At 36.1% G+C, this 241,461-nt stretch overlaps 1 protein-coding gene and 1 long non-coding RNA gene across 5 annotated transcripts in view; one reads left to right on the top strand and one right to left on the bottom strand.

Moving 5' to 3' along the window:
• The window catches only part of LOC113630873 (uncharacterized), an 18,984-nt gene extending 3,359 nt beyond the window's left edge, over window positions 1-15,625 (top strand). Inside the window, exon 2 of the long non-coding RNA XR_003437123.1 lies at window positions 15,594-15,625. This is a non-coding gene — a long non-coding RNA (uncharacterized LOC113630873). The remainder of the gene's footprint in view (window positions 1-15,593) is intronic.
• An 84,736-nt stretch (window positions 15,626-100,361) lies between these two features.
• Window positions 100,362-218,555, bottom strand: BMP5 (bone morphogenetic protein 5). 4 transcript variants are annotated; one of them, XM_027126778.1, is made up of 8 exons: window positions 217,336-217,825; window positions 161,940-162,132; window positions 139,255-139,403; window positions 119,163-119,357; window positions 118,229-118,231; window positions 107,517-107,593; window positions 106,110-106,220; window positions 102,211-102,360 (listed from the first exon to the last, which is right to left on the bottom strand). In XM_027126778.1, the coding sequence occupies exons 1-8, from the start codon at window positions 217,823-217,825 to the stop codon at window positions 102,211-102,213; spliced, it is 1,368 nt and encodes a 455-aa protein (XP_026982579.1). The 4 variants fall into 4 exon arrangements, with proteins under 4 accessions (XP_026982580.1, XP_026982581.1, XP_026982582.1 ...); XM_027126779.1 differs by lacking the exon at window positions 118,229-118,231 and having other exon boundaries at window positions 100,362-102,360; window positions 217,336-218,555; XM_027126780.1 differs by lacking the exons at window positions 106,110-106,220; window positions 118,229-118,231 and having other exon boundaries at window positions 100,362-102,360; window positions 217,336-218,555.
• Between the last annotated feature and the right edge of the window lie 22,906 nt (window positions 218,556-241,461).

The following is a 241,461-nucleotide window of genomic DNA, read 5'->3' as shown; positions in this document are numbered from 1 at the left end:
TGTGTGTGTGTGTGTGTGTGTGTGTGTGTGTGTGTGTGTGTGTGTGTCTGCTCAATGTTTGCTGAAACATCTGTTTGGCTACAACAGCCAGCAAGAGTAAAAGAAATAGGAAGGAAAGGGAGATAACAGAGTAGCTTTATGTCTGAAACCTCAGAATCCCTGAGTAAGGTTTTGCCACTTGACTTTAGCACTCTTTCCTCAAGGTTACTACTGCGAACCCAGCAGGAATTTAAGACAAAGAGGAATTGGAGAAATGACTTGGAACATCTTAATCCACATAGCCAGAAGTGATCAATGACATTTCTAAAATAACTAAGATGATTCTGCCCAACATTCCTGCAGCCAAATGTCTGTGATAATAAAGGGAAATACATCAGAGCTCCTTCCTAAGTAGATCACTCTGTTGAGACCTCTCCTGAATTCCAAAACCTTACTTGGTTGAAATAGTAGTAACCCTCATGACACTCCAAGTAAATTCACATCCATTTGTGGTACATAGTTCTTATCCTGGAAAAAGGAAGATATCTTGGAAGATCATTTTAGTCCCTAGAATATGTTTTACTTCTCTTGCTCACCACCTAATGGGGCCTTTTGTGAATACAATCAAACACTGTTTAATATGAGGGTGGAAAATTGCATCACATGAAAGTAATTTGGAGATGACAATTTCTACATATTCTAAAAATAACTGAGACAGTTTATCATCTTTAAGGCACACATATCCTGAGTCTCCAAGTAAACAAACCTCTGAATGCAATAACTCAAACCCTCCGTAAGGGATAGTTAGATGTTCCTACAAACTGGAAATAAACTGACCTAGACAAAACACTTAAAACTATATCATCTGGATAGACAAAATGATCTGATTCTAATACATGTGTAGTCACATCATTCTGGAGAGCTATAATTTACAGAAAAAAATTGTATGCCCTGACAACAAAAATAGAAGAATTGAACTATATGTGGAACTTTTTTCCATGTAAATTTTCTCTTTCCATCCACGTGCAATAGAAAGCTAAACAGACAACGGAGACCTAGCTTTGAATTCACATAATTACACAGCTAAGGGAAACACTGATTAGGTAAAGGCCAGCCCATAACTTAGTCTGCAACATCAGAAATCAGAGAGCTAGGCAAGTTCTCTAGAAGTTACATATGATGAAGAACAGATGTTCCAAGCCTAGCTAAGTGTCCTCGGTGAGAAACACTCCATTTTAGTGGAATATACTAGCTGAAAAAAAGGAAGTGAATTTCATATATATTTTATTTAATTTTCTGTGGTTGAATTGACAATCATATCAAATTACTAAGACTATGTACCTTCTTTCCAAAAATGCATACTAGCTGTCAGTTAGATGCCATTTTTACAGAAGGTCAATTTTCACTTTTGCTTACGTTTGCGGAGAAGGTCCATCACTTTGAATTCTCTGCCAGGCATCAAAAGCAGTATTTCATCTTTACTCATCTCTAGGGGAACGTGGCAGGGGTAGAATAAAGGGGGCTCTAGTGTCAGGGCAGAAACTCTGCATGAAAAATTCTTTGTCTCAGTTTTTTGACCCTGAACACAGAGATATGGTGATGTGTCATAAAGAATGTGACCAGAGGAGCAGAGTTAAAGTTTTAGAGAATTGTTGTAGCCAAGAGAATGGAGCACAGAAGCTACTCTGGGAAGCTGGCTTGTCTGCTAGCATTTCCTGCCATCTGACCCAGATGTTCAACTACTGGAGGCACCCAGAAGTTCTTCCACAGTGCACTGAACCACTGGATAGATCCAGACTCCACTCTGAAATGCTGAAACTGTAAATCTCATCATCAAGGGAAGCACTGGCTTTTAGGATGTGTTTTTCACCTTCAAAACCAATCAGTAATATGACTCAGGATGTGTTACAGAACCTACTCACACGTTAATAAAACTGAGACCATCTCCAAGGGAGATATAAGCAAGGATTGGTAAAAAATATTCCAAATTAGAAATAGACATTTTGAGCATTTCTAAAAGGTTGTTGTATCGATAATATTCTATAAATATGAGGCATAGCAGACACATCAATCTTCAGATAGAGATCCGGATGGAATTCAGTAGAGATAGCAATAGAACTTTGAAGGATAATATGAAGAATGAGTCCAACTTATAGTAACACGTTCTCACTGAGAACAGACGGTCGAAGTTTCCTGGCTTTGCCTTTGGTAGCTCTCTTGAATTTCCATATGTCCTTCTTACTATAAATGCTTTGTTTCCGGTGTTACAGCTGGACTCACAACCTAAATCTTTTCAACTCAATTGCTGGTAAGCTAAATAGCTTATGTCATAGTGTAAGGATTCATATTTCTTAAGTTTAAGCAATGAGTTGTTGCCTGTGGGGATGTGTTAAACTAACATGTGAATAATAATATGCCTCTAGAGAGTTCAAACCAAGAGGTGCCTTGTATTCACACCAGGTCCCCCAGGTATTTTTCTCATAACAATTGCAGACCAAATAGTATCATTTAAAAATCTGTGCAATAGTAAAGAAAGAAAGTTTAGAGACCAAGGTGATGAACTGTTTAACAAATTTAATAAAAGGAAAAAAGTGCTGTATAAGAAGGTGGATGGAAGAGGGTTCCTGGCACCATTACTCATGTCTGACAGACTCCCTGGGGTGAGGGATGCTGTAAGAAGCCTCCTGCCGTGATACAAACTTTTAAAACCCCAATTCAATTGTCCCTCAAAAGTTGAAAGAAGTGTGATAATAAAATTACTTCTCCCACAAAAAACACATTTGAAAAGTGACTTTTAAAAAGTCAATTGAAAAATAAAAACAAAGAGATGATTCTCTTTTTGAAATATACACATTCAAGACATTTCTTCTCTTCTCTGAACATCTCTGTTAATACTCATTTAAATGTTTCAGCCGGAGAACTAGTAAATGGTTATCTGAGTAGAGACGACATCTGATGATTTAGTTTTCTGTATTTCTCCTGGAATAATGAAGCACAGGATAAATATTAAAATGACACATATGCCCACTGGTCTTTCTTCTACAATTTGATGTGCACACATACATAAATGTACAACGTTGTTGACAAAATTACCCAGTAAAGAATTGAGATTAAACCATTTGTCACGACAGTGGGTTTGTGAGTTCAAGGCAAAGGTCAGTGAGAAGGTATACAGGGAAGATTGCCCAGTGGCTGCCCAAAGCATCATTTATTTTACCCATACTACAGCCAAACGTTGGAACTACAAACCTCATCTTCACATGCTCTAAATGACTTTGGCTCTAGAATTCAATGCCTAAAACTGATACAATTATGTCAACATTGCAATCTTGATCATTTTACTACAGTTTGGTTAGGAGTATAGAGTAGGACAAAGTGATACTAGAAATTAGAAAGAAAGACATTTTAGAAACAGGAATTTCATCCCATTGAGAAAAAGTTTATCAATATTTGCCAAACTAACTTAAATGACAAAGAGCAGTTCAATACCAGAAAAGTAAACCTCAAAACAAAACAAAACAACAAAGTAAAAAAAAAAGAAAAGTTCAATCTGAATTGAGTCCTGGATTTTTCATTTTCAACTGTTATTATCTTGAACTATTATCGTGAACTTCTTGAAAACTTTATTTCTTCATATGTAAAGTGTAGGTGGTAAGCCTGCCTAATCTACAGGTTCTTCTACAAATGACAAGAAATAGGGCAAGGGAAAAATTTATTTTGATGTATCCCTGACCTTTTTTTTTTTTTAGGTAGCCTAGTAGTTTTCGAAAGTATATACAGTAAAACAGATTGATTAAAGGGTTTAGGAAATTAAAATAAATGGAAAATAAGAACAGGAAAATAAAGCCAGGAGTATAATAAACACTAAATTTATACCATACAGTCCTAAATATTGTTAAAGATGAGCCACTATTCTAAATCTGTGTTTCCTAGCAGCCCAAGTGAACTCTGAAATAATATTTACATCTGAAAGATAAAGACTATTTTTTTCAGTTCATATGTAATTGCTCTGTAAATTCTAACTGTAATTAGTAATAATTATTTAAACTTTCTTTGCTTGTTTTCTTACTCATGAAATGCTAATTTTACCTACTGAAAGGATAGTTGAGTGATTGGATTAAATAATTCATGTGCCTGACATATAGTGCAATCTCACTAAATACTAGTGGTTATTACCACTAGCAACAACATTTTTTTTTGAGTTTTTTTTTTTTAACATCTTTATTGGGGTATAAGTGCTTTACAATGGTGTGTTAGTTTCTGCTTTATAACAAAGTGAATCAGTTATACATATACATATGTTCCCATATCTCTTCCCTCTTGCATCTCCCTCCCTCCCACCCTCCCTATCCCACCCCTCCAGGTGGTCACAAAGCACCGAGCTGATCTCCCTGTGCTATGTGGCTGCTTCCCACTACCTATATACCTTACCTTTGGTAGTGTATATATGTCCATGCCTCGCTCTCGCTTTGTCACAGCTCACCCTTCCCCCCCCATATCCTCAGGTCTGTTCCCTAGTAGGTCTGTGTCTTTATTCCTCTCTTATCCCTAGGTTCTTCATGACATTTTTTTTTCTTAAATTCCATATATATGTGTTAGCATACGGTATTTGTCTTTCTCTTTCTGACTTACTTCACTCTGTATGACAGACTCTAGGTCTATCCACCTCATTACAAATAGCTCAATTTCGTTTCTTTTTATGGCTGAGTAATATTCCATTGTATATATGTGCCACGTCTTCTTTATCCATTCATCCGATGATGGGCACTTAGGTTACAACAACATTTTTATCACTGGCATGAGCACTACCATCACTACCTTTACTGATAACATTTTACTACCACTGATACTATTACTAGCAGGACAATGACTTAGTAGCAAACAATTAATTCATCTATTAGTTCATCTACTAGAATTTTCTGAGTAGAGAAATGACACAACTTGACTTAAACTTAAAAATATTACTCTGGTTTCTGTGGATGAAAAAGAGTAGGAGGCAACTTGTAAGCGGGTTGAGGGAGAACAGTTAAAAGGCTGTTGCAATTGTAAATGACATTGTTTTCTTAATTTCTTTTTCAAAGAGTTTACTGCAAGTGTATATAATGCTACTGATTTTTGTATTTTTGATTTTGTATTTACAACTTTATCGAATTTGCTTATTAGTTCTAACAGTTTTGTGTGTCTTTGTGTCTGGAGTCTTTAGGATTTTCTGTATATAATATCATGTCATCTGCAAGCAGAGACAATTTTACCTCTTCTTTTCTAATTTGGATGCTTTCTTTTTTCCTTGTCTAATTGCTCTGGCTAGGACTTCCGCTATATGTTGAAGAGAAGTGGTGAGAGGGAACATCCTTGACTTGTTCCTGATCGTAGAGGAGAAGCTTTCAGCTTTTCACTGTTGAGTATGACTTAGAAATAAATTTAACCAAGGAAGTGAAAGATCTATACACTGAAACCCATAAAACACTGATGAAAGAAATTTAAGAAGATAATACAAATACAGGGAAAAATACCCCATGTTTATGAATTGGCAGAATTCATATAGTAAAAATGTCCATAATACCCAAAGTGATCTGCAGAATTCATATAATAAAAATGTCCATAATACCCAAAGTGATCTGCAGATTCAATCCAATCCCTATCAAAATTCCAATGCCATTTTTTCAAAGAAATAGAAAAAAAATCCTAAAATTCATATGGAACCACAGAAGACTCCAAATAGCCAAAGATACTTTAAGCAAGAAGAACAAAGCTGGAGGGGTTACATTCCCTGTCTTCAAAATATATTACAAAGTTATAGTAATCAAAACAGTATCATACTGGCATCAAAACACCCATATAGACCAATGAAACATAATAGAGAGCCCATAAATAAATAAATGCATGCATTTACAGTCAAGAAATCTGTAACAAGAGTGCCAAGAACATACAATAGGGAAATGGCAGTCTGTTCAACAGTGTTGGGAAAACTGGATATCGATATGCAGAAGAATGAACTGGGATCCTTATCTCATACCATTTATAAAAATCAACACAAAATGGATTAAAGACATAAGTGTTAGACCTGAAACTATGAAACTAATTTCATAGTTTTCACTATGAAGAAAACAGGGAAAAATCTCCTTGACATTGGTCTGAGCAATGGCTTTTTGAATATGACCCCAGAAACACAGGCAACAAAAGAAAAAATGGACAAGTTGGATTGCATCAAACTAAAAGCCTTCTGCACAGCAAAGGAAATAATCGAGTTAAGAGCCAACCATGGAATGAAAGAAAATATGTGCAAACCATACATCTGATAAGAAGTTAATATCTAAAATAAACAAGGAACTTGAACAACTCAATAGCAAAAAAAAAAAAAAAAAAATTAAAAAATGGGCAGATGACTTGAATGGACATCAAAAAAAAAGACATACAAATGGCCAACACATATATGAAAATCGCTCAATATCACTAATGATCACAGAAATGCAAATCAAAACTACAATGAGATATCACCTCACACCTGTTAGAAGGACTATTACCCAAAAGACAAAAGATAACAAGTGTTGGGAAGGATGTGGAGAAAAGGAAATCCTTGTGCACTGTTGGTGGGAATATGAACTGGTACAGCCATTATGGGAAAAAGTATAGATTTTTCTCAAAAAATTAAAAATAGAGCTACCATATAATCCAGCAATCCCACTTCTGGGTTTATATACAAAGGAAATAATAATTTTGAAGAGATATTTGCATTCCCATGTACACTGTTGAATTATTCACACTAGCCAAGATATGGAAACAGCCTAAGTCTCCATTAATAGATGAATAGAGGGATTCCCTTGTGGCGCGGTGGTTGAGAGTCCACCTGCCGATGCAGGGGACACAGGTTCATGCCCCGGTCCGGGAAGATCCCACATGTTGCAGAGCGGCTGGGCCTGTGAGCCATGGCCGCTGAGCCTGCATGTCCGGAGTCTGTGCTCTGCAACGGGAGAGGCCACAACAGTGAGAGGCCCGCGAACCCAAAAAAAAAAAAAAAAAGATGAATAGATAAAGAAAATGGCACATATATATACCATTTATTATAATATATAAAATAAAATATGTATTCATATAGTAGATTGAACTTGAGTGATACAAGGGGAAATGAAGAGAAGTGGAGAGATACAAAGAATATTTGGGAGAAATAATCTATCACTCATGGGAGGATATAGATGGTGAGAGAGAGAGTCTTGTTAAGGGTTACTTCCATATTTCGGGCTTATGTAATTGACTGGTTGGAGGTGTCATTCCTTGAGAGAGAGAATACAGAAAAAAAATAGAGAGTGGGAGCAGGGAAGGGCAAATGGCTATTTGTTAAATGAATAATGCAATAGAATTATATGATACACCTAACTGAAACAGTGTATGATTTCATTGGATATTGTCTCAATTACAGACTCAAAGACTCTCAGGAATGAAAACCTGTGAATCTATTCTCTCTTTCTCACTCTCTCTCTGTCTCTCTGTCTGTCTCTCTTTCTCTCTCCTTCTCTATAAGGGGGCAACCCAATCTACAGAAGTAGAATCAGAAACATATGTCTTAGACCTCAAAGTGAATGCTAAAGAAAATAACTGGTGTAATTGCTTAATTGGTGGTTGGCAAGTAACTGAGAAGGGAAGGAAATGCAATTAGAAGCTGGTGATTTTCCGTACCTTTCAGATATCTATCATATTCTTTCTTCCTCTGTTCAAGAGGTGTACATGAAGTATAATTTTTCATTGACTGGTTTACTGATATATTTACATTTTTTACATTTTCTGGGATGTTGATTTTCTTATAAAACAGTGAATTTGCCTGAAGTTCCACAGCATGGATCTTCACTCTTCACTTTATGCTGTGTAGGTACCAGATAATCCTTCCTCAATACAACTGAGAGGTAAATGACCCCACAGTACCCTCCAGGCATAAAGTTACCAAAATATTTCTCAGAGATGTGGCAGTTTATAATGTAGCTGTAAGATCATATAGTTACTAATCTCTCTTTATATTTTGGAAATATCACTCTCTGACCACATGACAGAGGGCTGCAGAATTCACAATTCATTTAATACACTACATTCACAGGGTATTATGGTACCAATGTCACAGAGGGGCAAAGCTACTTCAAAATAAATGCATCCGGAGTTCCCTGGTGGCGCAGTGGTTGAGAGTCCGCCTGCTGATGCAGGGGACACGGGTTCGTGCCCCAGTCCGGCAAGATCCCACATGCAGCGGAGCAGCTGGGCCCGTGAGCTATGGCCTCTGAGCCTGCGCGTCCAGATCCTGTGCTCCGCAACGGGAGAGGCCACACAACAGTGAGAGGCCCACGTACCGCAAAAAAAAAAAAAAAAGTAAATGCATCCTTTAGTGTTTTCATCCAGGCTAGACCCTCCCCCCAATTCAGGAAGGAGTCAATTGAACAGCTGGTTAGTGAACTGAATTCTCAATAATGCACCTGACATACCTGAATGACTAACAAATATTTAGTAAGTAGTTATGTAAGTTTAGTTACATAATTAACAAGTAGTTCGGCATTCTGTCTGCCGTTTCAGAAAGTCGGGGACAAAACCAGTGTACTTAATGCCTCTCACTTTGCTTTTACTTTTTTTCTATTTTTTAAATTTGCCCAGGTCCCTTCAGTTGCCTTCCTCCCCTTCGATCTGCTGAACAGTTTTTTCTTTGTTATGGTTGCAGCTTCTTCAAAATGAAACGCTAACTATAGCACTTCCCTGAAGTTTTTTCTATGCCCCTGCACAAGTGATATCACCAAAGGAAAGTGACTGATCCTTGTTCATCCATAGAGCCTTCTGCTGACACTTTGTAGGTGGCCCTCAATAAACACAAAGTGATCTAAGTACAGATGAACTCCCATTAATCATCTTTTGATGACTGGTTCAGTTATCTCAAAATTCCATGTCCACTTGCACACACACACAAAAAATAATAATAATAGAAAAACAAATAACCAATGGGGCAAAAATTTTGAACATATAAAATAGATAAAAGACTGATGTCCTTAAATAAGAAATGCTTCTATAAATCACAAAGAAAAAAGTCAGAGATCTGATTTTTTAAAATGGGGAAAGAATATAAATATACAGTTCATAGGAAAGGAAATACAGAGGGTTTTTAAATATCTTGGGAGATGTTCAACCACACTTGTAATTAATATTAGATCTTAAGAACTTATTTATTTAGACTTTGAGACTGACAAAGATAAAAGTTGGAGAACCATGTTAATACAAGTGTGGGGAAGTGACCATTGTCTTACATTGTTGGTGGGAGTGTAAACTGAAACAAAGTTCAAAGAGGAAACCTGGGCAACATCTATCTAAACTAAAATTTTTTAAAAATCTTTGGACATAGCAATTCCATTTTTTAAAAATGTTATCCTATAGGCATAAATACAAGATGTTCATTTTAGCATTGTTTGTGATAGCAAAATACTATAAACCAAAATGTTCATCAGTTGGGAATTTGATGGATGAATTATGGCATGTAGCCATTAAAAACAATAAGGCAATTGATAACTTGATTCTAAAACATGTCTCTAACCTGGAAAGCAACAGGTATAATAGTTATGTGGATGGCTACTATGTATTTTTGAAAGATGTATAACCATACTTACTCACCCATGTATTGACTGTCTTCAGATGGATACATGAAACAGTAACAGTGGTTACTTCTTGGAAAGGGCACTGGAGAATGGGGAGCAAAGGATGAGAGAGAAACTTACTTTTCAAATATCGACAGAGATGAATTACATATGTGCAGATATGCATTAGTGAATATACTATCAAAGCTATGTCTATTAAGTAAAATGTTATATTTTTAAACAATCAACTGAAATATTTTGATTTAGCTATCTATTATGGCCAGGTAACAAAGTACCCCCAAACTTGGAGCCTTAGAAGAATTAACTTTTATGTACAAATTTCTGTGAGTTAGGATCTGGATGAAGCTTAGGTGAATGCCTCTGGCTCAAGGTCTCTCATGAATCAGTACAAATTACTAGCCAGGTTGTAGTCATCTCAAAACTTCATTAGCACTAAGGATTCACTTCCAAGCTCACTTATATCATAGTTGGCCGCCCTCAGTCCTTTTCTATGTTGGCCTCTCCACACACATAGCAACTCCTCACCTACATAGCAGCTGGCCTGTCCCAGAGCGAGTGATCAGAGAGAGAGAGAGACCAAGAAAAAGCCATGATCCTTTAAATAAGCAAAACTTAGAAGTGTCACCCTATTCCTTCTACCATATACAATTCTTTAGAAGTGAGTGAATAAGTTTAGACCATACTCAAATGGAAGGGATTATACAAGAGTATGAATACAAGGAAATGGAAATCGTTCAGGCTGTTTAGGAGCTGCCTACTGCATGGTTTTACATCTCTATGTTAAGGGGATAGACGTGTATCTAAATCATGCAAGAAAATTTTAATTTTGCCTTCATGGGCAATCTTTTCGATGTTTTTGGTTTGATTTTTAGAAGCAAACTGTTATCTTCTTAAATAGAAACTGAAAAGTATGGTGGATAATAAGTTAGGTGATGTGATTTACTCCAAATAAGGTTGTGACCATAAAGTAAGAATATATTCCCTGGTTGAGTCATTGATGTTTTAATTCATCACAGCAGCTACAAGGTAATTTTCAAGTACGCACATTTTCCTAATTAGGCTGTTCCTTTATGTTGTGGACAGGGAAATGGTAGTCAGATTACAGTTGACTGGGGAATATAAGATTTAGGAGGAGATTCCAGGGCAGAAACAAGGGGTTCCCCTTTCTTGCTAATTTCACTAGCACATGATCTGTCTGCTTCCCCCGTGCAACAATTTTGCAGCTGGAGAAGTTGCTTTCTCATCCAAGTCAGCTCCAAACCCTTCCTTTTGTTCTTCTTGGGAAATCCTCTTGAGCTTTTAACTGGAATTAAAACATTACTGAAAAGTCATCTGTCTCAAATTTCAGCTGTGGTGCAAAAGATCGTCCTGTGAACTGATCTAGTTACAGGAGGAAGTTTTTGAAATCATTGTTAAAAATCCTCGATGTAACCTACTCTAAAATTTGGTAAATCAATGGAAAGTATCATTGAAATGTCTATTTTCCTGTGCTCTAGTTTATATTTTATAGCATTGGGAACTATAACTATAGTCAATATTTTGGAATAATCTATAAGGGAAAAGAATCTGAAAAAAAATAGACAATATGTATGTATAGTTGAATCACTGTGCTGTACACCTGAAACTAACACAACATTGTAAGTGAATTATTCTTCAATAAATTTTTTTTTTATTATAAAGACAAAACAATGTAATACAGCCACTATGAAGTTGGACAAATCCGTAAATCCGAAACCTACAGGAAGGGCCACATGGCCCCACAATATCCATACAAGAATCTACTGCTCCCTTGGCAAGAATATACGCTTCTGACAATGACAGAACATAGAGAAGGGAACCCCTATGCTCATAAATTCTCAGCTCCCAAGCTTTCCCTCCACAGGAACTCACTTTTGTAAACCCTCTTCTTTGGTTCTGAAACAATTAGAGACTCTGCAGCCCCAATTGTATCCTAAAAAGTAATGGAACCAACGTGACCCAGCCATGAAAATAATTTTTACAAATAGGGCCTAAGCCCAGCATTAAAGAAACTCTGCAGTATGCCAGAAATAGGATCCCATTTCAAGAATTAATCCACAGGGTCCTCAGTAATAAGTTAACCCTCTTCATGGAAAACCACATTTTATCCACTCAAAGTATCAGAAATCAGTGGTCTTTCCGAAGTGCCTGAGTTAGTCAGGGGAGGTACTTTTTCTGAGTTAGTCAGGGGAGGCACTTTTTCTAAGACCTTAAGCAAAAACACTTACATTCTTTTTTTCGCTTGTTGCCATGTGAAAGAAAAAAATAAAACCTACATGTTACATCTAATGTTACATGTTAAAGCTTAGTAAAGATTAGAGTTTTATTTTTTTATTATGGGAGACCAGGCCACAAATTATCACAGATTCACAGCAGGATTCATTAATTTTCTGTTAATATTTTCTAACAGAGTATGAAGGACTCACACAGATATTCTTTCCAAAGCAATAAAATCTCAATTATCTTCTCTGAGCTATCATCTTAAACGTTTGATTTATACCGAAAGGAAATAAATCTTACTGCATGGGAGTCAGCCAGTTCAGAAAGCTGCACCAGTTAAACATTTCAAAATTTTGGAAACATTATTTGCCAAAGCTGCATGGAACACCCTTAAACAGACAGGGAGGAAGGACCAAAAGACATTGCAGTCGAGTCTCTTTTATCATAACATTAGCCACAGAAGCCAAAAAACATTCACAATATTTTTCAAAAGTTTGGACTTCTGTACATGATGTGCTTATACAGACTAGGTTATAATAATCATGTGCTGAGTTTCCATTGACCTTTGCCCTGACTTCTTAACTTTGAAGAGCCCTGTGACTTCTGTTTGAAGATAAGCATAAGGGTTTCCAGCAGAGATAGTCCAGATTCCAGCTACCTGCTAAGACCACAATATACAAGAAGGTGGACCTGTTTAACATTTAGAAGCCTTTCAATTTATTTCTACTCACTTACTAAGAGTACATAATGAATCAAAAAATATCCACTTGTTGCAAACAGATACTTTCATTTTACTCGGCATTGAAGATTCTTTGAGTATCTTAGGAGATAAAATGAATACATTTTATTATCATATCAAAGAAAAAGCATTCATAATATTAAGCATAACTAAAATTTACTGAACATTTACTATGTACCAGGCTTTACATTGATCTCCATTCATCCTCTCAGTAATTCTATGAGCTTGGAACTGACATTATCACCCTCATTTTACAAATACAAAGCATGGGGGCAGAGAAGTTAACTTGCCCAAGATTGCTCAGCTATTGAGTAACAGGAGAGGGTACAAGGCAGGCTTTTTTCACTTCAAAGTCTGTGCTCTTAACCACTACACGTTAAGATGTAAATACTACAGAGGGCAAGAATCCAGTGTGTGTGTGTGTTTGTTTATAGCACAGTCCTATAATGGAAACGTGACATTATGAATTCTTAAGCACAATAGTACCAGTATCTATATAATGTTTTTCTCATCAATCTATGGTCAATGTCACAATAAAAGCACTTAAAAATACCAGTTAATTTCATTAAACCTTCTAGGTATACAAAACACATTAGTACTTTTATCAGCAAAATTGATTACACAGTGTTAGTAAATAAGGCAGGATCAAAGTTTCTTTTGCTTTATACAATATATTCAAAATGCAGTAGACATTTATTACATTTCCTCGTTGCCCAACACGTTTTGAACATCCTCAGTGTGCCGAAGGGATTTCCCTCCATGAGGCAGTACCCACAGAACTCACTTCCATGGCCTTTTAGTGTTAAAAATACAGGCACGGGACTTGATTTGCACATAAAGGTGTGTGACATGATTTTCATAAATTAGATTCACCTATGAGAGGCTTGGATTTAGAATGAGTGGCTTGAGCAAGAAAACATTGGAGATGAAGATGAACACTGGTTTGGGTTCTGGATATGGAGATTGACTTCCTACTGGCAGCAGTAGCCATTGTGGAAAACCCGAATTTCTGTTCCCTGCTAAGCTGTTCCCTGGTTAAGCAGGTTCTGTGACGGAATTAGCAGCATTGTCACTGGAGCATGGCCTCTAGAGTCAATCTTCAACACTCCCAATTCCTTATGTTATCCAATAACCTAAAAACAAGAAACTGCCAGAGTCAACTTCCATCATTTATATTTAAGAACCCCAAGTTGGGGGTTCTGGGTCTGGGTGCAGTGGGAGTAAACACACGCCACCCTGTCTCCTTCCCTGAGAACAACTATAAAACCTGCACAGGTTGAATGTGCCACACTTGGAGGACTACGAAAAGTGGACACACCAGATGGGCAGAGGAAACGCCCTAGAATTCAGAGTATCACCAAACTTGTGGTGATTTGACCATTCCTTCCCTTCTCTTTGGAACCAAGTCAAGCCCTCCTGGACTCCTGCCTCCAGAACCCTGAGGTAATAAATGAAGTTGATTGAAGCCACTAAGTTTGTGGTAATTTGTTATGAGCAATAGAAAAGTAATGTAAGCACATAACTAAAGAGCTTTGACATAAAACCAAAACTGATGGAACTGAAAGGAGAATTAAAGATTTTAGTCTCTAGTTGAAGACTTCAACACTCCTCTTTCAGTAATAGATAGAACTAGTAGACAGAAAACCAGCAAAGGTATGTAAGAACTTAACATTGAGATTTGTCACTTATTTATTTTTAAATGGTAGAGGGTTTCAACTCAGTCCTTGGAGGAAGGAATAGACGGAGTCAGATACCCAGATTAAACTTCTGTTATATACACATCTGACTTGGGGATTTTTGTCGTTGTTACTGCAATAACATCTAGCTTCTTTGGTCAATACAGTCCATCAAAGAGGTACTATTTAAATAATTACAAAACATTCATGTAATAAGATTCCATATGAACATTAGATAAATGAGAAAGCTCTCTGGATACTGATGTGGAATGATCTCTAAGATACATTGTTAGTTGAAAAAGGTATGGTACAAAAGAAAGTAAAAATCTGCTAGCAGGTAAGGACACGTGTTTGTGTGGATGTGTGCTTGTGATCAGCCTGGGAGGGTGAGTGAATTGACACTTTGGGGGACAGAACTGGGTGCCGGGGAACAGAGTTGAGAGGGAGCTTTTCAATGTATACCCTTTTTGTGCTTTTTGAATCTTAAACCTTAATAATGTATTACCTTTTCAAAAACTAATCTTAATTTTTAAAAAATCTCCTGATCGTGTTTAAAAATACTTTTATAGAAAAGAGAGGAGAGAGAAATAAACTAGTATACTACTTTGAAATTTTTCTGTTGCCTTAAAATTTAGTCTGCATACTTTTCTATGTCTTCCATGTTGTCTAGAATAAATATAAAAAATAAATTTCATGAATTTAAGTTTTATAAAATAAAAGTGTACTTATTATGCTCAAATTCTTAGCCTAAAGAGTACACTTTAATTCCTTGTTTTGGCTTTCCAGATTTTGCATCATTTATACCTAATCTAACTTCCTAACCCACACTATTGGCTTCCTTACTAAGCCTCCAATTATAATCAAATGGAACCACTTCCTCTTTCCTTGAATACATCTTGCATTTTCTTGCCAAAGGGCTCAAATATACTGTTTCTCCTGAAAAACCCTGTTTCTTTCAGAGATTAAGAGTATGTAATAATGGAAAAGAATAACAAGGCCAAGTTGGGATGTAGACACTTTGAAATTGACATTCACCGACATGTCTTATTACTTAACATCAGGTTTAAACATAAGAAGGACTATTCAAGAGTGCCTATACCTCACTAAAATTACTATTATGTAATTGTATAGTATTATAATAGTCTATAGATTTTATTCTTTTTTTTTTTTTTTTTTTTTTTTTTTTTGCGGTACGCGGGCCTCTCACTGTTGTGGTCTCTCCCGTTGCGGAGCACAGTCTCCGGACGCGCAGGCTCAGCGGCCATTGCTCACGGGCCCAGCTGCTCTGCAGCATGTGGGATCTTCCCGGACCGGGGCACGAACCCGTGTCCCCTGCATCGGCAGGTGGACTCTCAACCACTGCGCCACCAGGGAAGCCCTATAGATTTTATTCTTTATAGGAGCTGTATCCCACTTGAATTTTCCATTTTGGGTTATTAATAATTAGCACTCCTGCATGCTAAATGTAAAATGATTGGTTTTGCCATAGGAACTATTTGACTCTAATTATTACTCATTAGCATGGAAAACTGTGAGGCACACAAATATTGGAATTTTTTTTTAAGTTCTGCTGGACTAAGATTTCCAATTTTCTCAAATAGATAATCATCATTGATGACTCAGTTTAGCCAGTGGATGACCCTAACAGTCTTCCTCAGAAGCTCTAGAAGAAGCTTAGCAAAGTGGGCTCCAAGACCTCCACTGATATAAATACTAATATGCAAACTTTCTAGGGAGCCATTGTCCAAATAGAAAGTGTTTCTCTTGCCAACATGATTTCAGAGTCAGCTTGAAAGTCCAGAGTTTTCCAACTCTGTTGAGTGAGGCTCTGCCTCCTTGTAGCTCCTGTGTAAATGTCAAGGGAGACAGGAAACGGGGTTCCTCTCTACATGGGGAATCTAGCTATACTCAGCCTAAGTTTATTGTTTAGAAACAAAGTAGACATATTGTGGAGAGCCAGCCTCCAACTGTGAGCTTCATTGAGCCTGTATTAGTTGTTTTATATGGTTATTGTCTTCTTCCTGTGTTCTATGATTGTCGAACATAAAAAAACATTACCCACATAAAGACAAATGATGCAGTGTAACCAAAAAACGTTAAACCAAGACAGAAGTAATGCTTTAAAGAGCACAGGTGTAAATATACAGCTTGTGAGAAGAGAGTAAACAGCCATTAACAGATTTAAACAAGCAAATAAACAATAACAACAAAAATACAGGATTGGAAAGCAGTCATGTTAAAATATTCCTAAGGTCACTAATACATTACAACTAAAGTATGAGTAATGTGTAACAGAGAAGTCTATGTCAGTGGTGATGTCACTCAGGGGATGATGATAATAATAAAAATAATAATAGAATTGCAGTGCTAGTGATAATACATATTGTATGTTCACTGTGTGTCAGATATTTTACAAAGTATCAAATGTATCAGCCCACTTAATTCCCACAGCCACCCTGTGATATTGTGGTCAGCTTTGGTTTTGTCATTTTATAGATGAAGAGACTGAGGTTTAAAAATATTCAGTACTTTCATGTGTATCAGAGAGTTAATAAATGCCAAAGGTAAAACTCAAAACCCATGCTCTTAACTGCTGAAATATATATATATATAACATATATGTATGTATATATATACATATCTACATATACATACATGTATAGCATATATACAGTTAACATCTATGAATACAAATAGAATAAAAATAGATTCAGAAGTTTGAGAGTAAGGAGGGAAGAAAGAGATTGCTTCAAAAGTTACTCGCATTTTGCAATGTTTGTACATGAAAATGTGTAGATACATATCACCATTTTCAAATTTTTCTCTAGATGTCATTATTTCTATATATCCTGACTCCAACAAGGACTTTAGTGAATTAGTAGAGTAACTTTTCAGGAAAACTGAGATAGTTCCATGACTCGTTCTGACCTCTACTTACAAATAATCTAATCTAAGATAGAATGAATGATTTGAAAAATACTTAAATTAATCCAGGTCATAAGTCACAAGAAGAACTAATTTAAACGAAATGCAATACAAAATTACTAAATTGTGAAAAACAAGGAAAGAATCACATGGAATCTGTAAATGTAATGTACCATTCCTCTATGGTATTATCATAATTACTTGAAATGTTATGCAAATGAGCTAGGCAACCATACCTTTGTGATAAATGTGGTGTTTTTGAGGCAACTCTTCTCAATTTGGGGCTCCCCACATGTGAGGCCATGGCAGTGTGACTCTAAGATCACATCCAACAATTTTAGCAAGAATAATAGGACCTATGAGGAAAATTAGGACTTGAGGTTTTCAAATGAACTGAAAAAGACAAAGTTAAGGAGGAAACAGTTATTGTAAGAGGGTGATGTCCAACAGCTGTTCTCTTTTCCCAGTGAACGAGGAGGAAGAGGAGACAGGCTTCAATTATGACAAGAGAAATTTAGGTTTGACATCTGCTGAGCTGATATAATGACCCCATATTTTTTGAAGCTAAAAGAAAAAATCCATGAGTTAATGTTTGAAAATATTTTTAAACAATTTCATAAAAGACAAAAACCGAGTCACTCCAATACATTCTCCAGGAAAGAAACAAAAACATTTACTTGTGCCTAAGTAGTATTTTTTTTGTTGCATCATCTGATAGTATGCTAAATAAATATTTTTGATTAAAATACTTAAATGAAAAGTTCCATGTAAACATAGGCATAAGGTAGAACATAGTCATTAAAATTAGTATAGAATACACTAAAAACTCTTTACAGGGAGTTTCAAGAATAAATTTTATATTTTAACACAGGCAAAAGAAAAAATGCAAACATTTTTATCTGGTCTATTCTTATTCTTTCCAATTATAGTGATACTAACACTGCTAGTAATAATAAAAAGTTTTTCATTCTTGGAATAAATTATGAATCTTCTCAGGTGTCAGTGGCTATGTTCTAACTGACTAAGGTATCCAGGAATGTTTGTTTGTTTATTTGTTTGTTTTAAAGCTGTAATGACTAGCTATCTTATTGTAATTCTTGGGATTCTAGGTTCCTAAGGCGTTTGAAAGATCAACAAAGTGAGTGAAATAACAAGTAGTTAATGAATTTAGGCAGGAGACATACACAGTGATAGTCACTGACTTTCTTTTCTGTCTTGCATCAACCTTCTTGAAATCCTTAAGACTCCTTTAATAGATCTGACCTAATTATGGCATTCTTTGGGTGTGTGCATGTGCTCATTTTTATTATTTCTGCATGTAAAATAGGGGCTTCCCTGGTGGTGCAATAGATAAGAATCTGCCTGCCAATTCAGGGAACACGGTTCGATCCCTGGTCCAGGAAGATCCCACATGCCGCGGAGCAACTAAGCCCGTGCGCCAGAACTACTGAGCCTGCGCTCTAGAGCCCGCGAGCCACACCTACTGAAGCCCACGCACCTAGAGCCCGTGCTCCACTGCAATGAGAAGCCCGTGCACAGCAACGAAGAGTAGGCCCCGCTCGCCGCGACGAGAGAAAGCCCGCGTGCAGCAACGAGGACCTGACACAGACAAAATTAAATAAATAAAATAGGAATGTTTTTATTTTATTGTTCATTTGAGAATTGATAGTTATGCAATTATTTCCATTTACATATCAAAGTCTCCAGCTCCTGTACTACAGTCCCTCGAGTCAAGAACGGGATGCTTACAGCACCTTCGGCCAATTTTGCCTAAAGTTTGGTCTTATATGTTTAATTACTTCTACATATTTAAGGCATATGCTTTTTGAGAAGGCACACTACATATTTTTAGAATTTCATCACTCAAGGCCACAGCTGGTTAATACCAAACACCACTCATTTCCAAACTTTTAATGACCATCAAAGTACAATTCTGCATGTCAGAGAAACGATACTCTTATGCTCAGTTAAGGGACAACATAAAAACAGGCAAAGATAAACAAAAAATAAGGTGCTACACTGCAGCTACTATAAAGTACTGGCAATACAGAGGTGTAGCAAATGCTCTTTCAATTCTTTTCTTCTTCTTTTGCAAGAAAAGCAAAACAGTGTGAATATTCAAACAAGATGCCTTCCAAAATTTTGACACTAGTAAAAATCTGTAAATGCTAAGTTCGTTAAATAGCCTTGCACTGAGGAAGTGCTGATGGCAACAGGGTAGCCTAAATGTCTGGCTTTTCCTCACCCCTTCTGCATGGCCCATTTCCAAACATTTCCTTCACTCACTCTACACATTTGCCCAAACTTAATAACGTCAGTGCAGGCCCAGCATGAGACCGAATGTGGAGACTAATCTTTATAGCACCTGAAATATCCAAAGTTATTATAATCCTCATACACTTTCTCTCAAAAAATGCTTCAGACAAATATGTGTACTAGAACTCTCCAGTTTGCAAAATGTTTAAGTTGTCCACTGTTTTCATGTAAGAACCACAAGTGAAAGTTTGTTTTTAAGAATATAAATAGTTTCTTAACAAAGGAAATCGAGAAACAATTTAAACTGCCTATCTTGATTGAAATTAAGTTCATAAGAGATGGTTCCCATATGCAGGGGAAAATGTTATGTCTGCTTTTGTATTTGCTTAACACTTGGGGCTTATTTATGACTTCATATACTTGGACACAGTGGCAGTTAGCACGTAGTTACAATGGTGGAGAGAGGTGGTATTATGGTAGATATAATCTGAGTGTTAGCAAATGTCATCTAATTGTTATTTCCTAGGCTTTATCAAGCCCGGATAACAGAAAAAGTCAATGATATGACTTTACAAAATATGTCCTGTATGATACTTTCACAGTCTGAGATATTCTGTAAGGAGAAATTTACCCCTTTAAAACTCACACATCTAAACCCAAGACAGTTTTTCTTACAATACTAAAATCTACTAATACCTACTGGCTGCTATTTTATTTTATTTTATTTTATTTTTAACATCTTTATTGGAGTATAATTGCTTTACAATGGTGTGTTAGTTTCTGCTGTATAACAAAGTGAATCAGCTATACATATACATACATCCCCATATCTCCTCCCTCTTGCGTCTCCCTTCCACCCTTCCTATCCCACCCCTCTAGGTGGTCACAAAGCACCAAGCTGATCTCCCTGTGTTATGTGGCTGCTTCCCACTAGCTATCTATTTTACGTTTGGTAGTGTATATATGTCCATGCCACTCTCTCACTTTGTCCCAGCTTACCCTTCCCCCTCCCCATGTCCTCAAGTCCATCCTCTACGTCTGCGTCTTTATTCCTGTCCTGCCCCCAGGTTCTTTGGAACATTTTTTTCTTCTTTTTTTTAGATTCCATATATATGTGTTAGCATACTGTATCTGTTTTTCTCTTTCTGACTTACTTCACTCTGTATGATAGTCTCTAGGTCCACCCACCTCACTACAAATAATTTCGTTTCATTTTATGGCTGAGTAATATTCCATTGTATATATGTGACTGGCTGCTATTTTAGATTCGAAAGGATTTTTGAGATTTCTCTGATTGGGCATTCCGTTACAGTCATTCTTCAATTAAAATATGTCTTAAATGTGTCACAGAATGCTATAATCCTACTTCAGACTATCCCTGCTATCAAATGGTTACATAAAGAGGTATTTATTTTGCTAAATAACCTAATCACATCTATTTACAGCTCAGTCTTTAGTAATTGAGAATAAGTGTGAAGCAACCTTCAAATGGTAATATCACAGTGGCAATGCTCTCTTTCCATGGCTGTTCACATGCATCTTGTCTCATTCTCACATTTATCCCATAGGTAATGATAGGAAGCATATATTTTAGGCATCTTGGCTGACTCAGTTCTTCCACCTGTCATGTGAAAGATCCTAATATTAGGGTCTGACAATGATGGTGGTATTGATGATGATGATGACTTATCTGCAGGCACCCAGTGAGACTGTGTCCTTGTACCACAGACTAGACTCAAGGACACACCCCAGCCCCCAGAATCTTCCTACAACGCCATGCTGAAAACACCTACATTGTATGTTAACAGCCAGAAAGCTACCTCATGTGAAGAATTATTAACCTCTCTGGGTCAGGACATCACCTCATGGATGGCTGGTATTTTGAAAGGCAAGAGCTATGGCTGAGATAATGTTACTGACATTATCCTGATGCACAGTGAGGCCAAACAAACCAAAACATCCAAGTTTGGAGCAGAAAAATGTTTACGCAGGGCCATGCAAGGAGACGGTGGCTTGTGCTCAAAAACCCCTAACTCTCAGAGGGTTTCAGCAAAGTCCTTTTAAAGGCAAGGTGAGGGAGGGGCATGGCTGCTTGTTACAAACTTTCTGGAGTCAGAATCCTTTGTTCTTGCAGCTGTCCCCATAGGTCAGGTCATGAAATTCCTGTAAACCTCCAACAAGAGGAATGTTATACTCTGTTCTGCAACTTTTTATCTCTATATGAATGGACTCTTAAAGGTCAGAGCCCTGAGAACAGGCTATCCTGTATATTTCAGACTATAGGCAACATTCTTTTACAAAAGGTGCAGAGCCAGCATGACTAAACACAGGCAACAAAGCACAGGGTTAAAATAAAAGGAACAGATATAATATAAAGCCAGATTTGTTTTTCCCTATTACAATAATATTAGGTAGGGATTTAAATATTTGGCATGGGCCAATATATTTACTCTGGAAGGGTCATTCCAGGTCTATCCTTGCCTTCTCTTCTAAATCCTTTATCATTATTCTTCACCTAGATTAAAAATGGAGATATAGCTGCAAAGACTTTTGAATTTACCAAGGACAGGAAAAGACCAATGGCACAAGCTGTAGAGCCCCATTGCATATTATTATACACACCAGAAAAATGGCGTGTGGAATAAAAGAAAACACAGGGGATAAATACAAAATTTATTTATGATTTATGGTCTTAAGGGGACCAACTAGAAGGACTAGAAGTGAAGTAATAATAAAACGGACCTGCATTGTCAGGTATAGAGCTTGTGACATCCGACCTGCCTAGTGATACTGAGCAAAAAAGAAGAGAAGCCACAAAGAGAAGGTGGCTGTTTTGATGGGATGTGATCTCATTCACTGCCATTTAGTTTTAAAAAAAACTAGCTTTCTATCATTTAGAAAAACAATCATCTTATTGACGTTTCAGTTTGCTCCTGTCCTTGGAAAGTACAGAGTCTGAAAAAAGACACAAGGCTCCGCCAGAATTCTCTGTATTAACTAGTTAGGAAACAAATGAGATGGGGGAAAAGGAGAAAAGGAAGAGAGTGGACAGATCCCCAACACATAAGTATTATTAAATATTTATTTGTATTTTGTATGATAAGTTGGGTGTAGTTTCTCCTATGAATACCCACATGCACAGTGCACACCCATGCATCTCACTCGCTGGGCTTAGGTGCCTCGTGTGTCCTCTACGGTGTTGCTATTAGACTCTAATTGGCTCTGGGTCACGTGGGCATCACGTTAACATGCAGGCTCTGATTTAGGAGGCTTGGCTGCAATGAGGTACCCATGTTGCTTGTGCAGAGATCACACTGTGATTAACACTGCTTCTCACTCCACATTAGCTTAAAACTGAAGGTCTTAATAGCACCTGCTTTCCTTTCACAGAATAGATTGTAATAAAGAGGTTACATATTTTCCCTTACTAAATTTCTAATGAGGACTTGTATCTCCAAAGACTAATTTCCCACTCTAAGCAGATAATAGCCAAAATGAAACATGCTATAATAAGGAGCAGTGCTGCAATATCTTCAAGATAGATATTAAGCAGGTGGTTTCATAATGAAATCTTCCAATAAAAATGGTGAAATAATGGAACTGAAGACTGTCTACCTACACACTCCAGGGTCTACAGAGTTGCAATTCTTTTCAAGTGAGTTTTAGCAGCAGTTGTCTTGTTTTTCAAATAAAACCCCTCATATCTCTGTAGTCAATATCCAAACATATGAAACAAATCAATGGGAAAGAGAATGCCTTTCTTTGGACAGTGTCCTTGTGTAATGATGCTAGAAAGGTTGTAAGTACCACTGGGAAAGTCCTCTGGTGTGAAAACAACTTTTCCAGGAAAAACGCCCTGTTGCATTAAACCAAGCCTGAAACTAGAGTCTCACACATAAAGCAAAACACAAATGAGTCTTTGCTCGTCAAGACTTGTTTTCAGCTCAATTAACTCTGTCCCTTTCAGTCCATTGACCACAATGCCAACAGTGATTTTGCTTAAAGATCACATTTATGAGGTTGCTCTCCTATCCAATAAAACCTTCAGTGCTTTCCACTGCTTTAGAAAAACTGCACGTTTTTATTAATACAATGCTCAAGATTTGGAATTAAGCGTGCCTTCTAATTTACCCTATGACACAAATCTCTTGACTACCCTGTTTTATGTTCTCCAGCTCCAAAATAAGGACATGCAATTCAGCTGAAAGAAATTTATAAGAAACTATTTAATTAGATAAGGTTTTTTGGCAAAATGATTATTTGGTAAGAAATGAATCCCACAAAGTACTTCCTTTGAAACATCACTGAGAATTTTTATAATCTCTTTTGACTTTTTATTCAGAATTTTTGTTGGTTTTGAAAGATTTTATACTTGTTAGATTTTTTCAATTTCATTCAAATATTATTGTTTTTCCCTATTTATATTAGTCATATTAATTTAGTTTATAAATCAATATGTATGTGTATACTGGAGTAATAAGATATATAAACTCAGTAGAAATAAAATAAAATGAAAATTTATACATGTTCAAAATATTAACTCATTATCAGAGCAGGTGGAATAAATTGAAAAATAGGAAAAAGAAGGAAGGGCTTGGATAAGATAATCCTTCTAAATAACAGATCCTTTGCTTTAATTTCTTTATTATGGGTTTATTGATTCCATTCAATTACTGTTGTCATTGCTGTTGTCCAAATTACTAATGTATAAAGTAAAATAAAATATCACAGTTCTACCATAAGTATAAGAAAATTGGCTGATACAAGAAGAATATTAAACAGTCATAAAACTATTCAAAGTCAACCATAATCTACACCTACTTTTATATACTTCCAAATATATTTATATGCATCTATACATGAATTTATAAGATGGAATGTGGCTTTGTCCCAGGCACTGTGTTCAATATTTTACTTATATAACCTCATAGAATCCTCACAGCAACTTTAAGGGTAGGTGTTATCCCAATCATTCAAATGAAACAATTGAGATTTAAGGATGTTGCAAATTATCCCACTGTGTTGTTAGGTCATAATTTGTTTAGCCAATTCTCTATCCTTGGAAATGTAATCTGTAAAGTGACAGTTTTACTTCTTTCCTTCCAATCTGGATACAATTTTATTTCTTTTTCTTGTCAGATTGCTATGGTTAGGACTTCTAATACTATGCTAGATAGAAGTGGTGAGAGTGGGCATCTTTGTCTTGTTCCTGATTTTAGAGGAAAAGCTATCACCTTTTCACCATTGAATATGATGTTAGCTGTGGGTTTGTCATAAATGGCCTTTATTATGTTGAGATATATTCCCTCTATACCAACTTTGATGAGAGTTTTTGTCATGAATGGATGTTGAATTATGTCAAATGCTTTTTCTGCATTTATTGAGATGATCATGTGGTTTTTATCCTTCCTTTTGTTAACGTGGTGTATCACATTGATTGATTTGAGGATATTGAATGATCCTGGCCTCCTGGGAATAAATCCCACTTAATCATGGAGTATGAACCTTCTTATATATGTTGTTAAATTCAATTTGCTAATATTTTAAAAATAATTCTTAATCCAAATAAATGTACAATCTGTTGAAAAATAAATTTGATTATTAAAAATATCATAGAGGGAGGAGTTTCAAGATGGTAGAAGAGGGCTTCCCTGGTGGCACAGTGGTTGAGAGTCTGCCTGCTTATGCAGGGAACATGGGTTTGTGCCCCAGTCTGGGAAGATCCCACATGCCATGATGTGGCTGGGCCCATGAGCCATGGCCGCTGAGCCTGCGCGTCCAGAGTCTGTGCTCTGCAACGGGAGAGGCCACAATGGTGAGAGGCCCGTGTACCACACACACACAAAAAAAGATGGTAGAAGAGTAAGATGCAGACATCACCTTCCTCCCCACAAATACATCAGAAATACTTCTACATGTGGAACAACTCCTACAGAACACCTACTGAACACTGGCAGAAGACCTCAGACCTCCCAAAAGGCAAGAAATTCCCCACGTACCTGGGTAGGGCAAAAGAAGAAAGAAAAAACAGAGACAAAGAATGGGATGGGACCTGCAAGAAATTCCCCACGTACCTGGGTAGGGCAAAAGAAAAGACAGAGACAAAGAATGGGATGGGACCTGCACCAGTGGATGGGAGCTGTAAAGGAGGAAAGGTTTCCACACACTAGGAAGCCCCTTCACGGGCGGAGACTGCAGGTTGCGGAGGGGGGAAGCTTTGGAGCCACAGAAAAGAGTGCAGCAATAGGGGTGTGGAGGGCAAAGCGGAGAGATTCCCGCACATAGGATCAGTGCCGACCAGCACTCAGCAGCCCGAGAGGCTTGTCTGCTCACCCACTGGGACAGGTGGGGGCTGGGAGCTGAGGCTTGGGATTCGGTCGGATCCCAGGGAGAGGACTGGGATTGGCTGCGTGAACACAGCCTGAAGGGGGCTAGTGCACCACAGCTAGCTGGGAGGGAGTCTGGGGAAAACTCTGGAGCTGCCGAAGTGGCAAGAGACTTTTTCTAGTTGCCTTGTTACCTGGTGCACAAGAAGAGGGGATTCAGAGCACCACTTAAAGGAGCTCCAGAGACAGGCATGAGCAGCAGCTATCAGCACAGACCCCAGAGAGGGGCATGAAATGCTAAGGCTGCTGCTGCCGCCACCAAGAAGCCTGTGTGCAAGCACAGGTCACTATCCACACCTCCCCTCCCAGGAGCCTGTGCAGCCCGCCACTGCCAGGGTCCCATGATCTAGGGACAACTTCCCCGGGACAATGCACGGTGCACTTCAGCCTGGTGCAACATCACGCCAGCCTCTGCCACTGCAGGCTCACCCCGCATTCCGTACCCTCCCTCATGATCCAGCCTCATCCACCAAAACACAGGCAAGCGTCCCCTCCACCAGGAAGCCTACACAACCCACTGGAAAAACCTTAACCACTGGGAACAGACACCAAAAACAACAGAAACTAATAACCGGAAGCCTGCGAAAGAAGACCCCAAACACAGTAAGATAAGCAAAATGAGAAGATAGAGAAACACACAGCAGATGAAGGAGCAAAGCAAAAACCTACCAGACCTAACAAATGAAGAGGAAAGAGGCAGTCTACCTGAAAAAAGAATTCAGAATAATGATAGTAAAGATGATCCAAAATCTTGGAAATAGAATGGAGAAAATACAAGAAACGTTTAAGAAGGACCTAGAAGAACTAAAGAGCAAACAAACAGAGATGAACAACAAAATAAATGAAATTTTAAATTCTCTAGAAGGGATCAATAGCAGAATAACTGAGGCAGAAGAACAGATAAGTGACCTGGAAGATAAAACAGTGGAAATAACTACTGCAGAGCAGAATAAAGAAAAGTGAATGAGAAGATTTGAGGACAGTCTCAGAGACCTCTAGGACAACATTAAACACACCAACATTAGAATTATAGGGATCTCAGAGGAAGAAGAGAAGAAGAAAGGGACTCAGAAAATATTTGAAGAGATTATAGTTGAAAACTTCCCTAATATGGAAAAGAAAATAGTTAATCAAGTCCAGGATGCACAGAGTCCCATACAGGATAAATCTAAGGAGAAACATGCCAAGACACTATTAATCAAACTATAAAAATTAGATACAAAGAACAAATATTAAAAGCAGCAAGGGAAAAACAACAACTAACACATAAGGGAATTCCCATAAGGTTAACAGCTGATCTTTCAGCAGAAACTCTGCAAGCCAGAAGAGACTGGCAGGACATGTTTAAAGCAATGAAACAGAAAAACCTACAACCAAGATTACTCTACCCAGCAAGAATCTCATTCAGATTCGACAGAGAAATTAGAATCTTTACAGACAAGAAAAAGCAAAGAGAATTCAGCACCAACAAACCAGTTTTACAAGAAATGCTAAAGGAACTACTCTAGGCAGGAAACACAAGAGAAGGAAAAGACCTACAATAAAAAACCCAAAACAATTAAGAAAAGAGGAATAGGAACATACATATGTATAATTACCTTAAATGTAAATGGATTAAATGCTCCAACTAAAAGACACAGACTGGCTGAATGGATACAGAAACAAGACCCATATATATGCTGTCTACAAGAGACCCACTTCAGACCTAGGGACACATACAGACTGAAAGTGAGGGTATGGAAAAAGATATTCCATGCTAATGGAAATCAAAATAAAGTTGGAGTAGCAATTCTCATATCAGACAAAATAGACTTTAAAACAAAGACTATTAGAAGAGACAAAGAAGGACACTACATAATTATTGAGGGACCAATCCAAGAAAAAGATATAACAATTGTAAATATTTATGCATGCAACAGAGAAGCATCTCAATGCATAAGGCAAATACTAACAGCCAAAAAAGGGGATATCGACAGTAACACAATCATAGTAGGGGACTTTAACACCCCACTTTCACCAATGGACAGATCATCCAAAATGAAAATAAATAAGGAAACACAAGCTTTAAATGACACATTAAACAAGATGGACTTAATTGATATTTATAGGACATTCCATCCAAAAACAACAGAATACACATTCTTCTCAAGTCCTCATGGAACATTCTCCAGGATAGATCATATCTTGGGTCACAAGTCAAGCCTTGGTAAATTTCAGAAAATTGAAATGTATCAAGTATCTATTCTGACCACAATGCTATGGTACTAGATATCAATTACAGGAAAAAATCTGTAAGAAACACAAACACATGGAGGCTAAACAACACACTAGTTAATAGCCAAGAGATCATGGATAAATCAAAGAGGAAATCAAAAAATACCTAGAAACAAATGACAGTGAAAAAACAATGACCCAAAACCTATTGGATGCAGCAAAAGCAGTTCTAAGAGGGAAGTTTATAGCTATAGAAGCCTACCTTAAGAAAAAAGAAACATCTCAAATAAACAACCTAAACTTACACCTAAAGCAAGTAGAGAAATAAGAACAAAAAAAACCCAAAGTTAGCAGAAGGAAAGAACTCATAAAGATCAGATCAGAAATAAATGAAAGAAAATGAAGGAAACCATAACAAAGATTAATAAAATGAAAAGCTGGTTCTTTGAGAAGGTAAACAAAATTGATCAACCATTAGCCAGACTGATCAAGAACAAAAGGGAGAGAGAAATCAATAGAATTAGAAATGAAAAAGAAGTAACAACTGACACTGCAGAAATACAAAGGACCATGAGAGATTACTACAAGCAACTATATGCCAATAAAATGGGCAACGTGGAAGAAATGGACAAATTATTACAAATGCACAACCTTCTGAGACTGAACCAGGAAGAAATAGAAAATATGAACGGGCCAATCACAAGCACTGAAATTGAAACTGTGATTAAAATTCTTCCAACAAACAAAAGCCCAGGACCAGATGGCTTCACAGGCGAATTCTATCAAACATTTAGAGAAGAGCTAACATCTATCCTTCTCAAACTCTTCTAAAATATAGCAGAGGGAGGAACACTCCCAAACTCATTCTATGAAGCCACCATCACTCTGATACCAAAACCAGACAAAGATGTCACAAAGAAAGAAAACTACAGATCAATATCACGGATGAACATAGATGCAAAAATCCTCAACAAAATACTAGCAAACAGAATTCAACAGCACATAAAAGGATCATACACTATGATCAAGTGGGGATTATCCAAAGAATGCAAGGATTCTTCAATATACACAAATCAATCAACGTGATACACCATATTAACAAACTGAAGGAGAAAAAACATATGATCATCTCAGTAGATGCAGAGAAAGCTTTCAACAAAATTCAACACCCATTTATGATAAAAACTCTCCAGAAAGAAGATATAGAGGGAACTTTCCTCAACATAATAAACGCCATATATGACAAACCCACAGCCAACATCGTCCTCAATGGTGAAACACTGAAACCATTTCCACGAAGATCAAGAAAAAGACAAGGTTGCCCATTCTAACCACTATTATTCAACATAGTTTTGGCAGTTTTAGCCACAGCAATCAGAAAAGAAAAAGAAATAAAAGGAATCCAATTTGGAAAAGAAGAAGTAAACCTGTCACTGTTTGCAGATGACATGGTACTATACCTAGAGAATCCTAAAGATGCTACCAGAAAATTACTAGAGCTAATCAATGAATTTGGTAAAGTAGCAGGATACAAAATTAACGCACAGAAATCTCTTGCATTCCTATACACCAATGATGAGAAATCTGAAAGTGAAATTAAGAAAACACTCCCATTTACCATTGCAACAAAAATAATAAAATATCTAGGAATAAATCTACCTAAGGAGACAAAAGACCTATATGCAGAAAATTATAAGACACTGATGGAAGAAATTAAAGATGATACAAATAGATGGAGAGATATACCATGTTCTTGGATTGGAAGGATCAAAACTGTGCAAATGACTCTACTACCCAAAGCAATCTACAGATTCAATGCAACCCCTATCCAACTACCACTGACATTTTTCACAGAACTAGAACAAAAGAATTTACAATTTGTATGGAAACATAAAAGACCCCGAATAGCCAAAGCAATCTTGAGAAGGGAAAAGGAGCTGGAAGAATCAGGCTCCCTGACTTCAGACTATACTACAAAGCTACAGTAATCAAGACAATATGGTACTGGCACAAAAACAGAAATATAGATCAATGGAACAGGATAGAAAGCCCAGAGGTAAACCCACAAACATATGGTCACCTTATCTTTGATAAAGGAGGCAAGAATATGCAGTGGAGAAAAGACAGCCTCTTCAATATGTGGTGCTGGGAAAACTGGACAATTCCATGTAAAAGAATGAAATTAGAACACTCCCTAACACCATACACAAAAATAAGCTCAAAATGGATTAAAGACCTAAATGTAAGGCCAGATACTATCAAACTCTTAGAGGAAAACATAAGCGGAACACTCTATGACATAAATCACAGCAAGATCCTTTTTGACCCACCTCCTAGAGAAATGGAAATAAAATCAAAAATAAACAAATGGGACCAATGAAACTTCAAAGCTTTTGCACAGCAAAGGAAACCATAAACAACATGAAAAGGCAACCCTCAGAATGGGAGAAAGTATTTGCAAATGAAGCAACTGACCAAGGATTAATCTCTAAAACAGATAAGCAACTCATGCAGCTCAATATCAAAAAAAAAACAACCCAATCCAAAAATGGGCAGAAGACCTAAATTGACATTTCTCCAAAAGATATACAGATTGCCAACAAACACATGAAAGAATGCTCAACATCATTAATCATTAGAGAAATGCAAATCAAAACTACAATGAGATATCATCTCACACCGGTCAGAATGACCATCATCAAAACATCTACAAACAATAAATGCTGGAGAGTTTGTGGAGAGAAGGGAACCCTCTTGCACTGTTGGTGGGAATGTAAATTTTTACAGCCAGTATGGAGAACAGTATGGAGGTTCCTTAAAACACTAAAAATAGAACTACCATACGACCCAGCAATCCCACTACTGGGCATATACCCTGAGAAAACCATAATTCAAAAAGAGTCGTGTACCAAAATGTTCATTGCAGGTCTTTTTACAATAGCCAGGATATGGAAGTAACCTAAGTGTCCATCAAGAGATGAACAGATAAAGAAGATGTGACACATATGTACAATGGAATATTACTCAGCCGTAAAAAGGAAAGAAATTGAGTTTTTTGTAATGAGGTGGATAGACCTAGAGTCTGTCATACAGAGTGAAGTAAGTCAGAAAGAGAAAAACAAATACCGTATGCTAACACATATATATGGAATCTAAGAAAATAAAAAATAATGGTCAGAAGAACCTAGGGGCAAGACGGGAATAAGGACACAGACCTACTAGAGAATGGACTTGAAGATACGGGGAGCGGGAAGGGTAAGCTGGGACAAAGTGAGAGAGTGGCATGGACATATATACACTACCAAACGTGAAATAGATAGCTAGTGGGAAGCAGCTGCATAGCACAGGGAGATCAGCTTGTTGCTTTGTCACCACCTAGAGGGGTGGGAGGGAGGGAGATGCAAGAGGGAATAGATATGGGGACATGTGTATATGTATAACTGATTCACTTTGTTATAAAGCAGAAACTGACACACCATTGTAAAGCAATTATACTCTAATAAAGATGTTAAAAAATAAAAAAATCATAATATTCTATGGAATAAATATAAATAATAACATAACATCCTCAATTATATTAAAAATTTTAAAATTACCCCATTATAGGTAACCTTCAATGAGTTATCTTTGGAGAAAATGGCAGTGATTATTTTAAAAACAATGCTATCAACATATTTTAAAGGATTAAATTTATTACACCATGTTTCTATTAGAACACCTATGGTTGTTTAGGTCACAGATGACATTATTTAAAATCAAGGTCCAAGTAGGTTTAAATGCTGTGTGGAAATTCTGTCTTTTATCATCTATGAATTCTCGATCCATGATAAGTGGCTTGTATATGGAAACCTATTGACACATTAGAAAACCTCAAAAAAGTGAAAGCTTTCCCTTATGAATTACTTGTTGTATCTTAAAAAATGTTGATTCAATTTAAATAATTGTACCTTATACCCAGAAAGATATATGCAAAATGTTCTAGGTAGCTTAAGAATCAGACATATTGTATTTTAACCTATAAGTACAGAAGTAAATATAAATTTGCCATTTTAATATGAAACCTTCACTATTTAACAGAAACAATAAAGATGCATCCTATAAATAATGTCAGTACTTCTGACATTAGTGCTTGGTGTAAGCCGTTGTTTCAATTTCTCATGGGCAATGCACCAAATCTACCTACATACATTCCCATTAGCTTTTCTGTTCTTAAAAGAATTTAAAAATCCACGCTTTGGCAAGTTCCTTTGATGACAGCGTCCTCTTTCTCATTGTGTTCTCAGTACACTCTGCACTGCAGTGTTATCAATCATCCTCTCACCTCTGTTGCCGCCTGCAATGTCTCCTCTCTGAAACCTGAAATGTCTTAGGTTTATAGAGGAATCCCATCACCACCTTTGCTGTCTGATCTTAACACACTCAAGTGACTTACTCTGTTGGCCAAATATATATATATATATATAAAAGCAATAAAATCGAAACATTTTATGGTTGTTAATATTGTCAAGATTTATATTTTTGGTCTAACACACTATTTGCAGATTAAAGTGAGGAGCATTATCTTCACAAAAGAACAACTATCTGTTCATGATTTTAGGCAAAAAGACATTTATTTTTTCTTAATCCAGCCCATGGAAAAGCATTTCCTTTTATGTGGCCTCAATGAAGTAAAAACATCATACTCTAAGCAAAGAAATCATGGCAAGAACCCCTCACTCTTGTGAGCTGATGTTAATACAGAAAAGAGACTTCATGGCTGGAAGGCTTCCGTGGTATTAACCAGGCTAGGGGACTGGGAGGTGCTGAGAGGGGTCCTGCAGAGCAACAGGCCACAGGAATGCAAATCTCCCATGGAGCCAGGAGTGGAGCCAGCAGGTGGCCTTGCCCGCACATCTGATGTCAGCCCGCTGCTGGGCTTGGGCAGTGGAACACCTGGGAAGGCCTCTGGTGCTTCTCGTTAAGTAGAACACAGGCCACACAGTGTTCCTTCCTACGGGAAATCCACCATCAAAACAGGTATCTTCTGTACACTGAGGGTCATGCTCATGATACAAAGAAATGCGGGCATTTACCTTCAATTGTGTGGTAGTTTTAGCCTCACACATTTTCCATATGTTATTTCAGCATTTTATGAAATATATTTCTTTGGCTTTTTCATGACTGACCAACATGTTCATGAGGGAAGAAATGTGTTCTTTCAGTTCCTTATGATTAATGTTTTATTCTTTTGAGATGTTTCTATGTGAAGGAGTTTTGGAATAACCATAACACAACTTTTCAAAATGAAGTTATAGAAGATTAACCTACCACAGAAAGAAGTGTCATAGTATAGAATTAAGTTATTTTCTGAGGTCCGAATCTAAAGCCTTAATTATTTGAAATCGTAATTCTACCTGGAAGTGTGTGTGCACGCATGCACACACACACACACACTGAATATATCAGGTTATGTAGAACAAAATACTGTCAAAAACTACTTCAATCACCACTCTTTTTTTTTTAATTTTTAAAAGTTGCTGTGTAGCTTCTTTAATGTCATATAAAATAGATTTTTGAAATCAAAAAGTAGTATTAGTCATAGTTAATACACCACTCTTTAAGAGCCTAATAAGAGTGAAATTTCTTAAAGATATTAATTATGCATAGTAAATATTTAAATTAGAAAGGCCAGCCAGGGTAGTAAGGGTTTTAAAGTTTCATTTAGAATTTCATGACAATGATCTTATGATTTAATCAGGTTAGTACTTTCCTCCTTAAAATATCTATGAAAGGCAGAATTTTGCTTTCAGAAGTAAAAATGTTCAATGTCTTTGTGGGAAAATATGGATTTTTGCTGGAAATAGGTTATGCTTCCCTATACATGTAATTGGTTGATATAAATTCTAAATTGTAAAGTAATGGTTCATTTTTTACTAAAAGTCTAGTAAAGTGTTAAGAGAACCATACTAAGAACTTCCTGAAATCAGGGATTATTTATTTTATACCCACAGCCATACTTCGGTGTCTAACCCATGATAGGTGCTCAAAATGTGTTTGTTAAATGAAGGAAGGATGGAAGGAAGGAGGACACTTTTGATAAATGATAAAAAGAGTAACAATATAAAATACAAAAATGGCACATGCCAATATAATAAAATATATGCAATACACAGAGGACGATATAATTCCCTCCATTCAGAATCCAAACTTTTGAGCGAGTTGTTTAACATTCTTCAAAATCCAGTTCTATCTAGATTCTGGCTAATGTCCCATGATTCTTTCCTGATAATTCCACCTCTATCCCTATGTTTCTCACCTGTTTGAGTGCATCAAACACACCTGTAGAACTTCTTCCATATCCACATAATAGAGCCCACTCGAGACCCACTGATTCAGGCTATCTCAGTGAGGTTCTTGGCATATGAACCATATATGAGAACAGTAAGTGTTGTTCTCATGCCCAGCAAACATCGGTAAGCACTGCAGTAGTCACACCCAACAAAGTGCTTTTCTTTCAACATACATCTTCTTCCACACTTTTGCTTATGCTCTTTTCCCCTTCTATTTCTAATCGGCACTTACAGATTCCTTCTAAGTTTCATGTCCCTCCCTCCCACACTTAAGTCCCTGGAAAAAATGAATTGTTCACTGCTGTCTCCTCAATCACTTCATCTGTCCATCTGTCATTCATGAGGCTGGATTATTCTAGAACAGTTTGCAGCACATTAACTTTGGTTGCAAGCCCTCAATTGCCAGCCAATCCCAATATAGACCATGACTAGAAAACTGCTGAGGTTATAAGGGACTTGCTTGTAGGGACTTAGATTGCGCAGACAAGCATCGTCTTCTCTTCACTGAGAAAGTCCTTCCACACTAAGAAGACGTCTTGAGCTCTGGGACCATAGCTGAAGGTGCAGCCTCCCCAGGCATTGGACACATCTATCCCTCCCACGGCCCTGAGAGGGAGGATCCCAGGTCTTGCCCTCCTGGATCAAGTTCATTCCACTTAATCAATTCCTGGCATGAGTTTCTCAGTGGGCTTCAACCTCCAAGATACAACCTGTGTAGGGATTATCATCAAGGAATTTTGAGAAACACAAAGGAACTCTTGTTTTCCATCCCACTAAAAAGGAGCCTAGAATTCAGAACACAGGTCTATATAGACACCTTGGGGCTCTTCCAAGGGGCAAATGTACCTGGCATGCTTTTCTGTCTCCATGGCAACAAAAATAAACCACAACACAATCTCTCAATATATTATCCCTCCACACAATTTTAAACTGGTTACGTGGATAGATATCTGTTTTTCTCTCTAAAATGTCAATGATCTTGTTATAAGATTTATAATCATTCATTCAAAAATACATATTAAGCAACTACTCTAAATGTGCTAATGGTGTACACAATATGTACACTGTGTAATACACACTGTGCTAAATGCGGGTGACAAGAGAGAGAAAAGAACATCCCCACCTTCAGGATGCACATAAATCTGAAGGAAAATTTGTGCAAGTAAACAGGTAATTACAACGTGGCATCCTGAGTGCTGGACCAAGGACAGGAGATTGGGAGTGTACTCAACAAGAGCTTTGCACCAAGGTCTCCTACTTTAGAAGCCGCTGCCTGTAGATTATTGGTGCTTATGAAATGTTCATTTTATGAACTCAATCATTTTTCGAAAGCTTAAATGAAAAGTTTACATTGTGCACCTCCCTCAACACCCATTCTTCAAGGTGGATGAACTCTTACCATGTGGGGGATACTTTAAAGGATGAAACAGAAAGATAATTTTCTTTCTTGACTATAGAATTAAACTCTGCTGCCATGAGAATGAATATTTATCTTTAGGACAGGGGAGTGTGAAGAGGGTCTACAGTTATTTTCCAGACTATGTGGAGAATAAGCCACACCAGTGGAGAGCTGTCATTGATATCAGAAGAATCCCAGGTCCCCTGGTGAGATGTAGAAGGACCAAGCCCAGCACTCCCAGTACCATTCAGGAGGACGTGAGTTTTAATGATGAATCATATGGAGCTTTGGAATCATTCATCTCTTGATTGATTAAGGTGTAGTGATGAGAAGGTGATGAGTCCTCAGGCAAATCAATCCTGCCACTAAATTTGGAGAAAAGTCTGATAAAATTATAGGTTGAGTGGTGGTGATGTAGAGAAAGGGACAAGGTCGGGAATTGAAGGCACTCTACCCCACAACAGATTCCCTGCTCCTTCTTCTGGGGAAGAGTAGTATGTATTTAGGGACCTGGGTCTGAAGACTCCAGGCAGTGACCAGTCATAAAGTAAAAAGTTTTCCATGATGCAGCTAAGAGCAGTATGGATGGGCCGATGAGACTAGGGTGTGGCTTAGCTCGGAAGAAAAATATAAGAGCCCCTCCCACCCACCCTCAATACACCCTAAAGGAAAGAAGGAGAGGTGGATGATTAGTTACTCTAATTTATTGTAAGCAAAATATACTTTTCTGTCTCTCTGCCTCCTATTTATTGTTACAAATGACCCTGTGTGACTCCTGTGCTAGCTGTATTGGTAGGTCATATGTACTTCTGCAAGAGGATATCCATCAGGGGTATTAAGGAATATGTATAACAGATTTTGTTCTGAGTAAGTGTGACAATAAATAGCCTCAAATTTACTGTTACAGAAATAAAGTTGCTACTTCAGAATTCAGGTATTTATTCAGAAATACTTTCTAGCTATTTAACATACTGGTGGAATTGCTTTACTTCTGTTCACTGAAATTTGGCACTTACATCATTGTATTTACCAGTTCATATTAATAGTGTTCAGACAGAATAAGAAAGATGGCACTCAACTACATCTTTAACTAGAAATTTATTTTGTGTGCTGAAAATTTATTATACTATTCAAAAGTGCTAACAAAAAATGTCTACACCAAGATAAGTAGAAGAGAATAGAGAAAATTTGACTCTTTCAAAAACTTTCAAAAAGTTTTTTGAAAAGGTATGATAGTATCTTCTGTTTGATATAGTTTTTAACTGGTGACTCAGACTCTGATGGGGAAAGGGGGTCTTTCAATACTCCCCCATCCTTGGGTTGTCTCCCATATTTTGTCTGAATCTATTGAAGGACTCAGGGGCTTGGGTCATCTCAATGTGGTAGAGAAGCAAGCCCTGTGACCACGTAGTATCCTCTGAATGCGTGCTGAATTCTCTGCAGATTCACAAGTCTGATCTGGTCCCTGGACAATGACCACTTAGATGCAATTACACTGCGGTACCCAGAGGGAGCTGTTTCTGGAATTAAGTAATCATCTGGGAGAGGAACTGGGTTGAAGAGACTAAATGTAACATCGTCCTTTCATAGGAACAAGGACAAGACATCCATAGGAACAGAGGTTTGGCAGAGTGTTCCTTGTGATAGTTAGGGAACATGGATCCTCTGCCGATTACTTCTATTTCCTTAGTGAAATAGCAATCAAGGTCATCGCTGGTAGTTTGGAGGGGAGAAGCATATTAACAGTTTAAGGAACTATAATATGACTGCGGCGAAAAGTCCCAGCTGAGGTTGGTGGTCATTAATTTATTGGGAAACCAGTCAACACGGCCATATTTTTCTCCCATCACATTGAGTCTTGTGGCCACAGTCTAGAGTTGAATCCAATCAAGAGGTTCTTTGAATAGGCCAAAGGTAGAATAAGAGGTCGAGGGAGGTTACAATGTATTCTGGGGAGTTATGGTCTTGATGAGCTTTTTGCTGGATAAGGAGGGAAATCAGGACTTGAAGGAGAGAGAAAGGTAAAGGGACTGGTGGAGAGAAAGTCCTGTAGAGAAGGAGAATTACTAGAGTTGGAGCATTAGAGGGAGTGAACTGGAAAGTTGTAAAGGGAAGTATGCTTGAAATTAGATCTGTGCAGGTACTGCAGTTATAATAATGTCTAAATTTGACAGTGGGTATTGGTGACTGTGGAAAATGGAAAATAAAAAAGTGATAATTTGACTACATATGAATCTGAAATTATTTTATATCAAAACATCACAAAATTACAATATAGAAACACATTAGAAATTTTGCCACATATATGATAAAGGGCTAATAAATTTTTAAAATAAATATAACTTCTAAATCAATAAAGAAAAGAAAAACATCCCATGTTCATTGCAATCACGGACTTAGGCAATTCTCAAAATAAGATATAAAAATTGATAATAAACACATGAAGAATTATTTAAGCAAATTAAAGTATCTGTCAAGTTGGCAAAAATATTTGTGAATTATAACTCCCAATGTTGGCAGATTTATAGTAATAAAATCATTCTCATACAATGCTGGTGAAAGTTTAAATCAGAACAACTTCCTCAACTTTGGCAATCATTTTTACAGATCTCAAATATGTACATATCCTTTGACCCATGAATTCTGTTTCTAGGAATTTGTTCTAGAACACAATGAGAAATATTTTTGAGGTAAAATTGACATATAACATTATATTAGTATAGAGTGTATAACATCATGATTTGATATTTGTATACATTGTGACATAATCATCACAAAAAGTCTAGTTAACATCCATCACCATACAGTTACAGAATTTTTCTGTCTTTTTTTTTTTTGTGCGTGTAATGAAGACTTCTAAGATAAGCTCTTTTAGTGACTTTTTAATATGCAATACAGTATTGTTAACTACAGTCACCATGCTATACATTACATCCCCATGACATTTATTTTATAGCTGGAAATGTGTATTTGATTATTTTTATTTCAGCATTTATTTTGTATTATAATAATGAAACATTGAAATCATCTTAAATTTTGAAAGCACCTTGCAGGAAATGGTTATGTAAAGGTAGATGGAATGAATCACAGGGCAATCTTTGAACATCATTTTCAAATAAAATTTAAGAACCAGGGAATCTTCATAAAAAAGTCCTAAGTAACAAAAGCAAGCAACAAAACTGTAAATACCCAGTTTTCTCCCCAAATAACTATGTGTACTTGTGTGAGTGTGTGAGTGTGTGTGTGTGTGTGTGTGTGTGTGTGTGTGTGTGTTCAGGGGTGTTATGTATGCAAACAATTACATACATGAATCCTGGAAGGAAAGTCTTAGTAGTGCTTATCTTTGGATGCTGGATGACTTAAAAATACCTTTCAATAGTATTCATGCTCCACCCCATATAGGAACACTCAGCTACATATTGAGAGAAGTCAATTTACAAGAAGCAAGGATGACAAAATTAGAACGAGTGTGTGTTGACATTATTTGGGTTTCTGGATCCAGTCATGCATAAATCCAGCTCCCCGTTTGCCCTTCCCGAAATTTTGTTAAATATACAAATATGTTACTCATACTTTGTTTTTTTGTTTTGTTTTCTTTTGCTTTTTCTTATGTAGATTTAGCTCCATTTTTATCAGTTGAATCACAGTGATAGAAAGAGATTAATATAATCATTATTATGGATTAATAGCTATGAATTCTCGGTACATAAATCTTTGTCTTAATTTCTTCCAGTTTCATTATTATAGATTCTTAGAAGGGACTGAGTGTGCCAAAATCTTACTGGCTGCTGTTGCAGTTAAAAGAACCATGACATCGTCATCCTGGATATAAGCAGGCTTTGAAAGGGTGACAATATGTGGGTGTGTGTTCATCATTTCAAGGTTTTGGCCCCCCAGTTTTGAAAGTCAAGAAATTGAATTTTCATTAGTGAACACAAGATTTAGAGAGAACAATATCATCTTTAGTAAGAATGCCGATTTATGGAATCAGGACTATTACTTTCAGGTCAAATGAAATATTCATGGCAGTTGATCAGTGCAACTCCCTACAGGGGAGCCAAATTCTTCTACCTCTCAGGACCATTTGGCAAAGTCTGAAGACATTTTTAATTGTCACAACTGAGGAGTACTACTGGCATCTAGTAAATTGAGACCAGGAATACAGCTAAGCATCCTACATTGCATAAGACGCAGCTCCCCACCCCCCCCCACCAGCCATGACAAAGTCCAAAAAGCCAAGATTTTAAAACCCTGCAATAAAGACAAACACTAGCCCAGTGATGCAAGGACTTCATCCCAACTGACCCTTTATCTTCTTTCACAGGAAGTACCAGAGGTACATTAATACTTTGTTTTAACCTTTATGTTCCCTGTTTCTAGCCTCCAAGCTGACCATCTATCATCTCTTAATTCAGAAGCCTCCAAACAGACTACAATACAGTTGATTAGATTTCAGCTTTCTTGGTTCCAAATACATTCCATTCCTGTCTCCCTAGGATTATAACAAAGTCAACTTAATTGGAGTTTTAAGGTATGGTCATCGTGCTTCACTCACATAGAAAAGCTGGATCATACGATGTGCGTATTTCAGCTTTCGTAGAAATTGCCAAGTTGATTGTATCAGTTTACTTTCCTTCCAACAGAGTTTTCTTCCTTAACCTAACAAATATTTGGCATTTTCAGATTTTAAATATGTGTTGATCTGGATATAAAGTAGTATTTCATTATTGTATTAATAAGCATTTTCCTAAATTCTACAGCAGTTGAGAATTTTGTCAATAGTTTATTAACCATTCTGCTTTCTTCTTTGGCAATTTGCCTATAGTAGTCTTCTTTCACTTTACTATCAGCTTTTTAATTTTTTTTTTAGTATTTCTTATTGACTTCCAGAAATCTCTATATTTCCTGGAATCTAATTATTTTTTAAGTTTTATATATTGTAAAACCATTCAATAACATTTCTTCAATGACAGCAGTCCTCATGATTGAAAAAACATTTCAGATCATTTTTAGTCTAAGAAAGTGTGTACCTGAGTGTTGTCTCCAAAAAAAAAAAAGAAAGCTACTCTCTAATAGTTTAGTTTACTAATCTCATAGAAGCAAAAATAATCATCAAATGTCATGTTTTAACATCCTTTCACTTTTAATAAATATTTTCAAACTATATAATTTTCTAGTTTTATATATATGTCAAGGCTCATTAATCTGTTTTTTATTTTATCTTTGAATTTCCTTTAAAATACAGATCTTCTGTAATAAGTTCATCAATTATTATTTATATTTATGTCATTTAAGGTAGTCATAAATGTTTCATCCAAGGATTTGGAAATAAACGGTGATGTTATTTGCTGGAGTTTATCTTTACTCTGAGAAAACTACAACAAAGATTTGTTTTATTTTATAAAGAGATGAATGGCATGTCTCATTTACTTTTTCAGCAAATATTTATTGCATTCCCACTGGGTGATGAGTGGTGTTCTAAGTACATGGAATACACTAGGATACAAAAAAACACATAATTCCTACCCTTATGAAGCTGACCTCGTGGAGAGAGAGGCAAGCAATGAAGTGGATAAATACGTAAAATATGTTAGCTATTGCCTAGGACAAAAGTTAAGTCCAAAAAGTGAGTATATGTGTGGGAGGTGACGAAGGGGAGTCTGAGTTTCTATAGAATCTCCCAAAAAAAGCCTCACTGAAATGACATTCATGGAAAGATGGAAGGTTGTGGATATTTGGAAGAAGGGCATCTCAACTAAAAGGCAGATCGAGAACAAAGGTGCAGAAGCTTGAGGCTTTAGGCAGGAAGCAACGGTTGGAGGGGAGGGAGCCAGGGAAACAGGGGAGAGGATGTCAGAAACATAATGGAGGAGCCAGATAAGGTTCTCATTCTCCATAAAATGGGAAAGTTTGTAGTAGAAAGCGACCACATCTGACTTCCATTTTAAATGGATCACTGTAGCTTCTGTCTTGAGGAAGGTCAGCCAGGAGACAAGGACATAGACAGGAGGAGCATTTAAGGATGGAAGTACCTACACTTGTCTCTCCCTCCCTCCCAGTTTCTTTTTAAGCCCACTCCAAACAAACATTTGCCCTCACCCTTTGTCCATTAAGAGTAAGCATGACCTCCACACAGATAAGTCCAGTGCTCAGTTCTATGTCCTCACCTTAATGGACCTCTTAGGACACTGATACCGAGTAGGACCCCCTGGGGATACTGGGCACAAAAGCCTTCCTGTGTCCCCTGTTTCTTGATTACAAGAAACAGGCTTCATTCAGCCTCCATGACCTTCCCTGAGTTCCAATGGAGCAGGTCCGAGCATTTATTAATTAGGGAAGGGAGGGGATGCAGAGACAAGGGAGGAATGAACAGTCAAGAGAAACAATAGTGCAGCCTTGGGAGCAGAGTTCTGGGTCCTCATCAATGGATATACACAACAATATCTTTGAGCTGTTTTGCAGATACTGAAACCCCCACCAGGTGGGAGAAGTTAACTGTATGCTGCCCACAAGCACATAGCCCACAAACTGGTTGGAACCAGAAGGTTGATGATGCTGACTCCCACTTACCTCACCATCAACCAATCAGAACCATTACTGTAAAACTCCTCACTACGCCCTCCAGGTTGGGACACACAATTTTGAGGGCATTAGCCCACTGTGGCCCCCTTTGTTTGGCAAAGCAATAAAGCTATTCTGTTCTACTTCACCCAAAACTCTGTCTCCGAGTTTTAATTTGGTATTGGGGTACAGAGGCCAGATTCAGCTTAATACGCTTTTTCACTTGGCTTCCAGGATGTCACAATCTCTTCATTTACCTCCTAATTTACCTGCTCTTCCTTCTCAGCTCCCTTTATTTGTTTCACCCCATATCCCCAGACACCGCGTGTGCAGAATCCCAAGGCTCATTCTTCATCTTCTTTTCTCCATCTGCACTGACTTCCTAGCTGATCTCAGCCAGTCTCCTGGCTATAAATACCATAGAAATGCTGACAGATCTCAATTTCTATTTCTACTGAGATTTGCTATTGAATTCAAACCTCATACATCTAATGATCTGTGATATTCATCCTCAGACAAAACCATTCTTCCAGTTGTTTAAGCTAAAAACCTTGGAATCTGAATTTAGGGCTAGAAAACTAGGCTACAGACATGAGGGTTATCACAGGTGATTTTCAAGGAATTTCCCTAAAAATTACATTTTTACTTGTCTCTAGAAGGATAGCCATGAAAGGAGTCCCTTCTATGTTTAAACAGCACCCTTCACCACAAATGTACTTCTTACCTACATCTTAACTACAACCTGTCATAACTGAGTGTTTGTTGCTCAGTCTGTCCATGTGATAGTCGAATTATTTGCTCAATTCAGTTTAAAATAAATCAATTCAGAAAACAATTTAAAATTTTCTATGTGTATTGAGATTCATTTGCACAGAAATGACAATAACTTTTACCAAAGTGACTTTTCCAGAGGATTTCCTTTCCCACCCACATAAATATATAAAGAGGAAGCCTCTGGGCCATTTTTTCCTACTGCAAAGTAGAAAGATGGCAGGTCTCCAATGCGTGTGAATAGTGTAAGTGGTAAGCCTGGATGATGTAGGGACAAAAACCAACTTTTTAAGTCATCATATTTCATGGCCTACACATCTTTCTGGCACTGTCACATCTTGATTTCATTTTAACCATTTTTTTCAGCCATCTACAAAATAAAAACGCAAGGCTTTTACAAAGAAAGATTGAGAAAAATAAATCCAGATATAAACAGTACGTCTGCAGGATTGTTAGAGCAGCTCCAATTATAATGAAAGCAATGCTTTCAAGCTTTCTTGCATTATGAACATAATGCTCCCAGTATTTCAGAAGCCAGGAGTCTATTTATAATGGTCTTGGCCTCACTATGCCAAATCCTTAGCATGCAAACTGAAGCCAGAAAATCAAGGATCCAAATGACACCACATAGAATGCCAAGGCAAGTTTCTTTTCCATTTCCCAAAGCCTAAGAAGACTAAGAATTTAGAAAGCCCAGCTAAAAAATACACTTACCCTTCAACCTTCAAATGTGTGAAATAAAAAAACTAGCATTTGATCTCTATTTCTTGATTTAAATCTACATAAAGCAGTAGTATATTAAAAGATGTAAGGATAAAAGTGCCAGAGAATAAAGTACTGTGATTATACCTGCCTTCTGTAAATCTCAGGTGGTGAAAGAACAAAATGGATGGATGATTGATGATAAACACTGAACAACCATGGTGTGTTACTGAGTAAAATTAGCTGAGAACCTTCCTTTCCACGTAAATCGTAATGAGAGTATTGGTTTTCATATCCACGTGGTATTAGGCCATTTCACAAACTGAATCTCCCAAAGTCTGGAACTGGAGCTATTTTTTTTCCTCTGCTTTCCATTTCAACTATTGAATTAGTACCAAACTTTCACTACTGTCTGTTTATTGCTACCCAGGTTAAAAGCTATGAAGCTCTGAACATTTCCTTTATAAAAATATCTTTCTTCCTAATAGTATTAAAGTTTCCTTAGCCTCGATAGTTCCAAAGTGTCTCCTAATACAAAACTGAATTCTACTCTTTAATTCCATATCTATTGGAAACAATAAATTAATGAACATTCTGTTTAGCAGACATTGGCTTTTTAAAATTGCAATTCAAGGGAGATATCAATGTATACCTTCTTCTACTGAGGAGCCATAGGAATGATCGAATCTAACACCGCTCAGACTCAAGACCCCCTCCAGATTCCCCACACCTTGCAGCCAGGGAGAGCCTCATCCAAACCTCCAGGCAAGTGACTGGAACTAACATGATCCCCTTCAGAGCATGTCACCACTTCAGAATCTCTTGTGTTGCTCCAGGATCCTCTCCTTATCGAGAACTCTTAAAGGATTTTTTATGATTTGACAGTTTCTAAAGAGGGCAATGCTTAACAATAAGACATAAATTAGGAGTTTGGGATTAACAGATACAGACTACTATATATAAAACAGATAAACAGCAAGGACCTACTGTATAGCACAGGGAACTATATTCAATATCATGTAATAACCTATAACAGAAAAGAATGTGAAAAATAACTGAATCACTTTGCTGTACACCTGAAACTAACACAACGTTGTAAATTAACTATACATCAATTTTTAAAAATGGTTAAAAAAAAGATAAGGGAAGGGGACCATAGCCAAGGAATTCAAGTGGCTTCTAGAAGCTATGAATGGCCAGCATGGAAATGGGAACCTTAGTCCTACAGCTGTAAGGAACTGAATTCTGTTAACATCCTGAATGATCAAGGAAATGGATCCTCCACCAGAGCCTCTAAAAAGAAATGCAGCCTTGCCAACAACACTTTTATTTTAGCTTAGTGAAACCCATGTTAGATTTATAACCTATAGAACAGCAAGATAATAACTTTGCGTTGTTTTAAGCCTCTAAAAAAAGAAGACATACATTGTATTGATGGCATTTCCAGCATGCACATTGCTTGTCACCTTCCATGGCTGGCTGTTCCTACTCCTGTGTAATAATGGAGATTACAAACCAGCCTTTCCTCTACCACAATGCAATGAATTGGATTTAAAGATACTTGGGATCAGTTACTTAACCCAGAAATATATATATGACATGGAAATGCTGTCTCCTGGTGGATGGCCCTCATTCCTTATGGAAGCCTTCTTCTAAAGCTAGAACATTTAAATTCTTTCCTTCTTACACTTGGCTATTATCTACTTCCCTTGCCCTCAATAGAGTCCTTTCTCTACAATTCCATCCTGATCCTAATACTTAACCAAAAGCTCTCCTCTTTAAAGTTATTTTGTAGTTTTCACTAATCTAAAAGATCTTGTGAAATTATATTAGAAGGCAATAGGCATTCTAATTCATAAAATGAGAATCTCACAGATTACTTATTTTAGAAGCAACCATAAACCATCTATCAAAATTCTCAGCCTTTTCTTATTATAGCACTTGACTTGGTTTAGCTTCAGTAAATTCAGAAAGCTCTTTCATGTGATCTAATATTTTCTCTCCACTTCAGCAGTATTACTCCTGATTACTAAGGTTTTTGATCTATTAAATAATCTGTTACCTTTTCAAACTTACCATTCTTTAAGTATTTTTGTAATACAACTCCATGTAATTCATTTCCACACAATTAAATAAAATTCAGTTTAACACTGTTTTTTTTTTAATTGGAAATATTTTTCAATGTGTTTAAGAACAAAAACTCAGTCTAGATTTTCAAAATGAAGAGAGGATAAAAAAGAAAAGAAACACTAGTATTGCATCATACTTTTAAAACTTTGAAATGATTACCTGAGCAAGATGTGAGTAAAAAACTCACAGAACAAGAGACAGAGTTTTTCTTGTTATAAAAGTAGTAATAGAAGGGAACTTTTTCCACACGTTTTAATGGTCTACTTATGCATTTTATGTAGAATTTATGAAGTTCTACTGCAAGATGAATAGCATCAGAAAAACCATTGACACCATGTTCAAAGGAGTTGGAAAACATAACATGTGTGGATTACCCATCTTCTTTTCAGCAAGAAGGCATACATTGATTCTTTTGAAAAGTGCCACGATTAAAGGGCTTGTGGGAAGACTTTTCTGAATTTACATATAGGTTCACATTCATAAGCCCTTCCACTGGCCCTTTCCAAATCCCCACAGTGTTGCCTTAACGTCAAACATCATACACTACCGTTCTGTTCAACAGCAATGATGGAGCCAAATTCATGTTTCTTATTTTGAAAACTGTGTATTTTTAAAGAGTTTGATCCATGCCTTCTACCCATGAGTCAGTGAGAAGTATTTTCCTGAGGCCAGTGAAAGGAATGAGGTAGGGGCAGGCAAGGCAGGAGAGTAAGACTGGGGGGAGGTGGAAGATGTGATACAAAAGGGAGAAAAGAGTGAGAAAGTGCTCCTTGGTACCACTCCCACTTTAGCCTTGAGTGACAGAGACACGTGCACTGCTGGGCTCCCCGAAGCTGAAACAAGAAGGCAAAGAGGCAATAAGATGGACTGGACTTGCGTGCTTTTATTTCCTAGAACCCTGTAGGTAGTTGTCAAGCTCACTTCACAATTACACACACACACACACACACACACAGACACACAGACAAAATCAACAGAAGATTGTGAATTCACTTACATGCTGTTTGGTAAGATTTCTTAAGGATGGTTTTAATCTCCTTTGACATTAGGTTTGAAATTGATGCTGAGTTATGTAACTTTCTTTTTCTTTTCTTTTCTTTTTTTTTTGCGGTAGGCGGGCCTCTCACTGTTGTGGCCTCTCCCGTTGCGGAGCACAGGCTCCGGACGCACAGGCTCAGAGGCCATGGCTCACGGGCCCAGCTGCTCCGTGGCATGTGGGGTCTTCCCGGATCAGGGCACGAACCCATGTCCCCTGCATCGGCAGGCGGACTCTCAACCACTGCGCCACCAGGGAAGCCCTGTAACTTTCTTTTAATGGCTCATCTTAGGTACAGGCACATTTCTCTAAGAAATATTCAACTTAAACTCATGAGTGCACATAAGCCTCAGGATACTTTTTAGTAGGTAGGTTGGTTTGTAACTAGACTTTTTTGTTTTCTATTAAAAATGAGACAGTATCTTTCAAATTCCCTGATACTTAATTAGGGAACTATGCTTATTTTTCAGAAATGTAGGTAAACATTGGTCAGGAGGAAGTTTGAATAAGCTTCATAGATTGAAGTCTGGAGATAATAGTGAACTATCCATCTGAAAAGTACTTAACACACTTATGGAAAGACATGCTGTCAACTGTTTGAAAGCATTCATTAAATTTGCCAGGAACCATTGCCAATATTGGTCTGATGACATTTTTGGATCTGGAAGCCTGTGATATTAAAAACATTTGAAAACAACAAGGTCCTACTGTATAGCACAGGAAATTATATCCAATATCTTGTGATAAACTAGAATGGAAAAGAATATGAAAAAGTATACATATATATTATATATATATATAAAACTGAGTCACAGTTTGCTGTACAGCAGAAATTAAACACAACACTGTAAATCAACTATACTTTAATAACCTTTGGAAAAATTTAATGAAAATATAAAATTTACCCCTGAAAAAAGATTGTACAAAAATAAACACTTTTGATTTTATCTTCCTTTAGACCATACATGTGATTTAAAATTTTAAATTGTGAAAATGTTGAGTAATCTTTTTGTCTAATGCTTGGGGATTCATTTGATTTTTTAAAAGAAATGCCAATTTTTTTGACCAATTTTATTTTGTCTTTTTTTCTTTGGAGTGTTTCTTTTTTCCCCCTTTGGAGTGCTGCAATGTATAGGAAATTTTGGCATTCATAGAGCTACTAAAGGAAGAGAGATTGGATCAAGATTGAAAGTAACAATGTATAGAATATACAAAATGTCTCATAGAGCTTCCTACATATCACAAGCTCTCAGTAAATGATAATAGGTTAAAACTCTTAGTTGCTCTCATGTGCCTTTCTATGCTTTTACTTGTATAATCCTCACACTGTGAGGGAGATGGGGAGATCCTTATCCTCATTTTACAGACAGAGAACTGAAGTGCAGAGAAGTTAGGCAATTTGCCCAAGGACAGACAGCTGGTAGATGGTGGGTGGCGGGGGGGTTGGGAGTGTGGGGGGGCTTGAATCCAGCCATCTGCTGGCTGGATAAATACAATGGATCAAAAGGGCAAGTTTGCCAACAGCAGAAAGTGACCACAACATGGTGCCAGATGGGCTGGAGAGCTGCGAAGGGAGCAGATCACAGGGATGTGTCAGCTGTTTGAAGGAGTTTTCTCTTAAGGACACTGGGACATCACTGAAAGATTTGAATCATGAAAGTACATGAACAAACATGACATATTATTACTTGACTGTGCTGTGGAAAACCAATAACAAGAAGCAAAGTGGATCTCAAGCAGTTGGTTAGGATCCTTATATAGAATCTCGGAGAAGAGACGTTTTCCAAGTCCAGGAAGCTGGTGTGGGAGATAAAGAGATGCTTTGGGGAAGCATTTCATATTCTAAAAGTGTTCATTCTCCTCTAACTAAAATTCACATTCAAGAAAGTTGCATTACCTGCTGAGGCCACTTAAAGGAACTGAACACTGCAGTATAAACACCTAATTTAATCAGGTCAAAATTCAGCATAAATGCATCTTCCTTGAATGATGATCCTGAGTTAAGATGCCCTTGATAAATGCTCCAATCATCACCTCTCATAGCATTTTTAAATAGTGTCTTTATGTAATAGTCTTTTACTATCCAGTCTCCTCTTTGGAGCCATGAGCTCTTCAAAAGCCACATGCCATTTGCCCTTGGGTGCCCTGATTTGGCACGGTGCCCATCAGTCGTTACTTAATTAATGTTTTGTGGCTTTGGAATGGAAAAGGAGAATGTAGCTGCATCCCAAAGTGGTTAATTAGCTCAAGCAAATTTGTACCTGGGAAAAATTGTAGTGTATATGCCTTTGGGTATGGAGCTTTGTGGTGTATGTGTGTGTGTGTGTGTGTGTGTGTGTGTGTGTGGCAGGAGGAAGGGAGATAAGATGTCCTTCCTTCTTTAGGAAGTTATCTCATACTACTTAATAAGTCATTACACTAGACAATGAATTCCGTAATAAGCATTTTTTCTCTTGTGCAGCCTCACCTCTACCTAAATCCATGATCCCCTCTTGTCATAACCTACACAAACGCTTTCCACACTTTCACAAAAGATTCCATATTTCACTGGACTTAATAAAATCAAAGAAATCCTTATGGAGAAAAATCCTGGGAAGAATGATGTAGATTTGTGAATTACAGAGTGAACAATAGAATCTTGTGCCCATATATACTCATTCTCTGTCAGCAATTAGAAATAGTTCGTGAAAGAAGTCAAATGGTTTTCTACCTCCCTTGACCTCTTTCTAAAGTCAACTGGAATTTATAGTTTTGGGTAAACATTTGTTGAATTTATTGAGTGCCTGTTATATGCAATTTCTATAAGGGCTACAGAAATAAAATTTCTATTCAAAATAAAAGAATGTCCCTCCCAAGAAGATGAAATTTGTGTAGAAGCTTATATAAATAAAATTTATATTCTAATGACTTGAGGAAAAAATCTAGCCACCCAGGGAATTCTTATCCTTCTTGGAATGCTCCTAATCACAAATTAGTAATTACATCAAAACAAAGAAAAAAACTAAAGATTCACTGAAGAGCAGACTAGATTTTCTAATCCAGCATAACTATAGAAGTAAGCACTGAAATCATCATTTTGACTTTGCTAGAGACCATATTGTATGATTTATAAAGGATTTATTTTGAATCATAGCAGATATAGGTTCTAATCCTGTCCTTTACTTATCATTTGGGGGGGTCTCAATTCACTTATCTATAAATAAGGACAATAATGCCCACTTTCAGTTGTAGGAACTGAAGGAAATAATGTATATTAAATGTCTAGCATCATGCCTACCTACCACATGATAGCAGTTAGCCATAATCAACAGACTGACAGGCAGATCCCAAACTAAATCTGTATTTGAGACCTGAGCTATGGATACTTCAGATTAAGCTCTGTAGCACATTAGTTGGATGGGGAATTTCAGGGAATAAGCCAGAAGTGGTAGAGAAACAAGAGTGGGCGAGAGGTGCTTAGTGTGGGCTGCATTTTTATGAGTGTGGTTCCCCAGTAGAGATGTCTTTCTTGGGTGGGAGGAAGAATGAGGGAGATAATGATATTCCCAATAAATCCAGAAAGACTGACCATACTGAATACACATAAGGGCTGAATACAACCAACTGACAAAAGTTTTGCTCTGTAATACACAGAGTCAATGACAGGCAATTTGGAAAGAGTTTGGACCTATGCACCCATGGTTAGTGGCTGATTTCCTCAGGCATGTGGTGATGCACATAACACCCAGGAAAACACAGCAGAGCCCTTGAGCTCCATCTCCTCTCTCCATGTCTCCTTAACTCCCCTGTGACTGGACATTTAGGAGACATGGAGAAAAGAGAAGCATCTCCTATATTTATCGTCATAGAGCATCTACTTGATAACATTTATGATGCTATGTCTGAGATGCTGATTCATCTCTGGAGGTGGAACATAGCCATGGAGAGAATGTAGAAGAGAAATCCAACAAAGGAAGAGCAGCTGTAGTGAAGACATAGTCACTCTGAAATATAAGTCACTGAAATCGTAAAATCCAATTGAAATATTTTTTGAGACTAACATGGTTATTAAGGGAGAAAAAGCAGGTTTATGAATCAAATTCTGGATTGCAGAATAGTTGTTATATTTAGTTAAGATCTGTTGCTAAGCTTCTCTGTCTGGAAAAGGACCAGTATATTTCAGATCCTCTGTAACAAGTCACACCAAGAGAAATGATGGAGCGAAACAAGCCACCTACATATATTCGTGACTTTCCATTCAAAGAAGGTGTTTCCATGCTGATATTTAAATAAATGCTACCCATTAAAATTTACATCACAGATTATAACTCTGGGATCTTCAATAACTTTACTACCAATAAGCAAAATGAGAAGGAAATCATGGGACCATGTCAAGCTTTCACAACAATTAAAAGCTGAAAATATTAGCAAGTATTTAAAAGATTTTCAATATCCTCTGCTTGAAAGAGAAAGAAAGAAAAAGAAAAAAGAAAGAAAGAAGAAAGAAAGGAAGAAAGGGAGGAAAGAAGAAAGGGGGAGAGAGGAAGGGAGGCAGGAAGGAAGGAACGAAAACTCAAAGAAAAACAGATGCAAACTATATCTAAATGTCATTAATTCTTGAAAACTATTTAACTGTCCATTTAACTAGTAGCATTTTGCCAAAGAAGAGCCAAAAATGCCTGAAAGTAGCTAGAAATCCTTGTAACACTCTAAATCTCAGCCTTTCTTAGAGAAAATTTTATGGCTGAAATGGTGAACTCAGAGAATTAGCTGCTTTTCTCCCTACATATTTCATTGATAAATGACTTTTGAATTTAAATCATAAAGCTAGTAAGATGGATAAATTACTAATAGAGAGGAGAGGGCTTTTAGATTGGTTTTGTAACTTTAATAACATGAAGTAGGTGACAGCTCTAGCTAGCTACAATGCTGAGAAATACCCACTGTATGGGTTGTTACCATGGATATATTATGGACACCAAGATTAGTGCTGGCTGAGGGAGTGTTTTGTTTCAAAGAGATAGAGATTTAAAGAGAAATAAATACTATTGGTATCATTTCTGGGATAGTTAAATATAGATATTTTAAATACACACTTAGAGTATATTCACTACTGTGTGAAAGTAATTTTTAAATAAAATGCCGTGAAACTTTGGGGACAGTATATCGTCTATTTCCTTAGGGGTGACAAATTAAAATATTAATGCATTAAGGCAGTGTATCAAAGTCAAAAAATCCCTGCTAAGTTTGGTATGTGCCCAAATCCATATGTTCTTTTCAGTGTGTACATAGGCTCCAACATTCCCGCTAAAGTTTAGAGGAGTTTGCTGCACCTGAAACTAACACAACATTGTAAATCAACTATATTCCAATAAAAATTTAAAATTTCAAAAAAAGAGGAGCTTACTGTATATATACAAAGTATACACTCTTAAAATTTAAATGTTTGTTCTTAGCCATAAATGATTTTCCTCTTGTGTATGATATATAAGGTTAAAATAATTTTTAAAGGTGTATGTATATCTTGAAAATATGCATGACATATATGTATGTTTATAAATGTGGCCTCAATACAGCAGGTCCTTGATAAATAATTTATTATTTCCCATCGTAGCATCCCCTGCAGGATGGTCTGGCTTGATATCAGAGAACAATGAAAATACAGAGTACATCACACAAACTGACTGCAAGGAGTAAGACTCTGCTTGATGAAAAAATAATACTGAACCCTTATTTTTTAAGATTTCTCATGAATTTATAAGGATAATTAGACTGTTCCCACTTGTGCAAGTTATTGAAAGTGAGTTTTCAATGTAAAACAATCCTAATGAGGAGAGGGTCAAAAAATGTTATGAATAGGAGCAAGGATACAGAGAGTAACACACTTTCTTTTAAAAGTGTGATATAGTTGCTGCAGATTTTCCTAACATTTGGGGTCAGGATGTGAGGCCAGGCAAAAGGGCAAAGATGATTCAAGACCAGTAGATTTATTTACTTTGAGCCAATTATAATGAATATAACATCAAGGCTGTTTACATTTCTGCTGTCATCCATATGCATTAGCGCCAGGTTAAGTGCAAGCCGTGAGCCCCACGATGACTTCATAAATCTCCACTGTCCTTAGATAGCAAAATCCAATGCCCTAGCCTTACTTCCTGGGAATAACCTTTGATCTTCAGATCAACAGTAAAAATAATTACTGGCTGTGGCCAGAGCTGGATTAGTCATTTTGGTTCTGAGTAGCTGCACAGCTGGAGACAGATGTGCAGATCTCCTGCACGGATCCTGAAGCATCTTCCCCAAGCGTTTATACCATGCTCGTCATTAGTTTATCAGAGGCCAAATGTTTCTCTTTGGTAAACGTGTGTAAAACATTCTCAGAATTTCAAACAATAACAAATCAGGGCTGAATGTGGCCAAAATGCAAAATGGAAATCTCCCATCTGTCCAAATCAAACTGCTGTATTATCAGAAGATGAAGGCTAAAAACAACACACACACACACACACACATTATTTTAATATAGATTTCAATAATTTATTCATGAAGAAAATAATATTCAGAGAAAATCCCAAAAGTTTAAATAAGAAGAAAATTACTTACTTAAGATGTGCTAACTTATGACATTAATTTTTATAGTTAAATTGGTTTTTATTCTTTTCCTTCTTATTTCTCCATATAGTTATCAATATTATTTTTAGGAAAAATAATCTACATGAATACAGTACCCCATGCAAAAGTTTATATTTATTGTTGATAGCTTTATATGTCATTTATTCAGAGATTATTCATTCATTTATTCAGTAAGTATTATTTAGAGTCTAATAGGTGCTGGGTGCAGTTGTAGGCATTGGGGATACAAATGTTAACAAAACAGAATGTAACTCTACAGGCTCAGAGGGAAGACAAAGTCTACTGACAAGAGACAAGCAGTAAATAAAGAAATAAACAAGCAACAAAACTGAGAAATAGGAGAGTGACAGAGGTGGGTGGGCAGCCTGCTGTAGATAAGGCACCTGTCAAGGTAGACCTCCCTGAAACTAGTGTCTCCTGGTGTAAGGTTCAATGATGGAAAAGAATCAATCATGAGAGAACTGGGGTTAAAAACTGTCTAGGCAAAATGAGCAGCAGGTGCAAAGGTCCTGTGGGGGAATGGATGTGATATGTTTTTTTTTTTTTCTGATTTTTATTCCCCACCCCTTCTTTTACTGATAAAAGAATAGCAATAAAATGTCTATACACTTTCAAATGCTGAAAAGTTTATGTAACACATAACAATACTTCGTAATAATCTTTTTTCTTTTATAAATCTTTTCAAAGTCCATTCATCACAGCATAGAAATCGCCACTACAACATTTTGTCTCACTTTTTTCAAAAGTTTGATGAAACTCAGTTTTCACAGGATCTTTTCTTTCTCGTTACTTCTTCCTTCTTCTCAGATATGTTTTTTCTTCTTTTTTTTCTTTTCTTTTTTTTAAAATTTTATATGTGTTTTTTTAAGGAACAGACAGAAATCCAGCAAACCTGATCTCAGAGAACTTGCAGGCACTAATTTTCACAGGGCCTTAGAGGATATGGTAAGGAGATCTGACTTTATTTTACACATATTTGGGGTTTTCCTAAGCATATTTTGAATCTTTTCCCCCAAGGATCATGGATAGCATGGAAAGGCTAGAACTTTCTCTTTATAAGTTAATGAATAAGAAAGAAAAATAGGTACAGCGAGGCCTATGCTAACATTAAAAAAAAAAAAGTCACTTAACAGACTCTTCTTGTTCTGAAAAAGAAATATTTAATCCAGCCAAATTCTTTTCTATCTCCTTAGGCTGTTGTCAAAGACAAGGCAATAAGGGAAATTTCAGGTTAGATATCAAAACCTGTCAAAAACCTCTTGGGGCTGATTTTTACATTTTATTGAGTTTGGCTCCTGGATGGTCTGATTTGCCAGGACTGCCTTTACTTGGGTGTCACACAGACACAGACTAAATAAATTTGAAGTATTTCAGGAACTCTATTGTTTTGATTCTGGTTGTTCACTAGGGCTTGTCCCACTTCTTCCTCACTTGAGAAATGACCATTCAGAGGTCACACCTTACTTGAAACTAGCTTAGGATTGACAAACTTTTTAACCTAAACAATAAGTTCCCAAAGAAGTGAATAGCATTTTACTAAAGAATTCATTAAATTAGTATTATTTTAATTTAGCTTCCCAAAGTTAATAACCTTATGCTGATTAAAATCCAATATGTGACTTGTAAAAACAATTAGAAAAGTACAAAGAAAATCTCATATATAATTCCATGACCTAGAGATAACCACAGTTAATATTTTTGTTTTTACCTCCCAGATATTAAGCCTTTTTAAGTCTACCTACTTTCTTATTACCTGTTCGCTTTTTTTGGTTGTTTTTAACTTAATTTACAGGGTTGCATATTCTTCTAAGACACAGAATTATTGATGATAATTGATGAACCACAATTATATAACAAATACCCTACCACCAGACCTTAAAATGGTTCTAAATACTCCCTTTTATTTAAAAAAGTTTTCTGAAGCTATAAAACTCCTAGAAGAAAACATAGGGGGTAAGCTCATTGACACTGGTCTTGACAATGATTTTTTTGGATTTGACACAAAAAGCAAAGTAAACAAAGGCAAAAATAAATAAGTGGAACTACACCAAACCAAAAAGCTACTGTACAGCAAAGGAAACCTCAACAAAATGAAAAGGCAGTCTACAGAATGGAAGAAAATACTTGCAAATAATACATCTGATAAGGGGTTAATATCCTAAATATACAAAGAACTTATATTGAATAGCAAAAAAAAAAAAAAAAAAAAATTAAAAATTAGGCACAGGACCTGAATACACATTTTTCCAAAGAAGACATACACATGGCCAGTAATTACATGAAAATGTGCTCAGCATCACTAACTATCAGAAAAGTGCAAATCAAAACCACAATGAAATATTACCTCATACCTGTCAGAATGGCTATTATTAAAAAGACAACAAAAAACAAATGCTGACAAGGATGCAGAGAAAAGGGAACCTTTGTGCACTGTTGGTGGGAATGTAAATTGGTGCAGCCACTATGGTAAGCAGTATGGAGATTCCTCAAAAATAGAACTACCAAATGATTCAGCAATTCTACTTCTGGGTATTTACCTGAAAGAAATGAAGACACTAACTTGAAAAGATATATGCAACCCTATGTTCACTGTAACATTATTTACAGTAGTCAAAATATTGGAACAGGGCTTCCCTGGTGGCGCAGTGGTTGAGAGTCTGCCTGCCGATGCAGGGGACACGGGTTTGTGCCCTGGTCCGGGAAGATCCCACATGCCACGGAGCGGCTGTGCCCGTGAGCCATGGCCGCTGAGCCTGTGCGTCCGGAGCCTGTTGCTCCGAAACGGGAGAGGCCACAACAGTGAGTGGCCCGCGAACCGCAAAAAAAAAAAAAAAAAAAAATATATATATATATATATATATATATATATAGGAACAACCTAAGTGTTCATTGATCAATAAATGGATAAAGAAAATGTGGTATATATATACAATGGAATATTATTCACTATAAAAAAGAAGGAAACTGCATTTGCAACAACATGGATAAACCTAGAGGGTATTATGCTAAGTGAAATAAGTCAGACAGAGAAAGACAAATAACATATGATCTCACTGAATTATGAAAGGCAAAACAAACAAACAAAAATCTGAATTAGTAATTCTTAGATACAGAGAACAGATTCATGGACAAAATAGGTGAAGGGGGTCAAAAGGTACAAACTGCCAACTATAAAATAAATAAGTCCTTGGGATGCAATATACAACATGGTGACTATAGTTAATAATATTGTGGTGTATACTTGAAAGTTCTGAGAGAGTAAATCTTAAAGGTTCTCATCACCAGGGAAAATATGTAACTATATGTGGTGATCATTTTGCAATATGTGTACATATTGAATCATTATGTTGTACACCTGCAACTAATACAATGTTATATGTCAATTTTATCTTAATTAAAAAAAGAAGGAGATTATCCAGCCCAAAACGTTGATAGCACAAAGGTTAAGAAATCCTGGCTTAGAGTAAGAAATGGATAATCTTTGGAATTGAATGAGATCTGTATTCTCTGTGGACTGGAGAGCAGCGGTAGTTGGTCTACAGAGCAAGAGAGGAAAGAAAGAGTTTCTCAAGAGAAGTACACACAAGAAAGCTAACAACTTCCTAGTCCTTGGTTTCTATAAGTTGATGGAATGACTACATTCTTACCTCTGGCTCCATGTGGTATGGAAGCATTACATAGTATCTTTGTATTAATTCCTACTTAAAATAGTCACAGTTGGTGTCTGCTACTTGGTCTTTCTTTGGACTTTGCCTTAGGAAGTAGTTCCAAGAAAATGCACATTTGGTGCAGAATGTAAGTGAAGGATTAGTGATTAATACACAAGCAAAAAAAAAAAAGAAGGAAGAAAAAAACTCACCTCAAGAACAAAATAATTCTACATTGGGAAGTGGAAAGAGCAATTAAATTAAATTATTAGTGAATACTAAATGTGAAAAAATGTATTTACAATAGGCTTAAACTTGTAAAGAGGACAATAGAAATAAATTTAAATAAGTATAGGGGGTGAAGTAAGTTCCCCTTTATTTTAGGCTAGCGTATTAAATATCCTGAGTCCAATTTCCTCATATGCAAAACCAGGGTAATAAAAATGATATGATTTCAAAAATGATATGATATCCCCTTTCACTTGAAATGAAAGAAAACCAAACTCTGTTTTATGAGCAATTTATGGCACAATCTTGAATCAGAAGAGCTCCTAAATGTTAAATATGCCTAAAACCAGCCACTTGTTTGTTATCAGAACTCTCTTTCTTCTTCACTCCTACTCCCAAATCTCTCCCTCATTCATTTTTTAATAGCAGTTTTCTTGGGATATAATGTATATACCATAAAGTTCATCCTTTTACAGTGTATAATTCATGAGGTTGTGCAAACCTCTCCAATATCTAATTGCAGAACTTTTTCATTATCCCAAAACAAACCCCATACTTATTAGCAGTGACTCCCCATTCTCCCTGCCCCCAGCCCTAGTCACCCAATAATCCTCTTTCTGTCCCTACAGATTTGCCTATTCTGAACATTTCATATAAATGGAATGGCTTCTGGCTTATTTCACTTAGCCTAATGTTTTCAAGGTTCATCCATGTTGTAGCATGTGTCACAGCTTCATTCCTTTTATCTTTATTGCTTCACTGCTTCATTTTTCTGATTATCTCTGGAGGCCAAAGGCCTCAGCTTCTCTAGTCCACATGGCTGCCAAAAGATCTGGAGCTTAACTTTTTACAGATTCAGTCACTGAAGAGAGAATGGCTCCACTCTCTGGGACCCAGACACAGAGAGAGGAGCTCTGATTGGTTAAACTATGGCAAAGCTCATCTTTAGACCAATCAACAGGTTAATGTGTGAGTAGCCAACCTTGGGTTCCCCCTAGGTACCAATCAACTGTAGTCAGGGAAACAGTACCAGGTTATGAAAACGTCTGATTTGAGGAAGCCATGTGGAATAAAGATGGAATCATATATGGGAGTTACATTTCCCAGAATATTTGGGGATGGCTGAGTGAAGTGAAGAAATAACTTGTTCAGTGTAATTCATATGTCCAACTAGTGAATAAGAAAATAAATATTTTTAAAAATTAAGTATTTGCCAGTATAAACTTTGTCAATTGGTTTATCCAAGAAAAGGTTAAGCATTCTAGAGAAATGGTGAAAAAAAAAAAAAACTAGTTGCCAGGATTTTGATTAATAGAGATCTATAAGTAATGAACACTGGTAACAACTCTAGGTGATTTTTTTCTAGGAAAGTGTAGGGTTTTGTGGGATGGAGTAGAAATGAAGGCCAGATGAACAGATCAATGAAATGGACAAATAAGTCTGTGTATTTATGCAGTGGAACACTGTATAGCAGGCAGCAATAGATTAGAATCTCAAAAATGTACTGTTGAGTGAAAGAAGTCACAAATAAAATATATAGTATAGTTCTATTTATATAAAGGTCAAAAACAAGGGAAACAAAGTAATTTATCAAGATTGTGTATACAGATATAAATATATATATATATATATTTATAAAAGCTGTGAGACTAGCAAGTGAATTCAGCATGTGGTTATTAACTGATGGGAATAAGGAATGACTCTGAAAGAGGGCTAGTAAAGTAGGAGATGAACTTCTAGAGTTAAGGTTCTTTCTTTCACTGTGACAGGGGCTATATGGACATATACTTCTTATTGTTTTTAAATTACACATGTACATTTTCATTCACTTTTGTGTATATGATATATTTCATAATTGTTTTAAAAATGTGTCCACCAAAACAAATAAGAAGGGAGGAGAGAGAGAAAAAAAGAATATGAGAATGAATTACAGTTTTGTTTTTGTTTTTTAGGAAAGAAGTCAAGTGTTCCAAACTTGCTGACCTTTTCTGAAGTGATAACTGGCTAACATTTATATGTTGCTAAAGGTGTATATGGAGTGGGTGGTGAAGAAAATGTTTTATGTGACCTTCAAGATAAAGATAATATTTTTAAGAAGTACATGAGAGGATATTTTGAGAATTCATTTTAGAAAATGTTTTTATCATTCCAAGATTTGGTGGTCAAAAATAATGTGTATCATCTGTAAACTTTATGTACATACTTTGTAAACTTATGGGAAAAAGGTGTTTATGAAGTACTTTTAAAACAAGATTTTCAGTGAGAACTTTGTTAAAATCGTTAAAAGGTACAACTTCAAAATAGTTTGCAAGAAAAACTGATTGATATCAAAGAAGATAGAAATTTAATAACCAAATTACAGCAAAAATGTTGGATCAATGTATCATTTTGAATTGTTGTTTCTAGCTGCCAGCTTCAAAACCAAGCTTAAAAATAAAAATCTTGAAATCAGAACAGACTTTTAAATTTCTGTCACACGTTATTAAACAAAGATTCTAAAAATAATTGTATAATTAATTCAATTACATTGCACTTACTGCAGTATTAGTATTGATAAATTGGTTTTTACCATTAATAAAGTAAATTAAAACTTTATTAAAATATTTACTTCAAATCTATAAATTTATGGGGCTTCCCTGGTAGCGCAGTGGTTGAGAGTCTGCCTGCTGATGCAGGGGACGCGGGTTCGTGCCCCGGTCTGGAAAGATCTCACATGCCGCGGAGCGGCTGGGCCCGTGAGCCATGGCCGCTGAGCCTGCATGTCCAGAGCCCGTGCTCCGCAACGGGAGAAGCCACAGCAGTGAGAGGCCCGTGTACCGCAAGGGGAAAAAAAAAATATATATATATATATATATATATATATATATATATATATATATATACATATATAAATTTATTCCAAATTTATTTCAAAATCTTATTTATTTTAAAATTATAATTTTATCTCCTTTTAAATGTATATTTTGTGTACTGCATAATATTTATTGTCTGCTATTCCAGTGGTTTATGTGTATCATTTACATATGAATAAATATGCAATATTGTATTCATGCTACAAAATTTTAATAAAAGTTCATGATTTTTAGAAGTTTGGAGACCAATGGTCTAAAAATCTTCCTATCATCACATGAAATTTTAAATTTGGGTTTCTTGCCCTTAACCATGTGGTGAGAAAACAAATATCAGCCATCAGGTTAATTATACAAGTATTCAAGTTCCATGTCCCTTGTCATACAAATCTGTATTCTTACACCATCTTTGTGAGGTAATTGTTTTGAATGTTCATACAATTTGCTTCCCCCTTTTTTTTTTTAGCCTTTAAATTTTTTAATACAAAAATACTCATACACGATCTTCCAAACACAACTTCTGACCTTAAATGCTATTTCCCCGCAACCAGCAATTTTTAAATGTACATTTCAGTATCTTCCCCCAGAAGTGAATTTCAAGTTTTTAAGTCTGTCAAAACTGGCGGTAGCACCTGGTACCCCAAAGGCGGAGCCTGGCCTCATTCCGTGAGACACCAGTAGGCACGTTAAGGTTTCTGTTTAATTTCACATCTCAACAGGGTGCGGTGGGCATGACGCCTGTGGACACAGCACTTTACTCATTCATCAAACGCTACGCGTCTCACAGGATCAAGAGTTTGGCAACTGACAGTCGTCTGTATTAACTTTCATAAAAACGGGCTTATCTTTTCTTATTCCTGGATGCACGGACATACGGCAGTTCTAGAAGATGGCACTGCTTGGTTCTTTCTTTAATCTGAGTTTCTAGTCACTTGCATAGAGCTTGCAAATGTTTTCTGGCTTTTCACTATTCGAGGTACCAGTTATTAAATAGTATGTTATGTAGACTATATGTGACAGAATTTCTAAGCAGAAAGGAAATGAATTTAGAAGGATGGATACTTTTTTTTTTTTAATTTTATTGAAGCATATTTGATTTACAATGTTGTGTTAATTTCTGCTATACAGCAAAGTGACTCAGTTATACATATATATACAAATTCTTTTTCATATTCTTTTCCATTATGGTTTATCACAGGATATTGAATAGAGTTCCTTATGCTATACAGTAGGACCTTGTTGTTTATCCATACTATATGTAATAGTTTTCATGTGCTAATCCCAAACTCCCAATCCTAGAAGGATGAACTATCTAATATTGTGTACATTTATGGTTTAAGGTCCTTTGTAGTTCTAAGCCTTGCAAAACATTTTATATTCGCCTACATGAAACATCTCTTTTTTCTGGCAAATAATTTGAGAGTCAGCAGATACACCAAGTATCATATGAAATTCCCCTTGTCTGCCTCAGCCAAACTCAGCCCAACTTTCTTCTGCTCTCTCCTTCTTGAGTAAGTTTCACTAGATTTTAAAATATTATTTTTTTATTAAAATTATTTTTTAAGAGTTTATGTTTGGCTTAATCAGTGAACTCTAAATCCTTGAGGACAGAGACTATGTCCTGTCATCTAAACTTGTCAGAGATAATCCAAGATTTATTTTTCAATAAATAAATTAGTTATACAGTCATTATTCCTTACATCAATGTTTCACAAAAGTGTTCAAAAGAATAGTACTACCTTGAAAGTCCCTATGGAAAAAGAGGTCCATTGCCAAATATTCTTTTGCAGTGTATATTTTCTTACTAGAAATTCAAAATGCACAACGGTCTATTAAAAGGTCCTGAGAATGCCTACAATAAATAAAACTGTTTAAATTTCTTTAACTCAGTATTTCCCAAATACATATGTCAAATCTCTTTTTTTTCCCCTAGAACACATATTAATGTCCTATGGATGTGGTTTTCTATGCAATATTCCTCTAAGAAATGGTATGTTATATTTCTGTTGTTAAATGTGCATGCAGAGAAAGCAATCAAGGGGAAGAGCTAAAATTATACTTATGTAATTCAGCAGGCTGTTTGCAGCTAAAGCAAAGGAAATGAATTCTAAATAGTTAAATTATTTACCCATGTAGAAAGATGTCATTGGTTTATATTAAAAGCACATGTTCTAAATTGAGAGGTAAATTCTATTCTGTATACACTGGTTGGGGGAGGGGGAGTTTTGTAGCTTGACTTGTCTAAAAATGATTATAATATAATAACCAAAAAAAGTTTTTAAGGCTCACTCTGCACTCCGTAGCCCTTCCTCCCCCTGCCTGAGTGAGCCAGAACCCCCGAATCAGCTGCTCCTTTAACCCCGTCCTGTCTGAGTGAAGAACAGATGCCCTCAGGTGACCTACACACAGAGGCAGGGCCAAATTCAAAGTTGAACCCCAGGAGCTGTGCGAACAAAGAAGAGAAAGGGAAATCTCTCCCAGCAGCCTCAGGAGCAGCGGATTAAGTCTCCACAATCAACTTGATGTACCCTGCATCTGTGGAATACCTGAATAGACAATGAATCAACCCAAATTTAAGAGGTAGACTTTGGGAGCAATTATATATATACATTTTTCTCTTATTATCTTTTTGTGAGTGTTTAAGTGTATGCTTCTATGTGCGATTTTGTCTGTATAGCTTTGCTTTTAACATTTGTCCTAGGGTTCTGTCTGTCTGGTTATTTTGTTTTTTTAGTATAGTTTTTAGCATTTGTTATCATTGGTGGATTTGTTTGCTCTCTTCTTTCTTTTTTTTAAATTACTTTTAAAAAAACTTATTTAATAATTATTTTTTATTTTAATAACTCCTTTATTTTGTTTTATTTTATCTTCTTCTTTCTTTCTTTCCTTCTTTCTTTCTTTCTTTCTTTCTTTCTTTCTTTTCTCCCTTTTATTCTGAGCTGTGTGGATGACAGGTTCTTGGTGCTGCACCCAGGCATAAGGGCTGTGCCTCTGAGGTGGGAGAACCAAGTTCAGGACATTGGTCCACAAGAGACCTCCAAGCTCCATGTAATATAAAATGGTGAAAATCTCCCAGAGATCTCCTTCTCAGTGCCAAGACCCAGCTCTGCTCAACGATCAGCAAGCTACAGTGTTGGACACCCTTTGCGAAACTAGTGAGACAGGAAAACAAACACACCCATTAGCAGAGAGGCAGCCTAAAATCATAATGAGGCCACAGACACCCCAAAACACACTACCAGACATGGACCTGCCCACCAGAAAGACAAGATCCAGCCTCATCCACCAGAACAGAGGCACTAATTGTCTCCACCAAGAAGCCTACACAACCCACTGAAACACCTTAGTCACTGGGGGGCAGACACCAAAAACAACAGGAACTACGAACCTGCAGGCTGTGAAAAGGAGACCCCAAACACAGTAAGTTAAGCAAAATGAGAAGACAGAGAAACACATAGCAGATGAAGGAACAAGGTAAAAACCCACCAGAGCTAACAAATGAGGAGGAAATAGGCAGTCTACCTGAAAAAGAATTAATAATAATGATAGCAAAGATGATCCAAAATCTTGGAAATAGAATGGAGAAAATACAAGAAACTTTAACAAGGACCTAGAAGAACTAAAGAGCAAACAAACAGTGATGAACAGCACAATAAATGAAATTAAAAATTCTCTAGAAGGGATCAATAGCAGAATAATTGAAGCAGAAGAACGGAGAAGTGACCTGGAAGATAAAACAGTGGAAATAACTACCACAGAGCACTATAAAGAAAAAAGAATGAAAAGAATTGAGGACAGTCTCAAAGACCTCTGGGACAATATTAAACGCACCAACATTCAAATTATAAGGGTCCCAGAAGAAGAAGAGAAAAAGAAAGGGACTAAGAAAATATTTGAAGAGATTATAGTTGAAAACTTCCCTAATATGGGAAAGGAAATACTTAAGCAAGTTCAGGAAGCACAGAGAGTCCCATACAGGATAAATCTAAGGAGAAACATGCAAAGACACATATTAATCAAACTATCAAAAATTAAATACAAAGAAAAAATATTAAAAGCCTCAAGGGAAACACAGTAAATAACATACAAGGGAATCCCCATGAGGTTAACAGCTGATCTTTCAGCAGAAACTCTGCAAACTAGAAGGGAGTGGAGGACATATTTAAAGTGATGAAGGGGAAGAAACTACAACCAAGATTACTCTACCCAGCAAGGATCTCATTCAGATTTGATGGAGAAATTAAAACCTTTACAGACAAGCAACAGCTAAGAGAATTCAGCACCACTAAACCAGCTTTACAACAAATGCTAGAGGAACTTCTCTAGTCAGGAAACACCAGAGAAGGAAAAGACCTACAATAAAAAATCCAAACCAATTAAGAAAATGGTAATAGGAACATACATATCGATAATTACCTTAAATGTAACTGGATTAAACGCTCCAACCAAAAGACACAGACTGGCTGAATGGATACAAAAACAAGACGCATATATAGGCTGTCTACAAGCGACCCATTTCAGACTTAGGGACACATACAGACTGAAAGTCAGAGGATGGAAAAAGATATTCCATGCTAATGGAAATCAAAAGAAAGTGCAGTAGCAATTTTCATATCAGACAAAATAGACTTTAAAATAAAGACTATTACAAGAGACAAAGAAGCACACTACATAATGATCAAGGGATCAATCCAAGAAGAAGATATAACATTTGGCAATATTTATGCACCCAACATAGGAGCACCTCAGTACATAAGGCAAATGCTAACAGCCATAAAAGGGGAAATCAACAGTAACACAATAATAGTAGGGGACTCTAACATCCCACTTTCACCAATGGACAGATCATCCAAAATGAAAATAAATAAGGAAACACAAGCTTTAAATGATAAATTAAACAAGATGGACTTAATTGATATTTATAGGACATTCCATCCAAAAACAACAGAATACACTTTCTTCTCAAGTGCTCATGGAATATTCTCCAGGATAGATCATATCTTAGGTCACAAATCAAGCCTTGGTTAATTGAAGAAAGTTGAAATTGTATCAAGTATGTTTTCCAAGCACAACGCTATGAGACTAGATAACAATTACAGGAAAAATAATCTGTAAAAAATACAAACACATGGAGGCTAAGGAATACACTACTTAATAACCAAGAGATCACTGAAGAAATCAAAGAGGAAACATAAAATACCTAGAAACAAATGCAATGGAGATACCATTACCCAAAACCTATGGGATGCAGCAAAAGCAGTTGTAAGAGGCAAGTTTATAGCAATAAAATCTTACCTTAAGGAACAAGAAACCTCTCAAATAAACAACTTAATCTTACACCTAAAACAATTACAGAAAGAAGAACAAAAAAACCCCACAGTTAGCAGAAGGGAAGAAATCATAAATATCAGAACAGAAATAAATGAAAAGGAAATGAAGAAAATGATAGCAAAGATCAATGAAACAAAGCTGGTTCTTGGAGAAGATAAACAAAATTCATAAACTATTAGCCAGTCTCATCAAGAAAAAAAGGGAGAAGACTCAAATCAAAAGAATTAGAAATGAAAAAGGCGAAGTAACAACTGACACTGCAGGAATACAAAGGATCATGGGAGATTACTACAAGCAACTATATGCCAACAAAATGAACAACCTGGAAGAAATGGACAAATTCTTAGAAAAGCACAACTTTCTGAAACTGAACCGGGAAGAAAGAGAAAATATGAACATACCAATCACAAGCAGTGAAATTGAAACTGTGATTAAAAATCTTCCAACAAACAAAAGCCCAGGACCAGATGGCTTCACTGGTGAATTCTAGCAAACATTTAGAGAATAGCTAACACTTATCCTTCTCAAACTCTTCCAAAATATAGCAGAGGGAGGAGCACTCCCAAACTCATTCTATGAGGCCACCATCACCCTGATACCAAAACCAGACAAAGATGTCACAAAGAAAGAAAACTACAGGTCAATATCACTGTGAACATAGATGCAAAAATCCTCAACAAAATACTAGCAAACAGAATCCAAGAGCACATTAAAAGGATCATGCACCGTGATCAAGTGGGGTTTATCCCAGGAATGCAAGGATTCTTCAATATAAGCAAATCAATCAATGTGATACACCATATTAAAAAATTGAAGGAGAAAAACCGTATGATCATCTCAATACACGCAGAGAAAGCTTTCAACAAAATTCAACACCCATCTATGATAAAAACCCTCCATAAAGTAGGAATAGAGGGAAATTACCTCAACATAATAAAGGCCATATATGACAAACTCACAGCCAACATCATCCTCAATGGTGAAAAACTGAAATCATTTCCACTAAGAACCAGAACAAGACAAGGTTGCCCACTCTCACCACTATTATTCAACACAGTTTTGGAAGTCTTAACCCCAGCAATCAGAGAAGAAAAAGAAATAAAAGAATCCAAACTGGGAAAGAAGAAGTACGTTGTCACTGTTTGCCAATGACATGATACTATACATAGAGAATCCTAAAGATGCCACCAGAAAACTACTAGAGCTAATCAATGAATTTGGTAAAGTAGCAGGATACAAAATTCATGCACAGAAATCTCTTGCATTCCTATACACTAATGATGAAAAATCTGAAAGTGAAATTAAGAAAACACTCTCATTTACCATTGCAAGAAAAAGAATAAAATATCTAGGAATAAACCTACCTATGGAGACAAAAGACCTGTATGCAGAAAATTATAAGACACTGATGAAAGAAATTAAAGATGATACAAATTAAAGATGATACACAAAAGACCCCAAATAGCCAAAGCAATCTTGAGAAGGAAAAACAGAGCTGTAGGAATCAGGCTCCTGGACTTCAGACTATACTAGAAAGCTACAGTAATCAAGACAGTACGGTACTGACAAAAAAACAGAAAGATAGATCAATAGAACAGGATAGAAAGTCCAGAGAAAAACCCAGGCACGTATGTTTACCTTATTTTTGATAAAGGAGGCAAGAATATACAGTGGAGAAAGGACAGTCTCTTCAATAATTTGTGCTGGGAAACCTGGACAGCTACATGTAAAAGAATGAAATTTGAATACTCCCTAACACCATACACAAAAATAAACACAAAATGTATTAGAGACCTAAATGTAAGGCCAGACACTATCAAACTCTTAGAGGAAAATATAGGCAGAACACTCTATGACATAAATCACAGCAAGATCCTTTTTGACCCACCTCCTAGAGAAATGGAAATAAAAACAAAAATAAACAAATGAGACCTAATGAAACTTGAAAGCTTTTGCACAGCAAAGGAAACCATAAACAACACGAAAAGACAACCCTCAGAATGGGAGAAAATATTTGCAAATGAAGCAACTGACAAAGGATTAATCTCCAATATTTACAAGCAACACATGCAGCTCAATATCAAAAACACAAACAACCCATTCCAAAAATGGGCAGAAGACCTAAATAGACATTTCTTCAAAGAAGATATACAGATTGCCAACAAACACATGAAAGAATGCTCAACATCATTAATCATTAGAGAAATGCAAATCAAAACTACAGTGAGATATCATCCACACCAGTCAGAATGGCCATCATCAAAAAATCTACAAACAATAAATGCTGGAGAGTGTGTGGAGAAAAGGGAACTCTCTTGCACTGTTGGTGGGAATGTAAATTTTTACAGCCACTGTGGAGAACAGTATGGAGGTTCCTTCAAAAACTACAAATAGAACTACCATATGACCCAGCAATCTTACTACTGGGCATATACCCTGAGAAAACCATAATTCAATAAGAGTCATGTACCACAATGTTCATTGCAGTACAATAGCCAGGACATGGAAGCAACCTAAGTGTCCATTGACAGATGAATGGATGAAGAAGATATGGCACATATATACAATGGAATATTACTCAGCCATAAAAAGGAAAGATACTGAGTTATTTGTAGTGAGGTGGATAGACCTAGAGTCTGTCATACAGAGTGAAGTAAGTCAGAAAGAGAAAAACAAATACCATATGCTAACACATATATATGGAATCTAAAGGAATAAAAAATAATGGTCAGAAGAACCTAGGGGCAAGACAGGAATAAAGACACAGACCTACTAGAGAATGGACTTGAGGATATGGAGAGGGGGAAGAGTAAGCTGAGCCAAAGTGAGAGAGTGGCGTGGACATATATACACTACCAAATGTAAAATAGATAGCTAGTGGTAAGCAGCTGCATTGCACAGGGAAATTAGCTTGGTGCTTTGTGACTACCTAGAGGGGTTGGATACAGTGGGGGGCGCAGGAGGGAAGAGACATGGGGATATATGTATATGTATAACTGATTCACTTTGTTATAAAGCAGAAACTAACACACGATTGTAAAGCAATTATACCCCAATAAAGATGTTAAAAAATAATAATAATATAAAAATTACATTGTTTTAACATAATCAAATCAACAGAGCTCATAAATCCAGCACAATTGTCTATTGCCCTCTGTAGTGTCAGCCTTAAGAATCTCCATATTTAACCTAGAGACTGTCATACAGAATGTAGTAAGTCAGAAAGAGAGAAACAAATACCGTATGCTAACACATATATATGGAATCTAAAAAAAAAAAAAAAAGGTTATGAAGAACCTAAGGGCAGGACAGGAATAAAGACTCAGACGTAGAGAATGGACTTGAGGACACGGGGAGGGGGAAGGGTAAGCTGGGACAAAGTGAGAGAGTGGCATGGACTTATATATATTACCAAATGTAAAACAGATAGTTAGTGGGAAGCAGCTGCATAGCACAGGGATATCAGCTAGGTGCTTTGTGACCACCTAGAAAGGTGGGATAGGAAAGGTAGGAGGGAGACCCAAAAGGTTGGAGATATGGGGATATATGTATATGTATAGCTGATTCACTTTGTTATAAAACAAGAATTAACACACCGTTGTAAAGCAATTATATTCCAATAAAGATGTTAAAAAAAAAACCCTAAAAGATCTCCATATTTAATATCACTGGACTATGTAGGGATAGTTCACCAAACACAGTAAAATCATTGTCTCCTTTTAAATGTTGACCTCAAAGAGCATTATGAATTTAACCACCAATTTATGCTTCAAATTTAGATTTCAGTTCTCTTCTTCTTTTATTCTAAAGAAAATCTATTCTCAAAGGGTGTAATTTTTTAATTGCTGAAGTTACTGAGAAGGACTTCATTGGGTAAATGAATATTTTTAATTGATAACATTTGTCCTGAAATAAAAATTGACAATTAAAAATCAGTCTCATTCATAACCTATAATGGAAAAGAATCTGAAAAGAAATATATATATATATATATATATATATATATATATATATATAACTGAATCACTTTGCTGTACACCTGAAACTAACAGAATATTTTAAGTTAACTGTACTTCAATTTTAAAAAATTGTTAATTAAAAAAAATCCATTTTGGACTTCTGACCTCCAAAAGTGTAAAATAATAAATTTGTGTTGGATTAAGTCACTAAGTTTGTGACAATTTATTACAGCAATAATAGGAAACAAATACAGCTAAAGACAAATGATGTTGAACATTTTTTCATATATTTATTCGCCTTTTCATCTTTGGTGAGAGGTCTCTTCAGATCATTTGCTCATTTATTAAATTAGGTTGTTTGTCTTATTGCTGAGTTTTACAAGTTCTTTGTATTTTTTGATACAAGTCCTTTATCAGATATCTTTTTTGCAAGTATTTTCCACCAGTCTGTGTCTTGTATATTCATTCCACAAATACCTTTGTAGAACAATTTTAATTTTAATAAAGTCTAACTTTTTCTTTCATGAAAAAATGTCAGTCTCATTCCTTTATATAGTTGCCATGGTGAGGATGATTCAATGTGAATTTAGCCATGAATATATTAATTATGTGTGATATTCCTAAGATTACATATGTTATTAACTCAAGGAGATTACTTAAAGAAAATACCTTTTAGATGAATAAATAAATTGGAAATAATTAGCTATATTTATGTATTCCTTCCAAAGCTATCAGTAATCTATATAACAAAGCAGAATGAACATCTGTGAAAGATTCTTAGAGTATATGTGTGGATAGCAAACCAGCTTAAAAGTTTGACTTTTTTTAGTGCCAGAAAATATTACTTGATGGGTGTTTTTTCACATGGAAAAACAATGAGTTATTTCATTCAATCTCAACCAGGTGATTTATGGGAGATGAGGGGGGCAGAAATAAACACAAAAACATAAGAATCTAAGCCATAATGCTTTGGAATTCTTTATGCTACTGAGGGACCCAATCCAAATGCGTTAATATAGATTCTGCAAACTCTTAACTCTTTACTCCCATGGAAACCTTCAAAACTACAAAGGGAAGAAGTAAGTTTCAATTTTCTGTGTATTTTATTTTGTTTCTTGAGAGACAAGGTCAAAGGAAAGTATACTTCCATTTAAAGAAGCCTCAGAACCAAGGGGAACATCTCTAATAATGAGAAAAGAATTACAATTTTCTGCCCTTCTAAATGATTAAATTACCTGAAATCAGTACAGATGTAATATGAATGACTATTAAATCGCCAAGAGTTAGGAGGAAGTGTCAGCACTCTTTTAATTTCAAACTATCTCTAAGGAACTCTCTGTAACAGATAAGGGAAGAAGGGGGTGGGGGGAAAAGAGATGGGAAAAGAACAGAAAATAACCCGAACTTTGTACATATTTTTGGACCACACACTTGCTTTTTGAAAACTGCTTTCCACATAGCTTTCTTTCCTGTGCAAACGGTATTAATCATAATTATATGATTAGTATAAATATAGACTGGGACGAGAGTCAGGTATTTAACAAATGAAGTTTATAGGTGGAAAAAGGGGAAGATAACTTTATTTCTAAATGCTGAGGGATGCAATGCTTTTTTCAAACATGATGAATCCCACACATATTTTAATACTTAGTTTGCTGGCTTTTTTGAATTACTTATTAATGGCATCTACTCTGGTTGTAGTAAAATTCACAGCTACTTCTTATTTCTATATACACAGCATTATCACTGTGAACATTTCAACAATTTACAGATTTTGACCTAAATAACTTAGTTTTACATTTTTTAATTTGGAAGCCCAATGACTTGAAATAACACTATATATTCATTTCTACACATGTACACACAAAGAGTACTAAAATGTAGACTTGACTATAAATCATGCCAAGATAGAATGCCCTTCACTGTAGTGTCTGTGATCTATATAGTTGGGACTTTGTTTTTAAAAATGCCAGTTTCACAAAGGAAAACATAACCTGTGTGAGAAATAGTCTACTGACTTAAAATTTCACTCTATAATCTAGCTTTTGCTGTTTTTAACACTATCGGGTATAATCATAAAAGTGAAGCTTTAATCAAACTTGGTGTCTTGACCTAATATTCACATTTCAGTTCATTGGATCTCAGAGAATGGGCAGAGAAAGCAAGGGATTACCAAAAGCTGGGAAGGATATGGAAACAAGAGACATTTAAGAGGTCAAGAATGGAGTTGGAAGCAGAGTTTAGTAAGTTCTAGACGTGAGTCAGAATCAGGGGAGTAGAGGACATATCAGAACGTGAAGCACAGAAACCACAGCGGTAAGGGAGATGGACTCAGAGCAGGGAGGGTTGTGAGTGGTCACCTAATGTGGGTGTTGTATTGTTGTCTCAGGCTGGCTTTAAGGAACTTACCAGGGATGACCTACAGAAAATCTGGCATGTACAGGACTATCAATTGGACTACCTCATTTTTATATTTCCTTTTCAGATGTACCTGTTTGTTTGTTTTTTTCAGCAAACTAAATTGTAAACAGTTTGAGTAAAGATACTACCTCTTCTAGTTCTTGTCCATTGAAAAGAATAAAATGAAGTGTTGATTTCAGTTTTCGTGTTTTTATTTATTTTTTATTGCTGCCACAACAAATTGCCACAAACTTAGCAGCTTAAAACAATACAAACTTATTAACTCTGAGTTCTGTAAATCAGTAGTCTCAGCTCGTTTCTCTTTTACACAGGCTGTAGTCAAAGTGTCAGCAGGATAGGCTCTTACTGGGATGCTCTAGGGAAGAATCTGCTTCCAAGGTCATTCAGGTTGTTCCTTGTGGGTGTAAGACTGAAGTTCCCATCTCCTTGCTGATTGTCAGCTGTGATTGTTCACAGCTTCTAAAGGCTGCCCACATTCTCTGGCTCATGCCCTCCTTCCTCATCTTCCAAGCCAGCAATGCCAGTCAAGGGCTCTCACCCTTTACCTTCCTCCTCCCGCTGACCCTCCCCACTTTCCTCTTCTGCTATATCTCTCTGTGTGGCTCTTCTGTCTCCATCTTCTGCTTCTAAGTGTTCATGTGATTACACTGGACACACCCTGATAGTCCAAGATAATCTCCCTACTCTAAAGTCTCCTAACTAGCAATCTTAATTCCGTATGCAAAGTCCTTTAACAGCAGTGCCTAAATTAGTCTGTGATTAAATAACCCAGGCAAGGAAAGCTTGGGAGGAGAGGACACCTTTAGAATTCTTCCTATAACAGTTTTACTAGGAAAAAATTGTATGATCCTGAGCAAAGAAAGCACCTCCCCTTAGATACAGTTTCCCATTGCAAAATTAAGAAATTAGACCAAATAAATGATAACTTTCTTTCCAGCTCTGTGTTTATACCTAAAATCTCCTGACCTTTACAAAGGACAAGCATTCAGTTAGTGCCCAATGAATATTTGTTGTTTGAGATGAAATAAATGGCCATGATTGTTGAAAACTGACCTCGTCTCATTTTTAGTTTTCTTTTATAAAACTATTTTATATTAATAAGTTTATGAAATTTATTGTATTCTACTAGATATATATTCAAATAAAAATTCATATACAATTTTAAAAGAGTAATACAAGCAAAGTTAAAAAAGAAAATTCTACCACCCCATTCCCTACCCACAGATGCTCTCCCAGAATTGGCAAATTCTGCTGTTTACATTATCCAGTGTTATATTTATGATTTTAAATAATATTTCTCCATTTTGATGTAGAATGTACCTATTGCTTAAACCACTGTAAAATATGAGGGATTTACCAAAATTGCACTTCATTGCCCTCCTCCACTTACATCCCAAGTGTGCTGCTGACTGTGGCAAATTTTATTTTCCAAGATAAGCTCTTTCACCCCTCATCTGACAGTGTGATTTTGACTCTCCTCCCATTGTGATGTGGGGTGTTCATTCCCTTCCCTTGAACCTCACGTGCTTGTGAAAAGAGCAGAAGTAATGTAACTTGACTTTCGAGGGTAGGTCATAAAAGACAACACAGCTTTTTCATAGTTCTCTTGGGGTGTTCATTCTTGGAACTCAGCCACCAGGCTCTGAAGAAACCCAGATGACAAGGAGGGGCCATGTGTAGAGGTTCCAGCCAGCAGACACAGCTGAGGTCCTAGCTGACTGCTGGGATCAACCTCCAGACATGTGAGGAAGTAATGGAGATGATGCTAAGCCCAGCCACAATCTGACTGTGGCCACTGAGAGACCCAGAGTAGTTGAGCCAAGTCAATACCTGAACCATGAGAGATAATAATAACATGATTGTTCTTTCAAGCTACTAGGTTTTGGGTCAGCAATAGGTAACTTGGACAGTTATATCTACATTTTATATTAACTGTTATTATCACATGATTCTGGACAGAAATGCCATTATAGTTTTATTGGATTTGATGAATAGTTCATTTTATTTTGTTTTCTGATTTTATTTTTTTATATACAATTTTTAAAGGTTACACTCCATTTACAGTTATTACAAAATATTGGCTATATTCCCCATGTAGTACAATACATCCTTGAGCCTATCTTACACCCAGTAGTTTGTACCTCACACTGCTCCACCCTTATATATTGTCCTTCCCCTGCCCCCCTCTGGTAACCCCTAGTTTGTTCTCCATATATGTGACTCTGCTTCTTTTTTGTTATATTCACTAGTTTCTTGTATTTTTTAGATTCCACATGTAAGTGATATTATACAGCATTTGTTGTTGTCTGTCTGACTTATGTCACTTAACATAATGCCCTCCAAGTCCATCCATGTTGCTGTAAATGGCAAAATTTCATTCTTTTTATGTCTGAGTAATATTCCATTATATTATATTATACATTATTATTATTATATATTATCATTATATTATTATAATATTTCATTATATTATATTATTCCAGTATACTTAGGTTTCTTTCATATCTTGTCAATTGTAAGTAGTGCTGCTATGAACATTGGGGTGCATGTATCTCTTTGAATTAGTGGTTTATATACCCAGAGTGGAATTGCTAGGTCATATGGTAAGGATGCCTATTCTCACCACTTTTATTCAGTATAGGTTTGGAAGTACTAGCCACAGCAATAGGAGAAGAAAAAGAAATAAAAGGAATCCAAATTGGAAAGGAAGAAGTAAAACTGTCACTATTTGCAGATGACATGATACTATTCATTTTAATATATAAAGAATAAAACAAAAATGTAGTGTATTATAATTACATAAATATACTTTAATGCAGAATAAAGAAAGGGGATGAAGCCCCTAGAGAAGAAAATGCATTCCTATGTCACTAAGTCCCTGAAACCCACAGGAGAATGTCCCAGACACCAAGGTCTAACATGATCTCTACTAGGTTTTTCAGCTTTCTTTTTTTTTCATAGTCATAATCAGCTGTCACTCTTGTCTGAAGACATCCTCTTCTTATTGTGCTCTCAATTTTGCTTGAGAAATTTTACCTTCATTAGAGACAAATGAGCAGGAAATATTCTGAGTTTTAAATGTCTTTACATTGTCCTCCTACTTTCTTGACAACATGATTTGGTATAGAATTCTAAGTTGAAAATATTTTTTGAAAGAAATTGAAAGCATTGCTCCATTGTTTCCTAGTGTCCAATGTTATCTTTGATCCATTGATTCATCTTTAAGTCATTTGTGTATAATCAATTTCTTGTGTTTAATCAGTTTACCAAAGAGATTTTGGAATGTTTCTCTTCATTGAGATTGGAGACATACATGTGTAGACCTTTCCTAGTTCATTCCTTTGGGAAATTTTGGGTCCTTTCAATTTGAAGAACCATGTCTTGCTGCAGCTTGGGGAAATTTTCTTTTATTATCTATTTGATTGTTTTCTTCTGTATTCTTGTCTCTTTCCTTCTGCTTCTGGACATGTTTTTAAATACCTCCATCTTCAATCTTCTCTTAGGTTTTTCTCATGTCATTTTCATATTTGTATTTAGCTCTGCATTATTCCATACTTTTAGATAGATCACTCATTTGGTTTTTTAGCCTGACCCATTTTATTCTTTGGTCTGTTCATTTGATTTGTTTCAATTTGGGGAAAAATATATTTATATCTTATAATTTCTGTCTTGATTTCTAAATTGTTCATTCTTCAGGAGCAATCTATTCTTAATTTATTTCTATAATAGTCTCTCAAATCTCTGAATTCTCCCAGTGTTTCTCATGAATTAGCCTCCCAGGGGGCATTTGGCAACATTTGCTTGTCACAGTCATGAGGTTTGCTACTGATACCTAGTGGGTATAGGTCAGGGATGTTGCTAAATATCCTACAATTCACAGGAATACCCACTAGAAAAATTATCTGGTCCAAAACGTCAATAGTACCAAAGTTGAGGAGCCCAGGAATACACCTGTTAGAAATGTAAAATTCCCTTTGTTCCATATATCACTTTTAGTTCCTTTGGTGCTTTTAATTCCTTTGGTGTTAGTGGGTATACTTTCTTCCATCTATTTATGGTGTGTGTGTGTATGTGTGTGTGTGTGTGTGTGTGTGTGTGTGTGTGTTCCAAATATGTGTTAATCTTAGTTCCTAGTTCACAAAAAGTACAAAGTTATTTCATAGATTTTCTCTCTGGTTGTGTTGTCTATTTTCCCAAAAGCTTAAATCAGAGACCCAACTATTGGTTTCTGTTAGATAGTTGGGTCATATCAACAGGTCAATACACTGTAGAGTGCTTGATTATGGAGTAGGCAGACTACAGATCCCTTTAATTATCAAATTAAAGAGACTTTTACTCTGGGGATAAAGTGATTTACTATATTTCACTACCAGATTGAACTTTCTTTTTTCTTCTTTTCTTTCTCACTCTCACTTTTTTAGTGTTTTCTCAGTGTCTGATGTAAAGGTCTGGAGTTATTTCAAAACCTTCTCTACTTCTCTCACAGGCCCAAATTCATTCTAGAATATCTCCCCAGACAGGTGTTAGGTTCTAGCCTTGAGGCAAATACAGCTGTTGTCAGTCATGTTATCCACAAATATGGCAAAGGAGGCAGGAGAGGGAATAGGTCTCTTCAGACCCCACTATTACTAAAGCAGTCATTTAATTAATTAATGTCCCTGATGATTCCCAGGACCCTCTCCCAGTCTTTGTATTGTCTCTGATCTTAGAATTTCTCATGGGCACCATTAGGATTGATTTCTTTCACTTCTGGAATCTTGGCTTTGATTCTTCTGCTCTGTTTTCTCCATTAATTCTATCCCACCTGTTTTTTAGCTTCTAGGGTTTGTTTAAACTTTCTGGTCCACTGGTGGCTCTATTTCCTGTTTTCCAATACTATTGTGTTTGGGTTCTTCATTTAAAATGTTGGTTCCAATCATTTTCGTGAAACTATGGGTAGGAGGAGAGGTATTCATGCAAACCAGAAGCTTTCCTTAATCAATTACAGACCTTGGCTTTAATAGATATTCATCATTTTTTATTTCCAAATGCCCTGTATTTGGTCATGTTCCCCCAAAACATATCCTTAGACAATGATTCCAATGTAAGTATTTTACTGAGGAAATCCTGCTTGGGGGGGAAACCAGCATGGGAGTTTCGATACCCCTCCCCCCCAAAAAAACATATCACATTCCAATCTCTGGAACCTATGGATAAGTTATCTCAATGGCAATACGAACTTTACAGCTGTGATTAAGTTAAGGATCTTGAGATAGACAGATTACCTGGATTATCCAAATGGGCCAAAGGCAATCACAAGCACCCTGGAAAGTGAAAGAGGGAGACAGAAGTCAGACTGAGAGGGATTTGAAAATGCTGGAAGATGGCCTTGAAGATGGAAATGAATGAAGAGCCCACAAACTGAGAAATGGCATCTAGAATCTAGAAAAGACAAGGACACAATCTTCCTGCAGGGCCTCCTGCTCGATGACAGCACTGTTAACACTTTATTAGCCCAAAGGAGCCAATTTTGGACTCATGATATTCAGTTTATGTAATTTTAGCCAATGAGTTTGTGGTCATTTATTATAGTGGTAATGGGAAACTAATACATCGGCATGCTAAAACCTCAGGGAAATCCATCAGAGCATCTCTGATCTGGTCCCACAGGTGCACCCTGCAGGGCTAGAACTGCCTCACCTGGAAGGGGCCTGCAGCTTGGAGATGCATATGTGCCCCCGTTGACTCTTAGTTATAGGTAAACCCCCAGGTTCTTCTGGCTCTCTGCTTGAGGTGAAGAAAACACAAAACTGTAAAAAGGGTTCTTGGACTTCCCTGGTGGCACAGTGGTTAAGAATCCACCTGCCAATGCAGGGGACACGGATTCGAGCCCTGCTCCGGGAAGATCCCACATGCCATGGAGCAACTAATCACGTGTGCCACAACTACTGAGCCTGCGCTCTAGAGCCCGCAAACCACAACTACTGAAGACTCTGTGCCCACAGCCTATGCTCCACAACAAGAGAAGCCACTTCAATGAGAAGCCCACACACCGCAACAAAGAGTAGCCCCCACTTGCAGCAACTAGAGAAAGCCCGCACACAACAATGAAGACCCAACACAGCTGAAAATAAAAATAAATAAATAATTTTTTTTTTAAAAAAGTGTTCTCGGATAAGCACTGACAACATTCACTCTACCTCTCTTCACCCCATCTTCCTTTTAGACACTCTGTCATTGTGCGTTCCGGATTTCAGAGATGTAACACCTCTCTAAATGTCCATTTTCCAACTCTCAATCTTGAGCAATCAATTGATTTTTCTATGGTGATAATTTCTAGTTTTCTATCTAGAACAGTCAGTTTTTTCTAAGATGTCAGTTTCTATTTCTTGCAACATAAGATTTGCACAACATGTCAGGAAAGAACCTTCAGAATATGTAGGGAATTTGGTATTGGCCATCTGACTGAAATAGGGAAGAAGGCAGCCAAATTCTCACTAATATTTCAAGATGGGACTCAAACAGCTCTTAACATGAAGTGATGGAACCTGATTAAAGGTATTTTCTAAGGTCATCTGTTATCAAGTGTCCTTTGGAGGTAAAGATCTGGGGTATTGTTAGTTTGGTACTAGGGAACCATGTAAATGGTATAAGGAAATCAAAGATTAAGAGGTGAGTAATTAATTTTGAATTTGCAAAGTTTACAGGAAAAAATAAAACCCCACAAATCTAAATACTAAATTATAAGCTCAAAGAAAAATTGAATAACACACATTCTTAAGTCTAGACCACTGTCCTTTACTTAAAAAGTGAAAAAACCTAAATGAGTTAGATGGTTCCATTCATTCTTTCTTTCATCAATTCATTGACACCTGAGCAATATCTATGATATATTGACACCTGGGTAGTTGCTAGAAATAACTGGGATAATTCAACACACACTCAAACAGTCTTTGCCTTCTGGAAGCTTACAGTCCCATACTGTAGGACAGATATAAAATCCTAAATATAAGATACATATATACTTAATAAATATAAAATATTTAATATATTTAATATATTAATTGAATACTTTGACCCTCATTAGGCTAATGTTGATAAAAATACAATTCCGGCAATTAAATCATTAAATTGGCTCAAGAGATACTGTGTTTGGTTAAGGAATTACCTTGAAACTATGGTACTGTCAAAATATCCAGGTACAAAAACTTAGGTACAAATTCCTTCCCACCAACCCACTCTTCCTGGTTCCACAAAACATTTCCAATCAGCTTTTGCAGAAAAATATTATGTCTCATCTTCACCATGTGAAAAAGTAATTACCTACTTCATTACATCAATGTGGTACTTAAACATGTAAAGATTTGACCAGCTGTTTACTATTTCACCCACCTTCCATTTCCTTCCTAGTAAATTAATATGGAATGTGGGTAATTGCATGATGGGAATTCAAAGCTCTCATTGATTCAGGAGATGAGGTTTGAAATTAATTTTTCATATTAACACTTTATATGATCTTAGATTTTAAATTGTTGATTCTAATCCCATTGGCAAAATAAAATTATTTTCTACCCTATAAAGTATACTCACTTATATTCCAACTAAAAAACAACCTCAAGTTGTAGCTATCTAGTGTGATTGAGTACTTAAAATTACACTTCTTTGATTATTAGGATTTTTCTTGAAGATATTCAAGGTTAAAATTTAAATCTAAAGCACTTAATTTTCCTGGAGTTTAAATTATATCCAAAGATTTTAGGGTAAGGTTGAGGTTTTAGTGTCCTAACAAAATGTTTATAAATCAACTCTATAGCTCCAGTTTTTCAATTCTGTTAGATATGCTGAAATCCAGATGAGAGAAATTGTGATTAAATTAGCCAGAACTACAGGTCAAAATTTTAAAATTTTAGTACATTATTTGTAAAAGATCCTCATCTAAATTAAACTAATTGAGATGCTTGGTAAACTAGATATATGGGCCAATTATCAATTTCTTCTTTCTCTTTTTGTATTGATAAAAGCATATAACTATTTTTTTTCTCTGCTAATATAAAGACTGCCAAGGGCATTTATTTTTATTGAACTCCCTTTTCAAAATTTTTAAGCAAGTCTCAATAGTTAATTATTTCTTCTACTATTTTGGAGGTTATTTATATTTTATTGTTGCTGCTAATGTTGTTTTTGTCCTAGAAAATGTCAGACAAAATACCATTTCTTGACCTTCTGTGAGATACAGTATAGCCAGGGGTCCCAGGCCAATGTTACAGAGCATAAGTCCTTGAGAGGTGAGCCCTGGACAAGAAAAGTACAGTATGTGGCAACATAAGACTCACCTATATAAAAGAATCTTCCTCTCTGAATAACTTCTGTAATTCCTATTACCAAACTACTTACGTTCAAATTGTAACTACAGTTTGTATCTACCAATGTAATCTTTAATCTGTTGAAACTGAAATATATTACTTGAGCTTGGATGAGACATTAAACTAGTGACACCACATTTATGATTTCCCAGACATAAATACAATAAGAGCAGAACCAAACAAAACTGGTAACCATTAGTATATGGTATTTGGTTGCTCCAGCAGTGCAAGGAAGAGACAAAAGAGGATTCTGGTGGCAGGGACCCATGCAGGCATGTCTAAACTGAACTCTTGAAGGGTATAAGCCTTCCAGATACCTGGGAGAGAAGTAACCAGAATAGGTATGATATTCTAAGAATGAAATATTCAAGAAGAGGAATGGGTACAGGTGAAGGGCAATGTAGTCTTTCTACTCTATCATATTTCTCAAGATCAACTAACATAACAGGGCAACTAGTTTTCTAATGTATTTTATTCATCATGGTATGCTCCTTTGGAAAAGTTTCCAGTTATAAGGATTTCTAAAATGAAACTATTTTATCATATGTCTCCCACCAGAGAATAAATAATTAACCATTTTTGTCAAAAATAACCTATGTTCATTAAAACATATAAGGAACAATGGCCAATAGTTATAAAGATATTCATAGAACAAAATATACCAGCTGATAGAAGACAATATCTAAGTATCAGGATCCTTCTACCATGTAATTAAACTACAAACTACCCCTGTTTTCTAAAAAAAGAATTTTAACTTTAAAAAAATAAAATAGGGCTTCCCTGGTGGCGCAGTGGTTGAGAGTCCACCTGCCGATGCAGGGGACATGGGTTCGTGCCCCAGTCTGGGAAGATCCCACATGCCACGAAGTGGCTGGGCCCGTGGGCCCTGGCTGCTGAGACTGTGCGTCCAGAGCCTGTGCTCCACAATGGGAGAGGCCAGAGCAGTGAGAGGCCTGCGTACCACAAAAATAAATAAATAAATAAATTAATTAAAATAAAAGAATTGTGATTGTTAGTATTCTCTTGACACAAAATAAGGGGGAAAATTTTTATTACCCTTGGGAAATAACTCAACTTTCAGCTTCCTATAGTGACAATTTGGAATTTGGGAACTTTCAACAAAAATTCACCAGTTGTTCTTTATTGCCATGAGGACTAATGGGAAATAAAGTATGTGATATAGTACTATATATATATATACTGGTTACAAAATTAAAGAAAAAGAAATTTTGAAACTAATTCCAACTGCAAGTAAATGCTGTTTGTTTAAATAATATAATAATAATTACCTTTGTGATTTGATAACCATATTGAAAATTATTTGACATGTAGAGCAAAAATCAACTTTGATTTCTTTTTTATCCTAATGGAATACAGGATGTGATTCTAAGAGTAGATCTTGAGTTTAATTCCCTTGGAAAAATAATAAACATATGAGAGATATTGGACATTGACATTCATTCTAGAAATAGCTGTATGAAACAGATCTCTGCACTTGTCCAAAACTAAAATTTTTGAGAAACCAGAGCATAGTGATACCCACAATTCAGGGCTAATCAAAAAGAGAAGAGAGACCTTGGAGCACAACTCCACCCAATGTTTATAGCTCTGTATCAGTAAGCTAAATCCACAGTAATGCTGTGTAACAATCAACCCCAAACATCTCAGCAGTGTATGGAATAAACATTTATTTACTCACCTGTCTTCAAGTCACCTGTGGGTTAGCTGATCTAAGCTGAGCAAGACTTAGCAACTCTGTTGATCTTGCCTGGGCTCTTTCATGTTTGCATGGTTTCCTAGCTTCCAGAGTTTCTTATCTTTCTCCTGGAACAGCAAGCTAGCCTAAACATATCCTTATGGCATTGGTAGGGGCGCAATAGAGAAAGCCCAATTGTGCAAGTACTTTCCAATGATTTTTTCATATCACACCCATCAATCTTCCATTAGACAAAGTAAGTTATGGGCTCAAGTTCAAAGGCAAGAAGTGTGGAAACACACTTCACCTTTTAGTGAGAGGAACCTCACAGTCCAATGACAAGGAATGTGGATACAAGGGAAGGTGAATAAGTGGATCTATTAACACCATCTACCATAAACCTCACTTTAGCACATAAAAATCTGCTCCTCTGGCTTCCTTCCCTCTTCTCTAACTCCCTGTGCCTGGAGGAACTTCACATTTGTTATTGGTGGTTTTCATTTGCTTTTAGGCATACCTTGTATCACTTAAGCCATTCACATTTAATTTACATAGAATCAAACCCCTCTTGATCCATAAAGACACCACTGGGAAAGCAACTGTTCCAGAAAGCCTACTTAGGGAAGTGATTAAGGGGAAAGTGGTATCTGAGGTTATACACACGATCTCCTGGTGAACTTATGCCCACTGGCATGGAAACAAACCTGGGTTAGCCTGCTAACAACATGGGCCTGGCCACCCTATCACTCCTAGCTGACAGGAGCCTGCACCAACTGCCAGATGGGAATGAGGCTGCTTTAGAACATCTGGCCCCAGCAGATGCATCAGCTGACTGTAGCTTCAGGAGTGAGCCCAGGCAAGATCAGTAGAATAATCACAGCTGAGTCTAGTCCAAATGACAGATCCACAAAGTTGTGAGCTAATAAATCATTGTAGTATCCCACTAAGATGCAAGCCTATTCTTTTACACAGCAAAAGCTAACTGAAACACAATGTATATATATATTTTTTAAATATTATTGAACTCATCCACTTATGTTACCATTCATACTAAGAGATAATGTTATGGATAGCCCCATCCTTAATTAAAATCATTTTCCCATCCCTTTGTGATAATTATTTTCTTGAATTTTGACTTTTTGTTTTATCTTTGCTATACTTTTTTTAAAATGTATTTTTATTGAAGTATAGTTGAATTACAATGTTGTATTAATTACTGCTGTACAGCAAAGTGATTCAGTTATACATATATACACATATACATATGTTCTTTTCCATTATGGTTTATCACAGGATACTGAACATAGTTCCCTGTGTTATATAGCAGGACCTTGTTGATTATTCATTCTATATATGCTATCTTTGCTATTCTTTAATGTATGTACACCAGAAATATATTATTTGATTTTATTTTGAGGTTTATAAAATTTACATCATACCATATATAATGTTCTACAATATATTTTTTCAACATTATGCTTGTGAGATTTGTCTATAGAGTTGTGGCTGACTCATTTTCCCTACTGTACAATACGATCTGTCTATTTTCTATAGATAAACATCTCTGTCTTGTCCAGGTTTTTAGTTGTAACATACAGACATTTATTTGTTTGGTTGTTTATTATTGTCTGCTAAGGTAAACAGTTTTGGAAAGGCAGAGTCAAGATGGCAGACTAGGAGGATGCAGAATTCACATCTCTTCAAAACTAGGGCATCTACCAGGAATCAGTGGGGGACTATGGACACCTAAGGGGATGGGAGGAACCCCCAGGGACTGAGTAGGACGTGGTGTGTAGGGGGGAGTGAGGGGAGAGGAGAAGTGGAGGAGGGACACGACTGGCACCTTGAGGACTGGCTGGGGGAGGGGAAGGAATCCCATGCCTTAAGGGGGAAATTGGAGGACCATTGGGAAGGCATAGGATCAAAAGGGAGCGTGCCCAGGTTTCCCCTGCCCACTTGGCCACTGGGATCCTGCTGAGATCCCAGGCCTGATCCCCTGCCCCCCGAAGCCCCCTCCTGCCATGCAGGTCTTGAGGGAGTGGGAAGGAGGGAAGGGGGAGCAAAAGTAAGGCCAGACATCTGGGAATGGCACCCCTGAAGGGTGGCTGGGGAGGAGAGGAATTCCTATACCCAGTGGGACCCACCCTCTGTTAGGGGTCCAGTGGGGACAGGGAAGACCCTGGGGGAGACCATGGAGGGGGGGACTGTGGAACGGAAGGGAATGCGACCAGTGTTTTCCCTGTTCACTTAGGCACCGGGGAGCCTGTTGGGCTCCTGGGCCTAATCCTCTGCCCTTGGAGCCTCCCTCCTGCTGTGAAGAGCCCAAGCCCCGCCCCTACACCCCCACCCACGGCCCTACTGCTACATTTGGAGACCCCCTCTTAGAACCCCTCCAACTGTGCTGGGCCTAAACCCCACCAACACACCCTCATCCAGAGCCTTACCTCCCAACTCTGGAACTTCACACTCCAGAGGCGCCCCTTTGGACATGCTGCCTCTCCCCTTCCATGCAGGTCCTAAGCAGAGGACCTGCCCCACACTTGAATGTTGCCCCACTTAGGCCTTGTCCAGCTGAGTTGGTCCTGAGCCTAAGCCCCACCCCACACTCAAACATCATTGCCCCCCTCCCAGGTCCTGCACCACCCTAAACCCTGCCCCTGCCTAAGTTCCATCCCTGCCTAAACACTGCCCCTATAGCCAAGGTTTTTTTTTTCCTTTGTTTTTCTTTTTTCCTCTTTTAGATTGGGGTTCTGTTTTAACTTGTTGTTGATTCATTTATATTTTTATTTTATCTAATAAATCTTTTATTTTTCTAATTTTATTTTATTATTTATACTTTGTTATTGTTCTGCCCCTCTTGGCTTGATCCGCCCCCCCCCCCCCCCCTTTTTTTTTTTCTGTTGTGGCTTTGTTTTACCTGGTTGTAGTTGTTTCAATTATATCTTTATTTTTCCTAATACATTTTTTATTTCTAATTTTATTTTCTTTTTTATTCTTTGTTATTGTACTGCTCCTTTTTTCTTTTTCTTTTTTTTTTTTTGCTGCACCACATGGCTTGCAGGATCTTGGTTCCCAGGCCAGAGGTCAGGCCCAAGCTCCTAAGGAGGGAGCTCCAAGTCTAAACTGCTGGACTAACAGAGAACCTCAGACTCCAGGGAACATTAATTGGAGTGAGGCCTCCTGGAGGTCCTCATCTTGGCACAAAGATCTGGCTCTATACAACTGCCTGCAAACACCAGTGCTGGACGCCTCAGACCAAACAACCAGTAAAACAGGAATACAGCCACACTCATCAAAAAAAAAAAAAAAAAAGAAAAGAAAAAGAAATGACAAAAAAAGTATGTTACAGACAAAGGAGCAAGATAAAAATCTACAAGACCAGATAAATGAAGACAAAATAGGCAACCTATCTGAAAAAGAATTCAGAGTAATGATAGTAAAGATGATCCAAAATCCCAGAAAGAGAATGCAGAAAATACAAGAAACATTTAACAAGGATCTAGAATAACTAAAGAGCAAACAAACAATGATGAACAACACAATAACTGAAATTAAAAATACTCTAGAAGGATTCAATAGCAGAATAACTGAGGCAGAAGAACGGATAAGTGAGCTGGAAGATAAAATGGTGGAAATAACTGCCAGGGAGCAGAATAAAGATAAAAGAATGAAAAGAATTGAGGACAGCTTCAAAGACATCTGGGACAACATTAAACACACCAACATTCGAATTATAGGGCTCCCAGAAGAAGAAGAGAAAAAGAAAGTGTCTGTGAAAATATTTGAAGAGATTATAGTCAAAAACTTCCCTAACATGGGAAAGGAAATAGTCAATCAAGTCCAGGAAGTACAGAGTCCCATACAGGACAAACACAAGGAGAAATACGCTGAGACACATATTAATCAAATTATCAAAAATTAAATACAAAGAAAAAATATTAAAAGCAGCAAGGGAAAAGCAACAAATAACATACAATGGAATCCCCATAAGATTAACAGCTGATCTTTCAGCAGAAACTCTGCAAGCCAGAAGGGAGTGGCAGGACATATTTTAAGTGATGAAAGGGAAAAACCTACAACCAAGACTACTCTATCCAGCAAGGATCTCATTCAGATTTGATGGAGGAATCAAAAGTTTCACAGACAAGCAAAAACTACAAGAATTTAGCACCATCAAACTAGCTTTACAGCAAATGCTAAAGGAACTTCTCTAAGTGGGAAACACAAGAGAAGAAAAAGACCCACAAAAAAACCCCCAAATCAATTAAGAAAATGGTAATAGGAACATACATATCCATATCAATAATCACCTTGAATGTAAATGTATTAAATGCTTCATGCAAAAGACAAAGATGGGCTAAATGGATACAAAAACAAGACCCTTATATATGCTGTCTACAAGAAACCCACTTCAGACCAAGGGACACATACAGACTGAAAGTGAGGGGATGGAAAAAGATATGCCATGCAAATGGTAATCACAAGGAAGTTGGAGTAGCAATACTCATGTCAGATAAAATAGACTTTAAAATAAGACTGTTACAAGAGATAAGGAAGCACACTACATAATGATAAAGGGAACAATCCAAGAAGAAAACATAACAATTATAATTACTTATGCACCCAACATAGGAGCACCTCAATACATAAGGCAAACGTTAACAGCCATAAAAGGAGAAATCGACTGTAATGCAATAATAGTGGGGGACTTTAACACCCCATTTACACCAATAGACAGATCATCCAGACAGAAAATAAATAAGGAAACAAGCTTTAAATGACATAATAGACCAGATAGACTTAATTGATATTTTTAGAACATTCCACCTGAAAGACGAAGAATACACTTCCTTCTCAAGTGCACATGGAACATTCTCCAGAATAGATCACATCTTGGGTCACAAATCAAGCCTTGGAAAATTTAAGAAAATTGAAATCATATCAAGCATGTTTTCTGACTACAACACTTTTGAGATTAGAAATCAATTACAGGAAGAAAGAGTAAAAACACAAATACATGGAGGCTAAACAATGCACTGCTAAATAACCAAGAGATAATTGAAGAAATCAAATAGGAAATCAAAAAATACCTAGAAACAAATGACAATGAAAACATGATGATCCAAAACCTATGGGATGCAGCAAAAGCAGTTCTAAGAAGGAAGTTCATAGCAATTCAAGCTCACATCAAGAAACAAGAAAAATCTCAAATAAACAACCTAACCTTACACCTAAAGCAACTAGAAAAAGAACAAAGAAAACCCAAAGTTAGTAGAAGGAAAGAAATCATAAAGATCAGAACACAAATAAATGAAATAGAAACAAAGAAAACAATAGCAAAGGTCAATAAAACTAAAAGCTGGTTCTTTAAGAAGATAAACAAAATTGATAAACCTTTAGCCAGACTCATTAAGCAAAAAAGGGAGAGGACTCAAATCAATAAAATTAGAAATGCAAAAGGAGAGATTACAACAGACACTGCAGAAATACAAAGCATCCTAAGAGACTACTACAAGCAACTATATGCCAATAAAATGGACAACCTGGAAGAAATGGACAAATTCTTGAAAAAGTACAACCTTCCAAGATTGAACCAGGGAGAATTAGAAAATATAAACAGACCAATCGCAGGTAATGAAACTGAAACTGTAATTAAAAATCTTCCACAAACAAAAGCCCAGGACCAGATGGCTTCACAGATGAATTCTATCAAACATTTAGAGAAGAGTTAACACCTATCCTCAAGCTCTTCCAAAAAATTGCAGAGGGTGGAATGCTCCCAAACTCATTCTATCAGGCTACCATCACCCTGATACCAAAACCAGAGAAAGATATCACAAAAAAAGAAAATTATAGACCAATATCACTGATGAACATAGACGCAGAAATCCTCAACAAAATACTAGCAAACAGAATCCAACAACACATTAACAGGATCACACACCAAAGGATCAAGTGGGATTTATCCCAGGAATGCAAGGATTCTTCAGTATATGCAAATCAATCAATGTGATACACCATATTAACAAATTAAAGAATAAAAACCATATGATCATTTCAATAGATGCAGAAAAATCTTTTGACAAAATTCAACACCTGTTTACAGTAAAAACTCTCCAGAAAGTGGGCATAGAGGGAACCTACCTCAACATAATAAAAGCCATATATGACAAACTCACAGCAAACATCATTCTCAATGGTGAAGGCATTTCCTCTAAGATCAGGAGCAACATGAGGATGTCCACTCTCGCCACTATTATTCAACATAGTACAGGAAGTCCTAGCCTCAGCAATCAGAGAAGAAAAAGAAATAAAAGGAATACAAATTGGAAAAAAAGAAGTAAAACTGTCACTGCTTGCCCATGACATGACCCTATACATAGAAAATCCTAAAGATGCCACCAGAAAATTACTAGAACTAATCAATGAATTTGGTAAGGTTGCAGGATACAAAATTAATGCACAGAAATCTCTTGTATTCCTGTACATTAACAACAAAAGATCAGAAAGGGAAATTAAGGAAACAATCCCATTTACCATAGCAACAAAAAGAATAAAATACCTAGGAATAAACCTACATAAGGAGGCAAAAGACTTGTACTCAGAAAACTATAAAACAGTGATGAAAGAAATCAAAGATAATATAAACAGATGAAGAGATATACCATGCTTTTGGATTGGAAGAATCAATATTGTGAAAATAACTATACTACCCAAAGCAATCTACAGGTTCAGTGCAATCCCTATCAAATTACCAATGGCATTTTTTACAGAAATAGAACAAGAAATTTTAAAACTTGTATGGAAACACAAAAGACCACAAATAACCAAAGCAATGTTAATAGAAACAGAGCTGGAGGAATCAGCTTCCCTGACTTCAGACTATACTATAAAGCTACAGTAGTCAAGGCAGTATGGTATTGGCACAAAAACAGAAATACAGATCAATGGAACAGGATAGAAAGCCCAGAGATAAACCCCCACACATATGGTCAGCTTATATTTGACAAAGGAGGCAAGAATACACAATGGAGAAAAGACAGCCTCTTCAATAAGTGGTGCTTGGAAAAATAGACAGCTACATGTAAAAGAAAGAAATTAGAACACACTGTAACTCCATACACAAAAATAAACTCAAAATGGATTAAAGACCTAAATGTAAGGCCAGAAACTATCAAACTCTTATAGGAAAACATAGGCAGAACACTCTATGACATAAATCACAGCAAGATCCTTTTTGACCCATCTCCTAGAGAAATGGAAATAAAAACAAAAATAAACAAATGGGATCTAATGAAACTTCAAAGCTTTTGCACAGCAAAGGAAACCATAAACAAGACAAAAGGACAACCCTCAGAATGGGAGAAAATATTTTCAAATGAAGCAACTGACAAAGGATTAATCTCCAAAATATACAAGCAGCTCATGCAGCTCAATATCACAAAAACAAAAAACGCAATCCAAAAATGGGGGGAAGACCTAAACAGACATTTCTCCAAAGAAGACATACAGATGGCCAACAAATACATGAAAGGATGCTCAACATCACTAATCATTAGAGAAAAGCAAATCAAAACCACAATGAGGTATCACCTCATACCGATCAAAGTGGGCGTCATCAAAAACTCTATAAACAGTAAATGCTGGAGAAGGTGTGGAGAAAAGAGAACCATCCTGCACTGTTGGTGGGAATGTAAATTGATACAACCACCATGGAGAACAGTAAGGAGGTTCCTTAAAAAAACTGAAAATAGAACTACCATATGACACAGCAATCCCACTACTGGGCATACACCCTGAGAAAACCATAATTCAAAAAGATACATGTACCACAGTGTTCTTTGCAGCACTATATACAATAGTCAGGAGATGGAAACGACCTAAGTGTCCATCAACAGATGAATGGATAAAGATGTGCCACATATATACAATGGAATATTACTCAGCCGTAAAAAGGAACGAAACTGAGTTATTTGTAGTGAGGTGGATGGACTTAGAATCTGTCATACAGAGTGAAGTAAGTCAGAAAGAGAAAGAAAAATACCATATGTTAATGCATATATATGAGATTTTAAAAAGCGGTATGGATGAACCTAGTGGCAGGGAAGGAATAAGGACTTGAGGGCATGGGGAGGGGGAAGCGGAAGCTGGGATGAAGTGAGAGAGTAGCATTGACTATATACACTACCAGATGTAAAATGGATGGCTAGTGGGAAGCTGCTACATAGTATAGGGAGATCAGCTTGGTGCTTTGTGATGACCTAGAGGGATGGGATAGGGAGAGTACGAGGGAGGCTCAAGAGGGAGGGGGTATGGGTATATATGCATACATATAGCCAATTCACTTTGTTATAGTGCAGAAACTAACACAAGATTGTAAAGCATTTATACTCCAATAAAGATGTGAAAAAAAAAAGGTAAACAGTTTTGTTATAAGCCTTCTTGTATCGTTTCCTAGTTCAGATCTCCAGAAGTGTTTCCATAGTGAATATTTAGAAAAGGAACCATTAGGTGGTAGAGTATATGTGAATATTCTTTACACGATTAAGCTAGATTGTTTTCAAAATTATTTTACCAACTTACACTCTTATTAGCAGCGTAATGATCCATATTCTCTCCCACACTCAATATTAAAACATTCCTTGATAAAATCTATTTGCCAATCTGGTGTGAAATGTTATCTCATTGTGGTCTCTGCTTTTTTATAAATGTTGTGAGGTTGAACATTGTCACTTATATTACTTGGCCATAACTCTTTCTTTTTGGGGGAAATGCCAGTTCAAACTTTTACTAATTTTCTATTAGATTGTTCCTATACTTTTTTCTCAACAATTGTTTTAATTTGTATTGTCTTTAGAGTGTGTCTCATGTAATTTTAATAAGTAGGAACTTAAAATCTTTCACAAGGAAAGCTACTTTTCCTAGACCATCAAGAATGACACATGTGTCAATTTACACAGCTTTTTCAGGTCGAGCATAATTCTAATTTCATTTTCTTTTTCACAAATAATATTAGAGTTAACTGGTTTAGCGTACTTATTTCCAAACAGAGGAAGCATTTGTCTTCCTGATGTGATTGTTTGGTCCTTTCCACATCTTTGTTAGTAGAGGCTTGAAAGGCAAAGTGAGAACACAGACTTCTTCAAAATGTTCATTCTAATTAAATATTCAGCAGACTCGGCTAAACTTTTCTGAATCAATTCCCACAATATCATGTACGATACAGCACTTCCTAAGAGAACTGTTAGAAACCTAGAATAATAAAACAAAGAAAACACAGAACATATTTTAAAGACTTCTCCAGGCTCTGAGGCAAAATTTGAGGCACTGATATTTAAAGTTAGTAAAAATTGAAATAAGAGCAACCAGCACAGATTCTAGAAAGGTATCAGAAAAAAAAAACCCATATGTTCTACTGTTATAAATAGTATTAACACGTGGTACATGATTATATCTAATGATAAATAACACATCTTAACCCAATAATGGTATTGTTCACCTACAGAATAGTTACACTAATACTGCAACATCTAGAAAATGTTGGACTAGTATTCATATTGTTTCCTTGTAATATAAATTATGTGGTGTTAGTGTATGCAGTTCTCTAGAAAACAAACTTTCTTACCAAGTAAGTCCTAATGCAGAAAAAACTTCAGTTTTACAAACAGCAAATAGTTATACTTTAGCTCAAAGTAAAGCTATGTAAACCAAAGAAATTTTAATAATATGCAAAGGAACTTACAGCCAAAGAGTTCAGGCAGAATTGTATCTCGTCAAAGTTGAGAAATAAGGATGATGAAAAATCAACAGCACTTCAATAGAGTTTTTCAAAGTATTTTCTTGGAGAGCCATTTCAATGTTCAGTAGTATTTTAAATGCTTCCCTTATGTCTCTCCTAAAACTTTAATGCTATCATTAAGGCTCTTACCCCCCCACCCCATTACACATATAGAATTGATAAAAGATAATGCATGACTTAAAAAAATGTTTTTATTGAACTATAGTTGATTTATAATGTGATAATTTCTGCTGCACAGCAAAGTGACTCAGTTATACATATATATACATTCTTTTTTAATATTCTTTTCATTATGGTTTATCACAGGTTATTGAATATAGTTCTCTGTGCTATACAGGAGGACTTTGTTGTTTATCGATTCTATATATAATAGTTTGCATCTGCTAATCCCAAACACCCAATCCATCCCTCTCCCTCACCCCCTCACCCTTGGCAACCACCAGTCTGTTCTCTATATCCCTGAGTCTGTTTATGTTTTGTAGATAGGTTCATTTGTGGCAAAATGCATTACTTTTTAATTTGTTCTTTATTAAGGACTCATATGCATATAACATTTATATCAATGACATTTCATACAAACAGTTCCCAGATATTTAGTTTCATCTATCTGTTTTATCTCACTGCCCTATTCACATTCCAGAAGCTCCTTGGACTCTTTTAAATGCACAGCAAAAATTATTATGACAAAAGTTATATAAATATGTTTAGTACATTAATACCTACATTTTATTTTCTGCGTAAATTATAGGGAGTTCTAATTGACTTTTCTCAGTAAACAGAGATAAGGTGATTCATAAAGCCCCCTGGCAGATGGGAGCAGAACCATGATTGTCTTCATGTCAATACCTGTTTCTCACAGGTAGACCTCGTCGTGAATGAGCTGTGGGTGAGAAAGTGAGGAAGGGTTGTCATTCACTGCAGTATCTCTATCTGCAGTGGTGACCTCACTGATCATGTGGTTTTAAACACCATCACATGTTGATGACTTACGGATTTATATGTCTGGCCAGGACCTCTCCTGTAATCTCAGGACGCCTGTTTCTAACCGGTCTCTGGACCTTTCCTTCAGAAATTAACATGTCCCAAATCAAACTCTCAACGACTTGGTGCAATCCAGCCTCGGCTGAAGCTCAGTAAGTGGTCCCCCCTTCCTTCCCCTTATCCAGGCCATGTTCATAGGAGAAAGACCCTGGACTGCTCTTCCCAAAGATGCTACAGAAATCACTTCTCTTGTCTCTGTGCTCCCTTCTGTTTTTTCTCTATAGGAACGAGGCAGCAGCACTTCCTTCCTTACAGAGGCTTTTTTCCTCCTATAATTGAGAAGTAATCATCCTGTGGGCCCCATTATGCTCCTTGTTTTATCCAGAGTAGAATTAGAGATTCCGGTTCAATACCATGATGGGTAAGATCCTGAATTCACCTCCTCCCAGGGGCGCACTGAATCTACAGCTATATAGGAAAAATGTCCTCTGAAAAAGACATAAAAACTGGTGAAGAGACCCCTTCACATGGGACAAACGAGAGGGAAACCCCCCGGAAGGGAGTAGGAAAGGCTGGGACAGTCTCTCTGTGAATCCACCACAGATGCAGGGACCCGCAATTGGCAGGGAGCTCACGCCCGGGCTTCCCCAGGAGCAAAGCATCCTTCCCCACGTCCGGTACCTGAGAGAGGAGCCCGCAGAACATGGGCTTTAGAAACTAAGTGGTTCCTGCACAAAACCCGTGGCCTGTCATGAGCTGAAGACGCCTCCTCCAGTCTGCGCAAGGCTTGCCGCCCAGCAGAGGAGGCCCTAGAAAACCGCCCGGGACTTGATGCAAGAGACACCCGTTTGCTCATTTTAAAGCACTGGTCTGAGGACTGGGGACCGCTGAGACCCTCCAGGATGGAGGCCAGGGGGCACATCTTCCCGCTACCCCTCCCCCCTCTGCCTGGATTAGCCAGCAGGGGCCATTTCTCGCTCGTTTTTTTTCTTTAAATTTTTTTCTTTTACCTTTTTTCCTCCGTTTTTCTTCCTTTTTTATTCTTTTTCTTTCTTTTTCTTCTTTCTTTTACTTTTTTTCCCCTTTTTTCATTGAGGGCCATCTTCCCACTCTGCCTCTGCCTCCCTCCAATGGACATCCCCTCCACATCCTCCAGAGGACCAATATCTCCCATGTCTGGTGCCCCAGTTTTTATATCTGGTGACCGGTGTCTGTGGCTGCCACCCAGGGGATGCCCTTTCATCACCTGGCTCTGGAAGCCATAGGGGGCTTGCTTTCCTGGGTCCCATGGGACTGTGACGATGAAGAGACAGTTCTTGGCTGGCTGCCATCCCAGGGCACTGCACAGACAACAGCCTGAGACATTGTCATCTTATCGTCGTAGCTGCAACCTGAGGGGCAGGCTTCTAATGAAACACACATCTAAAGGCTGACAGTAAACATTTCCTGAGAACTCGGAGGGTGCGTACCAATTTTACATAGGCTGCCCTGCTTCAGAGCACCAGCGTCTCTTGGAGGGGAGCTTGTGTATGTCTGCTGCCCTGAATTTTGCAGCGGCCCCCAGGGGACATGTCTGCATCATCTGGCTCTGGTGCCCAGGGGGCCTTGTGTTCCTGAGTCCCACAGGGCTGTAACAATCAGGACAGAGTTCTTGGCCAACTACCACCCCAGGGCACTGCACAGACAGCAGCCTGAAACACACCCCTAGCCTTTGTCTGAAAGAGGATGACTTGCTTGTCCTGGAGTTTAACCCGAGGGGCAAGCTTCAGGTTCAACACACATCTAGAGGCTACAGGGTACCCTCAGTGAAGGTGGGCTGGGGAACGCCAGCTTTGCAGTCTCCCTCTGCCTCAGTGCAGCTCACTCCCAGAAAGGAGCTTACACATTCCTATGGAGCCCCGATTTTTGCAACAGTCGCCAGGGGACACCTCTAGATCTCCTGACCCTGAGCACGGTTTATGCTTCTGGTCCCACAGGACCTTGTATATTTGCATCACTTAAAAGCTGCTGCCTGAGGGTCAAGCTGCCAATCAGCCTGAATCTAGGTGCTGACTGAGATCCTCCCCTTTGGAACACTGACTGTCTTGGCACACCTTCAACTATTGGGAGCTATTCAAGTAAAGTAGGCTGCTTGGACAATCACAAAAGTTTGAGAGCTGGCCAAGAGCTAGGGCAGGGCTGAACAATGAGGTTCATCATCTTCTCAAGGCCAACCCTACAAGACTGAGAGAGGGGGGCTGTTTCATCTAATGCATAAAAACCAACACAGCAAGTCAAGCAAAATGAAGAAATAGAGGAATATGTTCCAAACAAAAGAACAAGATAAAACCTCAGGAAAAACAAACAAACAAAAACAAAAACCTTAATGAAATGGAGATTAGAATGGAATGCCCTAAAAGTGAAAGATATTTTGGGGACATTCATTTTAAAATAAGGAATCTCGAGACTTCCCTGGCCATCCAGTGGTTAAGACCCCACGCTCCCACCGCAGAGGGCATGGATTTGATCCCTGGTCAGGGACCTAAAAACCCTGATGCTGCTTGGTATGGTCAAAAAAAATTTTTTTAATAAAATAAAATAAAATAAGGAATCTAATCCCTTCTATCTCAATTTTGACAGTATTGCCTTTATGTTTGCTGTTTCCCATTAAAGTAATACATTAAGCTATTCATTTCCAAATCATTTCTAGAACATCAGCTCCAAGAATATCTTCATGATAATTTTTAAGGAATTAATAAATGAGTGGATATGGTAAATGTCTTCATCTTACAATGTAGAAGGTTTTTCCAAATAACTATAGTAGCCGGCATAATGGGAAGCATGTCTCAGAAGCAAGAGGGCTGTGGTGGCTTATTAGAGGGATCAAACACATCTGGTTTGGTGTATTTGGTCTTTTTGAGGGAAGTAGCAAATGAGAAGGGCCTCCAGGAATAGGTAGAATATCACCAGGCAGAACTGAGGGAGGGCATTCCCCAGGAATGAAAAAAATGTTATCAAGGTCAGGAAGCTGTGTTCACATACTGGGGATATAAAAAGTACTTTAATTTATTTTGACTTAGTAATAACACTAGGAGGTTTGTATGAGATGAGATTCATTGGATCCATTATGTTCAATAGCCAAGATTTTTCAAATATTTTTCCTTTTTTTCACAACATCTTTGGAGAATTGCTTATTCATTTCCTTATGCTTTATTTCATGTCCTAAGTAGGACACCTTAGACAGGCTTACTGACATCAACAAGTGTTGTTGAGTATTGTAGACCTTCATCTCAAAGACAATTAGTTTTCAAATGACCAGTCTTAATAACCTTAAGAAATAATATTATATGCCAAGGTAAAATCATTTTTTTGTTTATTAATTTTAAACAGGCAATTTTAAAAGCCATTCTAGAAACTATTTTATGAGAAGACTTGCCAAAAATTGAATAGGCAACAACAGTATGTCCTTTTTAAAAATTTTCTGTTTTAATTACCATTTTATTTCTCTTTATCTCATTTCCTAAAATAATTTGTTACAATTATCTAACCTTCTGTAGAAAATTCTAGATTAAAAAAATACAGAGTAATACACCATAATTTTGAAGAATGGAGGAAGCACAAAGTATAATAATGTGTTTCCCATCCTTCTAAAGGAATTTAGTGGTGGAAAAAAACCCAGAAAAACAATTATTAATCTAACAGTATGTCCTTATATTCAAAAGGAAGCGCTCTATCCCCACAGATGCAATCTTTCTAAAGGATGCACTCTGTTCATTATTTACTTGCATATCTCAAGAAAGACAAGGGAGAAATAAATTCTTCCAATACACCCACATATTCTTGTCACCAAAGTGGTTTGACTTAGCAGCCTTAGTTTTTGAAGTTGGGTGAAATGATCGATTTTCATACATTTTCCACATTTGCTGGAAAATAATGTGTATTCTTCAATGTTCTCTACATGTTAATTAATTAATGTTTGTTAAATGGGTATATTTGCTCTATCTTCGCTGATCATTTTTCTCTTAATCTGTCAGTTAGCGAGAGAGGTTTGCTCAAACCTCTCACTAAAAAGGTACGGTTTTAATTTCTCCTTGAAATTCTATCAATTTTTACTTTGTATGACTCTGAAATGGAATCCCATGTCTTACATCTAAGCTTAGAAATGACAATAGTGATTACAAGTTTTATTGATATGTTTTGACCCTCATTTCCCTAGAAATGGCTTAATATGATTAACCCAGTTTTGCTGTCATGGGTATTGCCTGATATATATTTATCTTCATTTTACTTTCAACCTTCCTGTGTTTTTAAGTTTTAGGTGTGCCTCTTTTTTTTTTTTTTTTTTTTTTGTGGTACGCGGGCCTCTCACTGCTGGCCTCTCCCACTGCGGAGCACAGGCTCCGGACTCGCAGGCTCAGCGGCCATGGCTCACGGGCCCAGACGCTCCGCGGCATGTGGGACCCTCCCGGACTGAGGCACGAACCTGCGTCCCCTGCAGGAGCAGGCGGACTCTCAACCACTGCGCCACCGGGGAAGCCCATAGGTGTGCCTCTTTTGAACAGAATGTAACTAGTTGTTGAAGTTATTATTTTAAATCCAATCTGGTAATAGTGATCTTTTTAGTCCATTTACATTTAATACTATATGACCATGTCAGATTTAGTTCTATCATATTATTATATGCAATACTTCCTTTTTGCTATGTTTCTTTTTATCCTTTTCTCTTTTTTTTAATCTTGTTGAATTGATTACATTTTACCACATTGCAATTATTCCCTCTACTGGTTTAGAATAGATGTCAGCATACTACAGTCTATGGGCCAAATCCTACCTACAACCTGTTTTTGTAAATAAAGTTTTATTGGAACAGATCCACACATATTAGTGTACATATGGTGGATGGCTGCTTTCACACTGCAGTAGCAGAGGTAGGTAGTTGCAACAGAAACACAGAGCCTTAAATATTTATTATCACATTTTTTACTGAAAGAGTTTGCCAACCCTGGTTCAAAATATGCATTGTGTTCTGTAGTTAACAGTCTAACTTAATCATTATCATCAAGTAAAAGACAAAACATATATTTCCGACCATCCACCTTCCATAATACATTCTATAGTTGTACTGTACTTTGCTGTAGTTAACCCTATTTAATGTCATTTAACTCTCTTGCTGTTATAAACCACAATTATTAGACATTTTTATCTTAATCTATCCCCATGTTTACTATTTTCTTGTTCATCATATTTGTATACATTTCCTTTTGGGGTTAGTTTTGGCTCTTTCTGAGGTAAAACCTTTAGCAGTGGCTTTGTCATTGGTGGTAAATTCTCATTTTTCTTTGCCTGAGAATATTTTTCTTTTGCCCTAATGTTTGAAATAGTTTTGCTGGGTAGAGAATTCCAAATAACAGCTATTTTTTCTGAGCAATTTGAGGATAGTGATTACCTGTTTGCCCTCAAATTGTCCCCAATTCTCTGGAATATAGATTAAATTGATGTTATTACTCAGTTTACTTTAAGTTCTTTTTGACTTTCTATCACTTTATCTGTCTCAAAGCTGCCTTCCAGATAATTCCTTCAGATCTGTCTTTCAGCTCACTACTTTTCCCATAACATATCCCATAAAGTTTAAATTAAGTATTATATTTTTCCTTCCCAGAAGTTCTATGGGTTCATTTAAAAGATTTTGTATTCATGTTTTTATTCTCTCTTCTTTAAAACAATACATCTTTATATAAGTATGTGTGTATATGTGTTTTATTTAAATAAATACACTTACAAGTGTGTATGTATTGTGTGTTTTAATGAAGAAAGTATAAAGATACATAATTGAAGACATCTTAATTGGCCTGTGGCTCAAGGTAGAAAATTATTTTCCTAGTTTGGGCTTTTCCTATAGGTATCTGCAGGATGATAACCACTGTAGTTTTTTTAGGTCGGTTGTATTGTATTTCACCATGTAGTCACAATGAACTGGGAAGAAAACATTGACCACAACCCACTGAACCATCAGCTTAGGTCCTGTTTCCAGATGCTTAGTGAGGAGGCTGTTTGGCAGCGTTTCCTCTCTTACCCTCCTATATATAAGCCACAGGATTTGAGGCTGAAGTGCATCTCCCCATCCTCTCCCCACTGATTGGAGGCTAGCTGCCTCTGTAAAGTTGAAACTAAGATGCAAAGGTTAAAGTGCATGTTTTTAAAAGTCTGAAGTTTCTGTGTAATTTTAAAGGCTGTATCTGATCCAGGTTCTCCTGTCTTTGAAATCCCCATCTTTCAAACAGCTTCTAACAAATATGGCAAGAGACTTGGAAGTGATTTTTGCAGAACCTTGGCTTTTTAAAAATTGCTAACTTGGATAGAGTGTTACTTTTCTGCGTACATAAGAATAAATATTAGCATTGATTGTTACTTTCCTACTTTTTCTCCAGTTATGATCTTAACCAAACTTGATAAATTTCAGATGTATAGATGTATACTTAGCGATGTATCTACTTTATCATCAAAGGCATCTTCACTTGTAAGTTCAAAAAGTTCCAGCCACCGCCCCCCACACACACAAAAAAAAAACTGCAAAAGGAAAAACATAGAAAAGCAGGTAATCTGAGAGCAAGACTGTATGATCCATTGAGCAGTTGATTGAATGGTTATGAGACAGTGACCTGTGTTTGGGAATGAGGATTTCTTCTGCCTTGAATGGAGCTACAGAGGAACCTAATCATTCACTGTAAATGTCTTGAGAAATGAAGTTTGCCAGACTGTATAGTAGCCAGTAGGCACTGGCTCAGATTTAATGATAGTGATACAGGGATTATAAAATGACAATTCTTTACTTGAGAAAAAAATAATTTTGCATTTTCTTTTTTGTGTATTCTTTCTTTACTTCAATGCAGACAATTTATATTTGCCTTAGTTTTAAAGAACATGAGTATTTGTAATTGATGCCCTTCTAACTTCAAAAAGGATTAGGACCACTTTACAAAGCAAAATACCTATAAAGGAGAAAAATTAAAAACATACAGACAAAGAAACCAATACATAACTAGCTAAAAAGAACTGAAGAGTTTGGATCCTGTTAAAATAGGTCAAATTATTCTGATTTCTGCTAATAGCTTGAGTATTCAAAGTAATACTAAGAATTTACTATAATAGTTATTTGAGAATAATGTAACAGGCCATATGTGCACATATATGTGTATATATATACATACACACTATATATATATATATATATATATATATAAATGTGAAAATACTAATGCCAAATATCTCCCTTTTTAAATGAAAGAGAATAAGTAAGGTAATTTCCCAACCTAATCATATTTTTGCTATTTTAAAAATTTCTTTGGGGAATTCCCTAATGGTCCAGTGATTGGGACTCCACGCTTCCACTGCAGGGGGCACAGGTTCGATCCCTGGTTGAGGAAATAAGATCCTGCAAGCCACATATCATGGCCAAAAAGGAAAAAAAAAGAAAGAAAAAGGAAAAGAAAACAAAAAAAGAAAAATTAAATATTTCTTTGTTGTTTGAACAGATCAAGAAAATATTTAATTCATGGATGGTTGCTTTGCTCATTTAATAGTGAGTTATTTATCAACAGCACAAAAACTAGTTTTGGCAATTAAAAACATGTAATCCACAAACATTTTACATCTGATATGCTTATAGTCTCAATTTATGACATTTCGTATCCCTCTTAATAAAAACAGCCAAATCAAGAAGCACAATAAAAACTAGCATCACAAGTTTAATGTATTTTAAAACATAGAAATATATTTAAACAACATATTTAAAGAATAATATAATAGACTTTCGTTTCTTATTCTTATAATGGTATACCATTAATTCAAAAATATATTACTTAATGTACCCCAAATAGAGTTATTATCAAATTTACTTTAAGATAAACTGTATTTTAAAACTACATTGCAATATTCCTGAATCACGAACAAATCCATAACATTTTAAAGCTATTTCTGATACAAATTTTACTTAAAAAGTCCAAAAGGGTGATTAATAAATGGTGCTTTATGAATATTTTAGATGGACTGTAAATAATCCTAGCCGTGGAGCCCACATAAATAGCAAGTTTTCCACTAAATGTCATTCTTCCAAAAGTCAGTGGGTTAAAGACAAGCCTTAAAAGGCAGAGAGAGAAAAGGGAGAGAAAATAAATTAATTTCCGAGGGAAGAACACACATGCACATACACACAACAGAACCTTCCCATTTGGAATTATTTGTGCTTGGAGGAAGGTTTACAAAATCCCCCTCGAAAATAAGGTTTTCAATGAGCTCATTCTCCAAGATATGCAAAATGGATTTCAGCTGTTCTTTCAAAATGGCAATTCTGTCAAAGCCATTCTGGGATTTGGGGTAATTTCCTCCAGTTGAGTTTCAGTGCTTTTACCCTAAATAAAATTCCTTGCATCCCATCAATCAGCACACTCAGTTATAAAATAGAGCTACAGAAAATGGCTCTGTAGGCCTCTTTGCTCGGGTATATTTTATGCATGCAGGGACTCTTGTCTGTGGGGAGGGTAGGGGAGCACATGTAAATGTTTCTTTATTTTGGACTGTTTTTAAATCTGAAAAAATGTCTGCAGCAGTAGTGTTCTAGATAATAGGCAGACATGATTTATTTGAGGTAAGAAGGTTGTACTATGCTTTTTTAGTGTTAACTTGGAAAGTTATGGACACAGGCTCAAGTCTGTCTCCACAGAATTCCTGAAGCTTTGAGCTCTTTGAAAAATTTACAACCCATGAGCCAAGAAGGAACGCTTTCCTACAGTTACACCAATTCTGTTCAAACAAATAGTTATGACAATTATGTGCAACCTTTCAGCTTCTGTGTTCTGCCTCCCATTTATTTATTCAAATCCAGTTCAACATTTCACTTTATCTAACGAAGCAGAAACTCTCAAAGAAAAATTGTGTTCCTCCAAGAATTTTTGTTTGGGGTGGTTATTTTGTTAAGTTTTATTTCTAAATAAATATCCTATCAGAGTTTTCATTGGCACAGCCTAACCAAATGCATTCAGTTTCCTTCAACAATACTTAACAGTCAAAGGAGTTCTGCCTAATTTCAGAAAATTATGTAAAAAGTGTAATACTTTAAAAAATGTTGAAATGGAATTGGACTCAGCATATCCTATTGAAAGTTAGACTGTGTGATCTATTGCATACTGCAGTGACCTATAAAATACATTTTATTGAAAAGGCATCCACAAAGGAGAATATATACCTTTAAATAAATAAAAGTGACTATATACATGATATTGTACATAGGTTAGAGAGATGAAATGAGCCAGACTAATTTTATGAAATTCCCCTTTTATCTGAAAGGATACTTTTTATTGTAGTCATAAACCTTAACACAGATCTTTTTCTTATTACCATTATTATCTAATATTAGTGGCAGCCACACGAACGCACTACCATATTTCTGTATTTTTTCAAAATGACATTGGAGCTGTCATCAAAGTACAACACAGAGATGGCGTTTAATTTGGTTGGCGCGCAGCAAGGCTTTGGTACGTGGTCAGGAAACATCAGATGAACCTGGGGGGGAAAAACATTTTGTTCTTTAAGAATTAAGATAGACATTTTGTCTGCAGCTTGAAAGTAATATTCTTGTTTTATCACTGACTATCAGCACCCCCTTAAGCTACCTCTCTTTCTTCTGTTTATGTTCCATGGCAGGGTGGGGTAGGGCTGGTAGTGAAGGGTGTATTCTTAAGTATTAACACCTAGACTCGACCCACCAGTTCTAATTACATGTTGGCGCTTTAAAAAATATTCTACCAAGGAAGGAAAACTCTCTCTATGGAATATTCAGTGGAAATTTTCCTGGAGGAAAGAACATGGCAACTAGCACTGGGTTGCTTTTGGTTAAAATGACCACTTCTATTTACTTCATGAGAAATACAGAAGTTCTAAATGCAAAATCAATGAAGCCATACCACTGCACTGTAGAAAGATGTGGATCTAAGAATTATTTTTGAAAGGATAACTAAACAGTAAATCAATAACTTTGTTTGACAATAAAATTAAAAGCTGTGCCAACTCTTCATTTTCCATGATAAATGAAGCATACAAATCACAGCAAAATAAACTCCAGGTAAAATCCAATACTTGCTTTAAAACAATGATTTCAACTATTCTCCCCATAAGTTCTTATCAGATTGGCCAGAGTGTAACATCCTTTGACTTGCTTTCTCCCCTAGACAAGTGCCAAAAAGCAGGCTAAGCTAAAGCAGAGGCAAGGAGCCTAGATATTTTAAAAATTAAATATCCATCTTCCCCACCAAAGCCTGAAAAGGCAGCTGTACATGGACAATGAAATGCTTAAGTAAAGGGTTTGTTCTCACTTTGATCAGACTGGCAGGTTTGCCTCTGATGTTCAATAATCAAGGAAGGAGCCAGAACACTGTACCCCATTTCCCACCCACCCCTGCTGCCCCCGGCCCTTCCTCCAGAGGAGTTGATGGGAAGTCCCACTGCAGAGTCCTTAGGGATCTACAAAGAGAAAATACAGCTCTTAGAATCTTGGCTGCACAACCTCCTGACTGAAATGATATAGGAGCCCTGCCTATGGACAGACACAGCAGGAAAATGAGGTGATCGGACACGGATGTGAAATTTCCTAAGACCTCACAAAACTGCAAGCTGGATGGTTTCTCCCAATTTCAGATGCAGCCTGCAGCCCTCCTCGGCTTTAACGTCCTCAACTCTCACACCAGTGATGGATAACCCCCTGCTTCAAGGACCGCCTCACCAAGCCATCACTCTGAAAAAATGGGATTGTTCTTCAATCATTTCTCAAACAGTTGTCACAAACCTGCTCTCCTTTAACAACAAACACGTCTGTCTTCTTGTTTCATGTCCTTCATAGGACAAACACAGAGAGTGTACAATGCCGGGGCGGGGTGGGGGGGAACCCACCAAACTTCCCACATCCCTTAAAGTTCTGGGATGACTTTATGCTCCACATCCCAGGACAGTGATCCAGACCAGGGTCCTGTTCCAAGTCTGTGTCAGTGTTTTAAAAAATGTTTGTTTTTAGACGCTGCCTTCTAGACTACAGTCCTAAAAGCTGACAGTATATAATTATATATTTTTTAAAAAAGAAAAAAAGAGAGAGATGGGGGGTATTTGACAAAGAGTTTTTTCCATACTTAAGCATTGTATAGCCTGAGGGAACTTGGATGCATATCTAAGGAAACACAGGAAGCTCTCTAAGTCATTGACAGTACAAAGAGCTTAACTGCTGGGAAATTAAGTGGCATTTCTCTATAGGCTAATAGTGGCTGTTCTGTCGTGACTAGACAGAAAGACAGTGACCAGGCCTCTTCCTTTCAGGTGTGAGACAGCAGCGCTCCTCTCTCTGCGATTGTTTTCAGATGACTCACGTTTCAGAATGTGAATTCTCATACAGAAGAATAGAAGGCTGGACTCCACAGACATTCTTTTCCTGGAGGAAATTTGAATACAATATACCCTTCCTTGTACCACATACCTGCTCCAGTAATGATATTCTATATCAAGAAGTGCTTATATTTATAGATAGCAAAGATGAAGGAATATGAGAATTTAAAATAGCCCCAGGAATTTACTCTATATTTTGCATATGGCAACCTTATTGGTCAAGAATCAATAAAAAGAAGAATATTTCTATGGCACTGGCAACATCAAAGCAAGCATGAGCGAGCCTGCTGGTTGGAATTTAGACTCTGGTTCTTCACTTTAGACAGTGAAATAAGAGCCATAGCAAACTAAGGTTTTCTTTAAATCAATATAAATGTTGTTATCAAGAAGGAAATAAGAGTTTCTCCCTAGACATATGGGTTTTCTGGGTATGATATATCAAAGAAATCTAGGGTGGAAAAATCGGTGTTGGGGAAGGATAAACATGAGCAAATGTTTTCCATTCATTATTAAAAAGCAACCTGATAATTTTATGTGATTGTATTCTGAAATAAATGCATATCTTCAAACTTGGGCAAAAAAAGAATATTTATAAATGACTACCTTTAAAAATATATATTTGTTTTATCTCTCTATTTCCTCTCTAATCCAAGGTTTTGACAATATCTATGCTTTACTTGCCATAGATATGTATCTTTGGTGTCTAGCTATCTTGCAGTACCTCTGAGGTCAGAAAGATGCCAGCAAAGCATCAAGTCAAATGATTTAATCTGTCAATGTATACATACAGTTCTTTATTCATAAGGAAACTGGGATGTTATTTCCATCAGCTTTAAATTGTAAATTAAGTGTGAAAAAAGGTAATCTTCTGAAGAGTTAACTCCTCACAAATTCTAATAGTTACTATCTCTGTTGGTCATAAACAAGCCTCACCCACAAAGACAGATGTTCTTCTAATAGCTCCTGCTCTCCTACTACCATCCACCAAGTGACTCTACTCCCATCCCATCATTGTCTTGATTCTAAAATAATGTGTTCCCTTCCTTCTGTCCTAATAACTTTTAGTTGAAATGCTCCTATGAACCCAAACTTTAATGTGGGATCACATCATGTAGGCTATGCATCTTCTAGAAGCCTCTCCCTAGTCTTCCAGAGGCTGACCTCCCCTCACCCCACATATCAAGTCACACACAGTAAGGCAGGCACATCAGACTCTCAAGGGGTTTCATGAGCTCATTAGATACAGTATGACCATTTAGAGATGATGAAATAAACATTTCATTATCTTTTTCACAAAAATAAGCCTAGATTATTAGAGATTAAGTCACTGTTATATTCCTAAGTGTGGAAGGGACAAAAGGAAGGCTAATTTCCACCTTAAAGATTATAAAGAAAAAAAAGTATCAAAAAATAGAAACCAATCTTCTACTTATACTCTATAATACATTGAAGAGCTTCCATAATACCAAAGTACGTTATAGAACATTCTTAAATGATGAGAGAAAAAACCCTCAGATGAAATTCAGTACAACTGTCATTCAATGCTTTTGCAATGACTGCTAATGAATTGTTAGGTTAGAAACAGCGCCTGTGTGGTTAGTCATATTGTCTAATGAAAAAATCAGTACACAATGACCACTTTATGTGATTACTCCAATTTTCCTCACTGAATCCTTCCCCATTCTGGAATCAGAATTATTCTTTAGGCCAGCCTAAATTTCCTGACTATATCGACAATTGTTACTTTGGCACAATTGTTACTTTAGGAGTTTGAGAAGAGAAGAAAATGCAGTTCTAACTATAAATGGATGCTTTCCTTTGAAATAACTTTATAGGAAGTTTGCATAATAAACCACTTTCCATCCTGCAAAAAGAAAGCATACCAGAGTCTGAACTATGGCATGGTTGGTGGCATTCATATGGGCATTGAGTGGAAAAGAACATTCTCCATCACAATAAAATGCAGCATATCCTTCTGGTGCTATAATCCAGTCCTAAAATGCACAAGAAGAGAAGAAGAAATAATATCACCAAAATAAAAACACAGAAAATCAATTCTTAAAGAATACTCAAATATAATTAATATAATATAATATAATCTGGATTGGTTTCTCTTCTTGGTCCAACAATTACTGTAATAGGACAGCCTCCCCCAAGCCCTTAATTTATGGTTAAGTTAAAGTTTACAACAAAAGTATAAATATTTTCACAAGAAATTGTCCTCTGTAATTTCTCCCAAGAGGTCACTATGTAAGATATTCATAGCCTGTATTAACCCATGTATTCATGAATAAAGCCTTAATCATGAAATAGCATTCTAAATATTGTTTAAACAGGAAATGATGAACTCTGGAAAGTTCAAGTGAACCAGAAAGGAAAAGAAGAATAAACTTAATTGAGATCATTCTCATTACTTCTTACTAACTCATTCCTGCTTTAGAAGCTTGACAAGCTCCTAAAGCTGTAAGATTTGTGCCTTGTCCTATTTTTCTTTCCATTCATGTGTTAACTTTATAGTCTCTTTAAAAGAAATGAATTGGAGAAAATTCCTGAGCACTGTATGTGAAAAATTTTAGGAAGCTAAAAAGTTGGCACTTATAATGGTGGCCCTGATTTTTTTTCCAGAGACGTAAAACTTGTCACCGATGTAAAATTATTGAACAATTCATGTAAATTTAAAAATGCTTACTTGTTAATATTATTTCTCAGTATAATAGCTCATATTCTGAGGATCCAATGTAATGGAATAATGTAATCTAGGCAATCCAATTTAAACTATTTCAACACAGAGCCATTAAAAATTATTTTGGTTAAATCCTCCTTCCCACCCTGTTTGTGAAGCAGATGTAAAAGAAAGCAATAAGATTTTTAAGTACAAGAAAAAAATTTTTTTCTGTAGATCTACCTTATGACAGAGACATAGTCAAGGATTCTATTTCTTATACCAATAGTTTGGGACCATAGGAGGCAAATGGAAATTGCTTGAGTTAATCTGAAAAATGGTATTAAAATGAAAACTTGGGGATATTTAAACAACAGGGGGTTTTTTTTCACTCTCTAAGTGTGCATTTCTTCTTCAGCGTAATTTTTTTTTAACCATAAACTCTGTTATGTTTCAATGGTGAAAGGATAATGGAGAAATAAAAATGATGTGGATAATCTATATACTGAATAGTCACGTCGAAAATAATTGGTTACTGTATAGGAAAAATTCCTGACAAAGATTCTGAGTAATTCAGGATTGATAATAAAGCAAAAAAGAAGCAGCCATGTTGGCTGACCATTCTTACCTGCCATCCCAGATCCCGGAAGCTCACGTAGAGTTCATGCTTCTTACAGGCTTGTTTTTGTTCACTTGTGTTATAGTCTGAAGATAAAAATCAGATTTTCAACAAACGGCAGTCTATCAGGTATACTAATATTTCTTTTGTGAGTTCACTGATAAAATCAAAAGGAGGCTGTATTTGAAGTCGTGAAACATGAGTTTGAATCTCAAAGTGAAAGCCACTTACTAGCCACGTGAACTTCAAGCAAGTCACTAGCCTTGAATGTTTCCTTCTGTAAAATGCAGACAACACCATGTACCTTGAGAAGTTCTAACAAGGATCAGGTTGTATCCTTTGTGTTGTGATGGTGAACAGCCTGACACCTGGCACTCAATGAATGCTTTCATTAATTCACTCAAACTACAGTGGTGCTTACTATATTCATGTATATTAAATATTCAAACAACACTTCTTTTATTCTTCCATGAGACAAACACTGGGAGAGGACCAACTGGGATGCTACAGAGTTGATTTTATCTTAATAAATATCTCAAACTCAGGATACCCGAAGTGGAGCTTCTGATTGCCTCCCCCCTCACCCCCAAACTAGTTCCACCTATAGAGGACAGATAGCAACTTCCCAGGCAAAAGAAACAAACACAAAAACTGGAGTCAAAACGTACTCATTTTATTTCTCACCTCCACATCCAATCTGTCAGGAAATCCTTACACATTTCACCTCCAAATACATCCAAAATTCACCCACCCTCACCACCTCCATGATGGGTTCTGGTCCAAACCAGCACCATCTCTCTCCTGAATTACTGCCACATCCTCACTGCTATTCTTCCTGCTCTGCCCTGCCCCAACCCACCCCCATATCAAAGCAGCCAAGAGTCAGCTCAATTATGCCACGCTCCAGCAAAATGTCCCACCGCGGTTCCCTTATCAGGCCATGACGTCTCCTTGTTGTTTTGCACACAGGTCCGCTTTCTCCCACCTTGGGGTCTTCACTCTCATCCCACCCCCCTTCCCTGCAATGCTCTTCCCCTGGATATCTACTTATCTAAGTCTCAAAGCTTCTTCAGTTCTTTGCTTAAGCATCACCTTGTCAACAAGGCCTTCACTGACTACCCTATTTCAGATCCCAACTCCCACTCCGATATTTCTCTCCCGCCTTGCTCTGATTTTTTTTTATCCATTTTGCTGATCATCTCTTAATATGCTACGCCATTTACTTATTTATCATGTACTTTGGTTCTTGCCTGTTTCTTCCCTCTAGAATGTCAGCTCCCCAAGGGTAAAAATCTTGTCTGGTCCCATTTGGTGCTCTGATATACCCCAAATCTCAGGAACAGTGCCTGGCACACAGTAAGTACTCAATAAATATTTGAGGAATCAAAGAATGAATTCCTCAGAATATTCCAGAAATGACTTGTAGCAAAGAAAATACATGATTTCCAGGACTTATTTTGGAATATAATCTGAAAAACCCATAACCTTTGATAACTGATTAAAGGAATTAAGAATAGAGAATCCCCAATCACGTCTGGAATAAAGTAAAACACTGCAGAAACACAAAAAATCTCTCTATATTATTGTCTCTGGGGTTTATTCATAATTTATATAAATAATATTCAAAAAGCTAACCCATTTTAATTATTTCTAACACAAATAAATGAAAGAGGAAAAAATTTAGGGTGATGGGAGCCACAAAATAATTTATTTTCAAAGAAAACAGCTAATGTTTTCATCTAGGAATAAATGCTACTTTCACTCTGACAGTTGTCTCTGGTAAATCAATGTAGCAGTTCACTGTGAAGAGCAGCCTGTCTTAAGGTGTCACCTTCCAGTTTAATTATCCTCAACCTCTAAGAAAATGTAGGCACATCAAAGATCCAAGGGGCCTGTCTTAACGGGCCCTGTCGTCTGCCTTTCACAGTGACTTCAACTAATTATTTATTTAATGTGAGTCTAGAAAATAAGATGATGATTAAATTTGAACACAGAGACTCTTTTACTTCTAGATCAGAGTTATTCCTGTGTGCAATTACCTTCATTAAAACAAATTAAATATATAGATAATGACAGGAAATGGAGAAAAGGGAATTTATTTGAAACTTAGCATTCTTCTTCTTTGGGTAAACTTTTCTCCTAATTGAAATAGCAAATGGAATTAAGTTTGTCCAGGCAATAAACAAGGGTACTGTAATAATAAGTATAATACCATGAAATGGATAAGTTTGAACCCTGCATCATTTTTAGGGAAAAGGAATAACTAATTCTAATATTAGTTTGACTGCATAAACTTCTTATTTTTTTTAAATTTATTTTTGGCTGTGTTGGGTCTTCATTTCTGTGCGAGGGCTTTCTCTAGTTGTGGCAAGCGGGTGCCACTCTTCATTGAGGTGCACGGGCCTCTCACTATCGCAGCCTCTCTTGTTGCGGAGCACAGGCTCCAGATGCGCAGGCTCAGTAGTTGTGGCTCACAGGCCTAGTTGCTCCGTGGCATGTGGGATCTTCCCAGACCAGGGCTCGAACCCGTGTCCCCTGCATTAGCAGGCAGATTCTCAACCACTGTGCCACCAGGGAAGCCATGCATAAACTTCTTGATATTTAGAATTTTTTAAAAATAAAGTCAGCTATGCATTAGACCAGGGACCAGCAAACGTTTACTCAAAAAGGACAGATAGTATATATTTCAGGCTACAAGTTTCCCCCTCTCAGTGACTCAACTCTGCCCCAGTAGCATGAAAGCAGCCGTAGATAGTATGTGAATGGATGGATATGGCTATATTGCAATAAAATTTTGCTATGGAGCCTAAAATTTCAATTTCATATAATTTCTGAGTGAAACAAAGTATTATTCTATTTCGAGTATTTTTCACACATCTAAAAATGTAAAAACCATTGTTAGCAATTGGGCGGTACAAAAACAGGCGATGGCTGGATTGGACTCTTAGGCCTTACTTTGCCGAACCCTGCATCAGACAGTCATGGGAATATTTATTCATTTATCCTTGTCTTAATGAAAGGCATGGAATGTGAATAAAGACCTTATAGCCAATAACACATTCAAGTATATCTGAAAAGCCATAAACTATGTCTAAGGTTATTTGAATTCCATGTTTATAAAAAAAGAAAGAAAGTCAAACTCAAAAGTCAAAATAGATCTGTTTCATCTATGCAGCTTTTCATGCAGGCTCAGTGATGTATATAATGTAACATCACATAAAGGTAACGAGCAATAAATTTATAACAGAATCTTGTTCCAAGAGTCTGATTTCATAGAGCATTAGGACCATATGCTTAGTCTGTCAGAAATAAAAATGAATGGATACTGAGTAAATGTTGTACCCAAACCAGCAAAGTCTGCAGTTAGGTTTACTAAATGGTTGGCAGAATAAACTGTGGGAGGAAAGGCAAAGAAATTAAATTTATATCTTTAGAAAATAGTGATTGGCAGCCCTTCAAATATGAAAATGAGATGGACATGATGCTGCTGTTGACAAACCTGCGTAGAAATGAAGAGTCGCACCAGAAACTACTAAACGTTCTGGAGCCACAGCCAACACTAGAAAAGTATGCTAGCATTCCTCAACCACAAGGCAGGTATCGCAGACACGTGTTTCCCTCTTAATGGTAATAATATTGGGAAACCAGTTCCAAAATATTGAAAATATTGTTAAATACTTTATGCCAATTTGTTTATGATCAATTTCTGGAAACAATGCAAATTTATTTATATCTTTACAAGCTATATTTTTTTCTTCCACTTTTATTGAGATGTAATTGACATACAGCACCGTACAACTTTAAGGTATACAGCATAATGGTTTGACTCACATACATCATGAAGTGATGATCACAGTAAGTTTAGTGAGCAGTCATCATCTCACACAGATACAAAATCAAAGAAATAGAAAATTGTTTTCCTTGTGATGAGAACGCTTAGGATTTACTCGCCTAACAACTTTTGTATATAACATACAGCAGTGTTAATCATATTCATCATGCTGTATATTACATCCCTAGAACTTATTTATCTTATAAATGGGAGCTTGTACTTTTTGATTACTTTCATCCAGTTCCCCCTCATCCCCCAATAATGCAAATTTAATCTTTGTCTTAGTTTGATTTTTCTTGAATTTTGATTATTTTGTCATAGAAAAAAAATTAAATACATGATTTAAAAAAATCCTGAGGGCTTCCCTGGTGGCGCAGTGGTTGAGAGTCCGCCTGCCGATGCAGGGGACATGGGTTTGTGCCCCGGTCCGGAAAGATCCCACATGCTGCAGAGCTGCTGGGCCCGTGAGCCATGACCACTGAGCCTGTGCGTCCAGAGCCTGTGCTCCGCAACGGGAGAGGCCACAACAGTGAGAGGCCCGCGTACTGCAAAAAACAAAACAACAACAACAAAAAAAAAAACCCCAAAAACCCAAAAAATATCCTGTGATCTACATAGGGTTAGGGCTTCAATGGTCTGTCCAGTAGTCCCTGAAGAAACAACCTAATAAAGAAACACATGCTAACCTAGCTATGAAGGGCACAAAAGAAATAAGTCCAAAAAACTCCATATACCAGTATGGGTTTCTTTTTTCTTTAAAATCTAGCATTAGTGTCTTTAAGGAATAAAATGTAGGTGAATCTGTAAAAGAGAAGAAAAAAATCCAAAATAGAATTTAACATTTAAATACATCAACAGCTTAAGCCAAATATGATGAGATACTGTGTTTCAAAGCAAAGGAGATGTCAACATTCTCTTACTTAATTCCTAGAGGGAGATAACAGACGGACGTCAGCACCCACAGCTTCAGGATGTTCATTAATTCATAGAAAATGAAAATGACAAATGAATGAAGGTATCAGAGGTAAAATAGCAGGAATGGTGTTACCGTAGACTGTTCAATACTGTAAATTTTGATATGGCCTTGGGGGTAGATAAACCCCAAGCAAATAGCAATCCCCCCCAAAGATGAGGGATTTCAAATGCCACTGCTACTCTCGCTTAATCTCCATCTCCCACATCCAGTGAATGACTCGCCCAAATTTACGTATGACCCAGTAGGAATTACTGTTATTTATTTATGTAGGGATAATTGTGTTTGTCTATGTATGAGTGTGTGACACAGAACAGGCACCACAACATAATAACTGTCTGGTGTGTTTGCTTAACTCTGCTTAGCAAAGCCTCTGTGGATGATGCAACAAACATTCTCACCTTAGAGCTCGTTGACATAAAAACCCATCCACAAACGTGAGTCTCCGAATGCCTACCAGACATCTATGTGTGAAAGTTTCCCAGAGGCCGCCGACTCACTATTTTTGTTTCTGACCTCATACTCCTTACATTCCTTCTACTTGGTTAACAGGATAACCAGTCATCTAGTGGCCCAAGACAGAAAATTGAGTACGTTTCTCGATTTTCTTTCTTTTACCCTCCTACCCTGCATTAAATCCATCCCCAACCCCCTTTAACCAACACACCTCTAGCCTAGTTAACCTAGCAGAAGTGCTTTGCACTCTTGGTCACCTCACACTACCCGGACATCCTCTTTGGGAATTTGGTCCTAGGATAACCCTTCATCCCTGTCTCCTCCTTCCTCTCTGACCTTAAGTCTTTTGCCTAGTTTATGGAATTCCTTTTTCTCCTTTGTCTATACTAAAGTGCTGATGTTCCCACTGGGGGCTCCATCCTTGACGTTTCTCTCTTACCCTGGTTTCCATGGCAGTGTCAAGTCCTGTGCTTCATCTAACCATTGGGGCTCATAGCTGCGTCTTTTTCCTACACCTTTCACTTACTCTTGACACGCCCATTTCTGGAGTGCTGCCAGCTCCATTCCACATATTTTGGTTTCTACTTCCTCTCTCTCCAATCTATAATCTTCACTGTTTGGGGTATGGGACTAGACTTTTAATCATATTTTCACGTTCAGTTTTACCCCTTGGCATCTCATCCATTATTTTGATGCCAAATTGAACTTTTTAAAATGTGTTTCTGATTGTGAGACTCCTTTTTTTCCAACTGCCTGCACAGAAGCATCATAGTTCCTGACCATCACACACCTACACGTTATGACTTGGTCCCTGCATGACTTTCTATCTGACATCACACTGCTCTCGCACAAGAACCTGCACACCCGACAATTGGACACTGGTACGTGGTTCTATAACTGTGCACATAAGTCTGAAATAGCTTCACCCACCCCTCCATTTCTGGAAAATGTCTATTCTTTCTCATGAGTCACACACTATCCTTACTTCTCCCACACTACCTTGTACCTACTCTAGTGGAATTATCTCCTGATTAGTACTAGCGGGCATGTCTTTCCCATTGTCTGTGGGAGCGCTTTTTAAGAAGCAAAATTCTTATGCTACCCATCTTTCATGAGCATATAGTTAATACTTGCTTGTCACATTGTGGGTGCTTATTTAACACTGAATAAATATTTTACAATGAACCATGCCCGGATAAATTATCTCTCTAGAATTCTCTCTAGATAGAAATTTGACAATAAGTGACCAGGGGTATGGGTACTGATTAGACAAAGAGGATTTCTAGTCTTCTCTGATGTAAAAGTCTGAACTTTTTAGGTACCAGTTCTGAAAAACCAAACCTTAATTTGACAAATAATAATGATAATGCCTAAACCTGAATGAGTACGTACCGCTGTTCTCCATTCTTTACACACATTAGATAACTAATTTAATCCTCACAATTCATGTAATTTTACCTTATGAGGCAGGTATTAGCATTTCCACTTCACAGATGAAGAAACAGACACAGAGAGACGTGACATGTCTCCGAGATTACACAACTAGGAAGTAGTGGACAGGGTTAAATGACAGAATGATAGACAGATAAATGTACAGATGGATAGATAGATGAAAAACATCTATCAGACTAGATCTAGGAACCAAAACAATTGTCGTCTGAGAAGGGATTTTCAAAATTTTGCATATTCAGGGCACAGATACCAGCTTTTAGTGTTAATTACTGGAAAAACCATGTAGATTAATACCATTCTCACACATGCAGCTTTGCAGGATTTTCACTGCAGCATTGATTTTGAAAGCTCCAATTTAAAAACAACCAAAATTTCTTTTTAAGAGTGACGTGATTAAATAAACTCTGATACAAGCGTTACTGAATATATTGTAGCAGTTAAAAAAAAAATGAAGTCACCATTTTGAAAGGTGGCTGAAATATGTTGTTTAAAAACACATAAGACCAACTATATGACAACAAGAGTGAATCCTAAGGTAAACTATAGACGTTGGGTGATTGCGATGTCTCAGTGTAGGTTCATCTTTGGAAAGAAACGCACCATCCTGGTGAGTGATGTTGATAATGGGGGAGGTATGCATGTGTGGAGGCAGCGAGTACATGGGAAATCTCTGTACCTTCCTCTCAATCTTCTTGTGAACCTAAAACTGCTCTTAAAAAGTATGTAAAAATAGGAACCCTCCTGCACTGTTGGTGAGAATGTAAATTGGTGCAGCCACTATGGAGAACAGTATGGAGGTTCCTTAAAAATCTAAAAGTAGAACTACCATATGACCGTGCAATCCCACTCCTCAGCATATATCAGGAGAAAACTATAATTTGAAAAGATACATGCACCCCTATGTTCATAGCAGCACGGTTTACAATAGCCAAGACATGGAAGCAACCTAAATGTCCATTGACAGATGAATGGATAAAAAAAGATGTGGTAAATATATACAATGGAATATTATTCAGCCATAAGAAAGGAAATAATTCCATTTGCAGCAATATGGATGGACCTTCAGATTATCATACTAAATGAAGTAAGTCAGATAGAGAAAGACAAATATTATGTGATATCACTTATATGTGGAATCTAATAAAAATGATACAACTTATGTACAAAACAAAAATAGACTCACAGACGTAGAAAACAAACTTATGGTTACCAGAGAGGATGGGGGGAGGACAGATAAATTAGGAGTTTGAGATTAAAATATACACACTACTATATATAAAATAGATAAGCAATAAGGACGTACTGTATAGCACAGGGAACTATATTCAATATCTTGTAATAACCTACAGTGGAAAAGAATCTGAAAAAGAATATATATGTGTGTGTGCATATATATACATATGTATATACACACACACATATAGAACATAACAAAATATATTCTCCAAAAGTGATGTATATACGGAGGAAAAGATTTGGAAGTACATGTATCAAGTTGATACTTGTGTATCAGTATAACCTATCTCAAAAGAATTAGGTGTAGGTGATCAGAGGAGAATTTTAGCTTTATTGAAGACTTGATTATTTTTAAATAATGAAAATGTATATTAATTATATAATATAAAACAGTCTAAACAAATAATCCCAATTAATTTTTCCTTCTGGTTTTAATATTTTTGTCCAAGAGGCATGATTTTACACTGTATCCATTAGGCAAGAGATAGTGCCTGTCAAAGAGTTGGGAGTTGCAGAGTGTCCCCATTTTATTTATTTATTTATTTATTTATTTATTTATTGGCTGCACCATGCACGCAGCATGAGGGATCCTAGCTCCCCAACCAGGGATCGAACCCTTGCCCCTGCAGTGGAAGCGCGGAGTCTTAACCACTGGACAGCCAGCAAAGCCCCAGAGTGTCCCCATTTTAATGCCTCTTTGAAAGACTTCTTAAGAAATCACCATGGTTCCAGGCAGGGCACCAATGATTGGATTCACCTTCAAAGATCCCTAGTACCAAGCTTGCAATAAGCACCTTTTCAAGCAGTTCTGCAGTGAATCAGGACTTGCCATGTGCCCTGTAAACTCTTAATGTTCTATTTTTTTCGGCACTGATATAGTGCTCAAAACAGCATCTTGCTTTTGGTAGGTTCTTTAAAATCTTATCAACTTGGTGCCTTTCCATCTTAAAGGGTGGCTCCCTTAACATTTAGCTAATGCCTACATTTTCTTACCCCCAAACCCAAGTTCAAATGAAAATCAACTGTGCTGGCTCATCGTGAAACAAGCAACATCTTTCACAAAGTGTCTGCTCAACTTTCTTGCCAAAAACCTGAAGAGGACCAAAGAGGGAGGATTTCTGCAGAAAATCTGGGAGCAGTGGTTCTGTGCATAGGCACCTGAAAAAGGAACTTAGTTTTTCCCATACAGGCAACACGTTAAGGTCTTCAACGTGTGTTTGTGAAGTTGCTATTTTGTGTTAGACCCTGTTCTAGGCTCTCCACAAAGAAGAAAGAAGAAAGAAATGAGGTAAAGGCAGCAAGAATGACCTGGGTTCTCCTGCACTGTTGGAGACTTTTAACATTTGAGGATATGCTTTGCAAAAAAAAAAAAATGCAACCAAGCAAACTTCTAATACGACTCTCTCCCTTCTTCCTCCTGGCCCCGTTCTTAGTTATGGAGTCTTCACACAGTATTTTATTGTAAAAGCCTAGTAGTATTACAGCATTTACTATTTATATTTGGATAATTTTAAAATTTCACTGGCATTTCAAGTCTCCTAAGTATCAAATTTTATGTTTATATTAACCCCCTGTCTTTCAGGCCAAATCCTATGAGACTTTTTCCCGTCTGCTTGATTACTAACTATTGAAAGGTTAAGTCTCATACACACAAACCAGCTACTTTCTTTCTTCTTATTATCAAAATAGGAGCATGTTCCAAAACCATCTACTGCATATTTCACAGAAATGGGTGCCAATGACACACCTTTTAAAAAGAAAATATTGGTCTATATTAGAATAATTTTGTACTCTGAATGGTGTTAGGAAACTGATGAAAAGTTACGTGATTTCTGTGCCATGTGTTTTATTCATCTCTAGTTATAGAAGCACATTTGTTATTTGTGGTCAGGAAGGGAAGATAAATAGAGTTCACCAATAGGGAGAAGGATTCGGATGATTTCAGTTGCTGGAACGCCTCTGCCAGAGTCATTATAAGCTCTAATAATACGTAGGCAACTTATCCTTTTTCCTTTGTAATTTCCTCAAAAATTATTTACTAGTCTATTCAAGATTTAACAAATCTTTTTCTTAATGCAGTCTGCTACATTAAATTAAAAACATTTCAACCCATTTCAGAACCATTCTACATGGAAAGAAAAATATACAACTTTGACAGGCTAGTATTTACAAGGAAGAAAAGGTCTTAGAAAGTTATTTTTCTCCATCTTTCATATTAAGCCATTACAATGTTTGCCAAACTAAATATCTTGTGAAGATTTTTATAAAATAGCCTTGTAATAAGGCACTAATATCACGTTTTACTTTCAAGTGAAAGAGACAGTTAAACTTACTTGATGGAAAATTATTTTAAAACATGGCTTTCTGCGTAGCATGTAATTCAGTATGATGCAATTCCATATAGAACTCTTCCCTCTGCTTCTGTGGCTAGATGCACAAAACAGACTTCTTTCTAACACGATTCTCCTGTACCTGCACTCTAGGAGGGTTCCAGTGAGCTCCACTTAGTATTTTTGTTGAGTGTCTCAGGTTCAAAAAAAATTCTGTATATTCTTGTTTCATTTATAATTATTTATAATCTTATCTATCACTCATACATATTGGAGTAATAAAAAATTACAATATGACTTGTCAGTTTCTAGCAATTGGGAAAAAAATGAAGATTTTTTTCAGGAATAATGGCAAACACTGTCTAAATGTGTCTTTTTGGAAGAGCAAAACATTCTAATTTTCTGAAATACCCTATGCAGAGGTCATATCTGTTTTGTTCACCAGCTCATTCACTGTGCCTCACAAGTACACTGCATATGGTGGCCATCAACATAGAAGAATACACATTTTACAAATGAACAAATATGCCATACTAGATGGAATGTTCTAGGGCAAGGTTTCCCCTTCAAATGGGTTTATTTTTCATATAAGACAATTCCTAGGAATAAAATAGCCATCATTTTCATCTAAGAACAGCTTATGAAAATTTGTTGTACCAGGACTAAACAAGGTACTTAATGGTATAAATTATATTATTAAATTACTTCAGATTTTCTCAGATGAGTTCAGATCAACTGTACTTTTATCTCCCTTTCTATCAATTAATAGATTAAATTGCAAGCACAGTGGGATCAATTGTGCATTTGTAACATTTTGTTCGATTTCACATATGCAGGTATGTGTACACACACACTCAAAACAAATTATCTAGATAACAGCACTCCAAATAATTAATGGAAATATAAATATTATTTCAGTTACCATAAAATCTTCCCTGCTTCTCTTGTCATAAAAAATTTAAACTTCATGATTCACATGTACTGTTTTAAGTACCAAAGAAATCTTTTTATTTTGAGTATACCTGGTTACCCATCTATATTTGAGAGGCCCTGGAAAGGTCAGCTCACAAGTTGTGGAGTTCAGTTTGGGTTAGCCTTTGTCGATGTAGGCATTCCATAATTTTATTACTGCCAGCTTGATTTTAATTTGAACTGCATCTTTCAACATATGAAGGCAAGTCCTACTTACAGTATTTTAAAATGAATTACTGAGTGATTTGCTGATGAAACATTTGGGGGATGCGAGAAATACCACTGGATGATTTAATAGACCAAATAAAGGTATATCCAGAGGGTAAACTTATTGTGGCTACTTGATTTGCAACACATGACCCCACCACTTTCTGTGCAGAACTGCTGCTCTGGTTTTTGCTTACCTCCAACACTGGACATTCTGGAGGAATCCTGATGAGAGCCGGATTTATTGCGGTTTTGATTTTTCCGTTTGTTGGCTGCTCTCACAGATCGGAGAAGTACCTCGCTAGCCTTGAAAAAGGCCACCATGAATGGTTGTTTTGACTGAGGCCCGTGTCTTCCCACGAGACCAGCCGACTTTACATTGATGCTGTGTCCTAGAACAGAGCGAAGGAGCACTGGGTTTATGAAGAAGAGATGAAGTTTACCTGATGGGAATGAACTCAGAGGGTACTTGCAAAAAGGGAGACTTTTTAAAACACTATCAGAATGTTTTCTCTGCAGGCCAAAGATTCTTATAAACATGGAAAGTTTACCATTACAGACAATTATCCATGCTTGATTTTCCATTTTGTATCCCTCTTTGGCCACAGAACACCGTCAGGCCTTCACTGATGGTCCCTTCTCAGACCTGGAAGTTGGCAATGTTCTAAATGGAAAGGCTTGACTCCCATTAGCCTGGAAATGTCCACGTTAAACAGTAATTTCAAAAAATTAGCTACAGGCGCTTCTGCATTAGGTGCCTTATAATTTTCCTCCATGTGATAAAATCTGAAAGGCTGGCTGGGTGTTTCTATTTTCACCAGCTTCTTTGGAGACTTTCCAGTGTTAATTAGTGTTGATAGCCTCGCCCCCTCACCTCTGGCCTGTGCCCATCGATCTTTACAAAGCTGTGATCTACTTAAAGCTCTTCAAAGATCCTTCCAGAACCCCTGCTGGGATGGAGATTTGCTGTAAGCTCCAGGTCTTTCTCCATGTAAAGGATTTTGAAGCAAACATGAAAATTACGGAATCCCTCCCCTTCTGAACTTGGACATGCCCGAATTATGTTTACTGAAAGGATTTCAGAAGATGCAAACCAAGCCTGGAGATGCTCAGGAAAGGAGAAAAATTCCAGGTGAGCTTGGATACTCACCTTGGTCTCTAAACCAGCCTGTGTCCCAGACCCTTTTGAGCCCCTGGAGTGGTTGTTTATCAGAAAAGGAGTGCACCCAGGGCCTGGGCAGGAATGGGTGAGAAGTGTCCTGGAGACTAGGAGTAGATGTTGATAAAGTATTTCTCCTTCTGGGATAGCAATAATAATTCTTATCATTATAAATGATAAGTATTATCATTATAAAAAAACATGTTTGGAGCCCATGCTGTGTACTCTAGGCATTTTTCTAAGTGTTTTCCATGCATTATTTAATGTGATTCCACAAATACCTTAGGAGTTAGATATATGTTTCCCCCTTTTTACAATTCACTCTTGCTATGATCTTCTCATTTAAAATAATTATCACAGAAAATTATATATATGTATATATGTGTGTGCATATATAAAGAAAACCATTAGTTGATATTGAATTCAATGAAAATCACCCAGAGAGGACAAACTGTTTAACCTTAAGTTGTACTTTTAGGTGAGAATTACTCAAAAGTCACGCAAAAAAAAAAAAAAAATTCTACTCCAGATACAGAAGTTACCAATCTTTTCAGAGTAATATATCGTGTGGTTTCAAATACGTGCATGATTGGCCCTGCCTTGCACCCAGAAAGATGTGCCAGTTTTCTTAAAATATTTATTCAGTCATGACTGTGGGGTAGCCTCAGTCCATTCTAAGACCTGACCCACCTTGGAAGAAAAGGGAATAGGTCCCTAAAATCAATGACATTTTAGCAAATAAACTCTTGCTCTTAACACAGTTTATTTTGGCAGCATAAACACTTTTGTGTATACTTGTATTGTGCAGGGACCCTCTACCATCAGAAAAGGAGACTGTGTTATGTGAGTCTGTGCAGCTGTTGGGAGGAACACAGAGGTCCTTTAAATGTGGAGATATTGGTTAAAAAAATGCGTGTGTGTCAATGCAGGCAGCATCCATCAACGTCCCCAACAATTGCTCATTGGGAAAACTTGTTGCTTTCTTACAAATATGAAAATGGCCACCGGCTTCCCAAATGCCACTTCACTCTGTCCTAGCAGAGAAAGAACTTTCAAATAATCAGAGCAGTAAACCTTAAACAAATAAGCGTATGGGTTTCTCTTTTAAATGCAAACTTACAGTGGCTCCATGCCAGAGTCTATATTTCTTAGAAAAACTATATCACTGGCATAAATGAAAGAGGCAGTTTGATTTGTGGTTGGAGTAGTTTCCATTCTACTTCCACTGTAACAAATGTATTAATTCAGCTCAGACTTCCTCCTTCTGGCAGCCCTTTTGCTGTAAAAAGAGAAATTAGAAGTTCCAGCCAAATACCATACCTTGAACTGACCCACCTCAATACATAAACACTTTTACAACATGTTTATTCAGGTGTAGCACTTGAAATTGGTTTAAGATGTTTCCAGTGACAGAGAGTGCAGCAAAAGAAAAAAAAAAAAAAAAAACAGAACTGAGAAACTTGACTGTGATGGAAGAGAATAACCGGTGATCTGTTCTTTAAATTTTGGATTTTTTTTTCAGTCTTGGAGCACAACATAAAAAGTATTTGTTGAGCTCTAAGTTTGATGTTTTAATGAAGTGATAATTTAACAGGAACAAAATTTTTACTTGTATACATGGATGACTGCAGAAATAATTTTTAATATATGATCTTTCTAATACTGAAATAGGTTGCCACACGATGGCCATGAATGGAATGCAGTAAAATCAGTTTTCCATTCATCACAATACACACTGACCCTTTTCCAGTTAAATAAGCATTGAACCCAGAGTTCCAAGTTTCCTTGGGTTTGCAAGAGGATTCCTTTTGTTATTATTCAAAAGACTTTCAATATTTTCATTTTTATCTGTGGAGAAAGAAGACTGCTCTAAAGATTTATATTTTGAAAACTGTAAAGATGTGTGTGTGTGACAAATATGGGTTTCTTGGGCTTTACAAAGGTAGATATTGTGTGTGAAGCAAAGTCCCCTTCAAAGCAACGTGAACTCCCTTTAAAATAACTTTTGATATTATTAAGTTTCCTCTTGGTTTCCTTTCCACTTCAGCAATGATGTGACTATTAAGATTCCATAAGTTCATACTTACTCAGTGGCTCTTGATCTTGACCTACACTGTGGAAGCATTAACGATATGACCTTGTCCTTCAGACACATTATACCTCCCTTGATTATGTTGACTGAACCTTTTGAATAGGGCTGAACAGTTATTTTTCTTAGAAGTGCTAATAGAAACCCAGACTATATTGCAGGTATTAAAAATAGTGACTATTTTGTAAAATCTATTTAACAATGTTGAATTTTATTATTAAAGGTACAGGATGTTTTAGATACTGCAAATATATCAGTAAAGAAACCTACCTAAAACATTTTGATTTAGGAAAACTCTATGTAGGTGTGTATTACTGTGGTTTTATTTTTCAAAGCTAATCTTCATTTTTGACTTATTAAAAAAAGTAGGTAGGAAACATATATACATTAAGGATTGAAAATACAGTGGATAGCAGATGCAAACTATTATATATAGGATGGATAAACAACAAGATCTTACTGCATAGCACAGGGAACGATATTCTGTATCCTGTGATAAACCATAATGGAAAAGGATGAAAAAGAATAAATATACATATGTATAACTGAAAAAATAAAAAAGAATATACAGTGGAAATAAACATAACCTGGGGTAATAAAAAGAGCATTAAAATAAAAGGGTGATAAGGGACACCAGCTGGAATCCAAGCTTAATCATTTTAAGATTCAGACAAGTTTAGGCATAGCTAGAACATGGGTAAGCTAAATTCACCAGGCATATATTAGGAAGAGAATAGAAAAACCTGAAGGGAGAGAACTCATCGGAAGGAACAGGTGAACCCCTAGAGTACAGATTCAGAACAATGTCCCAGTGAGTATAAGGAAGCAGGGATTTTGAGTCTGTAACTCAGTGTTCCTTCTGGCCTTGCTCCAATGTTTGCATGATTAACTTCTTAAGAACCAGGGGATTCAAGAAAATCTAACAGACCTATTTTTACCCAAAGTCCCTGTAAAATCCTGGGAGGGCAAGGGAGCCCTACTTTGGAGTTTGGTTAATGGTGTGATACAAGTGGTGGCCAAAGATTCTTCCTACTTCAGAAGAGTGGCTTCCAAGTAGCTCCACAATGGTACAAGATGGCAGCACCAGAATGTAGGTAGGTCCAAGATGAGTTCCTGTACCAGCATCAGCTTCAGAGAGTGGTAGCATTTCAAAGGCAAGCAAAGCAGCAATTTCATGGCATTGGGAGTTTTAAGGTGGATAAAAAACTGTCCCAAAGTGAGAGGCAGGGCAAATGATGGGATGAAATGGTCCTAGAATAAGAGGACACTTCCCTTGTGTCACATCTGACATTGTACACTAGGAAGAGGGAAGGGTAGTGATCTGCTAAATGGGTGGGGTGAGAGCAAGAGAGGGAGAAGAACTTGATTGCTGGGAGTCAATTCAAGTTTAAATACACATGGGATCTCCCACACAAATGGGAGAGGAGATAGAAAAGTTTCTTTGAAGGATATACCAGCATTCCAGTGATTTCACTGATGACAGCTGGACCCAAAGAAACATGGTGCCCAATTATCCCAGGTTTCTGTATCACAGAATTCTTGAATCATAAAATAAAAGGGTGATGAGAAAAAATATGGGAGTCCAGAGTTTGATACGGGCAGAGGTATCATCTCTTGCATTTATGAAAAGAATGCCCATTAAATCTTTCCATGTGAATGTTTTTTAGAACTATTCCTATCCTGGCCATCTTGTTTTCATCTTGAAATTACTCAACAGGTACTGAGGGAAGAGAAGCAATTTGAGAAGCAAATATATGGGCATTTCTCAGTTCTATTAACTACAGAATGAATAAAGGTGGGGTTAGGATGGTATCATCTAAAGAAATAACTATTCTTTTCACACAGGTATCAAAAAGATAGTATGTGAGGCTGGCGCTTTGACTTACACATTTTGCCATAACTGAAGATGGATTCAAGACATCCAGATCTTCTCCTCTGATCCTTATGACTTTATATAAGCCTGGGGGTCAGGGTATTGTATTCACATCTGCCTAAGGACATAACTAACTATTTTCAAATTTAGAATCATCAAGACAGTAGGCTGGCAAGCCAAAGAGCCATCCCCAACTCACTAGTTTTGTATTTCAGACCATTCTTTTTGGAAAATGTGACTTTCAAAATGTTTATTTCTTTAAAAACAGGGTTATTAAAGGAGCCTCTGACAAAACAGCTCTTTAGAGACATGTTGATGTTATAAGGACAAGTGGTTCCAAATATGAGCATTTAGTTTCCTTCCAGAATACACAATTTGAAAAACATTCACTTGAGGATTTATCAGAGTCTAAACGTTGATATCACTATAAGATGTTAGCATAAATTCCACTGTTTTCTTTCCTATAAATCCACAGTATTGAACACTTAACCCAAAACACCTGTGATGAAAGTTGTGCACAAATTACCTTTTCAAAAGACGCTTACAGCATCCTTTGTGGACTAGTTCACAGAAAACAAATCACTGCACTGTTTCTCATTCACATATTCTCTTGCTCTTTGCTTAGTTTCAATCTGTGATTAAATCTGATTCTGGTACTCTTAAATTATAGTTTCCGTGGCTCTAAATTATACTGGAATCATACCCTTTTTAGAAACAGATGATTTAAAATGTGCAGAATTCTCTACCCGGCATATAGACTAAATCATTTTTATATCAGATTTTAAGGAATGTGGGGGAGATAGAATTTTGTCTACTTAAATTCCATATACGTTTTAACTCAGTGAAATCTTAAATTAAGCAAATTGTAATCTTGCTATGAATTTCAACTATGTCATACTTTGATGAAAAATTTGCATAGTTTCTAGTTTTATAGTAAAAGCACAGACCTACTGCCAGATATTTGAAGTATCATAAATAAAATTTTACATTCCTGCTCAGAATTTTCCTGATTTTAAGATGGTTTACATTGCCTTACAATCTCAAACGAAAACAATGAAAAGCTGGGATTTTAAACTATTTCAGTGATACTGAAAACTCCCAGTAATGTGGTACTGGTTAAAAAATATATTGGTATTGAACTTCAGAGTACAAGGTAGTTACATTTTTTTTTAGTGATTCTTCATGGTGATTCTGGGCTTCTGTTTAACAAGCCAGGCTCATCATGCAATTTCTTTGCTAGATCTTTTCATTTTCTTCTTTATCCCAACATTTAAAAGAGTAAATTAAAAAATAACCACTTTGTTCTATATAATTATATGTTGACAATTATACAGTCATTATTAAAAAGTAACAGGACTTCCCTGGTGGTCCAGTGGTAAAGAATCTGCTTTACAGTGCAGGGGACACAGGTTCAATCCCTGGTCAGGGAACTAAGATCCCACATGCCGAGGGACAACTGAGGGACAACTATGTCCACACACCACAACTACTGAGCTCATGCACCTCAACTAGAGAACCTGCATGCCACGAACTACAGAGCCCACACACTGTGGAACCTGCACGCCACAACTAGAGAGAGAAAAACTTGCACTCCACAACTGGAGAGAAGCCCATTGCCACAACAAAAGATCCCGCGTGCCTCAATGAAGATCCCATGTGCCGCAACTAAGACCCGAATGGCCAAAAATAAAATAAAATAAATAATAAAAATAAAAAGTATCAAAAACAAAAGAAAGGTCAAGTGTAATAACATGTGTGAATAAGGATAAGATTCTGTAGCTGATGATAGAGAAGAAACATTGGGGGTATGACATCCACAGAGGGCAACAGGGGACCATGTCCTGACGTGCTAACGTGAATGGGGGGTTGAGTATTATCTGCAGACAAGAAATGTAGTTACAATTCCTGGTAAATTCCTGGTAACACTGCAATAGAAGAAATTCATTTTCCTCTAGGATTGGAGTACGGGAAGGATAAAGTTTAAAGGAGGAAGAGATTTTTTAAAGAGTTTCCGTTCTTTCTAAAATGTTTATAGAAGGGATTCTCATGCCCTGCCGTCTGAGAAAGTCATGGGGATTAGTAAAGAAATTGGGATATTTGGTCAGAAACACGGGTATGATGGCTCAAAGCGTGATGGGGGGAAAATGCAAATAGTTGAGAACTGTAGCTCAAGAAACTTCTGAAAGGTGGGGTGGGGGGTTGTCTGGAGGAAGAAAGGCCAAGAAACATAAAGGAGAAGGGCCAGAGGTTTAGACCTTGTTGGGGAAGTTTTCCAGAATATTCAAATTTTTTATTGAACTGAGGGTGGGGCTGAGATGATGGAAAAGGATTAGTCTCCTTCCATGGGATGTGGTCTGAAATGTGGAGGCTTACTGTCTCAGGCGTGACAAGTCCCACAAATGCTTTTTACCGGGACCCTATTTTCAGCTAGTGGAAATATGAATCTCAAACTAGGAATTGTAGTTCACCTTCACATAAGCACTTACTTACTTTTTAATAGCTCCTCTCTTTATATAGAGAGCCTTTCCCCTGAGGCCCTATGAGTTTTACAGACATCATCTGTCACATGCCCCCAAAAGATTGGTTAGCTGTTGATCTTACAGGTCTCATTTATTTTAAGAAAGCAGAAACATTCTTTTCACAAAACCATGGGAAGAGTGAATTATTTTTAGTCTCTTTTCCAGTTATTATGTGACTTCTTAAAATAAAAAAATGTGTACACACACACATATACTTCTTTCCTTTAAAATCACAGGGGAGTTAAATAAAACTATAATGAAAGCAGGGTTTCAGCAGAAATCAACCAAAACGTCTTCAAAAACTATTTTTACGTGTTAAGATATCAATGAAGAAAAGCTTTTAGACGTCAAACGCATTTGAGTTTGTTTCATAGCAGTGAAATTAATTTCAGACTCTGCATTTTATCTCTAGTGGATTAAAGTAGACTTTGCAACGAACTTAATGCAGTTACTTGGGAAATTTATGAGTGTCTAAAGGAAACATTCTTTTTTACCAGCTTACATGATATATTATTCAAAAAGAACTTTTATCATACAGAAAAACATAGTTCATTAAATGTTTGACCTTCCCTTTCAATTTGATACATGAACCTGTGAAATGATCATAAGCTATGTCTAGAATCTTTAGAATAGTCAAGGACTACCAAAATGGAGGAGAAATAAATCATTTTGACACTTAATAAAGAGAAAGAGTGAAAGGAATCAAATGTGTTTTCCAAAATACATAGTGAAGGCCTGATACTGAATACGTAACGTATATACCATGATAAGTGTCTACTTTTTGCCAAAAAAAGAAAAAAAAGTGGAATTAAGACATTTGGGACTTAGTTCTTTCCTTCACATATGAAGATTGGATCACAAAACATTCTTCTGAGCAAAGAGAAGCAGAATCTTTCTTCACTTTTTCTCATGTCTCTGGCAACAGCAGAATGTGAGCTGGCCTGCCCCACATAAGGGACCAAGTGAGACCTCACGCCACTATGATTTCATGGTGGAGCCCAGAGCAAAAGCATCCTTCTGACCTGTCCACATGCAAAATAACAGTTGGGTTCCCAGGTGTTTATCTTTTGGTCAGCATGGGTCAGAAGCAAATCTGATCTCACAGCCTAAATAGAACTATCATGTTTCGATCAGTTTATCACCGCACAGAGAAATCATCTGAATACCTCCACTCATAAATAGAGCTGGTACCCAAAAGTCATAACAAGCAAGCCTTTCAAAAGCATCAGGGAAATTGGGATTTGGGAAGGTGAGCCAGTTCAGTCCTTCTGAAGTTAAGAAAGAAGCAACAGCTGCCATTTTGAAGCTTGGTAATTTATCAGTTGTTTTACATACATCATCTTATGTACTCCTCCCAAAAAAACAATGGTTACATTTTTAAAATGAATAAAATAAGGCTCAGACAAGGATCATGCTTTTAACTCAGCCCTGTCGACCCTAAGTACTACCCTATTCCTTTAAGTACACAGAGTTCCCCTTTGTTAGAGATTGTTTAGGGCTGATGCTTTCCTGTTGGGTCTCTGCTCCCCACCTTGAAAAGATTGGAGGAATCCATCCATCTCCTGGGTCTGGCAGTTATACACATATTGTGTTTGTCAAGGACACTGTGGTAGCTGCTGGTTTTGTGATGTTTAAGGTCAGACTTTCCTTCATAAGTGGGAAGACCATTCAACACTCCTTCCAACCATGACAACACAGGTGGTCCCCCCCTACTTTCCATTTCCCTCAAATTGAAACTTGACAAGTTCGACTACAGAGAAGTTGGAATCCATGTTCAAGGAGCTGAGACATGTAATTTCCCTATCAAGGTATTTTCCATCTAATTTCAAGTTTTGATCCCCACTTGTAATATATACCGTTGGCTTTGGTGGGTAGATGCTTTGGTTTGTTTTGGTTTTCCTTTGTCCCTGTGAGTCTACACCAGTTGAGTCAAAGTTTAGCCTCAGCACCAGTGACTGCTGATGCCTTAAAAGACTAAAGGCTCTCTCTTCTTCCCATTGTGCTCTGTACTCATGAAGCAAAACCAGCACTGCCCTTGTTCTGCAATATGTCTTTAAGAAATATGTTCAGCGATGTTAAACTTATAGGGGAAAGAACAATGAAAGAGACAGAGTTAACTCTGAACGATGAGAATACAGAGAATCTCATATTCTGCATGGCCCCAAATCAATACTACCATGAACATATTTACCCCTCATATCATTAGTCAAAGCAGAGTTAGAGCCTAGAATAGAGAATATAACAAACAACAAAAACTGGAATATGTTTCTGACCTTGGGATTTGTTTGGCAAGATGGGTGCTCCACAGTTACTGTTTTGAATTAGGGAAAATCCAAAACAGAAATACAGATGTCGCCAAACACTTCCATATCCCTTTTCATTAAGGGAAATCTAAAAAATGGTAAAATACCTCTTTCACCAGATAATGAAGGAGGACTAACTCCTGTTTTATCCGCTTACTTTAAATCATTGATTTCAAAATTCTTTTTCATGTATGTTTTTAGGTTGTGATGCTAAAATTTGGATAAGCAAATGATGTTTACCAAATGGCTCTCATTCAAATATAAACATATTATAACTTAAAACAAGGAAGTTGCCTTTAAAACCTGGTTTTAAAACATTGTATATATAATAGACATAGTAAAACAGCAAATCCAAGTTTTCCAATTTATTACTGATTATATTCTATAGTCAAATCTATTTTTAAAGAAAAACCATTTTCTCTCTACCAATCATTATACAAAATTAAACTGGGCTCTGGACGCCCATTTCAGAGTACCAACCAGAGAAAAATACAATAGAGATAACAAAATGGATATAGATATTTAAAAAGAAACCAGCATCGTGATTCTTCATTTTCTAAAGAACTAAGGCATCTGTAAATTACATTCAAACCATTTTGTTCAAAATATGAAGTTTTAGCAAAGCAGTTATGGCTCACCCTCTGCTCATAGGGAAACAAAGTTAAAAAGCAAAGCTAAACACAGTGAAAAATTAAAAATGTGTTTTATTTCCCAGAGATTTTTCTTTTCAATTTTTTGAGGAAAAAATTACCTCAATATGTGCTCCCAAAAATACAATTCAGGGAGTCCTCTTTAGGGCTGGAATAATACCAGGTCACCTTCAGCCTTGATGCTGGGAAGGGGGAATGGCGAGATGAGAGAAAGGATGAATTTCATCCAGACTTTTTGCAAAATAATCAATTAATATGTTTTGGAAACTGCATGCTTGACTAGCATGCAGTTTGCTGCACCGTGATTGAAACTACAAACTTGAGTACCGGTTGACACTTACAAAGGATGGTGGGGGAGGTAGACATGAGGATTCTATGATGGGGAGTGTGGATTAAAGACAGTAAAACAGAGGAGAGAAAACAGAGAAGGAGAACCTAGCAAAATACATTAGCGAGCGACACAGGGCACAAAAGGAGGGGGACATTCGTTACAGAATTCAAAATAAATTAAATTTGGCTAAATTTAATTACATGTTGAAGCTGATCACTGGAAGGAAAATAGTTACTTTCTTTCTTCTTTTCAGTCTATAAATTTATCAAATTAATGATAATTGTGTAAGGAGCTAAAAGAAATACTGAAGTAGTTAGATTTTAAAAAAACAAAAAAATATGGTAAAAATGCTGTCACCTGTTGTGGGTCAGATCACAGTTAAATTCCAGACAGAAAATATAAAAACCCAAAGGTAATTACCAACAGATCCAACATAAAGTTCAATTTTGTTCTATAACAATCATTATTAATAGCATGTCCTGTTTGGAAATTATAAAAATGCATTAATTTTTTTCAGTTTGGAATTTATATAAAATTCATATCATTTGTGAGAGTCATAGTGTATAAGATCTGGATCTGGAAGATCTGGAAAACACATCATTTTTAGGTTCAAGGGTAAGATTCTTGAGCTTTCTAAGGCTGTTTCCTTGTGTACAAAATGGGAAAATAGTAAAGATAAAGTAGACATTCCACTTAAAAAGCTCACCAAATGACTGGCATCTAATACGCTCAGGAAATATTAGGTCCCGTTAGTTATTAATATTATTTTGATTGACCACCACAGCAAATACATGGTTTGAATATTTATTTTATATGAACTACAGATGAACCTAGCAAATAAAACCTGAATTAATCATGAAAACTAAAAAATACGAAATATTAGCATGGAAGAAAAAAAAAGTACTGCCAAAATCAGGGTTTAAAAAAAGCAGCTATTTGTATAGACAGAAAATAATTTTTGCTAAGTTGAGTGAGTTTGAAATACATAAAGTATAGTTTATAAAAATCGTATATGACTAAGAGAATTAATAAGAACTTAGGTTGAACAAAGTAGAAATTTAACAGTGCTCCTATATTTATGTTTAGTTCTCTAGCCATGAAAGGCATATTGATGATTTTGCTCATTTTTATGCAGTGGGAAAGGAGCAAAAATCTGAGCACACTGGAAGGATCTATGTTCTCTGATGTGCTTTAAGATATTACACAAGTTAGAAAATCCATAAGTCACAGCTTACGTGGGTTTGGAAAATTAACAAATACTGATCTTAAACCCCAGAGGAAATCTATGGCATATTTATTTTCAGTAGAAATCTAGTCATTTTTACCATAAAGATACAGGAATTCTTCTCAGTGGAAACTCTTCTGAATCATTCACATAAAATGACCAAGGCGGTTGTTTTGCTTAGCTATCTTTTAAATCTCTCTTATGGCTTGATTCATATCAAAAAAAAAAAAAAAGACTTTCTTAGAAACTGACATATTGCCATAGATTTATTTATGTTTTAGTGTTTTTAAAATTCTATAGAAATATGATAGAAACAGAAGCCATTTTAAAACGTTCTGGAGAAATTTAGATTAAGTTTTACATTTCGTTATGATACTGAAAAATATATTGTGGCACTTAAAGAAAAAGAAAATATAATTATACTTAAATGTTGTAATAAGAGCTCTCTAGACACCTTAATAATTATAGATGTTCAGCTATGAACTTATCTGATCCTTCACGTGATCAGTTGGGAATTTGTTTATGCCTGGGTATTACCCCTCTTTGTATACACACACGCACACAAACACACACACACACACATTTACCCCAAAAGATGTCTAATATTTCTTACTTCCCTTTATCCATTTCTCCATCTCTGATTTTATATAATATCTTAAGTTTTGGTTTGAATGAAACTATTTAATACCAAGCTCCTTAAGATGGTACATATCTATTCACGGTACCCTCTCTGAATATAATATTTATATGTGTATAATGCTTAAAGTGTAAATATATAAATTAAAATTACCTGAGAAATTATCACAGGCAATATAATAATCCCCGGACAAAAGGTCAAATAAATAGTGAATTCTTCTAGTCACACGAGCTCATTCCCTCACAATACAAATAATTACATAGCCATTAACTCCCAGGTCTTAGGCACTTTATTCTTATGCCTTCAATCTGCCCTTTTCACACATTGATTTAATTTCTGGACTACAGGGAAAATTTAATTTTACTTATTCACTGTATTTATTTAAGTATTTGAAGATAACTATTCTTCAACTGTCCTCCTAATTTATTCTTAAATATTCATCCAAAAGTCAAGCAGGTATGCTCTAATTATCCTCAGCATTAAACATAAAGAAGTACTTCATTTATACTAATATTTATGTAAAACAAACATAGGAGTATATGTTCCTTTTTCCTATCAGAACATTTAGCAAGATATGCGATTTTTGCAGTTTCTTGGAAGTAGAGACTCTCATTTATTTGTTTGAAACCAATTGTCAGCACCATAAATTCAGCAACAGGGAGCCATATGGTTTTATGAACAAAAAAGACTTAATTGCTTTAAAAGATAAAGTTCAGATAAGGGAAGAGAATATTATCAAATCTCAAAATATTTAAGAGATCCTCCGATAAGTGGACATAATTCAACTTTTTGAACTGAGATACATAATAATGAGAAACTGTAGTCAAAACAGCCGGACAAAAAGAAAAATATCACCCTTGATCTCTGAATTTCTTCTGCTACTTATTAGCACTATGTCAGCTGATATTCAGATTAACCAGCCACATAGATCATTTGACCCTTGAGACAGATAAATAGTCATCTGACAACACAAGGGCTTAATTTGGAAAATTTTCCCCTGAGTTAAAAAAGACTGTGTTTGGGAATCTGAGGATAACACAGCAAACTTATTTAATCAGATACTTGCATTGAAAAGCAGCAGATTCCAGGACTTAACTAAATTTAAGCAGATATCTCATTAAGAACTCCTCATCTCTCTCAGACAGATGCTCACATTTAATAAAAGTAAAAGAATATCAAGTTAGTAACTCACATATTAATTTAATATATAATGACATGAGGACTTTAGATTATAAACTAGATTTTTCTAATTAGGAGTATATATTCTGTAATTCGAAAGATGTCATGGAATTTTTGAAAAATCTGATTTAAGACAGCATATTTAGAAGCTACCACAGCATATTGCAATTTTGGAGAAAAATTTTATCAGTGCTTTAAACTACTCTTCACATAATAAGGAACAATAGAAATAAGCAACATTTCAAGGTTGTAGAAAAAGAAAACCTAATCCCATTTCTTATTAATGTAGGTGTGGCAGTTGTCAATTTGCAAGAATGAGCCCCAAAATTCCAAGTGGAAAGGTAGAGAACATGGCAAAACCCTGGGTAATAAAAGTTTTAAAATACTCACTTTCAGTTTAATTGTACTGATAACTGAAGTTAAGACCCTTTTTATAATTTGAATAATAATGTTGGTGGAAATAAAAGAGGATGAAATTGTTGGTGCTTTTAGAAAAGCTCTGAAATATCAATATATTTATGTACATATATAATTTCTAAAAATGGAAGGGAGAAAACTTTTGTGTACTAACAAGCAAAAAAAAAATAAAAAGCTATAACTTTACCCCTTTACAATGTCTGGGAAATATAGCTGCTAACCAACACGGGCTATATCCTGAGGAGGCAATAATTACAATGGTTTGTTTCCTTGACTTTCAAAGAGGTCTTCTATGATGTGTTTCCAATCAATTCATAGAGTATCTTCATTTTCTGATTTTTTTTATGGGAAATATCACTTATGTAGTGGGGATTTTATGCAATTTGCTAAAAAAGTTAGCACAACATATATTAGGAGTTCTTGGGTCCCACACTTTAAAAAAGACGATCAATGTTTTTTAACCATGTTTTCTATGAGCATTAAACTACTGCTTGTAGGAAGCCATGTTGATGTGTAATGTTTGCTAATAGGTTTATGAAGCCAAATGATAGTAATTTACACTGAGGCATCTCTGGGTTGAAAATGTTTTCTGATAGTTATGTACGCCAGCCTTTAATCAATTATCCTCATATATTACCCTATAACAAGGGTCGTTACCCTTATATTCATTGATGCAGTTAGTTATCTCAAAAATAATCATGTCATTTTTTTATAAGAATAAAATTGTTGGGCCTCAAGAAAACTACCATATTAAGTACTAATAATTTGATATTCTCCAGTGCCTATGAAGACCTAGCCAATATAAGCAATCAATTGATCATGACACATATCTCTGAATGTTCATTTCTGTTGGCTTCATACCCTAGATCAGAGGTATTTAAAAGCTTCCTACCAATAATCATTTCATCAACCAAAATTATTAGACTTGCGCCTAATAACATAACTATACACTATGCTTCCAACTCAAGATTTAAGAACATATATCAACAATCTTACCTCTCTCCAGTGGACTATCATTTGTGAATTTATCTAAAGTCTTATTAAATCATCTGTAAAATCTCCACAATGAAAGAAGTGATCCTAATTTAAGGAGTACCATGTAGAGTTAATTCTCTATGCATTTTCTCTTTCAGTTCAACTCAAACACCTTTATTCCTGTCTCACCATGTTCCGGGTACTATTGCTTAATATAGTCTCACACTGTCCTTGGACGGTAATTACCATTACACTCATTTAATTAACGCTATGGCTAAAATGTAAAGTATTTTGTCAGAGCCAAGATTTGAATCTAGTTTTCCTAACGATTTCTCTTAGAATTTATATTTCCAAAATGGAGGGATCAATTCTATTCCTTTATTCTCTTTATTTAAATTAAGTATCAAAACCTTAAACTCTAAGTTATAACAATAACTATAAATTTCTTTATATTATATTTAAGCATTAATGATAATGAATTTAATTTGATAGTTTCATACCTCTGAAATCTTTTTTTCTTTCTTGATTTGGCTACAAAATTTAGTGAAACTTTGAAATCTCTGACTTTAAATCTGAATTTTTACCTTGATACGCTTGGAAATTACGCCACAACTTTGTCCAAAGAAAAACGGATTTTAGAGTCTTATTAAAAAAGAACCTTATACTGTTTCTTGGACATTGAACAATACTCTGACAAAACAACATTTTGATGACTTGAATACAAATGAATCAGAAACATACGGATTGAATTTTCCTTGACATATAAGTGGGTTTGAATAGAAAGGAAAAAGTCATTGGCAAAATTTACTCTGAGTATTGCCAAACCTAAAATGTCTGAAAACATAGGGTTTTTAAAAAGACATTCTAATGATCCCAAAAATACTATCTTTGTTTTTCCATCTCTAAATTATTCTATAAACCCAAATTTGAAAAAAATGAATTAATTTACTTGGAAGGTTTAAACTATATAAAGCATCAAACAATGGAAAATTACACTGTTTGGGGAGAAAACCCAAGTCTTAAAAGCTAGATTAAATTGCTATCTGGGTAATAAACTCTGTGTATGTGTATATATATATATATATAGGACATATGTATAGTAGATATATATATAGGATATAAATATATATATAGGATATGATACCAATTACTGTAGTTTTATTAACAATTTTAATAAGGATCTAACAAGCCAGGTAATTAATGTATGTTTATAATTTAGGGAACTGAACATCTTAAATTATAAGACAGACCTAAATCTACTCATTTGCTGCTAAAAAAAGAGTACCTATTTTATCATAGAGGGTTATTAACCACCATGAGGGAGTGTTAGAAAATTCTGAAACTGATTTAGCACAATTGGATACAACCACTTGTATGGAATTTCTAGATTTTGCCGTTAAGAAGCAGCAATGTTTCCTTTCCATTTGCTTGCTCTTATGTTTGCTTTATTTAGCTGAAACAGACATTTGGAACTCAGAGAATTATCTATTCTGCATGAAAAAAATCAATAGACTATCCTTAAACTCTCCTGCCAAATCCATGGCAGTTCACTTATCAAATTTCTAAAAAGAATATTTTACAAACTGACGTACTTTCCACAGGTCCTCTGAGGAATCATGATGCTACTTTTGATTTCAACAGTCTTTTGATTTCCAAATATATTTAGATCTCTTAGCTATTTTTTCTTTGTGGAAGCAAGATAAACAAAATTTAATAACTTATATCACTGACTTTCTCCTCACCTTATGATTGAAACGATTTTAATCTGTACCATGGTTTGTGGTATAAAATTCAGTGTTACACCAAATTGGTTTGGTTAATAATCACCCCAATTTACAGTTTGGAATGTCTTCTTAAGAGTAACATGTTCGGGCTTCCCTGGTGGCACAGTGGTTGAGAGTCTGCCTGCCGATGCAGGGGACACGGGTGCGTTCACTGGTCCGGGAGGATCCCACATGCCACGGAGCGGCTGGGCCCGTGAGCCATGGCCACTGAGCCTGCGTGTCCGGAGCCTGTGCTCCGCAACGGGAGAGGCCACAACAGTGAGAGGCCCGCGTACCGCAAAAAAAAAAAAAAGTAACATGTTCATATATGTAAAATAGATAAACAACAAGATCCTGCTGTATAGCACAGGGAACTATATTCTATATCCTGTAATAAACCATAATGGAAAAGAATATGAAAAAGTATATATATATATATATATAACTGAATCACTTTACTGAACACCAGAAACTAACACAACATTGTAAATCCACTATCAATTAAAAAAAAAAGGAGTAACATGTTCAATGACAGGTGGTCCATAAGAGCCTTTTAAGTCACAAACTCATTCAACAATCATTCAAAACATGTTTTTAATACCTACAACCTGCACGGTGCCAAGTACCAAGGGTACCATTGTGAACCAGAAATACACATCCATGACCTTATGAAATGGATATTCATTCAAATATGTAATCATGAAAGTGTTACTCTGATTGATTAAAGCAGCAAGTCTAGTTCTTTAATGACCTGTGGTCAAGTTACAAGAATATACACATAAATTAGATGTCATGTGCCTTCCATCATTTGTCTCCAAATCACTTTCCTAATAGCATCTGCAATCATATTTATACATGAAAGCTGTTCTAGACAAATCTGGACTGCAGAATGTTCTAGACAACACCATGCCTTTTTGCCGTTCTATGTATTTACTCACATTGTTTCCTCATCCAGGAACTACCTCTCTCCTCCTTTCTCACCACCACACCCTCTCCCTCCTCATCTTCATTTCTTGAAATCTTACCCAGCTGACCTAGCCCAGAAGTTACATGGACCACAGTTCTTTGGTTCCATTTGGACTTAACCATCTCCTTACATTTCCTATAGTGTCTTGATTATATCACTATTTTTAGTATTTAGGGCACTTTAGTCTTTCTTAAGTAGCTATATTTGTCTGTCTCCCAGGTCATTGTCTCCTTAACACTTTGTCTTGCATGAATAGACACTCGAAGATTTTATGTCGAACAAATGAATAAATGAATAATAGTCAACAAATGAATTTGAAAGGAGACTTTCCTGAGTTTCATTTTTTCACGACTTCCAATTACTTTTGCTGAGAAGTAAGCATATTCAGATTCCATTGTTGCAAATAAAAAGTGATCTGTCTGCTCTGGCTTAAATACAAAAGGCCAGCTTGTCTAGCATATTTAATCATTTTAATATTTTCATATCAGACAATATTAAAGAACCAAAGAAGAGCAACAAAAGGCTGTGTATCTCAAACCTAACTTTTAAAAAAAGAATTTGGAAAACTTTGAAAGAAGTGAAATGTTAGTTTATTTTAGGCTCCAAAAAATCACATAAATAATATGTCATTTAAAGTAAAATTACCCCTAAAATATAAGAGAAATCAATCAAAGGAAAAGGATAAACAAAATATAAAGTAGTTCTCAGAGAGAAAAGGATGACTTGAAAGCAAGTTAGAACTAAATAGTAGAGGGCCCTCCAATTTCTTCCCCTAGATACAGCTTCCTGATCTTTAAAAGACTGTAGCTCGAATTTGCTCACTGTTCTGCACTCAGAGTCCATTGGACTCTTAGTGTGTAGCGAAGTGCATTCAATAATATTATGTGCTGACTACCTCATGCCTCACTCAGCTGCAAGCCTCGTGAAGCCATCTCTGTACTTGCTCACTATTTTATCTCCAGCATCAAGCCAAGCACACAGCACATCGCTACTCGGTGAGCATTTCTGAGCATAAGAATAACATCTGGAGCTTCTCAAAAAAGATTTCTTATAGACCTGTGGACTAAGAATGACACCTGCCATATCAGTAAACAAAGGATGTTGCAGCCAACAAGCTGCAGCCACCCCAATGGTGAGCCCTGAGGGAAGTTGGAGTGGAAACAGGATGCCCACCATCAAACCATCAGCCACTGCAGCTGCCCCCTGATGGTGCACCCTGAGGAGACTCAGGATGAGAAAGCACATGATACTGACCCCAGACAGCTGAGATGCATATCAAAGGAATGATTTCAGACTCTTGCATCTTCCCATATATAAATTTCTTAACTTGAGATGCCTGGTTTTCTTTAATTAACAATAATCTTTTGATGTTCTGACTACCTGGTCTTTGTTGTAAAAACTCCTGTATATCCTGGCTCCTCCCCTACCTCTTTGGAGCTCTCCTTTAGAGCTATCTGAGAGGCTGTGTCCTGGGCTTAAGTCCCCAGTTTTGTCCACCAAGTAAAATATAACTCTCAACTTTTAGGTTGTGCTTTTTTTTTTTTTTTTTCAGTCAACAGATCCCTCCCAGAAGTGATTCTGGAGCTGTTGACTTTGACCAAATATTATAATATGTTAAGACCTAACTCAGTATCATTTTCTGCAGTTTTTTATGACTCTTTTGTTCCATCCCCATCCTCCTCTGTATTATGGTAGGTCCTTTGTCTGTTTCCCTATCATCTATTTTGATATATATTTCTTTTTATAAATCAGGTTTTTGAGACATACTTTGAATATGGTAATATCCATTCTTCTTTAGTGTACAGTTCTATACATTTTTACAGATTATATAGTTGTATAACCACCACAAAATCAAGACATAGATCCATAGCATTTTATACATCGCTTTCTTTTGGTATTGTTATATCACAGTTGTTCTACTTGTTTGCATACATGTCTTCAACACAAGACTAAAAACTGCAAGAGCAGGAACAGAACTTAATTCTTTACCCCCCACACCCACTGCAGAGCCTGACAATAAACGTGTGTTCGGTAATGTGTTTATAAATAAGTTAACTAATCAATATATTGCCCTATCTTATAGAATGCACCACTTTGCACATTGTGTGTATAAAATATACATTGGTTAAATCCCACAAAAAGCTGTAACTCTCAATGTGTCCAAACCAGAACTCCCCAAAATTTATGAAATTCAGTGCTTACCATCTCCTGTTTCTGCACAGAGTTGTAAGCCCAAATTGTTCTGTGGATTAATCACCCAATGATTGCTGGTCACAGTGATATCAAAGACAAGCCAACCCACATCTAGAGCTTGGGCCTTTCTTGTGTCTAACAAGAACAGATCTGCATCCCTAAAAGAAGAAAGAGAACAGCAAAAAAGAGTTACAGGTTTGAATGAAGATCATCATTTCCTACACTTAAGTGAAAACACTGCAAAAGCATTCTTACAATAACAGGAGTTCATTAAAGGATAAGAGGAACAAAGGACTCAAGTGATGAGTAATAAGATACAGAACCTTTTATTGCTGGAATCTCAGCCCAAACCTGGTGCAGATTAGGAATATCTGACAGTAATTTCCATTTGCCTGCTCTTCACTGTCAAGTTTCCTTTACAAAGGGACTTAGTGGTCTTGGTTTCGTCCCTGATAATCAGTGTTTTCCCAAACCATTACCTATAAGTAGCAGTACACTGGCAAGTACACAAGCAAGGGTTAAACTGAATAGAGACAGAAGTGAAAGTAGCTGCTCCAGTCTGGACGGATGTGGATTCTCCAAGGAGATGGAGGGCAGGCAGGCTGTGATGCAAGCCTCTGTTTTAGAGGGAGTTTTCCTTTTGTTTCCCACTTTCATTATACTTTTTTCCATTTTTATTACATATATTTCTCATTTTTATTTCATTTTCTATTTTTATTATATAATTAATTATTTTATGGATCCCAGAGGCCAAGAGAGGGTCACCAAGTATACCACTGGATTAAGGGAGAAATCCCATAGATTGAGCTATGGCTCTTCCCTGACTCACTTTAACACTTTCTTTGTGCACAAGTCCCCTGGGGACAGTAGTACCTATGCATATAAACTTGTATGTTTTAGGATAATCTCCACAGTGTTACTGTTATTAACATTTATCAATCTTAACTTTAGTATTAAATTTACAAATGTATGAGTATTTGTCAAACTATAATGAATTATTTTATTTATTATATCCTTACTACAGGCAGCTTCTGAGCTAAGTGCTACATCTTTTTGATGTTTAGTCATTATTTTAATTTGTTTTATTGAAGTATAGTTGATTTACAGTGTTGTGTTAATTTCTGCTGTACAAAAACATGATTCAGTTATACATATATGTATACACATCCTTTTTCATATTCTTTTCCATTATAGTTTATCACAGGATATTGAATATAGTTCCCTGTGTTATACAGTAGGACTTTGTTGTTTATCCATTCTATATATAATAGTTTGCATCTGCTAATCCCAAACTCCCAATCCATTCCCCCCCCACACCCCTCTCCCTTGGCAACCACAGGCCTGTTCTCTATGTGACATTTAATCTTTACAATAGATTTTTATATTGATGAAATTAAGGCTCAGATAGGTTGATGGTAAAAACAATGGAACTCCATCAAAGTAGAATAGAAATACACTATTATGCATTTTATGATTGTGCTGAATCTGACAGCATATTATTCATATGAAGAAGATCAGAGCTTTGTCATAATAAGCTATGTTAAATACTATTCTACTGTATTTTCCATCTATCTGTATCTTAGAAGTCACTTTAAAGGTGGATTACAAAATGTAAAAAACTAATTTTGGATAAAATCAAATCATGCATATTTATTATTTTCTTAGAAAAAAATCTATAATTGAAAACTGAACTATAGCAGAAGTAAAGAATATCAGTCAATATTTTAGAAGGTACCTGTCCATTTCTTTAATTAAACTTGATTTATACCATTCTTCCATTAACCTAGAGAACTTAAAATTAATGTTTTATGATCAATTATATTGTCCAGCTACCGTACACCAAAATATGCAGCTTTAATTCTCCTTCACAATTTTAATCATAGTGATTACCAAAGGAGGGTTACAGACACTTTTTCACATCCAATACAGGAATCAGTTTGAGTCACCGCAGACATACGACAGGCATATACTACAATTCAATGAAAAGATTAATTCATTCCACTTGAATTTTAAGGACCCATTATTTTCACAGTGTGTGGAATGTAAATCAAATTCTCCCTCTTCCTCCTAAATTGGAAAACCTACCAAATAAACAGAATCTAAGAAAATATGGATTATTCTTAAATTTTTGAAATATTTAAAAAATGTCTTTGAGACTGTAATCTTGGAAGTAACTTAATCACGTTATCAGCTTCTTAAACAGGAGAAAGATTCACCTTGTAGCTTGGAAAATACACAAGTGCTACCCTGCTTTCAAAGCCTGCTTTCATTTGAAATATGGTAAAGATGTTCTAATAAACTCTGCAAAGCATAAAATGCCATCCCTTGGTGTGATATAAATAAACATTTGAAAAACAAAAAAGAACAAAGAGGTAAATTCTGAGATCAATTTCAACTAGTTAACAAATATCTTTATGTAGTTATTTAGGTGTGTTTTCTATTATTTTTAAATTGTGCTACTTTTCCAGAAAAAAAATTTCTCTAACTATTCATATTCAAGTCTCAACACTGTTAAGCATGTCTATGAGGAAAACAGTTTCAGTTTTAATGAATATATTTAGAAAAAGCATCAGCCAACAGACCCAAGCAAACCCTAAATACCTGAATTTCAGTGATGCAAATCTAATTCATTGGAAGATAAACCTAGGCCAACAGTATGATTTGAAAAAATCCATATATTTCTAGTTCACCTCTGAAAAGTTATGAATGATCGGTTGTCTTCATAAGCTTCATGGATTCCTATTCTTGAGCAAAACTATTTTATTTTTGACTGTTAACTTCTATTCTTTAATTTCTCCTCTTTCCTTTTGTGTAAAGAGCTCTTCTGCACTACCTACAGACAAGAGAATATGCTTTAGGAGAGTCAAGTCTGTTTATTTTTTTTTTTTAATTTATTTTTTGGCTGTGTTGGGTTTTTGTTGCTGTGTGCGGGCTTTCTCTAGTTGGGACGAACAGGGTCTACTCTTCGTCAAGGTGCGTGGCTTCTCATTGCAGTGGCTTCTCTTGTGGAGCACGGGCTCTAGGCACACGGGCTTCAGTATTTGCAGCACACAGGCTCAGTAGTTGCAGCACGTGGGCCCTCGGGCATGCAGGCTTCAGTAGTTTTGGCACATGGGTTTATGGCTCACGAGCTCTAGAGTGCAGGCTCAGTAGTTGTGGCTCATGGGCTTAGTTACTCTATAGTATGTGCAATTTTCCCGGACCAGGGATTGAACCCATGTCCCCTGCATTGACAGGTGGATTCTTAACCACTGTGCCACCAGGGAAGTCCTCAAGTCTATTTTTAATAAGCACAATGGTAATAATTTTGTAATTTTCATTCATGTAGCAACTTTCATAACAGCATCTTAAAAATAAATTCCTATCCATTCTGTAGAAATCGAGACATGATTTCTTTGGAAGTATAAAATTATTCCACTAAAGAAGAGCACTTACCTCCCTGGAAGTAGCAGAATATACTAAATATATCCTATAAGCAGTATAAAATAAACTTGTTAAAGTTGCCTTGCCTTAACACTTTTACCATTTTTTTAAGAAATTCTTACAACATCTAATAAAAGAAAATTTAAAATATTAATGCATTTAAAAGGAATGCAGTACAAAGAAAATATATATGTAGAAAAATATATTCATTTGTAGCAGAAATAAATCCATAATATAATTATTTTATATGATGTACAATTACAGTAATGAAACTAAAATTAAAATCTGCATTCTAGTAAAGGAAATAAAGTCCACCTACATGGACGTATGCAAGCATTTCAGAATGTTACTGTTTTAGTATCCTAAGGCTGCCATAACAAAGTACCAGAGCCTGAGTGGCTGAAACAGTAGAAATTTATTGTCTCACAGTTCTGGAGGCTGGATGTCCAAACTCAAGGTGTTGGCAGGGTTGGTTCTGTTGAGGGCTGTGAGGGAAGAATAGCGTTGGCTTGTAGATGGCTGTTTCCTCCCTGCATCTTCATATCACTTTCCCTATGTGTACATCATTGCATCCAAATTTCCCATTTTTATAAGGACACCAGTCATATTGGATTAATACTCACCCTCATTTTAATTGAGTTACCTCACTAAAGAGTCTGTTTCCAAATAAGATCACATTCTGAGATACTGGAGGCCAGGACTTCAATATGTGGATAGGGGAGAGAGAGGAACATGGTTCAACCCATAATACTATTTTAAAATATTTTTTAAAGGCAAGAATAATCCTGGATGTGAACATTCTGTGTTTATAGACATTATAGCAATTGCCCACATTGAAATGTTTTCAAAGACTAATACGTGAAAGTCAATTTATATTGATCAAAATAACTCATAATAATGAAAATTTGTATTTTTCTTTTTCAGATAGAATTTGAACCTTTGTCTTGAGTATGATACAGATCAGCATAATAATTTCTCATACAGTTAAATGAATCTATCATGCAGTTGTTAAATACAGAGTCATATTGAACAGATAAAGGATTTGCATCACTCAGATTTATTGGATATGAAATATATAGATATACTGAATACAATTAATCACAGGCAAAAAATAATATGTAGATATGTAGATACAGTTAGAATTCAATACAAATACATGTGAACATATCTTACTTCAATCATGACCAGAGGTTTAAACATATGTTTTCATGGGAAATTGGTAGGGTTGAAGATACTGCTTTGCAAGGGTGCTTTTTATTTTACTGAGAGAGGAAAGGGTTTTGTATACATGCCTTGGGAGCCTCAAAATACCAAAAGGGTAGGAACTTCACTAAAGACTGAGCAGCAGGAGCCACATTTAGCAAAATTTGAGTTATCATCATTCTTACCACTCTTTTAAAAATAAAGAGTCTTACATATCTAAGACTATGACACTGGAAGAAATAAAGTGTATTGTAACAAAATAAACTAGAATTTGGGGACCAGACAGAGCTTGAACAATAAAGGAATTCTTCAGCCTGTTTCCCCATGCCTAAAAGATAGTATGATAATCACTGCCTTAAGAGATTTTGTGAAGACCAAATGTAATATAATCTGAAGATCTATCTGGAAGAGAGGAAATTATAGTTGAATCTTTACCTAGGATGTCAGACATTTTTCCCAGAAATAGAACATACAATCCTAAAATTTGTACAGAAACACAAAGACCCAAATAACCAAAGCAATCTGGAGAAAGAAAAACAAAACTAGAGGCATCACACTTACAAAGTTATACTAATCAAAAGAATTTGATATTGGCACAGAAACAGACACATAGATCAATGGGGCAGTATAAAGAGCCAAGAAATAAACCCACATATATGGGTTAATTTAATTTACAATGAAAGAACCAAGAATATACAACGTGGAAAGGCAGTCTCTTCAACAAAGTGTTGTGAAAACTGGACAGCTACATGCAAAAGAATGAAACAGGACTGTTATCTTACACCATACACAACCTTAACTTAAAATGAATTAAAGATTTGAATGTAAAACCATAAAACTCCTAGAAGAAAACATAGCCAGTAAGCTCCTTGATATTGGTCTTTGCAATGATTTTTTTTTTGTCTCTGACACCAAAAGCAAAAGTGACAAAAGCAAAAATAAACAAGTGGAGCAACATCAAATTAAAAAGCTTTTGCACAGCAAAGGAAACCATCAACAAAATGAAAAGGCAACCTGTGGAATGGGAGAAAATATTTGCAAATCATATATCTGATAAGGAGTTATTATCCAAAATATATAAAGAACTTATACAACTCAATAGCAAAAAAAAAAAAATCTATTTAAAAATGAGCAAAGACATACAGATGGACAAGTACATGAAAAGATGCTGAACATCACTAATCATCAGGGAAATGCAAATCAAAACCACAATGAGATATAACTTCATACCTGTTAGAATGACTATTATGTATTAAAAAGACAAGAAATAACAGGTGTTGGTGAGTATGTAGAGGAAAAGGAACACTTGTGCACTGTTGGTGGGAATGGAAGTTGGTGCAGTCACTACAGAAAACTGTATGGAGGCACCTCAAAAAATTGAAAAAAAAAACAACTATCATTTGGGCCAGTAATTCTGGTTATTTATTGAAGAAAATGAAAACACTAACTCAAAAAGATATACACATCCCCATGTTCATTGCAATATTATTTACAATAGCCAAGATATGGAGACTACCTAAGTGTCCATCAACAGATGAATGGGTACAGAAAATGTGGCATATATATATATATATATACACACACACACACAATAGAATATTATTCTGCCATAAAAAGAATGAAATCTTGCCATTTGTGACATGAGTGGACCTTGAGGCATTATAATAATTGAAATAAGCCGGATGGAGAAAGACAAACACTATCACTTATATGTGGAATCTAAAATAAAACAAAACAAAAACAACAAACAAACAAAGCCCAAGCACATAGATTAGTGGTACCAGAGGCAGGGAGTGGGAGTGAAAGAAATGGGTGAAATAGGTCCAGAGGTGTAAACTTCCAGTTATAAAATAAATAATTCATGGGACTGTAATGTACAGCATGGTAAATGTCTATAGTTAATAATACTGTATTACATATTTTGAAAGTTGCTGAGAGAGTAGGTCTTTAAAGTTCTAATTACAAGAAAGAAAATTTCTAACTAGGTATGGTGACAGAAGTTAACTGCAGTGATCATTTTGCAATATATGCAGATATTAGATCATTATATTGTATACCTGAAACTAATATAAAGTTATATGTCAATTATGCTTCAATAAAAAATACTTAAAAACGAACTAACAACAACAAAAAAATGTGTGAATTAGTGCTTTTGTTAACATAATATATCTGATGACAGCATTATACACAGACTCAAAAAAATGCTACTTTTATAACAACATAGATGAATCTGAAGACGATGAACTTTGTAATATCGTGATATATGATTCAAAATATGGCTATAGTGATGATGTCAAACGTGCATGTGAAAAGTTTGAAAAAAGTCTCTACATAGGGCTTCCCTGGTGGTGAAGTGGTTGAGAGTCCGCCTGCCGATGCAGGGCACGTGGGTTCGTGCCCCAGTCCGGGAAGATCCCACATGCCACAGAGCGGCTGAGCCCGTGAGCCATGGCCGCTGAGCCTGCGCGTCCTGAGCCTGTGCTCCGCAACGGGAGAGGCCACAGCAGTGAGAGGCCCATGTACCGCAAAGAAAACAAACAAAAAAAAGTCTCTACATATATATTTTCAAAGTGAAACAAGGAATATGACTACATTAATGAAATTTTATATAATGTGATTAAAATATGTAAAAATAATTATATTAATAGACGATTATATCTTTTTACTATTTAACTGCTACTATCATATTCATTATATATCTATGTCTATAAACACATCCAATTATATAAATATTCAATTTCCTCCTCTAATTTCTTTGATCTTTAACTTGAGTAAACCAAATATTTTTATACGATCGTATTATATTCTTCTTCATGATCCTTCTTATAATCAGGTACACAAACATGCTTAGTAACATACTATGTGGTTTTGGATGCTTGAAATGTTAATTCCTTCTACTTTCTACATAGCTGAATAACAGAATTAATGAAGTATTCTCATTATAAGCCCCAAATAAAAATTATAACCAGGAATGCCTGGGAGTCTACCTCTGAAAGTGAACAAAATAAATCACTGAATGCTAGAATTAAGTGGGATATAAATTATGTGCCAAACTGTTATTTGATTGATGAGAAAACTTAAAGAGAAATCAAATTATTTCCTATGGTCACTCACCCAGTTGGAAGACCAGAACCCAGGTTTCTATATTCCATTTTCAGAACACTTTCTCTTATATCACTGTAGCTCCCTTTTTAGTCCCAAACCATCCTTTAACTGCCCTCTTTACACTGAAAGATAATTGGTTTTTGGATTGGAGTACTGAAAGGTTGAGCTGAGCTACCAGCCTAAAACAAGGTGGTAGACATGGAGCCAAGGAGTGACCATGTAATCAAGTTAAAATGAGGTCATTAGCATGGGTCTTAATCCAGAATGACTGCTGCCCTTATAAGAAAAGAAGAGACACAGAAGGAAGACAGCCATATGAAGACAAAAGCAGAGATGGAACTTATGTTGACCCAAGCCAAGGAATATTTGGAGCTACCAGAAGCTGGAAGAAGCCAAAAACAATCTCCCCCTAGAGGTTTTGGAAGGAGTATTGTCTTAACAAAGCTTTGATTTTGGACTTCTAATCTCCGGAAGTGTGAGAGAATAAATTTCTGTTGTATTAAGCCATCCAAGTTTGTGGTAATTTGTTACAGCAGCTCTAGGAAACTAATACACTCCCCTAGTTTTCAGAGATTAAATATTTCATATTAAATAGGAGGTGGTCAGCAATATCAAATACTGAGAAGAATGGGAAGAACAAAAAAGTGTCTAGAAGATTTGGTAGCAAGGAGAACGTTGGTGGATAATCAGTAGAGTGGAGTTATCAAACTGCAGTAGGTTGAGGGGTGAATAAAAGATAAGAAAGTGATGTATTTAAAGCAAAGTTTTATAATATGAACTTCACTAAGATATAGAGAATAGAAATAATGTGGAATAGTAGGAACAAGGACAGTCAAATAGAGGGATTTTTAGTAAACACAAGAAACATCAAATATTTATAAGACACATTTAAATACATATTTAAAAGATAGAACATCTTATACTATTTCAACACAATAAGAAATGTGAGTGGACAACACAGAAAATCTTCCAAAATAAGCTTGTGCTTGATTACTTCTCTATGACAGTGTCCTTGGAGTTCATGTGTATTGTGAAAACTTCTTTATAGATGAAATCACTTCTCAGCAGGGGGAATTAGGTAAACTAATATACATCAGATGAGTCCTTGGATGGGACCCCCATTCATCTTTTGCAAAAATCTATTTTATCAAGGATATTGTTTCATAGGCTTGTGGCAAATAAATCCTTCTGCTTGTTTCTAAATATGGTTAACAAACAGTTCTCATTGGTATATTATTACTTGAGCAGAAAGTGTAGAACTCATGGCTCCTCTGAGAAGTCTCATTATAAGTTTACCTTTATAAAGAAAAGATTGTAATTATAGGTGGAATTGGTATCTGCTAAATTTCAACAATGACTTGCTGTACTTAGGCTTTGCTTAGTAATAGAAAAAATTATTATGCCCTTTAAGTCATCTTTCTGAGGTTTTGTTTATTCTTTAAATGAAGATTAAAATAAAATCTACCTCATAAATCCCTTGCAGGGATAAAAAAACTACACAAATAAAAATATTATGCAAATTGCTATAATTGCAGTTTTCTTACCAAAACACATTTATGACAGGTAAGTATGTATATAATAAGTTGTATATCTTATGCTTCATGACAAAATTAGGGTCAGAAGTGATTTATGCAATCATTACTGTCAAAGTTCTTTAATAACCTGCACTTATAAATTTTAGATATAGAGATTCATTCATTTTCTTTAAATTTAGTAACATTTATTGATACATATAGCCCATAATGACCTTTTGTCCCTAAATTCCATTAGAGGCAAAAAATGAAGTTGAAAACATTTCAAAAAGGAAGTAAAATTATTTATGTAATCAACAAAAGATAATGAAAGAGAAATATTCTTTAGATTTTTATGGTTTCAATTATATGTATGTATATATAGACATTAGAGAGAGAGAGAGAGAGAAGAAACAGTTAACCAGGAGCATAAACATTCTACTGTCTAACCAAGAAGCTCTAAATCTCGCCAAGAAAAGCTTTGGGAAGTTGTCTGGAAGATATACAGATACATTTCAGAGCAAAAGTTAAAATACTGTTCTATTTCCATGAGGCATGAACCTTACAGAGAACAGAGATATCTACACTTTTCCCAAACTTTCTACTAGTAAGACGTTTTCACCTCTTTCCATCTCCTTTTGTCTCTGAATAGCTTATCATGCCTAGTAGAAATGTAATGATGGCCACCCAAGAAGAAAGCATACATCTTTCTCTGGATATCTGACATAAATACACCACACCATCTGAGAAACCTGACATACAGCTCTAAAACAGAGCACATTAACAATGGATGCAAATTAATCAATGATATTCTCTGGGGCTTATAATGTCAAAATCTTCTCTCATGTGCAATTTCAGGTTTAAAAGTGTTAGAATTTGACTTTGTTAGCTGATTGGTATTTTCAGATGGCAATTATTTTTTCTCCCAAAACAAATGTGAAATAACAAGCTTCTGTAAATCTCACAGAACACCAATTTTCAGAATATCTAATTCAATGCTGTATTTACATTTAAAAGGCACATATGCAAGCTGGTAAAATAGTAATATTAGATGGAATTGAATGGGAAAACAAGTTGAATTCCCACTATGAAAATTCAATAACTTTTCCCTCTGTGGAATTTTTTAAATTGCCAAGATACTGATAATGTTAGCAGGTTTCCTGGCACTACATCATTCCATATTTTTCCCTTGCAGAGAGATCTAAACATGGGCTACTGAATACACACACACACACACACACACACACACACACACACACACACACGGGAGAGCGCCTCACTCAACAAGAAGCAAAGAAGTGAGACTATTACATACATAGTCCAACCACTTTTAATGCCCTCTAATGAATGAGTGATACACCCAGTTCAGGTTCCTAAGATCTCTTCCATATTATGACTCTTACGACCCCAAATATGAAATAGTCGGAGAAAAATTGACTTCATGGCATAAATTATTCCCATAATTTAGGTTTATAACTTAAATCTACAACTAGAGCAGTATTTCTCAACCTCAGCACTAGGGAAAATTTGGACCAGATCATTCTTTATTGGGTAGGGGTGTGTCCTGTTCATGGCAGAAGGTTTAGCAGCATCTTCCACTACCTGCCCACTGGGTGCCAGTAGCCCTTCATCCCTCCACCCTCGCCAACTGGGACAACCAAAAATGCCTCCAGACATTGCTACATGTCTCTTGGGGGCTGAATCCCCTCAGCTGAGAACTTGAACTAGAGCTTGATCCCTGTACACTGCAGAAACACAAGCCATGCTTGTGTGCTCTCCTATATACCTAGAGCAGTCGGCACTGACCGTCTGAGTGTTAGTTATGCAGCTCTCAAGAGCTCATGAAATCTCCCTCGGTGGAAATTGTCGATGTGTATCCTGAAGTATGTCCACAGAAGAATCAAAAATCTTAGAGAAGCAGGAGGGGGGAGATGATGTCAATGTGAAACTGACTGTGGACTTGAATGATGACAGCTCAACTAAATATATCCAAGCAGGGAAGATGACAAATGACAGCTAGCAGGCTGGCTTAAAATATTTTCGCAGTGGAGCACAGAAATTGATATTCATAGCAGAACATTAGGAAAAGGTTGAATTCTACACAGCATATTTTCTTTGGGGAATATATAAATGTATATATTGTGAAAAAAATTAATTCAAGGAAAGCACTTAGCGCGGTGCCAGGTGCATGTTGAGTGCCCATTACGTGGGCAAGTGCTGACTGCTTTTCTTAGTAGTAGGACTACTAGCATTGTTCTCACTATTTAATTCTTTACACATTTAAACATTTTAATGCTTAGGAATATTTCTCCTAGGTGCCCTCTCTGTCTCTGCCTCTCTTTCTCTCTCTGTCATTATAGAAAGTTCTCCTACACTGTTGGTGGGAATGTACCTTGGTGCAGCCGCTGTGGAAAGCAATATGGAAGTTCCTCATAAAAGTAAAAATAGAGTTACAATATTCTCCACTCCTGAGCATATATCCAGATAAAACTATAATTCAAAAAGGTACATGTGTACCTATGTTCATAGCAGCACTATTCACAATAACCAAGACATGGAAACAACCTAAATGTCCACTGACAGATGAATGGATAAAAAAGATGTGGTACATATATACAATGGAATATTACTCAGCCATAAAAAAGAACAAAATAATGCCACTTGCAGCTATATGGATGAAACTAGGGAATATCATACTAAGTGAAGTAAGTCAGAAAGAGAAAGACAAATACCACATGATATCACTTTTGTGTAGAATCTAAAATATGACACAGATGAGCCAATCTATGAAACAGAAAAAGACTCAAGTCATAGAGAATAGACTTGTGGTGGCCAAGGTTGAGGAGGGGTGGGGGAAGGAAGGACTGGGGGTTTGGGGTTAGCAGATGCAAACTATCATATATAGGATGGATAAACAACAAGGTCCTACTGTATAGCACAGTGAACTATATTCAATATCCCATGATAAACCATAATGGAAAAGGATATGGAGAAGAATATGTGTGTATACATATATATATATATATTTATATAAAACTGAGTCACTTTGCTGTACAGCAGAAATTAACACCACATTTTAAATCAACTATACTTCAATTTTAAAAAGTCAAAGAAATAGACTTAAAAAAAAAAAGTTCTTTCTCATCTTCAAAGGCCCAACTCAAGGGTGAACTCCTCCTAGTGGCTTTCCCCAAGGGCCCTCACCCTTCCATGTGAAGAATTAATTTCCCCTTCATTTGTATTTTGTATTCATTTGTACAACACGTAGAACATACTTACATCATACTGCTTAGCGCATTGCATTATAGTTATTAAAGCCTGTGTGTGGCAAGCTAACCCCAACCCCTGCCTCAGGCTATGAACTGTAAGGATCTTATTTACTCTCCTTGTGTACCCTGTGCTGGCCACATGTAAGTTGCTCAGGAAAAGCATGTCCAACTCAGCTGAATTATCTGGAAAATTCAATCATGTGGAAACCTCATTTCCCAATAATGCCAGATACGTGAGGGGTGACTGAAGAGAAATGCCTTCTACACAGAATTTGGGGCTGTCAGCTTCACGTGAAAAGATTAAATGAGTGAAACGATGTGTATTAAGTTTTTACCAAGAAAAATAAAGATTTGGATAAATATCAGAACACTTTTAAATGGCACGCATTGACATATGAGTAGGGATAAACAGGGAGGTGGGAGATAGTAGGAATAAAACATATAATTTTAAGAGTTTTAGGTCTTGCTAAGATAAATAAGTGCAAAAAGAGATGACATCATGGGTCTGTCTCTTTCATATTTGATCACATAACATTGTCAAAGGATTTCTAGATGAGATGGTTAACAGACCAGAGAGCGTCTTGAATATAAAACATATCTATAAAACATCGGTCTAAATTACTTCAAGGATCCCCACCTTGAAACTCCTAGATGATATGTTATGGGAAGTGAGCTTTAAATATGTGAAATTATACACACACACACACACACATGTCTGCATTGTCAAATGCACTGCCTTAAAGAGTACAGTCCGCACTGACTTTTCAATTGTTTCTTAGTTTAATTCAAAACACTATTACACACTACTATATATAAAATAGATAACCAACTAGGACCTATTGCATAGCACAGGGAACTGTAGTCAATATCTTGTAATAACCTATAATGGAAGAGAATGTAGAAGAAAAAAATATATATGTATATACACGTATGTATAACTGAACCACTTTGCATTATACCTGAAACTAACACAACATTGTAAATCAACTATAGTTCAATAAAAAAAATTTTAAAAAAGAAACAGTACATAAATAAAATCCACAAGTTTGAAGACAAGTTTGAAGAGGTGACCTTAGGCTTGAAAATGTCTAGAGGTACAAGTTTATTTTCATATATCCATTTTAGTTCTTGATTTGATAACTATATGAAAACACAAATACTCAACAAATAATATTTGGATGTTAAAATGTGTTTCTCAAATTGAAATTCTTTCCATTTTACTGTGATCACATGATATATAAATGAAGTATCTTTAATCCTTCCTCCTCAATTTCAGAGAATTAAAGTCAAGGTTCCCAATTGGCAGGAATATTTTCCATAAAACAGGGGAAAGAAAAAAATTTATTTATCTTCATTTGCTGTGGGAAAAAAATGCCTCTTGTAGCTTAAGAAGAAAATAAGAGCAACTTATTATTTTAATCCTTTATTTTGTTCAGTTTAGTTTTGATTTTTACCCCTCTCTACCTGGAAATGTTTGGATGGTTATTTGGTAAAGAAACATGTAACATACTGTTGTTTCATTATCTTCACTTGCTCAACTATGCTTATGCTTGTTTTGATTACAAAAGTAATTTTCACTATAAAAACTTAGAAAGTACAGAAAAGGGGGAAAATTAAAATTTAAAATTACCTGCAAGCTTTCAATGAACACTTGCTGCTTCCTTCCAATCTGTTTTCCACATGAATTCATCCTAACATAATTATGTACATTATGTGTAAATAAAGTTTGTTTCCTGTTTTGTTAAATTAACATTACAGCCTGAGCACTTTCCAGTGTTACTAATATATTTTTAAAATACAATTTATACTTGCTCTATGAAGTATAGCATTTCCATTTTCCATGAAACAAAGTGCAACTTTTTCTCTTCTGTTTAAAATTAAAATGTTCTCAGTCTATGCTATGGTAACCAACAATACTGTGAAAAACATTTATATGTGAATCCTTTTCTAATTTTCTATATCTCTGATACTTCTGTAAAATAAATTCATAGATAAGCAGTTTCCCATCCTCTTGAACTGTATTTTTTTTTTACATCTTTATTAGAGTATAATGGCTTTACAGTGTTCTGTTACTTTCTGCTGTATAACAAAGTGAATTAGATATGTGCATACATATATCCCCATATCCCCTCCTTCTTGTGTCTCCCTCACACCCTCCTTATCCCACCACTCTAAGTGGTCACAAAACACCGAGCTGATCTCCCTGTGCTATGCAGCTGCTTCCTGCCAGCTATCTATTTTACAATTGGTAGTGTATATATGTGAATGCTACTCTCTCACTTCGTCCCAGCTTACACTTCCCCCTCCCTGTGTCCTCAAGTACATTCTCCACATCTGCGTCTTCATACCTGTCCTGCCCCTAGGTTCATCAGAGCCATTTTTTTTTTTTTTTAGATTCCATATATATGTGTTCGCATACTGTATTTGTTTTTCTCTTTCTGACTTACTTCACTCTGTATGACAGGGTCTAGGTCCATCCACCTCACTACAAATAACTCAATTTCGTTTCTTTGTATGGCTGAGTAATAATCCATTATACATACGTGCCCCATCTTCTTTATCCATTTATTGGTTATTGGACAATTAGGTTGATTCCATGTCCTGGCTATTGGAAATAGAGCTACAATGAACATGCTGGTACATGTATCTTTTTGAATTACGGTTTTCTCAGGGTATATGCCCAGTAGTGGGATTGCTGGGTCATATGGTAATTCTATTTTTAGTTTTTTAAGGAACCTCCACACTGTTCGCCACGGTGGCTGTATCAATTCACATTACCACTAACAGTGCAAGAGGGTTCCCTTTTCTCCACACCCTCTCCAGCATTTATTGTTTGTAGATTTTTTGAGGATGGCCATTCTGAATGGTGTGAGGTGATACCTCATTGTGCTTTTGATTTGCATTGCTCGAATGATTAGTGATGTTGAGCATCCTTTCATGTGTTTGTTGGCAATCTGTATTTCTTCTTTGGAGAAATGTCTATTTAGGTCTTCCACCCATTTTTGGATGCATTGCTTTTTTTTCTGAAATTGAGCTGCATGAGCTGCTTGTATATTTTGGAGATTAATTCTTTGTCAGTTGCTTTGTTTGCAAATTTTTTTTTCCCATTCTGAGGGTTGCCTTTTCGTCTTGTTTATGGTTTCCTTTGCTGTGCAAAAGCTTTTAAGTTTCATTAGGTCTCATTTGTTTATTTTTGTTTTTACTTGCATTTCTCTAGGAGGTGGGTCAAAAAGGATCTTGCTGTGATTTGTGTCATAATGTGTTCTGCCTATGTTTTCCTCTAGGGGTTTTAAGTGTCTGGCCTTACATTTAAGTCTTTAATCCATTTTGAGTTTATTTTTGTGTATGGTGTTAGGGAGTATTCTAATTCCATTCTTTTACATGTAGCTGTCCAGTTTTGCCTCACCACTTATTGAAGAGGCTGTCTTTTCTCCATTGTATATTCTTGCCTCCTTTATCAAAAATAAGGTGACCATATGTGCATGGGTTTATCTCTGGGCTTTCTATCCTGTTCCATTGATCTGTCTTTCTGTTTTTGTGCCAGTACCATACTGTCTTGATTACTGTAGCTTTGTAGTATAGTCTGAAGTCCAGGAGCCTGTTTCCTACAGCTCCATTTTTCTTTCTGAAGATTGTTTTGGCTATTCGGGGTCTTTTGTGTTTCCATACAAATTGTGAAATTTTTCGTTCTGGTTCTGTGAAGAATGCCATTGGTAGTTTAATAGGGATTATATTGAATCTGTAGATTGCTTTGGGTAGTATAGTCATTTTCACAATGTTGATTCTTCCAATCCAAGAACATGGTATATTTCTCCATCTGTTTGTATCGTCTTTAATTTCTTTTATCAGTACCTTATAGTTTTCTGCATACAGGTCTTTTGTCTCCATAGGTAGGTTTATTCCTAGATATTTTTTTCTTTTTGTTACAGTGGTAAATGGGAGTGTTTTCCTAATTTCTTTTTCAGATTTTTCATCATTAGTGTATAGGAATGCAAGAGATTTCTATGCATTAATTTTATATCCTGCTACATTACCAAATTCATTGATTAGCTCCAGTAGTTTTCTGGTAGCATTTTTAGGATTCTCTATTTATAATATTATGTCATTAGCAAACAGTGAAAGTTTTATTTCTTCTTTTCCAATTTGTATCTTTTAATTTCTTTTTCCTCTCTGATTGCTGTGGCTAACACTTCCAAAACTATGTTGAATAATAGTGGTGAGAGTGGGCAGATGTGTTGTTTTCCTGATCTTAGAGGAAATGGTTTCAGTTTTTCACCATTGAGAACAATGTTGCTCTGGGCTTGTCATATATGGCTTTTATTATGTTGAGGTAGGTTCCCTCTATGCACACTTTCTGCAGAGTTTTTATCATAAACAGGTGTATTCTGTTGTTTTTGGATGGAATGTCCTATAAATATCAATTAAGTCCATCTTGTTTAATTTATCATTTAAAGCTTGCGTTTCTTTATTTATTTTCATTTTGGATGATCTGTCCATTGATGAAAGTGGGATGTTATAGTCCCCTATTATTATTTTGTTACTGTCCATTTCCCCTTTTGTGGCGGTTAGTATTTGCCTTATGTAATGAGGTGCTCCTATGTTGGGTGCATAAATATTTCCAAATGTTATATCTTCTTCTTGGATTGATCCCTTGATCATTATGTAGTGTACTTCTGTGTCTCTTGTAATAGTCTTTATTTTAAAGTCATTTTGTCTGATATGAGAATCGCTACTCCAGCTTTTTTTGATTTCCATTGCATGGAATATCTTTTTCCATCTCCTCACTTTCAGTCTGTATGTGTACCTAAGTCTGAAGTGGGTCTCTTGTAGACAGCATATGTACGGGTCTTGTTTTTGTATCCATTCAGCCAGTCTATGTCTTTTGCTTGGAGCATTTAGTCCATTTACATTTAAGGTAATTATCCATATGTATGTTCCTATTACCATTTTCTTAATTGTTTTAGGTTTGTTTTTGTAGGTCTTTTCCTTCTCTTGTGTTTCCTGCATAGAAGTTCCTTTAGCATTTGTTGTAAAGCTGATTTGGTGGTGCTGAATTCTTTTAACTTTTGCTTATCTGTAAAGGTTTTAATTTCTCAGTCTAATCTGAATGAGATCCTTGCTGGGTAGAGTAATCTTGGTTGCAGTTTTTTCCCTTTCATCACTTTAAATATGTCCTACCACTCCTTTCTGGCTTGCAGAATTTCTGTTGAAAGATCAACTGTTAACCTTATGGGGATTCCCTTGTATGTTATTTGTTTTTTTTCCCTTGCTGCTTTTAATATTTTTTCTTTCGGTTTAAGTTTTGATAGCTTGGTTAGTATGTGTCTTGATGTGTTTCTCCTTGGATTTATCCTGTATGGTACTCTCTGTGCTTCCTGGACTTGATTGACTATTTCTTTTCCCATGTTAGGGAAGTTTTCAATTATAGTCTCTTTAAATATTTTCTCAGACCCTTTCTTTTTCTCTTCTTCTTCTAGGCCCCCTATAATTCGAATATTGGTGTGTTTAATATTGTCCCAGAGGTCTGTGGGTCTGTCCTCAATTTTTTTCATTCTTTTTTCTTTACTTTGCTCCCTGGCAGTTATTTCCACCATTTTATCTTCCAGCTCACTTATCCATTATTCTGCCTCAGTTATTCTATATTGATTCTTTCTAGAGTATTTTTAATTTCAGTAATTATGTTGTTCATCACAGTTTGTTTGATCTTTAGTTCTTCTAGATCCTTGTTAACTGTTTCTTGTGTTTTCTCCATTCTGTTTCCGAGATTTTAGAGTATCTTTACTCTCATTACTCTGAATTATTTTTCAGGTAGGTTACCTATTTCTTCTTCAATAAATTTGGTCTTGTAGGTTTTTACCTTGCTCCATCATCTGTAACATATTTTCTGTCGATCTTTTTTTTCTTTTGTTTTTTATGAGTGGTGCTGTATTCTTGTCTTACTGGTTGTTTAGCCTGAGACGTCCAGCACTGGAGTTTGCAGGCAGTTGGATAGAGCTCAGTCTTGGTGCTGAGATGAGGACCTCTGGGTGGCCTCACTCTGATTGATATTCCCTGTGGTCTGAGGTTCTCTGTTAGTCCAGCGGTTTGGACTCAGAGCCCCCACCACAGGAGCTCAGGCCAGACCTCTGGCCTGGGAACCAAGATCCTGCAATCATGTGGCTGGCGAAGTAATGGTCCCTAAAAGACACGGACATCCAAGTCCCTGGAACCACCTGGCTGATGCACGGCAATGGGGTCCAAAGTTGCCAGAAGGGCCGGGCAGTGGCCTGAGGAGCACAGGGTGGCCTTGTCTCCTCAGAGTCAGAGCCAGGCCATCTGCATTGCCTGCAGCACCCGGAGTGCCAAGGACTCCACTTGGGCTTGACAGAAGTCTGCACCCCGGATTCATGTCTGAGGCCCCTTGAACTGTATTTTAAAGGAGAATTTAACTATTTATCTAAAACTTGGGTTTTCAGGAACAAGTTCACAGATAGCTCCAACTGCTCATAAGTTGGGTGGTGTTCATTTCATTACTAGACTTAAGAATGTACCAATTCCTTTCATATGAATCAAAGATCAGCTAATTTTTTATTAAGGAAAGTCACCTAGCATCATTTTGCTTACTTTATCTTAACATAAACAGTAGCAAATGGTAGCTACTCTTATTATAGTAACCACCTACTTTTGGTTACCCTTTGTATACAACCCTCTAAATCCTAGTAAAATAGTTGCGTCTATTAAGCTGTTAACTGATATATTTATTAAGTATCAACTCTGGTCTTTGCATTGTGATAAGCACCAGTCTTTCCCACATCATTTGAAATATTTTTATTGTTCTGAAATACTTATTTTTGCTTTTATTTTTGTCTATAGATTTTTAAACTGAGACTCCAAGATGTACATCAATTTCCCCATGTGGGAATTCCGAAGACCCTGCTCTTATTACTATATGCTACCATTTTCTACAAAGGCTTTGAAATTCTACACAGAAACCTGAAATACACTAAGAGGCGTATGTGCTGTTTCTATATCTTATGTCCCTTAAATGTCTTTCTTTGGCAGAGAAAGTGGAGTGTTAAAAGGGGATCCTAGATTTACAGACAATAGCACAGCACAGGGTTGCATTTTCCTACACTGTGGATTAACGAACCACTGACAGTGGATGACTGCCTTTTTCAAAGATAAGGAAGGCATTTTGTGAGAGATTCTCCCACCTGGTCAATGATACATAAAATTGAAATGTACAGTATGCATGTGTACATTTGTATGTTTCAGACATTGAAGCAAATAATTGGGGGAAAAAATTCCATACCCATTACCAAAAACAAATACACAGAAGACAATAGGTATAGCATAACCCTACAGGAGAAAATCATAATTCAGCAACAATACTTAATAGTAAATGTTCAAAAAATGTGAACTTGGTAGAATTGAATCAATATTGAATTGAATTTACTGAATTAAAAATTTCAAAATAATTTTCATTAAATTGAGTAGAATCCTATCCAGTCTCTGCCACCCTAGAGTCTGGAATGGTAGAGTGAGACAACACCAATCAAAGAGATACATGTACTTTAGATTTTAGAAATCATTTTCAAAGATTTAGGAAAAGTATCAGTGAAATTCTGGATCTTAGAGTAGGTTAAGTACACATGTTAAAATAAGTAAAGTCTTAGCCAAATTATACCCAAGAATACTCAAAGAGCAGGCAGATGGAGTTGTAGAAACATTGAAAATAATATGTTTAACATCAGTTATAATTAGAGAAATACCAAAGTTTCAAGATAGACAAATGTTCCATTTTTAGAGAGAAATGAAACTTCCAAAAATTATGAGATCTGATTAAGCATCAATACTCATAAATATTTCAAATGTATTATTAATAAAAATCAGCATGGGTTCATTCATAAATAAATCTATATATTATTATCAGTGGACTCTTCTATTAGTCCTTTATTCTCATCATTGTTATTATGTTTTAAATTATGTAACTGTAGTTAACATACTTAGAAAATAGAGTGAAAGAAACCTCAAAGGGTAGCTAGTTCAATGGATGACATTCAAAAATATCCTGAGCAGGGCTTCCCTGGTGGCGCAGTGGTTGAGAGTCTGCCTGCCAATGCAGGGGATACGGGTTCGTGCCCCAGTCTGGGAAGATCCCACATGCTGCGGAGGGGCTGGGCCCATGAGCCATGGCCGCTGAGCCTGCGCCTCTGGAGACTGTGCTCCGCAACGGGAGAGGCCACGACAGTGAGAGGCCCGCGTACCGCAAAATATATATATATATATATATATCCTGAGCAGATAGAACAATGGACCTAAATAAAAGTTAGGACCTTTAATTGTGATCAGTGTAAATGTCTATATTTAGTTTCAAACAATTAATTAATAAATAGGGGCCTGCTGTACAAACATTTCCTGTAAAAAATACTTGGTATGTTGAATAACCAAGTACAAATTCAACTTTCATAAAAATATATTGTGAATGGTCAAAAGGTAAGATAATTCAAGTATTTTAGGATATGTTCATGGAAGAAGTATCCCATTCATGGGTAATGATAATTTCAAAACTGTATCAAACAAATTCATAGTGCTGAGACTAAAAAAAAATAAATAAATCACTTAAGACACTATCCCTTCTTTAAGGAGCTCACCAGCCCAAGTGTGGAAACAGATGCAGAAAAGAAGAATTATAAATAAAATATTTGTTAGCTATGGCAATATAATTAGATGGTATTTGGAGCATTATTTTCAATTCTAGTCATTTAATTTTAAAAGACACCCCCATTATTTAGTATTTAAAAGAATAATGTAGTATGCCAGGCTCTGTCCCTGTGAGAAAAAAATTAGTATCCTCATTTTATAACTGGAACCACAGGATTGAGATTTAACACAAAAAACAAAAAATTCACCCACAGACAAATAGCTAGTACGTGTTAGAGCTGAGAAAAGAACAGAGATCTTTCTGCCTTGAAATTAGTGCTCTTAAAATAACAGTGTACAGAGATCAGTATTTATTAAGGTGTGTCTTGCTAAACCAGTGTTTCATAGGATATTAAGTATTACAGACCCAAAGAAAAAGATTCCATAGTCGAATAATTTTGAGGAAGACTAGGAAAAACCAAATTGACAAGTTTCTTTACCATAAAGACCTTGCAAGACTTTACTATTCTGATATGCATGGTGAATCTCCTAAAACACGGTCTAACAAGTAGACTTTTCAAATGCTTTTGAACCCAGAAGCTTTTTATTCTTTTTCTTCATTGAGTATTGTGAGGGGCTAGTGTTCTATGGAACACCCATTGAGAAATCCTACTCACTAGAAGACCAAGAAAAATCCAAAGGCCAGGAACTAGAAATATTCAGTAAGGAGAGAAAGAGGCCTTAGTGAGCTTATGACAGCTGTCTTTAAATATTTATCTCATCAAACAAGGACATAGTATTTCATCAAAGGGAAAATCTAGATTTAATGAATGGAAGACAAATTTCACCTCAATATAATATTCCAATAAGAATTTTCTTTAAAAATGTAAGAGCTGTCCAACAAAAGTGCTAATCATTTGTAAAAGGTGTTACCCAAGCAATTTCTGCACTGGTCTGAAAACACCACTAAAGTCCCTTTCTAATTCTTATATGTGATGGCTCATTTGCAGTAATTATCAGCTGAGGTTATCATACATTCAGTATTTCAGATTCTCTGTCTATTTTTGTACCATTTTGAATTAAGCATTTTATAGACAGAAGACATACAGGTTAACTGTCAGAATCTATTGCAAATACAATGTCTTCCATCAAAATCCACATAACACTACACAGAGTTTACACTATGCCAGGGAAAAATAAATAAAATAAATAAAAATAAATAAAACAACAAGTAATTTAAATCATCTTAATTATAAATTTCATATGTGCAGAACAAAATGAAAGTTTTCTCATTTACAAAATGAGGTGAAGGGCCTGAAAATCACATACAGGGGAGCATGAGACCCTCTAGCACACAGATTGGTGTAAGGAGTAGGAAAAGCTGTGAAATGTACAAGACACATTTCAGATCAGTTACATGTATCTTTCATGTGTCTATACCTGCCTTGATGCCATTACACTCAAAGAAGCATGATTTGCTAGACCACGTGGGTTATCAATGGATTTTACTACAATGTAACATTTATTTGCTAGGATAATAAGTCAGATATAAATTTGATACCTATTTGTGTATTCCTTGATGATCTGATATATGCTAATCTTAATTGTTTCATTTTCAAATCGGCTGTTGCTCCGGTCCTTATATATCCTGAATTCTGCTGCTGTCACTGCTTCTCCATGAGGAATCTGAGTAAGATCAAACCGGAATTCTTTGTAATGCCTTCGCTGGTGAGAAAAATCCTTGTCTCTTTCAACTGAAAAAAAAAAAAAAAAAAAGGAAGTAAAAAGTTAGGCCTTTATAAAGTATGGAAATTAATGGTAAATTCTTTCACTTTGAAAACAAACAAGCAGGATGTTATAAAACTGGGAAAACATAAAACCACAGACTCATATGTGTTTCCAATTGAAGGAAATTCCACAAACCGACAGCCTTTAGTTCAAAAGCAATATAACCTCTGTGGTTTTATACAAATTCCTGGCTCCTAAATGGAAAGGTTATCCAAAAATGTTTTTAAAAGTGAAGGTTGTAAAGTTATTACTAGTGTGTATCAAGTACCAGAACAGAGAAGGTTTCATACAGGAATTAGCACTCTGTGATAGAAAGCTCCAGAGTTCCAGGTGAAGTCAATGGTGAGATTTAGCACAGTTGAGGGAGGAAAGTCGGAAGGAGGCCCGAGGAGCTGCTGGCACAGCTGGGGCTGTGTTTATGAAATTTTAGAGGTCAAGGAAACAAAACAAATGCATTTTCACAAGAAAGATTGTTTCTAAAGTGTCTTCCCGGGTGACGTTTTTCCTCCTTTTAACAAATGCAAAGCTCTATCTTTTTTAATGCACTTTCATTAGTTCTTACAGATTATTGAGTACAACCTCCCCAACCCGTGGTGCAGCATCCAGTCTCCCAAAGATCTCTGTTCTTATGCAAATTTGAGAGAGGAACATATTTCCGCCTTCAGCAACCTTCCCACCAAATGAGGTCAGAGAATTTTTCCTCTTGGGAATATTAAGGAGTGTTGAGGGATTCAGGACAGTGTCAGGCATATCATTACATAATCCAGCTTTGTAAAATGATGTATTATTGGATACAGTCTATGCTTGTTACTGAGCAGTGTTCTTGGCCTTTCCTAATCAATAGAAATTGATAAGAGGCCAGACAAGAAATTCAGACAAGGCTTTATTGGGGGCCCTGCTATAGCAGGCGGGAGCAAAAACAAGTAACAGTTTCCCTTCCTTGCTCCCAAGTTGGGGCAAGCTGGTTCCTTATATGGGGTGAGGGTAGGGGTGTGTCCAGGAGTTGGGCCAGAGGGGTGGCTTGCCCACCCCTTACATGGTGTTGTGTGCAGGGGGCATGCACAGTACCTTGCTTTTGCTCCTGACACCCTGTTTTTGCTCCAGGCTCTTCAGAAGTGGCAATTGGGTTTTTGGCCTTTTTGTAGCTTGTTGTCCATAATTTGCCCCAACTGCTCATGAACGCAACTATATTTAGTCCCTTATAGGTTTTTTTTGTATTTTATTGCTTGAGGAGAGATGTTTGTCCAGGTGCAAGCACTGCAACAAAGGGTCCCAGGTCCCAGGTCACAGCCTGTCTCATGCTGGGTACCAAAATCTTTCTTAAGGAACCACCTATTAAAAGGGTTCATTTTTAGTAATGCAATATCATTTGATGGAATTAAGTTTCTCAGTGCTGGTAGGTTTCTCAAAATCTCAGTTACCTAAGATAATATAGGACAGATTACAAAAAAAATTCACTGCAAAGCATTGTGTTCCAAGTGTCTCACAAACCTACAATAATTTTTTAAAATATATCCAGTGACATTTCATTGCTGAAATGTTGTTACAAGAAGATAAAAGATGTATGCTATATAAACAATTCACAATGTTCAAATATTGGATTAAGACACAAAAAATATCTTTAGGAGGTTAATTGAAATGATACCAACACTGCTAAAAATATATGAAACTTGGGATCCTTAACTAGAGGAAGGGTCAAGGTTAAGGAAGAGAGAAGGCAATCATGATCATCGAGGAGTGATTTTTGGGAACCCAGGCTGCTGGACTCCTAAATTCTAGTGCCAGACAGGGCTCCATGTCTGAGAGGAAGTTCATGACAAAGGAACCCACAATTCCTTGCCTTCATCCTCCAAAATAATCTCTGGTTTATTTTCTCCAGAGGAGTAGGAGATGGTTTAAGAGAGCTAGGAGCTCAGTCCCACCTCCATCTCAGATACCTACACAAGCAAAGAGGAAAATGTAAGCTACACCTGGACTTGGTGAGAACAGTGCTCTCGGGCTGCCTGGCTACACCAACACCACCTCCCATGACTCATGAGGTTTTGTTTTATTTAAGTATCATTATCTTGGTCCTAAGAGAGGTCCATTCCCCTGGAGAGATCATTAATTAACTTTCCCTAAATAAGGAGGATGACTACATTTTTAAGATCCTATTTTGGTCCATAATTTAAACCTCTTTTCTGTCTGAGCTCCAGCTGGCGTTAGTGTAGACTGCTATGAACGGGTCTCCATCTCCAAAGTGTAAGGACAGAAAACACCTACAAACTGGATCTCTAATAACTAGAGTGTACGTATGAATATTAAAACTAGCCACAACTCTTGTTTACAGAAAAACTACATTTTTTTTTAAGAATCAATTTTATTTATTTATTTATTTTTGGTTGTGTTGGGTCTTTGTTGCTGCATGCAGGCTTTCTCTAGTTGTGGCGAGCGGATACTACTTTTCGTTGCGGAGCACAGGTTCTAGGCGTGCAGGCTTCAGTAGTTGTGGCACGCAGGCTCAGTAGTTTTGTCTTGCAGGCTCTAGAGAGCAGGCTCAGTAGTTGTGGCACACCGGGCTTAGTTGCTCAGCAGCACATGAGATCTTCCCGGAGCAGGGCTCAAACCCATGTCCCCTGCATTGGCAGGTAGATTCTTAACCACTGAGCCAACAGGGAAGTCCCAACAAAGAACTACATATTTTTTTTTAAGAACTACATTTAATTCACTGTAAAATTGTCTTTTCTGATCCTAATTTAAACAAAGTAGATGACATCATGAAACAGTATTTAAATAGAACCGCTCTAAGCATTTTATTGATATTAACATATTACACTTCATAACAACCTATGAAGTAGGTTCTATTATCTTCCTCATTTTGAAGATGAAGAAACCGAGGAGGCAGAGAAAAGAAATACCTTGCCAAAGAATTTGAATCCAAGCATTTGATGCCACCAAGCTATGGTTCTTAAATGCCAGGATAGGCTGCTTCTGCTTCTAAACTACTACTTTGTCCTAATTTACTAAGTATTTATGCTTTAATAAAGATCTGATAAATTAGGAGTTTGGGATTAACAGAAACACACTACTATATATAAAATAAGTAAAAAACAAGGACCTATTGTATAGCACAGGGAACTATACTCAATATTTTATAATAACCTATAATGAAAAAGAATATATTTATAATATATATTAATATATGTATGAATCATTTTGCTGCACACTTGAAACTAACACAACATTGTAAATGAACTATACTTCAATTAAAAAAAAAGAAAAAGAAACAGAAGAGTGATCTGAAATCTTGCATTCACAAGTCCAAAATCCAAAAAGCTCTGAAAACTGAAAATTTGGTTTCAACTTCATTTGGCAGAAGAACTGGAAATTAACTGATTTGAGGTGACTTTAAAGTCCCTATTTATCTCACTTTAACTTACTGGTTTGCTGCAGAAATGTTCCTGGTGTTTGACTACGTGACACTGTCCCAGACTCTGCTTGAGGAGTTCCATACTTTATGATCTAAGCATTCATCAGTCATTCAAAAATATATATTCTCTATTCTGAAAGTCAATATTCAAAATTCTAAGTGATAACAATCATTATTCAATTTTTCATTAACAATCAATTTTATATTTGAAATTTAGACAAAAATAACTATAGTCTTGGGCATAAGGGCTTTGACATAAGTTTGTTAGGGTCCAATCTAAAGCATGCACCTGCATAATGCAGATGAGTATTGAATTCATATTATGTAAAGTCATCTACTGTTCTGGAATCCCCTGTGAGATGTTAGTGTAATAAAGTGGAAAGCTAGAATTTCAGCTGTTATTATAAAATTTCAGCTTTCTGATCCAGGCTCTTTAACCTAACCCCTTAAGGGGGCAGATTTTCAAAGAGTTTAATAAAATTTTATATTAAATACACCACACAGAATAAAGTTGTAGTGCAGATTTGTCCAGTGATTCAAATTCCTATATCCTACTGCTTTGAATTATAATTGCCCTGGTAAATTCCATGGGACATGTTGCAGTGAGTAATGGAATAAAAGTAGTATTTATATAGACTTGCACTCCTAAAGATGGTCACAAATATTCACAAGGTAATCTCAGTTACCTAGGGAGGTGTCAAATATTAATATCCCTGACTTAAGAATAAGAAATTGGGTGATAAAAATATAAATAAATAAAATACATTTATGCCAAAAAAAAAAAAAAGAAATTGGGTGATGACAGCTAGGCAATAACAGATGTCTGTCTTCTAAAGCCCATTGTAAATCTTTGTTCAATGTCTGTACCACCTACATAATGACATCCTACTTAGAGACTAGTTCGTTGTTAGTACAGGTGACGACCCTTGAACAGTATGGGGTCCAGGAGAACTGACTCCCTGTGCAGTCAAAGAATCTGCATATAACTTTGACCCCACAAAAACTTAACTACTAATAACCTTACTGATAACACAAACAGTTGATTAACACATATTTTGTATGTTATGTGTATATCTACATATATTTTGTGCACTCATGACATACCTAACTTTCTTTTAATTTTCCTGATATTTCTAGGTTATGCTGTTCATGTCTGAGTTTTTTAAATTGCTGCAAATCTCCAAAACATTTTCCAATATATTTATTGAAAAATATCTACATATAAGTGCACCCGTGCAGTCCCACCCATGTTGTTCGAGACTCAACTGTATATTCATACAATGTTAATCAGCAATATACAAAAATGTGGAGAACATGTGGAGAAGCAAGGGTTTGATCATCAGTGTGTAATTGGCGTCTAACACAATACAATGCCTGATCCGAAGAAGTCTTCTAATAAACATTGGCTGAATGAAAGACTATGAACAGATCAAAAGCTGGTCTGTCTTTTTACTCAGCACCATCCTGCTGCATTTCCCATTGACTGAGAGCATGATAATTTATTTAACTCTCATTTGGTAGGGCATGTATTTTATTTAATACTCACTTATATCCATAAGTTTCTATTACTTGCTCAAGAGCCCACAACCTATAATTGGGAGAGAAGAGATTTCAACCCAGTGTCAAGATTTCAACTCGCAAAGCCCTCAACAACAGGACCCTGTGTGTTTGTTTGTTTTTTCTGGATGTAGTTTTGTTTTTTTAATCTAATTATCCCCTCAGGAGAGTTGATATTTCAATGCTTACATTCTCCTCCAGGAGATGCTCCTACCCTATAGAGGATGCCATACATTCTGGACTCCGCTCCTTCTAGAACTCATTTCCTCCAATCTTTATCTTAGCAAAAGTTGTATCATATTCACTTATTTAATACTGATTCCATTTATTATCTAAGAAAATGTTTATGAATAAGCAAATGATTGTATTCACGACCTGAATTAGCATTATATAATATCTCTATTAGCATGCAACTTTTCCTACAACTATATTTTAAAAACAGCACAACCAAAACAGATGAAAGAGAACAGACACACACATTTCATATTCCTTAGATGTAAGCTTTTTATAGGAGCTATCTTTGCCTTGTTCATATTGTGATGATTTTATATATTAAATATATTATGTTTCTCCATAAATTACAGTGTGCTGTATAACACATTGCAATTGTAAATGGCTTGAGAAGCTTAAAACATAAGCAAATAAACAAATAGAAAAAAATCATTATAATGTATACTATTTGGGGGTTTTGATTCATAGTATATTAAATATTTGGACATTTCAACTCACTTTTTCATTTCTATGTTACATCAACAAAACCATGTGTGAGTTTCCAAAACATCTTTATTATCATTTCTAATAAAATCTGTGTTACCAGATTAAAATCTGCCAGACTCCATAAAAGTCATAATTACGTTCCTATTTAGTGCTAGAAGAGATCTCCTCATTCCCAGACAAGACAAAAAAAACCAAAGTGAAACAAACAAACAAACAAAAAAAGCAGAAGGGTAAGCTCACTCAAGCCAGACCCAGACTTGTCCAAGGAGATAAAATGACACAAGGGTTAAAACAGGCTGAGACCAAGAGGTTAACACTTGTCTCTGGTGGAGACCATTTCCTCATCCCATACCATAGACACCATTTCTCTCACTTGAAGTGGAAAGGAGAGTTTAGGAACAAATATAGCTAGATTTAAAACACACATCCTGTATCAGTTGATTCACCTTTGAAAACTGCACTTAAAAAGAGAACACATGTATATGTATAGCTGATTCACTTTGCTATAAAGCAGATAGCAACACACCATTAAAAAAAAGAGAGAGAGAGAGAGAACACAACCACCTGTCCAGACGGCTATTTTCATAACTTCTTACATATCTAACCAGATCAACAGACTGTATTTTGCCAAACAGCCATGAAAACATGACACTGATGCCTTGCACTCATCTCCCACTGTCATTTATGATACATGCTTGTTTTGAAGGTCGTTACATGTAAACCAGTGACTATCACCATAAATTAAACAAGCCCATCAACAGAGTTGTTTATTTACCTGAGCTGATAGTGGTCCACAGTGCTCTCTACAAAAATTAAAGAGTTGCTTTCTGCATATACATACACACCGACTTACAGAAAAGAAACCATCAAAAATCAGCAAAATTGATACAGCTTACCACTCAAAACATGATCATAACGATGGTAGGGAATGTACCTCCTTCTGTCTCCAGGAAGCAGGTTTTGTGTCTTCCAAATATTTCCATCTATGAACCAACTAGAACAACTGAAAGGTCACCTACACTGACAGAACCAGAGAATGAATTTATTTTTATAGTTTGATTTTTTTAAAACAGTGGCAACATCAAAGAATACAAGAGGTAAAGTATGAATCAGAAGACTCACATTCCATGAGTCATGGGCTGAGAGTGAAAAGAAACAGGATCGCCTTTATAGAAGCACCAAACTACATTCTAAATGCTCTAAATTGCCAAAGTTCTGCAAAGATTAAGCTTCTTGTGTTTAAAGACAAGACGTACGCTGAAGCCTTTTATTTTTGAGATATAACTTAACAGAAGTTAATGACTGATGGCAGTCTCTTTTCTCCAAACAGACACCTCTCTGAATGACTTTATCATAAGCAGAAATTGGATAGAAATGTCCTGACTAAATATTTTGCTGTCTACAGTATCTGAAGAGTAGAACTAATTAACAGAGGATTGCAGTTTTATCTATTTAGTGATTTATCTGCTGTCTTAAGGGGATGCATCCATGGGCAATCGGTCTTAATCTCCCACACAAGGGCTGTAACTTGGAAGATTCAAATAGAATCAGTAGCTGCAAGACAAAGATAGCGTTTTCCCAGGAGTGCAGCCAGCTGTTGAAAGAATACAGATCATTGTTTGCTGCTGAGTGCAAAAAATCATTAAGAGATTACTCATAGAATTATTACTTATCTGTGTTACATTTTAAAGTGAAAGAAAGAAAGCAAAATTATCCTGTGACTACCAAGATGTCTCCACAAGAGACTACCAAGATCCCGCAAGGCATCTTTCACTGACTAGTCCACTGAGAAACATAAACTTGGTCCTATAAAGGTCTATTCATTGGTCAGTGAATGCACATGTTACATGTTTCTTTGAAAGGATAACCATCCCAGAGAGTGTGGTAAACTCCAGATTCCAGAAACCCTAAGAGCCTCTAAATACCACAGCCATGTGTGACTTGAAAAAGGGAAAATTGTCCTCCTGAGTGGTTTGTTTCAAAGAACAATTTCAATTGACTTTCGAATGTCCTGTAGTTGAAATACTCTTGCTGGTATTCATAAATGCTTCATGAATACAGTTTTATAAGGAAGAAAAATTGCAAAAGAAAGGTGAGATGGTTAAATAATTTAAATGTTGTCCTATGATAGCTAAACAAATTAATTTCCTGAATCAATTAAATACACAGCACATAATTTTGAAATTTACAAAATTGAATTAATGATCCAATAGTTATATATTATTTTGATTTAAAAAACATGAATGATTTAGGGACACAAAGAATTAAGTCTTAAAGAGAACAGACTTGTGGTTGCCAAGGGGGAGGGGGCTGGAGGAGGGAAGGATTGGGAGTTTGGAATTAGTAGATGCAAACTATTATATATAGAATGGATGAATAACAAGGTCCTACAAGATCCTACTGTATAGCACAGGAAATTATATTCAATATCCTGTGATAAACCATAATGGAAAATAATATGAAAAAGAATATATATATATGTATAACTGAGTCACTTTTGCTTTACAGCAGAAATTAAACACAACATATACTTAAACATCAACTATACTTCAATAAAATTTTAAAGAAAAAGAATTAAGTCTTGTGTAAGACAGCTTTGAAACAGGGAGGAAGATGGTCTCAAGGTCTACCCTCCCTCCTCAGACTGGATGGGCCCAGCACTCAGCCCTCAGGGGTTATTAGAATACAATAATAATAATAATGATACATGTCAAGCATTGGTATGAAAACTGATATGTTCAATAATAAATAAACAATAATAGCAATAATTATTGATTTCTTAAAATTAATATATTTCTATTTTTTTTTCTCCCTTATTTGATCCAGTCCCAATCCTGGCTGTCAGGGGGCTGCTTTTCTCTTTCTCACATTCCATATATACTCATCTTGATTATCCTAAAAATAGCCACTGTGATCCCTCTAACTTTATTCAAGCCCCAAATATTAATTGGATAACTGCTCTGGGCCAAAGCCTAATAGTGAAGGAGATTTGAGAAGCAAAGAGATAGGAGCTCAGGATGAGAAGGACAGATGTAGAAAAGTACCATTGTGGCACAATCATGTTGGGGTTTGGGAGGGACATGTGTGGGGGCAGAATAAGAAAGGAAGGAGCAGCAAGCTGTGCAGCAGGCTTCAAGGGGAGGTCATTTTGAATTTGGTCTTAAAGGATTATCACCAGGGAGAGAAAGGAGTTCACATAGATGAAAAGAGATGTGAAAGCTTAGGGCCAAAGGAGCGAATAATAAATTGTTCATTGTCATTGCACATGTTGGGTCTAGGGTGGACCTGGACCCTAGACCTAAGATCCTCTAACTTAAGATGCTTCCCACATGTCGGAGGTTGAAATCCCAATTCTACTTAAAACCTCCAGTTTGAATTCTACAAAGACTACTTTGAAAACTCTCACCCACATTAATTTCTCTGCTGGGAGCCCCAGAGCACTTGTTCTCTTCCTCCCTTTCGAATACAGAGCTGTCATGATGGGACCACAGTGAACAGTTGGATTTGAGGTGAGAAGAATTTGAATTCAATCTTAGTTCCCTAACCTATTAAAAGAGTGTGATATTAGAAAAGATACTCAACATCCCTGAGCCTTTATTTATCCATCTTTAAAATGGAGGTCAATCATGAAAGACCTTCTCCACAGTGTGCTGTAGAGGTTAAATAATATTTGAGAGATAGGATCATAGCATAATGGCTGGAACAGAGCAAGTTCTCAAAAAGCAGTGGCTATTGTGTGAATTACTTTCTATTTGCACTGTAATTATTATGTCACCTTAGATTAATCCCATAGAGTAAGATACTTCATAGGAATATCCATGTTTTTCTTTTTGTTTTGTCTCTTACCTTTGTATTTCTACATATACAACAAACAGGACTTTTAATACAGTAAATAGTCAATAAAAGTTTAATTGTAAAAAATTGCAACCTGGCTTAAAATGTAGCCACGCTGATGATCAAAATGTCAATTTCTTTATCTGGAATATAGATATATTAATAAAGGTGATGACTATTACCATTTTTTAATTTTGTTATAGTGTTTTAATTTTGTTATAACAAAATTAAAGAGACAAAATTTTTTGGTTTTTTAATTTTGCTATATAATTTTGTTATAGTGTTATAGTTTTTAATTGTGTTATTTGTTTAGTTATAGCTATATAATTTTTACATAGTGTTATAGTAGCATTAAAAAAATCAGTCTAGATTTTTACAAGAGTGGGTAGTTAGAAAATAATTGTATTTACTTGATACCTTGTTTAGATATTTCACATCTACAAGGTAGAGAACACATTTTTGACATTCATATATTATTCACCAATCCAATCAGATTAGCTGGTTCTGACATACTTCCTCTTTAAAGGAGTCTGAAAGTCACTTACTTTTATCCCTGAAGACAACAATACATCCTGACATATAGGAAATATTTTGTTATTTTTTTGATTATAGGCATTTTATACAGGAAATAATTAATTGGAATTTAAAGCAAATATTCATCTTTTGTGGGTTGGATATTAATGTTAAACTTCAAAAATCAGTTTAGAATTAATAATCACAGAGGATGGTACCTGATTAATTCATTTTGCGTAATAAAAAATGAGTACTTAATGATGAGTAGATATGCTTAGTATGTAAATAATGGATTTCAGTTACACTATGTATAAATATTTGAGAAAGTTTGTGTTTACCTACAAGAAGTCAATGTAAAAACACAACTATCTGATAATCACCTTTTGGTAAATATTTATCTCATGTTTTCTTCAGTGGAAAAATCTGTGGGGTTTGTAGATTGCCTGGCAGCTAGAGGTCAACCATTCCAATCTCACCAGATTTCACTGAATGACTTTGTGAATCCTTCTGCTCCATCAGTAAAATAAAACAGTCCATTTTTAACCACCTGAAGGTGATAGAGGTTACAGTAAGTGATATACAGCAAAGAACCTTCCTTTATACTTGGGTACAATGAAATGATAGTTTATCTACAATGAATACTTGCAGTTATCTGACAAAAACAGGTCAAAGGTTTTGTGAGTTTTCTTCTGAAATTGCTCAAGGCCTTCTCTAATGACTGATAATTGAAAACAGAGACTGGGACTCCCAAATGTGATAGGTGACAGATGAGCAGTAGATTAATGCCAATACTTGGTTAGGAGACACTAAAAGTTCAGGGGTCACAGGAATTAGCCATTGTGCTACTGTGAAAAGACAGACATCAAAAGTCTATTATCCCCTTAATAGCTCTTCCCTGAGCCTGAAATCTGTTCTCACTTGCTTTGGTTATAATTTAGAGATATCTCGATGCCATGATACACATGATGTCAAAGTGAAACCACTCACCCTAAGTGTATCAATAGTTAGGGTTTGTATGTTTTTACTTACATAGTAAAAAAAAAGATTGTTTTCATATCACATTCTTAGTGTACTCTGCTCATTTTGGAGAATTTCAGAAACATCTTGTCCAGAAAAAAGAATAGTCATACTTAATGGAGAAGAGGAAAGCTAGAAAACTTGACATTAAATGTGTACAGAATTTCTCTATGGGGGAAAATGAAGGAAGTTTAAGACAGTTTGCATAGTAGAAAGGATATGAGAATTTCTGTAGCTGAACAAACAAATAAATGTCTTTCTCACATGAGCCCCTTTAAGTTTTAAATCAGTATGATAACTTTTATAGAGTTCATTCAAGTTCAATCTGTGGTTCAATCCATCATTTTGAAACAAAAGCAAACTCTACATTTTTTTCTGCCTGATGGGTTGCATCAGTGAAGTTTGGTACAGGAAGTTTGGTACTTGAAACTGGATCAAGTTATTAGAAACACAGTCACATGGTTTTACAGGTTTTTAGGAAAAGGAATAAAATGATGTATATGGATGTATTACCTATATACGCTATACCTAATATAAAGGTACCTGATTTATCTGTTCTGCTTAGGCAAGAACCACAAGCAGCCACTGGTGGCCCATGTTTGCTTCCTACGATGTGCGTATAGCTGTCTGCCTCCAGCACCAGATTTCAAGCTTCACAACAACAGCTTTGCTTGGTTCATTACTGTATACTCGGCTCCTACCTCAGTCTCTGGCACACAGTAGGTGGTCAATATACATGGGAAATGAATACTATAAAAATATAGGCATATATGTCTGATTCTGGTTCTGTTTGTTCATTTGTTTCAGGAGGGAGAGTAAACGCAGACCCCATTAATCCATTAAGCAAAAACCCCTCCACCATTTATTCTTTTTTTTTTCAATTGAAGTCTAGTTGATTTACAATTCAACCATTTATTCTTGGATGAGTCTTGCCCATGTTTTGAAATAGTATTCTTCCTAATGATATATTTCTTTTTCCCTTTCTTCTTTGAAAGGAATTCAAATAAATAATGATAACTTAGAATGCTAATGTCTTATATTTATTTTGTTTCCACTAGCTATACTGGTACTTAAAGACATAGGCTGGACTAATAGAATCTCTGATTCTTCAATGGACATATTATTCTTGAGGAAGGAGAAAAAGGTAATAGAAAAATTAACATTGGTCCATTTTATGGTTATCAATAGAATTGTACTTAGAATGATTTGCAGAATAAATTGTAGATGATAATATTTATGCACTTTTGATTATAATATAATAATTTATACATTCTGATTAATTTTTCTCTATTTACATGAAAATATGAATTTCATTCCTCTACAATATGTATATGTAATATGTCTTTGATAACATGTTCATAATATTATTGATGTTCTTCCCAAAATATTGAAAATAGTTGCTCCTTTCAGAAATATGCTTTGTTTTAGTTAATTTCTTTTTTGTTAGAGAAAATTTATTAGAACTGCTTTTATTTGGTATGTTTTTCTAACATCATCCTTGAAAGTGAAAGTTCATTTCATCCGCCTGAGTATTTACAGATAGAAACTGGAATGCATAATACATGACCTGTTTAACATTTCTTTACAGCACATTATTAAAACTGTGAGTTAGATCAGTCAATACATTGTATTAAAAAAGGTTTTCTAAAATTGGAGACCTACTTAAGAACATGTGCTAGATTTAATAAAGATGTAACAAGTGCCAGAATCAATAAAGAAATCACATGACCTTCCCACATTTATGGAATGAGACCGCATTGTAGAGTCAAGGGACCCTTAGTGGTCTCAGGTCACAGAGTTTTCATGTGAAAAGTCTCATATTTTTGTTAATCTGGTTTCACACTCCTGGGTTTTTCCTTTGTATTGGGATTTCAGGCCAACCACAAAACTCAGAGCAAAATTCTGAGAAGAATCATTGAGCAGTATCTGGTTTTGAGTTCAAACTATACAAATCCTCCAAGATTCTTAAGATGCACACCTGGAAAGAACAATAAGTCTTCTGAGATCCAGCTCAGATGATCTCATTTTAGATTCAAATTTAATAACTTCCTGAGTCTCCAATCCAATTTTATATTAATTATCAGATGGCCTGTTTTCTGATGGTTTTATTGCTAATAGTTGGACTTGTTCTCAATGTTACTTCATAATCCATCCAACGAACCCATATGTACTGTTACATAAAGAGACAAATTCAGCAATGGGAAAAGCTAAATACCAACCTCATTTAAACCACATATTCCTCCAAATGGGCAGGAACTGGTGAGACCTAGTACCAGAAGTGAGTACGAAGAGCAGGTATGAGTGTGGGGTTAAAATAAGAATGTTTGAGTATTAGATATTTAAGTAGCTGGTGGATCCATAGATCACCCTCTACATCTGTGCTAATGAGTGCTCTGGCCGCATGAGCAGAAATTTGGAAGTTTTCTGGAAAACTGGCATCACCAGCAGAGTTGAGAATGTAGTATTCTGGAAACAGAGGAACTAGATTAACCCATGCATACTAAATGCTGAGTTCTGGGCTTCTTTCCCCACTCAATTTCTGGAATGTTGACACCCAGGCCTGTGCCTTCCAGATAAGAGAATGAAAGGGCCCTCTCATTGAAATCTGACCATTCCCAGAAGAAAGAATAAGTCTCCACAAAATGGCAAAGCAAGAATATCTTAGATAAAAAATAATATCAAGTTCCACCCATATGCTAAGAGCTTCTAATCAGCTTTTTAATCTCTTGCAATTAAATAAGAGCTGACAAGCAAAGATCACTAATAGCTGAGAAAATTCTCTCTCTTTAAATATAGAGATAAGAGTAGATTTTTTTTCAAAGGAACTTGTAGGTATTTCATAAAAATAAAAAAAATTACTAAAAACTACCATAATATCTTTTGAGAGCCAAGAGAAGCTTTTGCACCTGTGAAACAACAAGATGCTGTAAAAGACAAATACTCAATGCTAAAACATCTCTTGGATATGAAGTTGAAAATCATCTCAGTTTGAAAGATTAAGTTGAAGAAATTTTCAAAAAGGACAGCAATTAGTCAAAGGAATAGAAAATAGGAGAGGAAGACTGAAAAAAAAAAAGAAAGAAAGAAAGAAAAGCATTAGTTCAGAATTAGCCCTAATAATAGTGGTTCCATAAAGAGAGATCAGGAAACAATGAAGAAATCATCAAAGAAATAATTCAGTTCACTGATCCAAGTGCAAAAGTCTCAGGATTGAAAATGTCTGCTTTGTAGACAAAGCGAAGTTTCTACAAGTTTCTGGACACAAAATACAAGCTACATACATACATAGGGATCAGGAATCAAAATGGATTTAGACTTCTCAAAAACAACACTGCCATCTATGCCTTCAAAATCATGATGAAAAATTATTTCCGCCCTAGAATTCTATATTCGACTCAATTATCCATCAACTATGAAGGTATAATAAGGATACTCTCAGACATTGCAAGGTGTCCAAAATTTGATTCCCAAAAAATATTTCTTTGGAATTTCCTGAAGAATTTGCTCCATCAAAACATCATAGTAAGTAAGTCAGACAAAGAAAGACAAATATCATATGATATCGCTTATATGAGGAATCTAAAAAAAAAAAACAAATGATAAAAGTGAACTTATTTACTTATCAGAAGCAGACTTACAGATTTAGAGAATGAACTTATGGTTACCAGGGGGGAAGGGTGGCATGAAGGGATAGATTGGGAGTTTGGGATTGACATGTACACACTGCTATATTTAAAATAGATCATCAACAAGGACCTACAGTAAAAAGTAAGAAATAAAAATAAATAAATAAATGCTTCACAAGTAAAAAGTCAAAAAGCAAACAAACAAACAAAAGCAAAAAACATACCAGCCAGAAAGAAGATGAAGGCATAAGCTACAGGAAAGAGGAGGTTTGACAGAGGAGAAACAAAGATAATTCACAGAATGATGATGAAGGGAGATCCCAGGATGACAGCTGTGCTCTGGACAGAGCGGCAAACAGTCCGTATTGGAGCCATGCGACTCCACAGAAAGATACCTTAAGGCTAACATCACAAGCTCCCATTTCCCGTTCACACCATCCTTTGACTCTGACAAAGTCTAGGTGAACCTAAGCCAGACTTGGACCCAGAAGTAGCTTTCCTTACATGTATTTATGAAGTTCCTGCTCTCTCCTCAAAGTCCTGCTGTCTGGGTCATCTGAGAATACTCACTTTTCCCACAGAAGTATTTTGTTTTTCCTATTTTGATGTATTCCTCCGAGTTGGCCGTTGATGACGCTGAGACCAGAAGCTGAGACTACAACACAGCCCACATGCCCTCATGCATTTCAGCTGAGTGGGTCATACCTGGCCTCACCACACTACAGCCCCCTGAATTCCCAGGACACCATCTCCCCAGGAAGGACAATTAAAAACTGCCAAGCAAACTGAACCAGAATTTTATTCACAAGCTCTGTTTAGCTCATCTTCTGACAACATTCGCCTAAACACTTTAACTTAAATAAGGAGTTTTGTGCTTCCTATTAGTTTTAATAATAATTGGCTTTATATTTACTTATATGTGAAATACATCCAATTAAAATAAAATACGTCATTGAGGTAGAGAAAAATAACTTAACCAAGTTCATGTTTACTGTGATCCTTGAAGCATGCATTCAGATCCAGTTCTGACCACATCAGCGCCTCTTAGGAAATGTTCCCAAGAGGCTACAGAATTTCTTTTTGAACGTTTATCTTTATCCTCTGCCTCGGTGTTTATTCTAATTCCAAAACTCTACTGTTTCTCACTTTACCTTTGGACGTCTTTCCTTTATGAAGAAACCACAGAGTGATTTGGAATATCTAACACCAGGAAACATTTTCAGTAATCCTAATGTGTCGATCACAGTACAGAATATTTAGACTCTGCAAAACGCAAGTTTTATTGCTACAATCACACTTAAGTACACCAAGAATGGCTCTTGTGTGGAAGCAGAAAATACACTTGAAATTCTGTTTTGCTTTTCTCACCCCTAGATGTAGGTTCACTAGGGCAAACTAGCATAATCCTGAAAGCATATGAACATCACCAGTTTATTCTACATTGCTCTTAACTCACAGTGAAAACAAAAGTAATCCCAAAGCTAAGATACATTTCACACATTTCCAGTTAAACTAGTTTCCTTCTTTTTTGCTTTTGAAGGACACCAGCTAAAGCTGAAAATAGTCATGGAAAGAATCATTCAGTGAAAGAGAGCGGACGATGGTCATGGAAATGGTTGAGGAACCCGTTTGAAAGAGAAACTGAATGCGTATAGAGAGAGTAAGGTGTTAATAAAGCTTATTAATATTCATGACCTGATACCTTCAAGCAAGAGATGCCAAAAGAATATGTCAACCAAGAGCAACATCAGAAGAATAAAGCAGAGTTTGTGTGTTAACTGTCTTAATGATGGAGCAGAAGTTAGACGCTACGGGGTCTCCTTTCTTCTTACTCAAACCACACAGGACACTCTATATTCAATCATGGAATCCTGATGAATTTATGAAGCTTAGCCTCAAAGCCTTAGAATGTTCAGAATCAGTAGTAATAATAATTATTATAAAATTATAATAACTAACATGTATGAGACATTATGCTAAATGCATATAATCTTATTTAATATGATGTATACTTAGTGAGAGAAGAGAGAAATTCAGCTAACGTTTATTGGATGTTTATTATTCAGCCACCATTTCCAGCAGAGAAGTTTAGGGAACAGAAGGGAGGTAGAGAAGGTAGGAACAAAAAGTTATCAACAGAAAAAGACTCACAGACATAGAGAACAGTCTTGTGGTTGCAATGGGGCTGGGAGGTGGGGGAAGGATGGACTGGGAATTTGGGATTAGCAGATGCAAAATATTATATATAGAATGAATAAACAACAAGGTCCTACTGTATAGCACAGGGAACTATATTCAATATCCTGTGATAAACCATAATGGGAAAGAATATGAAAAAGAATATATACATGTATAACTGAATCACTTTGCTGTACAGCAGAAATTAACACAACATTGTAAATCAAATGTACATCAATAAAATAAAGTTCTATTTTATTCAATTCAATCTTCTCTCATTTTATTGAACTTTTGTATGTGGCAGATACAGTACCCCGTGTCATGGAGAATACACCCCTCCCCAAAAAGTCAAACTTACAGTTCACATACACATATTTAAGCTGACAACACAGATGAGATTTCAGAAGCAGATTCTGTAACTTTCAGAAGATACCAAACAAATGGTACAAAATTCTGGGTGCAGTTCGTTTGAGAAGGCTTTCTTGTGAATAGTAGTCTCTATTTAGTCACTTGATGTAACCCAATTGACAGGGTAACATTCACCTTTTACTTAATTTACTGTCTAAAAAAATAAATGGATGAGAACCAAAACCCTGTCCCAAATTCCCTCCACCAAATTCCCAACAATGAAAAGATAAGAAAATGCAAGATTTCATCAAAAGCAAGTATAATATGAATTGGGGCAAAATTTCCTAATTGAGAGGAGGTGGTCTCTTTGACTTAAAATGCATATGTACAGGAAAACTTGGACTTGGTTAAGCAATGCTGTTTTACCTTTTGCACTACATACTACCTTGCAAATAAATTCAAATGCCAAAGCGCATTTCATTCATATTTGCTGAGCACCTATTTCATGCAAGGTTCTCAGCTTGGAGTTGTGCAGGAAGCACCAGAATATATATTATAAGCACGACTTTTGTGCTCAAGACTAAACTACATTGTTCAGGGCTCAAGGGTATATAGTTCTATTTTTCCATCTCCCTCTACCTGAGGCTTGAATTCTGTCCAGTTTTCAGGCACCTATTTTTCCTTTCCAGAACGCCAACTTTAGCCTTCATTGTGTTCAAGAGGAAAGGCAACAGAGAGAGAGCAGATTTGCAACACTTGAAAAACACTTCAGTGGCAAGGGACTGAGAAAGGAATTTTCTGTCAGAAACTATTTGGAGGAAAGTGTTACAGTTTTCAATTTAAATTTAAAGCCAAAGAGAGAGCTGAACTTAAAGTTAAATGGCACTAATTTCGAACTAATATTTAGGCACATCTACACCACTGTTGGTATGTTTGCAATACGTTTTGATTTAACACAAATAAAGCACTGAATTTGTTCTTTCTTCCTTCAATAGTAAATGGAATAATAATACCATCTTATTATTTATTTAAGCGTAGGCTACATGGCACAATTTTCTCAACAAAAACAAAGCAAAACAAAACAAAAACAAATTAACACAATTTGTGAACTTGGTTTAGATATCTAGAAAGGCTCACAAAAATATCAGAGAACAAATAATTATTATAATTACAAGTGGTGCTTATTAAGCATTTAAAGTATCCTATGCAATGAATTAAGGGCTATAGATGCCTTTTTATTAAATACAGTATACAAATCTATAACTAAAATTCAGAATAACCTAAAAAGTGATTGTTATTAAATTTTTTCAGCAAAACTGTTAACATTAAGAAGTAAACATTAACCAAATCCGAGACCATATGCATAGATAGAACCTTTTACAAAGACTAGAGAGACTCTTTCAAAAGCAAAAACAAGCAAACAAACACCTTCCTCCAACACTCTAATGGGGTTTAGGTCTAGCAGTCCAGCCTGAAAATCTAACTTGCTAAGTCTTGGTGAACAAAGTTATGTGATGAAATCAGTGGTAAGAATGAAAATTTTAGTCCACTGACTCTAGATTCCCAGTTGACAGGCTCTAGGCTGTAGAGACCTGAACCTCCCCCCAACAAACAAACATAAGTAAGTATCAGTGGAACACCTTCCAGATCATCTAGTTTACCCTCCCACCCTTCAGCCTGGTGCCAACTAACATATTTCAAAAAGCATTGTCAATTCTGGACTTCCGTGGCTGTACTTTGGTAATTTCTTATTTCAGTGTGAAACATCAGTGTTAGGAAGTTGATAGATCTATCTTGAATAATATCTCACAGCATAATTTAAAAACACTTCTTCCATTGAACTTGAGGGATATAAAAATTCAAATCATAAGAAATTGTGGAAGACTAGAATAAATAAATAATAAACAAAGATCTTTAAATTAATAAAGCATAATGTTATCAAATGTGCATTTTTGGTATTGAAAGTATGGGAAGAAATACTGAAAATTCTATAACTACAAAAAATTTTAAAATAATCCTTTATATTTTATAAAATATCACTAATTTAGATAGATAAATGGATAGCTAGCTAGCTAGCTAGATAGATAGATAAAGATAGATGGACAGTTATTTTGAACCAAATCAGTCCAGTCTTTTTAAGCTATCACATTAAATAGTGTTTTAAAAGCTTCTGGAGGTATTCTCCCCATCTGGACTTCCAAGTTACTTATATCATTTAAAAAAATATTTCTCTGTCTTATCATTACCCCAGAGAAACATCTATAGGATCACACATTTCATGGTGCTTTTGCTGCCATACCTCTGTGGAACTTTATAAATACCAATGTGTTCCACATCCCTTTTCCTTTTAATTGCATTTTGTAATTTCACACAACTCAAAACAAAACTTTAACAAATAGGTGTATAGAAATGACAGTGAGGACAAATCTTAGAGTACTATTAGATTGAACCATTTTGAAAAAAAAATGTATCAATAGCTGAAGTGTTAGGAATCTTTCTCTAGTAGATATTAATACCATGGTATTTATGGGAATGATATTTGACTAATTTTCCCAGTGTAACCTGTTCACCACAGGTCCTTTAATAATTATTATTCCATTTGATGTTTTAACTTATCTCCCAAATTAGACTGCTTTAAATATTTTCTAAAATGAAAATATGGTAAATATGAAATGATGGAGAGAATGATATTTTGCCTTCTTCCTTGCTCAATGATACATGTTCCATTTTCTTTCTATTCCATCTCCTAGGTGACTTTTAGGACATACTGAGTATCACATATCATTTTAATGAGGTGCCTTCACTTTTTTATTTCTTGTGGCATTATCTTCTTAAAGCTTCATAATCAATAAAGCTTAAAGCTTCTTAAAGCTTCATAATCAATCTTGGCAGAGGCCAAGAAAAAGACAGGGGACCAAGAGTGAGACTGCATAAAGGTTGCTGATAGTCCAACAAACTCAGAATGTAGTAAAATGACACCTACTAGAAGCTACCATAGGCCATCCACACCCAATAAAACTTCCCTCCTTCCTTCACTCTCTCCACTCCCCTTCCCCCATCTCCCTCTTCTATATATATATAAAATAATCAGCAAAATATAAAAGGAAAGGAAATGTCTTTTGGAGAAGAATATATTTCAAAGTCCCACATGTTGATATTTCATTTAAAAAATTTTATTCTAAACACATGAGTAGCCTCACTCTTACCAACATGCATGTTTTAATGCATGGTAGAAGGAGGATTTAGACAACTCATTCACACTGAGGTAAAATGTGAATATATATGTATATATACATATATATATATATATATATATGTATATATACATATATACGGAAAGAGAGAGAGAGGGGAGTTACTTAGTTTTTTCAGGGTCATAAAGATATTGTCCTGTTTTTGTCTAGGGGCATTATAATTTTAACTTTTTCTTTTAATTCTAGGATCCATCTATAATTATCCATTAGTATGTGTATAGTGTGAGGTAGGAATTGCAGTTCATTTTTTCTAGATATTTACCCAGTTGTTTCAGCCCCGTTTGTTGAGAAGATTATCCTTTCCCATTGAAGTTCTTTCTTCCTTGGCACCTTTGTCAAAAATTCTTTGAATGTAATTCTGTGGGTTTATTTCAGCATCTCTACTGTTCCATTGCTCTATTTGTCAGTTCTTACTCAAATACCACATTGTCTTAATCACTGTAACTTCATACTAAATCCTGAATTATATAGCAAGTCTTCCATCTTTGTTCTTCTTTTTCCAAGAACATTTTGGCTATGCTAGGTCTTTTGCGTTTCCATATACATTTCTAAAGCTGTTTGTCAATTTAGAATTTTTTAAGGCTATTGGTATTTCAACTGTCATAACATTGAATGTATAACTCAAGTTGGGGAAGATCGTCATCTTAACAACATCGAGATTTCAGTGAGGTCAGTCTATCCCTTCATTTGTTTAAATCTCCTTAATTTATTCCAGCTATGTTTATACTTTTTAGTATAGAGGTCATATATCTTTTGTTAAATTTATTTTTGATGCTGTAGTAAATACTGTTTTAAAAATTTTATTTTCCAATTTTTGTTAGATGCCAGGATATGAAAATACAATTATTATTTTGTACTGACCTTGTACTCTGTGACTTTACTAAATCCACTAATTTTTTGGTTAGTGATCATGTCGAGTTTTTAAAAGGATTTTGTACATGCTCATGGTGTCTGCAAAAAAAGGATGTTTTACTCCTTCTTTTGTAATCTTTGTGCCTTTTATTTCTCCTGACATGATTTACTGGCTAACAACTCCAATAACAATGTTGAATAGACATGGTTAGCATTCTTAACTTAGAGGAAATCACCCAATGTTTTACCTTCCCGTAGAATGTTAACTGTAGATTTTGTGTAGATGTCCTTCCCAATAGTGATATTATTTGCCTGACCCTGGAGATTTTCTTCTAATATTTCTTAGAATGCAGTGGCCTTGCTTTGAACTCCTCCTCTTTCATTCATCTAAAATATTGATATATCATTATTTTAGCCATCGTTGTAAATGATATATTGCAGAGAATCTGTACGTTTTTTTCTTTAAAAGCTGTTGAATTTTGTTTTGATAGAAAATTAAATTTCTGATAAATCCTCTTAATTCTATCAGACTTCATGATTAAGAAATTGTGATTTCTTAGAGTGGATCTTAGTTTGTCTTTAGTTCTAGGGTATGAGCCCTACTTTAAGCATCCTTACTCCTAAGGTATGGCCTTTCTGAGGTCCTAACTGAACGTCAGCGAGGTCTCTCCAGCACTAGCTGGGCTGGATCTCCCGTGCCACCCAGGACTTGATCTCTGGTTCAACAGTGGCAGCTGCTCTCGGCTCTCTCCCCAGAGCCTCAACCTGCACAAGTAGAGGCCAACCCTTGACCAAGTTCTGGAGGGGAGCTCAGTGCCTCCACACAGCTCACTCATCTACCCTATCTTTCCCTGAAAACTGCAGCTGCCCCAGGAGCCCCAGACCTCAAACACCCCCTTTTCCCAGGCTGCTGCTCTCAGCCTAGACTCCACCTTCCTGCATTAAGGCCTCCAAACTGCTCCACACAGAAAATCAGGGCAGGGGTAGGTCTCACCTGTGTGTTTCCTATTCCTTTGGAGATTATTAGCCTCCACTGCCCGACATCCAATGCCTAGAAAAGTTGCCTCATATATTTTTTTCCCAGTTTCTTAGGTTTTTTTAGTTTGTTTTATTTTGTTTTTTAATATTGAAGATATAAGTTTAAGACAAGTTAGTCTGTCAAGGTTAGAGAAAAAATATGTTATTTATGTATTTTTTAAATGTTTGAGCTAAAATAATATATATCAACATTAAAGAGTTATTTTTCCTCCTTCATCTAATTACTTCTTTGCTATGAGGCTAAAATCTGCTTCCCTGTACCAGAGGTAGTCTCCTAAGAATAAATATCATTAAATCTATTCCCTGGCCATTGATACCACTTTTTATGAAAACTTTAAAGCCAAAAAATAAAATAAAAATAAAAATAAAGTAATACTTTTCCAAAGTCTTTTTTCATAGGCTTATTAAATTAAAAAAAGAAAGTGATTTACATGATGACATTCTACCATGTAAAAACACCTTTCTACTTTTTCTTTGAGTATCCTCAGTTGGGATCCATGATTTTTAGACTCACTGATAAATGATTAGCTTTTAAAGCAGACTGGCTGGTTCATTGGAATGCTTGGAACAAGTATAGTTTTTTTTTAATTTCCTTTAAATAGTTAAGCATTTAAGTATTTTACAAACTGTATAAATTAATACATTTCTGAAGTCAAGAAATACAGCCAACTAAAGCATAAGTGTACATCTCTATAATGGCATTTGGAGCAAAAACTTCAATAACTTGCATACTGGCATAATCATTTGATCGTTCTTGATGTAATGTTTTCTCCCAAGGGCAGAATTTATATTTTTCTGCATGACTCTAATATATAGAGTCAAGGATTTCACTTTGGTTAGACTGCATTTAAAGAACGAGATGGTTCTTCTGTAAGCACAATCATTTAGGAATAATGAAAGCTGTAAATAAAATTTTAAAAAGTATAAATCTAAGGGACTTCCCTGGTGGCGAGTTGATTAAGAATCCACCTGCAAATGCTGGGGACATGTGTTCGATCCCTGGTCCGGGAAGATCCCACATGCCTCTGAGCAACTAAGCCTGTGCGCCACAAGCTCGTGAGCCTGCACTCTAGAGCCCGCGAGCCACAACTACTGAGCACCGCAACGAAGAGTAGCCCCCACTCGCCGCAACTAGAGAAAGCCCGCGTGCAGCAACAAAGACCCAACGCAGCCAAAAAAACAAATAAAATGTAAAAATATATACATATAAATCTAAAAATATAAATTATGTTTAGATAAAAGGGTTTGTAATAAGTCAAGTTGCTACTGAAGATAATTTGAGCACCTGATGAATTTTTTATATAAGATTTGTTTTTCAGGCTTTGTTATTTCAACCTTAATAGCTGAAAAGCAGACATGAATAATAGACTAGTTTCTACTTTGGTGAAATTTTTTTATTCTAATAACAAAAATTAGGTACTAGTTTTGAGCTGAGACTTTACAAAATTATTTTATTTAATAAAATAGAAGAATTATTATTTACACTATGCAGTGGAGTAATCTGATATTCAGAGAAAAATATAATTTGAAATAGAAATTATTTATTTGGTGTTCTATCATATCAAATGCAGTCTTTGATTCATAGTATTCACTTAATAAATGAATGCTGAATAAATTAACAAGGCTTTTCAGTACTGTCTGAGCCAAGATTCAAATGCAGATTTTCATGGCTCTTAATATCCTGCCCTAAATAATATTCTGCAAGAAATTTAATTCTCTGAATATTTTAAAAATTCACATTATCATACTTCTGTTTAAGTAAAAAAAAAATTGTCCTTGAATTTTAATTAGGTATCAGTTACCAGGTTTTTTATAAAATGTCAAACTTGACCCTCAGTAGCTCCATCTCTACCAACACATACACTGAGAGAGGACAGAGGGAGAAGCCTACAAAGGAATCAGCATTTATGCTACAGGATGAGTTGTTTTTTGTTTAAAGATGTTCCCACCCACCCTTTGGATAAAACGTTGTCTTATTTATCTGCACACAGCAGGAGCCAAGGAGTTGATTGCTCTGTCTTCTCCATTAAGCTACTTCCCCCGCTAAGATTTTGCATCCAGAAGTTTTGCAAGCAGAGTTTGGAGATGGTACACTGATAATTTATCAGTTCTTCTAACTGCACTGCTGTCACCATGCCTCATCAATCGAATTTTGATTTGGATAATTGAATAAAAACGTTGTCAGGTTTTCTTTCCTCTGATCAATCTGAAGAGAGCGAGTTTTTTTTAAAATTAAAAATAACAACTATCAGCTGAGGGAAGATATAGTATCATAAAGTTAAACAATTTTATAGCTACAACAGATTATGCATATTTGTGAACTCCTTTTTTTTTTTTTTTTTTTGCGGTACACGGGCCTCTCACTGTTGTAGCCTCTCTCACTGCGGAGAACAGGCTCCGGACGCGCAGGCTCAGCGGCCATGGCTCACGGACCCAGCCGCTCCGCGGCATGTGGGATCTTCCCGGACCGGGGCACGATCCAGTGTCTCCTGCATCGGCAGGCGGACTCTCAACCACTGCGCCTCCAGGGAAGCCCTGTGAACTCACTTTTAAGACTGTATATTTAAACTAGAAGCAATTTCCTTTTTATGATGGCTTTTTTCCTTGAGAGTGATGTTGTGAGTTCTACAAAGAGATTACATTGTTTTCCAAACTCCAAAAACTCACAGCAGATCGTTATAATTCAACAGCTATTCAATAAATGGAATACCAATACTTTTATTAACAATTTTATAAATTACATAACTTACTGAATTTCATTTTCTTGCCCTTTAAAATCTAGTAAATGTACAGTTTAACTCTTGCTATAAGTAATTTTGAAATTCTACAGAGAAATACTTATGAAACTTACCTAAGAAAAAGCTATAATGCTGTTTAACACCTACAAAAATATTTTCTAAAAGACTTAAATGTTTAGCTAAAATGATATATTTTGAAATATTGATTTTGACATGTTAACTTCATTTTAAGTTTATCAAAAGCCAAAACATGACACCTTGTATATATCATGTAGCTTCAGTTTAATTCACCATGTACATGATGGTCAGCTGTATTTATTATTTCCTACACACATGAAAAACCATAAACAAATGCTATTCTGCAAGTTACTTGAAACATACTAAACTTTGAAATCCCCTAGAGGACATTCACCAAATGTTATGGCTAATATCTTTACCCTGCACATGCACAATAATGAGAAACAGAGCTGTCATATTTACTTCAGTGGACACTTATGATGAGATTTATATTTTTGCCGAGAAATCCGAGTTTCACAACAAATCAGATACACTGAGACAATGAAAAATAAACATGGAACTTTATGAATTATTCCAAGATATGATTCTACCATACAAATTACTTGATGTCTGTAAGTAACTAAATCATCCTATAGCAAATTCATCTGAAATGTAAAATGAGTCTATAAAGCAACTCTTGAAACAAAATTATCGTCTGGATGCTTTGATGTAGAGAAACAACCAGAAGGTGGAGGGATTTCCATGAAAGTGTGAATATGTGACAATTCATTTACTGTGAAGATGAGTGTCTCCTACTAGCTGTAAGATTTTTTTTACTTACTGAGCAGAGCTATAGATGATAGCAATAGAGTATTGCTACTTGAAAAATAGTTAAATAGCCAATATACTTACTTGGATTAAAATATGAGGTTGATCCTATCACAAAACCACAAAAAGAAGCCTTTCAGAGAAACTCAGGGAAGTGAGAATTGGTTTTCTCTCATACAGAGATAGAGTATCATGCTTCTGTCCTTCTGTAATTTGGAGGGTATACTGTGTACCTCCTCGGCTCAGTTTACTGAAGTTCTCATTATCAGGAAACATATACTGTACCATTAGGTAGCTGTTTTAACTCCGCATTCTCATACTTTTCTAGAACCAAGTATTTGGGAAGAAGAACACCAAATCCATTTCCTTCTCCTCCCCAACCCCCACCCCCACCCCCAATGTTCCAATGAGACAGGCTGGGACCAGGGACCTGGGACCCTCTACTGCAGGGCTTGCACCTGGACAAACATCTCCTCAAGCAACAAAACACAAAGAAACCATAAGGGACTAAAACTAACTGCGTGCATGTGCAGTTGGGACAAATTATGGACAACAAAATACAAAAAGACCAAAAACCCAACTGCCACTTTTGAAGAGCTGGGAGCAAAAGCAGGGTACAGCACATACCCCCTGCACTCGACACTACCAAAGGGGTGGACAAACCACCTAAGCCCCCACTCTGGCCCGACACCTGGTCCTGACCCTACCCTCACCCCAGATAAGGAACCAGCTTGCCTCCCTTAGGGAGTGAGCAAGGGAACCCATTACTTGTTTTTGTTCCCTTCTGCTGCAGCAGGGGCCCCAATAAAGCCTTGCCTGAACTTCTTATCTGGCCTCTTATCAATTTCTATTGATTAAGGAGGCCAAGAACCCTGGTCGGTGTAACACTAAGGCACAGAAAACCTCAGAGAACACAATGCTGTCCCTAGAGTTTGGAAATTTACAGAGCTGTGACATTTAGTAGGAAGACCCACACAGGAGTCCCTTCCAAGGAAGAACTGTCTTGGGCCCCACATCATCTTTGAATGGCCACCAGACCCAACCTTGATAAATACAAACTGGGCATTCTTTAGCACATAACAATACTGAAGAGTTTTTTTAAGAACTTACAGGAAAATACCAGTAATTTAGTGAAAGTTCAACATGGAGAGGGAAGTCTGACTTGAGTAAAGACATTGTCTTGAAATTATTGAAGTACTGACTTGCTACTCTGTACTGTAGCCAATGTATAATCTAAATGTGATACATTGATAGTAAAATAAAATGGAAAGGAAAATGCAAGTACTGATTGGATAATTTTCATTTTGGTCATATTTTACTTATTATTACTGAGGACACATGGTAATTGTTTGGAATGGTCCTCACTAAATTATTAGAGAGAAAGGCTGCCCAAAGTAGGCTAGAACAGATGGCAACCCAAAGGGCTCCTGAGGGCATTATTTACATGCTCACTGGGAAGATTATAATAGTTCCTCATTTTCTCCACCTCAATATTTGGTCATTTTTCTTGTGTATCCTGTCTTCAGTTAAACTTGAACTCTTATCCAAACACTTATTACCATCCTCTTTCTCTTATAGTGTGCTAATGTCCCAGTTTCTTATCACTTTACACTACTTTACATGTTCCTATCTCCCTGAATGTCTGCTCTTTTATTTCAATGTGTTTTTTTCAATAGAATGGCTTCTGACATCACGTCTCTTAAATTCCAATATTTTCATTTCTAGTAAGTTCAAACAACTATTTTATTGTTTCATCTACTAAAGCAAGACTCAAGTCTTTATATATTTAAATATATAATATTTTAAAATAGTTTTCATTTTATTCTTCCTGTATATTACATTTAAGCATCAGTTGACATTTTATAATTAAGTGTAGGTGTATTATGTTTGGGATACTTTTCATTACAGAAAAGTAAATATTTAGAGTTAAAAGGTAGTTTCAAAATGAAATCTTAGCTCTAAGGCAGAGAGAGGAAGTGACCCCTGAGGGCTAACTATGGACCAGGCCTGTCCCCAGCCTTGTGTAACGACAATTCCATTATCTCCTATAGTGGGAATTACGTTTCTACTTTATAGATGTGGAATCTGAGGTTCCAAGAGATTTATTTGCCCAAGTTTGCAGCTAGAAAGTACTGGAGCTGGAATGCAAAGTCAATGCATTCTAAAATACACTTGTAGGAATTCCCTGGCAATCCAGTGGTGGGAATTTGGGGCTTTCACTGCTGAGGAGGCGGGTTCGATTCCCGGTCAGGGAACTAAGATCTCGCAAGCCGCGTGGCGTGGTCAAAAGTAAAAATAAAAAATAAAATATACCCGAGCCCATCTAGTTATCTTCACCAAACCCAGGATTCACAAACATAACTTACCGTCTTGGCCTGTCATTCTCAGCCCTGGCAGACTCCACACTTTCTTTCCTGCTAAATATCTTGTAATGTGTCTTTTTCTATCTTGAAATAAAACTCTTAGATAATGTATCCTACCCACCTTCATAGTTTCCAAAACATCAGTATAAAATCAATATTATAAAGTAATTTATAGGTACAGCAGAAATGGTCAGAAGTTTACATCACCAGAAATGCAACAGCCTAAAATGTACACTTACACTGCCATCAGTCATATTATTTATCAAAATGGAAAAGGGTGCCTCTTAAAATCTTGGACAAAAACAAAATTAGTATCATCATCCTTTGACTTACAAAATAAATGCATTAGTGGAGAAATCAGTGTGTATAAAAATGTCAAAATATTTGGTATTTTTATGCTAAATGGGTTTAGAATCTAGTTTTGGTTTTTCACGTACAGGAATGTCCAGTAGGAAATTAGAAATTTTTGTAAGAAGCAGAAAATTCCGCACTGTGTGGAATGTCCGTTTTTATATGGTGTTTAGCACCCCCACTAACAAAATAACAGTGATACAGACCAACATTGTGAAAAAAAAAACTGCACTCCAAAATTTCAAAAAGGGGCCAAGGGCAAGTCACATCACGCCTATAGATTTTTTGTAGCTATCACTAATATTCTTAATGAAAAGTACTTTTAATTTTATTCCAATTAATGTTCCCTAGAAGGATAAATGATTCTAACATTTGCGGTTTGACTCTTAAGCCATTATTTTTAAAACAATTTTTAAAGACTCTTATTTACTTTCTTAGTCAAAACTTCTGGTGTAGCCTAAGTTCCATTTAGACTTCCTTGTGTGAGGCCAAAAGTTTCTACTTCCACCCAGAATGCTTCTTTGTGTATCTTTCTATAACACTGCTTGTAAAATGTTCTGTTTGTTGTTCTGTTTCCTGGAAGACCACCCTAATGTATGAATAAATATCCTGCAAAAATTCAGCTGACTCCTGGTTTCTGGTTGACCAATTGCTGTCACTGGTGTAATCATTCAAAGTCCAAAAGAATGCAAATTTGTAAACAGAGAAAACATTGCATCCCAGTCACTACATTTTATTCTCTATCTTTTGACTCTATCTTTTGTCACCACTCATAATTTGATATATTCATCCTGTTCATAAGCTCAATATAAATATACACATACACTTATACACACGTACGTAAGTCATCTACAAATGATAGATGGGATTCCAGTGAGAAGAAAGTCCTTGTTTATCTCATTTCCTACTGTAACCTCAGGATTGAAAACAGTGCCTGGTACATAATTGGAGCTCAATAAATATTTGTTGTTGAGTGAGGAGCTGGGACTTTGTGGTCAGTGGATGGCCACAGAGGACTTTTTCGCAAGGCATACTATCACTTCCTAGCTTTCAACTTCATTTTCTATAAGATCTCTCATGTCTGTCAGCCCTAAGACATTATGGCTTGACTGTGCTGTGGGAGCCATTTTCCTCTTCTATCCAGTCAAAAAGACTGGGGATTAAACCAGCGCTTAAAGTGCCTCTAGTCTGAGCATGATCCCCTGTAAATCTTAACTGAGAAATTAGGCAGACGCTGCTTGAATATCTTTGGTGACAGGAAACAAACACTCCCTGTAACAGTGCACTTCATCTTTGACAGCTGGGACTGTTACAAAATCCTTCCTCATCTTGTGCTCAACTAGGCTCACCAGTAATTTAGTGCTATTGCCGGTTATGTCAAATTACACTTCTGTGCAAAAGCAATTCAAATATTTGAGGATAATGATTAGCCTTACTGCATTTTTCCTTTCTCCAGGCTGATCATTTAATCAGTTGTTTATTCCTTCAGGAATTTTTTTTTTTTTTTTTTTTTTTTTTTTTGCAGTACGCGGGCCTTTCACTGTTGTGGCCTCTCCCGTTGCGTGGCACAGGCTCCGGACGCGCAGGCTCAGCAGCCATGACTCACGGGTCTAGCCGCTCCGCAGCATGTGGGATCTTCCCGGACCGGGGCACAAACCCGCGTCCCCTGCATCGGCAGCCAGACTCTCAACCACTGCGCCACCAGGGAAGCCCCCTTCAGGAAATATTTATCGTGAGCCTACTGTGTGCCACACACAGTTCTGGGGATTGGGGGTGGAGCAATGAACAAAACTGACAATCCCAGTCCTTACGGAGTTCATATTCTAGTGGTGAAAACTGTAATGACTGACTAAGAATTGATGAATACAGAAATAACATCAGATGGTGATAAAGGCAATTTACGTGTGTACGTATGTATACATACATGCATGCATGCATACATTCATATAGAATAAGAGGATAGAGAGTAATATGGGTGCTGTTTTATTTTTATTTTTATTTTTTTCTGGTCAAGGAAGGGCTCTCCGAGGAAGTGGCAATTAAGTAAAGTGAGAGTAAGCCACATACATACTCTGGGGAGGAACATTTAGGCAGTGCAAAGACCCTGAGGCATAATGGTGTTTGACTCGCTTAAGGACAAGCAGCTTAGAACCCCAGTGAAATGCAGGAAGAGTTAGGGCAAAATGTAGTGAAGCGAGCCAGAAACTGAATTACTTAGGGACGAGGAGTTTGAATTTTATTCTGTGTAATAGAAAGCTTTTAGATTTCCTTCAAGCGCTCCTGAACTAATGAAATGATTTAGAACACGCTCACAACCTGCAGTGATCTCCCAAGAATTTATTGAACTTTCTCTACATGTCTTTTAATTCATGGAGACGGGAAGGAAATGAAAACAGTCCTAGATTTTTCTGATCAACCATTATAATAGGACAATTTCCACCCAATTCTTGATAATCTACTCTATTAATAAAGTCTAAATTGTATTCCATTAAATACATATACTTTCTATCAAGCGTTTTCTCTTGAACTTAGGGTCAAAGAACATTCTGAAGTCTTTTGCAGCACACATGGTAATTGTCAAGATCTGTCAGTGCTGTATTTTTCTTTGCTTTTAGAGCGAAGCTTCCAATTTCTCTCAAATACATCTCCTTTTCTTAGAGGACCTGGATTCAAATTGCAGTTGCCATTTACTAGTTGGGCAACTTTGACCAATGACTTAACTTTTCTATATTTTAATTCTCTGTAAAATGGGGATTAATAATAGTATTTATATAATAACGATGTTGTTGAGGATTAAATGAGATAATATAAATTGTTTAGAACATGCCTGGTGAATGATAAGCAGTAGATAAGAGTTAATTCTTTTCACCTGACATGAAGCCTATACACATATAGAGGTGGATTTATATACATTTATAGACCATATATGCATTATAGATTTCTTATATACATATCTATTCCTCTCCCTCCTTCCCCTCCCTCATCCCTAACCAGGGGTGCTGGGCCCCAGTCACACATGCATGCTCTTGTATTTCCACACCACTCTACCCCACAGAGCTCTATTCCAGTGCAAGCCTGACCCCACATAAACCTTATTTGGTGTGCGTTTTCCACCATCCCCTCTGTCTACTCACAGCAATATGCTCTTTTCCAACAAAAGCACTCACAATAATGCTTATCTGACAGCAGCATTGCCATGTGCTATAAGCTATGTGTTTGTTGTCATAAATTCTTTCATCAAATATTTATTTAGCATCTACTAAATGTATATATCTGGAGGCTGTTTGGCATGTGGTTGGATAGAATAATTTCCAATCCCATCTTCTTAACTTATTAGTAGTGTGACTTTGGGGAGGTTGCTTAGCTTCTTCAAACCTCAGCTTCCTCATCTGCAAATGGGGCATAAACAACAGGACATACATGATATAGTGTAGAATGGTTCAAAGGATAAAATGTATTTTCAGCATCAAGCATTTTGTGGATTGCAAAGCACGGCCATGGTAAAAGGTGGCTATTACCATTATTGTTTTGATCTTTCTGTTGTGTTTTGTTTGCATCTTTTGCTATTTTAACAGAACAAAGAAAAAGGAGAGCCATTTATGATTTTCTTCTCTTAATTTTCCCCATTCCAAACGGATAGGCAGTTCTTTGTGTGAACTTCTCCTTCAGGGGATGATTGTGTTTAATGACAGACAAAGAAAACCTTCTGGGCTTTTTTAGGCCTGTAACTTAATGTCACTGATGGAATTATGCTAGGTGTGTCAGAGATGCAGAGAGACTAAATGCTTTTGAAGGGAGATGGGCAGGAACCACAAGATGGAACAGAAAGATTCCCCGAGACCATGGAAGGAGTCTAGAGCCAGGTCCTTCTTGGAGATAGTGGGTGATAGCACCTCTGAAAGGAGTATGGAAAGTGGGCTTCCAGCCCCAGGGAATATTATTGGAAACTTTCTGGAGAGAGAGATTGGCCACAGAGCCACTGGACCTCATAGGAATCTGTGGGCTTGGAAAATAGAGAGGACTTCTGCTTTTTCTTAACAAGATTTTGTATCATAACTTTAAAACATGTGCCTATATAATTTTGGTAAAAATAAGAATCAACCTAGAAGGATTAAGAATTACAAAAAGTACTTGTTCATTTTAAACACTAGTCATGTATACGTCGTTATTACTCTGATCAGATGTCATAGAAAGCATCTGATAAGAGGCAATCTACCTGTTTCCTCTAGTAAATCACAGGAAAAACGACTTTAAAATCATGAAAATCTTTCTTTTTTTTTTTTTTTTTTTTTGCGGTATGCGGGCCTCTCACTGTTGTGGCCTCTCCCGCTGCGGAGCACAGGCTCCGGACGCGCAGGCTCAGCGACCATGGCTCACGGGCCTAGCCGCTCCGTGGCATGTGGGATCTTCCCGGACTGGGGCACGAACCCGTGTCTCCTGCTTCGGCAGGCGGACTCTCAACCACTGTGCCACCAGGGAAGCCCAAAAATCTTTCTTTTTAAGATTGGGTTTTGTCAGATTTTTAAGAAGTATATTTTATTGCAAAGATATCTTGAGTGTATCAGTCTACAAAAAAGTTGAAGATTACATTAATTTTCCAGTAAATTCAGAAAAAAAAAAAACACTAACCCAAATTTTCGTATCTCCCGTTATCAAAAAAATTTTTAAAAATAAACTTCAAGTACCAAGCATCTTTAGTAAAAAAAAATTAGAAAAAATTTCTGTTTATATATCTGTCCTCACTGGAATGAAATTGACCTAATTCAGGAACTAAGCTATTTAAAATCTTGCTTTGCAAATAATAGGTGCTCAAGAAAGAGAGAAGAAGGAAGAAAGATTTGCAGAAAACTCTGAAATTTATATGAAATGGAGATAGTAAAAAGATTTTGGTGTAGGTATTTTAATAAAATCTATTTCTGATGATAAAAATACATACACATTATATACCACTTGGAAAAAAAAGTAACAAAGTATATAAAGAAGAAAATTAGAAAATCACTATGAATTTAATTTCCAGAGTTTAAGCTAATTAAGAGTTTGGTTCATTTTTTCTCAGGTATTCTGTGATATATTTTTAAAACGTATGCATAAGAGATTATATATTCCTTAACAGTGGTTTGATCCATATCTGTATTATATTCCCTCTTTTTTCAATTAGAGTCTTGGTGCTTATTTTAATTTATATAAGCTCATTATACAGCTAGTATGTTAACATTTATATTTTATATTTATTCCAAATATATATTTTTTAATCCAACTGGTTGTTGTTCTTCTATTTCTATTCCCCTTTTCTTATGTGGAGAAATTGCTCATTTGTGATATAATTAAATCTAGCTCTCTTTTTCCCAAGTTTTTTCCACTTCTGTTAACAGCAGAATTTCTTCCCTCAATGAGTGCTTCAAAGTAAACATTAATATGTACAGCATGGTGACTACAGTTAATAATATTGCATTGTATATTTGAAAGTTGCTAAGAGAGTGGACCTTAAATGTTCTTATCACAAGAAAAAAATTTGGTAGCTACGTGTGATGATAGATGTTAACTAAATACATTATGGTAATCATTTCACAATATATACGTATACCAAACCACTATGCTGTACACCAAAAATGAATACAATGTTACATGTCAAAATAAATAACAATTAATAAATTAAGGTAATTAACTAATAAACATTAATTCCAATTTGATTTTTAAGTGTGCATTTATTGTATATTAAATTATAATTTATGGTAGTGTTTGTTTCTTAGCTATCCTGTTTCATGGATATATACCCTGTTATATACAAATTCTATACTACTTCTACTATCATAGCATTATAATATGTTATAATACTTGATAGGGCTTTACAATGTATATTAACATATGGTAGGACATTCCTAAACTTCCTGTTCAACTAGGTCTTAACTAATTTTCATTTCAAGATGAACTTTATATATTTTGTCAAGGTCCAGGGAAGAAGATCCAGTTAAGAGTTTTAATTGGAATTATAATAAGTCTATATGCATGTAAAAAGACAATACTTTATATCTCTCTTCTCATTCAGGAAATAGTTTGTCTCTGAATTGATTTATACCTTTTTTTTTATTTATGTAAGGCTTTAGTCATAAAGGTTGTACACATTCTCGTGGAGGGTTCCAATTAAACTTTTTACATGTGTTGGTGTTTGTTGTTACTTCTGTCATTGGGATGTAATTTTTTCATTATAGTTTCTAACTGGCTGTTGTTTATTTTCATGAAATCTGTGTATTTTTAATTTTAGTTTTATTTCTGCACATTTAGCCAAACCAATTTTATTCTAGTACCTTTTCAGTTGATTCCTAAAGTGAACAATAATGTTAATGGTGTATAGTTAGACATGGCATTTTCCAGAACTCCCAAATTTATGTTAATTATTGATGGTGATAACCAGCACACTTAAGTGTTTCTGCTGTTGTAGTTTTCTTGTTTACTTTGTCATTTTTTTTAATAGGCCTAATGTGTTGAAATGTTTGTTTTTGATATATGATAGATTTTACTATATGAGTAAAATATCTTTCTATTCCCAGTTCTCTCTCTTTCTCCCTCTCGCTCTCTCTCTCTCTAACAGGATTGGGAATTGAATTTTATTGTACACCATTAATTTTTTATGAAGATCATTGGTGTACCAAGAGTAGGCTGTTAGAGCAATACATGCTGGGTCTAGGAAAGAAAGGGATTCATTAAAGACAATAATAAAACCAGCTATAAGTCATTCTGCTTTTCATTATCACCATGCCTCAGCAATTCTCAGTGATAAAATACTCCTCTCAGAAAAAATGTTGTGTTGATCAGAGTTCAAAAAATTGCTGTTATTACTGTTGCGTTTTCATAATTCATATGTGAGTTTCAAATTAGCACATTTTTATTTTGTATCCTTTAATAAACATTTCATTATGTGGATGTTAATGTGGAGAACTGATGGTTATACAGCAAATCCCAATGCACATGGGTGAGTAAGAAGTTAAGTTCAGTTATATATATATTTTTTACAATCACTGTGCTTTCATTATTTATACCGAATATACTGTTTAAATACAGGAATGCATAGTATCACATGACTTGGAGACAAATAACACCCAGAGTGAGCCTGAACAATTCTGAACTTCAGAAGTTTTTACCAAATATAACAGAATTTTATTATAAATTTTCTGAATATGAAGATATTTTAGCACAAAATTTTCAAATATGAAAACTTTTGAAAACCACTAGAAATAACCCAAAGAAACACAGACAGACAGTATTGCAATTTTCAGAAAAGTGAAATGGGATTTTTACGAATCTCAAATTTATCCTTTTGTTTTAAGACCTTCCTTAACTATTTGTATATCTATTGCTGTGCTGAAAGAAACTTCTCAAAACTATAATTTACAAAAATTATACTTTGATCAAGTAGGAGTAACATAGATTGATGAAAATGGCTATACTGATACTGAAAATAATTATAATGTAATTGTAAATTACAAATTACAAAAATAATATACAAAGATTGCTTTTAACAAAATCATTGACAAAGTTGCAGAAGAACTCTAATCTTGTTTCTTATGTATTTGACCAATATTGATATTTGTCAGTATTTTTCTTTATTTTCCTTTATTTCCAAAAATGTATTAATGTAATTTAAAAGTGTTAATCAAGTACCCCTTTTCTTATTATACTGTATTTTTTAATTTTTTATTATTTTATTAAAATACATACATATATATATGTTTATATACGTCATTCAATAAGGAAATTGTTCACTGTATTTTCTTTGTGGTCTTATTTTACTGGATTGATTTCATTATTATTATTGAAAATAATTTGTCAGACAGAGGAGCCAGGTGTATGACTCTGATTGTCAATATTCTAGGTATGCCATCAATCAAGATTATGTAAGTCTTTGAATTGACAGATTCCCTGATACTAAATTATCCATTCATTTTTAGGATCAAACTCATTTGGTAAAGATACATGACTATTTTAAATTAATTTCAATTTGCAAGTATTTTAATTAAGACTTTGCCACAGGATTCTTGATTTTGATTTGCAAGTAATTTTAACTGAGATTTCTGCCATGCAGAAAAAGACTCTTTTTCATATTTTCCTATCCAAGTTTGCTAATTTATTAAAAATTACTTTGTAGCTATTTTTTTTAGCATTCTGGACCAGTTTATTTAACATTTGCATTTCTGTTTCTTAATTTGTTCACTCCCCTGCCCCAAATGACAAAGCTCCAAATCTTTGACAAAATAATATTTTAATCAAATTTTCAATAACTACCAATGTTGTTTACCTATTCATATTTCTCATTCTTGAGCTATCTCATTAAGATTTTCAACTTATTAGCATAGAATTAACATAGTACTCCATAAAGTGTTGTCTTTATAATTATATATCATTTATCTATTTGTTTTCTTTCCATTTTATTTATTTATTTAATTTTTTTTGTATAATAACATTTGCCAGAACCTCACTGATTACTTGGCCTTTCACATTAACAGCATTTAAATGAATTAATTCATAGTTTGTCTTCTAATTCCATATATTTTTTTAATTTCTGTATGTTATCCTTTCAGGACTTAATGGGGCATGTTGAATAAAATACTTAATTCATTAATCTACATTCATTTCTATTTTTTTTCCTTTTAGTATGAATGCTCTAAAGGCATGAATTTATCCTAGAGTATAGCTTTGGCAACCATTCTTATGTTTTGATAAATTTTCATGTATGGTATTTTCTAAAATTTATATCTTAAACATTTAATTTCTTTCTTAATTTGTCAAGAAATTTATTTATTTATTTATTTGTAAATTTATTTATTTTACTTATTTATTTTTGGCTGCACCAGGTCTTCATTGCTGCACACAGGCTTTCTCTAGTGGCAGCGAGTTGGAGCTACTCTTTGTTATGGTGTGCAGGCTTCTCATGGTGGTTTCTCTCGTTGCAGAGCACAGGCTCTAGGCATGTGGGCTTTAGTAGTTGTGGCACGTGGGCTCAGTAGTTTTGGCTCACAGGCTCTAGAACACAGGCTCAGTAGTTGTGGTGCACGGACTTCATTGCTCCACGGCACGTGGGCATGTGGGATCTTCCCGGTCCAGGGCTCGAACCCCCGTCCCCTGCATAGGCAGATGGATTCTTAACCACTGCACCACCAGGGAAGCCCAAGAAATTTATTTTTAAATAGAGTTATTATGTATTTTATGAATATTCAACAGTAAATATGGCATATAAAATAACTGCCTCTTTGTAACGTACTTTCACAAGTAAAACCTGCCATTAGTTCTGTGGCTTTTGACAAATGCAGAGGTCTGTGACCACCACCACAACCAAGATTCACAACAGTTCTATCAACATCCTTCAGCTTCTCTCTAATCAAACTCTTGTCTATCTTTACTCCCTGGCAAACACTCATCTGTTCCCTATCTCTATAGTTTTGCTTTTCCTAGAACTTCATATAAATAAAATCATACAATATGGGTCTGGTGGTTTTTCACTTAGAAAAATGTAATTTAAATTCATCTATATCTTAACATGTATCAATAGTTCTTTCCTTTTTATTGTTGAGAATTCCATTGAATGGATGTGCCACCGCCTGTTTAACCATTCAGCCACTGAAGGACATTTAAGTTCTTTGCACTTTGGGGCAATTATGAAGAGAGCCTCTGTAAACATTTATGCACAGGTTTTTATGTGAACCTAGGATTTCATTTCTCTATAGTAGATACCTAGAAGTGAAATATCGGGGTCACGATGGATAGTGTATGTATAATATTATAAGAAACTGCCAAGATTTTTTTCAAAGTGGCTATGTCATTTTGTGTTCCTACCAGCAATTTATGAGAGCTCCATATCTTTACCAGCACTTGTACTGGGAGGTTTTGTTGTTTCGTTTTTTCCTTTTTAGCTATTTTTATGATGTGTAGTGCCATCTTACTGTGCTTTTAAATAGCATTTCCCTAATGACTGATGACGTTGAACATGGTTTTATGTGCCTATTGGCTTTCCATAACTTTTATAATATTTTGGATTTATGTATCATCCAATTAGTGATTTATGTAAACAGTCCATGGAATCTCAGAAAAAGTATATACTCTACACAATTTGATACATGTCAAAATATTTCAAAGTACAATCCTTGAGATATGTCAATTAATTTAACTTCATTAATTGTATTAGTCAGGTACATTTTTGTTTTATATTTGTGTGGGGGGGGGTGTGTGTGTGTATTCTATCATGCAGTTTTAATTGTATGGTAGGATTTCATACTACAAATTTGTTTTTATCAATTTTTACTTCCACTTTTAACAATTTTTGTTTTGTGCATTTTGATTTATTACTTCCCATATAAAGATTTGGCAATGCTGGAGTTTTGTTGTTTTATATAGTCCATGATCATAGTGACTTGCTCTGTTCGATGTCATTCATTTTTTCTTGGACCTTAGACTTGCTGATATAAAATTCTGACCCTTAATTTCTTCTGCTTGTATATCTGTGATATACTTTATTCCTTGATTCAGAATTTATCTAATTATTTGATTGTCACTTTAGCTGAGTTATTTTAGCAGTTAGGACACCATCGTACTAATATTTGGATTTCTAACTGTTGCTTAAATGTCTTTTTTTAAAACTATACACTATGATACAGTATTGAACTTTTCAGGGCTAAGAGATATTGATAAGATGATGAACACATGTAATGAAAAATCATGATTTAAAGACCAGATTTAGCCAAAACAAAAGTGCAGGCATATTCTGGCACTCTTCCTAAATCTCAGATGTAGCTATCAGCCAAGAAGGTACTAAAGAGGTCAAGGTGCTGGAAGTGGGTCATGAGTATTCCACATCATTGTGATCATTTAAACAAGGGCTGATGGCAAAAGTAATTCCTAACCATCTCGGGATTCTGTGAAAGAGATTTAGACTCAATAAACAAACTTGATACTAAACTAGAAAGTATGTTTTTTGTGGGTAAATGCAGGCAATGGCCAATCAATTTAAAAATAATGTGCATATTTACTTAGTGCTCTTTCTCTCCAATCCTCAAATGCCACCTTTAAGTACTATAATCAATGAGATACTTATACCCCTCTGCCAGCTCTGTTCTTAGATCATCTGTAAATGCATGTTTTATAATTAAATTACAGGAGATTATTTGGGTGTAAGGTTATTTAGACCAAATTTATTTGTTCAGCTGATTTTAATTCTCAAACTGTGGTTCCTTGAAGACTATGAATTCCCCATTCTTCTTGATTTCTATTCCAGGAATCAGCTACATTGCACCTTTGAGCAGTTATTTCTAGAGTGGGATGTGGATGGAATATTTTCCAAACTCTTAAATAACGGAGTGTTTTCCCATGAAAGTGAGGTGGAAAGCGAGAAATCAAAGCATAAAAATTTTAAAAATTAGAAGTGAATAATTATTAAATACCTAAGCACAGGAGGAATTTCTAGGCATAAGCAACAATGAGATAAAGTAACTAGAAAAATGAACAAAAATATCAAAATAGGACTCCCCAAAGAGACGATATAAATGGCCAATAGATATATAAAAGAATCGATCTTAGAAGAAATACAAATTCAAAAAAAGATGTTTAAGATTATCAAGAATGTAAATATATTAGATTTAATTTAGGTTTCAGTATGATAAAATAGTTCTAGCATTTACTGTTGGTGCAAAGAGTAATTGAAAGAAGTTTACTGAAAAAAAATTTAGTAATATTTTTCAGGAGATTTAAAAGACAGTTATACCTTTTTTTCTAATAATTCACTTTTTAAGATCAGACTCTAAGAAAAAATTATCAGAAATTGTGAAAAATGTTTATGAACACTTATAGAGAGAGAGATATCCATTGCAATGGAATATATAATAGTAAAAACTGGAAAAATTACATGCCCAACTATAAAAGAATGTTTACGCAAATGAATTTTTCAGCTGAAATATTACTGTCGTTAAAAGTATGCCCATAAAGAGCATGCAAAGAAATGAGAAAAGTCATATACTAAAAAATCAAGAATAAACTAAGGGTACAACATTGCATAAACATTGCTCAACTCTATGAAAAATGTATGTTTGAAAAGTATGGAAAGAAATATATAAAAATATAAACAATGGTCATTCTAGATAATAGAATTTAAACTTTTTCCTTCTTTTTTTTAATATCTCATTAACTTTTTTATATTGAGTACATATTGAAACAGTAACATTTGGATATATTGGATTAAAGAAAATATATTATCAAAAATAATTTCAACTGTTCCTCTTTAGTTTTTCTTAATGTCATGGATTTTTTTCTTTTTTTAATTTCTTTTTTTTTAAATATCTTTATTGGAGTATAATTGCTTTACAATGTTGTGTTAGTTTCTGTTGTATAACAAAGTGAATCAGCTATATGTATACATATATCCCCATATCCCCTCCCTCTTGAGCCTCCCTCCCACCCTCCCTATCCCACCCCTCTAGGTCGTCACAAAGCATCGTGCTGATCTCCCTGTGCTATGCAGCAGCTTCCCACTAGCCATCCATTCTACATTTGGTAGTGTATATATGTCAATGCTACTCTCTCACTTTGTCCAAGCTTCCCCTTCCCCTCCATGTCCTCAAGTCCATTCTCTACGTCTAAGTCTTTATTTCCTGCTTAATTTTGGAAATAAAGTGGCCATGGTGTCAGCAAATTAGCTTATCATAATGCTCTGCTTGCCGTATTTCCAAAATGGCTTTTATATAACAGGATTTCCACGTGGAAGAGCTTTTGTCAGAGTGAGTTCCCTGTAATCCCAGGTACCCATGGTGCTCTGTCAGAAGAGTTCCAGAGTTCAATGTGCACAGGAAACCCTATAACCCACATCCTCTTTGCAGAGATTCACCATGCCCGTTAGCATAATAAAGATACTGAGAAGTCTCCTCTTGGAAATATCAAACTCTATTTAATTACTGTTTCTCAGCATCCTTCAAATTTATTTGACTATAAAATTTCAGATTCACTCCCTAGAAGGACTTGAAATGCTTTCAATGAAATCACCTTACAAATACTAAGAATTCTGATTAAAAAGAGTCAGTGATTGAAAGTGCCCAAGAAATTTAAACAATCATGATTCAGCATGGGCTTGAGTTATTATATGTCAATGAAGTTAGTGAAATTAAAAATGATTTTTGATCCATTCATAAACAATAATTTTATCTTCTGACCTTCTAAGTACATCTCAGTCTAAATATTTAGAAGTCAGATATTGAGATTGTTCACACTTCCCCTTACTTTACAATCAGGCCATGGGTTGATTGGGTAGGAACAGTTAGGTAAAGGGAGGAAGAGAGAGAAATAAAACAGAATTTTTAAAAAGAAACAGGTGCCATCTTAGATGCTCATCGTTACTCTGCAGATACCGCTTGACTTGCTTTTCAAAGCAGAAATTAGACCTCAGGCATTTTGCTAAGAGTTGATACATGAACAATCATCCCTGCTTTTTACAAGCCCTTTTTTGATTTCTTGGCTTGGTATTGAGGCTGAGGGCAGCTGAAACTGAGGGCAGCTGCCCTCAAACACTTCATCCCAGAAATACTTTCTCTTGGAAAAAAAATTAATTATCCCCAGGTCTTAGCTTATAATTTATAAAATACATAAGAAGCAGAAATAATAGATTTAACTTTGGTGTGATATAGGGGCAATGAGTGAGTTATGTGAAAGGCACTCACTTTACACGTGCAAGAGATTAGGGCTGTAGCTGCTACAGATCAAGAGATATGCATTCAGTGTGGAGTGTTCAGTTATATAGCATACAGAGGAGACTTCAGCCACAACTAGCAGGATGGAGGAGAGGCTAGCTGCCAGAGTTCCCATCTGCAGCAGCAGGAATTTCCTCACTTGTAGGTAGATGGTCCTGTAGCCCAAACTTCTAGTCTAGTAGGTATCTCATGACATTCACTGACCAGTCCAGGATTGGGTCAGAAAAGCTGTGACAAGGCACTAATCCTTAGGTGCAGGGCAGCCCTGTTATGTGTCCTCCTACACTGGCCAGCACTTTGATAGTTTTCCAGCATCCAAATAAACTCACGATTTTTTATTCCAACCTCCAACCATTGTTTTTGAGGCCTGTTACTGTTTGCAACTTTGAAATTCTACCTCTTTTCTAGTTTTCCAAACATTACTCCTGTTCATCCCAAGTCTGTCTTTGGAAGGTGGGAATCAACACAAATCCCCTTTCCATTCCTCATTACTGGCCAGCTGGTTGCATGGCACAAAGGTCAGTATCACTGGTGTCTTCAAAATGCTTGCCTCCCTCTGCCTTGTGAGTATTATGAGGATTTGCCTCCTTCAGAAGGCCAAAACATCCCAGTTCAGAAGAAGGCCTGGAGGAGCCCAACTCCAGGGATAACACTCTTGGTAAGTTCATCACTAGAAATTTTTTTTCCCTAAAACGTAAAGCATTACTAATGAAGTAAAAATATTCCAAATCCAATATGGGAAGTGTTGGAAAAATATGTAGAACTTGATAGAATTCAAACCATGTGCCAACCAACAGTCTTCCCAACAGCATCTACAAAGGCAACACAGTACAGCAGGGAGCAGCTTAGATTCTGAATCCAGTTCCTCCTCTTACAAGATGTAGTACTCCGGACCAATGCCTTAACATCTCTGGATCTCAGTTTCCTCATCTGTAAAATAGGGTAATTTTGTGGGAATTAAATGTTAGCACTTGAAATGCTATTAGCACTCTGTCTGGTAATTTATAAGCACCAAATAAGTGTTAGCTGTGGAAGACAGTGAATTTCAGTAGAGCAGAAATCATTATAAATCTTAAGGGCTTTTTTTATCATTTCACTTTGATGATCTGGTGTTTGTTGATATGAACTCACAGGTAAACACCAGTCAGGGGCATGGTGCCCCAGGAGACTTAGATCCACATTTTGCTGTATAAGTTCATTTCATTGTCACAGCAGATTGTTGGTAAAGAGTAAAACAGTGGTAAAATATTTGTCAATGTTTCTCAACAATCAAGTTGAAGTAATAATGGTCTAATGCTCAGGATCCTGAGTAGATTCAAAGATATGTATCCAAGAGGTCTGTATACCAATTCTTGGAATTCTCTGTTATTCCCTACATGATAAAATGTGTCTTCAATGACTCATTATATCTTGAATCCACATCACGTGCAGTGTCTACAGTGACAAAGGAGACACTGAACACAAGCTTGTTAGCACACAAATTAAGAAGTAAGTTAGGGTCTGGGGTCAAAATTTAGACAGATCAAATAACTTAAAGTTGAAAAATTGTATGACCTTTACCCCTATTTCCTAAGTACAGCACAAATAAATAATGAATGTTTAAGCCACACTTAGGTCTGGAACATGCAGTAAGCATGCAGTGTAAAATGTGAACCTTCTTTTGAGATATTTCCCCTAAAATCACCTAGTGATTTTAGGGGAAATATCTCCTATTGGTAAAGTTCTACCCGCTACACAGCAGGTTTCAGAGTCCCTAAGCTTTGCTGAAGATTGGTTCTACCTCTGCCTTATGCTTTTTGGACTAACAGGCTTCCTTAGGTTCTGTTTGCTGGTAAGAAGCTTTTTTTTTTTTAATTGTCTTTAAAGTAATTTAGGTTTGAAAACTATTTTCTCTGCACACAAGAGATTAATTCTGCCTGGTTATTTCAACAACAAAGCAACACATTCTTTTAGATAATGTTTGTTAGTGCTTTTCTTTTTACTTGGTGCTGGAATTTTTGTGTGATTTCTTGAAAGTTGGTGACACTGAGCAAAAGAATCCTGGCACAAGAATCAAGAACTCTGGGCCTGGACCTGGCTCCTCTTGCCCTGTGATCTTGGCAGTGGGACAGGCAGAGTCTTTCCACAGTGCCTGACCCAATAGTAGGTAGTCAGTTCCATTTGCCCAATGACTGAATGAATGACCTGTCAGATCTCCACTGCTCACAGATGTGTATTGTGGGGTCATATCCACTTCCCTGAGTGCTGGATGCTAAAGTGATGTAGAAAAGTGAAAACGATGATTATTGTTGTTAGAAGTTGCACTGCTGTCTATGTATTTCAAAAGTAGGTTACCTAAGCTAAAGAGTAGTGACAAAGAACAAAAAAATGTATAGCCAGACAGATCGTGGTCCCAGTACTGATTCTGCCATTTACCAGGTTGGTGACCTTTGTTAGTTATTTAACCTCTGATGAGTCTCAATTTTCACATCAATAAATGGGAACAGAAAAATATTTACCCATAAAACTGAGACACAGATTAACTAAAATAATGCATGTAAATCACTTAGTCCAGTTCCCAGCACAGGAATTATACTTAATTGTTGTCATTGTTGCTACAACTATACTATCATTTAAAATTATGTGACAATGTCATATACTTTAAATGTACCACATACACACACAAAAAAAACAATGATAAACAGCTTGCTTAATTCTGATAAATTCTCCCTCCAAGTAAATAACTGTAAAATGCTAACTGTTTTTGATATGGCAGTATGGAACAAAAAAATCCTAATTATTGATTGGAACATGTCAATAAATTTTGGAATCCATATTTTAGTTTAAGAACTTCACTCACCACAATGAAAACTTTAGCAAAGAGCATTGTAATCACTTATCTTTAGCATGTTATCAAATAATGAAAAAACAATAAATCCATATTTCCCACTCAACATATTAGGAAATATCATAAGACTATGTGATGACTTTATAATATGGATACTGTAATCAGAAGAGGTCCACAGTTCATGCATGGCCTTTTGTGTGACTTTTTGGATAAAACTCATAAATTCCCATCCTGCTTTAAAATATTATAACAAGAAGCAATTCAGGAAAATTAATAAAAAGATCTGACTGTCATCTGAAAAACAAAAGAAACACCCAAAGAAATAGTCTAGGAAAGTCAAAATGCTTAAGGCTGAATTGTTTGAAATAGAAACAAAATGATAATAATAATACAAATAGTAATGAGAACAGCTACAAATTAGAAAATCATAAATTCAAACATGATCTGATTAACAGACAACACTAAAAGCGCCAGAATTGAATGATTATTTGAACAGAGTGGCTTTCCTCTTTTAGAGTTCAGGAGTTTATTCACCAATATTTTCATCATGAATCAACTTTTTGCAAAATTAAAACTAAAGAAAAACACAAGTTGGCTTCTGAAAATAAGCTTTCGAACTCAAGATTTTTTCTTCCTGTCTTTCAAAAGGGTCTTTTAGAGAATGCCCAGCCTTCACCACCACATGTTTTCTAATTCTATATTATCACTTTGGCCTGCCATCAGTTTCCCCTTCTCCATAACAAGCAAGGTAATATCTGGAACTAAAGTAGAATGTTGGGTTCGTTCTAGGAAAGGGACCAAAAGTAACTGAAAAGCACCTTTCAGCAGCAACTCACAGAAAGTGTTGCCTTCAGGTGATCACAGGGAAGCCCCACAGTTACCCAAAGGCTCAGTCATGAACTGACCTTTCCTTGGACACCCCAAGGAGGGAGCAGAGCCCATCAACTGACCAGTTTGAAGACAGAGTCCCTGAAATTCAAGTTCATTTTCTTTTGGATGGAGCAAAAGTCATGTGCATAATGTTCCACAGTTTCAAATAGAAAATTATCTGACAATGTCTGGTGGACTGGGCGTAGAACACCAACTGAAACATTAGAACAGCATGGATATCCCTCTAGTAGAAGGAATTATAGTAGCAATAGGGATCATTAATTGCATCCTTTGGTCACGTCGGCTCAAAGACTTATACCCTTGCCTTATTAAGTCCTAACTACAATTCTGTATTATGATCTCCACTTTACAGATGAGGGAACAGTCTCACGAAGTGAACTAGTTTCTTCAAAGATATGCAGGTGTTAATGCAAAGCTGATTTTCGAACCAGTGTGACTCCAAAACGCTTACACTTAAACGCTCCTGAGAGGGTTAGAGAACCAAATAACCCCTCCTCACTCTGAGCAAAGAAAACATCTACAAAATATTAACCATAAGGCTTATAGAATTGATGACCTTCACTAAATGAGTCTTCCTCACTAAATGAGTCTTCCTCACTAAATGAGTCTTCAATGTCTGCATCAAAGTTATTTGCAGAGGAGCCTACATAATTTCCAAGTCGAACTCACCCTTCCTCTGCTTTTGATAATTATAGAAGTAAAAGCAGGTTAAAATTTCCATCCTTCAAAGCTTTGAAGGGGAACAGTTTATACTGGAAAGAAGCTGTTCTACTCAAAGCTCCTCTGGGATTAAAGGGTAGGGGAATGGCTCTGGCCTCGAGGCTTAGAGGTTGGTTATTTATGAGAACTAAACAGCAGACACACCTGCTCCCCCATGAAATTCCGCATCTGTGAGTCACAGGAACTCTGCTAGGGGAGAGGAAAGGTAACAAAGAAGAAAGACAATCATCCGAATTTGCCTCCTCCTGAAATGAATTTTACCTGCAACATGCACTGTGGAGAATTTTATATGGTTCCACTCAGAATTCACAAAACTTTAACACACAGCCACGGGTCCTTTCAGGAAGAATGACATAGAATTGAGAATCAACAGGCCTAGAGATTGAAAACACATATTGCCCTTTATATTTGCCCTATGAGTCTGCGTATATTCTAGCGCTTTCTTTACTGAGTTTTGTGATTGGCAATGGTAGTCTGCTGTTTGTATTGTGGCTTTTGTTTCTAGTTTCAGTTTCCTCTAAAACAATTTTAATATATCATGTGAAATTACTGATCCAGATACAATTTAAGAATTTTTTTTCAGCATGCCATGCCTGTTTTTGCCACTTCACCAACTTGTGACATAATTAGTTCTCACACCATATTATGATTATCTCTTAAATTTTGCAATAAATTGACCAGGACAAGGATTAACATACCCATCAGTAACTTGCACTGAAATTGAAGTGATTCTAGAACTCCTGTTGACTAAACATTCAATATGCATTTATCCAGTTGTCCCCAATATCTTCAGTTGGTGTCTCAATATACACTCTCCCTGTTTCTCTGCTCAGCTCTCTACATGGAGAGGCTGACTTTTCAGGAGCTGATCCAATGGGCTCCACGGCCCTTGGCTTTCAGTGAAGATCAGCCAATGGGAAAGGCAGCAGAAAAGTAAGGTCTGGGTATTTACTGCTTGACCTCCCTCCCTGCTGAGTCCATAGGGGTTGGTTGCCTGGCATCGTTCTCACAAAGGCCACTGTTCCCGTCAGGGTGCCTTCCCTCTACAGTCCTCCTCTAAGCTTTCTGGTAACTGTTTCTGCTCCCGTTCCATCCTAGGAGTCATGAAAGAAGGCTCCCCTGCTTTTCCACATTCTGCATTATCTCCAGTTTTTCCAGAAAACCCCACCTACAACATTAGAAATATTATAACATTAATTAAACTCTCCTCAAATGATGCACTTTGTGCATGTTGTCTCTTTCCACTGGGGATAAGAAAAGGATGAATAGGGCTTGATTCCTGCTAGTGTAACATGAAATCAAATATGTACTCAAGAGGGTCCCGCATCGGGTCTAATACCATGCTGCCACCATCTTGGAATTCTTGATAACTCTTAAACAAGTGGCCCCACGTTTTCATTTTACATTGGGCTCCGTGAATTACTTAGCTGCTCCTGCAAATGTGGTACAGATGTTGGCTACAAATGAAATTCCAGTAACAATAACGGCCATTTCGTGAGGTCTCACTAGGCTCCAAATACTCTTCTTAAAATTGTATGTGATTAACTCATTTAATCCTCTCAGTACCCAAGGAGGAAGGTGGTATTATTATCAGCAGCACTTCTTAGGCAAGGAATGAGAGGCACAGTGAGATGTAACTTGCCCAAGGTCACCCTGCAAGAAAGTGTAGACTATGGGATCCTAATCCGGGCATGCTGGCTTCTTCTATGCTACTCTGCAATTAGGTTTCATTTATAATTAAATCTTAAAGCCGTTTGAGCAGTAATATGCCATGGACTCAGAATTCTGAAAATAGACTGCCTCTCCCTCTATAGGAAGGCTAATAGCAAAGTTTCACTGAGGACGGGAAATCTGTGTGCAACAAATAATATTGAATTTCTCATATCAGGACAGCATAGCTGAAGGGGTCTGTAAATGTTAATAAATCTTTTGATGTTGACATGTTTCATAGGCCTGCATAAAATCTAAGTGAGATTTGCATCTAACCTCTTTAAACTATTTTCTTTATTGCAAACAACTTAAGGAAAGCTGTTAAACCACAAGAACAATAAAATTGTTATTTACTTCCAGAAAGAAGTTAAATAAACACAATATGTAAGAGATAATATAATTAGATGTATTTATTTCTAAAATGCAGGGTTGTTTTTGTAAGGCAAGCCCCAAGACTCCATTGTTTATGAAAAGTAAAATGAAAGGACACATCATCGTAAAGGCGAGGATCTTCATCATCTTAGAAATTATAAAATAATTATTAAATAATTAAACCTTTGTTTCATTTCTATACCAATCAAACAATTTAACATTACACAAGGTCTGGGTTTCTATGTTTTGTATAATGTGTATGTAATTCACTGCCTTCCAAGTGTAGATATGTACTTTTTCTTTGGTTATGAAGGTTTGTTGTTATTTCCCTTTCTCCCAAAACCGCTAAAGAACCTTCTTGCAAATCTACAAATGACATTTTTTGCTTGTTTTAAACATTGTACACTTTAACAGATTTTGTTTCTACCTTATTAGATTATCATTTTATCACAGCCGTTTAGATAAGACTCGTACAAACCTGGGGTTACTACTTAGTTGAGTAGATTCTTGTAAACATCTCCAAAAAAGGCAGGTGAATACTCCCACTATGATTTTTATCACACTGTCATAATTTTAAGCTCCATGACTGGATCTTAAACATTCCCGTTAGACATCAACATCACAACAGCTTCCTTCTCCCCCCAAATAAATGAGCCAGTTGTCAGGGCTGACTGGTGTATTTTAAAGGATATCTTAGCCAAGGGTATTATTTTAAGAGATGAGCAAATGGGGAAACCCCACAGCCCAGCCAATAAAATATGAACTGAAGGTGCAAAGAAGCACTCATAAATATTCCCTAGAACAAGGGATGCATTGTTTCCCTCCCAGCCTTTCAGTGGCTCCTCTGATCTCAGCCCCTCTCTGCATCAGGGAAGCCTCTTCCTTTAACCTATTTTTTTTTTCAAGCTGAGTTACTACGTTATTTATGACTGTAAATGTGAGTAGCCCGTCTGTGTGCTCCTTGTACACACACACTGAGAGCGCCCCCTCTCTTTGCCCCACTTTGGTGTTTCAGTCCGGAAGGATGAAAGGATTTCCCCCTGGAGCCGATGTGGCTGGGGATGTGGTACTAGCAGCAGTGTCAGGATAGAGGTAGACAGAGGGTTTCCCCACAGCCTCCACCTGCAAGGCCCAGAGACGGCCCCTAACACTCATTCCATTCATTTTCCTCCTTTCCAGGGCTTTAAAAAATACTTTTACTCTCTCCATCTCATCCTCATTGTTCTCTGTCTCCAACTGTTACTCTTGATCTCTTTATGCCCTCTCAACATCTCTCTTCAACTTAACAAAGGAAATCCTCATTTCTTTACAGACGTGCCACGAGTATTCCATAAAAATTCTATTAGCCAATGGGTTTTATAAACCAAAAATGGATCGCATTTTTGATTAGCGTTATTTTTGTTCAGTGGTGCGTTTTTCCCTTTTTTTTTTTAACTTGCCCTTGAATTTCCCCTTTTAAATTTTAATACTGTTATAAAATAAGAATGGCAAAAACAATTAAATTCAGTCCATGGGATCCTGGGGGAGAGGTGAGGAGGCGAAGATGAAAGGCATGGTAGAGAAACAGTTAAAGGGGATGCAACAGCCAGAGAGGTTCTGATGCCCTGGGGAGCTTTTCTCCTGATGGGTGGAGGCTGCAATAGGCCCATCATAACCTTTTCCTTCTCAACAGAGAGAAAACAGGAGACTGTACCTCAATGATGGAGCTGTGACGAATTGATTTTCAGCTCATCTAAGCCTTTAGCCACGAAGAAACAAGGACCAAAAGCAGACCCCAGGAAGGGTGGGGGCAGTCAGGAGAGGGATGCCAAGAAAGCCTGAAGCTGGAGAGGCCCTAGAACTACAGAGGAAAGGCCAACAAATGGGAGGGGCAGGAGGTGGGGAGGAGAGAGAGAGGTGATATTGCAAAAATGGAAGAATGAAAGGGAAGGAGCTGGAGATGGTGGGTGAGCAGCCCCAAGCCCTTCTACAGGTGTTATCATACCTTCTTCTCTCCGGCCATGACTTCTGATTAAACTTCTAAAACTAGCGATTTGTGAGTGACCGTTCAAACGTGCAAAAAACTTCTATTTAAACTATGATTATAACTATTTCTGCAGCCATGCCCATCAATCAGCAAGGACATAGCTTTAGAGAAGAACAAGAATCCCCCTGGGGTGCGTTCATGAATGCCAAGGGTTGATGAAGAAGAGAGAGAAAAAGGTCTCCACCCTCAGTGACTTCTTTTCTCTTCAAAAGTGAAAAGTTGTAAAGAATGATTGTTTTACCCAGTATTACCATTTGTGATTCCAGGCATAATCCATGAATATGTACTATAATGGTTTTAGATCATCTTTCCTTCCATCCCATCCCCCTTTCCTCAAAAAAAAAATTTGTGTGTGTGTTTATAGGTGTGTTTACGTTACACAAGTGTTAATAACCCTGTTGGAGAGACTACATAGATAGGCATCTTTAGGTAGATCTGTGTATAAATTCCTCTCCACTGGGCACTTGAGTCAGCCAAAACCAACAATAAATATCAAAGATGTCTTTCAAAGCTGTCAACTGAGGGCATAAGCATTTTTTTTTCTTCCAATACCAAGGGAGTTTAATGATTTGGGGAAATAGGGGAGAAGGGTTTAAGCATTTTTTTCTATTTCATACCTTAACATGTTAAATATGTTGTCATGAAACATGAAAAAATGTAAGCATCACATTTTTATACTTTTATGCTTGAGAATGAATATACATTCTTGAACTGTATCTGAGTATTTCACTCCAAACCAACTGATCAAAGCCCATTAATAAACCCGGAGTTCTCTATCAGGGAAATACATGTTGACAAAGAATAATACAAAAGTGAATTTCCTATGTTGACTGATTTTTGTAATTTCCTCTAAAACATCTACAATGTTATGTCATTTTAATTTTATGATCACCAAGTAATCAAATTGGTTTCTAACTAAAAGATCTTAGAAATACACTACTTGTTTATGTAAACTAGAGATATGCTTAAATGTTGCAAGCAACTTACCTAATCATTCTTTTAATTTGCAAAGGTATTTGATATATAAACTAACCCTTAACATTTTTGAAAAAGAAAAAATTTACCAGAAAGATATTTTTGTTACTAACTAAATAGTGTGGAATTGACTAAGCAAAATTCCACTGATATTCATTAGTTTTAGAGAGAAAGCAGAGAAGTCAATCTGTAAAAGCTATAGACTATGAGACTGACAAAAGTTGGCCTAAGAATAATGAATAAAATAAGGTGGAAAGTTTCTCTTCACACAATTAATAATTAATATTTGTTTCTTCAAAGTGAACAAATACTAAAATAATTTAAAGGTCAGAATAATGTGTTTGGTTTCATATTTAGTTGTTTACATTGGCCTTGAGGCCATTTATTCACATTTTATTTTTTCTTCTAGTAAATTCTACTCTATTTTATGCTTATGAACATAAAACTAATCTCATCTGAAATTTTAAAAAATAGATATTTTTTTAATTATGATTCAGAGTTTGAATTAAATTTAATTGTTCTTGGTGAGCAAAACTTATGTTGGAAAAAATGTCTTTCTGAATGACAAGATAATTGTAGAAAATCCATTATTTGACTTGAAAATGACACAGCAGGCATTAATAACAAGGATGCTACTAGATCCATTTTATATAATTCAACTTGTTATGGGAAATGTCAACAGATTCTTTTCACATTTTTAAATATCAGGTGACTTCCTCAGTACAAATCCCTTGCCTCTTGCTAATTTGATCATTTGCCCTCAATCTCTACTATATACATATCTTTTAAGATACTAAAAAAATAAAATAAAATCCTCTTGAGTCTTACAGAAAGTGAAAAAAGTTTACGATAATATTGGTTAATGAATTTTACAGTAAGAAGCACTGAAATTCTTAGCACCGTTAATAAAGATATTACACTCTTACCTTTTCTAAGTATACTTTGACCTATTTTATTATGGAAGAAATATAGAAGTTAAAGCTTTTTACAAAGTAGTGATTGACTATAAGCTTTGGACGTATTAGAAGGCATGGTCTAAAGATAATAAAATAAAACTGTGGGTCAATTTTCCTCAGAGACTACTAGGAAAAACTCACTTAGTATCACAATCAATTTGTCAGTAATTTCATGTGAGACATTTCGTTTGGAATTATTAAATAAGGAGAAAACAATACGGTCTATTATTGAAGATAAATCACTACTCAGCAAGTTAAGCATGATAAGAATATATAAATAAATAAAAATTTTCTGAAGCTTATATTCAGTATTGTTTCTCTAGTGTAAAATGAATAATTATATTTCATGGTATAGTTAATAAACTGCTTTGTTATTATAGTCCAAACAAATAATCAAAAGTCTACTGATTTAAAAATATAAGTATTCTTTAATGACAAAAATGGTCCTAAAAGTCCTTGAATAAAACTCTTTATTATTGGTTTTGGCTTTCTTATTCTATGTAGATTTATAAAAATCAATGGTGCACGGGTTCAAAAATCATACTTCATTCCTTTCTGAAAAAATAAATACACTCTCTTGTGAATGATCAAAGTATTCAATTTTAATATATTATTAGAAAAGATTCATGACTGAGCTATTGTTTTATAAAGTACATAACATAACACATTCTTTCCTGTCAGATTTTAGATGACCTGAACTGATTTTTTCAGTGATTTATTTTATGAATATGTAAATCATGCTAAATTGCATTTTTTCTATGAAAATATTAAAACTTACTTAAATTAATGAATAAGCTTGAGAAATTGCTACAAATTCAAACATACCATGAGTCACATTTGCATGCCACTCATGAAGAAAAAGCAAACTAATTTAGAATTAAGATATATTTTAATGGCTTGAAAGTTCCAAAGGAACCTGTTAATTACATGTAGAAGAAAAGGCCCCCATGACACCCGATTAAGGCAACCAATGATGACTTACTAAAACTTATAATGAGAGCTTTGTCTCCTGTAACGTGAAACATATGATTTATTAGGCACCTTATCCTTCCTGCTAGGATTGCTCAGAGCAAATGATCAGGGCATATTAAGCAACACATATTATAAAAGCATCATGTGTTATTAAGATTTGTTGCTATCTGACTTTTCAAAGAATATTTTTTGAGATATTATTTGAGGAAGTTTTAAATTAGGTGTGTAATAAAACGTCAATTTTAAGTCCAAGTAGATTGCACTTTTAAAATAAAGTTTTAAAAGTTATAACATTAAAATTGATTAAATTTATTGATTAAGTTTTGTCTTCAAAAATAAATACACTCTATGTGGGTTTTTTTGAATGTTTAAAGATAGTAAATTTTCACCTTCAGTCACTACTAAAAAATTTAAAGAAAATTACAGCCCCTGTAAAATCATTTTAAAGTGGTGACTCTTTAATATTATTGCAAGATGAAATACTGGGCACTAACTTATCATTTGATATTGTCAATATCAATTTTCTAGGTATAGTCAGTATCAGCACTAAAACATAATTTTTAAAATTATTCTCTAACCATCCTGTTAATTAAATAATTTTTCAATTGAAATTTTTTTATCTTAAATGACAAGGAAAGTTCTGTATAGGTAAAGCATCATAGCATGTTTTACATTTCTCTTGCCTCTGAAAAAAGTCAAAGAAGTATAATATATTTTAATCATTACAGTTAAAAAATGTTAGATTGAAACTTCTTTTCCAAAATACTTTTCACAGCATTTCAGAATCTATCCCTGAAAGTCTTTGATAGTAATCTTTTACAATATTATTTAAACTTAATTAATGTCACATCAATATTTTCACAGTAGTTTCCTCACTAAAATGAGAGTTCTTAAGTGGCATATAAATTACACTTATATGCCTTTTAAATTACTAACCAAAAAATGGTCCAGAATGTCACTTTTACTTTTCCATCTGTAAATACTTGCATCATCATCATCATTATTATTATTACTATGACTATTATTTTGCCTATAGCTTAGCTATCCTCATAAATTCTCGTTTTTTTAAACTATTGCCTGTTTATTCATACATTTAAGCAAAGTTGAAATTTTAACAAGATGAGAAAAGACCCAAATTTACCCAAACGATGTGTTTAATTTTAGCTTTTTATATTAAATATATATATATATACATATGACTTTGTTGCCTAAGGCAAAATCTTATTTTATGTCAATGAAAGAAAGGAAACAGAAGCTGGAGAGGAGAGTTATAGAAAATGACTATATATAAACATGACCACCTACCAGGCAGCTACTTTACCATTAGGAAAACGTCCACTTCGCAATAACATAGATTAACAAATAAACGAACAACATACCTAAATTGACAAAGCTCATGACCATGTCAGCATCATTCAGAAAGTTGGCATCATGTAGGCTGGCTAGAGGAGGACTCTGGGTGGTCAGGGGAGTCGTTCGAGACAACTGGATGCGGCGAGGGTACCCATTGGGAGAGGCTGGGGAGCCCTTCCTGGCTCCCCTGGTCTCTGCTGCCAGGGATGCCCTCACAGAGTACTCCGGCTCCTCGGGGTTCTCCTCACTGGCCATGGCGTTGTACAGGTCCAGCATAAAGAGAGGTGCAGAGGAAGCTTGTTTTCCAGGTGAAAATGGTCTGGGTCTGTGAGGCAAACCCAAGATAGAAAGAATTTCCCTCTGTATTTCCCGTCTTTCGTGGTTCCGTAGTCGTCTATAAATAAAACTGGAGTGAACATGATTGTCTCCCAAACTTCCTTTCGCAGAACCCACTAGAACCCAGCAGCTCCAGAGGAAACCCACAATACCCCTAAATAAAAATACAGTCAGATGCATTTTTGTCCAAAAGCAAAAGTTGATATTTTTTAGTCGTTCTTGTCCTCTTACCAAAAACAAAAACAAAAAAATCTAAGTTCTTAGGAGGTATATTTCCCCAGTAGCTGAAAAACAAATTTACCTATTCTTCATGACAGTGACATTTCTGAACACACATCCTCATTGATTTTCCTGCCCTATTTTTAATATATTGGAATATGTCAAGATTAGTTATTTCTAAGAAAGCTGAAACAGATTTCCAGTTATCCACAGTTGTTAAGAGTTTTTGCTGCATGGATAGAGCAGAAGACGGCTAATATTATTTGATCAGATGACCTATGCATTCCTATATCAATATATGATAATCAGGCCTTTGGTATTTGAATGAACGGAAGTTGATCTTCTAATAAACTGTAGTTCCCAAAGTGATCTTCACTTGCTCTTGAGTTCTTCTCAACCCTTGAGCTCTTTCCAAGACAAATCCTGACTTCTGAATCACAGATCTATGCTGATCTGCACCTTGGTGTTGGAATATATATTTGTCCGGCAGCTTGGTGATAACTTTAACATCTTTTGTGTCGTCTTAGTGTAAAACAAGACTCAAGGTTGTACTATTCAAGTCAATGTGTTTTCCTGAATTTACTTGCAAACCTTCCTGAAAGTCCCTTCACTCTCTTTCTCCTTCTTACTGTTAATTCCACCTCCAGCAGACACAAATATACCAGCCCTCTTCAAGGGAGATCTAAAGAGTAATGTAAGCACAACCCTGCTGGGAAAGAAGAGGCTTCTCATTGTAATTTGAAACTGGTAAAGCAAAAAGAACTTAACCCCTTTGCTACCAGAAAAGACTTCATTTTCGCAATTTTATAGGCACGCATCTGACACAGCACAGTGATGCATGGAGCATGTAAGTTCTGCGGGGGAAAAAGCCAGTTTTCAAGCGGCAGACTGGAAATTTGGTCACCAATTTTATAGAGGACCCTTTCAGATCTTTCTTTTAATAGTACACATTTAATACACTTCTATATTAAGTCTCAGGTTGTGGCTGAGTTAGCATGAGATGTCTCCGTTCTGTATTTGAGATTATTTCTAGTTTTTATAAGTTATTAAAGCTTACTTCTTGAAAAATAAAAGGAAGCGTCATAAATTGAGGTTAATTTGTTGTTAATGACAGCCAGATCTCTTTAGAATAAAATACAGTAGAGAATTCACCACCAGAAAATATATTCTAGCTCCCAAAGCAGTAGTTATAATAATTCCATAATGGTGATGAGATAGCCCAGGTATAATGATCTTCAAACATCAAAATTTTAAGCAGAAAAGCGTATTCATATTTCTCTTGTTAACTCGGTGCATTTGAAATAAAAATAGCCTAAGATATGGTGTCATGATTCTCAACTTTCAAGTCATTTCAGTTGAAATGTAAACTGACTTACAAATTAGATATTTCCCATAAGTTGTACTCAGTACTTTGATTTGCCTTGACCCATGCAAATAAACACAAGTCAAATATTCTTCATGACTACATGCAGACTGAAATTTGTGTTTTTAAAATCTGATGGGTATAATGGGGAAAGTGCACACCTTTCTAAAATACCATACTTAATCCGGGGAAATGAGCAAAGTAGGTGTTTATCCTTAATGTTTAATGCCTTTAAAATTTGGAAGTCTACAACGTTTTTGTGCAGCTATAATTTTCCTTACAAGCTCTCCCTTAACCTTAGGGCTCACAGTACTTTCATTGTCTGGGATAGCATTCTGATACCAGTTGCAGATTTATCGAGCAAATTCTCAAACTATTATGAAATTTTAATGTTTTTCCTTTACTCTACCTAGAGGCACCCGGTTTCTTATTTAATTTCTTTTTAAATATTTCCTCTGAGTGTCTAAAGCAAAGCCATGTTTCTCATAAATCTACAATTTATTGGTGAAGGCAAGATACCAAAAGGGCTTGTGGAATCTTATTGTCTGCATAATTTTTCTTATGCAAACTTACTGCAAACTTGATGACACTGTTGAATATTTGCCCTACTGAAAATACTTTATTAATAGCCAGGTAGGATACCACAGTAGCAGACCCAAATACTGACATACATGGAGAACGTCTGTAGCATCGCTATCCGTTGAAGAGCAGTAGGGCAGTTTGAAAGGAGGTGAAAGAATACCGTTTCAGTAAGAAATGGTTGAAACCACTAAAATTTTTGAAACTGTTGATTTCATATACAAACCAAACTAAGAACTTTTTGGCCATTGGTGCAGATCCAAATCAATTACTTGGGGATAAAAAAATTTCTCCATTTCTCTTCTGCATTTATTAAACATATCCCAGATAAAGGATACTACAGTTTTTCTCTCTACATTTTAGAAGCAATGATCAAGGTTATGAATTCGCTTCCTGTCTCTAGAGCACAGCAGAGTTACAAGTAAAAATTGGTTACCCTTGAGGAAGAAACAATTCTTATCTTCCACACGTGCTGACTTTTTTCCCTAAGATCCAACAGAAAAATAAAAATAAAAATGAGTCTAGGTGTCACAAGTCCCCCAAACTCATTTTCCCAAAGTCTGATTTATAATATCAATCAGTGTAATTGTAATTTAATTGCTTCACCAGGCACAGAGCCTACCTCTAGACTGGAAATCAGTTGCTAGCATTCTTGGTCAGAACTTCTCGTATCCACCCTCCCCCCACCTTCCCTTCCAACTCAGACTAGATTTGGCAAACATTCATTTTTCAAAAGGATCAACATGTGCAAAGAGAGAAAGAAAATAAAGAAGAAAAAAAAACCTTCCAGGAAGAGAGGGGAAATGCTAACCGCCAAACGAAAAGTCAGATTCATTTTTAATTAAAAGTAAAGGTGTTTTACCACATCGTTGGGATTGCCGGGTTGTTGTGTATCTAAGTAAATATGTGAGAGCAATTTAGAAGATTAAGTATTTTGCAATGGCAAGGTATAAACGTTCCAAATTTCAGAGCATGTATTTAAAAGTCGCATAAGTCACTGAACAGACTGAAGAACTATATTCAGTATGAAATAAGTTGGGACAGGAGAAACATCCAGGGCATCACAAGAATTGTTCCTAAAGATAAGCACATTCCAAGAAGAGGGGCCTTCGTAAAAACCCACCTCTCAGGCGTAGTATTTGCCTGAGGTATATACTAATATAAGAAGCCTTCTGGTGGGAAACAGAGATAATCGAATGTATGGAAGAAGTCCTTCCCCACTGCCATTCCTCCTGTTCATTTTTCTCTTTCCCTCACAAAAATTGGACATATTTAGTCCATGGATATGCAAACTGACAACGGATAGACTGATCCCATTTTCCCCAGCCCTTCAAAAGAAAGTTGGAGCATTTGTAATTCTGTGCTGTTCTGGATGGGTCTTTCTACTTCACTCCGGGTTTTGTTGTTGTTGTTATGTTGGTTTCTCCTTGAAACAAAAATTCCTAACTGAAAGATGTGACTGCAGTGAAAGATAGATACCCAATGTCAGTGGTGTCTGCACTTCTAAATTATCTTTTAAGTTCGAAAACAATTCAAAATCATCTGAATAGGATCTTAAAATTCTTAAGCAGAAGCTATCTTAGATTGCGTTGGAGGAAGTGAGGGGTGAGAATGCTTAGGAGGTTGAAGAGGCTACAGCCATGGGAGAGTCCAGGGGAGACACCATCTTCTAGAATCTTCTTGGTGAACACATGCACAAGTGCAGAGCAGAGCAGCATCTGTTATATGAAATTGCTCTCAGTTCACTCAAACATAGCACATATACAAACAGAGAATATGGTGTGCATAGGAAAGGTCTGAAGGAAAAGAGTGGTGTTACAACACCACCATCTGACTTGGATTTGCCTGCAGTAACCTGAAAGGGATTGTAATTGTGGAGGCTATACCAGCCTCCACTTTCTGTCCGGTTAATAGTTGTTAAAGAAACCTTGGAGATGAAAAATAAAAGATAGTGACCCAAAACGTTTAAAATATTTAGTATTATTTTTTTTAATGAATGGTGACATCATGTAATACTTGTAAGTGAACAGAGGATGTGTCAATATGCTTTGTATTATTACATGTTCCTAAGATTGTTTTATATTATTTCATTAGAGTAGGTAGTCTAGCAGCTACTTAAGTGAGAATGAACCAACATTTATCATTAAAAAGGAAACACTGTTAATGAAAAATACTGTTCTAAGGATTCATCTGACAGATAGACTCGAATTAACTGACCCCAAGACATTTGGTAAGTCAAATGATTAGGGGAGATATTTTATCCATCATCCAAATTGACAGAATATTTAGGTAGGTTGACCATTAAGCAGTTATATAGTTAATCATGAAAGAATAATCTCATTTGTAGAGCACTTTATAATTTTAAAAACTCATTCACAACAACTCAGCATTTGGAATGATTTATTCATTCAACAAGCATTTATTGAATGCCTATGTGTGACTACTATGTGCTATATGCTTTACATATACAAAGAAATCAAACAAGATACTTGCCCTCACAGAGTTTACAATCATATATTACAGTTTCAGTTGATTTAAGGGCATAAAATTATTGTTTAAATGTGGTTGTTAATCAAGAGATATTTCTACTTTTTCCTTGAGAGTTTAGCTAGAATGCAAGCAGCATAAAAGTAGGGGCTGAGTTTATTTTGTTCATCAGTGTCAAACAGTACATATTAGCAGCTCAATCAATATTTGTTGAAGAGACAATTTTTTAACAAAGATGAACAATATTCCAGGGACTTTTTTAAGGGCAATAGTCTCTGGAAACATTATAAGTTACAAGGATTCATTAAACACACTCGTTTACAAATTGCTGTATCTCTTAACAGGTAGGCTCACCTACACCAGGGAAGGTTCCTTTCATGAGGAAACTGGTCTATTACAGGCCTCATCCCACAGCTGTGAATCAGAGTGCAAATGTCAAAAAAACATCATGTAATGAGTCACATTAGCACTTGCAAAATACCTTGGTCTATCATTACAGGGAGCTCTGATGAGGTGACTCCCCACTGAATTAAAGTGGCCTTTGACCCAAAAGAGCAACTTCTGTTCCTGTCAATTAATATCTCATTCCTTTGACCTGTAATGGCTTATTTGTTTAATTTAGTTTTGGGTTTTGGTGCTGTTTTTATGACCCATATTACAAGGCAAGAAGCCATGAAAGTGACCACTTTTTGTTTAACAGACATTAGCAATGAACACCACATCTGCCAAGACTCGAGCAGGTATATACAGAGTTGAGACACACACTGGGACGAAGTGAAGTCTGAAAATGCCTGAAGCGTGGGAAGAGGCGTTTGATAAAGCATGCTGGGGAGTCCCAAAGTCAAAGTCTTTCAACCCACATTTTTCATCCTTCACACTTTAGCGAATGGAAGACTCTAGAAGTATCTGCCAACATACTAACCAATTCAAAATTTGTAGGAGTCTTACAGATCAATGAAAGACATGACTACCATTGTATCCCCATAATTCCCACAAACGGTGATTTAGTCCTCAGTGGAAAATACAATTTATAAATGTCACTAGTCATGATATGTTCAAAATGAGACAATTCAAAGGAAATTTTTAAATTACTTTACCTAATACAAACGTGTCTCAATAGCATACTTAGTATTATCTATAATGCTTTAATTAAAAAGCCCTACTTTTCCACTTTTTTTTTTAATAGGAAATAGACACTATTTCATACACTCCTCATCAAACATTTTAAGGTAAAGCTTTAGGATAAATTTAGAGTCTAATGAATTAGCCCCAATTATATCACAAAAACTGTCCAACAGCAACAGAAAAAAATTGTGTAAATGTCACCCAAGACCCATTCCTATTCTGCAACATGAGAGGATATGAACTCTGTTCCCTAAGACAAAATATGCTGAGGAAATATAACTAATAATGAGGAGGATGGACATTAATGATTAATATTCAAGCTGTAAGCATATAACACTATCCCTTTAACACATAAATTCTCAAACCAGGTTACACATTACAATCATAAATGGGGATCAGGGAGAACTTTTAAGAAATACTAATGGCATTGCTAAGAGAGGAGATCTTACTAAACTAGACTTTTTATATTGATCATTTTGCAATATATACAAATATTGAATCACGTTATACATCTGAAGCTAATATAATGTTGTATGTCAATTATGCCTTAATTTTAAAAAGCACACACACACACACAAAAAAGCTAATGGCTGGACCACACAGAAGACCAATTAAATCATAACTCTTAAGGAGACATCAGTATATTTTTTAATGCTGATTAATAAGTAGCCAAATTTAAGAACCCCTAACAAGTAGTCTTGGCAACATTCAAACCACTACACACATAAGAGGTTGTTTCAGTATCACAATAGAGTTTCCAAATTAGAACAAGACCTTTGATTTTTCCTTGACTGCTGCTAAGATTCTCTGGTATGCAATAAACTGTTGTTTAAATTTTTAAAGACATACAAAATGCTTGCATCCAAAAAACCTTTCGCACCCGTTTATACACTAAATACAACTTATTTAGCACCTACTATAGCAATGAATAAAACACACAGCCCCCGCTCTTTCCAAATTTAGAGGTTAGTTGTTTCTAGAACAATTTCCTTAGATATCTGTATTTGAATGTTGGGCTTAAAATGCAATTTCTTAGACACACAATGCTATTGCATCACAGAAAGAATATATTCCTCAAAATGACATCTGTTTATCGCACAGTCTTCTTTGCTCTCATTTCCAGTTCCTTCTTGGATTATAACGTAAGGTGAATCGCAAGGGCTGCTCCATTACATAACTCTTTAAAATTCAATTTAAAAAAATAGTCATCTTAACTCACATAGCAGGTGTCCTTCATGCCTATACTGGGTATGTTCATTTCTGAAAATTTCCTACTGTCCTGGTTGTTGGAGGGTTGTGTGTGTCGTGTGTGTGTGTGTGTGTGTGTGTGTGTGTGTGTGTGTGTGTGCTCGTGTGTGAATGCACGCAAGTTCCTCAGAGCTGCACATGCATTTCTGAAGTTCCCTCTGGCACTGGGACTTCTCTCCATCTTCATTTCCCAGGTACTTTCTATATTTAAGAGCTATTGATTTTCTCTTCTTCACCCTTGCATTCTCTTGATATCTTTTGTTCTTCCATTTTACAATAAACTCTTTATCTTGGTGTCTCCATTTTTAAAAGCCTTATCCTGCCTAGCTCCCTTATCTAGAACTCTCTTTCAAGTATGTGACTGTTTCCTTTATCTCTCACCTTTCACCACCTCTCTCTTCCTGCAGGGTAATCCTACCCTCCCCCTTCCTAATCTCCACTTCTTTCTTCCTTCTAGAATGGTTGTATTTTCTATCACTGTATGTTCATTAGCAAGGCAGTGATAACACTAAATTGCAGTACAATAATATTCTTCCCATTGGATAAATTCATTTTACTTTTAAGCTGTTTCAGGAGAAATAGAAGAAAATATTGTAACCTATCAATCCAACTCTAGATCAGTGTTTTCAGATGCAGATACAAATACTTTTGAAACGTTCACAACTTTTTAATATTTCTGGCTAATATATTAAAAATAGCAACAATAATAACTCTGAATTTGAATGTGATATGCAGTGTTATAGTGAAAATATAAGAAAATAACCTAAATAGGTACTGAAATTATATCCTGCTGCCAGGCCACACCTAGCATAATGGATAATTATCTTTGAATCCAAAGCATTAACTTCTTATTCTCAATATTCTGACATGAGATACATTTCTTTAATAGAAGACCTTAATTATATATGTAGTATGATTTAATATTGATAAATGATATGATAATGATGATGATTGATAAATGATATGATAATGATGATAATGATGATGATAAATATGATTTAATATTGTCTTCTAAAATGTCTTTTAATACTTTTCCTAGAAAATTCTCTAGATATAATGTTTATCAATTGTATGTTATCTTCCAATTATTTTAAGGAAAAGAAAGTTAAGCCAAATCATCTACAATTTCTAATGTAATCCAGGAATTCCTCATATGTAGGTATACGACTCATTTACATATATTTTCAAACATGCTTTCTAAATCAATTAAAGGCTCATTAGATAAAGACCAATCTGATAAGGTCCCTTAAACTGAGTGGTTTATATGCAGCATTCAGGACTGCTTAAGCTTTTCAAGTGCTTTCTAGGTGGGAAAAGTTATTTCCCTGGAAGGCTGGAGCAGTTCAGTTACCCTGAGCTTTTCTCTCCTAAATCTATAGATGTTAATGGATGCTTGATTCCAGGAGAACTTGCTGGCATGACCCCTCTAACCAGAATGAAGTACTGAATTATTCATACACATGGAATCAGAAGCACTTAGAAGGGTAAAATCAATAACTACAAGGCATGAGCTTAAAACTCACTGCCCTATAATATATACTGCACTATAATCTATATACAATTTTCTTTGCAAGTATCCAAATGCCATCTGGATGCTTGAATCTTTTCCTAGGCACCCACTATACTTTATCACTTAACACGTGCTCAGAGAATGTCAGCCAGGAAACTAGATTTATATCTTGGTTTTGCCACTTAACTATCTGAATGACCTTGGAAAAGTCATTTTGGAATCATCCAACTAGAGAATAAATAGGAAGGAGTAACTTTTTGGAATCTAAGTTTCTTCACCTGTGAAATCAGAAAAAAACAAGACCTCAGCATGCATAAGATTGAGCCCATTAAAGGAGAGAATACATGAATAAATGCTTTGTAAAAGTTGATGTATTTCATAACTCATCATGGGCAAGTGGCCCAGTAGAATTCAATTTGTGTAAGCTTTTCCATTGGTTGATACTCACTGATAATTGGAGACAATGTTTGTACCACTGTTTAATCACTGGATGGGGAGAAAAACACTTAAGAATTACTATGAAAAGATCATTCTCCCAAAGAAGGTTGTGATGTCTACAAATAGAAAAAGGTAGACAAAGCCAGGAATTTTATGGTTATCTTTACATACAATTTCCTAACAGCTCAAAGGACACAAAGCCTCTCTCTCCTTGGTGACATCCTCTCCCTGTTTTATCAGCCCATCTCCATTCTGGTCCTAGGGTATCCCAGTGCAGTGGCCAAAAAAAAAAAAAAGAGCCTTGATTGGCTAACTGCTCCTCCACTGCACAAGAAAGAAAATGTAAAATGCACATCTACCCCGAGATTTTCCATTAGTGTTAATGGAAACTTGGTGAGTGAAAAGAGGGGAAGAGTTAGCTTGCTTAGCTTTGACTCAAGTAAGCCACACATGACGAAGAACTGGGAAAAAGGATTGTCAAAAGCATATGGGCAAAGACAAAGGAGAAGTTTGCTCTACACAATTTAGAGCACTAGGTTTCGGATCAGAATTGATTCAAGCAGTTGTCCCAGTACTGCCCACTTTGTTCCAGGTGAGAAAGGTCACTTAACACCTCTGCTTCAGTTACTTCATCTTAAAAAAAGTGGCATTGCATTTATTACTCAGAATGCCGTCTTTGAGAGATGTACTGAACAATTCTAACACCTTTACAGAGCGGTGATCCAAAGCATTTAGCAACAGAATAAGCAAAGATATTTTAATGGCCCTGGTGATGCAGAGAAGTTATAGTATGCAGTATTTTCCAAGCAAATTTAATGAGCTGACTGCTGTTTTGCAAAACACACCCTAGGACTAATCTGCAACCAGCACATTTTGGGAAGGAATTAATCTGTGTCTTGTTATCATTGGAAAGGCAAGATAAAACAGTGATTAAGAGCCTAGGCTCAGAAACCAGAATGAATTTGAATCCTGGCTCCACTATTTCCTAGCTGTGTAACCAGGCTTTGCCTCAGTTTCCTGATCTGTAAAATGGGGTTAATTGCAGTTCCTCCCACATAGGGTTTTATAAGGATTAAATGAGTTAATAAGTGTAAAAAAAACTTAGCACTGGACCTGGCACATAATAAATAATAAATGTCAGTTACCATTAGATTTCACTGCTTAGTGACCAATTCCTGGAGGACAGGATTTTCTTCAGATGTCTCACTAGACCTACCCTTCACCCCTCCCCGACCCCCGCATGCCTGCACACAGCATTTGGCACATAAATACCCAATAGAATGAATGTTCATTCATCTGTTTCAAAAATGTTTACTAAGCATATATCTGTAGCTAAACAACAGCAACCATTAAACAAATCAATAAGTATTTACACATCTAATTACCTGACTCATGCAGCATCAAAGTCTATGGAAGGTAGGCCATGATTGTGACTGGTCCACAAAAGTGTTTTCACGTTGATAATGCAGCACAACAAAATTCATCCACAGTTAAATACACAAAAGGTCCAAATGCTAATCTCCTAAAGGACGTTTTCTTGTGCCAATATGACCTTTACCATCACTAGCCAAGGGCAGCAGATGAGCTATAATAAAGGAATCTAGAAATAGGTGCTTTTAATGGTAGTTTTCTTTAGCTGAAAAGACAGTTTCACTTTTTCAGATTGTATAAATACCTTGAGAAATACTCCATGAACAAAACCAATCGTAATACAAGTCCAAGGTGGAAAAATCAGTTCATGACTTTCTCTCCTCTTCCTCTCCTTGACCAACTGGAGACAATTTTATTGTCACTTGCATTCTTTCAATTGACAAGAAAGGACACAGACGAAAGATGAAATAAAAACTAGTCAAACCTGTTCTGTCCTAGAAATTTTTCTTAAGTTAGATGGTAAAGGAGGTTTAAAGGAATAAGTAAAGTCATTTAAAAAGACTTTGCCACTAACACAGATAACTGAAAACAATGTTTACTCATTTTGATAAATTCAGGTATAAAAACTAATTTTGGCTCACCAACTAAAAACAGCTATCATTTAAGTACATAAAGGCTGTCTTTGAAAGTAATTTTAAAGTGAAAAGTACTATGGATGGTTCATTAATTTTTAGTCAGTATTATTTGCCAAATATAGCCAATTATAATTTTTATATATAGTAGGTGGACAGAGATAAAATCCCCAAGTCCAAAAATGTAAACATAATAAATGGAAGAGTTTATTTTTTCCCCACATTTATGAGAATAAAAATGAAAGTTTTCTGGTGTTCGGACCAAACTCAAAACAAGATTCCTCAACTTCTGTTTTAGAATTTTGATGCCAAGCTTTAGCTAAGGAAGTAACAATCCACAGCACTGTTGCGAACCTCTAAGAAAGAGGGTTTTATGCAAATACTGACAGGCTCTGACCACCAGAGGCAATAGAAGGCGCCACCGTAATTGCAGTCTCCTTAAGACATAACTTATTTCAGTCTAAGAAGGAGAGCCAATATTTTGTATTTTAATTAAGAAATCTGGACTTTGTTTATAATAATTGACTGTTAGGTCAATTCTTGCCAGGATACACTCATAAAAGAGTTTTTGCCTCATGTAAGCTTTCACTTAAGATTTTGTAGCAGATTTAGGATTTGGGATTGAAATCGTTTTCAATTACTTATTTTAGTTGCTTTCATTGTAATATTAATAGCTTAAGAATATATTTGCATATATTTCCAACCTACTCATCAGTGGTCTTAAATATTTATTATTCGCTTGTTGAAGAAAAATTTTAATCATAGTGATGAAAATATTTTGTCTGCTATGAACACAAAAGCCAAATTGTTTTCCTCATTAACTAGTTAGACCTGAAAATGAACCTATGCTTGCATAGTGTTATAAAATGAATCAATTAATATTCAAGACAGAGTAGACCAAAGAGATAATTGAATAACAAATGGAATATCTTATATGTGAATCACCCATATGCTGATTTTAAAAATGTCCGGTTATTTTTGTTGTTTCTTTGGCTGTTCAGGTTAGTGCATTCTATACAATAAATCCTTTAAAGTTCCTGTTGTCAAAAAAAATTTTTTTTCTTCTCAATCATAGTTATCTTTTGGCACATGTGATAAGAGTAATATTGCTTAATGTTTGTTTTAAGTGTAAATTAAAGACAGAATACATCTGAAAATTATACCTCTAGAAAATGAGGTTCCAGAGGAAACCAAATGGAACACTGCCACCTTTTGGTTATACAAATTGTAAAGCTGCAGAAGTTCACTGTAGGTTTTTTTAATGAAAATGTGTAGACATACTTTCAGCTTTTAGAAATAATAATCCTATCTCTGTTGGTATGAAAATATCCATCTTTCGTTTTTTGTTCCTCAGTTGTGGTCCTTTATTTTTAAGTATTTTGCAAATTTGTCCCCAAACTCTTGAACTTTAGAACCTGGAAACAATTCTTCCTGTTTATTTTGTAAAGAATGGCAAGTAATGACCCAGTAATGAAAAACACAAAGGGACTTTTATATCCTAGGGCTCTGTTGTGAATATTTCTATTACTTCTCTTTATACCAAACCACACCGCTACCCGACAGAACAGGATTTTTCAATGACACACTCAAATTCCCTGAATCACATATTGCATTTCTTTCAGCTAGAGGGATTTATGCCTTCTCACCCATAAGTATTTTATGTATACAGTTTTAAATTATAGGGTAAAAGAAATGATACAGTAGGTGCCTAGGTACATATAGGGACTAATTGGTGGGTGAGAAGAAATAAAGGCCTATATATAGACATAGATTTTATTTAGGGCAGGATCTGAAATTATGATGTTTTTCTAAGCATGGGGACAAAACAAGGAAAATAAAGAATGGAAGAGTAGACAGACTTTATAAATAAAGTAAATAAAGGAACTGGTTGAACAGCATATTATACTATTTTTTTAGTCCAGTTCCTACAACATGGCCCTCTGGCTATAAAAGTAGAAAAACAGTAAATAACATATAATCAAAATAATAATAAAAGTATACATATGAATTTAAAGAAAAGAAAGAGAAATTCCTGGGAGCCAGCAACAAAGGAGAAATGAAAAACAAAACTTTGTAAAGTGACTCAGTAGATGTTCAGGGGGTCATTAGACTCAAGGAAGGCCTCATTACTAGAGGCCACAGATTACATGCCTATTTGGGATAAGAACATTACCTTGGCACATGTGAATTTAGGTGCAGGACGTGAGATCCCTATAAAAAGCTAGGAAAATGAAAGAGTGACTCCTGAGTGATAGAGGAAAGGGATAAAATCACTGGGGAAGTAACAAGGATATTTGATTTGGCTTGAGGATCTTAGTGGGAAAAACAAAATTCCCCTTTAAAAATTAAAACAAAAGACTTCACGATACTAGTCTTCAAGGATGATAGTAGAATCCTCAAGCTTAGAAATTAAAAACAAAAAACAAAAAAACTAGTCCTAAACCAACTGAACAAACATGAGTACATAGCATCACTTCTTAGGGTGCACAGTATTCCAACAGAGGATATCCTTACTGAAGAGAAGTTCAAAATCACAAATTACAAACTGCACAAAGAAACAATCTAACAATAGCAGGAGTCATCAAATAAAACAGCAAGAGGTGTTGCCCATGCCAGCCTAGAGGCAGTGAAGCCTACTGAAGTAGACTGTTTCAAAATATGCTTAAAATGGGGAAAGAGACAACAGAAGAAATCAAAACCATATTTTTTTTAAAAAAAAAAAAAAGCAGGACATTTTAAAAAAGAATAGGACGATTTGGAGAAAAAATTTAATCGAATTTTTTTTAATGATTACCAAAAATTTTTTTAAATCAATGAATGATTTAAACAACCAACAAGATACAACTGAAAGAAAACTTAATGAACTAGAAGATTTATCTGGGAAGTTTACCCAAATGCACTACAAAATATAAAGTGAAAGACATGAAAAGGAAGTGTTGGAAATGTCTGCAAAACATTATGGCAGGTTTCTCTTCAAGAAACTTAGGGTCTTGGTCTCCATGTAATATTTTTAGACAGATTTTAGGAACTTCTACCCAGATGATCACCACTGCTGTACTATCAAATATTGCTTGAAATAATCAGAAAAGGATTCTATGTGCAAGTTGCCAAATAGTGTTTTTAAAATTATTGAAGTGAAGAATTTTCACATGATCTACAATGCAGAAATTTGAATTCTTCAAGACAATTCTAGCTTTGCAGTTAGGTCCTCTTGAGTACGACAAGCAGCCTCTAAAATAGCTTCCTGGTATTTGTGCCCTAGTGTAATTGCCTCCCCTCAAATGTGGGTTGAACTTATCGACTTGCTTGCTTCTATGAGTAAAAGAAGTAATGGGGGTACTTCCCTGGTGGTCCAGTGGTTAAGACTCCACGCTCCCAATGCAGAGGGCCCAGGTTGGATCTGTGATCAAGGAACTAGATCCCACGTGCTGTGACTAAGACCTGGAGCAGCCAAATAAATAAAATATATATTTTTTTAATTTTTAAATTTATTTTTGGCTGCTTTGGGTCTTCGTTGCTGCACATAGGCTTTCTCTAGTTGTGGTGAGCAGGGGTTACTCTTCATTGTGGTACACAGGCTTCTCGTTGTGGTGCTCGGGCTTCTCATTGTGGTGGCTTCTCTTGTTTTGGAGCACTTGGACTCTAGGTGCACAGGCCTCAGTAGTTGCAGCACGTGAACCCTAGGGTGTGCGGGCCTCAGTAGCTGTGGTGCATGGGCTCAGTAGTTGGGGCACACTGGCTCTAGGGTGCACGGACTTCGGTAGTTGTAGCGCATGGCCTCAGTAGTTGTGGTGCACAGGCTAAGTTGCTCCACGGCATGTGGGATCGTCCCAGATCAGGGATCAAACCCATGTCCCCTGCACTGGCAGGTGGATTCTTAACAACTGCACCACCAGGGAAGTCCCTAAATAAAATATATGTATAAAAAAAAAGAAGTAATGGGATCTTACTTCCAAGATTAGGTAATAAAAAAACTGTGGGGTTTCCCTGGTGGCGCAGTGGTTGAGAGTCTGCCTGCCGATGCAGGGGACACAGGTTCGTGCCCTGGTCCGGAAGATCCCGCGTGCTGCGGAGCAACTGGGCCCGTGAGCCGTGGCCGCTGGGCCTGCGCGTCCGGAGCCTGTGCTCCGCGGCGGGAGGGATGCAGCGGTGAGAGGCCCGCGTACTGTAAAAAAAAAAAAAAAAAAAAAAAAAAACTGTGGCTCCATCGCAGGTGCTCTCTCTTTCTCCCTCTCTGTCTCTCTCTCCCGAACCACCAGCTGTCCTGTCATGAGCACATTCCATCAGCCTATGCGGAGGCCAGTGAAATGAGGAACGGAGGGCTTCCAGCAACCACACGAGTGAGCATGGAAGCAGATCTCTCCCCTCATCCACTGCCATCAAACCATCAGAGGATACCACAGCCACCACCACCAGCTGAACTGCAGCATCATTAGCGGTCTTGAGCCATAGGCATCAACTTAGGCTGGGGTCAGATTCCTGACCCACAGAAACTATGAAATAATGAATGTTTTTTGTTTTAAGCTTCTAAGTTTGGGGGTTATTTATTATGTAGCAATGTTTCTTACATGAGTGAGATGTCCCTTAACTTAGGAAAAGTATTTGTACCAGTATTTCACCAACCATAATGGAATGTGAAATTATATCACCTGAGGGTCCAGTTTCTGAAGAATATGGGTCAACCATCAATCAACTTTACAAATATCAACTCATCAAAGAAATTAATATCAAACTCTGATTTCTGATTTTTAAAAACTGCTAAGAAACAATCTATTTAGAAAAGATAATCTAATGGGCATGTCATCCATCCACTCCTTGAGAAAACTTGATCTAAGGGTGAAGTGTAAAATAAGCTATATTAGCTTAGAACATCTATAATATTGATGTTGAGGACACTGTCCATCTCTAAATATATTCCTCTTAAAACATCACATGGAAAATTTGTTTTAAAGTTTAGTACCAGGGGAAAAATGTTTCTTCTGTAATTTCATTCATTCATTCTTTCGCTCAATAAATATTGTATTTATTGTCTTACCATAAGTTAGTCATTTAGATTGGTACTGGGAATACATTTGTTAGGAAAAATAAAAGGTGTCTCTGCTCTCATAGAAGTAAAAGTCTAAGGAAGAAGGAAACATTAAACAGCTGATCACAAGTAAAAAGATGATAAGGTGGAAGATTTAACTAACACTTTAAGATGACAAATATCAGACATCAAACATAAAATTGTTCAAGGGAGGTTTATAAAAACCAGTTAAGCATTCCATAAGTCCTTCACCTCAAGAGTAGCCAGTGGTCAAAAGTAGAGAAAACTGCTAGTGTGTTGAGGGTCCCTCTTCCTTTTTAGGGGAGGGTGTCTGCTTCTAACAACAAACTGAATTACAAGGATTTCAATGAGTCCTTCAGAGGACTTAACATGTGTGCCTTAGAGTTGAGAGTTGCAATGGATGGTGTTTTACTCCCACTTAGAAAATGTTAAAGGCAAGAAATCATTTGTTAATGGTTCCAATGGTGAGCAAAGGACAGTGGCTGAGTTGAGATGGGCTCCTATTCCAAGAATTCAATAAAGCAAAAGTTATTTGAGGGTTTTCTATAGACCAGATTTGGGCCACAGATGGTGGAGAGTCAATGTGTTGAACTGTGTTAGGATCCAGCCCACAAAGGCTACCTCGAGAGTGACCTAGCTATAGCAGACAGACCTTAGAAGTCATAATCCTGTATGATCTCATCTTAACTAGCTACATCTACAAAGGAAATTACATTTCCAAACAAAGAGGCATTCTGAGGTTCCAGGTGGACGTGTAAGTTTTTATGACAAAATAAACAAAAAATAATTTACATTAATGATGATACAACACTAAAGACAGAAGATAGATAGATAGACAGATAGATAGGTGCATATACATGTGCATATAAATATAAGCTCAGGCATTAATATAATTGCAAAATGTACTTTCTTGGGAAAAAAATTTATTTTCTTATTCTGAGATTTTGCCTTTTCTGATTTTTTATATTAAAATGTGTTTTTATGTTTAGTACATTATAGTGAGAGCAGATGGCAGTTCTTTTTTTCATTGGCCTTAAATAAATTTAAAATCTAGCAACTTTATGTCACTAGAATTTGAAATTTTATTGGCTTATGAAATCTAAAAGTCTGGGGGTCACACAGAATCTAAGGATAACACTTTCATATGGGCTGCTAGAGGAGCAAAAATGCAGAAAAATACTCATCAAATAACAAAGGTACTCTCCTTCCACTAATACAATTGCCTGTTTTCCCGCTTTTTACTCTGTTGCCCTCACAGCTGCTAAAATTGTTTTTATTCCTATTTTTACCTCTGATCTCTACACCATATTTCTCAATCCATTCACTCTTCATTGTCTTACTCATCATAGTTAAAATGATTACTTACTTCAGTGTGACCATTCACAAGGTCTCTGAATTCCTCATCTCCTTACTTTCTATTATTGAATGAAAAATTCTTTCAATTCTATGATAGTGCTTCACAATTTTCAAAAGTTTCACACACATGATTTCATATAATCCCATACTAACCCTTTTTCCCCCATCCCAAATTGCCCCTCCTCTCTACCCTCTCCCCACTGGTAAACACAAGTTTGTTCTCTACATTTGTGTTCTCTATATCTATCTCTTTTTAGATTCCACATATAAGTAATATCATACAGTATTTGTCTTTCTCTGCCTCACTTATTTTACTAAGCATAGTGCCCTCCAAGGGAATCCATGTTTCTGCAAATGGCAAAATTTCATTCTTTTTTATGGCTGAGTAATACGTCATTGTGTGTGTGTGTGTGTGTGTGTGTGTGTGTGTGTGTGTGTGTGTTTGTGTGTGTGTGTGTGTGTGTCTTCTTTATCCATTCATCTGTTGATGGATACTTAGGTTGCTTCTATGCCTTGGCAATTCTAAATAGTGTTCTATGAATAGTGGGGTGCATGTATCTTTTCAAATTAGAGTTTTCCTCTTTTCCAGATATATGCCCAGGAGTGGAATTGCTGGGTTATATGGTAGTCCTATTTTTAGATTTTTGAGAACCCTCCATACTGTTTTCCACAGTGGCTGGAGGAATCACACTCCCTGACTTCAGACTATACTACAAAGCTACAGTAATCAAAACAGTAAGGTACTGGCACAGAAACAGACACAGAGACCAATGGAACATCTCCTTAAATTTTTAACATTCCCATCTAACAGAACTAATTCCTCAGGTCATGCCTACTGACTGTATTCTCTGCCTCTGTTCACAGCACCATGCTCCATCAGCTGGGTCCTCACCATTGCACCACAAGTCATTTATTACCAGATTGCTGCTTCTGTTCACAGCACCATGCTCTATCAGCTGAGTCCTCACCATTGCACCACAAGTCATTTATTACCAGATTGCTGACTCTGTGTTTAATGTGTTCCCAGTGGCTCCTCCACTAGCCTAGTCTTCTCAACCTTCCACCCCAATTCTAAACTCACCTTACCATCTTCAGCTGATTGTCATAACTTACTGAGAACTTTTAACAAACCTGAAATGAATCCCCATTTTACCTCAAGATGATTCCATGCCTCCACCTACTTTCTTTTTCTTTTCCATATTCTGTGAAAAGATGCCTTGACCTCTCCCATCTCCTCCACTTGCAAGGATCCATACGTCTTACTTTGCCCAAGATCATCCTCTACCACTCATTCCCTTTTGGATGTTTTCCACCATCAGCCATTGTCAGTCATTGGACAAACACACACTCCTTACAAATACACATTGGTCTCAGTATAACACAAACTCTTTGCTTTCACTTGCCAGTCCTGCAAATTATCATTCAATCCCTCTCCTATCCGGACTTCCACAATTCTATCACTATGCATTTTGTCAACTATAGTATTAAGATTTTTTATCCACCACTTAGCTGAAACTGTTCCCTTAGATGTCAACTGCGATATCCTAATTATACTAGAAAATGAGTTTTCTCCATTCTTGATTTCTCTGATAGATCTCAACAGCATTTTGACACTGTACAGTAAGTCCCCTACATATGAACCTTCAAGTTGCAAACTTTCAAAGATATGAACATGCATTCGCATGTCCAATCACATAAGTTAGTTCACATGTCTGGTGTACATTGTCACGTGCATGCATCCTCTACAAGTGGTTGTGCTTTTGTGTACTTTACCGTACAGTATTGTATAGAGTACGGTAGTACAGTATTTTTATTTCAAGCCCAGGATGTCCGGAAGCAAGCGTAAAAGCAATGGTGATGTAGCTGCTACTGCTAAGAAGCACCAAGTGAAATGGTGGAAACAAAAGTGAAAATAACTGAAGAACCAAAGAGATTCATGACACAGGAAATGGCAAGGGGATTTTCTTTATTTGAGGAAGCACTGTTAGTTTTTGAGGCACAGGACCCGAATATAGAACAGTATGTACACGAAGTTTGCAGCAGCCATTCAGAATGCAATCTAGTGCTAGCGTGTTATCTATGATGAGAAAAAAAGAGCTACTACCTAGACATCACTGGATCATTTTTTCAAGAGGGTAGATAGAATCCAGCAAGGAACCTTTGCCATCAACATCAGGCATGAGTGAAACTGCAGCTTGCCTTTCATCTCCTATTGCTGATGATCCTTCAGCTCTACCATCTCCCACCTCCTCTTCTTGCCTGTTCACTCAGTGCCAGCCCCTGTATGCCAGCTGTTATACTGTACTACTGTACTTTTCAAGGTACTGTACTGTAGGATTAAAAGTGTTTTCTTTATTTTTGTGTTTGTTTGTTATGTATTATTTGTGTGAAAAGTACAGTACTGTATAGCTGATTGTGTTAGTTGGGTACCTAGGATAACTTTGTTGGACTTACAAACAAATTGGACTTATAAATACCCTCTCAGAATGGAACGCGTTTGTATGTAGGGGACTTACTGTAATTACAATATTTAAAAATGTTGACTCATTATTTCACCATGAAATTTTTTCTTCTGCTGAATTATATGGGACTGATTCTCCTCTTTGTATTCTAGGGAAGTTTCTGATGCACCTTTTTCACTAGCTCTTTGTTTTCCACTGCTCCTCTAAACACACACACATATGTATATGCAATTATATATAATTATATAACATATTAATATAATATATATGTAATTTTACATGTATGCAATTATATATATTTTATAATATAGCATATGTTATATATAATTTTATAATATAATAATATAGTATGTTATATATAATTTTTATAATTTAATAATATAATATGTTTTATATATACATGTGTATGTGCGTGTATATATATATATATATATATATATTTTTTTTTTTTTTAATCTCAAACTTCTGTGATTTGGCCTCTTTCAGCCTCACTTTGCCTAAAGAGATAAAGTCTACTTTTCATGTGTTAGCTAACACCATCCTGAAGGTTATGACCAAACCAATATTTTCAGTCCTGACTTATTTCTCAAGTCAGGACTTCAAGTTCCACATCCTCAGTTGTCCATTGGGTACTTAAAACTGAATAAGCCAATGCCACCTTGGTCTCAATATATAAAGAATGAAATTTATTTGTTCCCCTTTAAAACTAGAGTCCCCTTTATCCCATAAAGGCCCTCATACCCTATAGTCACTGCCTGTTAAGTGCTTTCTACTCTGATACTATACAAGACCTTGGATATAGATACAGTTTCTATCCTTAACAAGTAACATAGTTTCTACCTTAGGTCTAGTGGAGAAGACAGAAGTATACCATTTGGTGTATTTTCAGAGAGCTAAGCCCAGATTGCTGTAGGTGCCTATCTCAGACTATAGATGATTCTAGAAGAACTTCTGAAAGGATGGTCTCTAAGCTATGTCCTGAACAAAATGTAAATCACTAAAAGAGCTCTTGTTCCTTTTTTCTTTGAGATTATTTAACAACAGTACTCAACCTTGTGTGTGCATCACAACAACCTGTAGAACTGTTCTTCAAAATTGAAATGCCTGAACCACAACTGAAAATCCTGTTCAGCAGGTCAGAGTGGTGTTAAAACCATTTTATTTTTCCAAAGTCCCCGACTTTAAACCTTCATACTCATTTAGAATATCACTGATTCCTCCCTCATTGGAAAGAACCAGGATCAACCACAAAGGGAAAGATTTCCTCTGAACGTGGGAAAGAACTTCTTGATCACAAAAACTGGAAGAATGCCCTGGGCTGCTCTCAGATGTTCACCCTTAGATGAACCTTCCAGTATCTTTCCCTCAGTTATCGGGATACCACCTGTAATGTATTTCTATCAACATGAGTAAGAGTTGTCTTATCTCTTATGCCTGTCTCCTCCAATAGATAATGAGCTCCTTGAAAGCAGGGATTTTTGCTTTTTCCTGAAATGTTTATAAATTAATTAATTAATGGAAATTAACCAAATGAACACTGTCTAAGAAATATTCTAGGAGAATGCAAGAGCAAATATGCAGAGTCCTAAAGATCAGAAGGAGCATGTGCATTCAAGGGTAAGGTGTAAGGATGGCTGTGGCCAGGGATAAGGCTGGGGAGGTCAGCATGACCCAGGTTGTAAAGGGTCTTGGATCCCATGCTATAGTTTTGGGACTTTATCCTAAAGGTTATGAGGACCCTTGTAAAATGTTTATAAGTACATTGAAATTAAACAAATTTAAGTCATAATTTAAAGTCACGTACTCAGGTAGGCAAAATTTTAACATCATTTTTCTATAATTTCACTTCAAACTCATTTTTTAATCTACATTATCATACTGTAGTGAATTCTATGGAAACATGATTAGTTCTAATTTAAATGCTTTCTACCCAAAATTTTCCTTCCACTTTCCTTTCTCTTCAGGGGTATTTAATTTTATGTAATGAAAAGAAGGCGTCTGGTCTCTGGCCATTGGTATCTGTTCATGCTGTCATCTACTGAAATGCAGAGTCAAGCATGGCTCCTGGGGTCCTAATTGGGTCAATTAGTTGAATGATATTACCATTTGCCAAGAAAGAGGATAGACAAATAAGAGCAGGTCTGAGGAGGGATCAGAATGGAGAATGCTATCTTTGCAGAGCTGGAGAGACAATTAAGAGATTAACTCAAGCAAGTAGGTGGGTATCTGGGGTCTGGAGATCAGGAGAAAGAGCCAGGTTGGTGATTTGGGATTAATCAATGCCATGCCTGGGAAAGGTAGATGCTCAATAAACACTTGTCTAAAAAGCATTAGAAGTGACTGTTGAAACAATGCCAGTGCAAATATAGAATAATAAGATATAATGGCTGAAAACAGAAGGTTAGGAAACACCAGTATATATGAAACAGGTTAAGGATGCATTCATTGTTCTTTAAAGAGCAGCTGTGTAGGAAAAGAAACAAAGAAATAGTGATGTCACAGAACCCAAGATAGCAGAGCATGCAAAAGGGTGGGTTAGATACAATTCTCAAATAGTTTAGTGAGGTCAAGTAAGATAAGGAATAGAAATCATCTGTCACTTTAAGCCACAGATCGATCATCAAAGACATTTACCTAAAAATTTTCAGTGGTGTGACCTTGATGGAAACCAGATTTCAAAGTGTATGGAAAATGAAATAATGGAAATAATAAATGAAAACAACCATTTTATGAAAAATCTGAAAAGGAAAAAGAAGGGGAGAGATAGCTGTACTCAAGGAAAGTTAAAGTAAAAGAAAGTTGGATATTTGCCTGCCTTTAGAATTGCAGAACATAATTTTTTCACTAGTCAGTTTAATTAGTCTCAGATCTTGGGTGATAATCTTTTCTTCATTATCTATCTATCACCTTTATCAAAATCACTTGCTAAATTCTCTGAGTTCTTTCTGGGTAGCAGTTTCCACATTCGCTTATTTCATTCTCCTATAAACACTTCTCTAAAGCATGAAGGCGTCACTGTCTTCCTTAGCCACCTTTTACAACAACTGAACTTGATCTTACTGAAGTCTTGCTTTGGTCAAATCACACACCTCCAAAACCTTTTTTTTTTTTTTTCAGTGCTTTCCTATTGCCTATTAAATAAAACAAACACTACTTTTATTTATGGAGAGAAAAAAACTCAAAATTGTTGCTCAGTTCATACAATTAAACATTTCTACAAGATGTTACCACTTTTCATGCCATTTCCTCCACCTAGAGATAACGTCCTCTCTTTTTTCTCCACTTATCCAAATTCCACTCACCATCTAAGGCTCAGGCCAGATGTCATCTCAACAAGGATATTGCCTTTGATCTCCTCAAGTGGAAGTGAACCCTCTTTCCCAGGCAATCTGGCAGTCTTAAATTTTGACAGTTTCTATCACAGTTTTCACACACCATGTGTGCTAAAGTGATTGTTGTGTTTAACTCTCCTATCAGACAGAAGGAGCTTAAAGATTGAGAGTTTGTGTATTTCTCAGCCCTCACAGAGCTTTATACAGTAGATTTCCAATAACACCAGTAAATATGTGGATCTGTTTGTCAGCAATATTAATGCAATAAGAATGAGGAAAAAGGTCAGAAAGGTCAGGTGCAAAAGAGTGGAATAAAAAAATTTTACTATCTATTTAGTAATTGCAGTATTCAAATACCTCTATATGTACAAAGACTTCTTAATTAAGGCTGTGAAAAATAAGTTTAAAAATAAATTCCATATACACAAATAATAATGATACTAATAGTAGGATCCCCAATATACATTAAAAACACCATGGAACTGTGCACTATGAAGGGATTCTATGTCTTCTGGGAAGTGCTGGGTTTTTATCCTGAAGGAGTGTAGTAGTGAATGAGGACATTAAGAATGATGGTCCAGGGCTTCCCTGGTGACGCAGTGGTTGAGAGTCCGCCTGCCGATGCAGGGGACACGGGTTCGTGCCCC

The sequence above is a fragment of the Aethalodelphis obliquidens genome, unplaced genomic scaffold (genome assembly GCF_003676395.1).
Source record: "Aethalodelphis obliquidens isolate GAN/ISIS:26980383/991018 unplaced genomic scaffold, ASM367639v1 scaffold31, whole genome shotgun sequence".
Lineage (NCBI taxonomy): Eukaryota > Metazoa > Chordata > Mammalia > Artiodactyla > Delphinidae > Aethalodelphis > Aethalodelphis obliquidens.
This window is presented reverse-complemented; position numbering and strand designations above follow the sequence as displayed.

Excerpts from the sequence above, each read along its gene's own strand:
- BMP5 (XM_027126778.1), bottom strand. The coding sequence starts at position 217,825 with ATGCATCTGACTGTATTTTTATTTAGGGGTATTGTGGGTTTCCTCTGG. Across the intron at positions 162,133-217,335 it reads CATGAGCTTTGTCAATTTAG|TTGAAAGAGACAAGGATTTT; the intron begins GTATGTTGTTCG and ends TTTTTTTTTCAG. Across the intron at positions 106,221-107,516 it reads TCCGGGATCTGGGATGGCAG|GACTGGATTATAGCACCAGA; the intron begins GTAAGAATGGTC and ends TGTGCATTTTAG.